Below are 288358 nucleotides of genomic sequence, written 5' to 3'. Positions count from 1 at the left end.
CCACAGTGTGTACCGTGGGCTTGTTTTGTAGAAAGCCCATCACTTTGGACAGATTTATAATGAAAGCTTCTCAAGTGCTTAGAAACAATTTTCCCAAGCAGGTTTAGTGATACACCTATAATCCTGTTTATTCTATTTATATGCTTATCTACTTATTTTTTGCAGTGCAGGCCTTGTTGGAATGATCACAATTTGTAAATTAGTGGGATCTGAAGTAGTAAGGTTTTTCAGTATCTTTAATTATATGAAAAGGTGGCAGGATTATACTCTCATTTAGGGCAAGACAAAGGGAGTTAATTGAATGTGAAAAAGTGAGACACAGAGGTCAGATACAGGAAAGGATTTCCTGTCTGCGAATGTTGGATTCACATCCAGAGTTGCACAGAGGGGTGGATCAGGGTGCGTGCAAATCTTTGCCGATAAGTTCTATTTATATTTGTCTGGCTTTGTAGATTTTTGTGTCCTGCAGGCACATGTTGTGTCAACTACCATGTGCAGACCAAGATCCTCCAGGTTTGCGATTTTATTAGAATCATTTTCTGAAGAGAGGAACAGTGAGGTTGTATTGTAATTATCTATCACTAGAGAAAGGTATACGGCAAGGTTCATATCTAAATGGAATGCCTGAAAACAAATATTTTAGAAACTATCAGTTGCTTTTGTGCTAAATTTGCTTTTTTTAAAAAAGAACCCACATTAGGCTTTCTTTCACATCTAAGAATGCTTTCCAGTGTGGGCTTGTATTTTCTCTCCATTCCTTTGATGGACTTCCGTGAGTGCACCAGTCATTATGAAAACCTTGCTTCTTAAAGAAACAAGGCACCGTTAGCTCTTGCTCAGTAAGATACTTGCAACTTTGCCAGGCATGGGAGGCCAGTGTATTGTTTCTTTGGCAACCACTCCCATCTGCCTGGCCTCTGCCCCATCCAGTGCTGAACTGGCCCCCACAGACTTTGCAGGACTGACTGTGGACGTTTATGACCAAATCTGCCTTCACTGGGTAGTGTGAAATCAGGAGACTGAAATTGGCCATGGGGGGAATTTTACATTGTGGAAATTGGCAAGCACTATAAATCAGGGATCCCTCTACTCCACCAGAGCTGGTTGTTTCACACTGACCCCCCGCACCATGGCCCTGTCCCACCTGCACAGTCGTGCTCATTTAGTATTTCCCTGTGTAAAGACCAAGGAGCTGATCTACTGGCCTTAATCACTTGGACATATTATTGAAGAAAAAGTTTGCTTATAGGAAGAATGAAGCAGTTTGAAATTGTTCTAGATTATTATGCATCCACTTTATCACATTATTATTAGATTATTATAGATTACTGCTGAAGAGGCATGACATCTCCACGTTTTGCAAGTCAGCTACAAAGATTCAGAATTCTCCATAAGAAATTCAGCAGTTGAATGATTTTAGTCTAAGAAGGAAACACATGGCTTTCAAAGAATGTCCTAAACATATAACTGCAGACCTGCTTGGGGGCCAGACTTTGAGATTTTGTGTCTGAGCATCTTCCCAAGGCCAGTTTACATCCTCAAAGGAGCATGATCTTTTGGACTAAAGCTGGCATGAAGCCATGTCTGCTGAGAAGCGGTTTTCGTAGATTTTGTTAACCAGATCATCATTCTGCAATTAAATTAGCAGGTGACTCTCTCCGGAAGCACCTACGCAGTTTGGGACTCTGTTTAAATCTTAGCTCTTTGGCCCAAGGATGATTTCTTTCTTAGAAAAGACGTGTTCCCGCTGACTACTATACAAAATCACAGTTTCCCGCTCTCCTTTTTGATAGGGCTGCAGCAGTCTCTGCTTTCTGTGTGAAATATACATTAAAACACCATATTTATCACCACCACCTTATTTTATGGTATTAAAATTTGCAAAAAGAGACTCAAACATGGCGTGAAAAAAACTGACTGGTGAGGCATGTAAATAAACACACCTTAATATCACACAGTTTTCAAAACAAAGCAAACTCTGGGATTCCAGAACATCTCCAGCTACTCCCTTGCCTGTGCCGTCTCCCTGTGAGGTTTCTCAACACCATACCCAAGTTCCTCTCTCTTCCTCTCCCATTTCCATCCCTGATTCTCCAGTCCACTGCCTTCTGTGGCAAGTTCAACAGCACTAATTTGTAGGCAGCGGTCACTTTTCCAGCCTTGTTTTTCTTAATCTCTGAAACATTCAACACGACTGTCTGCTTCCTCCTTCACACATATATTCCCTTGCCTCCCGCCTTTCAGATCTCAACTTTGTCTCTGTTGCACTGTTTCCTCCCACCCCCACTGTAAATGTTGGAGCACCTCGGGTCTTGGATCTGCAATCTCTGTTTATCTCCATTTACCATTTATAATTTCATCTAATTCTATAGCTTTAAATACTCCAGAAGTTTGATTCCCTTGCAGGACGTTTGGTCCTGTCCCAAATGTCCACTGAGACATTTGGCCATGATACATTAAATGATACAAACATTTAATTTCATTCGCATTTTATTTACATTATTTTTATTGTGCTTCACGATGAACTTTGGATTTCACATTTATTCTTGCTCTTCCTCGGCATGAAGTTCAGCAGGCTTACGCTTAAGTTGATGAGCAGTTGCTCTCAAGTGTATATCGACCTGATTATTGGCTTTATATTGGTTGTATCTGTTAACAATTTTGGTTATATGAATTTGATTTTGTCAGTATTGTGGTGAAGTTGGTGGCTGTATTTGAGTGGGTGACAAGAACCTGGGTGAGATAATTTTTTCATTACTTTACTCTTCGTTTATTAACACTTCAGTAGATCTCCAAATTGAAAGGTGGTGCACTGCCATCTGCTTTTGAAATTTGCTGTGCCAGTCTTCCACTGCATTGTTCATCCTGTAACCACCATTCAGTACTGATGTATAAACATTCCAAATTCCTGGTGGAAATCTTGGAGCTCCTGGTCTTCTGCCTTTGCCACGCCTTTACTCTCTCAGCATAATCCATTAGGTCATCTAAATTTTGTTCTGCATTCTCCACAACATAGTCAAAATTTCATTTACATCCTCCAAATGGAAGTTCCAACAACATGGATGCACACTCAGGGGTGTTACTCTCCATTGCCACATACTGGAGTGTTAGACACAAAGAGGATATTTTTCGACACAGTGATTGTGAAAAGTGAAACAAGCATCCTTTTACTTGAGCATTTGGTAGGAGTGGTTGAATCACATTCATATTTGCAGTCTTGAAATCTACCACGCACAATGAAAGGTTAATGTCTAGATTTATTTCCTGTGCAAATTCAAGTACTTTCTCATATATATATCTGTAAGTTTCTTCTTGCCTTTTCATTGTTAGTGCATAAATCAGCCACGTAGTATAACCCAGTAGTTCACCAGGCACAGTAATGATTGAATGAACTGTGTTGGTGCATTCTTGAAGGTGCTATCACTGATTAATGTGGTACTGGCACTTCGATATCCAGTATTTCATAAGTTGTGTAAATAAGAATTCTTTCGTCATCTTGAGCACTGGAATCAAGCATAAGGACTGGTTCTTCGAATCTAGTCACTTCATACTCTTGTGGAATTTTAATTCCATACAATGAAGTTTGGTTTGGAGGTCAAAGTCTGTTTTGAATTTTACTTAACTTGCCTCTTGAATGAATTTAGCATTAATAGGACCTCTTCATTATGAGTTACATGGAGAGTTCTTTGAAGTACCTGTGATGGTGTTGCATTTGGTTCTTCTGCGTATCATTTTAACTTATTCAGTATCTTCCTTACTTCTCCTTCAACACCAACGTTGTGCTGATGTTCTCCTGTCCCATCTTGAATGACTGAAATGTTATCTGAATCCTGACCAGTTGTACATTGGGCATGCAGTTTCTCCTCTTTTCACAGCACCCGTACCTTTTACTCATATTGCGTTAAAGGAATGGAAATGGTAACAAAAACCATTATAATGTAGCATTGGCTTTTCTTTTTGTGAGTATACTATTTCTGCCACATTGGCTGGGAATTTTCAAATAAATATGTCATATTGCCAAGCAATAGAAGAGGCTATTTTATTTTATTTTGTAGCCATCTGACCAATGGTTGCAGGTTTGCTGGTGGGGGAGACCTTACTAATGTCTACTGGATCAGCCAGTAAGTAGGCACCAGCCAAGGGCAAGGTAATCCTCCCTGGTTGGCAAGTAAGTGTGAGAGTCACACCCACTGAAACCTCTCCAAATTGGGGCAGACGCTTCTTGCCATCTACTGCAATCGTACCTCTGGACTTCAATTCAAGGGAAGCATTGTGCATTAACCCTGGGCAATGGGATAGTTTTAAGGGGGTTAATTAGATGAGTGGTGTTCCCCTCATGGCAGGTATTATACCCGTCTACTATGTGTTAGGGAGCCACACCAGTTCTCACTCCTGCAAGACACTTTGTTAATACTTACACCAATGAGTTAGCTTCCTGTTTTCTGTAGCAGCTTGACCAAGCCCCTCCTGTCAAACTCTGCCCTTATGGAATCACCCAGCCACATCCAACTAAATGCTCAAGGACATCTTCATGCACCATGTGTTGGGACGTCCCATCCTTAGCTTGTCCTTTGTGCATTTCTCTGACTGTAGGACTCTTCTCAGTATATGTAGTTGTTATAAATCCCACGCTACTGGAAGATTTGACCCCTATGCATCTACCTAAGCCCATGTGCTGTTACCACATAGGCTACCGAGGCAAGAAAGATTTTTATTGGCAATATAGCTACAACGCAATTATTGGACAGTAAAGCATGATAAATATTTTTATGTATTAATCCTATAAACCAAAAGTATAAATAAAGTTATGGGCTATTTGAACCCAGTGACGTTTTCTAAGTGTGGACGTTTTTGATAGGCCCAAATATCAAAAACCATTTGTCATGGACCAAATATGCTCATGGACATTTTTGATGGGACCAAATTTCAAGGATCTTTTGGCAAGACCCAAATGTCTCAATAGACACTTTGGGCAGGATCAAATGTCTTCTAATCTCTGACTCTCAAATTTCTGACTCCAGTCCTAACCTGTCCCCACACACTTTTATCCAGTTGCCTATTTGGCAAATCCACGTAGATGTCTATCAGCATCTTAAACTTAACAGAATGTTATCTTCTCTCTCAGTCTTCCCCATCTCAGAAAACACATCAATAACTACAGTTGCTGAAGCTAAAAAATTGTTTAACTACAGTTGCTGAAGCCAAAAAGTTGGAAGCAACATGCTTCCAGAACCCATCTCAGATCCTACTTCCTTCCGTCTTTCCTGCTGTCACACTACCGTCTTTGCCTGAACAACCACATTAAGCTTTCTATGTGGTCTTCTTTCTCCATTCTTTTTTTTAAAAATTAATTTATTTTTTATTTTTGGCTGCATTGTGTCTTCGTTGCCATGTGCGGGCTTTTCTCTAGTTGCGGTGAGCAGGGACTACTCTTTGTTGCAGTGCGCAGGCTTCTCATTGCGGTGGCTTCTCTTTGTTGCAGAGCACGGGCTCTAGGCACGTGGGCTCTAGGTGCACAGGCTTCAGTAGTTGTGGCATGCGGGCTTTAGAGCACAGGCTCAGTAGTTGTGGCGCACGGGCTTAGTTGCTCTGCGGCATGTGGGATCTTCCTGGACCAGGGATAGAACCTGTGTCCCCTGCATTGGCAGGCAGATTCTTAACCACTGCGCCACCAGGGAAGTCCCCCTTTCTCCATTCTTATCCCTTGTATACCATTTTCCACACAACAGCAAGGATGAGCTATGAAAAGGTATAATCATATAGTATCACCCTCTTCTCATATCCTGCCAATGGCTTCTGCTTACTCTGACTTAAGCCCATATGATGGGGTCCCCACCATTACCCACCTGTGTACTCTTTCCACCACCCCCTGCTACCTTAGTATCCACTCCTACCCCATTCACAGTGGACTTTTTGATGTTTCTCAAACAGCTCAAGCTTGTTCTTGGTTTAGGGCCTTTAAATGAGTCACATGGCTGACTCTTGTCAGGTCGGTTACATGTCACCTCTCAGAGAGGCCCTTCCAGACAACAGTCTAAGGTAGCCTGCTGAATCTTCATCTTTGCATCAGTCTCTTTTAGTCATGCCACCTCTCTCCTTTTTTTTTTTTTAATGGATGGACTTGGAGTGTATTATGCTTAGTGAAATGATCCCTGAATGGGGATTGAACCCACAACCCCTTTTCTGGAAGCAAAGAGTCTTAACCACTGGACTGCCAGGGAAGTCCCATAGTTTTCTTCTGTTGCTTTTTTTTTTTTTTTTTTTTTTTTTTTTGGCTCCGTTGGGTCTTTGTTGCTGTGCACGGGCTTTCTCTAGTTGTGGAGAGTGGGGGTATTCTTCATTGAGGTGCACTGGTTTCACCTTCTGACATTAAAGTTTTCATTTGTGTATGGTGCATCTTCCTCCCTTCTAATGGCAGCTCCGTGAGTCAGACTGCTCTGCTTACTCATCATGGCAGCCCTGGAGTCCAGAATAGTGTCTGATCTTACCAGGGACTCAAGAATTGTGTAGAGAATAAGTGGATAAATTGATGACTATTTCTTCAATTTAAGTAGAATCCAGAGTTGTATAAACATAGGAGAGAAGGATAATCTTCATTAATGTTCAGCTTTCGTCTGAGGGACAGTCAATCCCTAAGTCAACAATATTTTCCTCTCTCTCTCTCTCTCTCTCTCTCTCTCTCTCTCTCTCTCTCTCTCTGTGCGCCCCCCCACTCTCTCTCTTCTTATATATGCAGACCCACATATATATTTGTATGTGGTGTATTTTTGATAACTTTCCATGCTGTATTGAGTACATAGTATATTAAGACTGTAGTCTTTCAACCAATGTCCCGATCATCTGTAAACTTATGAGAGAAGAATCATATATGAAATATCAACAAGTTAGAGGCAGAAGGAAGGGTTGTAACAGAAAAAAAAAAGACAAAATGCTTGCTTTTCAAAGAGCAAAGAGAGGAGCAAAGAAGCAAAGTCTGCCTGATTACTGGTTCATTTCATCTCCTTTTCGTTTCTGAAAGATTTTCAGAAACCATGGGATTTCAAAGTCATGTTCTTCTGTACTTGGAAACACTGAATGATATCAATAATTCTCAGTAGGAAATAAAATGACTGATATACATAAACAGGAAAGAAATGTTCTTGGATTGATATTTCCAAAAGTTTTCCAAACCAGCTTCACATCTTGGCCTAAGAGCATATAATCAGAATACCCATCGGCTGACTCAGCCAGTTAGGGCAAAAACAATGGCAGTTTCAGCCTCTTCTCACATTGCCAAAGCATGTAGATGATCTCTGAAAATTTGGCAATATTATCAGCCAGCAAAGGGAAATAATCCAAACATAATACAAGTTGCAAAGGTATGGGGTATCAGCAAAGGGAAATAATCCAAACATAATACAAGTTGCAAAGGTATGGGGGAGAGAGTTCTCGAATGGAGTATTTCACCATGATAAGGTTGGGAGAAAAAATGACTAATAGTCATTAGAAAAACTATCAAAATTAGATTCCAGACTCCACAGGGGGATCCTTATGTCACAGTGGAAATGTCACTTCTTCCATTGCAGAGAGAAGTACTGGATGAATAAGCAAAAATTAATGTTAGGTAGAAGGAAAATTATATTCCACTTCCTTAAATTTCCCTTATAATTCAAGGGTTTCTCTTCATGGCAAAATACTATTCTTAACAACCTTTCACTTGGAAACTTTGAAGATAGAATTGGAAATAAATTCTAGTTGGAAAACAAAAGAGATCTCCCTGAATGCCTTCCCTGCAAACACCATTGTAGTAGTGAAGTCATATTTCAGAGGAAAACGTAACTCATTCTGCAACTATCCCTCACAGTGATACCTGGAAGGTGCTTGGGACTGGTGTCATATAATAGCTCCAAACAGTATCTGAAGAGCAGTTTATGGTGGCAAATCTTATTTTCACCTTCCCGTCGATGTTATCTACTTTTTTTAGTGAATTTATTTTTTTGTGGGCATTGTTACCATTTAGGTTTATTCATTTCTAGCTTTCAGGCTCACAGACTGTAAAAGGAAAGAGGCTGTAAACCAAAGCCCTTAATTATATTTCCTGGTTTTGGGAAAATATAAGCCAGAAAGCAGCAGGCAAAGGGAAATCTTGATTAAGAATGGCGGTGTTAAAACTCCCTGCTTGACTTCCTGCCCTTGTCTTTCCCAGGAAGACTCAGAGCACACCCATCAGAGGGAGTTGCAAGGGAAAGCATCGTGGGTGAGTGGTGTGCGTGATTCCCCTCTGCTGTGCCCATTTTGACTCTGTTCCAAGGACACCAACGATCGGGTTCTGCTTTGTCTTCCTGTCACCTGGCCTCTGCCTTAAACCCTGACAGCTGTTTCAGCTGGAGCCCTACTGCAGCTGCACACCCTGGACTCTCTTTCGCTCCCCCCTCCTCCTCTCCACTCTCAGAGGGGAGTCTTGTTGCCCTTGCCTGAGTCCCTTCCTGAATGCTTGTTTGTTGGATGGCCTCTACTCAGCCCACTAGGTCTTGGTCAGCCCCCATCTGCTCAACATTATGCCCATTGGATCTTGGTGAGGTCAAATGCTTTGCCTAATTCACATGCCATGCCATCTGTTGCCAACATGGAGGGCCAGAGCGAGTTTGGTAGGAGCCAGCCTTCAGGAAGCTCCTTCTAAATGTTGTCTTCTAGGGACTTCAGTAATTTTTGAATATCTACTGTGAACAGGTGACATGCTTATGTTAAAATAAATGTCCGTTTTGAAGTCACGCTGGAAGAATTTTGTATTTTCTGCCTCTCTGCCCTCTGCTTACAAGCTCACATCCTATTCTAGAGATGCCCAATGTGCTGATGCTAGGGCTGAACCTCCCTTTCACATACGGAGATGTTGAAAGAGTTTTTGATCATGAAATGTTGAAAAGCAGTCTCTCCTCCTTAATGTATGGAAATACATCTCTTCAAAGAATCATCTAATCACACCATTCAGCCAAAACAAATTTATGATTTTATTTTCTTAGCAACACGAAAGAAGGAATACTGGTAAAATTTCTAGGTGGAAGGAAAAAATTCAATTAAGTCATTTAAATCTTTGTTTTGTTGTGTGTTTAGTAAGTTTTACAAATTCTTATTTTCTGTGAAATGGATACTCTATTACCCCCTGTGTTGGTTAATTATATGTGTCAACTTGACCAGGCAAGGGATACCAGACAGCTGGTAAAACATTCTTTCTAGGTGTGCCTCTGAGGAAGGTTCTGGAAGATATTAGCATTAGAATTAGCAGACTGAGTAAAGGAGATCACCCTCACCAATGCTGATGGGCATCATCTAATCAGTTGAGGGCCCAAATAGAACAAAAAGGCAGAGGAGGGTTAAATTTGCTCTTTGCTTGAGCTGAGCTGAGACATCCATCTTCTCCTGCCCTCATGCACCAGAGCTCCTGGTTCTCAGGCCTTCAGACTCAAATTGAATTACACCTCTGGCTTTCCTTGGTCTCCAGTTTGCAGAGGAAGCCTTCTTGGCCTCCATAATCATGTGAGCAAGTTCCTATAATAAATCTCCAAATATATATTTCCTATTGGTTCTGTTTCTCTGGAGAACCCTGACTAACACACCCCCAATTCCATTTTTATTTCTGTTCTCTCACATGGAAACTCAGTACTTTGAAGGGGGAGCACATCATTCTAGCCATGTGGTATTATTGGCATCAAGCACTTTCTCCTATTACAGTTTTCAAGTATATACAAAGGCATTGTTAAGGTCACAAGATAAGGTCCATTCTCATTAATCGATTTTAGTGCCCCCATTCACCATCTGGAGGATGCCTTGCAGGAACCAGCTGACCTCACATCCCCTTAGAAGCAAAGAGTCAGTACCCTTCATATAAGTTACCTGAAGTACAACAAAGATCACTTCCCTAAGGTATGTGTTTTTACCCAAATAAGAACAATAGATGATAACAAGGGTAGAAATTACCTATATGTTTTAAAAGACTTCTTAAAAGGCTTTTCCTTTTAGTTTCTTATAGGTTGCAGTAAGAAAGTGATGCTGATATTCACAAGTCATTAAATTATGATTTTGAGGGATTCTTGTCTCAGAATGTTATCTATAGTCAGTTGAATGAATTCTAGGCAAGGAAGTCTAATATGAGAGATGACCAGCTTCAAAATCTGTTTTAGTTACACAATAAGGTAAATAGGGCAGGAGTCACAGAAATATTGGTAAAAATCTGGATTTGAGCAAAATGCAAGGAATCTTGAATGCTGTATTAGATCGCTTCAATTTTCTTCTGTAAGTAAGGGTGATGTATAGGAGGCTTTAAAACAAGAGACATGAGGGACTTCCCTTGCAGTCCAGTGGTTAAGACTCCATGCTCCCAATGCAGGGGGCATCGGTTTGATCCCTGGTTGTGAAACTAAGGTCCCCTATGGTGCACTGTGCAGCCAAAAAATAAATAAATAAAACAAGAGGCATGAGATAAACAGGTCTTTGGGGGTGGTGATATAAAGGTTAACTAAGATGGGAGATCAGAAGTTTTGGGGCATTTGAATAGTTATTTTGGCAAGAGGTATTGGAGGCTTGAATTAGAACAAGGGCAATGGGAATAAGAATGACAGAATGAAGTGATGGACAGTTTACAGGATTGGTGATGTGTTGTAATTAGGATATCTGGCAAAAGGAAGAAGTAAATGATTACATGGAGGTGTCTACCTTGGCACCTCTGTGGTTGGTGATGTTATTAATCATGTCAGAAATGCATTGTTAAAACAGGCTGGAGGGAAAGTTGGTACTTGTGGAATCTGATGTGCCTATGAAATAATCCATATGCCTGTATCTTTTTTTTTATAGTAAAAAGTAGAATAGTTTTTATTGATTTCTGAAAGATATAGAAAATACATCTCGAGTATATTTTTATAAGTATATTAATATAAGTATATATTGTGTTAGTTTTTTTAAAGAATTTTTTTTTACATCTTTATTGGAGTATAATTGCTTTACAATGGTGTATTAGTTTCTGCTTTATAACAAAGTGAATCAGTTATACATATACATATATCCCCATATCCCCTCCCTCTTGCGTCTCCCTCCCGACCTCCCTATCCCACCCCTCTAGGTGGTCACAAAGCACCGAGCTGATCTCCTTCTGCTATGCGGCTGCTTCCCACTAGCTATCTATTTTACGTTTGGTAGTGTATATATGTCCATGCCACTCTCACATTGTCACAGCTTACCCTTCCCCCTCCCCATATCCTCAAGTCCATTCTCTAGTAGGTCTGTGTCTTTATTCCTGTCTTACCCCTAGGTTCTTCATGACTTTTTTTTTTCTTAAATTCCATGCATATGTGTTAGCATACAGTATTTGTCTTTCTCTTTCTGACTTACTTCACTCTGTATGACAGACTCTAGGTCCATCCACCTCATTACAAATAGCTCAATTTCGTTTCTTTTTATGGCTGAGTAATATTCCATTGTATATATGTACCACATCATCTTTATCCATTCATCCAATGATGGACACTTAGGCATATGCCTGTATCTTGCAGGCAGATGAAAATATGGTCTGGATTTCAGGAGAGCCATTAGGGCTGGCCATATAGATGAGTCTCAGAGCCTTGGAAATTGTTGAGAATGTTCAGAAAAGATTGAAAAAGAGAAGAGAAAGAAGGAGCCTTTGGAAATGCATACCATTAAGGAGCAGATAGAAGAAGACACCTGAGGAGGTGGAGGAACGATCAGAGAGGCAAGAAGGAGCCCAGAGAAAGTGGAGAATCGAGAGGGTGACAGGGGTTCACAATTCAAAACAGGATAAGAAATTGTAGAGGATGGTAGCCAAAGAGCTGTTATTGGGCTGATGATGAGGATATGGCTGGGGATTTTCTGTAAGAGGAGGATGAGTGTAAAGGCAGGGACTGAGGAGGGACTGGATGGTGAGGAAGGAGAGCAAGTGAAACTAGTTCTGCACCCTCAGACCGTTTGTGAAGTGGCAGTCAGGCCAGTGGACTGATGATAAAACAGCATTTTTTCATTTGTAAAATGAGATAATTATATCCACCTTGAAGGACTTTTTGGAAGCTTAACTAAAGGTAGTTTTTATAAAACACATAACATAGTGTGTGGTATGTAGTAAGCTACCAGTTTCTATTAGCTTTCTGTTTTTTTCTATTATTGTTAGTTATTAGTAAAATCAAGAATAAGAGAGAAACTTATGATGCTATATAAAAGGGAAAACACGTGAGCAGAGGAAAAGACTTGACTATACTGAAAAGCTGGGGCTGACTGTTTTGGGGTGAAGGCCCCATGATGAGAAGGGGTTGAAAAAGTTACAGTTGCTGAACTGTTTTTACAGTCCACAGCCCTTCTGACACCAAATGTGTGGGTTTTCCACAACAATAGCCAGTTGTCCAGCTCTCTGGACACTAACTGGATGTCCTGCAATTCAACTCAGCTCTGAAACCACCCGGGTTTAGCCCACATCCCACAGGTTACAGACTTAGTCCCACAAGACTGCCCCACTTCAGATGCCTGTCGCTAGTACTGCCCAGGGTACCCATCTTCTATCCAACTTGGCTACAAAGTCTGGGGATCCTCCAACACCCTCCTTTCAGGTTTGATAATTTGCTAGAACAGCTCACAGAACTCAGAAAAGTACTTCACTTGCTATTATCAGTTGATTATAGAGGATGCAAGTCAGGAGCAGCCACGTGGAGGAGATGCATGGGGGCAAGGTGAGAGCGCAGAGGCACGTGGAGCCTCCGTGCCCACCCTGGGTGCTCCACCCTCCCAGCGCCTCCATGTGCCCTCCAACCAGAAGCTCTTGGAGCCTCATCATGGTGGGGGTTTTACTGAGGTTTCAGTACATAGACATGGCGATTAAATCATTGAACTCAAATCTCTTGGGGGTGGGGTGACGACGGGACTAAGAGCTCCAACCCTTTAATCATGCCTCGGTCTTTCTGGCCACCAGCCCCCATCCTGGATCTATCTCGTGGCCCCCAGCCACCACTCATCTAATTAGCATACTAAAGACACTGTTACCACTCCAGAGATTACAAGGGTTTCAGGAGCTGTGTGCCAGGAACCAAATATATATTTAACAGTCATTAATTTGGGAAGGAAAGGTGTGTGTGTGTGTGTGTGTGTGTGTGTGTGTGTAGTGGCATGATTTAGGGCTAAGGTAGATTTGAACAAAACAGAAGATGGGAAAAGGCTAGTTTACAAAATTTAGGAAGAAAATAAGCTAGCAGAAAGTCTGAAAAGAGTTGTATTTCTTTGACAAACCGCTCTTTTATTTGAACTACAATCTGGGATTTAAGTCTATTGATTTTGGGTCCTATAATAGTTAAATGTATGATATATAATAAAATTTGCCTTACATAAAGTAAAAACATAGTTATATGTAGAAATGCACAAATTATCCATATAAAGTGCTAAGTTGCAACCAATAAAATAACCGGAGAAGGGACAGAAGCTTGAATGGCTATATAATGTCGTGTCAGTTTCATTCTGGAGATATTTTTTATGAATATCCAGTGTTAATCCCATAAGAACCTGGCTGACCTAGTTTCACCTAGACTCATGTGTCCTGAGGATCACAGTTCTGATATAGGCAGTGAGTGGCAGTTCTCTTTCCAGACCTGGCATCATGCAATATCCTTAATAGACACTTGATGCCTCTGTGTGTGTGTGTGTGTGTGAGCGCGCGCGTGCGTGCCTGCAGGCTGAGACTAGTTCCACAGACAGACTTTAATCTCAAAGACTGACTTCTCTGAATTACAGTCGAAACTGGCACCAACTGGCTTTGCATATTCAGGCAAAGGATTGCATCAGTGTGTTTTTACGAAGACCTTGGCACTTTCTTGAGCCTTTTTTCTTGGCTAAGCATGGATTTCTTTTTAATCACATCTGAAACAGGGTGATTAAATAGGACACAGGCTCCAAGCTGGGCGAGTGTTCTCCCACACCTCATGGATAATCGCTCTCGGCAGGATGTGCTATTTTAAAGCAACCTAAGGTTTACGTAGATGCCTTCATGTGGACAGACAACTTGAAGGAACAGGCAAATCTTCGAGCACAGAAACCATTTAATAAAATTATGTTTGCTGAAGCTATTTATATCTATACCTCAGCTTCATGTCTGAATTAGGGGGTTCCCTAAAATAGTTCAGTCTGTGAGCTGCTTGTGCCTCAGCAAGAATTTCCTTGTCTGTTAACAGAAACTGCTAGTAGTTCATACCACGATAACGGGACATCTAAGTAATTTTTTATGTAAACTTTTTATTGAGATACAGCACAACTTACAAAAAAGTGCATCTATCAACAAACCAGTGTATTGTGAATTCTTCCCTTTCCCAGCCTTGTTGTTAACATTTTGGGGAGTCTCAAAACACTATTCATTCTAGAAAATAAATTTTCTTTTACACAGCAAGTTATTTTATGACTTCCTTCTTTGCTGAAGAATAGCCAGTAATTCAACCCTTGCTTTATAATATCATAAGTTAGCCCCTTCCATCCTTAGAAAGATAAGTATCATAACATCACTCAACTCTCATATATCCTGTCTCCCCATCAGTATTATAAGTGCATGAAAATTGTACTTGTCAGCACAAAATAGAAGCTTTTAGTAACAGTGGGGCTGACCTCTCCTCCAACAGTATGAAAAGAACAGAGGTGATTTGGAGAGTGGCTGGCCAGCAGCCACTCTCCATATGAATTGGTGTGGGCAGTTGCTCATTTCTATCTTTTATCATCCTGATGACCCATAGACTGTGCTTATGTGACTGTCCCAGAAGTGGGCTGTGACCCTGGGCCTTGAGGGGAGCTCAGACAGCTGTGATGGGGCCTTTTCCTCTCGTGACCCTCCCCACCACCCACACACAGCTCACCTCTCCTTCTTTTGTCACCTTCATCCCTTTGAAACTTCCTGCAGGCTCTATGCTTCCTCTGGGATCTGATGTCCTCCGACCTCCACACTGACATCTCCACATCCCACCCTCAAATCTTAACCTGCCCTGAGTTCTATTCCCTGACAACTAGTCTCCCTATGTTACAGAGTAGCAGGCAGTTATCCAATTATTAAGGTTTTTAATGATAGAAAATGTCTTGATGTGGCATTTGCTTTATACCAGGACACCCATCATGAACAAAATGCCCAGTGGATTGTATCTCTAATAAAAATGTAAGGTCCTTTCATAATAAGCACCCTTTCTCAAGCTCCGATTATATACCCAGAACATGTAAAATTTAATAATTTCATTTAATTTAACAATAGTCCTATAACATTGACATTATTATGACAATTTTCATAAACTTAGTCTCAGAGTGGTTAAGTGACCTGTCCAGGGTGACACAGCATGGCAGTGACCGTGAAGGGATTCAAACCCAAGCATAACTGATTTCAAAGTTCCCAACCACTAGGAGATTTTTAAAGACAGTGATTCACTGAATCTACATAGGCCCCCAGGTATACCTGTGGGAGGTGCCTGTGGTCAAGCCGTTAGTAAATCTCCCACCTCCTGCTCCTGACTGTTCATCTCCCTGGGATGGAGCACATCCTTTCCCCCTGCAGATGTTATTGTTACACTATTCTCAAATGGAAAGGGAACAACTACATTCACTGAGGAAAAAGGCCAACCACATCACCATGGTTATAATGACAAGAGGACTTTTAAAAAAAGTGTGAACTCAAAGAGACATAATTAAGGTAACCATTAAGATGGAGAAACTTCTTTCAGAGAACCTTCTATTGTTTGTATACAGACCTAGAGAGGGAATCCCGGAGTCCCAAGCATCATTAAAGAACACTGAGGGGACATCAGTTTTGACCACGTGTCACCCTTAATGGCTCCCGATCACCCACAGAATTAAGTCCGAATTCTCACCATCGGGTAGAAAGCCCATCTCAGAGTGGCTAACCTCATGTGTTCAGTCATAAACAGTCCCTCACCACAAACCCTCCTGAGGCATCTGGACTGCATTTTCTTTCTTTTATCTTTTTGTGTATTCACTATTTTAAAATATTTAGTATATTAATTATAACATGAATTTCCAAATCCTTCAGTGCCTCTGATTGGAAGTCTCTTCCTATACCTCGTAGGGAGCAGTCCCATGTTAAGGTCTTGATGATTCCTGATGCAGCATTGTCCTGTGCAGCTTGTGCAGCCCTCTGATGTGTCCCATACATGGCATCTTGCATGTCCTTCTGTCACTTAGTAGAGCTACCAGCTACTACATGTTCTAGGTACTTCCTATATGCCATGCATTGCTCTCAATTTATCTCATTTAATACTGTGAAATAATGGCCCTGGGACATGGTGTCCCTATTTTATAAATCTGAAATTGAGATTTAAGGGGGAAAATGCTTAATTTCCCCAAGGTTATGTAACTAGTAAGTTCCAGGACCAGGATTCAGACTCAGGTAGTCCTTATTCTAGAATCCATGAAAATAATTAACGATATTCTCCAACACACACCTCATCTAATTTGGCCAACTCTGCAGCTGTGATGTTAGCAGAATAACTGCTGATGGATGCTTGTGGTGTCCAAGGGAAGTTTAGGATCTGTTTCATTTCTTTTTCAGTGTTAGGCTTTCTCCTCCTAGGTTGTTAACACAGCCAAATTGGGAAAGGAGCCAGCGACCTTGAGCACCTGGGAAAATTGCTCCCACCTGGCATTGGGGGTGTTCAGGTGACCCCCCCCCCCCCAGGTGATCAAGACTGAACTGCAACAGGGTGGCTTTATAATCGGAGGTACCCAATAGCTGTAGAAGGGTGATCTTTCGGGGAAGGGTGGTGTACCTTTAGCTGATTTGTAGACCCACTTAATCCAAATCACTCTCCTTGTCTGTGTCCTTTGCTGCACTGCGTCTGTACAATACATATTTTTTCTTGTGTGCACTGAATTGATCCAGGAGGGAATGCAGATGGGGCTCTGCTTTTGGGGAGGAAAAGATTAGTCAGAATAAAACGAGGTTAGTAAACTTAGGGAACGTGGTCAAAGTTGACAAGACCTTAGGGAGGGACAGGCAGGCGGGCAGGAGAGGCTGCGGCAGACCAGCAGACAGCATGTTTGCCTTCCTTCAGGGCTGAGGAGCCAGGAGCCAGTGGGTGGTGGAGGTGGAGCCCTGGGAGAGGAGCCGGCGGGGAGTACATCCTACAAAGGGAGGTGCCCAGCCCATGGACACCGGCTCACTGTCCTGGAGAGTCCTGGAGGGTGTGCTGCAGATGAGGGGAGCCGTTCAGGCAGTCTCTCCGTGGAATTGGCTGTCGTGAGGCCAGCAGCTGCAGGGCCTGGGGAGCTTGCAGATGCCTTTTGTCTTCACTGATCTTCATCGTCAGTATGGATGAGGCGGCTCCTCTGAAAGGAACTGAGTGGCTGCCCTGAGGCCCTTGTGTCTGCCCTCTTGTCCTGGCCAAGCTGCCCATGAGACTGAAGTGGGGGAAGCAGCTGGGAGCCAGCAATCCTGCTTGAGGGCCAAGCCTGGTTCACGGGCTCGATTCGCCCGCCTCTCACAAAGCCAGTGCCCTAATCTGTGATGTAGGACTGTTAGACTCATTAGTGCAAGGAGCTTTCTCCAGGTTTCATTTCTTAAAATCTGCAATTTGCCTGTGATACGCAACAGTTCTACTGGACAATAGGACAATTTACTGATTTACTTGCAATTTAGCTTTCAAGGTAGTTGCTAGTCTTCTCGCCATGCTATTTTATAAAATGCTTAAACTAGAATTCCTGGGGATTTTTGATCATATAAATAAAATTGGGTTTAATTATGCTCATATACTTGCATGGTTTGTAAATTCTTAGACGGAAACTGGTTGGCAGTAATAGTAACTCTGTATTGATTATCACTACATGCTAAGGGCTTGGTATCATTTATCTTATTTAATGTTCGTAACAACCGCATGTGGCACAGAGGAATTAATTAATTTGCCAAAGTCACAAGCTGGCAGATGACAATAATGAATGCTTGTATCTGCTCAGTGTTTCTTTGCTTCTTCCTTTGCAGCTGTCACCTCTTAATTTGGGGAATTGCCTCTCCCTACCCTGTGGGACTTCTGATTGAGGTCTCCATCCCATCACCACCCCATCCACATCTTCAAGGACTGGCCAGTTCTCTGTTCCTTCTGGCCATAATGGTTGGTCCTACAATGGGCAAGTGACCCCAGTCTAGCCAATGAGAGGTCTTCCCTGGGATTTTATAAATGACCCTGAGAAGCTGTGTGTTCTCTCTTTCTTGTGGAGTTGTCAGGCTGAATGAAGTAAGCTTGTGTCTGCTGCAGCCACCGTCCCACCCCCAATGCCTGAAGGAAACCATCTACTTCTGTTTCAAGGGAATGCAGCCACATGGAGAAAAGAGGGAGGGAGGAAGAGACCCAGAATACTCATTTCCCAAAATAGTCAGGCCAGCTTGATCCCTAGCCTTCCCAGTTACATAGGGATGGATTCCCTCTTTTGATTAAGCTAGTTTGAATTGAATTTCTGTCACTTCCAGTCAGTGCTCTTGTGTGACTGTGGGCAGAGCTGGGATGCGAACCTCATAGTTTCCTCTGTTCTTAGGCTCAGCTGTATGGTGAGAGGAGGAATCACAAGTCAGAGCTAATATTATTGCAGAATTTGTCCCCATGGATCCAGTTTCAGGGCCCACCTCACCCAGACAATCAGCATGTCTGGTGGGCTACAGTCCACCTGGATCTCCAGTTCCCTAGGCTTTGGGGAGGGAGGACAGTGGTTTATTTGCCATGTGATGTAGAGGACCGGTAGCCAGAGAGAACATTTTTCAGGTTGTTAAATCATTGTAAGTCAACCTTGTCCTGCCCCCACAAACCCAGCTCAAAATCTTCTGAGTTTTCTAAATGAATAGAATAGAAAATGAATAGAAAGTTATAAATTGCCTTCTTCCATTAAGTAAAAGTCCTATTCTTGTTCACTAAAGACTAAGAGGGTTTTCTCCCAGTTCCTATGGTACCTCCTCAAACATACGCACACATGCACACATACAGGCATGCACGCACAGAGACACACATGTGCACATAAGCAGTCTTAAACTGGGAAGGAATAACAGCATGGCATCCTGAAGTCTACCCGTGGATGGGGAGAGATAAGAGACAAAGAAGGAAAGACTAGATGCTGGTTACCTACCTTGTTTTGAATATGAGCCACAAATCCAATATGGAAACTCCCTCCATCTGCTGTTCCCCTCCAAGCAGGTGGCGTATTACAGTTACTGCTCCTTCTCACTCTGAGTTCAATGTCAAGTAGTGGTTCCCAAACTTTTGTAGGCACCTGGACCATCTGGGGAGCTTATTAAAAAGATCTCTGATAGGGTGTATCTGGGGTAGGGCCTAGGCATTTGTTGTCCTAAGTAAGCCCTTTTGATGATTCTGATATGTGTGACCTTCTGATTAGCCTTAATAACCGAGCGCCACAGTGAACACCTGAAATCCTGGTTCTCTGTTGATGCTGCATTTTGCTTTCTCCACCTCCCAAGCAAAGGTAGACTGTTTCAGGTTAACCTCAGACTTTTCTCTTTCTACACTTTTATTTCTATCATTTTTCCCCCCATCCTTAAATTCTGAATTTCATGTTTCCCCAACCTCATCTCCTATTTTTATCTTGGAAAAAATTACTACTGGTGGACAAGCTCATGAGTCACAGGTGGTCTAAATGTTCTGGCATTATGCACCCCCCTGGATTTGTTAATATGTCTGGAAGCTTTGGCAATGGAGACAGAGATGACTACAGAGTTCAGTTCTATGTGGCTAGGTGTTTACAACTTTGCTTCCTATTGGCATCAGCAGATGCTTATTCTAATAATGAAGTAATGAAGAAGAAGCCTTCCTGGTTATTTTGGTACTTAACTCTGGAAGAAAGTATCAGTGAATGATTGATAAAGAGGAGAAACCTTCCAGAATTGTATCCTACCAGTTTTTTTCTCTCATTTCTATCAAATTTGTCTTAGATACAAATGATATCTAATGATATCTAATGATATTTATGTCTTATTGTCATAAGATAAAGGCAAAGGTTTTTTGCATCCTTTCCCTTCTTGATATTAGGAAACTCTCTTGCTATAATCTGCTTGCCAAGCCTTGCTTCATGGCTGGATAGTTGATCTATATTTCCCTATTTCAGACTTGGCACTGGTTTTCATGCAAGTGTATGTGTTGAACAGGAAATGGTCTTTGCAGATGCAAAGGAGCCAAAGATCTCTGCTGATTCCTAGCTTATCCTCTAGAGGATTTGTCTAAATCCATAGCAAATGTCTGCGTTAGAAAGCAGCATCTCTGATTCTCCCTAGACTGTACCTCTTTGAAGTCTGAGTGCTGTCTGGAGTCTGTCCTGTTTTCTGGGAATCCCCAGCATGTAGCACAGTGCCCAGCAAGTAAAAACTGCATATTTATTAAGTCTTAAATATGTGTCTGATATTATGTGAACATCACACTGGGAGCAAAGAGAAAGTCCTACTAGCTTTCAGAGAGCAAACAGGTCAACATACAGCAAAAAAGTTGGAAATGTTCAGAGTTCTTAACAAAACAATGGAAGCTGGAAGACAATAAAAAAATACCTTCAAAATCCTGAAGGAAAGTGTTGTTGAACCTGGAATTCTATACCCAGCCCAACTGTTAATTAAGAATGAGATTAGTATAAACAAATATTCAGACTTGCAAGTTCTTAGTATTTACCTCTCAAGAATCCTTTCTCAGCAAGTACTGAACAATATACTCCTTCAGAAAGGAAGGATCATGAATCAAAAGCAGGGGTTCCAGTGCATCAGAGAGGTTGGGCTCCCGGGATGCTGGTGACCAGGTACAGAGCATGGCCAACGTGTGTTGGTGCAGGTCAGAAGGCTCCAGAGGCGTTCTTCAAAAAGACAAAACTGACGGGCTTCCCTGGTGGCGCAGTGGTTGAGAGTCCGCCTGCCGATGCAGGGGACGCGGGTTCGTGCCCCGGTCTGGGAAGATCCCACATGCCGCGGAGCAGCTGGGCCCGTGAGCCATGGCCGCTGAGCTTGCACGCCCGGAGCCTGTGTTCCGCAACAGGAGAGGCCACAACAGTGAGAGGCCCGCGTACCACAAAAAAAAAAAAAAAAAAAAAAAAAAAAAAAGACAAAACTGACAAGCTACCTGATACACCTGAAATGACGGAGAGACGATTTAGACAATGAGCAGAGTGTTTGGGGTTAAATTTATGGAAAGTATAGATAACTAAGCAATTGAAAGGGAGAAAATTATTTAAAACAGGGACAATAAAATATACAGGAAAGGAAAAAAATCATCATAATATACTGATTGCCTCAGCTGTGATTAGTGTTTACATAATCATAACAACAGAAACAAAGAATATTGATACAACCAAAATTAACTCTATTAGGAGGAAGGAGGACAGTTAGGGTGCTTGTAGATAGTTGAACACTGGGGTGAAAGAGAGTGGCTAGTCCACTGTTTTCCACAGTGGCTAGTCCATAGGTTTGCCTACATCTGAGAAGTCAAAAAGTAGCAATATAACCATTTTATTTAAAAAAAACAGAAACAAATACACAAAAGAACCAGCCCCCCAAATTGAAATTGGTTGCTGTGAGAAATAGGGGAGGATGTTGGGCTACCGTTCTTTTCTAGTAAGCTTTGTAGAAATCTTTATATTTTTGAACCATGAGCAGATATTTTTTATATATAAATAAAAACCAACAAACCAACAAAACATTTGCATCATATGGACAACCGTTCAGATCACACACGATCGCGGAAGCCTCTTCAGTGAGCTGCAGTCAGTTCACGCACAGGGAACTCTCTCCTCTTTGTAGCTCCTGGTCACACCCTCCAGAAGGGAACGTCCTCTCCTCAGAAGGTGGTACATGAATGGCTAGGAGTAAACCCATCATCTATTCAGCTGGGCGAGTGTGATGTTTTCATGCAACTCTTACTACAACTGTTGACCCCAGAGACATTTGCCATGACCTAAAAAAATATCATTAAGGTTTCAGCTATTTTTATTCCAAGTAATGTACTCAACAAACATCCTTCCATCTCCCCAGGGCCTTAGCCCTTCCTAAAACTCCCCAAATCCCATCCAAGGACGATTGAAGGGGGAAGGTCAGCAAGAGAAAAAAGAATCCAGTTGTCTCATTAATAACACATCCCGTGTTGGTGTTGATAATGGGAATTTGGACATGGCATCATTGAAAAGAGCTCCCTCTTGAGCATCACTGAAATGACCCCACTGGAAACAACTGTCTGACTGTGTTACAAGAACTGGCATTATAAACGCACCATCGGCTATTTTGGGATACCAGGAAGCCTTAAAAGCACATACATGGGAAAAAGAATAAACAAGGACATCCACTGGTCACAGGAGTCGGAGTACTTTAGGTGCTAAGACTCCATCCTGCCTTGTCATTTGAGAGCTGTTTGGTAGCAGAACAGTGTAAGGGAAAATGTTCAGGTTTGCGATCATATCAATATCTAACTCCTTTATGACTGGTTCTGTGACAAATCTTCCATGTTTCATTTTCCTCACGTATAAAATGGGAATAACTATTTAGTCATAGGATTACTATAAAAGTAAGATGGAACCACTGTTATTAATTAATTATTAATTCCTGAGCCCTGCATCTTCATTCATCTTTGATGACTTGTACAGAAGATATCACTTGGCACACAGAGGATTATCAGGAAGAATCTGTCAAATTAATAACATACATTGAGTGGATTAACACAGAGCCAGATATTGGGAGATTAGTACTGACCCTCGTCTTCGTTCCTTTCTCCCAGCAACCTTCACCCCTTCCTTTCAACCATGAAGAAACTGAGAACCTCAGATGTTAAATGGTGGGTGTGAGTTAATGGCAGAAATTAAATTTGGACTAAGGTTGACAGATTTGGCAAAAAATATATATATACAGGACACCCAGTTAAAGTTAAACTTCAGATAGATAAGAAATAATATTTGGGACATAACACTAAAAAAAAAAAACCTGTTGTCTCTCTGAAATTCAGCTTTAAGTGGGCAGCGTATATTTTATCAGACAGCTCTAATTTGGATGAAAATCCTGTCTGAGAGTGCAGGACTCATTCCAGTTGATCATGCTGGTCTAGAGAAGGAAAATGGTGAGAAGTCCAAGCAGTGGGAGCCTGGCTGGGAGATCAGGGAGAGGGAGGCCCAGATGTGCACATACAGGATATACATCTACACAGTGGGGTGTGCCTGGTGGAAATGCGACACCCCCGCCAGATGGGAAGGGATGTGCCTGGATGGGAAGAGCATTTGACACACTCCAAAGAATCAGCAACTGATTGCTAATTCCCGTCCAGTTGGCAGCCCACCTGTGGTTCTTTCCAGTGTCCTGCAACACAGAGCTCTGAGAGGAGCCACCTCGTCCATCATCTCTGCTTTCCTTTCCCTCTGGGGCCTGTATTATCAGGTTTATGCATTAGATGTCTCATTCCTTATTTGGATTATTTACAGAGAATGTTGTAGGTTATGTGTTGGTATTTCGCAGATGAGGTAGCAAGGCCAAATTTTCCTTAGCTGTTCAAATCTGTGCTTGTTTCCTGGGGAACACAGGGCTGTGGGGTGGCTTCTGAATCAGTCTTTTGGGTGACCCTGATGAAGCTTGGTGGGAAACCACATAAAACTGTATAACAACATCTCTGTTCTTCCCCGGTAACACACGCTGTCCATTCAGTCCAAACCAGCATAGTCACAGTGAACTGCTCCCCACTGTTCTCAAAATCCCCCATGAAATTGACAGAGTTAGTACTCAAGAACCAGGGGCGACTTCTCTGCCCAGAGACACGTTTGCACTGTGGAGCTGTCAGGGGATGGCTGTAAAACAGGGTTATGCTTGAACCACAGGTAAGAAAACAAGTTAGTACGGGAGCAATCGAAACTTCCCTCCTGCCAAGAAAGATCAACAGAAACTATGAGTAGGAAAAAAAAAAACAAAAAAAAAACAAAAAAACTTCAAGGTAAATGGAATGGTTTCGGCTTAAAGAAAGGCTGATGGTTTTTAAAAAAAACCTCCATAGACCTGGCAGCGATTATTAAAGAAGTGATTACTGAGGATAAGGAAATGGAGATTTCAGATGAATATGCAAATAACTAAAGTTATGTTTAATGCAAAGAAGTAAGCGAACAGCAGAAATAATTAAAAGCTGTTAAGGCATATGTCTGTTTGGCTGGCACATATGTTATTAAAAACAAGAGACTCTAAAGCCAGTTGCCTCTAAGAATCTGTCTTTGCCACAAACCATTTCCATGAATAATATGTACAATAATATTTTACACCCACGGAGTGCCTTTCATCAAACACATTAGGGTTTCCACATTCCATCTCGCTCTTCAGTAGACAGCACTCACTGTGGAAGTAACTCACCTCTGGTCTCATTGAAAGCAGCCAACTGTGGTTACCTGTTCCAGCCAATGTTAGTGATCTGCGGATGGACCCCAGGACACCACGGGTCCATCAAATTTTTTTGATTTGGCTAAAGTTAAGGGAAATAATGGGAAGGGTGCCATATTAAGTACCAACTGCTTGGAGGGTCAACCTATAAGAGACCAAAGTCAGTTAAGATTAGGTTTATTTATTTATTTTTTTAAATAGATTTATTTATTTGCCTTTTCGTTGTTTTTTTTGGCTGCATTGGATCTTCGTTGCTGCACGTGGGCTTTCTCTAGTCGTGGGGAGCGGAGGTCACTCTTCGTTGCGGTGCGTGGCCTCTCATTGCGGCATCTCTTGTTGTGGAGCACGGGCTCTAGGTGCATGGGCTTCAGTAGTTGTGGCTTGCGGGCTCTAGAGCGCAGGCCTCAGTAGTTGTGGCACACGGGCTTAGTTGCTCCGTGGCATGTGGGATCTTCCTGGACCAGGGATCAAACCCGTGTCCCCTGCATTGGCGGGCAGATTCTTAACCACTGTGCCACCAGGGAAGCCCTTAAGATTAGGTTTGATGGCAAATAACAAAAACCCAAATAACAGTGACTTCAGTAAGTAGGATTTATTTCTGTCTTATAGAGAGGAAGTTGAGGTGGTCATTCCAGGATTGACATGAGGCCTCCATGACTCTCCCATTTTGTAGAGCCACCATTTATAACAAGTGGCTTCTACTCAGTCAAGAAGCTGGCTCAAGTGTCCTGCAGTCCTCACACCTGCACTCATCCAGCTGGGAGGATGAGGGGGAAGGAAGGGATGCCCACTCCATGTAAGGTGGTTATTGGAAGCTACACATACTCTCCCACTCATCCTGTCAGCTGGAGCTTAGTCACCTGGTAACATCTGGCTAGAAGGAGGCTGGTGAATGTGTTCTTTATTCTGAGTGGCTATGGAGCTTCTTGAAAATCAGGTCCCTGTTACTAAAAAGGAGAGTACACATATTGAGGAGCAACTAGCTACATCTTTAACAGGACCCTACAGCTTCCCCAAATCTATTGTGTTTAGATGCCTATTAACTTATGTATGAACACATGATGATTATTCATTGAGTGCAGGGGCCTGAGTACAACACAATCCCCAATGTGGAGTGACCCATTCATTTTTCCTGTAAGAGATGTAAAATACAAGCCATTAGAGCTTTAGATGATACACTCAAATATATACTTATAATTCTTGATTAATGAATTTAGTTACTGATTTATATTTAAAATCACTTATTATAAAAGGTAACATTAATTTAAGAAATAATATTTTCCACTTATAGTTTATGAAACAATTATTAATAAACTGTTCACAGGTATACTTGACATCTGTCTCTCTTGAGCTAGAGTTTCTAACAGTATCTATGAAGGTAAACTTTGAATTATCAATGGAGTTATTATTTTCAATTATTTGAATCGTCACAGTCAGCCACCACAATCATCATGGTGATTGTATCTATTTAGGTTCTGTGTGGTTCAGATGATAAATTGACACATGAATTCTTGATCTTGCTAAATGAATCAGGAGTCATTGGAGATCAGAAAATCAATTTGTTTGAGTAGTCACATACCATCATCACTCTGAAAAAAACCCAGGATGCTAGTGGTCTGTTGGTCATGCTGTATAAAAAGAGGTACACTGAGAGCAGTGCCGCATGTGACTCAGCATTTGCCTTTCATGGTGGTGTCAGAGGGAGGGTGGGGCTCATCATAACAGTTGCTCTTGATGGAATCATTCTTGAAATGTTAGAGGAGCTTCAGCATTTAGAAATTTAAATTTCGAATTGTATTATATTTGATATATTTTATTATAAAATAATTTAAATTAGTTATCTATACTATCCATTAGGTAGTCCAGAGCAGTGATTCTCCGATTTGCCTGGGTATTGTAATCACTTGGGCAAATCTGTTTTAAATTACAGACTCCTGGGCCCCACGTAAGACCTACTGAATGAAGATTCCTGGGACAGGATCCTGGAATCTCCATTTTTCCAGAGTTTCTGAGCAGACTTTGAGGCAGACAACCTGACATTATTCTGTGGACCGGGATTTGGGAAACATTGGCTAAAACTTTCGAGAATGATCTACTCAGGGTTTGGGGGATGGGGTCAGAATTCAGGAGGCAAGACTCTTTGGCAAAAGTGGAGAAAAGGGCACTTGAATAAATAAGATGTGATTTAGAAAACCTATGACTAGGTTTATTTTGTTTTCTGTTTTTTTTTTTTTTTAAACTGCTGTGAAAGGTTGTTTTTACAGCAAGTGTATTCCAAGTGATGCCTCTAGCTTTACTGCTTCTCAGTATCTCTAACAGCTTTCCTTTCCCTTTGTGTGCTCTCTTGTATTCCAGTGCCCACCTCACTAAGTAGGCTCTTAGCTCTAGTGTATCATAATGTCTCTCTTCACTTTTATCAATGTACAATCAAATCATTGGTTGTTGATTTAGAAGTGAAATTTGGCAGAGAGTTCAACTGCTCATTTATAAAGTGTGCAGGGTATCAAGGAAATCAGTTACTTAATACATCAAAATCTCAGAAGGTGCTCCCACCACGCCCACCCCATGCCCGACTTATCTGATAGTATATCACAGTTCAAACATGAAAAAGTTAGACAGTGAATGAATGTGAAATTTGTGTAAGGTTATCTTATTCTATTTCTTAATTAGAATTTATTTAGAATACTGTCCAGAAAACCCAGGATAGAAATTTTTACTGTCAACCAGTTTACAGAACTGGCCATTTCATCTTCATCTAGTAATAATATGTTCCTCACGTTGAGCGACCATCAGAACAGGCAGGAGCGTGTGAGTGTGGTGGATTATGGAAGTTTAGGAGACGTTTAGTAAACTGCACCTCTGCACTGTGCAGAGCAAGACCTTCTGTTATCTAAGCAGAGACCTACTCAGACATGTTCCTGTTTACAAGAAAGAGGAAGGCAAAACTATATCTTAAACCGTTTCTCTTCCTTTCTCCCTCAAAACCCTCTACTTCTTTGTGGTATGTGATAGCTATCTCCCATACTTCCTAGCATCTCTCTCTTTCTCTGAAGACTGGCTCCTCACCTGGAAAGCCCTATTTCTGGGTTTGCTCATCCATCTACTTTCTCCTTAGCTGCCACCAAGCAGCTGATCACTGGTGGACAAAGTCACCCAAGGCTTCCTTGTAAATTTAAATCCACAGATCTCAGGCGGGCACTTTCTACCACCCAGCAGTCCTGAGTGTTTGCTTGGTTTGCCCTCCTGTTTGCTTTCATAGTCTATAAGATCTTACAGATCAGATCACGTGACCCTTCCTTGGTTTGCTCTCCCTTCCGGCCCATGCCCTCTCCTTACTTCATTGCTCAGTAATTTTGGAATGAGTTTCTAATCTGGCTGTCTCCAATTTCTTGTTGCCACCTCCAAATCACTTTCCAGTGCAGTCTGACCTGTACCCCATTATCACTGAGACCTTCTTCCCATGCCAATGAGCCATTCCCTGTGCTGTTCTCTCACCATAGCAATCAGCATGGTGGACCACTCTTCCACCACCTCCCTGTCTTGAGCCCCTAGAACCTTGCTCTTCTGTCTCCTCTGCTGATTTTTCACTCCTTCCTACAGACTCTTTCTCCTCTACCAACTCCAAATCGTAGTCTTGGGCCCTCCTCTCTTTCCTAACTTCACATTTTCCTGAGTAATTTAATTCTACTGTCTCTAGGCTGATGATCTCCAAATCTCTGTCTCCAGACAGACACCCTGGACTTTCTTCTTGACACCTCCTTCTACATGAATAATAGACACCTCAGAAATGATATTCCAAAACAGAGCTCTCAGTTTCTACTCCTTGCTCCAAAATCATCACTTCCACGGATTCTCCATTTTCATCTTCTGAGATAAAAACCAAAGTTTCCTTCTCGATTTCACATCTTCTTTCAACATGTTTCACATCTTCTTTCGTACATGTGTTTAAGGGGAAAATAAGATCATGTATAATAAAACTGTTAGAAATTCTAAGCAAAAATTTATGTTAAACTAAGGAAGAATTTTATGAAAACTCACAAAACCATTATATATGGCGACTGAAGTGGAAAAGTTATAATGCTGACAGTTTGTATCAAAGTAAGAGAGTAAAAAAAAATTTCAGTAGTAGCCCATACTTAAAAATAACAGAAGTGGTTGCTTATGCCAATTGGGCATTTCAAGAGAAGAAACCTAAACATGATCTCCATTTAGATTTCAGAGGTGAGTTGCACAAAGGAAAGAATCTTGAACTGTACCTTGAATCACATTAATTTGCTCAAATCACAGGACAGCATTGAGCTTTTTAATGGGATGTAATTAAGTTTCTTCCTGGAAGTTTGATGATGCCACTGGGTCAGCGCTTTTTTTTTTTTTTTTAATAACCTGACCTCAAATACCTTTTCCCCTTCTCATTCTAAATGCAAGATAAAATAACAACAAGGGTTGCCTTTTATGTCACCATAAATCACATTCAAAGATGATAGGGTAATGGCAGGGGAAGAGAGAGATGTAGAATCATGCACACTTTGGCAATGAAGAGGCTGGGACAGTGATTGCCAACCTGTGGGTTCCTGATAGCTGTAAAGGAACATATGTGGGAGAGGAGGGTATGTTGTGTTATAAACAGAAGACCACAAATCTGTATATGAGATACATTATATCACAGATATGTATTACTCTCCTTGTTTACATTTAAAAGTGCTACAGTTTATAGCTGAATTCGGAAATTATATATTTTTTTAACGATATTTAGTAAATAATTGCAAAAAATTGTAAACACTCCCATGAGTTGGTTCATGAGATTTTTGAATATTCTCCACAGATGTATTTGTCATTTTATTTCTATTTTTTATTTACTTTTTAAATTGAAGTATAGTTGATTTACAATGTTGTGCTAATTTCTGCTATACAACAAAGTGACTCAGTTATACACATATATACATACTTTTTAAAAATATTCTTTTCCATTATGATTTATCCCAGGAGATTGTATGTAATTCCCTGTGCTGTACAGTAGGACCTTGTTGTTTATCCATTCTAAATATAATAGTTTGCATCTACTAACCCCAAACTCCCAGACCATCTCTCTCCCTCCCCCTCTCCCCCTTGGCAGCCACAAGTCTGTTCTCTGTGTCTGTGACCCACAGATATATTTGAATTCATACCTCATGCCTTAAAGCAGAATAAATTTCAAATGAATCCAAGACATAAATGCAAAATACAAATTTATAAGAAGAAACCACAAGAAGATATTTTAAAAATAATCCTAGGAAAAAAAAATAATAATCCTAGGGACCTTTTAATATGGCATAAAACCAAAAAGCTATGAAAAAAAGTTTTGAATTGTGTTTAAAAAAACCCCAAACTATCTACACGCTAAAAACTACTGTAGTCGAAACACAAATGAAGAAGCATTTGTGATGCATATTATAAAGGGCTCTTTTTTTAAAAAATAAATTTATTTATTTTATTTATTTATTTTTGGCTGCGTTGGGCCTTCATTGCTGCATGCAGACTTTCTCTAGTTGCAGCGAGCAGGGTCTACTCTTGGTTTTGGCACGCGGGCTTCTCATTGAGGTGGCTTCTCTTGTTGCAGAGCACAGGCTCTCGGTGTGCGGGCTTCAGTAGTTGTGGCACATGGGCTCAGTAGTTGTGGCACATGGGCTTAGTTGCTCCGTGGCATGTGGGATCTTCCTGGACCAGGGCTCAAACCCATGTCCCCTGCATTAGCAGGCAGATTCTTAACCACTGCATCACCAGGGAAGTCCCATAAAGGGCTCTTTTCATCAATATATAAAGAGCTCCTAAAATCAATAAGAAAGGGCAGACAACTCAATAGATGAAAGGGCATAGTTTATGATAGAATAGTTTAAAGGCAGGAAGTACAAATAGATCTTAAATAAGTGAAAACATACTCAAGCTCACTTAGAATAGTAGAAGTACAAAGTAAAACCTCACAGAAATATATTCTATCATATTCTTAGAGAACTAAGGGTTTAATGCACATTCTCCTGGCAAATACATGAAGTAGAAACTCTCTTACATCACTGATAGAGTATAAATGGGTGCATCTCTATGAGGTGAAATTTAGCACTGGTTTAAAAGTTACAAATGTGTATGCCATTTTCCCTAGCATTTCCACCTTAAAGAATTTATCCAGCAGATTTAATCCACACACCTGTGAAGTAGATTATCTAATGGGTTACTTATTGCAGCATCATCGGTCATAACAAAAGACTGGAAATAATCTAAATGTCCATCACTAGGTCAGTAGTTAAAAAATCTATACGGTAGAATACTGTGTAGCTATAAAGAATGGTTAGACTCTTTTTGTGGATATATGAAACTATCTCTTGTTTCCTACTGTTAAATGAAAAGAAAAGCAATATGCAAAATAGCAAACATAGCATGTTGCCAGTTGCACAAGAGAGGAGAAAACAATCTGTCCTTTTGTTCATGGAGAACATAGCTTGGAAACTAAATGAGAATCTGATGGCATGGGTTGCCTCTGGGGAGAACAGGATGGAGAAAAGGAGTTTGTACTGTGTATCCTGATATACATTCACATTTTTAATAAGATGGAAGAGGCTTATGAAGCAGAGCATGAGCAGAAGTGTTTGACAACTGCATCTCTGGTCCATTGCTGAGTTTTGAGCCCTGATAGTGATACTAAGGGTTTGGGAGGCAATGTGGTTTGCTCTGGGTCAGGCAGCTCAGTAGCGAGGTTCAAGCAGGCCTCTACACTCAGTCCAGGCCTCTTCTCCACTTCAGGTTTTGGGCAGAAAGGGGAGCAGAGTAGGAATGGCTAATCCCAGCATTAGGAAACAGCCAAAAAATGCATGACAGAAAACATGGAGATCAGAAAACGTATAGCATGTCCAGGGACCCAGTGGGTGGAAGAAGGAGGTAGCATAATGTATAAAAGAGTCAAAAATAGAGAGGTGAGCCCAGAATGCAGTGGGGGAGGGGTGGTGAGAAGGACAATGAGGGAATGGAAGGTTCTTCTGTAGAGTCTGGACTTTTTCACGTGTGGGCAGTGGGGAACTGAGGATGGGCTTTTAACTTATGACTAATGTGAACACGTGTGGACTTGGATTTAAAGATACTCTTCTGATTACAGTGTGTGAAATCGGCTGATGCCAAAAAGACCAAAACAGGCAGGATTGAGCCAAAATGCTGGTGGGGATGCAATATTGCATACATACTTAAAAAAAATGAAAGCTATTATTTCTATACTGTGTATGGATAAATGAGGGCTAATAGCTACATTAGTCTTAGTAACACATCCAAATAACTTTTGAATTGCTGCATAAAATCTGTGCATCTCTACAGGTCACTTGGTTTGGAAGTATTATTGCTAAAGTTCATCTGAACGCCCACAGGCATCAATGCTTCCAGTGCCCACCATGCCATCAAATTACTTTGTCTCTTTCTTTATTAATTGTGTGCTATTGTGATAGTTAATTTTATGTGTCAACTTGGAGGATATTAATGAATGAGATTCACATTTAAATCAGGGGACTCAGAGTAAAGAAGATTGCTCTCCCTGATGTGGGTGGGCCTCACCCAGTCAGTTGAAGGCATGAATAGAATAAAAAGACTGGCCTTCTCAAGCAAAGGAAATTCTCCAGCAGATGGCCTTCCAGCCTTCAGACTTTATTTGTGCCACTGGCTCTCCTGAGTCTCCACCTGCTCGCCCAAACTGCAGATTTGAACTTGTCAGCCCCCATAATTCCAGGACCAGTTCCTTATAATAAATCATCTCCTATCGATCCTATTGGTTATTGGTTCTCTTTCTCTAAAGAACCCTGACTAATACAGCTCTAACACCTCATAATTCCTGCATCTGTGATAAGTGGATTTTTTTTAGATAAGTTAAAGCTCATTTTTTAAAGCATTTAAAAAATGCCCTTTAAAGTGGTGACATCAAAACATGCAGAACATGGTATATATGTACAATGGAATACTACTCAGCTATAAAAAAGAATGAAAATTTGCCATTTGCAGCAATGTGGATGGACTTGGAGGGCATTATGTTAAGTGAAATAAGTCAGACAGAGAAAGGCAAATACTGTTTGATATCACTTATATGTGGAATCTAAAAAATACAACAAACTAGTGAATATAACAAATAGAAGCATACTGACAGATATAACGAACAAACTAGTTGTTACCATTGTGGGGGAGGGGCAGTATAGGGGTAGATGATTAAGAGGTACAAAGTATTAGGTATAAAATAAGCTACAAGGATGTATTGTGTAACACGGGGAATATAGTCAATATTTTACAATAACTATAAATGAAGTTTAACCTTTAAAAATTGTGAATCACACCTGTAACTTATATAATATTATACAGCAACCATACTTCAATTAAAAAGCATGCAGAAAAGAAATACCCAAATCCTAACTACACAGCTTGAATTATCGCAGTGTGAGTATACTACCTTCCAGACTGAGAGAGAGGACGTAAGTACCCTAGAGAAGTGCCTGCTTCTTGTCATTTGGTCCGCCTTGCTCCCAGAAGTGACCTCTCTTACAGATCTCCATAACACCCTGATTCGTTTTTATCATCTTGAACTTTGTACAGACAGAACCACGTGGTATGTATACCTTTTGTCTTCTTGCTCTCAACATGATGCTTGTAAGTTATGTGTTCATTTCATTGCTATGTAGTTCTACCCGTCTGCTCTTGATGGACATTTGAGTTATTTCCATTTTGGGGCTACTCTGAGAAATGTTGCTATGGACATTCTTGTACCTGTCTTTTGGTTGGACATATATGCGCATTTCTATTGGGTATGTACCCCAGTGTGGAATTGTTTAGTATGGGAGAGCTTTGTAGATAGTGCCAACAAGTTGTCCACAGTACTTGTACCAATTTACTGGAAGGCAGAGTTCCAGCTGCTTCACAGCCTGGCCAGCACCCGTTCTTGTCAGTGTCTTTAATTGAAGCATTCTGGTAAAAACCTATATGTAGACTATTACGATTGCAATGTGCATTTTCATGATGATTAGTTACTTTGGGTACCCTAAAATATGTTTATTGGCCATTTTGATAATGTCTTTTTTTATTGTTGTTGTTCCCATCTTGTTTATTCTGTGCCTGGTTGTTCCTGAGTGGTGCTGAACATTGCATATGTAGAAATATCTTGAGGCTCTGAGCGTGATCATCTTCCTCCTGGGGTGGGTCGTTACCAGTTCTGACAAGCTGGATGTCTAGGTGCGCTGGCAAATGGAGAAAAGCTAGGCAGGGTTGGCTTCAGCCCCCAAGCCAGGTGTGTCTCTAGTTGATACTTGTGTTAGCTTGCTAGGGCTGCCATAAAAATGTACCACAAACTGGGTGGCTTAGAACAACAGATTTATTGTCTCACAGTTCTAGTGGTAGGGGGTGCTAGCAGGGTTAGTTCCTTCTGGAGGAGAATCTGTTCCAGGCCTCTTCTTTGCTTCTGTGTTTTGTTGGCAATCTTTGGTGTTTCTTGGACTGGAGAAGCATCACCCTGATCTCTGTCTTCATTTTCACTTGGTGTTCTCCCTGGGTGTATATCTCTGTCCAAATTTCCCCCCTTTATAAAGAGACAGTCATAGTGGATTGGGCCCATCCTAACAACCGCATCTTAATTTGATCATCTGCCAAGACCCTATTTCCAAATAAAGTCACATTCACAGACACTGGGGGTTAGAACTTCCATATCTTTTGGGGACAAAATTCTACTAATAACAGTCCTTATTCCTACACTGTAACCAAAGGAGGTTTGGCTACAGCTGAACTTCCTTGGTGGATCCTAACGCTCCATTTTTGTTCCCTGAGTTCTATACATGCTTTGCAATTTCATTTAGTTTCTCTTGGTTCTAAGCTGCTGTTTTTGGAATTAGCAGGTGCCTTGAAGAAAAAAAGCCACACTGGGTAGCTTTCCACCATTTCAGATCTTAGCCTCCAGGTTCTCACTGCTTTGCTCTAGGGTTGCTAGATGAATATAGGATGCTCAGTCACACAAATGTCAGATGAACAATACATAATTTTTAGTGTATGTCCCAAATATTAAATGGCACATACTTATATCAAAAATTATTTGCTATTTATCTGAAACTCAAGTTTAACTGGATGTCTCATATTTTCATTAGTGAAATCAGGCACTCCTACCTAGGTAGATCTAAAATGTCTTCAAACATATTTTTATTTAATGCATATTTTTGTAATATTTAACATATAGTGTGTGTCATTGTTTTGAGGTAGAAGGTTGTCAGAAGCCAGCTAGTTGGGCATTGCTAGAAAAAAACCTCTCCCTGTTTTTGACAAGTTTTTAACCGGCTTGAGAGGACTGGACAGGCCTTTACTCACCCTGTTCCCTTTGTGCCTGACATACTAAGAACCCAGAATAAATATTGCTGAGACAGGGACGAATTAAATGATGCACTTTATACTAATATACACACCCATCTAATGCCATTTACCTCTGTTGTTATCTCAATTATAATATGGCTAATCTTTATGAGGGAGGGACATAAGTTACTGTCTTAAATTCAATATAAGAATTCTCCTGGGATGCCTTGGAGTAGTGTGTGTGTGTGTGTGTGTGTGTGTGTGTGTGTGTGTGTGTGTGTGTGTGTGTGTGTGTGTGTGTGTGTGTGTGTTGTTTCGTTTTTTCTTAATGGCCCAAGACTTGCAATTGTTGAGTTCTTGAAATTTTTAAAAAACAAAAGACCAGATTTCCTGTTTTTTTTCCACTGTGAACTAGATATCTGTCTTTCTCATTCTGCTCCTTCAAGGAGCAAGCCTAGACCATCAGGCCCTCTTACCATTTCCCAGTAGAAGGAGAACTGCAGGCGCGTGTTAATAATCTTTGCATGGACTATGCACAGTGTAGAATGAAGCCCTGGGCAGCCCAGGCTGTTTTATTGTTCTGAAGTATTAACAGGTTGAGGACACTTTACTGCTAAAAGAATGGAATGATCAGTAGCTTAATTGAGCTGAACATAAATGGTGCTATTTGAATCTCTTAAAATCTGCAGAGAAATCTTTCCTGAGTTGAATGTTAAATCGAAACAAATCTTTAGAGAATTTCTCTATGTTCACTTACCATACTCCCCCAACTCCCCCACCCCATTACCACAGCAGTAAAAAAGAGCCTTATAAGTTTTAAAAGAGTCCCCTTGACTTTTAATATTTTTTAATATTAAAATATTGTGTATTTTTAAAAATATTTGTAAGTAAATATTTAGCTTGGTGCAAAACTCAGGGTAAGTTTTCTTAAAAATAAAAAAAAAATTTATCTCTAAGAAACTTTCTGAAGGTCCTGAAATACCAGGTAAAATTACTCAGAGGGAATTATGTAATCCAATTGGATGCTATTTTTGTGTCTACAGTTCATTGATCTAGCTTTTCTTAAGCACAAACAACTCCCAGATTGCCGCATTACCTTTTTCTTTAGGACACATTTCAAGCTATCAGAGACTAATTAGGTAAATCATCACTAGTATTTTGGGATAATTTATCTCTTTAGTCTTCCCTCAGGTCCTTAAGTGATAAACTCCATTTGTCCCTTTCATAAGCCTCTAGGCTCTGAAAGACTTACGGGACTTCTCCAGGTGCCTGCCTCTCTTCCAGGGGACTCAAGACAATTAAAAGTAAGCTAAGTGCCATGCACAGCCCACCAAAGGATCAGGCTGGCTCCGAGAAGCCTGGCACCTCCAACCCGTCACCTGGAGTAGTTAAAAGCATTGGTTTTTACTTCTGTGATTTTTTTTTTTAACTCTTTTTTTTCCCCCGAGTGCTAGGGAATTGGTTTGAGAATCAGCATCTGAATGACATATCCCAAGGAGTCAGACTTTGATGGAATCCCACAGCTCCCACGAGTCTCTGCCCTCTATTTGTTACCTCCTTTAGGATAAGGCACACATTCAGTCTGCGTGTTTGTAGGGGTTTGATGACATTTTCATCATGCCATAATGTGTCATTCGAAGATTTAGTCTGAAAGCTCCTGACCTTTCTTGCCATGCTAGGGCTTCCACTTGGACGCCATCCTTGGCCAAACTGTGTTTTCCTGTGCCTGGTGGTACAGCCATTCCTGTTCTATGACCCCAGTGATTGCATTCTGTAACCTATAGTGAGTTCCTATAACTAGTATTGAAGGCACAGGAAATGGGAAAGAGCATAAAAAAAAAGATTTATTATTTACGAGTGTCACTAAAGTTTACCTCATCTCTACTTAAAAAAAAAAAACCAGAATAGTAAACAATGACTGATTCTTACCCTCAAATTAAAATTTCATTGTATCCATTACTTAATGCCACCTGTATCATTGGTGAATTCTGAATTTCAACTTTGTCCCGTAGCACATGACATTGCTTGGTGATAGGTTCTCTCACAGTAAATCTGTTAAAGAGAGGAAACGAAGCATGTTTTCAATGTAGTCTTTGTTGATTCTTCTAAAAGCGAAATTCACGGTCATGGAATTATATGGTCTCTTGTAACCTTTTTTCCGTCCTTCTCTTTACAGTGTGCACATTTTGCCGAGCCTGGGTCAAGAACTATGTCAAAAATTCAAGCAATGTTGCAGGGTTGAATTCCTGAACACAGATTATTTCTCCTTGGCTTTGGTTTCGTAACTGTCATGTCCTCATGAATTGAAGGTTTATGCTTCTATTTTGAACCAATCTGTAAGACTCATTAGCATTCCCGGCCGCTTGCCCTACATAGCTGGAGCCACTTCCCTCTTTAGGTGTGAGGGCAACAGCTGTGGAAAATATTCAAATTAAACTGGTGACCTTGTTAACAAGGAACCTGTGAGCACAGTTACCTCTGTAGGCACTGTAATTTATAAAAATATAATTTGGCTGCAGAGCTAGTAAAATGGGTTAACAGTTATTTTTATTGTCTGGGCTGTTTTGTTGTTTCATTCTATATTTGCTATTCAAATTACCATAATAAGAACAAGGCATTTTACCATTCTCATTACAAGCCATGTAATGTCTAACCCAAGCAGACATTCAAAAGAAAAATTAGAGTGTAGGAAATGATTATAGCAGTAAGTTTCTTTTATGAGTAAAATAAGCAAGGATGAAAGAGCCACTTCCACAGTGGCCACATTGAGCCAGGCACCTGCCACTCCCTCCGACTCGTTACCCAGCAATATGACCTATTCAGGTGTCTTGGACTAAGTTAAGTGTTGGACTAAGTTAAGTGTTTTGGTGCAGACACAACTGATCTTTCTGGCTCAAAAAATTCTCATCAGTCCGTTTTATCCTCTGAAGAGCAGCTGACTCCTGTCTGGTGTGGAGCTCTTCTACAGCCTGGGACCCCCTTGTTTCCGCCTCCTGTTCTGTGCAAGAGTGTTCCTGCCTGACTGTGACACTCACCTTTCCTGGCCTCTGACCTCGGATGCTGGTGTCGCCTATGCCTGGGGCACGTCCTCCAGCCTCCTCTCCTCCTGCCGACAGCCCCTCAAAGGCTCTTTCTGTGAGGGAGGCGTTCCGTCCGTCCACATATAACTGTCCTCGTCCCCACTGCAGAGCACCTCATAGGTCACAAGCCCCATAGAGAAGCTGTGCTGAGTTTCCATGTGCTGCTCAGGCTGGCACGGTGCCTCGGCGGGCATCTGCCCCTGTTTGCTCCACGCTCGCCACTGCGCTGCCCGCCACCCCCCCATACCCGGTTTCCCCACTCTCCTCACCCCAGCCTGCCAAGGCTGCCCATGGCAGTGCCTGGATGGTGTGGCCTGGGCACCCAGCTGTCTCTTCTCGGCTGGCTGTTTGGCAGAGAGAAAGACTGCAGGCACTTGCTCCTTGGGGATGGGAGGATGCGGCTGAGTGCTGCTTCAAAGACAAGGCTCAGAAAACCGCTTTCTCTAGACGTCTTTAGACCACCTGGTTTTTGGTTTGTTTATTTGTCTAATGTTGGTTTATAACATTCTATGTTTCATGCGTAAACATTATATTTTGACTTGACTTCTGTATACACTACAGAGACTACCTGTTTTTAAATCTTCTCAGTCGCCTCAAAAGGTGTGGGTGTGAGGAATATTAATATAATTTTATTTATTTTAAATGTGCACAGATACTCATGGGAAATAACCCTTTCTACTACTGGTTTGGTGCTTTTCCAAGTCATTTCAAATTAGCTTCGGTACGCGGGCCTCTCACTGTTGTGGCCTCTCGCGTTGCGGAGCACAGGCTCTGGATGCGCAGGCTCAGCGGCCATGGCTCACGGGCCCAGCCGCTCCGTGGCATGTGGGATCTTCCCGGACCGGGGCATGAACCTGTGTCCCCTGCATTGGCAGGCGGACTCTCAACCAGTGCGCCACCAGGGAAGCCCAAATTAGCTTTTTTTTTTTGGATTTACAGTATGCTGAGTACAAATTTTATTTATTTATTTATTGGCCACGCCTCAAATCTTGTGGGATCTTACTTCCCCAACCAGGGATCGAACCTGGGCCCCGGCAGTGAAACCACTGAGTCCTAACCACTGGGCTGCCAAGGAATTCCCTGCTGAGTATAAATTTTAACAAGGACCATTGTGGATTATAAGAAAAAAGATTGGAAATCCTGAAGCTGTACGTTCATTAGGGGAGTAAAATGGCACAATGATCTTTTTTTCTTGTCTAGATTCCTGCTGCTGATGCCTCTGTGGCAGCTTACAAACTGATGAAGTTTCTCTGTCTTTTCTGCCAGTTTCCAGTGCTTTGCAGATTCCTGGTAGAGAAAGGGGAGCCTTGTTTTTAACCCCTCCACCTCACTGCTTTGCATCTCAACCATCTCATTTGCTCCCCTGCTGCTCTCTTTGCTGTTTGTTTCACTCCCAGAAATTCCAGATTGCTATTATATAAACTCATCTTCCAGGGTTAGGGGGAGTCTTTCTTTATCCTGACACATGCTGCTTGAACGTGAACGTCAGGGTGGCCGTTGCCTTTGTCACTCTTCTTCTCATAGAGTGTGTGTGTACATGTGTGTGCGTGTGAGCATGTGGGTGTATGTGCATGCATGTGTGCTCCTGTACACACAAGCACGCATGTGCATTCTGTACCAGTAAAGAGGTGTGGCCAGGTTCTATGGTATGACTTGTGCAAAGCTATTAGGTGAGTGTATGACACATAATAAATATTTTAAAAAGAAGCAGGGAGGAGAGGTAGTGGTTTTGTTAGCACTGGAAATTAGGAAAAAGGAAACAAGTATTCCTATATTTGAATTGACCTTTTGAATGTAGTTTTTGAATGTTTAATTATTACTAATTTTGACCTCAAAATTTTAATCTAAGGAACATTTTTCAAGTGTGTCCACCTGATGTAAATACAGTGTTACTAAAAACTAAGGAGATATTTAAAAATAGGTTAAGTGACAAAAAATGTTTGTGAAACACTGGCTTAAATACAGTTAGTATGGGTTCTTTCCAGCAGGGCTTAGCAGTGCTTCTAATCTGCTGTATTCGTGTGACTTTCTCAGGGGAGGGGGCCTATATTATGGACTATAGTCCGTAATTATTTGACCACAGAATACCTTTCTAGGAATAGTGTTCAAAAAAAAAAAAGTAACTCTGGGAAATTTGAACCTAGAGAACCCAGAACTACCAAGAGTGTGAAAGCACTTGGAGACAGGACTGGCACAACCTCTTCCTCTCTGTCTCCAGAACTGTGCTGCCTTCCGTGTTCATCTGTGTGATAGCTCAGGTTCCAATGTATTTTTGCATCTGAAACTTTTAGCCCTTTCCTCTGAAATTAAAAGGTCAAAATTTTCCATAATGTAAAGCTCATTAGGATCGCATTGTCAGCCCACGTGGGACACTGTCTGAATTACAGCTCCTTTTGTTGTATAAGTTAATCAGAGGCCAATGGACCAATGGCTGCATAACTCCCTCATTTATCACTGTATGGAGGATTAAAATGGAATATACAAACTTGCAATAAAACCAACACAATTTATGGTCACTTTCCTATAAGCACTGTGAAAAGATGGTCATAAATCAAGATATTTCCTTCCAGTGTGGCTCTTGCCAGTTGGGGAGCCTTCATGCTCTTGCCGGCAGAGAGGGGCCATTATGATTCAAGGCCACCCTCACCTGGTCTTAATAACACCTTGTAGTGAAATTAATTTACTTTAAAAATTCCTGTTTCCATAACAGCTTGGTACAGCTGTTCATGTGACTTAATGAGATTCTAGAAGAAGAAATGTTTTAGAGAGAAGGCAGAATAAATGGAGATCAACGGCCTTTAAGGGCCGTGTGTGGACATGAGTTGGTAGCTGAAGGAGGTACTTGCTGAGGTGGAAGAGACATGGGCCTTTATTTCTGCTTTCATTTCTTTTCTCTTTAATCCCAAGAAAGCTGTTTTTCCTTCTCTCCTCTCTTCCTTAGGAAGCTATACAATATAGCTGTGGGTTCCAACATGCTGAAATGAAATGGAGGTTATTTTGATTACAAAAAATAAAGATTTCTTTATTTTAAAATATTTCTTCTTCTTTTCATGCAGCCTGCTAGCGTGGTAAAAATATGTCATATTTGGAATAGAAAGTATCTGCATGAATTTCACTTACATTAGTCTTGTATTGTTGTTTTTTGAAACTTGTAAGCTGCCCTAAAATATTGCAGATCAGCTAAACACCTGAGTTTGAGTCATTCTTATATTGAGCCACACAAATTTCACTTCTCTATAGAGCTTTATAACCCAGTCCTCCAACAAGGAATCAAAAATGGATCTTTAAATATGGCCAGAATATCAAAAGAGTTTTTTTTAAAAAGCAATCAAAAAGATAAGTCAGCAGTAGTGAGCTAAATCCTCTTTTGTGCCTTTTGTGCCTGATATGCTTTTATAATTTCTTAATGAATAGAAATGTAACACATGTTAATTGTTGAAAATTTGGAAAATAGAAAAAAAGACAAAAAAAACAAGTACCTTACATAATCTCATCATATAGAGATAACCATATTCTATATTATGGGTCATTCTGAAATATAACCTGTCTTTTTAACTTAACACTTAAATATTTTTCCATAATATGTGTTGTAATGGTGCTTCAGGTTTTATTATTATTGTGTAATACATATTTTAGTCAGTCTCCTTGAACATTAGATTATATCCATGTTTTTGTTTTTGTAAATAATTCTGTAAAAGATACCAATGCCCACATACTTTCAGTGAATCTATGTTCCCAGGAGCTAATTCCTAAGGACCGAATTCCTGAGTCAGTGCACATGAGTGTGTTAGGTCTTCTGATACACATTGCCAAATTCCTTATGCAAAGGTACCAGTTTACACTTTCACCAGCCAGATAGGAAAAGGCTCTTTCCTTCTACACCCTACTTGCACCCATGCTGGATATTATCATTACAGATTTTCTTTTCTCACACACCCAATAGAAGGGCCAGAACCCAGGACACTGGCAATACCAAATGCTGGTGAGGCACTCTCATTCACTGCTGGTAGGAATGCAACATGGTGCAGCCATTTTGAAAGACAGTTTAGCAGTTTCTTACAAAACGAAACGTATTCTTACCATACTATCTGGCAGTCACACTCATTAGTAGTTATCCAAAGGAGCCAAAAACTTACATCCCACAAAAACCAGCATGTGGAAGTTTAGAGAAGCTTTACTCATAACTGCCAAAACTTGGGAGCAACTAAGATGTCCTTCATGATAGCCAACAAGTGGGCCTCATTCTGCTCAGAATTTTATAAATAAAACTGTACAACAATGAGAGGTCAATTCTGTAAACTTATTGAAAAAAGAAAAAGATTTGCCTATATGTCTTGAGAAGTAGATTTAACCAGCATTTCCAATGTGGTGCTCAGGGTGTCAGTTCTCCAGGATACTCATAAAAGGAACAAGACAAAGTAATACTGGGCTGTAAAAAAAAAGTAATGATGTAGGTAGGGCTTTCACACCTCAGCAGCTCTACCCAGTCCTATGAGGACATTGTGGCCTATGACAGTCCTAGGTGGGTTTGACCAGCTAGCCACTTTTCAAGGAGGATCTCATGGGGCTTACTTTTCCACAGAAAGGACTTTGGGGAGAAGTATGTGGAGCTGTCAGATTAGAACCACAAAGAGTTCTAATCTTCCCTGGAAGGGGAGGCCTGGGTGCCTGTAGGAGCCTAGGCTTGCGAGAGGGCGTTGGTCTGCCCAGCATGGAAGGGATGACATGGGGCCGAGGGCACAGGGGCCCTTCTCTTTATGCTTCTCAGAGAGAATGCAGACTTTTCCAGGAGAAAGTTACCCACAGAAATACCCCGTGTGTGGTATGGAGGCCTTGGGGGACCTCCAAAGCTGCAGAGAGACCCACCAATGCTCAACGATTTAGGCTCAGCTGAGAGCCTGCCTCTCTTTTCTCAGATGACCCGGTCAAGGCCAGAGGTGGGGGAATCAGCAGGGCAGTGAGGATGCCTTGCTGGGCTTGGAAGTCCATGTTGTAACCCGGCATCTGTCATTTCTGACTTCAAGCACAAAGAATTGGCTCATGGATGAGCACGGTGGGCTGGGGGCTCTGCAAGGGGACTGGAGCACTCCTTGCAGATGGTCAAGCTCTGGGGAGAAGGATAATGAGCCCAGCGGAGGGATGGGAGAATTTGAGCGTCTAGGTTACCTACCACGGCCTGGAGCTCCTGACGGGAATGCTGCCTTCACAGCCTCGTGCCTTCCTGTCTGTCGGTGTCACCATCTCAGAGAACCCACCTTGGGCAGAGACCTGCCTCCCACCTTCTTAGAGTGTGGGGACTTAAGTGGGACACAGAGTTAGGGGACACGAAGATTTATGGGGAAGAAGTGAGACTCTAGTCAGGTTGCACTGGACATTCAGTGGTCACTGATCTCAGGAAGTAAGATCTTGGCTTCTGACTTTAAAAAGTCAAGATCAGTTCTGAGAGATCAGATTATGGTCAGGCATGGACATGGCCATAGTAGAACAGAATTTACAGATTGTACGCTGGGGGAGATTAAAGGGGGTACCATTAGAAACTCTGCAGAAGAAGAGGCCGCATGAGGGTCCAGAGGGCCAAAATGAAACTTGGAGATGCGTGCGTGGCTTTGCAAACAACGTTTCTTTGTTGATGCATTATTCCAAGGATTCAGTGTGAATTTTCTGTATTGGTGGTAGCCATAGGGGCTGAATATTACCTGGACTCCCAGATTAAAGATAAGGAGTATCACTGAGGATAGTCCCTGGAAGTATCCTAGTGGCTTCTTAATTCTCTTGTTAAAGTAAGATTTTTTAACGGTAGCCTACTAATCTATGTTGTTATCCCTTAAAGAATATTAGTGAGATTTAACAAAGTTGACATTAAAAAACAATCAAGATCCATGGCATTTGAATAAAATATAAGTATTTGGTTCTTAAGAGCTAGTTTCCCTTCAATAAAGGAGCTAAAAACTCCTTGCTCCCAAGAAAAAGAAGAGAAGGAGGGAAGGGGAGAGGGGTTAGATTTGATGTCAGAGTGTTTTGAGAGATAGGGCCTTCACCCTGCTTCCCTCACACCCCATCCTAGAGCGCGTCTAGGGTGTGGTTCCATTAAGGAGAGCTGCGATTATACCCTGTTGTACCCAGCAAAATACAGGGAGCAGTCAGCATTCCCTTGCTGTCCAGGAGGGACAGGCAAATATTTGTAAAGAAAAGACTGCATTTGCAATGATGAGGACAACAGTCTGTGTGACCCAGTGGCTGGAGACACAACAGAACTTGGGCTTCTCTCAGAGTGTTAGCATGGATAGGAAACCTTGTCCAAAAACCAGATTCCTTCCTCCCCACCCCAAACTTTGCTGTTCCATGTATCCCTGAAATGTGGACATAAATCCAGCTAAAATTGGCTGAGATCATCCTGAATTGGCCGAGATTAAGTTTCTGTCATTTGTTGGAAATGAGGCTCAACAAAAGGAATTAAACTTGAGTATCACATGTTTGTGTTTGAAAATTCATATGTGGAAAAGTCCAACTGAAGAGTAAATACTGTAGAGGTCTCACATCCCAGAGATTTATTGGCATATGCCATGGTTTAAACACATTTATAGTGGATACAATCTCTTTCCTTAAAACCTGGTTAAGAATCACTTTCCTTCAAACTATGTGCTCGTTTGAGTGCTCTGGATTAGAAGGAAGGGGACGGGAATATTTAAGAGGGTACCTGAAATGTTTTGGTGTTTTGTGAGACCTGAAAGTTGCCAGAATTCTCACAAGGAAGGGATGCCTGCCTCTTAAGTGTCATCCAAAGGCAGTGCTGGTCCTGAATGTGAAGAAAGTGGACAGGTTGTCATCGAAGGTCCTGCCTTTTTCTCTTCTACTTTTCTTTCTCAGGCACTGATGAAATTGTATTGCCTTCCTCCCCCTCCAAAGCAATCCTTCCTTGTGTCCTGTGTTCAGATAGAGGCAGGTGACAATGAAAGGTGCTTGGATTTCTGGAACCTGTCATAACAGGTCCATATCTGGGTCTAGTTTGTTCTTTTTTGCTCTTATTGCTGTCATTGGTTTCATTTCCTCTGGAAACAAATCTATGGAGAGATGAAAATATTTTTATGTAGTAATGTGTATTGTCCACCAGAAGATCTGATTTATTCAACTTTGGCAATAAGAAGTTCAAAACGAGTTCTATTCCTTAACTAGAGTTTAGTGTTTACTCATGTTTTTCTATGTCTGGGGCTTGGGAATATTACACAGCAACTTGGCACTTCACATTTCAAAACAGATTGGAGTATATTTTGATTCAATAACATGGAGCAGAATTTTAGGAAAAGAGATGTATTATAAACAGTGATACATTCTTTTTTATCATAAAACAAACCACATTTTCAAGTTTGGAAGTATTTAAATGAATATGGTTATTATGATATATCTTATTGTTTCATTTATTATTTTCCAAAGATTTCTCTATAAAAAAACCAAAACAACTCAAGTTTAGCCATTTTGATTTGTAATCATTGGTCATTTATGCAGGAAATACAGACGCAGCCTCTGACTTCTTATCAGTGCTTATGAAAAATGACAGCATTGGGCAAAGAAATGCTTTTTTTTTCAGGATGAACTGGCAAAGAGCCATCTCCTGCTTAATAATCTGTTTTCACCTCTCCTCTGTTGAATCATATTTTAGATTCAAAGGGAAGATATCAAGATATGAGAATATTATCATTCTCTCATTTTATTCAACTGGTGTCTTTGTCATCTACATGGATAATAGAATTTTTCAGAAATGTTCTCAACTTGTACCAGATGCCGATCTGCTGGCTCCACTGAACAGAAAGTATTCCTTCCCTTCTGGCACAATTCTGTCATGAAAGAGACAGTTACAGCAGTTCCTTTTCAACTCTCTATCAGCTAATGCCTTGTCATCCATTCCCTCAGAAAATGTTTCAGAGTAAAATTCCCACATCCGGAAAACCATCACACCCTTGTGAGGTCCCTATCTTTGCAATCTGGATAACCTGTGATGGATTTTTAAAAATCCCTTAGATCTGAAAGAAGATGGATATATGTAATCAAATGGAAGATGGTTTTCACTGTGTCTTCTCAGCCAACCCTTAGTACATACACACTGTCAAAAAAAAGAGGTATTATCAGGCATATTGTCATGGTTACAAAAATACCAAGCTCACTGTGGGAGAAAACGCTTAGAAAAATCAAAGGTAATATATCAACAAGAATATAAAATACCATAGAGAACAAGAAAGTTATCTTTATATAAAACTTTATATATTACGTAGAAATTGTATACAAATGTATAAAAACTTGTTTTATATATAAGACTTTTTGTAATGAGAGCCTTAGGTTAAATGAGCATTAAATTTTTAAGTTTAATAAAAAATAAATACCCTTTATTCCAAATTTGTGATTTCTGTAGCTTTTTAATTTAGAATGGCTCTCTCTCTAATCTGGTTTTCTGGGAATTTATTGTGCTTTTATCTTTGGCCTCCAACTCATCCAAATGATTACTGTAATTCTATTCATATTGGCAAGCAGCTGGCCCTGACTTTGCAGATTCTATTTTGTTCTCACTTTTATTAATCTTCTCTTGGTCTCCCATGCATTTCCTCACTTCAGCCACCTGAAATTAAACAGATCTGTACCCTTAAAATAATAGCTTGAAAGGCATGCCAGAAGCCATACTCTCTCCAAAAACTTTTAGTTGGGTTGCTGACTTATTTAAGTAATTAATTTTGTTGTGCTGTATCTATTTCTTCCCTTGGGTTCCACTACATTTCTCTAAATGTAAAACTAATGTACAATTGAACAAATCTTCTAGTACCATCCTGAGGCCAAGACAGATATATCAAAAAAGATGAAGGATGTGTAGGTGAAATGAATTTACATATTTCCCTTTTGTGTATTTGACAGACTCTAAGGCGACAACTGATTTAAGAATTGAGGTAAATTTTTACAAGACATATTACTCCACGGTCACAGAAATCAGAAAACATCATATGCTCTGAAAGAATCAAATGGAGTGTAATGTAGAAACTCATAGAATAAGATTTGGGGAGGATTCTGTCACTCTTGATTCTAAACCATTTTCTGATTATTAATATTAGAGGGTGTTTTTAAAGTGCTTTAACCAACAAGGTTGATGTGTTTGCCTTGATATGGAAAGATTTACCTGATACATTTTTTAAATTGAAGTTAAAATTTATATAGAATGACATGCACAGATGTTAAATGTATACACATTTCATGTATTTTGGTGAATATGTATGCCCATGACCAGTAACCCAATCAAGATACAGGAAGGACATTTCCATTATCCCAGAATCTCATTCCCTGTTCCCCTCCAGTAAATTTCCACCCTCTACTGGCAACAACTATTTTGATTTATATCATCAGAATTCATTTTGTCTGTTCTTGAAGTTCCTATAAATGAGATCATACAGAACATTTCCATTTGTGTCCAGCTTCTTAGATCAACATGTTTTTGTGATTCATCTGTAGTGTTGCATGTATCAGCAATTCATTCTTTTTCTTGCTGATCAGTGTTCCATGGTATGATTACAAACAGTTCATCTGTCCCCCTGTTGATGAAAATTTGGATTGTTCTCAGCTTGGAGCTATTATGAATAAAGATGTTATGATAGTCTTGTACAAGTGTTTTGCAGACATTTGTTTTCATCTCTTTTGGGCAAATACCTATAAATGAAATTTCGGATTCATGGGGTAGGTATGTGCTTAACTTTGTAAGAAACTGCTAGTTTTCCAGAGTGGTTGTACCATTTTACATGCTCAACATTGTTGTCTCTCTCTAATGGCTAATGATGCAGAACGCCTTTTAATGTGTTTATTGGATATCTACCTTAATTTTTCAGGCCCTTTGCTCTTTCTGTGTGTGTGTGTATGGTATTTTTATTGCTAATGGATTAAAGGCTTTTTGCAGATATATGTGTTGTGATATATTCTCCCAGTCTGTGGCTTACTTTTTCACTTTCTTACCTTTTGATGCATAAAAGTTTTAAGTTTTATGTTCATTTTATTGTTTTTTTTTTCTTTTACAGTTGGTACTTTTTGTGTCCTATGTATGAAATCTTTGCCTACCCTAAAGTTGTGAGGGTATTCTCTTAGGTTTTCTTCCAGAAGCTTTATGATTTCAGCTTGTATGTTTTTCTCTATGGTGTGAGGTAGCATCTGTGGTTCATCATTCCCATGATCCTGTTGGTCAAGTTCTTAAGCACTGTTGGTTGAAAGACTTCAGTTTCCACAATGCAGTATCCAGGTGCCTTTGTGAGTGTCTCTTTCTGGAATTTCTATTATGTTACTGTAATCTATTTTTTATCCTTATGTGAATACCACACTGCATTGATCATGGTAGCTTCATAAGTCTTGAAATCAGGTAGTTTGAGTCTTGCAAATTTATTCTTCAAATAAATACATTCTTATTTGAAAGATCAATAATTATTTTGCTATAAAGAAAGAGTATGTGAGTAGATTGCCTCTCCCCTGTGGGCAAAGCAAGGAAAATGGTTTCTTCTTTGGGGATCGCTATTGTTACTGGAATGGGGGAAGAGTCTGCACTTTGATTTTATGCCCTATTGAAGATAAGCTTGATTCTTTTAAATTAACTCATGAATTACTTGCATTTTTGAAGTGTGTTCATGGTGAAATAGAATCTTCTTTCTTTAATATCATGTTGTATTTAAAATTTAAAAAGCATGTTTCTCCAAACAAATTTACCAGTTTTCCACTGGATGGTTGAGTTGATAGAAAGAGGAAGAAAACTCTTTAATTGTGATTGCCTTGGGTGGATCAATGCGTAGTGATACATTCTCTCCATAGGAAGATATTATTGGCTTGGAAGGGGTAGTTAACATGTTCAAGGTGATACAGGTGGGATATGACTCTGTGACATTTCAAAATTCACTTTTTCTTTGACCATATTACTGCTTTAATTAAAAAACAAAAGACTTACCTTGTATTGGTACATGGGACTTGAGAAAGAGAATGTCATTACTACTGGCGCGTGGGTCTTTATGTGCAGGCTGAATGGAGCTGAGTGGAGGAGCTGCTAGGAGGCCCCTCAGGGAGGCCTTCGCCACGGCAGCGTGGCCCACGGAGCTGAGCTGAGCGTTGTCCGCCAGCGGGGAGGCGGTCCACATGTCTCCCAGCATAGTCCACCTCGCATCTTCAGTATCTCCCGCAACAACCCCACGCATCTTTGCTCATAAACCTGCCCAAATTGATTACAGGTCAGTGGGCAGGTCAGTGGGCACACCTCTCGCTTTGTGAGGCATGAGCCCATTCTTCACATTCTGGGAAACAACCTGAACTTGGCTTCCGAAGCCTCACTTGAGGAATTTTCAGGGCGTGTTCATATAGGCATCGTGAGCAGTCAAATTGTGGGATAACCTAAGGCCACAGACTGGGGTAGATATTCCTGGATGAAAAAAAAAATGAGATCTTGACTGAAAGCCCTGGGAAATACCACATATATCAACTACTTAAGGAACCAATTTCCCAAAAAGTTATGGACAGAGCAAGCCTGCTTTATTATCCCAGAAACTCACATCTCCCTTAACTCACAACCTATAGCAGCCATGTTGGAACTTCCTCATGTCTCCATGTCCATGACCAACTCATCTCCTGTTAAGAAGGACAGATGTCCTGTTTCTGTAGGGGGCCAGACCTCCCGTCGATGGACAAGATCTCAACTTCTTGCGACTCAAGCGCTTGGTTTCTACAGAGGCTCTGTCCCTCTCCCTCACCTCAATTTCCTCCTCCCTGCACATGAGTCTTTCTCGAATGTTTGCAGGCCCACCCTAGCTTGTCTCTTCCTAAGCAACATCCTTCCTGGACTAGCCCCACTCCTCTGCTGCCCTTCCAGGCAGAGCTCTTGAAAGAGCTTATGGGCTGCGTCCCCACTGCCCCCCTTTCTCTCCTGGCTCTACTGCTCCAGCCTTCTCCTCTCGCTTCCCACTGCACGTTCTCTTGCCTATGGTGCCAGTGGCTTCCAGTTCCACCTGTGTGCCTAGACAGCCACATTCATACCTCTCTCCAGAGAATTAGTCTCAATTCTCACCTGAGATGGGAAACTTCTTGTATTCTCTTATATTTACAGACTTGCACTTGGATATACCCACATTATCTACTGTTATACTGTGTTTAAAATAAAGCCCAGCATGTTTTCATTAAAATGAAAATAAATATGAATTTCTTTTAAAAAAGATAACTTTCATCTAAGCATGTGGGATTGTCTTGAACACATAGTAGCAATTCAGGGAAAATGACTTCAGATATCAAAAGCCCGATGTCTTTTCCCATTGTTCCCAAATTCACATCCAGTGGGCGTCTTGAATGTGAAGTGTTTGGGATAGCCACACAGGTCCAGCCTTATTCACGCAAGGTTCCCTGAAGGGAGGTCTTATCTGGTCAGCCCCTCCAGGCACCTCACCTTGGCTGCAGTTGTTTATTGGGTTTTTAACTGGATGTTAGTCATGTCTTTAAAAATACATGAAACTACTTTTGCTGTTAACTAATGGTTTTATGAAGACCACAGAAAGGATTTGTTGGGATTTACGAATCCCAAATTATGTGATGGACTGTAAATTGTCTGTGCTTATGTATTTATATATATTTAACAAGTAAACACTGTGCCGTATAGTAAGTACACGTGTTTTTCACGAGGGCTCTGGTCACCACCATGCTTACATGGGGCTACGGGAAATGCATGCATCTTATCCTGTTGGGTCCTCTTCTTTCATCACACTCTCTGTGTCCTCCTCTGGTCCTGTTTTGTGCCAGTTTCACGAAATTGTCCCTCTTTGTTTCGCGGCCTTTAGGATAACTACAGAGACTTCTCTACAATTGAGTCTTCGTGGGTCTTTATGTTTCAGACTTGAAGCCAGAAGTTAGAAGCAGGGGGTGAGGGTGGGGGTGGGGTCTCAGACTAAATATGCCTGAACACGTATACATATTTTTGGGTCCCACACCATATTCTTAAAATGTGAATTATTTGTTAACAGTTGAGAAGCAGGGTATTTCACCTAAGATGAAGAGTTCCAGTTTCTTTTGAAAAACCAGGGAATTTCAGCCAGTGTTTCTTTCCCCAGAGCAATAATCAGGTGCTGAACAGCCATTGTGCTCTTTCTGGTCGGCGGGGGTCTGAGGCTTGCTCCCCGTGTTTGCTAGGAGACCGCCAGCTGTGCTTCTATTTTTCTTTTTCCTCCTAACCCCTCTTGGCACTTGCATTGGTGAATTCTGGCTCCTGCTAGTGTGCTGTTGCTCAGCCTCGCCTGCCGGCACGTAGCAAACAATGAATGACGGACAGACGCGTCCTGTCCCTCCAGGTCTGTTCCTACTTGTCCTGTGAAATGCTTGAACTTAGAGAGGGTCACCTCCTCTGTTCTGTGTGCCACAAAATGCTGCTTCTCTTGGCACCGTGAGCTGAGCATGGTTTCAGGTTTTCTGAGAAGGGGAAGTTTGTGTAGCCTGCCTTAGCTTTGGGCAGGAAGGGAGCACCATTCAGGTCGAGTGCTCCCCAGAATGTCTTCCCTCCTGGCAGGAGTTACTCTTGTGCTGCACTCTCAAGTGTCCCCCTGGCACAGCTGCGGGGGTTTCAGGGCCTCCCTATTTTATGCTCTGTGTGTCTGTGAGTGAGAAGCAAGTGGTATTCTTACCCCAAAATGAAATTACCTGGTAGTTTCTCTCTCTCCTCCACTCTCTTATCAAATTTGACCCCATGGGAGGTAAAGAAATGTGATTTGTTTTTATTCCAGTTATGTTTTTAGTCATTATGGCTTCCTGCTAGTCACTTCTATACTATTTTAGTCTGGATTGTAAAAATAATGTGACCACTCCTGTTGATGAAAAACAACATTTCAATTTTTTCTTTCTATGAAAGTTTGAATTCATTTTGAATTTGTCAGACATGCAAACATTTTGAAGATAATAAAATAATAACTCTCCCCCCTCGCCTTGTTTACTTACAGGGCATGTGCACTGTTGTTTTGAGTGTCTTTGAGCTGCAGAATTAAGGATTTTACATTTCTGGCACTCTAATAATATCATTTTCTAGGAAAACCACAAGCATTTTTGGCTTCTAAATATGCCCATTTAATTATGTATGGCCTGGAAGCCAGTTTTTATTAGGCTAAGCTCTGATGGCTGATCAAAGTCCACAGCCACCACTCTTTAGGGTTTTCTTAAGTGCTGGCTGATGTGAGAGTGGAATGCTTAAATTCCTTAGTAGGAAAGAATTAGAGGCTATTTTAATATCATCAGTAAACGCGCCTGTGAATATTTAGCCTTCAGACAGCAGAAGCTCTGCGAGAAAAACATGACCACGCTTGGAAGTAAATCCTGTTACTGTAATGGTGTCAATCTGTCTTTTCATTAATAGCTCAGTCAAGAGCACGTTTCCTTTGTAAACATTCCAGATGGATTTCACAGAAGAATATCAGGTTGATTCAACAGCAGTGTTGTAAGAAGACCAAATAGCACACACTAATTCCCCTTCTCTCATCCAAGAGGCGACCAGCCCTGGGATTGGCCATTCTCCTCTGCTGTCCAAGTGGATCTCTGCACTGTGGGGATCTTCTCAGCCAGGGGCGTGTAATAGGACTAAAAAAACCACAAAAACAAAAACTAGTCAGCACTAAGTGTGTTTTCATCCCATCCCTCCCCTACTCCCTGGTTTGTAATTACTCAATAAATTCCAGTGATACGTAGTTTCACAACAAAACAAGAGCTTCTTCTCCTGGAGACAGTTCAGCCAGCCTGCAGGTGTGACCCTGGACCTCAGGATGGAGGATGCCGGCCCCTGGGCAGAAGCTTGCAGGATTTACAGAGATTTGTACATCTCCGGTTTCACGCAGCTGTTATACTTCTTGGACACAGACTGCAATTCCCGGGCTAGAAGGGTACTATTATCTTATCTGAATATTTTGAATTTTCTTCTTTTTGTTTTCCATCCAGAAAAACTGACTTTGTGTGCGTGCCTCACCTTGTCCCACTATGCGTTCCCTCCCACTGTGACCACAAGGGCCAGGCCTGTTCTAGAGATGTTATAATAAGGTGTCCTTACTGGGTGTATCTTTCAAGATGGACTAGCTAATGCAAAAACAGCAGGTGGGTTCTGAGACCCAGTGGCTCTGTTTCTTGCCCAGAGGGCATCCCATCCAGCCCTAGGTGATTGCTTAGGCGTGGACCTCGAGATGCCATTCCAGCTGCTTGGAGGCCTCCTTGGTTGGTGCTGCAGGAGGGAGGAGGTGGAAAACAGCCCAGGGCTTTTCCCTCCTTCAGCCAGGGAGGGCCGTGCAGCTCTGCACACATTTCATTGTCAGGGCTGGTCACAGGACCTCCTGCCTGCACAGGGCCAAGAACTCTTATTTTGTGTGCACCCAGGAAGAAAGGCTGTGGATTGAGGTCTAGTGAGCACATGGTACTGCCTGTATGGGGACTCTGCAGTAGCACGCGCCAGAGTGAGCATCAGGGCTGCGCTGGGTGCTGCCAGGATGGCCTGGCCGTGTGTGCGCTCTCTTTGGCACTGAGCAGAGCAGCTCACAGTGACTGCTGCTCTAGACAAGCCCGGCCAACGATGAATGCTTTTGGTTTGCTAACATTACACGTAAATTAATAGATACAACCACTTAATAAGAACTGGGGATTTAAACACCCTATTAAAGAACCAATTTGGTTATCAGTTATGTAATATGTAACCTTGAACAGACCTTATTTGAAGATTAAAGTTGAAAGTGGAGGTAGAAAAGCAGCACATATATTTGGTCAGGTTACTGGTAACTCTCCCCAACTTAGATAGGCATGTGGGTTGGTCTACAAGCAACCAGTGGTGTGACCTTCCCCAGGCCATTAACCTTTCCTTTTTGCTTTTCTCCTCATTTGTTTTCTGACCATAAAAATTTGTGATAATTTGAAATTATTGACAATTATTAGGAGAATAAAAAGGATAAAATACTCTTAATATTTGGGTTGTTTCTCTCTATTCATGTATGTTTGTGGGTCTATATATACATGCATATGTGTATATTTAAACAAAATCGGGGCCGACTTATGTTGTTATCTTGTCTCATATGTTTTACTTAACATAAAAATGTGAGAATTTTATTTCCATTCTGTTGACTATTCCTTGAAAACATGATATTACAGTTTAATATTAGGATTGAATCCCGAACAGTTAACACCCTATGTTATTGATTCTTTCAGTGAGGTAAGGAGTAAGATTATATAAGGAAGGAAATGGATGAATTTCAACAATATTTGTTTTTTTGGGTTTTTTTTGTTTTGTTTTTTTTTTACATCTTTATTGGAGTATAATTGCTTTACAATGGTGTGTTAGTTTCTGCTTTATAACAAAGTGAATCAGTTATACATATGTTCCCATATCTCTTCCCTCTTGCGTCTCCCTCCCTCCCACCCTCCCTATCCCATCCCTCTAGGTGGTCACAAAGCACCGAACTGATCTCCCTGTGCTATGCGGCTGCTTCCCACTAGCTATCTATTTTACTTTTGGTAGTGTATATATGTCCATGCCACTCTCTCACTTTGTCACAGCTTACCCTTCCCCTCCCCATATCCTCAAGTCCATTCTCTAGGTCTGTGTCTTTATTCCTGTCTTACCCCTAGGCTCTTCATGACTTTATTTTTTCTTAAATTCCATATATATGTGTTAGCATACGGTATTTGTCTTTCTCTTTCTGACTGACTTCACTCTGTATGACAGACTCTAGGTCCATCCACCTCATTACAAATAGCTCAGTTTCGTTTCTTTTTATGGCTGAGTAGTATTCCATTGTATATATGTACCACATCTTCTTTATCCATTCATCCGATGATGGACGCTGAGGTTGTTTCCGTCTCCTGGCTATTGTAAATAGAGCTGCAATGAACATTTTGGTACATGACTCTTTTTGATTTATGGTTTTCTCAGGGTATATGCCCAGTAGTGCGATTGCTGGGTCATATGGTAGTTCTATTTGTAGTTTTTTAAGGAACCTCCATACTGTTCTCCATAGTGGCTGTACCAATTCACATTCCCACCAGCAGTGCAAGAATGTTCCCTTTTCTCCACACCCTCTCCAGCATTTATTGTTTCTAGATTTTTTGATGATGGCCATTCTGACTGGTGTGAGATGATATCTCATTGTAGTTTTGATTTGCATTTCTCTAATGATTAATGATGTTGAGCATTCTTTCATGTGTTTATTGGAAGTCTGTATATCTTCTTTGGAGCAAAGTCTGTTTAGGTCTTCTGCCCATTTTTGGATTGCATTGTTTGTTTTTTGGTTATTGAGCTGCATGAGCTGCTTGTAAATTTTGGAGATTAATCCTTTGTCAGTTGCGTCATTTGCAAATATTTTCTCCCATTCTGAGGGTTGTCTTTTCGTCTTGTTTATGGTTTCCTTTGCTGTGCAAAAGCTTTTAAGTTTCATTAGGTCCCATTTGTTTATTCTTGTTTTTATTTCCATTTCTCTAGGAGGTGGGTCAAAAAGGATATTGCTGTGATTTATGTCATAGGGTGTTCTGCCTATGTTTTCCTCTAAGAGTTTGATATTTTCTGGCCTTACATTTAAGTCTTTAATCCATTTTGAGCTTATTTTTGTGTATGGTGTTAGAGAGTGATCTAATCTCATACATTTACATGTAGCTGTCCATTTTTCCCAGCACCACTTATTGAAGAGGCTGTCCTTTCTCCACTGTATATTCCTGCCTCCTTTATCAAAGATAAGGTGACCATATGTGTGTGGGTTTATCTCTGGGCTTTCTATCCTGTTCCATTGATCTATATTTCTGTTTTTGTGCCAGTACCATACTGTCTTGATTACCGTAGCATTGTAGTATAGTCTGAAGTCATGGAGCCTGATTCTTCCAGCTCCGTTTTTCATTCTCAAGATTGCTTGGGCTATTCGGGGTCTTTTGTGTTTCCATACAAATTGTGAAATTTTTTGTTCTAGTTCTGTGAAAAATGCCATTGGTAGTTTGATAGGGATTGCATTGAATCTGTAGATTGCTTTGGGTAGTAGAGTCATTTTCACAATGTTGATTCTTCCAATCCAAGAACATGGTATTTCTCTCCATCTATTTGTATCATCCTTAATTTCTTTCATCAGTGTCTTATAATTTTCTGCATACAGGTCTTTTGTCTCCTTAGGTAGGTTTATTCCTAGATATTTTATTCTTTTTGTTGTAGTGGTAAATGGGAGTGTTTTCTTGATTTCACTTTCAGATTTTTCATCATTAGTGTATAGGAATGCCAGAGATTTCTGTGCATTAATTTTGTATCCTGCTACTTTACCAAATTCATTGATTAGCTCTAGTAGTTTTCTGGTAGCATCTTTAGGATTCTCTATGTATAGTATCATGTCATCTGCAAACAGTGACAGCTTTACTTCTTCTTTTCTGATTTGGATTCCTTTTATTTCCTTTTCTTCTCTGATTGCTATGGCTAAAACTTCCAAAAGTAGGTTGAATAAGAGTGGTGAGAGTGGGCAACCTTGTCTTGTTCCTGATCTTAGTGGAAATGCTTTCACTTTTTCACCATTGATAACAATGTTGGCTGTGGGTTTGTCATATATGGCCTTTATTATGTTGAGGAAAGTTCCCTGTATGCCTACATTCTGGAGGGTTTTTATCATAAATTGGTGTTGAATTTTGTCAAAAGCTTTCTCTGCATCTATTGAGATGACCATATGGCTTTTCTCCTTCAATTTGTTAATATGGTGTATCACACTGATTGATTTGCGTATATTGAAGAATCCTTGCATTCCTGGAATAAACCCCACTTGATCATGGTGTATGATCCTTTTAATGTGATGTTGGATTCTGTTTGCTAGTATTTTGTTGAGTATTTTTTCATCTATGTTCTTCAGTGATATTGGCCTGTAGTTTCCTTTCTTTGTGACATCCTTGTCTTGTTTTGGTGTCAGGGTGATGGTGGCCTCGAAGAATGAGTTTGAGAGTGTTCCTCCCTCTGCTATATTTTGGAAGAGTTTGAGAAGGATGGGTGTTATCTCTTTGGTCCTGGGCTTTTCTTTGTTGGAAGATTTTTAATCACAGTTTCAATTTCAGTGCTTGTGACTGGTCTGTTCATATTTTCTATTTCTTCCTGATTCAGTCTTGGCAGGTTGTGCATTTCTAAGAATTTGTCCATTTCTTTCAGATTGTCCATTTTATTGGCATAGAGTTGCTTGTAGTAATCTCTCATGATCTTTAGTATTTCTGCAGTGTCAGTTGTTACTTCTCCTTTTTCATTTCTAGTTCTATTGATTTGAGTCTTCTCCCTTTTTTTCTTGATGAGTCTGGCTAATGGTTTATCAATTTTGTTTATCTTCTCAAAGAACCAGCTTTTAGTTTTATCGATCTTTGCTATCGTTTCCTTCATTTCTTTTTCATTTATTTCTGATCTGATCTTTATGATTTATTTCCTTCTGCGAACTTTTTTTTGTTCTTCTCTAATTGCTTCAGGTGCAAGGTTAGGTTGGTTATTCGAGATGTTTCTTAAGGTAGGATTATATTGCTATAAACTTCCCTCTTAGAACTGCTTTTGCTGCATCCCATAGGTTTTGATTGTCATGTCTCCATTGTCATTTGTTTCTAGGTATTTTTTGATTTTCTCTTTGATTTCTTCAGTGATCACTTTGTTATTAAGTAGTGTATTGTTTAGCCTCCATGTTATTGTATTTTTTACAGATCTTTTCCTGTAATTGATATCTAGTCTCATAGCGTTGTGGTCGGAAAAGATACTTGATACAATTTCAGATTTCTTAAATTTACCAAGTCTTGATTTGTGACCCAAGATATGATCTGTCCTGGAGAATGTTCCATGAGCACTTGAGAAAAATGTGTATTCTGTTGTTTTTGGATGGAATGTCCTATAAATATCAATTAAGTCCATCTTGTTTAATGTATCATTTAAAGCTTGTGTTTCCTTATTTATTTTCATTTTGGATGATCTGTCCATTGGTGAAAGTGGGGTGTTACAGTCCCCTACTATGAATGTGTTACTGTTGATTTCTCCTTTTATGGCTGTTAGTATTTGCCTTATGTATTGAGGTGCTCCTATGTTAGGTGCATAAATATTTACAATTGTATATCTTTTTCTTGGATCGATCCCTTGATCATTATGTAATGTCCTTCTTTGTCTCTTGTAATATTTTCTTTTAAAGTCTATTCTGTCTGAGAATTGCTACTCCAGCTTTCTTTTGGTTTCCATTTGCATGGAATATCTTTGTCCATCCCCTCACTTTCAGTCTATATGTGTCTCTAGGTCTGAAGTGGGTCTCTTGTAGACAGCATATATATGGGTCTTGTTTTTGTATCCATTCAGCCAGTCTGTATCTTTTGGTGGGAGCATTTAATCCATTTATATTTAAGGTAATTATTGATATGTATGTTCCTATTCCCATTTTCTTAATTGTTTTGGGTTTGTTATTACAGGTCTTTTCCTTCTCTTGTGTTTCTTGCCTAGAGAAGTTCCTTTAGCATTTGTTGTAAAGCTGGTTTGGTGGTGCTGAACTCTCTCAGCTTTTGCTTGTCTGTAAAGGTTTTAATTTCTCCATCAAATCTGAATGAGATCCTTGCTGGGTAGAGTAATCTTGGTGGTAGGTTTTTCTCCTTCATCACTTTAAATATGTCCTGCCAGTCCCTTCTGGCTTGCAGAGTTTCTGCTGAAAGATCAGCTGTTAACCTTATGGGGATTCCCTTGTGTGTTATTTGTTGTTTTTCCCTTACTGCTTTTAATATGTTTTCTTTGTATTTAATTTTTGACAGTTTGATTAATATGTGTCTTGGTGTGTTTCTCCTTGGATTTATCCTGTATGGGACTCTCTGTGCTTCCTGGACTTGATTGACTATTTCCTTTCCCATATTAGGGAAGTTTTCAACTATAATCTCTTCAAATATTTTCTCAGTTCCTTTTTGTTTCTCTTCTTCTTCTGGAACCCCTATAATTCGAATGTTGGTGCGTTTAATGTTGTCCCAGAGGTCTCTGAGACTGTCCTCAGTTCTTTTCATTCTTTTTTCTTTATTCTGCTCTGCAGTAGTTATTTCCACTATTTTATCTTCCAGGTCACTTATCCGTTCTTCTGCCTCCATTATTCTGCTATGAATCCCTTCTAGAGTATTTTTAATTTAATTTATTGTGTTGTTCATCGTTGCTTGTTTCTTCTTTAGTTCTTCTAGGTCCTTGTTAAATGTTTCTTTCATTTTCTCTATTCTATTTCCAGGATTTTGGATCATCTTCACTATCATTATTCTGCATTCTTTTTCAGGTTGACTGCCTATTTCCTCTTCATTTGTTAGGTCTGGTGGGTTTTTATCTTGCTCCTTCATCTGCTGTGTGTTTTTCTGTCTTGTCATTTTGCTTATCTTACTGTGTTTGGGGTCTCCTTTTTGCAGGCTGCAGGTTCATAGTTCCCGTTGTTTTTGGTGTCTGTCCCCAGTGGCTAAAGTTGGTTCAGTGGGTTGTGTAAGCTTCCTGGTAGAGGGGACTAGTGCCTGTGTTCTGGTGGATGATGCTGGATCTTGTCTTTCTGGTGGGCAGGTCCACATCTGGTGGTGTGTTTTGGGGTGTCTGTGGACTTATTATGATTTTAGGCAGCCTCTCTGCTAATGGGTGGAGTTGTGTTCCTGTCTTGCTAGTTGTTTGGCATAGGGTATCCAGCACTGTAGCTTGCTGGTCGTTGAGTGAAGCTATGTGTTGGTGTTGAGATGGAGATCTCTGGGAGATTTTCGCCGTTTGATATTACGTGAAGCTGGGAGGTCTCTTGTGGACCAGTGTCCTGAAGTTGGCTCTCCCACCTCAGAGGCACAGCAGTGACTCCTGGCTGCAGCACCAAGAGCCTTTCATCCACACGGCTCAGAATGAAAGGGAGAAAAAGTAGAAAGAAAGAGGATAAAATAAAATAAAATAAAGTTATTAAAATAAAAAGATAATTATTAAGAAAAAAAATTTTTAACAAGTAAAAACAAAAAGCGGACGTGTAGAATCCTAGGACAAATGGTGAAAGCAAAGCTATACAGACAAAATCTCACACAGAAGCATACACACTCACAAAAAGAGGAAAAGGGGAAAAAATAATAACTCTTGCTCTCAAAGTCCACCTCCTCAATTTGGGATGATTTGTTGTCTATTCATGTATTCCACAGATGCAGGGTACATCAAGTTGATTGTGGAGCTTTAATCCGCTGCTTCTGAGGCTGCTGGGAGAGATTTCCCGTTCTCTTCTTTGTTCGCACAGCTCCCGGGGTTCAGCTTTGGTTTTGGCCCCGCCTCTGTGTGTAGGTCGCCGTAGGGCGTCTGTTCTTCGCTCAGTCAGGACGGGGTTAAAGGAGCCGCTGATTTGGGGGCTCTGGCTCACTCAGGCCTGGGGGAGGGAGGGCTACGGAGTGCGGGGTGAGCCTGTGGAGGCAGAGGCTGGTGTGACATTGCACCAGCCTGAGGCACGCCGTGCGTTCTCCTGGGGAAGTTGTCCCTGGATCCCGGGACCCTAGCAGTGGCGGGCTGCACAGGCTCCCAGGAGGGAGGTGTGGAGAGTGACCTGTGCTCTCACACAGGCTTCTTGGTAGCGGCAGCAGCAGCCTTAGCGTCTCATGCCAGTCTCTGGGGTCCGCGCTGTTAGCCGCGGCTCGCGCCTGTCTCTGGAGCTCCTTTAAGCAGCGCTCTTAGTCCCCTCTCCTTGCGCACCAGGAAACAAAGAGGGAAGAAAAAGTCTCTTCCCTCTTATGCAGCTCCAGACTTTTTCCCGGACTCCCTCCCGGCTAGCTGTGGTGCACTAACCCCTTCAGGCTGTGTTCACGCCGCGGGTCCTCTCCCTGCGCTCTGACCAAGCCCGAGCCTCAGCGCTCAGCCCCGCCCGCCCCGGCGGGTGAGCAGACAAGCCTCTCGGGCTGGTTAGTGCTGGTCTGCACTGAACCTCTGTGCGGGAATCTCTCCGCTTTGCCCTCCGCACCCCTGTTGCTGCGCTCTCCTCTGTGGCGCCGAAGCTCCCCGCCTCCGCCACCCGCAGTCTCCGCCCACGAAGGGGCTTCTAGTGTGTGGAAACCTTTCCTCCTTCACGGCTCCTTCCCACTTGTGCGGGTCCCGTCACTATTCTTTTGTCTCTGTTTATTCTTTTTTCTTTTGCCCTACCCAGGTATTTGGGGAGTTTCTTGTCGTTTGAGAGGTCTGAGGTCTTCTGCCAGCGTTCAGTAGGTGTTCTGTAGGAGTTGTTCCACGTGTCAATGTATTTCTGATGTATCTGTGGGGAGGAAGGTGATCTCCACGTCTTACTCTTCCGCCATCTTCCCCCTCTCCAGCCATATTTGTTAATTTCATTTTACTAGTGGAACAAAATACTGTTTTGCAAAAATGTCAGTACAAGTCACATTTAACGAAATTCACACTAAAGTTGACATAACTTGGTTGAACTTTTAATAGCTGTAGACAGTTATTCCACAAAGTATCTTCAAAACCTCTTTGAAAGGCCAATTTTTACTTTTTTTTTTAAAACTGAAACATTCCTTTTGGGGGAAAAATTGAAAACATTATCAATCTGGATATATTAAAATCTGGGCTTGACATTAGTTTTCCTCAGAGCAAATCAGACAGATTCCTGTTGCAAGGCCTGTTCTTGAACTATGACCCCAGCCTCTGAGGAGCCTTATTTACTGACAGCACATGGGACTTTCTCCCAAGTCTGAGCTCTGCCCCCTTCCTGTCCTGCTGAGAACCTGGGGTCTTCCCTTCCACCCCATGTTGCTGGGGACCTCATAGCCCCACCCTCTTCCCCCACCCCCGTCTGCTGGAGCAACACTAAGTTTCTATCTGGGAAAACTTAATTTCGCTCTGTAAGCTCTGGGACCCTGCTCCTCAGCACACACACAGACACAAACAGAGACACAGGCTCACTTGCACACACAAACAGGTGCATACAGGTACATGCACATGCACAGACAGATAGGCACACACACATGCAGACGCATGCAGTCACACATATGCACATATACATCCTGAGGCACACACATGCACAAACACAGGCAGAGGAACATGTGCACACACATGCAGGCACATAGACACATGCAGAGGCACACACACTTCGGCACACACAGCTAATACTATTCAGGGCACTTCTCCCACATCCAAAGGAACTATATTATGGGCTCCCTGAGTTGAAATTCAGAATTAGTATCAGTACAGAAATAATGTTACGAATGATCGGTTTTGTTGCTTTGAGAACTTAGAGTACCTTAGTGAGCAGGTTGTCATTCACACAACTTCCCTCCACATCAGAATCCAAGGTGACAAGGCTGAGGGCTTGGCAGCATGGTAGCCATCGATCTTGTTCTTCGTAGAACAGGTCTCAGTATAGAGAGCCCCTCATGTACTGGGGGTATGAGATTCCTATTCCTATTCCTTTTTTAAAGGCTCCTGCTTCAGGATATGTTAGAATTCTCAAGCCTCTATTAAGGGATGGATGAGAAGTAAGTGGGGCCTTAGGTCACATCCTATTCAAATTGCCACTGCCGTTGTCCACCTCAGTGGAGCTTCTCGATTTCCAAGTGGGTGACTCAGCCAGGTCGCTTGGCCTCTCTGGCCCTTGTTTTCTCAACCTGAAATGGGAATGATATGAAAACACACTTGACAGGATTGGAATGGTGAAAGCACACAGTCTATCTGAAAGGGCTTAGGAAGTTGAAATGCCCACAAGGGAAAGAGACGTCTCTGAAGGTGTCTCTATGCCTCAGTGTGGCTGTGTACATCCCCCGTGTTTTCCTATAAAACATCCTCTTGTAAAGAGCTGTGGAGGAAGCACTGTCTGTGCTGAGTATCATTTATGATTGATTCAGAGGCCATAAAAACACCATGTTGGATTTTAATGCCCTTCCCATGCCCTCGTCCTTAGTTGGACTTCCTGTGTCTCCAGGAAGATGCCTGGCCAACCTCAGAGAGTTCTTAAGCATTTTCAGAGGCTATTAGTGCTGACCTTCCAAGGTGGTTGCTGTCATTTGATAAGAAGGTGGGCGTGCCTGGATACCTGAGTTGCTGAGACCAAGGCTGCCAGCTATGCAGTAACTGCTTCTTCGGTCCTGGCTCCCCCCGTCAGGACACCGCACCCATCACAAGAGCTTGGCGGATGATTTAGAAGGTCCCTAAGACACCCTAAGATGGGGTCCACCACTACATCCAAATCTCTGTGCTTTGCTAAGGCTTCCAGGGGGAGGGCAGGCAACTGCAAATAGCAGTGAGGGCTTCTCCCACAGGTGGCACCATGTCATGGTCCTGATAAATTTCCCCGCCAGCCCTCAGATCCCGTCACCCCAGAACTCTGGAGACTGGAAGAGAAGCAGGTTCCCCTGAAGGTTTGAATGCTCGTGCTGTGGTTTCTGCTTTAAGACAACTAAAACGGAAATGAGGAGGCAATTCACACAATTTTGAATAATAATAATACTAATAATAATAGCCAGAATTTATTGATTGCCTCTCATGTGCTGAGCCATGCCTGTACTAAGTTCTTTGCAGACAAGAGGATTCATTGTTACCAAAGCCCTGTAAGTTCTTTTTTTATCTGGATTTTACAGATGAGAAAGCTGAGACTGAAGTTTAGATAAATAAAGCAACTTGCTAGAAGTTGTATTTATAAATACAGATTCATTTGACTAAGATGCTTAGGTGATTGTATTTTTATGACAAATGGTAAATTACTTGAATAAAACAGACTAATTTGAATTATTTACCTGTTTGTTCCTTTTGTTTATTGTCTCCACGGAGATCTGAATTCCTTCTGTAGAGGTGCTGATGGGGGCAGTCAGCAATCTTAGACCTTTCTCCCATCCTGTAGAAAAGCAGCTTAGGGCGGCCGGGGGTGGCAGTGAGGGGGTGAGGGCAGGGTGTCTCTTTGTACTTGGGGACAACCTCCCAGAGTAAACCCACTTGCAGGATTCCGGAAGCCAAAGGAACAGAAGTTGGAAGGAGCAATATGGGGCATGGAAATGCCGGACCTTGCTCCCTCCTTCTCTCTGGCTTTCCTCTCTCTCTCATTTTAGTCCTTCTACCTCCCTACAGAGACAGCTATTACTGAAATTAGCAAAAACTGGTGGACTGTTTCTGTATGGCAGTTAGGCAATGAGTGTTAAAATACAAGTTCATACCCTCTGAGTCAGAATTTCTACTTCATTCTACTTCAGAAAGCAGAGCAGGCAAAGAAATATATTCAAAGATGTTCATTCATCATGGCATGGCACAGAATATAGAAATATGAAAAGTGGCTTAAGACAACACAAATCTATCATCTTTACAGTCCTATGGGTTCAAAGTTTGTCAAAACTCTCACCGGGTTAAAATCAAGGTGGCTTCTTTCTGGAGGCTCTGGGGAAGCATATGTATCTTTGCCTTTTGTGTTTTCTCAAGGTCACTGCATTCCTTGGCTTGTAGCCCTTTCCTCTGTCTTCAGAACCAGAGACATCAGGGCTTCCCTGGTGGTGCAGTGGCTGAGAATCCACCTGCCAGTGCAGGGAACACGGGTTCAATCCCTGGTCCAGGAAGATCCCACATGCTGTGGAGCAACTAAGCCCGTGTGCCACAACTACTGCGTGTGGCAGCTACGGAAGCCCGCGTGCCTGGAGCCCATGCTTTGCAACAAGAGAAGCCACCACAATGAGAAGCCCACATACCACAACAAAGAGTAGTCCCCACTCACTGCAACTAGAGAACGCCTGCACACAGCAGCGAAGACCCAACACAGCCAAAAATAAATAAATAAAATTAAAAAAAAAAAACAAAAACCAAAACCAGTGACATCACCGCTCTCTGACTCTTCATCCATCTTCATTCACTTTTATATGGACACAGTTGGGAAAAGGACTCTTACTTTTAGGACTCATGTGATTATCTTGGGCTGACTCAGGTAATCAGGATAATCTCCCATTTCACTGTTCACATCTGCAAGTTCCAGGGGTCAGGAAGTAGATATTTTTGGGGGACCCTCATTTTGCTTACCAGACAGACATGGTCTTTTATTGATCATGCTGTTGATAGTTGGAATTAATTCTACCATATGCTTTTGTAATTCCCATGCTTTTCTTTTGCTTTTTAAAAACAATTGGTCTCATTTCTTAATTGGTATTGAATTGATTGAATTAATTCTCCTTTCTCTTTCTACCAGTTATGTTAATATAGTGGTTGCACTTCAGCTTTTACCATGTTTCCCTTTACTTTTTTTGTAGAAATGTCTAAAGTTAATTTCTCCTTCAGCAAGACCATCATGTGCTTTAATTTTCCTTCAGATATCACTCTTCCCATCTCCATGTTATTATTGTTTCAGATTTAATTAGAACTCGTTTTTCTAACACAAGTCATCACCATCATTATCACTATCATCATCATCGTAGTCTTCATTTATTTCTTAGTGATAATACAAATTTAACTGTGCTTACTCATGATTTTACTGCTCACTCATGGCTCTTCCATCCTATTTTTTCTTTGAGTTGTTTTTTTCCTTATTGAAGGATATGCTTTATTATCTTTGTTCCATAAGGAACTGTAGGTAGTAAACTACCTTATCCTTGACTGTCTGAGAATATTTTTATTTCTCTAAAGAATTCCAGATTTGCAGTTACTTGCCCTTAACACTTGAAGATATCTGTTCCCCCTTGGCTTCTGTATACTTTGCTACTGATAAGAAATAAAGTGTCACATATTGCAGTACTTTATTTATGTTGGTAGATAATCTTTCCTTTTCCCATAATATATTCTAAAATATAATCTCTCAATCTTTTGTACATTGGCGGTTCACGGTGATGAATGCAGGTGTGGATTTTATGCTTTTATAAGTGCTGAGCACTTGATGTGATGTTTCTATTAGACTGCTCATGAGTTTCTTCAGTCCTGAAAAATTTTGAGTTATTATCAATTTAAGTATATCCCCCTCCTATAATTGCTCAGTTTCTTCAATTAAAAGTTTCTCAATCTATCTTTAACATCCTTTAACAATTCTTTGTATTTTCCATTTATTCATCTCTCTGACCTATGTTCTGGGTTATCTCTTCAGTTGTGTCCAGCTGGCTGTTCTTCACATCTATTGAATTATTAAAAAATTATTATATCATTAATTCCCAGAATTTGCACTTGATTTTTTTCCATTGTTACCTCCCCTTGCTATTGTTTTATGAATGTCCATTATCACGTGAATATTTTATACATGCTTGTTTGAATATCTTTTTCAGATTTCTCAATTGATTTTTTTCTTGAACTTTAATGCTTCTATTTATCTGTTGATTCCTGACCATGGTTGTAGAATTCTTCATCTGCTTTGCCATCTTGGTTGAGTACTATTTTGTGTGAATATATTCTCCCACACTAGTGAGCCTCCTGCCCAGACAGGCATGATGTTTTCTCAGCCCACTGGGAATATGGCCCTGAGTCAATCTTGCTAGCAGCTCAGGGCTTTCAGCCTGCATGGATGCAGCATTTCCAAATCCTAGGTCCATCCCTAAGTGCCTCTGCTTCCTCCTTCCTCCAAAGGCACATGGTTTTGGCCACAGTCTCAGATGGCTGGGCAGAGATATTTCAGCTTCTGTCACGGGCAAGGATTAAGGTCTTAACAACAGCTATCCTCCAGAAGTTTAATTCCAACTCTTTGCCAGACCTGGGCATTCTGTAAAGGAATTGAAACTCTAGCCCTGAATGTTCAAATATGGTTCCAGTATATGATGAGCCATGAGCCGTGCAACATGTCACTCTGTTTCTATCCACAGAAATAGTCCTCTTGTTTTTGAGTGCAGGTGTGTCTTTGTAAGAATTATCTGTCATTGTTGTGTATATATTCTCTATACATATAGTATATATTTTATAATTATAAAACATATATAAAGATGATAAGGTATATTAAATGACTACTAAGTGAAAACCAAAACAGTAAAATCAATATATTATAATAGTAATAAAAGCTAGCATTTATTAAGCAATTACTGTGTTGTCATCCTCTAAGCATTTCATATGAATTGATTCATACAATTCTCTAGATGATGACATGGATTGTGTATTAATATTATCCGCATTTTACAAATGAGAAAATGAAGATTCAGAGTAGAAGTGGCCTGATCAGGGATGCACAGTGAGAAAGTAGCTGAGTTTGTCTTCTTTCCAATATTATACTGTTTCTTACTGCTCATGAATACATGGAGGATGGACACCAGTCTGTGAAGAGATTCATTATGGGTGGTGGGAATATGTGTTTGCTTTATTTTATTTTAGTTCCTCTGAATTTTAAAAGACTCTTGCAGGGAACCTATAACACTTCTGTAATGAGAAAAAATAGTAACTAAAGTTATTCTTAATATGTTTTTTAAATGCAAATGATGCCTTCTTCCTTCAGCAACACTTTCACTGTTTGACAACAGTAGCCGAAGATGAAGTAGCCAAGGACCAAATTACCTGCAAGATGGGTGGGAAGACTTACAGTGGGGTGGGGGGTGGGGTGGGGTAGGAGGGAGATGGGCAGTGCTCAGAGATGCAAAGGAAGGTACAGGGGTGGAGACCATTTGATCTCTTTCACTGTAAGTCTAAGAGTCCTAACTGCAGGCTCAGTATCGTCCCTGAGCCCCTCTGGCTTACATGCTTGATTTGGTGCACCTTCTCCCATTTATGGTTAACTAACCGCCTTTCTCTGTATTTTGGCTCCAGTGTTCAGTTTCTATGGCAATGGATACTATTTGAAATGTAGAAAAAGGCCACTCTGTATCCCTGATAAAGGCAACGTTTCTCATTCTTGTGCTCTGTACAGTCATTAAAAGACCATAGTCTCACGTCTACCTGGTGACACAAAGGAGACGAGGAAGGAGTTGTGTATACACAGAATATGTGGTGTAAAAAGCCAAAGGAGTACATAGTTGTTCAGAGTAGATGCTGGGGGAATGGTGAGTCCTTGGAAAGAGGGTAGGATGTCAAAGATGACAGATCTTCGAAAGAGCCTGGATCCGGGTGGCCAGTGCTGGGTTGGAAAAGGACCATTCAAACTGCATTTGCAAATCCACCCTGCTGCTGGTGCTCTTCCAGGGAAGAGCAGACAAGGGACCCAGGAGCCAGGCGATGGGACCTGGGTCCCATGGAGGAGTGTCCATGTGACCTGTGGGATCACCATGTTCCTGCTGGCCTCCTCGGATGCGTGGTACACCTCACAGTCCGTCTGTGGTTTATTACAGGATTTAAGGAGCCAGGGCGGTCAGAGGAAAGGCTATGCAAGTACTTGCAAAAAGAGCACTAAACAGTGATATTTGTCTGTGATCCTTCGGGAACTTCCAGAGCTGAGCTATCTTTGCTCATTTGTACCTGGAGAGCCCTGGAGAGGGTGCACAAACTTCTAGAGACTTGGCCATGAGTTGGTGATAAAACGCTGAATAAATCTCATACCAGATTCATGGTGGTCACTATAATTGTGATACAGAGAGTGTGTTACTTACGAGGCATGTTTTATATGCATGAAACTACATAGCCTATGGATTTAGAATGAAGGGTCACAAATTATATTTAAATAGTCTCACTCTGAGTTTTGTTTCATCAACCAGCAATCCCTCCCTCCCCTCCATGTTTGTTCACTTTCCGCTGGCCCCCTGCAAGACTTTTTAACAAAAATTTTGCCCTAGAAGTTAAACCTTCTGTTCTTCCAAAATAGGCAATGGCTTGCATTGTTATCAGAAATAACAGCAACTCCAAAATAATCATGTGTATTCCTTTCCTCTTTTAAGTTCTATTCATCAGAGAGAAAATAAGTATGTATTTCCCAAGACTTGACAAAGAAAAGCAGAATTTGCTCTTTTTTTTGAGAAATTTTTTTAAAAAAACTGTGCTTTCCTTAATCAAAACGTGGGATTTCAATGTCATGATCTTGATTTATATCAGACTGACGCAAGCGTGTGAATTTCACAGCAGGAATCTGTGGATTGCATGGAGAGCTGGGCCAAAAAGCAGCAGCAGCATTTCTGCTAAAGAGCAGCAGCATTTCTGCTAAAGAGCAGCAGCTTTAGTAATTCTTGATGACAACTACCTGTTGAGGGGAAAAGGAGAAATAAAACAATAAGCTTAGAGACGTCACAGATTACATCACAACATTAGCACCTCTAAGCGTGTGATGAATTGTAATTATGCCTGAAATCTGAGCTGCCTGCAAGACACACAAATAAAATATTTCAATTCATCATCTTTTAAAAGTTCTTATTACTGTTTTCCAAAGGAGCTTTGCAACTGTCAGGTTTACCTAATTCAACTCAGAAGTTGGTTTTTATGCTGCTATAAATGGTTTTTACAGTTGTCATAATCTCAGAAACATGCTGGATACTATAACTGCAGGGGTCCTAATTAAAGTGTTCCATGACTGATTTTAAATCAGTGTCAGTTTATATCTCATTGCTTTTTCTTTGATTATTTTTCTCTAAGCAAAAAGGAGTACATGTGACAATTCAATCATGTATATCTTCAAATATCAAAATAAAAATACGGCTTAGTTGGATTTGACATACAGTGAGTGCACAAATGATTTTAGAGGCAATTAAAAGGAATTTCAACATTACTTACAAAAATGATTTGAACAGAAAATGTAAAGTGAGTTGTATGGAGGCATTTGAGTCACTATTTTTGTATCTATAATTTTTTGGCATCAACGTTGGAACTTTGCTAGATCATCATTTGCAATGATAATTGGTGAGCCTATCTTGGACTCTACAGAAGGCATTTTGTAGCATAAAGTATGATATGGACTTTATTTTTTTTTTAAAGGAGTTTATAATGAGTCCTGTTCAGAGTCAGATCCGAGGATGTCAAGCATTATGAATGTCTCCAGAAATCGTGTGTTCTTTCTCCCTTCAGAGTTTCCTAGTTGGTGGTCAATCAGCCAGAGCATAAATATTTGCTGTGATTTGGATTCTTGAAGTGCTTAGTTCTTTAAAAAGTGTTCTTATTCATATTAATTCAAGCAAGTTGGGTTTTGTCTGGTGTCTACGTACTGGCCCACAGTAGGCTATTGGGAGCACACAAGCAGCCTAACTCCTTACATCTGTTAGCCCGTCACTTGGGGATGAGGACGATACTCCCACCATGTCCTGGACCCCAACGTTAGAATAACTTTGGAAACTAAGTCAAGCGCAGGTGTGCAGGCGCTCCTCAAGCTCTGGTTGTAAATCTGCTTTTCACTGTCCAGGAGGACAGCAGGCCTCACTGGGCACGGTTGTGTCTGTCGTGCTGCTGCCTGGCCAGCACTGCAGGCAGCTCTTCATCCCCTACGGGCTTCACCAGCCCCTGCCCGTGCTCACTTTGTCTCTGCTTCCTGCCAGCCAAGGCTGCTGCTTCCCTGCAGTCACTGCTCTGGGTGAATCTTTCTGCCTCAGAGACATTGTGCGGGGTTGAGTGAGTGATCTTTAGCCCAGAGACCCTAAAAGGAAAGAAAAGTACATTCACACATGTTACTGAATTCAAATAAAGATGAGTGCAACATTCTTTATTTTATTCTTCCCTCCAGGATGATAAACATCTCACCTCATATTCAGTCATGTGACTTCATCTTATATCTTTTGTTTGAAAGAATTTGAAAGACACATGTGGTGAGTGGCTATGAGTATTCATTTCATAAAATGAATACATGCACTGTGGATGGACTGTATGGAGCAAAAGTAACCACTCGTCTGGGAATCAGGAAAATTAGGCTCCAGTCCTCAGCTTGCTATTAACTTTTTGAATGACCCTGGGTAGGTCACAGAATTTTCACGTCTGAATTATCTTGTTGATAAAATGACAAGGATGGCATTAAAAGGTGGTTATTTTTCAACTTCAACATTCTTTGATTCTACTCTGTTCCTCAATTTATTGTGTGTGGAGCATCCTATTAGATGCTATGAAGGTATAAAAACAGAAGAGAAGGCTGAAACTCTGTTCAGCTCACAATGTAATTGGAGGAAGGAAACATGTACACATCAGAAATACAGTAGAGGGAGAGAAGAGTTTAGAGTTAGAGGCTGACAGCCATGCATTGGCTGCAGAGAAGGGACCCCGATGGAGCAGGCTGAGGTGGGCAGGAGGACAGAAAGTGATGCGGGGTGAAAAATGATGGCATTTAGCCCAAGACACATGATGTGCTCAGTCGAAGCCCCATAATCCCTTTACCAGCATCGCATTAACCTCAGTATGGAGCACCAACCTCCCTATAAATCACTGGCATTTGGACACTGATCCAAATGGATATAGCATGGAGCTATTAATAGAAACCTCTGAACAGATGTGGTGGACAGACCTCTGAGCAGAACGGCGGCATGACCACGCCAGGCTGGCGCCGCAGGGAACGGCCTTTCCTTGCTCTTGATCATTCGCGGTCCTCCGCATGTCAGGAGGAGAACTTCACACCTGTGACCTGGTGCTGCCAGAGGCCCAGGGGGCCTCAGTGTAAAACATTTCTGCTGTCCCTGTTTTAAACGTGTGCCCCCATTTTGTGCTACTTCTTTAGAGTGTCTCAGTGTTTAGATAAACAATTTAAAGGCCATTTATAATGTGCTGAGGGAATTCTGTAATGTAAGGAGTCCAGCTGAGGTCCTTAAGCTGGACTTTGAATGCTGGGGTTGTCTAGCCTGTGCCCCTGGGTTTCTTTACTGGTCAGGCAGTTGTCACTTTGCAGACCTGCACCGGCCATCTACCCTGCTGGCACATGGCTGGAAAGACCCTGAAAATTAGTGCATGTGACTTTGCATCATTTTATGTGTCCCTCATGTTCCTGCTCATCTTTGACCTCCTCCTAAGATGTCTGTTCTCCTCCATGGTTGCTCTTTGTCACTGAGTTTACTGTGATCTGGCCCAATCTGATGAGCTTATCTTGAAGTTCCTTCTGAATAGGCCATTCTTCTGGAAAATTTTAGGCACATTTTCCCCCTGCCATACTCTTTCCTGTCTCATTCTGAATATAGCTTTTTATGAGAGATGGATCAACTACAGTTTCCCTATCTCATTTCAATTTATTTTCTTTCTTCAAATGGTAATTGAATGCTTGGTATATATAAAGGACTCTACTACAACTAGAAAGCACACAAAAACATTTTAAACACCAGACTCTATCCTCAAGAAACAGAAGATCTCATATGATAGATAATGTAAATAAATACAGCTTGATAAATGGTGGGTGGTAAATGTGTTCTAAAGATTCCCTTGGAAGACCATCAGTCTTCCCTAACTATTGTTAAGCCTTCTGTATTTTGAGCATTTTGTGTAGACTCAACTTCTACCTGATTTGTATTTTCTTGATCAAACCCACTTTTAACTGAGAAAGTGTTTTTCATTATTGGAGAACTTAAGATCATGTCATTGAAGTGATGAAGGCAATTTAGAAAGGGACACTTCAAAATTGTTCTTACTAATGGTCTTCAGAATAAGTTTATAACCTTCTGAGGGGATTTTGAAGAAAATAATACCAATCTATATGTATAAATCTTTGTAAGCTGAAAGAATAATTTATCTTATTTGAACATTATTATGTAGAAGAAAAGAAAGGACGAGAGGAATAAGGAGGGAGAGAGAGAGAGAAACACAGAGAGTTAAATGTAAAATTAGGAAGCTGAAATATGCTTTAGACAAAAATACTTCATTATTTACCTTGGAAACGTCATTTAAATCTGATAATGCAGCATTTTTATTCTAGAAAATGGGGGTTATTTTTTTACTCTCAGGAAAAGTATTTGTTGAACTTTCACAGAGTTGCTTATTGGTGAATCAGCCAGATTCAGACTTAAGACTGATACCCAAAGGACAATATCAGCTCATCTGAGGCACCGCCAGGAACTGCCCAGGGTTCATGGTGGGAGCAGATCTGTGCATCGGAAGAGCTTTTATAGATTTAGAGAAATTTTGAGGGGTACAGGTTAAACGGGGGACTTTATCTTCTCACTGGGGTGCTCTGCCCACAGATACCTGAACCAGAATGTTGTGTTCTTACACGGGGAGAAGCTGAATGTCTGCTTGTAAGCAGGTCCTTCCAATGGGAGTCAGACCTGCTCCACCAGGAGAATGAGGAAAGCACAGATTTAGTGCCACATCTCTGCAGTGGAAACACAGTTGACTGAAGGAGATGTTGAGACTGACTTTGAGCCCAGCATTGCCCTGGTTGCAATGGAGATGGAAGGGAATGGGAGATGTAGATTTGAGATATCAGTACCTTTCGAACTAATTGGAAAAAATATGACATACGTGAACTAAATAGTAATGCAAAACAGTTGGTGAAGAAGTGCTGATGTGCGTAGTAGAGAAAATAACAAGTGAACTCTGGTGGATATCCATGCCCAAACTGTGATGAAAACCAGATTAAAGAAGAGAGATTGGATATGGATGCCTGCTGGGGATTAGTCAGGATTTGGGTAAATTGAGGGGAGAGGAAAACAAGAAAAGCCGGTTGAGTAGCTCTGAGGATGAATGAGCAAGGCTAGAGGCTCCAGGGTGTTAGTTGGAAGTAAGGATGCCTTGACAGAGACCCAGTTGTGAAGGTCTTTGATGACTTAACCAAGGAATTTGGAAGTTTTCCATTAACAGTGGAAAGCTCTAAGAAATCATTCTTCAAAATTTTAGGGGGACTATTTTCTATTTCCTTATTATTATTTTTTTCCTGTCAATCTCACTGCAGTTTACTCCTTGTCAGAAATTTGTAATCTGGAGAAACGTTTTAAGAAAAATGTTTAAGAAAAAAACCAATGTGGTCCTATATGAAGAAAAGATGAGTGAGGAGAGAAGCCGGATGTATCAAGACTGATTAATAGACCAGGCGTACACTGATGAGATCTGACCTCCTGTTAGGGTTTTAAAAATAGACACAGAGGGGAGCGTTTCAAAAGACAAGGTGGGACTAAATAACTGGAGAAGATAAAAGAGAGAAAGGAACAAATGGATTCCAGGGTTTGATCTCAGAGGAATGACTTACTATGTATGGATGGAGAGGGGATCAGAAAGCATCCTCCAACCAGCAAATTCATCTTCTCCTGTAATATGGTCCAATAAAAATGTAATGTGGGGGGCTTCCCTGGTGGCGCAGTGGTTGAGAGTCCGCCTGCCGATGCAGGGGACACGGGTTTGTGCCCCGGTCTGGGAAGATCCCACATGCCGCGGAGCGGCTGGGCCGGTGAGCCATGGCCGCTGAGCCTGCGCGTCCAAGAGCCTGTGCTCCGCAACGGGAGAGGCCACAACAGTGAGAGGCCCGCGTACCGCAAAAAAAAAAAAAAAAAAAATGTAATGTGGGCCTCGTATGAAGTTTTACATTTTCTAGTAGGTGCATTAAAAGAATAAAAAGAAACAAGAATTTTTACACTAATAATATTTTATTTAGCCCAGTATAGCCAAAATGTTTTTATAGCCAATCATTTTACATGTAGTCAATGTAAACAATTATTAATGAGATAGTTTACATTCCTTTTTTTTTTTTCATACAAAGTCTCTGGATTCCAGTGTGCATTTTACACTGACAGCACATCTCAGTCCAAGTGCTCAGTAACCCCGTGAAGCAGGGGGCTACTGTCTTGGATGCTGCAGCTCTAGACTTAGAACTAATGGTGTCAGAGTTAGCACCACTCACACAGGTGCCAGGACACTCCTGTCCTAGGTGCTTCAAGGTTAGAATTATGTGGATGGTGCTTGTGCACAAATAGTGCCACACTTGGACCCTTGATTCATGAGAAGCCCTGAGAACAAGAGATCCAAGAAAGCATTTCTAGAACATTCTTCAGAAGATTGCAGAATTCATGGCTGCTCACTTGTCAAAATCTCCTTTGAAAGAAGATGTAGATTTGGAGAATTTCCTGAAATGTACTAATCCTTTTGTCTATTCAGAGATCATCAAATGAAGTCCTTTGACCCAAATGTAGCCTGTACCCTGCAGCTGAGTTCTGCTTGGACAGCCTAGCAGTTTAAACAAAACTCAAAACACAACAGTGAATTGAGCATCTGTAAGCAAAGCGTGTACCTTCCATGTGCCACGTCCAGCACCTCTGCAAGTTTCTGCTGCCTGCCTGCCAGCCTCTGAAGGCATTTCCACTCTAGGGATTCAAAATGGAGGCCTGTGTAAAAGCCAGCCTAACAGGGAGCAGAACACCTGGCCCAGCACTTTGGTTCATGGAATTGCTTTTCACCTTTGACCCATCAGCCTGGATTATTGTGCTCACTCCTGCTGGTGACATTTAACACACTCTGCCCTGACTCTTTCTGGAGCCCAGGAGAAATTTTCTCTGTCTTGGTCCTAAATAGCTGGGTTTCTCCAGAGCAACTCATCAGGACACTGAATCACTTCCTCTCCTATTTACGTCTGCAAGGGCTGCCAGAAAACTGATGGCTGGATTCTTATCCCACTTCTGCTGATGAATAGATAGGACATGAATGCAGTTGTTTTCTGTTAAACTCACTCTTGGCTATAGCATATCTTTTCTAGATTCACTTTTCCATAGAAGTTTCCTTAGATAATTATTTAACCTTTATTTTGTTGTTCCACTTCTGTTTATGGTGTGGATTCTATCTGTCATCTGTCTATCTGTCACCTAGATATCACCTAGATACCATCTGTCTGATGCAACCATCCACATTTCTCCAGTACTTCTGCTGACTCCATTGATTTGTTTCTCAGGCAGCTTCCATATTCTTCACTTACCTGATGCTGAGCCACACCTGATTGCTCAGAGTTGACCACTTGACTCACTGCTGGGCCAGTGACTCTTTTCCCTACAAGTTTTTGGATTTGGGACTCAGATCAGTGTCTCACTAATGGCTGAATTTATAATAGTAACACTCAAGTAATAATAATAGTAACAGAATGGTATAAGTAATAGTAGCACTTAGAATAATAACACAAGCACAGTAATAAAAATGGTAACACTAGACTAGTAGCACAAGGGCATTAATATTAATAGGAAACTAGAACAGTAATAGTAGTAGTAACACCAGAATAGTAACACAGGACAGTATTAGTAATGGTAGCGGTAGCTTAGTAACACAAGGGCAGTGTAGTAACACTCAAGATTTGTCAGCAGTCATGCAAAGGCACCATTTGGAGAATGAATGAATGTAAAACACTGGAGGAGGGGAGGGGATGGGGGATTAGGGAGGTGAAAATTGAAGAGTGGGAAAGAGTCCAGATGTCCTTTCAAGTCTTAGGTCTGCCTGTTTCTGAGGCTTACCTCAGCCTCAGTTGGCTAAAGTTTGGTTGTTAAGTTTGTTTGGACTCTATGAGACACCCAGTGCCTTTTCCAGTAAAGGTATCTTTTTATTAAAGATAGTTAGAGGTAGAGAAGTTCTCTGGAGCTTGCAACTTCAGAGTGACGACTAACAACTAACACTATTTTTAAAGACAACTTAGGAAACAGATTTTGTTTGAAATGGATTCTCACAAAAAGTAAGAACAAATAGATTTATAAATACAATTATTTGGGGAAGTTTGTCAAGAGTAAAGCAGGAAAGACTCAAAGCCTGTCATTATTTTTGAGTCAGTGTCTGCTATGGATGAACCAACCCAACTGTAGAATTTGGCAGATGTAGTCAGTCTTGAAACATTAAAAATGGTACATAAATGAGGTTCCTGTTATTTGTGAAACAGATTCACTAAAATGAAAACCCCTTTGAACATGGTCAGAGTTGATCTGGAATGGACGTCACCTCCTCGTTTTTATAGAAGCTTATCGTCTAAGGCCAGCACGCAGGAAGGATTTGTGTGTGCTGATTCCTTAGGAAGGAACTGTATTGGAACCCATTCATGGCTGGTCTCCTAGTAACTCTGACACAGTCAGTTTCCAGCTTGACTTTTGAACTAGCTACATGTTCTTCATTGAGGACCAGATGAAGCAATTGGGTGGCATTTAGAGGGTACTGCTAGGTTAAAAAACAAACAAACCTTTAGCTGTTAAAAACACAGTAATTACAGTGAAATTCTCTCACTGTGAGAGGCACATAAGAATGGAAATGGATAAAAAAGCAAATATATACCCAAAATACCTCATGTTTTACTTAAGCAGGACAAAAATTCACTGAATGGAAATGTAGAGAGAATTGGGCAGATTGACTAAATTGTATAATTGAGTAAACTGTATAAATTGATAAATTGTTCTCTCTCTCTTTCAAATTTGAATTTGCATGAGTTGAATGAATATATCACACAACTCCATTGTATAATTTTACTGTGTAATTTTTACATACCACCAAGGAAATAATGGTCACTGCATTTAATAATACTAAACCTTATGTTTATTTTTCATCTTTTCTTAATTTATTACCCTGTTATGCCCATAGCACAGGCTATTAACAAAATTTAGAAGTAACTTTAATATCACAATTGTATGGTGTTTTCATGCATCTTCTTTTCAGTATTGTGCTGCTAGAGAAAGGCAAAATACCAGGGAGATCCCAGAAAAATAATGTCCATCAGGTTAAAAAGGAAACACTGAAACTTGGAGAATAATTTTTTTAAAAATCTATAAAACTATACTTTGTTCTTATGAATTTTGAGATGTACTTTGATTTCCTATTTTCAATTATATTCCCAAAGGCTTCTCTTTCATGTATTCAATAAAGTTAAAGATTTCCGAAAACATTTCCTCTGATTCTTTTTCGCCAGGCTTCTGCTTAATGATTTGATACTTTCTGATATATATGTCTGTGTGTGTATATATATATAATATAATGATAATTGGATGAAAATTTTAAAATGCAGGCAGAGCATTACTTTTTTTTTCATTTGTATATGCCAGATGACATAGCTCACTCCCAAAATGGACCGGTTATCTCACTAATAATTTGATTGCTTTGAACTTTCCTTTTTAATATTGTGTGGACAAAATCTTTTAAAATGTTGGTAACACTTTGAGGTTAACTCTATTTAGACATATTTTTCCCAAGTCTGATTCTGGTCTGCTGTCTTAAATTACACACTTTCTGAGTTTACATTCCTACGCAAGTCTGTACTACCATACTCTGAAAAGATATATTTTTCTTCAAATACCCCTCTTCCAAAACTACCGACTTACCCTGGAATCACTTTTGTCTTCAACAAAACTACTGAACCAATTTTAAAAATAACTACACGATAAATGTAGACATAGGGTTAGAATCTGGGATGGTCTTACCTCATCCTTCACAGTATTTTTTCTTCTGAGTCAAAATAAATACTCTATTTTCTAACTAATGAATAGCAGCTATCTTACAAATTTCTCATCTTTAATAAGTGGGTTAAAATAACATCTTAACACACATGTCACATCCTTCATAAAGTTTTCCTAAGTTCCTCAAGGAATGTTAGATATGCACTTAGAATTTTAATAAATATTGGTAGAACACCCTTGGTATGTTGGATTTCTTATTGGAGTTGAAACTGTGGAGTGTATAGTCAGTGCCTGTGAAAAATTAGATTCTGGTAGTTGCAGGTGTTTATAGAAAATAACCTTTTATAGCACTTTATTCATGATACTTTGATTCTGTTTCTCTCTTCGCTACTAGACATGAGGTTTGTGGTCAAAAACCACTTTATACCCAGTGCAGTTTCTGCCATTCAGTGATATTAACAAATATTTGATGGTTGAAAAACAGCCTAGAAGGTCTCAACTTTCTGAAAAATTGCCATTGTGCATCTAATATGCCTTGTCATCAAGCCCCTTTTAAATTCTCTTTCACTTTGAGCCCTACTGCACTCTTTATTTCATTTGATCTCCTATTTTTTTTTGTTTGTTTGTTTTACTAAAAGCTAAGCTGATAATCAACATGATAGTATAGGACAGAAGTGGCTACAGGCTTGTTGATTATTTGAAATTTGATTCTTATTTGGATTTCAGGATGTGGTGAACACATCATTGGAGAAAGAGGAAACAGACAAATTAGACAAGGACTGATATGAGTTTAAAAGGGCTGATAGGCGTGTGTACCTGTCCCTACACATTCTTGTACTTAAATATTAACTGCTTTGCATAGCTGCATGCTATTTGTTGGCTCGTCCACTTGTGGGAAACCGTTGACTCTATCAAAAATATATGAAAAGCTACGGAGGGAGTCTTTTCTTCTTTAACCTAAGTCTTTAATACCATCATGTGCATCTTTTGTGAACAATTATTTAAACTGATCACTCACTTATATTATAGATTGACTAAATATGTTTCACAGTTCATAAAGGACTTGCAAATTTATTATATCATCTTGTTTTCTCAAAAACTTGGTGATAGGCAGGAAAGCCAGAAATCAGTGCCCCCTTTTGCAGAGGGAGAGGTTGAGAGATACTAAGTGTTAGAAAGTTGATAATTCAGAATCAACCCAAGTCTCCTGAACCCGAGGCTCAGATGCTTTCTCCTGAGAGTAACTTTGTCAAAGTTGAGTCCTCAGGCACCAGGTGATCAGTGTTTGAAGAGAAAAAAGCCAGTGGACCGGATGATGAGAACTTAAGTCAGAGTCCGAAAGTTTTGCAGGGGCTTCATTCCTAGGCCTGAAAAATGATGAAATAGAAATAGCTCTCTTCTAGCAGATGCATTGGAGACCGTGGCTCAGGATGCCGGAATGGCTCAGGGCACTGGTGGGCTGGCCATAAACACCACGAGGTGGACCCACTGCAAACCCTTAGAAAGAACTCAAAGATGGAGCTGCAATCTCCACTCAAAATGTGTACCTTGGGAGCCTAAATATCTGGTATCCAGAGGAATACTGAGTTGCTAAGATGACCACATTCCTAGAAAAAGATTGGAAAAATTCTTATAACTCCAAGTTGATGAATCTCAGTTCCATCCATGTGAAACTGATAAAAACCAAAGTAAGGGTTAGGCTTATTGAGGAGAATACAAACCCTATCAGCGGTAAAAAGGCAAAATCGTTTCTATAATGGAATACCTTGCAAACGAATCAAAATTGAGTGGAGCTTATGTAAGTATAAGGTCAAAAGAAAGGACTAATTTCCTTCCATCTTTATGTAATTTGCTTTGATCTTCAAATAAAATCTCACCTTCATATTCTCCACAGCACATACATCTTACTTTGTACATAGTAGGTGCTTAGTAAATATTTTATTTTTAATTAAAGTTTTTATTTTAAAGCTCATATTTTAAAATGAATTGTTATACATTAGAGGGGAAGTTTGTCGTAGACTTAGTGCCAAGTGCATCAATTTGTGCAGAAGAAACAGATGGAGATACAGGAAAATGGGGCTCCACTCTGGTTGAGATATGAAGAGAAGAATTTCCTAGGAGACCATTGGTGAATTGATGTGTTAAATATATTTTATGAATTATCTGATGTAAGAGAGTGTTTTTCTAGTTCAGATTCTGTCACCAACAGTCTGTGTAAACTCAGTGAAGAAATATAATTCACCTGTGCCTGAATGTCATCATTTAGAAAATCAGAGTTAGCAGTCTGTGCAGTGATCCTACACTCATCCCCACGATGACCCAGAATTTAAACGCAGCCCAGTGGAAGCTTGAATCCCATCGCGTCTCTAACATTTTATCAACTAACTACCCTTTCCTTGTTCATTTTAAAACTATTTTTAGAAGCAGCTCTCCCCCACCCTCTCCTGTCCTCTCCTGGGCTGTAAGCTCTTGTTTGGGAACAGGGATCTGAGCTTCTGAGCTGCTGGCATTTGAGTACATCTGAACATATCTCACCCCTGCTGTGACCAAAGGGGCGATGGCCTCTTGGGAACCCCCATCCTAAGCATGCACACTCCAGGAACAAAGCCACTTCTCATGGAGGGTGTGGTGGTAATTCTGAGGACTTGTTCCCTGCATTTTATGAAAAGCATAGACTGTAAGTGAAAATTGAAGAGTGATTTATGAAACAAAACAAAGACTCTCTGAAACATTGGGGGCATAAATAACTTTGATTTGGAACCCTTCAAATGACTACAACATGAAGGGAAAAGACTTTTCTTCCCACTATTCGGTCAGCGATTGACATGTAACTTGGCTTTGCCAGATCTCTAATGTTTTACAAAATAGCAACATCAGCTAAAGGGAGAAGATGCCTTTATGCTCATAAATGAGATACCTCTTGAGGCCCACAGAAAATTGAAGTGCCGAAATTCCTGTGTGAACCGGTAGGAATAAGAGTCTGTGGAATTTGGGCTCTTGTTATGGAAGCCCATGAAAGGATCCCGAGGCCAGATAAAACACGTTTCATGTTCGTATTTATTTCCATCCCTCACATTAACTCTTGGGGCCTAGAACCATGTTCTTTGCATATGGCAGATGATCAGTAGTTTTTAAAATTAAAGACTGTTTCTTCTAACTGTATGATTGTAAATGCATTTATATTTTTAATCTGAAAGATAAAGCTATCATGAGCTGTCAGGAGCTATCAGGAGCTAGTTTCTTTTGCAAGAATGAGTAGACAAAAATGGCCTATCTCTTTGGTGTGGTCGGGTGGAGGGAGAGTTCTTGGAAAAAGTAATCTGAATTGTGGTCTTAGAGCCATATGAGTCATTTGTTTGTACTAAACACTATCAGGAAATCGGTCTAATGTGCTACTGCTTCAGGAGAAAAGGTCCACAGTTCTTAGAATGTTGAAATCTGGTGTTTGAAAATATAAACATATTTTCTTACTCTTCAAAAACATATTGAGTCTGGATACAGAATACTGTGTGTATGGGTGATTTCTCTTCTTGATTATACAACTAAATAGGTAGATGGGTAGCAGATAGGTTATTACAGTATTGAAGGGATGGGGAGGAAATGTCAGGATGAAGTAGATAGAATGTCTTCAGTGTAAGAAGTGACTAAAAAATTAGGTCTCTTTTGCCTGGAAGAAGATGAAGGCTGAGGTGAAGATATGATCAAAGTCCACAAATTTCGTGAAAGCCGCTGCTGACATTATCAGGGACCTGTTAACCCAGTTCTAGGACATCTGAACCATAGGGCAGTCTTTGAAGTTTCAACAGGGTAGTTTTAGGAAAGATGAAAGGAACTACTTTAATACAGGGAGAAGAAAATTTATGGAAGTTTTGTGAAGTTACGGAGTGAAAATACTATATAAACATTTCCAGGGGGAGTGACAGCTCCAAATAAGGTTTATTTAGGGAAGCTTGGGGTACATTGAAAACTATTTAAGGTCATATAAAGCAACCATGTTCTTTATGACCTTCTCTTAGTTTCACTTTCTAAATCGATATATATGGAGTATGGGCTTCCCTGGTGGCACAGTGGTTGAGAGTCCGCCTGCCGATGCAGCGGACACGGGTTTGTGCCCCGGTCTGGGAGGATCCCATGTGCCGCGGAGCGGCTGGGCCCGTGAGCCATGGCCAATGAGCCTGCGCATCTGGAGCCTGTGCTCCGCCACGGGAGAGGCCCTGACAGTGAGAGGCCCGCGTACCGCAAAAAAAATATATATATAAATAATAATAATAAAATATATATATATATATGGAGTAAAATTAGTTACTTTAAGATGTTCATAGTCATTAATGAATTTTCATATACAGAGTTATTATAAAAATCCTGACATGCACTCAGTCAGTACCCAGTTAGACAATGATTTCTAAAACCCTTCCTTCCAGAAGATATCAGTATTTTCCAACAGGGGTCAGTGGAATTTCTGTTTTTTGTAGGAGACATGCATCTTCTGACCTTCAGCTGTAACCCCTTGGACATTGACATGATCAAACCCCTCCTCCTCCTCCTCCTTGGGGAGAGGGGGCAAACAAATTCATATTTCCATTACATTTTCTCATGGTGGGGAGTGACACACAGCACTCATATTTCCACTTTATTTTCTTTCAGTATTGTAATCCAACTGCATGGAAATCATGACTTCTTAACAACCAGTTCTTTCTGCACGTGGACTTTGCATCCTGATTTAGATGATTTCTGCAGAAATACCTTTTCTTCTTCCTTGCTGTCTGTCTGAATTGAACAAGCATCACTGAGGCTCCATGCAGAGCCTGGGGCAGCTCCGCTCTCACATGCATCTAACCTGGGAAGGTCCTCAGAGTAGACTTCCTGGGCCTACAAGCCCCCAGCTCAGAAGGGCGCTGTGCTGGGTTGTGTTAACTCTCTCTTGACATTCTTAATCTTTTTTTTTTTTTTTTTTTTTTGCGGTACGCGGGCCTCTCACTGTTGTGGCCTCTCCCGTTGCAGAGCACAGGCTCCGGACGCACAGCCTCAGCGGCCATGGCTCACGGGCCCAGCCGCTCCGCAGCATGTGGGATCTTCCTGGACCAGAGCATGAACTCATGTCCCCTTCATCGGCAGGCAGACTCTCAACCACTGCGCCACCAGGGAAGCCCCCTTAATCATTTTTGTATGTAAGGTCCCACATTTTCAAGTTGTACGGGGCCCTGCAGATTATGTAGCGGGCCCTGCAGATTATGTAGCTGGTCCTGGAGAAATGGGCATTGATTCCAGTTTTACAAATGAAGAAAGCAGTGCTCAGGACGGGAGAGCAAGTATCTCCTTAGAGGGACAGAGTTAGGGAGTATCTGAGACAAGCATCACATTTGAGGTTCCTAACTCCAAACCATCTTCCACGGATGATCAGGCACCATCACCATTGCCCCCCTGAGAACACAGCCGTGGCCTCAGCAGCATTGCTGTGGGAAAAGAGCCTCTGTCGGGGAGGGCAACTTTCCTAGTCAATGCAGGGAAAGCACAGCCACTTCACACTTTTTAGTTAAAGACTCACTTCCTCCTGATGACCTTGGACTGGCCTCAGCCTGATGGACAGGAGTCATGGCTGAGTGGTGGGGAGGGGGCGTGAGGGATGAATGAACAATGCTCTCATACTTTCCAATTAAGACATCCATCGAAGTCCTATGAAATGGGGCATTTTGGCATCCACTGTGAAGAAGTATTTTATGTTGAGTGATGATTTCCTCTCTGCCTGGGCCCTCTCCCTTTGTCCCCTTGCCTCGCCTCTGCCGGTGGTGAATTGGGGACCATGACCCTGCCGTGATATCACTGTTCAGGCAGCCGTGGCGCATGGCCCTGTCATCAGGAGCAGAACAATGATGCCATTTTCCTCTCAAGCTAGAAGGTCTTTTACCAAAGAAAAATAAAGTGCCTGAGGCCCCCCTGCCTTTGTTTTTTGCTGCAGTTTCTCCTTCACCCACCCGTCTCTAGTTTGTTCCTGTCCCTGCAGAGGTGTAGCCATGGGGCCACTTACAGGGATAACCTGCAGCCTGTTGATAAAATGCCAGTCACTGCCCAAGGCTGCTGTGCTCTTTGGTCTCTGGTCTTAAAAGTGAGGCATCATTTATGTACCTACGGCTTCTGTTCATGTGAATGAAAAAATGACCTTTTTCAATGATTCTTCAGCTAAAGGCAGAAGCATTGAAGCTAGATGGGAGGATGTGGGTTATCGGTGTAACTGAAAAATGTTTATAGTTAAGGGTCCTGGAAGAACACAAAAAATAAATTGTTTTGCCTAAGGAGAGGAGGAGGGGCTTGCTTTCAGACTTCCTTTGCTCAGCCATGTCATTTACGTCACGTTGCAGGCATGGCGTTAATAGCCTCATGACTTCAGCTGTTCCTGAAGTCGTCCCACTGGATTGGCTCCGTCGCTGGTACATGTTTGGGGGGAGGGGAGCAGAGAAGGAAGACACCCATCACTTCATTGGCTTGTGACATGAACTTAGTTCAGTGTTTTGCTGTCACCAGCTTGACCTTAATAGTTTTTTAACAAGGGGCCCCACACTTCCATGTTGCCCTGGGCCCTACAGATTATATAGCTGGCCATGCCCTTTAGTGCTTTTCTACCAACGCTAATGCTCACCACTGAATTCTCAAAATTCCTTTCCATGATTATAGGGGATCGCTTTGTTCTCTACTTGAAATTTGAAGATGTATGTTTATGTGCATCTGTGTGTGCATGTGTGTGCACATGTGTGTGTGTTTAAAGAGATACATGTGAAACAGAGGAAAAAACCTTCACAGGGGTATTTTGAATTAGAGATAAAATAATAGAAAAGCTCCTGAATCAGTTTCACATCCATTTGTCAGTGTGTTTGTTCCATCTGTTCCAGTATAATTTAATATCTGTCACCTTCATCTAGGACGTGATGTTCTTGGATGACACTTCAGTTTATTTAATTAGCACGTGATACAGTGGGTGACCCCTATTCTTTAGATGTGCCACATTGGAATGGGGGTCCTTTGCTAATATTATTAATATCACATCCCTGACCTCTAGTACCAGTAAGCTCACTGTTCTGGAAGTTGTAAAATTTGGTAAATTTACTTTAAAAGCATTCCTATAAAATTTTTTGAAATCTTGGGTATCGAGCCATTGATAATGCAGAGTTTGTTTCAGGTGATTGCTTATTTTATCTGGCTTCTGATTATAAGGAACACTGAAGATTTGGAGCCCATGTAACAATTGAGTGGTTACATATACAGTTAGAAGATGGAGGATGGCTGGAGCGTGAATGTTGCCACAGTGTCTGTCTGAGTGCTGGCCCAATTGAGATGGACTGAAGGGGACTGGAGACTGGTTCTTCTCCTCCGTGTGTATCCAGCAGTTCTAGGGGCAGCTTTGCAACATCCCAAAACAGGGGTCAGCAGACATTTTTTTGCAAAGCATCAGCTTGTAGACAGTTTTGGCGTTGTGAGCTATGATGTCTATGTTACAACTACTCAACTCTATGGTTGCTTCGCAAAAGCAGCCCTAGGCAGTATGTAAATCGTGTTCCAATAAAAAAGTGAAGCAGGCAGAGAGGTGGAACTGGCCTACTGGCATGGCTTGTAGACCCCTGGCCCATATATACCATTGGTGTCACCCTCGGCAGACAGGCTGGCCCTATGCAGGCCAAACACAGGAATGATCATCTCTTCACTCTCCGTCCTAGTATCAGAAAAGGACCTTAAAAAGTTTCATGCAGAAAGTAAATGGATAATAAGGCTTAATTTATAGTCCTTGCTGAGGCATTTATGTCTGTGTGAGGAGGGTGGGGGTAGAGGACTTGAGAAGGATGCGAGAAGGAGATGTGCTCTGGTTTGACTGAAGACAAATGAATGGAGCCCAATGTTTGTGATTGGCAGCTGGGGAAGGGTTTGTGAGTCCTCTCCGTGCCTTGGTCCACAGGACACAGACTGTCTATTTACCTCCCACCAAAGACACACCAATTACCTCCCCGGTGAATGGAAGGCACTCCCAGGAGGGATTCTCTGAACAGACACAAGTCCGTTAGCTGGTGTATTAAATCAGATTCAGCAGGATGCAGTGGCAAAGGCAATTTCATTCTTCTCCTGCATTGTCCCTCTACTGATGTTTTCATCCCCAGTGGGTGAGATTTCAGGCAGGTTCCAAAACTTCTCTGCTCACTTTCAGGGAAATAAATATAGGCTAATGTATTAGTGAGGGTTCTCCAGAGAAACAGAGTCAATAGTATACGTGTGCGTGTGTGTATGTGTGTGTGTGTGTATGTACATATGTGTGTATATATATCAGTATATATATAGAGGGGAGAGGGGAGGGAGAGAGAAGATATTTATTATAGGAATTGGCTCACATAGTTATGGAGGCAATCTGTTATCTGCAAGCTGGAGAACCAGGGAAAACACTGGTGTGATTCAGTCTGAGACCAAAGGCCCAAGAACCAGAAGCACCAATGTCTGAGAGCAGGAGAAGATGGACGTCCCAGCTCAAGCAATGAATTTGTCCTTCCTTCACCTTTTTGTTCTATTCAGGCCCTCCATGGATTGGATGGTGCCCACTCGAATTGATGAGGGTGATCTGCTTTACTTAGTCTATTGATTCCAATGCTAATCTCTCCCAGTACCACCCTCACAGGCACACCGAGAAATCATGTTTTATCAACTATCTGGGCATCCCTTAACCCAGTCAGGTTGACACATAAAATCAATCATCACAGCCTGGATCACTGTCTCTGGCAGTGACCTCAGCCAGGGGGTGGGGAGGGGTGAATATTGAAAAGGAGACATCTGGCATTGTCAACGATCGTGGGCTCTGCCCCACCAATACCTAGAATTAGAGTTTCTCTAAATAGAGTGAGGAGGTTCAGATGCCACATGGCCAGAGCAGAAAGGAAACCAAATGTCTCTTACATCCTTGTCCCTGGATTTTTTTCTGTACTTGTGTAAGTTTGTTCACAGGGCAGAGGCCTAAAAATGGGATATCTGGGTCAAAATCTGATGATATTTCCCAAATTTCCGTTGCAAAAGTTTATCATCTTATCAACAGTGCATGAAAGTTCTGATTTCTCCACACCCTCCAAATACTGGATATTTTCAGTTATTCAAGTGAACTGCTTTCACAGGAAGCATTAAATCTCGAGAAATTCCTTGTTGGAATAGTCTAAACTTGTGCTTTTTGTGACTTTATATACTTAACATAGGTGGTTTCTCTTAAAACAATAAGCAATAATATTTTCAAAGAGAAGTGCAACTGTTACGATGTTTAATCATTTTATTTTAAATCTCCCGGGAGATTCTAAATGTATTCTATAGTATTGCATATGCATTAATAGATATTAAAATATATCATTATGTATGTATGTGTATATGTGTGTAACACTGAAATATGTATATGTTTATATATACATAAAGAATAGCAAACTAAGATTATTTTTTCCCATGGTGAGATCACTTTCCAGTTACTATGAAAAATGTGTTAATACATTATATGGCTGATATACTCCAACAAAGAGAAATGTACCCAGCAAGATACTGATGCCAACCAAGCTCTTCTACATTGACATGTTTCCTGTGGAGTTTTATGGGTACCTCTCTCAAGACATCGCATTGTATGTGAGAGCTACATTTACTAAAGGTGTGGGTGTTAAAAACGGTATTCAAAATAATAATGACAGAAGTCCATGATATAAAAGTGTGAGAAAGCCTGGGTTTAGCACAATTAAACAGATTTCATTTCTGCAGGGAGTCTATGTGCCTTAATATGCTAAAGCTAGTTTGATCTCCAACCGGAGGAAATAATTGGGAGCTTTTCACTGTTGATGAAATTGATAGTTCTATCATGAGACTGTATCTATTTGGGGACTGTATATTAAAATTCGTAGTGTTAGAATATTTTGAATACAAGTGTCATCCTGGCCATGTACTGTTGAACAATGGTCCCCAGCCTTTTTGGCACCAGGGACCGGTTTTGTGGAAGACAGTTTTTCCACAGACTGGGGGTGGGGGGTGGGATGATGGCTCAGGCAGTAACGTGAGCAATGGGGAGCGATGGGGAGCAGCAGATGAAGCTTCACTTGCTCGTTCGCCACTCACCTCCTGCTGTATGGCCTGGTTCCTAACAGGCCATGGACCAGTACTGGTCTGCGGCCTGGGGGTTGGGGACCCTTGCTGTTGAGGACAGGACTGTATTGCTTTCCTGTGCACAGATACCCTAAATCAGGGGTGTTCAGTATTAACTGCAAAGTTTCCAGCTTGATGTAAACACTTCATAACGCTGGACTGACTGGTTATGCAAATGGATTAATTAGCTCCGTTTCATTGGAATCTAGACAACTGACATTCTTCCACAACTTCAAGTCTTCACTTGTTCTGATGGCGGTGACTTCTAGAACCAACTTCACATTTACATATTTATTAGTAATTTTAAAATTCCCTTTGATTGAGCAGTTATTATTTAAATCTAATTCTAGCATCTTATAGTTCAGTTCAGTTTTCTAATATTTTGAAATATTATTATTTCTCAAGGACGTAAACAGCTTTCCAGTCACTCCTCTGTGGGGGTTTGGATGGAGAGAATGGAGATCAGTTATCGATGTTATTTATATTTTCTGCTTGCCTGCATCATTGGGTGGTGTCTTCACATTTTCTCTATGCTTGCTATGTTGGGAACACACTTACCATCATGGTCACCTACCAAACACTGACCTTTCGATTCTAAGGTTTTCACCAGTGCAGTGTGTGTCGTTGGTACTCTGTAAACTCCTCTGTTCTCTAACATCTTATTTATCAGTTACTGGACACCTCCAGCCTCAGATGGGCATCTAGCACATGGCAACATTTCAGGTAATGCTTGTTGGACAAATAATTGGATGGTTGTGTTGGTGAAAGTTCTGCTTACCAGAGCTAGATGTTTTTTGTTGGGTGTTTCTAAAAATGCAGTTCTACGGTTCAACTGAGTATAGCTGGAAATGAGTTTTCTGCTTTAGTATTTCTCAAACTTGGGTTATATACATATGCATTTAAAGAAAAATAAGAGTTCTCATGGACTCACAGTGTTTATTTAAACAGCTTATAGTATGATGAAAGTATATACAATCTCTAATCTAGGTATAAATACTTTATGCTTATAAATTCAATAAAACAAGAACACATAAATTTATACATAAATATAAGATTTAAAACCAATAAAATTCAAATCAACATAACTTAATATGGAAAATTAGCTTTTCTGTTAAGAAACTGCCATTCCAGATGTAAGTATGATATACCTATGGTACAGTCTTGATTTAAGTGTGACCACCATAACTGCTGTATATACCTCACATCTCTCACTGCTTTTCTGTATTCAAAGTTCTCCAACCGCTTAGCCCCTTAGTCCTTATAACATTGTCAGATCACTTTGATTTCACTTGGTAGAAACACTTAGACATTAAGTATACCTCTGCAGTTGAACCATTATACCACAAGAATGGAATTATTACCCCATTTGATTGTAAAGACAAGCAAAATGTATGCTCAAAAACCCAGAAGCCATATACAGTCATGAGGTGGTTTGAGATGACAAAAACTAAATGGCCCTAGCTATGTGTGAAGGTGGTTGCTAACTGGCAAATAAAATACTATTTTGAGTAACTTCAACACAATAATTTAACTGTACAATGCCAGTAGTGCTTTGGACAAAATGAATAGAAAGAAGTCTTGAACTCTTCAGTAATCATAGTATCAGTGATAATATTCATATTTTTTAAACTTTTATATATTCTTAGGTAAAATCAATAATTATGTTAATGTCTTTAGAAACCAGAATCTTAGCACAAAGAAAAAAGTTGATACAGATTAAAAAATTAAACAAAAACTTTATAAGTTTAAATTAAACATATCACTGTGTACTTTTTTATTATTTTTATTGAAGTATAGTTGATTTAAAATAGTATATCAGTTTTGGGTATACAGCATAGTGATTCAGTATTTTTATAGAGTATACTTTATTAAAACTTATTTCAAAATAATGGCTATAGTTTCTTGTGCTGTACAATAAACATATCCTTGTTGTTCATCTATTCTATACTTAGTAGTTTGCTTCTCTTAATCCCATACCCCTGTCTTGCCCCTACCCCCTTCACTCTCACCACTGGTAACCACTAGTTTGTTCTCTATATCTGAGAGTCTGTTTCTGTCTTGCAATATACATTTGTTTGTTTTTAAATAGTGCTGCTATGAACATTGGGGTACATGTATCTTTTTAAATTATGTTTCATTTTCTGTGGATGTATACTCAGGAGTGTAATTGCAGGATCATATGGTAGTTCTATTTTCAGCTTTTTGAACAACCTCCATCCTGTTTTCCGTAGTGGCTACACCAGCGTGCACTCCCACCAACAGGGTCCAAGGGTTCTCTTTTCTCCACATCTTCGACTACATTTGTCATTTGTAGACTTTTTAATGATAGCCATTCTGACAGGTGTGATGTGATAGCTCATTGTTATTTTGATTTGTATTTCTCGAATAATTAGTGATGTTGAGCATCTTTTCATGTGCCTGTTAGCCATCTGTATGCCTTCATTAGAAAAATGTCTCTTCAGGTCTTCTGCCCATGTTTTGTTTAGGTTTTTTTTTTCATATTGAGTTGTATGAGTTATTTACATATTTTGGATATTAACCACTTGTTGGCCATATTGTTTGCAAATATTTTCTCCCATTCAGTAGGTTGTCTTTTCATTTTCTCGATAGTTTCCTTTTCTGTGCAAAAGCTTTCAAGTTTAATTAGGTCCCATTTGTTTATTTTTGCTTTTATTTCTTTTGCCTTAAAAGAAGGCCAAAAAATATTGCTATGATTTATGTCAAAGAATCTTCTGCCTATGTTCTCTTCTAGGAATTTTATGGTATCTGGTTTTACATTTGGGTCTTTAATCCATTTTGGTTTTTTTTTTTTTTAATATGGTGTGAGGAAATGTCCTAATCTCAGAGTCTTTTCTCCATTGTACATTCTTATCTCCTTCATTGTAGATTAATTGACTATAGGTGCATGGGTTTATTTCTGGGTTCTCTATTCTGTTCCATCGATCAATGTATCTGTTTTTGTGCCAACATCATGCTGTTTTGATTACTGTAACTTTGTAGTATAGTCCAAAGTCAGGGAGAGTGATACCTCCAGCTTTGTTCTTTTTTCTCAAGATTGCTTTGGCAATTCAGGGTCTTTTGTGGCTCCATATAAATTTTAGGATTATTTGTTCCAGTTCTGTGAAAAATGTCATGGGTGTTTTGATAGGGATTGCGTTAAATCTGTAGATTGCTTTGGGTAGTATGGCTGTCTTAACAATAGTAATTGTTCCAATCCAAGAGCACAGGATGTCTTTCCATCTCTTTGTATCATCTAGAGTTTCCTTCATTATTAATGTTTTATAGTTTTTATAGTGTATGTTTTTCAGCTCCTTGGTTAAGTTTATTCCAAGGTTTTTTTTTTTTTTTGATGTGATTTTAAATGGGATTTTTTCTTTCTCTTTATGATAGTTCAACTTTAGTGTACAGAAGGGCAACATATTTCTATATATTAATCTTGTATCCTGCAACTTTGCTGAATTCACTTATTAATTTTAATAGTTTTTTGGTGATGATTTAGGGTTTTCTATATATAGTATTGTGTCATCTGCAGATAGTGACAGTTTTACTTACCTTCCAATTTGGATGCCTTTTATTTACTTATTTTTCTCTTCTGATTGCTGTGGCTAGGACTTCCAATACTATGTTAAATAGAAGTGGTGAGAATGGGCATCCTTATATTGTTCCTGAATTTAGAGGAAAGGCTTTCAGCTTTTCACCACTGAGTATGATGTTAGCTGTGTGTTTGTCATAAATGGTCTTTATTATGTTGAGATATATTCCCTCTATACAAACTTTAATGAGAGTTTTAATGCGTTTTTTTTTTTTTTTTTTTTTTTTTTTGCGGTATGCGGGCCTCTCACTGTTGTGGCCTCTCCCGTTGCGGAGCACAGGCTCCAGACGCACAGGCTCAGCGGCCATGGCTCACAGGCCCAGCCGCTCCATGGCATGTGGGATCTTCCCGGACCGGGGCATGAACCCGTGTCCCCTGCATTGGCAGGTGGACTCTCAACCACTGCGCCACCAGGGAAGCCCTAATGAGAGTTTTTATCATGAATGGATGGTGACTTTTGTCAAATGCCTTTTCTGTGTCTGTTGAGATGATCATGTGATTTTTATCCTTCCTTTTTTTTTTTCCTGTTAATGTAGTTTACCACATTGATTGCTTTGTGAATATTGCGCCATCCTTGCATCCCTGGAATAAATCCCATTGATCATGGTATATGATCCTTTTTATATATTGTTAGATTCAGTTTGCTAATATTTTGTTGAGTATTTTTGCATCTATATTCATATCGGCATGTAATTTTCTTTTTTATAGTGTCTTTGGTTTTGGTGTCAGGGTAATGGTGGCCTCATAGAACGAATTTGGGAGTGCTCCATCCTCTTCAATTTTTGGAATAGTTTGAGAAGGATATGTATTAGCTCTTCTTTATATGTTTGGTACCCTAATTGTGATTCTAGATTTCCCATTAAAAGGAGCCAGTGCTCCTTGGAGAAAATGCTGATTCTGGGAATGGGCAGGAAATATATAAATGATCCTGATGACCAGCTTCTTGTTCCAGAAAGTGAGAACAGTAGCAGAATCATGACAAAAAGAATCAGAATGAAAGGATTCCCACCAGCCACATTGAGACAATTGAGCATCAAACAAGTAATAACTGCAATTTATCACAACACAGCATATTGCCAGAATCCATCAGATCACAATAATACTTCAGAACAGAAATGAACAGAAATGAAAAATGAAAAGTATGTTCACCACTTTTTTCAGACAAAATGATTATTCTAAATGTTCACCACTTTTTTCAGACTAAATGATTATAAAACTTGTAAATATAGGGTACAAAACAGGCGTTTATCCCACTTTATCTGTATGAATTGTGCTTCTGGGTAAAAAAAAAAAAAGTTGTTCAGGAAAGCTCTTTATAGAAATTTTGGCAGCAAAGGAAAGAACCATAGAGCTAGAATATCAGAATTTTGCGATCTCTAATGACGCAAAAATCAAGGTGAGAGTCATCAATGCTGCCAAAACCACTGGGTGAAGAACTGATAGAGAACTTGATAAGGCTGTGCTGAGGGCTCGGCCGTCACACCACCAAAGAGAAACAACTAGAACCCCAGGCATCTGATGTGGTACATTCCATCCACAGACAACTCTGGTCCCCAAACCAGTCTCAATCTTATTAAGCCTCTGCATCAGTGCTGTTCAATAGAAATATAATGAGAGCCAGATGGGAATTTTATGTTTCCTAGTAAACACATGAAAAAGGTAAGGAGAAATAAGTGAGAATTAATTTTAACAGTATATATTATTTAACTCAGTGTATCCAAAATATCACAATTTCATAATGTTATCAATGTAAAAAATATTGATGAGAGTTTAAAACATTTTTTTCCTACTCTGTCTTTGAAATGCTGTGTATATTTTACACTTGCAAGGATATCTTACTTTCGTTGCTAAATTTTCATTGGAAAAACTTAATCTGTATTTAGATTTTCCAAAATTTACAGTTAAAAAGTAGATTCACATACCAAAGCTGTTCCAATCATACTTGAAATTTTTCCAGTAACAATAGAGTATCAGTTTTTAAATTTACATTAATTTCAATAAATTAAAGATGCTCACAGGAACCACATTTGAAATGCTCAGTAGCTGCTGGGCAGCACAGATGTAGATCTTTGTACCAGACTCCAGGGACACACAAAGGACAAGGGACCGAGAAAGAGATAGAAGACAGCACAAGTATGCAATCACCAAAATCCAGATTGGGGAAAGCTCTGCAGGACAAGGAATCTGGTTAACTGCAAGTTACAAAAATAAAAGACGAGAGAACCTCAGATTAAGGAGATTTAAGAGACTTGTCAGCCAAACATAATGTTTAGAATGGGTTTGGATCCTGATTTAAACAAGCCAACCAAATATATACATATGCCTGTATAAAGGTGTGCACACACGAGCACACACACACACACACACACTTAAAATCAGGTAATTTGAATTGTATATTTATTTGTAATATACTTTTAATAGAATGAGTTATTGCTAATTATTGTTATTACTGATCATGCTATTGTGGTTATATTTTAAAAGAGAGGGCCTATTTGTCAGAGACACAGACTATTTACAAATGAAATGGTAGAAGGTCTGAGATTTCCTTCAAAATAATCCTATGGAGAGTAAAACGATTGTGTGGGACTTTTAGGTGAAACGTGTTGGCCGCGTGTTCATAATTATTGAAACTAGGTGATGGGGGCATGGGGGTCTAATATAAAACTGACAGCATATTAAGTAATATTAAGAATGCTGACAGTTTAGTCAATATAATGGTGTGCTATGACATTTTTAAAAGATTCTTATTTGTGATTAATGTGAAATCATATGAAGTCTTAGATTTGGCTTAAAATATTCCAGAAGAGATAGCGGGATTGTGGGTGGAGGATGGAGGGAGACACTCAGACATCCATGAGCCTGTGCAGGAGGCACTAATCACTGTCTCCCACGGGCATCACTCGGCCGTCGCTGGCCTGCTCAACAAGACTGGGGGCAGCGTTCCAACATCCAAAGGAGAGAATCGGCACCACGGTGGGCAGATTACTTCAGATGCACACGCTGTGGCCAACCCAGAGACTGCGTGACATCCAGTCCTTGGCATCTCTCACTAGGAGTCAAGGCTCAGTGCTCTGTTTTCTGGTTTGGTTTTGTTTTCTGAGAATCTAAACTGCCTTTCTCAGACTCTGGCCTCTGTGTGTCCTTCACCAAGCTGGGCAGAGGAATCTTGAGGCTGGACTAAGAAAAAAGGTTTGAAAAATTTCCTCTCCTGACTTTAATCCCCCAGCTAAAGGCCACACCTGGATTTGTTTTTTGTTATTATGTGTGGAGATCATTAAATCCCAGCAGATTAATGCTGATTATGGCCTGGGTTGTTCCAGAAATCTTGACCTCATCTAGGACTTTACCTGCCATCGATTTGAATTACTTCCACTTGTGTCAGCACTATTTTAAGGAGATCAGTGAAGTTTTATGAAGGAAAAAAGGCTTGTCATCTACTCCCAGATTGACTCAGTTAATTAAGATGCTGGAGCCACTTCTATGATACTTTTTATATATCCTCACTTTTTATGGGCCGGCAGCTGACGTTGATTAGAAAAAAAAGATGTGCCTTTTCTACTGAGCACAATAGATGTTTTTCAACAAACATATTCATAATTTGACTTTCTTAGTTGGCAGAATCGGATATCAGGGGCATATTTCTTATACAAACGTGAGCATTTCCCAGCATGTGACAGGAGTAGAAATTTTAAGCTAGAGGAAGTCGTTATGTAAATGCAGGTATCAGTTTATATATAAACCTGTAAGAGGCCTGTCTTGTCTGCCTTCCTGTAGGTGTGGGGCTGTCCCTCTGGATGAGGTGGATGGGGAAGCTGAAGGGGAAGCCAGCCTGGCTCCTGAAAGCTGTATATTTGCATTTCTTAATCTCACTTTTTTGCATCCTGAAATTCCCCTTCCATCTAGTGCTCTCTGGAAGGCAGTAAAATTGAAAGGGCACTGAATCAATTTAAGTCATCTTGCTGTGGCTCTACCATTCATATGAAGTAGCAGGGCACTTAATCACAGTAACTCTGAGATTGCGTCCTGCGGCTGTCTGCAACTGGGTTTCAAAGCAATTTGTTAGCCACATAGATATCCACCCACTCTGATAATGCTTTGTCCCACTTCTCTCGTCAAGACTTGTTCGAGTCTTTGCAAGTTAAAGGGCTAATCCATGAAGCTAATTCAATACGGGACACTGAAAGTCGGCTGTAGGCTTCTGTGTTTTTTAATAAATGTCTCATTAATATTACTATGTTACCCCAGTGGGGGGTAATTTAGACATTGTCGTAGGCCACTGAGGGAGAGAATTGAGAGCAGAGGAGTCTTTCTAAAGTCCACTCAGATGTACCATTTTGGATACAATCCACACCTTACTCTGAAGAAGGCCCTGTGGCTAAAAGTGCACAGAAGACTCTGGTAGAAGGAGCTTATGTTTAAAACACGGTCTCCTTTTCTGCTTTTGGCAGTTTGTAGCTGGGCAAGCTGCTTGAGGATGAGCAAGGCTTGGACTGAGCCAGTTGATGGAGCCTCTGTATTCCATTCCCCTTCCTACCATGATTGCTCAGCTGTAGTGGCTCTGTCCATGCAGGGCCGTGGGGACGGGTGGATGGAGAGTGCAGCAAGGGTGAATCTTGCAAGAAATCTTGGAGGACTGGAGAGCAGAAACCAGTAGCATCTGGCTCCTGGGAGTCCACCTTGCACTGTTCCCTCGTGGGAACCAGTGAGCCAGCCCCCTTCAGTGTTCGGTCCAATTTGAGCTGGGTTTCTCCTAGTTGCAGCACACAGGGTCTTCCCTGACATGCTACCCAAGCAGCCAGTCAAGCCCTATCCTCAACTATGTGGCATAAAGAGAGTGAAAAAACTGGGGACCTTGAGAAAGGATAGCACTTTCTCTTCTCATCATTTTTGCAGCCTCTGCAGATACCAGGCATCTTCGTACCCACAAACCCAACTTCATAACATTTTCCTGTATTATCCTGAGTTTGCCTTATTTGTTTAGAACCTAGGATCCTTTCCAATGAGGAGAATGGATGACATGGTGTCCATCCCTGTGTCACAATTTCTAGTACCATCTGTACATCACACACATGAAATAAAATAGGGATTTACAATGCTTGGTGCTCTGAAGAGATGGAAAGGGTCTGCTATTGAGGCGTGAAATATAAAGAGTTAATTCATCGGCACACTCGCTGGAAGACAACAGCCAGCCTGTTTGGATACGATGCCAGGGCACCTCTGTTTACTATGGGCCTTGGTCTCCTCGGCCAGATTAGAGGACTTACCTCTCTCTGGCTCCCTGTCTAGGCTGGACAGATGTTTTCCACACCGTGCCTCGTGCATGCTCCCCAGTCTGTAAAAGTCCCTGAGCGAAGGAAGAAGCCCCCACAGATCAAAGTCTTAAATAACAATATTATTTTATGTAGGGGAGGAGATGAGTTCCTTCATTTAAAAAAAACCACACTCACACACAGTAGGTCCTGGGGCATGCCGGAGGAGAAGGACGCCAGAAACAGGGGGGTCTTGGAGATGGTGCTGATGATGGCACCTGACACTATGCTAATGTTGCTTCCCGCGCCTTCATGGCTGCGATGAGGTTCTACTTGGTGCCACACGTAAAATACAAGCATATCTCACTCATGTGACGCTGTTTTGCTACTGTTTCCAAAATTAGGAAGTTAGCCTGGGAATAAATTTGAAGGCATTATGAATGCTTTTGCATAACTTCTTCCTGGAATTGCCATCCTTTCGAGGTTGTGTATTCAGAAACAATGAGAACATTTTTAGGATGCCTGTGGCACCCAGACAGCCGAGTTCCCCGGTATAATTATAATAACCGAGAGATGAGAGCTGGCTCCCACATCCAGCCACGAATGCAAAGCAGCACAACCACACAGGGTCAAGGTCCCAAAGAAGTGAATTTGGAAATTGAGATCATAAGTCAACAACAGCTGGTGTTCCTGCACAGGCTTCCTTTTGGATGGAGTGAACCTTCCCATAGTTATCTTCCCGTAGCACTTTTCTCTATGACCTGGCTGGTCAGTTAAGCCCCATGGCACCTGAGCGAGGGCGTTGACTGTTGCTGGAACCACACTGGCTCCTCTGCTGTCCCCTGGTTGTTCATAGTTGTTGGCATTGGAAGGGTCTCGCAGAGTTCCTAAGACACTCTCACCCTCATAATTTTATCTGATCCTCGTAAAACTCAATGAGGTAAGAGCACATTTATTATCATTCCAGTTGTATGGATGAGGGACACTGCAATTCTGAAAAGTTAAGGCATCACTGACACACCTGTCAAAAACCTGAAGCCAGAACCCGAAATCAGAATTTTAAGATCAAAATCCCCATGGCGTTCCGACTCTGGGTTGACAGGCAGTGGAGTGTGGAAGGTGGATGGGAGCCGCTGCCTGAGCACGTTGAGGCTGGGACCTGTTTGTGTTTGTGGTGGGTGTGGTTATTTCTACTCCTGTTGGGTTGGCGATGCAGTCAACCATGCATTCATTCCTTCTTGCTGGCCTAGGAATCAGGTCACAAACAATGGGTTCCACCTTAAGAAGTCACTCATCTGGACCCCACCTGCCGCATAAAATGCCTCTCCCTCCTGACCTCTTCATTCACTTTACTTTCTCTTACCCCAGTTTTTTTGCTCAACATCCCACCAAATTCCACCAGTTTCTGCACACCCTCCCACATTCTAGTCATGAGTATTCTGACTTTGACTCCTGCCTGTGTGGTTGTCAACCCCCTCGATCCGGTTGCAGCTCACCTGCAGGCAGGCAGACCCTACCCTTTAATCCTCCTGCCACACACAGATGGGATGGCAGTGTTGTCAGCATACAGCAGCATGGAAGGGGGGGCAAATCTTGTGTTAACAAATAGGAAATAGCACTAATTTGGTTTTCTGTCAAGTTTAAGAGGCTTAAATCAGTCTTATCCCATAAACAAACATGCATTGAGCCACAAAAGGCACAAAAGCCCGTGCTTATACAAGAATATGTTTTTTCTCTATTTATTTAAAAATGTTTCAAGGGGAACTAAACAGAAAACACAGTGTGCATACGGTTGCTCATGGTAATAGAAAAAGAACACTATTACAAATTTACAGTCATTGGAGTGTCTTCTCACCCCTTTTAATTACTTCTGAAATTCTACAGCAGAATTAATTTCTAAATCTTTGACATTATTACGATGAAGCGCACATAAAAGCATTATATAATAAGGGAGTATTCATAATGTGAGTTTCTTCCAAGCAGTCAATTTACCAACAAAGTTGAGTTGTTTATGTGGCAGAAACAGGAGGGAAAGAGAATGAGCAAAACAGAACACTTGTGGATGGGAAGGTAGGATACAGCAGCTTTTGTCTCAGCAACTGCAAATATGTTGGTCTGGAAATTTGGAGAGCATCTTAATCCAGAAACCTTGGCCAGCAAAAGAACCTCTTATTCACTAACCCTAAAATCCAGTAGCACAGACGGCAATTCATCTGGCATCAGCGCACAGAGAGCTAAAGCATGCAGTCTCATAGCTTCTCACCTGAAATGGAAAATGTGCCTCAGTAAGAGCAAATTTTAATTATGTTTGTCTCTAATGAAGCTAAAATGCAGGGAAATTGCCATTCCATGCACAAACGTTGCTTCTTTCTCTGGGTTTCCGTTAGCTTTCACAACAGTTGTAAGAGACCAGGTGTCTCTCTAAACGGCTGCCTGCAAGACAGCGGGGCTCTCTCTCTCCTCATTGCTGGTAACCCCAGTGCCTGGCACCGTAACTGAGTATTCTGTGAACAGGCACACAGAAACAAATCAATGAATAGCAGACTCTTTGTGTGGAAAGTCCATCTTCTCCACAGAGGTGTGTATTGAACAGCTGAGCCGGTGCAAACGGTGGCGCAGGGACCAGGGGTAAGATGGGTGGAAAGAGCTGCAGAGGAGGTGGGATCGGTTTGTGCACTGTGTGAAAAGGAGCCACGAAGCAGGCGCCAGGAGTGGAAATGACCCATAGGCGTGCCCTAGTGGGGCCACAGGGACCCCAGAGGTGCCCGCATAGGCTATCTGGGACTTGGCGAGGAGATGTGATCTTGCCCTGTGGGCAGATGTTGGAGTGTGGCTTATGGAGGCTGGCCCAAGGAGGCTCAGTCCCCGCTGGGGAGTAGAGAAACACAGTAAGAGTTTACCATCTGGTGGAGTTTGGTGCCTGTCACCTGTCAGAACTCACGTCAGGTTGTAGCTACACGCAGATGTGGTTTTGGCAGGTTGGGGGCTGGCCTGAGCCTCTGCATTTCTCACACGCTCCCGGGTGAGGCTGGTGCTGCTGGTGCAGCTCTCGTGGAGGAGCCAGGCTCTGAGACATGGTGGGGGCCCAGCGCAGTCTGCAGCCTCACTGGGCCTGTGGCCGGGCAGGCAGAGCAGGCAGGTAAAACAGGTGAACCCTGTTCATCAGCCTGCCCCGAATGGGTGCAGCCAGGTTTCAGCAGTCACTGATTCATGTGTCATCTTCATGGAGGTGGTGGATACTGAATGCTGGAGCTAAGTGCACAGGAGGGTTTTCTCCCTGGAAAGTCCCCAACCAGACAGAACAGGGACACTGAGCTGAGGTCTCTGGTCAGTTGGCCACAGCCAGCATCCCTGAGCAGGCTCGGCCTCTTTCTTACTGAGCTTTCATCTTTTATCCCTTCAAGTGGTTCAGCGCCATTGAAGAGAGAGTTATTCGTTTTTCTTTTCTTTCTTTTTTCTTTTTTACATTTTATTTTTGTTATTGGAGTATAGTTGCTTTACAATATTGTGTTAGTTTATACTGTACAGCAAAGCGAATCAGCTATATGTATACATATATCCCCTCTTTTTTGGATTTCCTTCTCACTTAGGTCACCACAGAATATTGAGTAGAGTTCCCTGTGCTATACAATAGATTCTCATTTGTTGTCTATTTTATACATAGTATCAATAGTGTATATATGTCAATCCCAATCTCTCAACTCATCCCACCACCACCCCTTTTTCCCTTGGTATCCGTATGTTTGTTCTCTACATCTGTATCTCTATTTCTGCTTTGTAAATAAGATGGTCTATACCAATTTTTCCAGATTCCACATATATGCATTAACATACAATATTTGTTTTTCTCTTTCTTTTAAAAATATTTTTTTTTTGGTGGGAGTTATTTGCACAGCCTCCTCAGTTTGGAAATTCTGGGAATGATCTTATTTTTTTCAGATTCCACACATCTTCTCAATTTAATACATCTGTTACAATACAATCTAATTGCTCTAATCATGGCAGCAATGACAAATAATAACAGTAAGGAAACTTGGTGAAATACAGCATATCAGAGGTTACCAACTGCTTTTACTCAAACTTTCTCTTTTAATCTTCATATCACTCTAGGAGGATTTAGCATTTGTTCCATTCCACATTCCAGGACAAAGTCCAAGCCAAACATGGCATTTTCTGAGAATCTTGCATTTCTCATCCCATGGACCAAATAAGTAGGCTGACATTTTAAAATATGTTTAGCCCCAAACTGGCTTAGTTGCACAATAAATGAAAATGCTCTGTGCAGGGTTCTGGCAACTGGGAAACTTCTTAGCTACAGGCACAGGGAGGCAAGGCTGGAAGGAAGCGATGCATCCACAGCCCATCATCATCCCTCCAGATGGTGGTTTGGAAATTACTTTGGTGTGTCTGATGAGGCTGACTGACCACACGGGGGGGGGGGGTCCTCTGTCCGCTGGGGCTCGATGAAGCTGCCCCAGTGGGGACTTGGGTCTGGATCTGAACTAGTCGACAGAGCTCTCTGGGCTCCCCTTCAACACATCCTACAGATGTGCCTTCATGAGCTGCAGCCCCTGCTCTGTGTTCACATGATCCTGATGTCAGTCTGGGCACAAGTGGTCTCTTCTTGCTGTTTCCCCTTCTCTTGGTGCCCTGTATTTGCCCGGAATGTCATTATGCTTTAGTAAGATAAGCCTTGGGCCCTCCTGGCTCCGTGGGAGAGTTGCCCTAATCACCTCTGACTGCCAGCTGCCAACTGCTCTTCTGACCTGGTGAAAAGACAGGTTACTTGAGTTCTTTGTGGACCATTCTTTGCAAGGACCAGGTAGTATGGCCAGGATAGGGATCAACTTCTTACGATGTCTACCCCTGTGATACCCAATGGTCACACATGACTGTGTAAATTTAAACTAAAAAAAAATAGAAATCAAAGTAGGTAAAATTCGGTTGCTCTGCTGCATTAGTGGTATTCCACGTTAATTGCGTTAGTACTTGAAATTCTTTTTTGATTCATTAAACATACCTTTAATCTGTGAAGCTGATTGCAGTTTGCTGTGAGCCTAGCTGCTTTTACCTGGTTGGAATTCTGGTTACCTCTTCTAGTTGGGGGATGGAAAAATAAAGCAACACAGTTTTCTTATCCCCTTTACTCGAAAAGTACAAAAAGCAGCAGGCAAGATATTGGTTGTTTTCTTTTGTTTGTTTGTTTTTTGTTTTTGCGGTATGCGGGCCTCTCCCAGTCGTGGCCTCTCCCATTGCGCAGCACAGGCTCCTGACGCACAGGCTCAGCGGCCATGGCTCACGGCCCCAGCCGCTCCACAGCACGTGGGATCCTCCCGGACTGGGGCACAAACTCGTGTCCCCTGCATCAGCAGGCGGACGCTCAACCACTGCGCCACCAGGGAAGCCCAGTTGTTTCCTTTTTAAAGATCAAAATCCCTGTAAAAGGAATATGCACAATAAAATGTTTAAATCCCATTTTGATTAGTTTGTCAGGCAACTAAATAGAAAAATTATTGTGGTGAGTTAGGTTTAAAATAGAGCAACCTCTCATGCAGTTACACAGATCAGATTAGAAGGCTGTTAACTTTATAATTTTAGTCTAGTTAGAGATTGTAAATGAAGTTTACAGTGTGTAAGTTGACTAAAGCCCCATGTCTAAAACCCCAAGTAGGGATGGAAAAAAAAAAGTACAGCACTAGTGCTGTATGGCCACAGGTGGCCGTGGCTCTTGTGCGGGATAGCACAGATAGTTGCGCTGGGTTGAAAGTGTGAGGCAGCCCAACAGAAGTCAGAAAGAGTTCATGAAACTTGACAAGACATACAGAACGTGACTATTTGGAGACAGTATCCAGGAAATTTGCAGGATCAATGAAACATCAAGGTGGAGGTCCACATGTCATGGGTGCTCAGAATCAGGGAATCAGAAGGACAGGAGGGCCCCCTGAGCAGTGGTTCCTACAGCTTCCTCTCCCTGTGGCTCCGGCCCAGGTCTCCCCTACAGCCCAGGATGGCTGTCCTCTGCCCAGAGGCCTTCTCGGTTTCACCAGGTCCTCAATAATGTTTGGCCAGAGTTCTTTTCTGCTGTTGTCAGACGGCAGAGCCATGGTCTCATAGGTTGGATGGCTCACAGGAAACCCAAGTTTCCAAGGAAGATTAAAGAAAAAAAAAGAAAAATATGAGTGAGTAATGAAGGAGAGCCAGCCCTACTAGGTCTACAGGAAATAAAATCCTTTGGTACTGGTAGAAGAGTAAATACTTTAATTATTGGAAAAGATTAGCTATCCCAGAAACAAATACTAATAATAGAGAGAAACTTAGTGGTAACAGAGAAGGTAATTAATTCAATAAATGATGTTGAAAAATGTGTAGACTTAGTTGGGAGAAAATCAGTGAAGATCCTTAATTCATACCATAATAAAAATAAATTGAAGAAGAATTTAATGGAATATGTAGAAGGCTAAAACACTAAAAATAACAATTTTTTAAAATTGAGGGGACTTCCCTGGTGGCACAATGGTTAGGAATCCATCTGCCAATGCAGGGGACACGGGTTCGAGCGCTGGTCCGGGAGGATCCCACATGCCGCGGAGCAACTAAGGCCATGCGCCACAACTACTGAGCCTGCACTCTAGAGCCTGCAACCACAACTACTGAGCCCACGTGCCACAGCTACTGAAGCCCGTGCGTCTAGAGCCCGTGCTGTGCAACAAGAGAAGCCACTGCAATGAGAAGCCCGCACACCGCAACGAAGAGTAGCCCCCCGCTCGCCGCAACTAGAGAAAGCCCGTGCGCAGCAAGGAAGACCCAACACAGCCAAAAATAAATAAATAAATTTATTTTTTTTTAAATTGAGGAACATTTAATTATGTCAAAAAGAAAAAGGGACTTTCTAAAAAGACAATCAATGGCAGACAATTATAAGCAGGATACAAATAGGTTCAGAGACTATTCAGGATCCGCAACAGTATCACAAAAGTGCTGACCTTCTCCTATGGACATTGCTTTCGTGAGTTCTGGTCCTGGCTTGTCCTACAGCCTTTGCAGCCCAGCCCCACAGCACTACTGGCTGACAAGACAGAGTCCACGTGCCATCCTGGGCTCCCACACAGTTGGATAAAGCAAAAAGCTTCAGAGAGCCTAACAGCATTCATTGTTAAATAACTAAAGGTATATAAGAAACTAGGGAACTGTGTGCCACAAGGATTACAGGTAGATCGTTTCCAACAGGAAAATGACCAAAGGGTTACTCACAGAACAAGAAAAGTAGAGACTGAAAAGCAAAGGGAAAATTCCTCAACCTCTCTAGTAACGAGAAGAAATTCATATTCTTAAAACTGAGCTATCACTTTTTGCCTGACAAATTTACAACCTTTTTTCTTTTCTTTCTTTCTTGTAATAAAACCCTCATTTCTGCTAGAATTTCTGGTAGATGATCTCATTCACTCCTGGTCAGAGTCTGTATTGGTACAGAATTCCCAGAAAGAGTATCTCAGTTTATAACATTGAAACTTAACATTATCTGTGCCCCTTGAACTGGTAACTCAATTCCTAGGAATATATCTTCATATAGAATATGATTTATCTATAAAGATCTATGTGCAGTGAGGTTCTCTCTGGTTATGCTGAACTGTTAACATCAGAAATGGTCAAGACTCAGATCATGACTAAATAATTTAGGTACATTATTAAGATAAAGTATTACGTAGTCACTAAAAGTAATAGTTTTAAAGAATTTTAAATTAGTTGGAAATGTTAAGTGAACAAAGCAGAATATCACATTGCATAGGCAGCCTGTTCACCATGATACATGTAAAGTGCTTATTTGACTGTACGAAGAGGATGGTTTACTCACATTGTCATAGCAACGAAGAAGGGTACACACCCCACCCCCAAAATAACGATGGTTGTGCTACTAAGTTTGGCCAGCACAGATGAGTTGTGTTTCCTCCTATGTATTTTGTCCATGTTTTCCAGCTTTTTTCAAAGCACCATTAATCATTTCTATCAAAAACGTCAATACAGAGATTTTTTAAAAGAGGTTTCAATAATGAATTGGCTCACACCTATGGCAGTCCTCTCAGTCTCATCCTGTCCCTCCGTAAGAGTGTGAGAGAGAACAGAGAGGCCTGGAGTGGTACAATCGCCACTGAATAGGAAGCAAGCCATAAATCCTGACCTTTGCAGGAGACACGGCCCTCAGAGGGGAGGGGTCTCCTGTGTGGGGTATCTGTGGAGATTTTGATGCAGAGGCAGAGGTCAGTTAGAAAGAGACAAGATGAGTATAATTAATTCAAGATATTAACCCACTCGACAAACCTTCATCAAATGCCTTTTCTGCATTTTAAGTATTGCATCAGATGTCGAGTCTGCTCAGCCATGCATACTTAGTTCAAGAGAAGCCAGGGTGCAGAGGGAGGTTTTGGAAAACCTGGTTTGCTCAGCCAGAGTATTAGCCCAGGACCCAGGGAGCATAATGCATACTCAACTCTTGAACAGTCAGGAAGAGAATGGCGGGCGACATGCCAAAAACAGAACGATTATAGAGTTGGAATCCCAAGTGAGAACCTCATATGTGTCCAGCCCTGTGCTGCAAACTGTGAGAGAAGCAATAAAACCAGACCGCAAACTGCCCCTCATCCAGGAGATCCATATGTGAACACAAACGCAAAAAGTTTAAATGGCAGGGCAAGACTGTGTATGGCTTAGAAGGGTCAGTCCCAAGCTCTCAACTGAATGCTCCTTCCTGAAGATTTGGAAAGGAAATACATGTACGCATGTGCTGCTATGGGCTGAGTTGAGTCTCCCCCAAGTTTATTTGTTGAAGACCTAACCCCCAGGAGCTCAGAATGTGACTGTATCTGGAGATGGGGTCTTTAAAGAGGAGATTAAGTTAAAATAGGGTCACTGGGGGTGGGCCCTTTAGGACTGGTGTCCTTATAAGAGGAGAGCAGATGAGGACACAGACAGACAGAGAGAGAGGACCACATGAGGACACAGGGAGGAGACGGCGACTGCACACCCAGGAGAGAGGCCTCAGAGGAACCAGCCCTGCCCACACAGTGATCTCAGCTTCCAGCCTCCAGAACTTGGAGGAAATAGGTTTTTGTTGTTTGACTCCTCTAGTCTGGGGCACTTCAGTATGGCCGCTTGTCGTTTAGCACTGCTCTTAGAACGGAGGTTCAACTCTGATTGCACAAACTCTGTCTCTTGCCTTTTGGGCCATCATTGTCAATAAGACAGCTTTGACATCTGAGTTAACCCTTGACCCAGAAGTGTGTGGTTTTCCTGTTTAATTTGTGTATGAGCTTAGTGTCTATTTTTTGTGTCAAAAACAGAAGGGCTTGGGCATAGCAGTTTGATGATTCTCATCTCTCTCCATGGTCCATTTCAGATTCCACACCAGTGAATCTAAGGGACTGAGCCCAGGTCAGAGCACTATGGTCTCTGTGTTCTTTCCATGGCTGGTAGGCCCTGGTGGGACCTCTTGACCAGCTCTCTCTATAAGAGTCTGGCCATTTACTAGCAAACAGACTACAATGTGTCAGAGGACGTGCGTGTCCTCCGACTTGAGTTTCAAAATGCTGTGTCAAGGAGACAGCAGAGAACATCGTTTTTCCTCAGATTCTTAAAGGATTGGTGGCCCCCAAACACTTAAAAACTACCAGGAAGCTTTGTGCATATCTATGGAATGTGAAATACTTCAGCTCTACCGTCTACTGTGTTGTTTTTTTTTCCCTACTTGGACCCCATCTCCTGGTGCCTCGGAAGGTGGAGGTGGAAGAAATGAATGGCATCGACTGTGTGCCTAGTTTGGGATTTCCAAGTAAATGAAAATGTCCTAGGAAATAGTCAGTGTGGGTTAAACCTCTGGTCCTCCAACATCTGCATCTGCATCTGACTTAAAACTTTTGTAGGAAGGAAACGTGGGGGAACCTCCACAGCTTTTCCTCTGTTGAAATCTCCCCTTTGATCAGCAAGTGTGACTCACTGATTCCAGCTCTGACACAGATGCCTCAAAGGAAGGCCGACTGACAAGAAGCAGGGTGACTACTTTCTTTAAGTATATTCCAGAAAGTTCTGGCCAGTTTGGGAAAATTGCAGTGCCGTTAGGTCATAACTGTAGAATAGATCTGACTGAAGCTGAGAGCAAGGAAATGAGGGGAAGCAGTGGCGGGTAGGCTGCCGTGGAACCCGGGTTACCCATTCCGGAGAGCCAGCGTGCCCTGCCTGGTTATAAATTCTCTGCAGCTTTTCACTAAGAGCTCACACCAGTCTTTGAGAGAAACAGGGCCCTGATCTGACCTCCTCATTGATTGAGAAGGTCAGGAATTGAGGTGCAGGAATCCAGGTGCTGCCAAGTTCACGGCTCGACATTCTGAGTGATGCACTGGGTTCACAGTAACGGGAAGATGGGCATTTTAGGTAACAGGGAGAGTAAAATGCTTACTCATGGGCCTGACATTAACTGATCATGCCTCAAGGGTTTTATAATTCAAGAATAATTTGGTTGCTAAAAAGAAAACATCCCATTTTTTATGTTAGCTGTCCAAACCCAAGTCTGTTTCTTTTCTTTCCAAAGAGAAAATGCTCAAAAGTGATACAGTTTCTCTTAAAATATGGTGTTGTTTAATCAGGTCCACTTCCATGAAGACCCAATGATCTAATCAACAAACATTTATTGAGCAACTGGATGAACACACACAAAAACCATATCATTGATGTAAAACAATAATGGATGTGAAAAGCAATGCCCTTGTTTTGGTATTACTGTGGATAATCATCATAATAACAAAATTGTATTTGTGACCTTCTTTACGTTTTATACTCCCGTGAGAGAACAGAGTTGCAGACTCACAATCCTGGCCTAAGCTTTAGAACATCCAAGAGACATGAGGACCACACAGGTCATAGACCTCAGAATCAGGGCCAGATGCCCATCCAGTGAGTGTGCGCCATCTTAGGAACACACGTATGACAACGACAAACATATCAAAACAAAAACTGCCTGTGCAGGAGCTGCTGCCACTGCTGCACTTTCGGGACTGGAGGTTCCTGGGTTCTGTCCCTGCCTTACCACTTACCAGCTGAGAGTTCTTCGGAAACTGACTGTCCTTTTCACGCCTCAGTTTCCTCATCTCTGATGGGGCAAATAATAATATATCTCAGGGGTGCTGAAAGGATTTTATGAGTCAGCATATGTGAAGGGCTGTGTTGTACCTGGAATCTAGCAAGCCTTCAATTTTAGGGAATATGTAGAAATACAGTTTGCTGCAGCCTTGGGGACAAATAGCCAGGGATAAGGAATATTGGTGGGGGAAGAAACCCGGAGGTGTGTGGAGCACAAGGAAATCACTAATTGAGGAAACTGCACTAAAATTGCGTATTTAAGAGGCTGTTTCTGGAAACCAAAGTGTCTGGTAAGTTTTGTATCTAGCAAAATGCTAGGATACAAGATGATTATAATTCTTACCTTAGAATAGCCCCAGAAAAGAGGGCTATTCTATAACAGAATAGCTTTACCTTAAGAATAGCCCACCTAACCGGTGGGAGGACCAGATACATTTTTAGATCTAATATATCTATTAGAATATGCCTATTCTTAGGCATGACAGATACAGTAGAAATGTTGGAAATAGTGGATGTAGTTGGAAAGTCTTCTTGGAAGAGGTAAAATTTTAATGAGGTCTTGAGATATGGATAAAATATTGTGAAAAAAAGTAATTTGAAAAAGGGTAAGATCAGAAATTAGAATACTGTATTTAGGCAGTACTGGGAATTAAATTATAGAAATACCTAAGAAGTGGTAATCCCAAAATTGAGGATTAAGTTAAACACTCCAGTATTGGAAATACAATGTTCAAAATATTGTACTGAATCGACATGGAAGCATAAAGTTTTAAAGGATTTAAAATTTTTCCCCAGGTTCTGTTTTGGTCCTAGCCACTATATTCCTGACATAAATTTGACGCTTCTCTCTTTGACTAAGAAAAGTGGAAGATTTTTAACCAAGAGAATTCAGTCCTGATGTTCCAAATTGCCAATTTGAAATGATCTTGGTCATAGCTTGAAAAGCATATTAAGTTACAGAGACTCAATTACACACAGATTAAGGTTAGGAGTTCTAGACTCAAAATATTGTTATTGTTTTTATTGTTATTGCTCCATTTTTTTGGAGCTATACATGTCTTATATTTTATTTCCTTTCTGGGAATGCTTTTAGTTCTGAGGATTTCTGTGTTTTCAGCAAAAGTCAATTCATTTATTCTTATAACTATCTCTGGAGGGTCTTGAAAGAACAAGAAAATCTGCATTATCCTAACTGGTGGTTATAAAGTTATATTTAATAGACTTTATTTTTTAGAGCAATTTTAGGTTCACAACAAAATTGAGAGGAAGGTACAGAGATTTCTTGTATACCCTGTGTCTCCATTCATGCACAGCCTCCCCACCATCAATATCCCCCACCAGATGGTGCATCTGTTACAATTGATGAACCTACATGGACACATCATCCTCACCCAGAGTCCACAGTTTACATCAGGGTTCACTCTTGGTGTTGTCATTCTATGCGTTTGGACAAATGTATAATGACATGTATCCACCATTATAGTATTATATAGAGCACATAAGGATCTATTTTTAACCTTACACACTTCATGTCTGAATCAAGTTATCCTCACTATATGATTTATACATTGTCTCCAGGAGCTTTCGATATATAAAGAAAGAGAAAGGGAATATACAAATAGGCATAAGGTGTGTAGTGGCTAGATATGTGAATTTTTTTTCTTTTTTTTTTTTTTTTAAAGAAGATGTTGGGGGTAGGAGTTTATTAATTAATTTATTTATGTTTGCTGTGTTGGGTCTTCGTTTCTGTGCGAGGGCTTTCTCTAGTTGTGGCAAGCGGGGGCCACTCTTCATCATGGTGTGCGGGCCTCTCACTATTGCGGCCTCCCTTGTTGTGGAGTACAGGCTCCAGATGCGCAGGCTCATTACTTGTGGCTCATGGGCTTGCTCCGCGGCATGTGGGATCCTCCCAGACCAGGGCTCGAACCCGTGTCCCCTGCATTGGCAGGCAGATTCTCAACCACTGCACCACCAGGGAAGCCCCTAGATATGTGAATTTTAACATAACAGTTAAACCCCATGATATAATTGAATTCACTTTCTCATCTGTAAAATGGGGACAATAATACCTTCTTATTTACTCCCAGGGCTACAATGAGGATTGAAAACCAACATATGAAGGACATTTGGAACTAGGCCCTACGGATGATCAGAAGGCTACAGTGCTAGCAGTTATTGTCAAAGGGGAGTTAAGAGAACAAAACAGCACTTACTGATTTATATTTTCATTTGACAAAAATTTCATGAGTGATTACACATTAGGAACCATATTAAAGGACTGGAATTAAAAAATAAATGAATGCCTAAGAACTTCATTGTTTATTGTGGTAAAGTGACATATAAATGTCATTACATGTTATAAATATATATCTATTATAAATGTTCATTCGAGTGTAAGGTGCAAGGCAATTAATGAAGTACCTTCAAAATGCTCTAAATGTACAGAGAAAGAATTCATTCTTAACTCACATGAAAGTAAATTTGTGTCCCTCTAGAGGAATGATTATTTAATCATGTTCCATATTGAATTCAGTATCAGAAACACCCATATAGAAATTGTCTTAGTCCTTTTGGGCTGCTGTAACAAAGTACCACAGACTGGGTGGCTTATAAGCAACCAGAATTATTTCTCACTGTCTGAGGCTGGAAGTCCAAGATCAAGGTGCCAGATTTGGTGTCTAGTCAGAACCCGATTCCTGGTTCATAGATGGCGTCTTCTCACTGTGTCCTCACATAGCAGAAGGGGCAGGGGAGCTCTCTGAGATCTCTTTAATAAGGACACTAATCCCATCATGGGGGCTCCACGTCATGACCTCATCGCCTCCCAGAAGACCCACCTCCTAACACTATCACCTTGGAGGTTAGGTTTCAACATGGGAATTTGAGAGGGGCACAGGCATTCAGTCTGTAGCAGAAAGGTACTAAGTAAGAGTTAAGGTGGGCTATCCTGGGCTTCTGAAGCAGAGATAAGACAGAGACACCTGGAACTGGATTCTGACCATTCCTCGGGAGGAGAGGGTGGCCTGGCTGTCTTGGAGTCTGTTCACAATTAGGTGGAGTTCCTGAAGCAGCATGTGGACAGGTGTGTGAGGCCTGCATGAATGTGGCATAAGCGTGTGAGGGGGTGAAGATCCAACAAACCCTGACTTCCTGGTTCCTACAGATCCACAGCCCACCTGTTAAGAGTGTCTTCACCAAACCCATTTTTACTAGATTTGTGCTCTGCCCTTACCATGGTCTGACCTTTGAGGTCACAGTGAGCTAAGAGGCAGTGCTGTTCTTGAAAAGTGGGTCCAAACACAAAGATGTAAAAAGAGCAGCATGAGGGCTTCCCTGGTGGCGCAGTGGTTGAGAGTCCACCTGCCGATGCAGGGGACATGGGTTCGTGCCCCGGTCCGGGAAGATCCCACATGCCGCAGAGCGGCTGGGCCCGTGAGCCATGGCCGCTGAGCCTGGGCGTCCGGAGCCTGTGCTCCGCAATGGGAGAGGCCACAACAGTGAGAGGCCCGCGTACCGCAAAAAAAAAAAAAAAAAAAAAAAAAAAAAGGAGCAGCATGAGACCAATTAAAATGCAGCCTCTGGGCCCCTTGGGAGAGCCCAGGGCTTCTACAAACAGAGCTTATACCTGGGGCCTGTGCCGGGGGCCCATGCCTGCTATTGAGGAGCATAGGGCTACTTCAGGGGCTTTAAAGAGCTGCCTAGAGCAAATATTCTGAAGGTGACCATGGCCTATTCCAAATTCTTTGCACTCTCTCTGGGTGCCCGTACTTGGAACGATAGCCATCTTTAGAGCAGTCCCCGGTGGCTATTTCAGAGTTTGTCAGTGGGTCAGGCTTTTAGGATCTAGGTATTAATAGTGCCATGCTCTAAACAAGAGCTTTCCCATATTTTTCACATCAAAGCAGTGAGGGGAAACGTAACAGCGAGCCCCTGGGATAATTGGGTGCTGCTGCTCCCAAGCAGACGTTCAGTGCCTGGGGTATCAGCACCTGCACAGCTGAGACCGACCCACCAAGGCCAGCTCGCCTGGCTGCGTGGATTCAATCTCAGTAGCTGACCCACAGAGCTTTGATCATCTTCCCTACGCTCTCTTAATTTATCCTACCGTGTTTCATTTTAAGGATTTTTACAAGTCTTCTTAGACCAATTTTGAAAGAAAAACCAATATGTAAATTAAAAAATAAAATAGTCACAAACTAAATTCACTTGTAAATATGAAGAGATATGTACAAAATGTGTCTAGAACAAATAGGGTAGAGAATCCTACTTTCCCTCCAATTTTCCCATTTCTGGATCCTCGGTAATGTGGAAGAGAAAAGCATCAGCAGATTCAGTTTAGCCCCTTTTGGCTTAGTGGTTTTCTCTCCCCTCTTCCTTTTTTTTATTAGTGGAGAAATGCCCCAGCAGAAACTGTCATCTGGTTAGACTGTGAGAACTTGAACCACTGAGGTGGCACCACGCGTTGATGAGCTTCCAGCAGGCCAAGGAGCTCCAGAAGGGCTAGTGCAGCTTCTGGCAGCAGCAGACATCAATGGACCCGTGAGACTGAGGCCCTGCTGCGGTGAGTTTGCTTGTTTGGTTTTCAGTGGATCCTATCTTCTGATCAGAAGGGGTCACTGAACTAGGAAGGAATGACAGAATTGCTTTCTTTTCTACATTTTGCTGTGTGTCGCATCGCAGCTGGGTGCTACTGTCCCTCCTATGGGCTGTTTGTATTTGGGCAACTCAGTGAAGTAAATACTACTAGGTTCAAGTCTTTGTCGCTCTGAGTCTCACCTCTCCCAAACCTCAAACAATTAAGATTCCTGCCATGGGCTCCTGCAGAGGTTAGGTTTGGATTTCAATAACGTAGAAACAACACTTTTCGTGGTTGTTTTGGTCAGTCCGTTATTTTAGGAATTCTACTCCACTTTAGTGTGAAGTAGAGGTTGTTACTTACTGAGCTTAAGATGTTCGTTTTCCTTAAGGTGGAGCACAAATGGAGGATATGTTTTTTCTTTATTTGTGATTCTTTGTTTTGACTACATAATAATGCAAATATAACTGAGTATAAGAGTTAGAGATTAATTCATGTGACTGGGTGATTTGTGGGTCTTCATTACTCCTCACGTGAGTAGTTTCACTCACTAAATTTATGGAATATCCAGCAGGGCCAGGCTGATGATAGGTAAAGGGATGCAAGAAAGAATGAAACACAGGCCTGCCCTGGGTGAGGTCGTGGCTTAAAGGGAATACACAGACCAAATCACTTCAGTTGATTTCCAGTAAATTATGTGATTAGAGTCCTGCTCTGATACATTAGTCAAAATGGTTAGTATTGTGTAGACTTAGCTGTTTCCTCTATTTTTTGAATTTCTGAATGTGTGAAGTTCTGAATGAAGCACAAAAGATGAACACGAGGAAGTTGATCAAGAGGATCAGAGAGAGTGGTGGGCTCATGTGGGGGGCGTGTACAACGTACACACAGAAGGAAGCTGGTGGCACAGACAACCACACGCCACCTCCAGGAACAGTAAAAGACAGAGTTTTTACTTTCGATTGTGTGGTTAATAAGTCTTCAGACTTAAAAAGAAAGTAAACATTTTGCAGCTTTAATTTATAAGGCTGCATATTAAAATTTCAGAACATCCCACCACAATAAATGTGACTGTTGGGCTAGGTGAATTTGTCTGAGTCTTTGCAAAGGGAAGCTAGGCTCTGCAAAGTATAACTCACTTATAACTGGACCATATCCAGTTGGAGAAACATTCGAATGGGTACATTTTGAGAGCTCCTTAGGCATGGCCATTGGTGTTATCTCATCCTTGACCAGTGATATACATATGTCTTTTTTTTTTTTTTTTTTTTTTTTTTTGAGCTACGCAGGCCTCTCACTGTTGTGGCCTCTCCTGTTGCGGAGCACAGGCTCCAGACACGTGGGCTTAGCAGCCATGGCTCACGGGCCCAGCCGCTCCGCGGCATGTGGGATCTTCCTGGACTGGGGCACGAATCTGTGTCCCCTGCATTGGCAGGTGGACTCTCAACCACTGCGCCACCAGGGAAGCCCTACATATGTCTTTTTAAATCTTTCATGTCCTTCTGTCTGGAGTGTGAAATGTCCATCAGTGGAAGCAGGCCAGCGTCATCACCCAGGACGTCCCAGGTCCTAACTGAGGCTGGACCTTAACAACTAAGGTCTGTTGCTGTTCTCCCTCCCTCGCTTTTACTTAACTGTCTAGGGATGTGCTCTTCCATCTGCTTCCATTGTGAAGTCTGTTCATAGCCAGTAAAGGGTTTCCTCTCTGAACCGGCCTTCAGGAATGAGAAGGGAAGTCTCAGAGAGCAGGGAAAAAGAGGGATGGAGCAGAGTCCTGTCAAGGTGACCCAGGGAACCCAAATCCCTCTGTAAGTAAAGGAAATAAATGCCTCTGAGAAATGTCTCCAAGAAGATCAGCTGAACAAAACAGGAATGCAGGTGAGGTTGTAGGCATGCAGCATGCTTCCAGTGGCAGGAGGAGTTCGTGAGCCGGTTGCCGAAAATGTTGATGGTGAGAGGATATCAGTCAGGCAAGGATGCTCAGCCAGGGGGTAACCAGCGCTTTTGCAAACAGCAGGTACTGTCCCAGCTTCAAAGCTCTGCTGTGGAGGACTGTGATTACCGCATACTACTGAGCAAGACCTAAAGGTGTGGCAGGTGCCACACTGGGTGGGGTTGGGTGCTAGCAATTGGTGAGAAGCACTTAGAGATCCTGAAGACCAGTCACCCAGAGGGTTCCCAGAGTGCCTGCTTCAGTGGTTATTCTGGGGCCCAGTCAAACCTCAACAGAACAGTAAAACAATATGTCCACTGAGAAGGAGAGCCAACATCGACTGGCCAATGTGGACATGGCTAGAGACCGTCTCCTTTCAATATTTACTTCTGTTTAATAGGAAGAATGGCCAGTGTAATTCACAGAGTGCTGAATAATTGACTCACTGTTGTAATGTATGAAGTTTCCTTTTAATTCTCAGAGCACAAATAAGCAAATCACTATTTTGTACAGAATTAGATCATGGGTCTTTTTTCTATACAACAATTGAAATTCTGCTGGAAATAACAAAGGGCAACACTTCCCCAACCAGAATTTTAAACCTCCTGATGCAAATAAATTGCACATCTTTGACATTGCAAATGAGTTGCTACTATTATGAAAGCATTAATAGTATTATAAGTATCCTTAAAAAGATGTGCATCAATTTATTCCAGTAGTAAATCCAAGATTTACTTAGATCTTCACAAGATCAATCATGCCGGTTTCCAAGAGGAGTGAATATTAAAAGCGTTGATAGTGCATACAGCGATAGCAAGAATTAGAATAGCTTACCAATGTACATCAAGACTTACCTACCTTAAGCTTCTGCAAAAGAGGAAGTTATTTTTTTCACAGTGGTACATACTATGCATGGATAAATAATCAAAATTAAACTGAGAAAAGATGGATGCAAACAGAGCTGATATGGATTGGGAAAGAGCTTTGTTGTTTTGTTTCATAATTATGAGATGTAATGGACCCAGAAATATTTGAGAAAGAAATTGTCCAAATGAAAATCTGAATAGCTTTAGAAAATGTGTGTACATGCATCCACACACCATCCCTGTCCCTGGAAAGCAGATTTCTCTCTCACTATGAGGAAGTAATTAAGCAGAGGGGACAACAGCAGCCACCCTGAGGGTGTTAGAGGAAAAGAAACTGCAGGCAGTTTATACATTTGGGACAGATAGCTGCCTGCTCTCCTGTCTGAGTTCAAAGGACAAAGTGAGAGAGGTCTGTAGTTACAGAATTTAACAAAACCAAAAAGCCTGAGGCTGATGTTGCCTCAAACAAGAGTCAACGCTGTGACCAGGCCCTTAGAAGAGATGAAAAGTTGCAGCTGTTTCCCACCTCTTGGTCACCATGTTTGCAACTGCGATTCTTATATATGAATGAAGGAATATAAACTTCTTAAGTGCAGGAATGTGCCTTCAGTTGCAGGAAGCATTGTATCTTGTGTATCCTGGGTGCCCAGTAGCAGCTATCAACCAACCACTATCTATTCAGGTGAAGGGTCTAGAAACAGTTTTGTGCAACTAATACATTGAGGGCCAGAGGGTGTGTCACATGAACATGAACAGACATAGAGCGGAAGCTAGTGGTGCTCTTCAAATATTTTAAGGGATGCCAGATGGAAGAAGTGTCTACTTTAAATTTTAACCAAGCAAGACCCTATGGGGCCTTCCCAGGACAGAACCCCTTTGTCTTTCACCTGCCTCTTGTCTGTAGAAAAACTTTAGTCAAAGAATAAATTCAATCAGAGAAGTGAGAAAGTGCAGAAAGAAAGAACAGTCAAGCAAGACAAAATGATGATAATTTAACCATAAACAAAGTCAAGGCCCTTTAATTCCTCCTCAAGGGCTATAGATAATATTCTGAGGCATATCCTTTGAGCTGTTTTGCCGATACTGAAACCTCCATCAGGTGGAAAAAGTTAACTCCATGATAAGCAGACTGTAGCCATGACATAAGCTGCTCCCTCTTACACAGTTCCAAGAACTAACCTCAAGGAAATGGGAACAAAATGACCCTGGAACCAAAGGTTAACTGTACTTAAAACAATCAAGATGATGCTTATCAGACCACTGCAGGACCAATTTCAAGATGATTGCTGGAGCTGACTGTGCTGCTCTGAACATAGCTCCCTTCCCCCACAGACCCCTGAAACTTCCCTTTAAAAGCTTTTGCCCCTTGATCGACAGCAGAGAGGTGGTTCTTTGGGACATGAGTTCACCTTCTCCCCAGGTTGCTGGCCTCCTGAATAAAGCAACCTTTTCTTTCCTACCAATACTTGTCTCTCGAATATTGGCTTTCAAGCTGCAAGCAGCCAAACCTGAGTTCGGTAGTAAAATCACCAAAGGGAAGGTCTAGAACTAAGGGGTGGAAGCTACTTGGAAGCAGATACTCATTGTAATAGAGAACTTTTAGCCATCAAAGTGCCCCAGCATTTTGGAAGCAGTGAGCTTTATGTCTCTCCAGACTGAAAATGAGTAACTTCGTGAACAGCTTCTCAAATCCTATCCCCAGGCAATAGGATTTGCTGGAAAGTCAAAAGAAGAGCTGTGTTTACATGACACATAAGTATTGGTAAATGCATCAAACTCTTGTCGAGAAAGTAAACTAATTTTACAGTTGTCATACAGCCTGAACATTAATTGAATTCAAACGTCTTTGTCACTAATACATAATATCAGCTGGTTAAGAAAAGAGTGATAATCTCTCGAGTGACAACTTTGAGACCTGAGAGAGTTAATCATGGAATTAATGAACCTGGCCCTTCTGCTTCTGACACTTCTATACAACATCCTCCACTCTCCTCTTGACTGACCATCTTGTTGTCCACAGTGGCCTAAAGGGCTGTATGGCCTTTTGGGATGGAGCTCAGATTTACCACATTCTCTTCCACGAGTGCACGAGGTGCATGGAAGTCTCGGTGGGATGGCCGTGTCTGGCCTCACACACTGGACTTGAGAAGAATTCTCTGGAATCAGACAGCAGGAAAGAGAACGTGTGACAAGTAAGATTTATGTTCGGATGGGAGCCTGGTAAAATTACAGCAGCATACTAAACCAGATGTGACTAAGTTTAAAACAATCTTGTTAGGGTAAATAGGTTCTTAAAACATCATTAAAACTGAAAGCTGATGACATGTTGGACAAACACTGGCTTTTCTGAGTGTCTGCTCAGTCATTTTTTTGTGAGGGAGAAGCTGCAACACCAAGTCCTGGTAATGAATAATGTACAGTAACCAAGCCAGTGAAACGATCTCCAACAAAAACATGTCTCCACACCAAATTCACATGTCACAGGACCCCAGCTAAGTACGTAGCTATGATTTCTGTTGTGTCCCCTGCTTCTGGTGTTCTTGAACATTTGAACATATGTCTCAGGGCTCTGCTGAGCCTCCCTCTGTCTGAATGTGGAAGGAAATCAGAGGGGGAGAGTGTGGATACCTTCCTGTTGATAGGCCTTAACAGTGCAAGACCTGGAGGGCCAGTCACAGAAAGGAGCAGGGGAGAGGCCTCCGCACAACCCAGGAGTGCCAGAAACTCTAGAATCTGCTGCTTGACCTCTTATGGCCAGAGAATTTGGGTCTGTATTAACTTCCATGAAAAACTTGGAATTAGATCTAGGAAGAGTAGCTTGTGATGATGATGTTTTTAATCACTCAACTGTAACAGTTGGTTATTTTTAACCTACTGCTATCTTGGAATCCATAGAGAGAAGCAAGTTAGAAAGTGTCTAAGAGCTGATAAAATTTCAGCAGGAAATATGTGGAGAGGATTAGTGAGCAAAGCAATAAATTTGAACCTGGATCTATGACTGGCTAAGGAATATCTTTCTACTCTTCCCATTGCCTTGGGGTTATTTCTGCTCCTCTGTTCTTATCCCATTTGTTTTCATTATGAGGATTAGCTGATATTGGATGGTCACATACCATTAGTTTGTGAGTCACTGCTTAGAAATTGTCATCATTTAAAATTTGGTTAACTGATTTCTGTGAGCATTGTATTAATTACTAGTAGATGTCAGTCATTTTCACTTACGGCTTCTGTTCTGCTTAGGTGTGGTGCTGGCTCTGGCTCTCCTTTGGGAAAAATCTCTAGTCTATCACTCACACGTCTTCCTTACTGTCTTTCCCTATAGCTGCCTACAAATAGATAGAATGTACTAATTCAGTGTATCAGTTGGATCACAAAATGTGGTGAAAAAATCATTTGTAGAGCTTCAAGATGGTGGAGGAGTAAGACATGGAGATCACCTTCCAACCCACAAATAGATCAAAAATACATCTACATGTGAAACAGCTCCTACAGAACACCTACTGAACGCTGGCAGAAGATCTCAGGCTTCACAAGAGGCAAAAAACTCACCACGTACCTGGGTAGGGCAAAAGAAAAAAGAAAAAACAGAGACAAAAGAATAGGGATGGGACCTGAGCCCCTGGGAGGGAGCTGTAAAGGAGGAAAAGCTTCCACACACTAGGAAGCCCCTTCACTGGTGGAGACAGTGGGTGGGGGTGGGAGGCTTTGGAGCCACAGCAGAGAGCACAGCAACAGGGGAGCAAAGGGAAAAGCGGAGAGATTCCAGCACAGAGGAAGGGTGCTGACCAGCTCTCACCAGCCTGAGAGGCTTGTCTGCTCACCCGCCGGGGTGGGTGGGGGCTGGGAGCTGAGGCTTCGGGCTTCGGAGGTCGGATCCCAGAGAGAGGACTGGGGTTGGTTGCGTGAACACAGCCTGAAGGGGCTAGTGCGCCACAGCTAGCCACGAGGGAGTCCGAGAAAATGTCTGGAACTGCCTAAGAGGCAAGAGACCATTGTTTCAGGGTGTATGAGGAGAGGGGATTCAGAGCACCGCCTAAATGAGCTCCAGAGACAGGCGCAAGCCGCGGCTATCAGTGTGGACACCAGAGACTGTCATGAGAGGCAAAGGCTGCTGCTGCAGCCACCAAGAATACTGTGTGCAAGCACAGGTCACTATCCACACCTCCCCTTCCAGGAGGCTGTGCAGCCCACCACTGCCAGGGCCCCGTGATCCAGGGACAACTTCCCCAGGAGAACACACGGCACGCCTCAGGCTGTTGCAACGTCACACTGGCCTCTGCCGCTGCAGGCTCGCCCTGCATTCCATACCCCTCCCTCCCCCTGGCCTGAGTGAGCCAGAACCCCCAAATCTGCTGCTACTTTAACGCTGTCCTGTCTGGGTGGGGAACAGATGCCCTCAGGCAACCTACACGCAGAGGCAGGGCCAAATTCAAAGCTGAACCCCAGAAGCTGTGCGAACAAAGAAGAGAAAGGGAAATCTGTCCATGCAGCCTCAGGAGCAGCAGATGAAATCTCCACAATCAAATTGATGTACCCTGCATCTGTGGAATACCTGAATAGAAAACGAATCATTCCAAAATTGACTTGGTGGCCTTTGGGATCAACTGTAGACTGGGGTTTGCTTTCTGCATCTAATTTGTTTCTGGTTTTATGTTATCTTAGTTTAGTATTCAGAGCTTACTATCATTGGTAGATTTGTTTATTGATTTGGTTGCTCTCTTTCCTTTTTTTTTAATATATATATATATTTTTCCTTTTTCTCCCTTTGTGAGTGTGTATGTGTATGCTTTTTTGTGTGATTTTGTCTGTATAGCTTTGCTTTTACCATTTGTCCTAGGGCTCTGTCTGTCCAGTTTTTTTGGGGTTTTTTTTTTAGTATAGTTTTTAGCGCTTGTTATCATCGGTGGATTTGTTTTTTGGTTTCGTTACTCTCTTTCCTTTTTTTTAAATTCCTTTTTTATTTTTAATAATTTTTTTAAAATAAATTTTATTTTATTTTTCTTTCTTTCTTTTTTTTCCCTCTCTTTTCTTCTGGCCGGGTAGCTGACAGAGTCTTGGTGCTCCCGCCGGGTATCAGGCCTGTGCCTCTGAGGTGGGAGACCCGAGTTCAGGGCATTGGTCCACCAGAGACCTCCCGGCCCCACATAATATCAAACAGCAAAAGCTCTCTCTATTTCAATGATAAGACCCAGCTCCACTCAACGACAAGCAAGCTACAGTGCTGGACCCCCTATGCCAAACAAGTAGCAAGACAGGAACACAACTCCACCCATCAGCAGAGAGACTGCCTGAAATCATAATAAGGCCACAGACACCCCAAAACACACCACCGGACACGGTCCTGCCCACCAGAAAGACAAGATACAGCCTCATCCACCAGAACACAGGCACTAGTCCCCTCCACCAGGAAGCCTACACAACGCACTGAACCAACCTTAGCCACTGTGGGCAGACACTGAAAACAGTGGGAAGTACAAACCTGCAGCCTATGAAAAGGAGACCCCAAACATAGTAAGTTAAGCAAAATGAGAAGACAGAGACACACACAGCAGATGAAGGAGCAAGATAAAAACCCACCAGACCTAACAAATGAAGAGCAAATAGGCAGTCTACCTGAAAAAAGAATTCAGAGTAATGATAGTAAAGATGATCAAAATCTTGGAAATAGAATGGAGAGAATACAAGAAACGTTTGACAAGGACTTAGAAGAACTAAAGAGCAAACAAACAATGATGAACAACACAATAAATGAAGTTAAAAATTCTCTAGAAGGAATCAATAGCAGAATAAATGAGGCAGAAGAACAGATAAGTGACCTGGAAGATAAACTAGTGGAAATAACTACTGCAGAGCAGAATAAAGAAAAAAGAATGAAAAGAATAGAGGACAGTCTCAGAGACCTCTGGACAACATTAAATGCACCAACACTTCGAATTATAGGGGTCCCAGAAGAAGAAGAGGAAAAGAAAGGGACTGAGAAAATGTTTGAAGAGATTATAGTTGAAAAGTTCCCTAATATGGGAAAGGAAATAGTCAATCAAGGCCAGAAAGCACACAGAGTTCCATACAGGAAAAATCCAAGGAGAAACATGCCAAGACACATATTAATTAAACTATTAAAAATTAAATACAAAGAAAAAATATTAAAAGCAGCAAGGGAAAAACAACAAATAACACACAAGGGAATCCCCATAAGGTTAACAGCTGATGTTTCAGCAGAAACTCTGCAAACCAGAAGAGAGTGGCAGGACATATTTAAAGTGATGAAAGAGAAAAACCTACAACCAAGATTACTCTACCCAGCAAGGATCTCGTTCAGATTTGATGGAGAAATTAAAACCTTTAAAGACAAGCAAAAGCTGAGAGAATTCAGCACCACCAAATCAGCTTTAAAACAAATGCTAAAGGAACTTCTCTAGGCAAGAAACACAAGAGAAGGAAAAGACCTACAATAACAAACCCAAAACAATTAAGACACTGGTAATAGGAACACACATATCGATAACTACCTTAAATGTAAATGGATTAAACACTCCAAGCAAAGACATAGACTGGTTGAATGGATACAAAAACAAGATCCATATATATGCTGTCTACAAGAGACCCACATCAGACCTAGGGACGCATACAGACTGAAAGTGAGGGGATGGAAAAAGATATTCCATGCAAATGGAAATCAAAAGAAAACTGGAGTAGCAATTCTTATATCAGACAAAATAGACTTTAAAAGAAAGACTATTACAATAGACAAAGAAGGGCACTAAATAAAGATCAAGGGATCAATCCAAGAAGAAGATATAACAATTGTAAATATTTAAGCACCCAGCATAGGAGCACCTCAATACATAAGACAAATGCTAACAGCCATAAAAGGGGAAATGGACAGTAACACAATCATAGTAGGGGACTTTAACACCCCACTTTCACCAATGGACAGATCATCCAAAATGAAAATAAATAAGGAAACACAAGCTTTAAATGACACATTTAACAAGATGGACTTAATTGATAGTTACAGGACATTCCATCCAAAAACAACAGAATACACTTTCTTCTCAAGTGCTGATGGAACATTCTCCAGGATAGATCATATCTTGGGTAACAAATCAAGCCTTGGTAAATTTAAGAAAATGGAAATTGTATCAAGTATCTTTTCCAACCCCAACGCTATGAGATGAGATATCAATTACAGGAAAAAAATCTGTAAAAAATACAAACACATGGAGGCTAAACAATAAACTACTAAATAACCAAGAGATCACTGAAGAAATCAAAGAGAAAATCAAAAAATACCTAGAAACAACTGACAATGAAAACACAACAACCCAAAACCTATGGGATGCAGCAAAAGCAGTTCTAAGAGGGAAGTTTATAGCAATACAATCCTACCTCAAGAAACAAGAAACATCTCAAATAAACAACCTAACCATACACCTAAAACAATTAGAGAAAGAAGAACAAAAAAACCCCAAGTCAGCAGAAGGAAAGAAATCATAAAGATCAGCAGATCAGAAATAAATGAAAAAGAAATGAAGGAAACAGTAGCAAAGATCAATAAAACTGAAAGCTGATTCTTTAAGAAGATTAACAAAATTGATAAACCATTAGGCAGACTCATCAAGAAAAAAAGGGAGAAGACTCAAATCAATAGAATTAGAAATGAAAAAGGAGAAGTAACAGCAGACCCTGCAGAATACAAAGGATCATGAGAGATTACTACAAGCAACTCTATGCCAATAAAATGGACAACCTGGAAGAAATGGACAAATTCTTAGAAAAGCACAATCTCTCGAGACTGAACCAGGAAAAAATAGAAAATATAAACAGATCAGTCGTAAGCACTGAAATTGAAACTGTGATTAAAAATCTTCCAACAAACGAAAGCCCAGGACCAGATGCCTTCACAGGCAAATTCTATCAAACATTTAGAGAAGAGCTAACACCTATCCTTCTCAAACTCTTTCAAAATACAGCAGAAGGAGGAACACTTCCCAAACTCATTCTATAAGGCCATCATTACCCTGATACCAAAACCAGACAAATATGTCACAAAAAGAGAAAACTAGAGACCAATATCACTGATGAACATAGATGCAAAAATCCTCAACAAAATACTAGCAAACAGAATCCAGCAGCACCCAGCAATGCAAGAATTCTTCAATACATGCAAATCAGTCAGTGTGATAAACCATATTAATAAATTGAAGGAGAAAAACCATATGATCATCTCAATAGATGCAGAAAAAGCTCTTGTTAAAATTCAACACCCATTTATGATAAAAACCATCCAGAAAGTGGACAGAGAGGGAACTTACCTCAACATAATAAAGGCCATATATGACAAACCCACAGCCAACATCGTTCTCCATGGTGAAAAACTGAAATCATTTCCACTAAGATCAGGGACAAGACAAGGTCGCCCACCCTCACCACTATTATTCAACATAGTTTTGGAAGTTTTAGCCACGGCAGTCAGAGAAGAAAAAGAAATAAAAGGAATCCAAAAAGGAAAAGAAGAAGTAAAACTGTCATTGTTTGTAGATGACATGTTATTATATATGTAGAGAATCCCAAAGATGCTACCAGAAAACTACTAGAGCTAATCAATGAATTTGGTAAAGTAGCAGGATATAAAATTAATGCACAGAAATCTCTTGCATTCCTATACACTAATGATGAAAAATCTGAAAGGGAAATTAAGGAAACACTCCCACTTACCATTGCAACAAAAAGAATAAAATACCTAGGAATAAACCTACCCAAGGAGACAAAGACCTATATTCAGAAAACTATAAGACACTGATGAAAGAAATTAAAGGTGATACAAACAGTTGGAGAGATATACCATGTTCTTGGTTTGGAAGAATCAACATTGTGAAAATGACTCTACTACCCAAAGCAATCTACAGATTCAATGCAATCCCTATCAAACTACCAATGACACTTTTCACAGAACTAGAACAAAAAATTTCACAATTTGTATGGAAACACAAAAGACCCCGAGTAGCCAAAGCAATCTTGAGAAAGAAAAATGGAGCTGGAAGAATCAGGGTCCGTGACTGTAGACTATACTACATAGCTACAGTAATCAAGACAGTATGGTACTGGCACAAAAACAGAAATATAGATCAATGGAACAGGATAGAAAGCCCAGAGATAAACCCACACACATATGGTCACCTTATCTTTGATACAGGAGGCAAGAATATACAATGGAGAAAAGACAGCCTCTTCAATAAGTGGTGCTGGGAAAACTGGACAGCTACATGTAAAAGTATGAAATTAGAACACTCCCTAACACCATACACAAAAATAAACTCAAAATGGATTAAAGATCTAAATGTAAGGCCAGACACTATAAAACTCTTAGAGGACAACATAGAACACTCTATGACATACATCGCAGAAAGATCCTTTTAGACCCACCTCCTGGAGAAATGCAAATAAAAACAAAAATTAAAAAAATGGGACCTAATGAAAGTTAAAAGCTTTTTCAAAGCAAAGGAAACCATAAACAAGATGAAAAGACAACCCTCAGAATGGGAGAAAATATTTGCAAATGAAGCAACTGACAAAGGATTAATCTCCAAAATATACAGGCAGTTCATGCAGCTCAATATCAGAAAAACAACCCAATCCAAAAATGGGCAGAAGATCTAAATAGACATTTCTCTAAAGAAGATATACAGATTGCCAGCCAGCACATGAAAGGATGCTCAACATCACTAATCATTAGAGAAATGCAAATCAAAACTATAATGAATTATCACCTGACACTGGTCAGAATGGCCATCATCAAAGAATCTACCAACAATAAAGGCTGGAGAGGGTGTGGAGAAAAGGGAACCCTCCTGCCCTGTTGGTTGGAATGTAAATTGATACAGCCACTATGGAGAACAGTATGGAGTTTCCTTAAAAAACTAAAAACAGAACTGCCTACGACCCAGCAATCCCACTACTGGGCCTATACCCTGAGAAAACCATAATTCAAAGAGAGTCATGTACCACAGTGTTCATTGCAGCTCTATTTACAATAGCCAGGACACAGAAGTAACCTAAGCATCCATCGACAGATGAATGGATAAAGAAGATGTGGCACATATATACAAAGGAATGTTACTCAGCCATAAAAAAGAAATGAAATTGAGTTATTTGTAGTGAGGTGGATGGACCTAGAGACTGTCATACAGAGTGAAGTAAGTCAGAAAGAGAAAAACAAATACTGTATGCTACACATATATATGGAATCTAAAAAAAAAAAAAATAGCTCTGAAGATCCTAGGGGCAGGACAGGAATAAAGACACAGATGTAGAGAATGGACTTGAGGACACGGGGAGTGGGAAGCGTAACCTGGGACGAAGTGAGAGAGTGGCATGGACATATATACACTACCAAATGTAAAATAGATAGCTAGTGGGAAGCAGCCACATAGCATAGGGAGATCAGCTCGGTGCTTTGTGTCCCCTTGGGGGGGGATAGGGAGGGTGGGAGGGAGATGTAAGAGGACGGAGATATGGGGATATATGTTTATGTATAGCTGATTCACTTTGTTATACAGCAGAAACTAACACACCATTGTAAAGCAATTATAGTCCAATAAAGATGTAAAAAAAATCATTTGTATTCAGAACAACAGAAATACTGTATGAAAAGAAAAACCAAAAATGCAAATTAAGGAAAACATCCATTGTGCTGGCTTTTTCTGAAAATCCACTTGCACATGTTAAAAAGAAAAAAAAATAGCACACCTAAGGAAAAAGAGAAAGCCAACAGAACATTTCATGGAAATAAAATTTTCAAGTGAAGAAAGCAAAGAAAAATAGGTTTTAAATGTGTATTTGCATTTGGACTTGAAAGATCTCAGTGTCAGGAATAATAGGGTGTAGCTTCTTTTTATTGAAATATAGTTGATTTACAATAGTGTATTAGTTTCATAACTTCTTTTTAACTATGGGAAAACCAACCACCGGGATACCCAATGTGAGGTGATAGATCCCCATCTTACTAATTCTAAAGGGGAACCTATGGCACCCCAAAGGCATGGAAATACCCCAGAAGTGCTCACATGTACACACACCGTCATACTAGTCACACTTTACTAGAGAGATTTTCCTAGAATATATGTGCTTTTTAGAAATTGCCTTGATTCCCTTTCGTTATCTCGAGCTGTAGGAATGAAGGGTGAAGCTAGTGTAATGTCATGATGCGTTTATTCGTCGCCTACTTATACCCCAGTCTTCCGGAAAAATTGTCCTAGAAGAGAAAGAAAATCATTAATTTTTTTGTTTCCATTTGTAATTTATGCCCCCAACTGTTTCTCAAATGAGTGTGAAGTCACAATGATCCTGGTTACTTGACCAGCTGCGAACTAAATTATTAAATAATCCTTTGAAAATGAAAAGAGCTTCTCATACTTATTTTTTTCCTCTGATGTTCTCATTTTTAGTGTTTTTCATGACATTTCAAATTTGGATCTAAATAACAGCATTAACTCTCTGCAGATTCCCAAAATATTATAAGCTAACAGTTATTTCATATGGCATTATGCCAGGCTCAGATGACAGAAGCCACATATGTAAAATCCAACAGGTAACAACTCTGCTCTGTCAGACGGGGAAGCCGCGTGTCAGCCAACAGAGCCCCAGGAGTCACCGGGAGACTTAACAGTGCCAGGAGGAAATTAGTAATAATGATAAACTCAAGAATGTTTTTGTGGTATTGGAGGACGGACTCATTTTGAAAACAACTTATGGTTGGTGGGAGATAAAGAAATAGAAATGTTAGAAGTGTTTTAAAGGATAAAAAGGGGACTCGTGGCTTTCACTGATACTCAAAGTTTGCATCGGTTAACAAGAACTGTGTAGAGATAGAAAAAAAGGAAAGTTATTTGAGACTGGATAGAGCAAAGTTTGATCTCAAAGGCAAAAAGCCAGCTTTGAAAAGGATTCAGAAGTCTTGATGGAGTAAAAAAAAATCTTTGAAGCATTCATTTTACTCCAGGGAAATTAGAAATTTCTTAGAAATGAGCTCTGCTGGAGCAATGATATGGAAAAATAACTTCACCACAAATAAGTCCATTGGAGAAACAACTTAGTTTCTCAAGTATGTGGAGCCACTGATGCAAAATGCATTTGACTCATCGTTGGAAGGGGAGTTTTATTTAGCTGTGAAGCTGGCATGATATTTTTAGAAATAGTAAAGTTCATGGAGTTTTTAAAGTGTTGAATGTCTTTAGCAGATGACATTTTTAGGGGGTGTGCAGAAGTGACCATTCTGGGCTGGAGGCTTTAGCTCCTGTCCTGCTCTCCTCAAGGCTGGGCCCGGGGTGTGGCTCGGCTGCACTGTGGAGGCTCTGGGGCTGGGGCTGTAAGTTCTCCCAAGGCAGCCTGCTCCTGAATTCCTTCCAATTCTCCAGGAACACGTGGTTCCCTGGAGAACACCACCTCAGAATTTCAGAGCTGGGGTGGACTTTAACATCCCTTACCACGTCCTCCAGTCCCCACTTGAACCGGAGGAGAGGGAGGCGGAGTTCGTTGAGTGTACACGGGTCAGCCTCAGCTGCACCTGGAGTCTCCACGTCCCCCCACTTCCCCCAGCTGCCTCTCGTTTTCGCCAGATGGAATAACGTGGGACGCTGCCCAGGGTGGGGAAAGCTCTTGCCACTTTACAAGAATAGTACACTTTTGGCTGAGGCTGGGCTGTGGTTTCCTGAGAAGTATGTTGCCTGGTCATCCTGCCTCTTTCCTTTCTGAGTAATACAATTTTTCTGTGGAATGGATGCAGAGAAGTGTCACCCTTCCATGGAAGAACCAGATGTGGCCAGGCCTCTGGCAGGCTTCACCGTTCCGGGAGCGCTCCTGCCCTCCCAGCTTCCCTCTTGCCCCGCTTCTGTCTGTGACTTGTGATCACCCACCACATCTGCCCCCAAATGACAAGTGGCCTCAACGTTTTCCTGGGTCCAGCCATGGCAATGAGAAGGCAGATAAGGCACCAAACAAAGCCCACATGCAGAAAATCCATCTTTCTCTCCTTTAAAAAGAAAATCTATTGCTTTTTTTAAAATTGCAATACAGTTGATTTATAATATTATATTAGTTTCAGGTGTACAACATAGTGATTCAAAATTTTTATAGATTATACTCCATTTAAAGTTATTGCAACATAATGGCTATATTCCCTATACTGTAGAATATATCCTTGTAGCTTATTTATTTTATACATCATAGTTTGTGTCTCTTAACCCCCGACCCCTATCTTGCCCCTCCCCCTTTCCTCTCCCCACTGGTAACCACTGGTTTGTTCTATATTATCTGTGAGTTTGCTTCTGTTTTTTTAATATATACTTGCTTGTTTTATTTTTGAGATTCCACGTATAAGTGGTAACATAAGAGTATTTGTCTTTCTCTATCAGACTTATTTCACTAAGCATAATACTCTCTAGCTCCATCTGTGTTGTTGCAAATGGCAAAATGTCACTCTTTTTATGGCTGAGTAATATTCCATTTGTATATATGTACCACATCTTCCTTATCCATTCATCTGTCAATAGACACTTAGGTTGCTTTCATACCTTTGCTATTGTAAATAGTGCTGCTGTGACATTGGGGTGCATGTATCTTTTCAAATTAGTGTTTTTGTTTTCTTTGGATATATACCCAGGAGTGAAATTGCTGGATCATGTGATAGTTATATTTTTAGTTTTTTTGTCGCACAGCTAAGATATGAGCATATTAGTATATTTTGGATCTGTTTAGTTGTCAGAGGCTTAAGTAAATGTTTTGCTCATTAGGACTTGCTAAAGAATGTCTGAAGGTACTTAGGACATTGTTTTGTCATGAGAGCTATAAAATAAGAAATGTGAAATTCCAAATTTCTTAACATAAAGACTATAACATGACCCACCCAGACCAGATCCAAGTGGAATTTGGAGCTAGTGGTCATGTCTGAGTGCTGATTAAATGTAGAAATGAGAGACAGCCACCCATCCAGCTGCCTGCCCTGGGCTCTCTGATGGTGTACTGGGTATGTTTTTTAGACATTCTCCTCAGAATTCAGATTTCCGGAAATTCAGAAACTAGACAAAGACATATGTCAGTTTTGTTTCTGAAATATTGACTCAGGAAAAAAATCATTCTCAATGAAAAACATTTTATTGTGCTGTTTCCTAATCCACCTGTGTAGTGGGGACTCTTCCTCGTTTTGTATAAGACCAGTCAGTTTGATTTCTCAGCCCCTGGGATAGAGCATCGTTATAGTGCAGAGAACTCAGCTATGTAAACAAACAACTTGAAACATGCATCCAATCTATGAGACCAACTTCTAGATGGTGCCAGGACCCCACTAAGATAGTGCCACCTTACCCCATTCTCCAGGAGGTCTCATCAAGAATTCACATTAAATCCCTGGGAAATCTGGGGATGGGTTACTAATGTCTACAGTGCTGAGAGGTGTTGTTTAATTGGATATTTGCAGCATGTTTATCAACTGGTGATAAAGCAGGAGGGATGAAAGTGTCCCAAGAGTAGTGACTGTTGAGGGTTCAGGACTTTGGCTCTCCTCTTTTCTCACTGTGATCCTCTGCTTGGTGATAGGATACAGTCTCCACTGTAAAGCCTCTCTTCATATGGATAACTCCCCAATGTATGTTTGGATCCTAGACCTCCCCTACATTCCAGATAGTGCAGCAAACCACCTATGCAACATTCCCACTTGGGTGCTCTACTGGCATCTCAAAACCAGCACGTCCAAAACTAAGCTAATGCTTTTCTCCGGCCAAACCCCTCATCATTCAGCCTCTCTTGTCTCTATATCAATTCTGTTCTTCTGGTTGCTTGGGACAGAAACTTGGAGTCCCCCTTGACACGTTCCCTCATGTCACATGTTCGATACACCAGCAAACCCTATTATATACCCATATGTGACCACTTCTCACTGTCACATGACAACACAGACGTGAGCAGTTCAAGTTTCTGACCCAAATTATCACAGTAGTCTCCTAGCTGGTCTTTGTGCTCTGCCCCATGCTCTATTACAGTCTATTCTTGACACAGCAACCAGAGAGACTCTTTAGGTTGAAAATATAAGTCAAATAAAGTCACCTCAGGACTTCCCTGGTGGTGCAGTGGTTAAGAATCCGCCTGCCCATGCAGGGGACACGGGTTCGATCCCTGGTCTGGGAAGATCCCACATGCTGTGGAGCAGCTAAGCCCATGAGCCACAACTACTGAGCCCAACCACAGCTACTGAAGCCTGAGCGCCTAGAGCCCATGCTCTGCAACAAAAGAAGCCACCACAGTGAGAAGTCCGCGCACCTCAACAAAGAGCAGCCCCCACTCACCACAACTAGAGAAAACCCACGCAGAGCAACGAAGACCCAATGCAGCAGCCCAAAATAATTTTTTAAAAAAGGTTACCTCTTAGCTCAGTAGCTTCCCATTTCACTGAGTCAGAGTGAAGTTCTACCAGCAGCACCCAGCATTCACTGGTGCCTGTTGCCTCTTCAAAGACGACTCTGCTGCTCTGTTAGTGCTCACTCTGCTCTAGCCACACCTGCATCCTGGCCAGATGCCATCTCCCCCTGAGACTGTCGTGCCCAGCCCCTCAGTTCTGCCCAGCCTCGCCCTGCTCTCCTTCCCTTCCCTCCCCTGCACCCTTACCCTGTAACACAGTGTGATTGACTGGTGTGAACTCCTGTGTGAGGAACACCTTACACCATCAGAATGTTGATGCCACATCATGGAGATCTTTACTCCTTTGTTTGCTGATGTATCTCAAGTGCCAGGAACAGTGACTTGCACATAGTGGGTGCACATTTAACATTTATTGAATGAATTCATGTTTCTGTGTGATCACAAGCTCCCTGAAGGATGTAAAGAATTCTGTCTCCACACAAACACACACAGCTCCAACCAGAGCCCACTCTCATCCTTCCATCTCCCACCAGAACCCGCGGTTCAATGTTCTCACAATGACTGTCCCACTTTACCCATCGGTCCAGACCTTGTCCCCCGCTTTTAGACGATGACCAACTTAAGTGCAGACAGTCATGTTTTCTTCCCTTGCGATCTCCCCATTTTAAAAGACAGTAATGCTTTTGAATGAGACTTTTCCTGATGACTAGGACTGCCTCTTAACGTTCAAAAGCCAAGGTCAAAGGTACTAAGTATCCCCACATTCTAGTGAATGTTCTGGAACATTCTAAAGAATGCTGCAGTGCTGCCAGAATCATGCCCTCTCCCAGACCAAGATGTAGGTGTCCTGACCTTTGACACTGTTCGCCCCACAACCCATCCAGCCTACAAAACCAGGTCTAGAATGCGTTTTGCTTGAGTTGAGGACTTTTCTTGAGTTCTTGGCCCCCTTGGGGCCAGGGAGTACCCTTGTAGCAAACGGGTACTCCCTGGCCCCAAGACAAGGACTGGGCTCCAAAGTAACTGCTTCTGGAGATTGGGGTGCCTGGTGTCCCACACCCTGCCTGAGCACTTGTGAACAGCAGAAGGTTATAAGTCTTCCCCACGTGGCCCCCCATTGTAGCATGAGAAAGGATTCCTGGAACTCCACCTAGAGACACATACCCACCACTTTACTGAAAAGGGAAGCTAGCCAGGCAAGCCGAGAGGCAGCAGTGGCGTCTGTGTGTCTCCTCCACCTGATGTTGGGTGTGGAAATGAGCATTGAAGGGACGTTACTCAGGGGTGGCCTTGAGTGATAGCTCTTCTTCCCTGATGATTCTTACACATGGTAGGGTGTTTTAAAGGGAGGACATGGGTGGATTACCCACCATGTTTTCATAACTCACACAGAATACTCCTGCTGTTTGATATGGTTCTTTCGAATCTTAGATAATGGAAAACAAATATCGTAGGAAAGAGGGAAGATGCTTCTGGAAGACTGGGCTTCAGAGTCAATAGAAACATGACAAATTGCTCTTTATGGGCAATAGGGCAACATTCTCTTCCTTTTTATCCATTTCCCAGGAGCACTGAAGTACGACCCTTTGCAGTACAGTGTCATCTTCATGACACGATATTTCTCAGAAAGGATGCTTTAGCACTGATCAATCTGTACACAAGCCACGGTGTAAGTACAGTGTCCAGAAGTTTTGTACTTGAGGAAATGGGCCCTTAGCAATAAAGCACTATTTATAGGACACCTCATCATATGGGCATCCAGAGTGTCTAATATAAACACCAAGGAAAAATAAATGTAGCTCAGTCACAAATAAAATCACATATGATGAGTTCCAGTTTATTTAGAAGATTAACTACATGAGTGGTTCCATGTTCTCTCTATTTATATGGTTTCATAGATAAATGCTATGCCCAGAATAGCTCCAAATGCCTCACAGAATATGAGAATATCTTTTCTCTTCCAGAGACATTTTTCACGGCAAAATGAAGGATTAATTTATGTTAGAAATAATAATCTTATTGGGTGTACCTGATTGGATTATTGAAAGCAGGTGTGTTTTGAGTTGGTTTAAATGTTTTCTCCATCACTTCGCCATCTGTAATGAGACTAAACTTTTGACTTTGTCTCCTACCTAGAGCAGAATTTTCGGGAAGAAAGGAAGTTTCGCAAACAGTTGGTTCAGCTCCCTCTTTTGCCGTCATCCCACAGTGGGTGTTGTCTTCTCGTGTGTACAGAGCTGCCCAGCGCTGGGTAGGGCTCTTGCCCAGCATCAGTGCCCCTTCCTGCTGTGGGTTTTCTCCTTATTAGTACCCAGCCTCTGTTGTTCACTAGCTGTGTGGCCTTGGGCCTCAGTTTCCTCATCAGTTAGATGAAAGAGTTCAGTTAGACCATCTCTGAGACCTTCTCCAGCTCTGAGTTGTAGCATCTCTAAGACTCACAGAGAGCCTTGTAATGAGCAGAAGTCCCTTAGCATAATGGAAGTGTCTGATCCAACAAAAAATTACAAAATTCATTGTGGAGTGTATTTCTTCTTTTGTTCTGCTTCTCAATCAATTACTTAACCAGTGTTTATTGTATTTTCTCAGTGACTCAGACATTGTATTATTTTTTTTCTCATTCATCCAAAGGCACCCTCTCCAATTGCATGGTGTGCCAGCTACGTGGCCACCCAGGGAGGTCCTGCATCCTCTCTGGGTCAACTCAGTTCCTGGATAGTTTAGAAAGCCCTCTTTGTCTACTCCAATCGTATTTGTCCGTTCCTCTTATAAAATCAGAGTGATGCACAGATCCTTTGGCATTCAGGATGACAGTCAGTCCTTTGCAGTGTTAACCTTTATCATGTGCAGCTACTGGCATTATGCATGTTTGCTTGTTCTGTATGCCGTCTTCCAATGTAGGCTGTGAGGGAGGGTGGGTGCTCTTACCTACCGAATAGCGTCTACCTCAAGGCTTGATCGAAGTCAAGTGTTGGTTGAATGAATGGTAAAGCGATAGTCCCAGAAGCCTGAATGGGAGGAGGGCCAGCAAGGCTGGAGACTGACAAGCAGGGCGAGCCTTCCGGCAGAAGAGGCCTTCTCGGAGTTAGGCATTGATTTGCTGTGGGGACATTTTCCATGATTCTGGGCCTGGTTTTCAGCCACATTGAACCAGAAATTAATCTAGAATGCCGACATATACAACATAGTAAAGATATCTAGCTCTGAATACATCTCAGAAAGAGAAACACAATTAGGTGATGTGGAGAAACATGTCAGGGACTATGAGTTACAGCTGCATTGACTGAGAGCCTGGCAGCACGCCAGGGTTTTGCATGGATGCTTTCTGCAAAGGAGTTTCACACAGGATGACATTGAACATAGGAGATCCAGTAAAGCTAGATCCTCCACACCAAAGCTTACGCTCTCTCCAGTGTGCCTCACTGGATCTTTCACCAAAACTCAATAGAAAACGTACACCATCTTAATGAAGGTAGAAATAGTACTTATGAGAGTGTAGTGTGCTGTACTATTTCCATGTGCTTTATCTCACTCAATACCTTAGGAAGGTAGAATTTTCTCCTTCACAGAAATGGGATAACTTCAAAATCACAGTTTGTAAGTGGGTTAATACAGATTAATGAATGCAGGATTTTCAGAGTTCCAGATGTAGTCAGAATGGGCCATGCAAAGATTATTAACAGAAATGGTGTGGTAATTATATCAACTTAAAATGCATGTAGAAACTGGGAATGAGAACCACCTATTCACTTCTTTAGAGGAAAATAATGCCCACCCTTGAGATAAGAGCAGGTATCTCAAAAAGAAAAACAAGCCCTTGGAATTGTGTGTTGCATGTCTGCTCCTGCTGACACAGTGGAGTTGGAGAGAGTTTAAAGTGAATCCCTTTTATTTTGTGCCCAGCTTGCAGCTACAGCTACACTCGCAGCCTGTAAGCGGAGACTAGCTAACAGAGAAACAGCATGGAGGCCAGGGGAGCCCTGACATGGATGGGGGAAATCACAGTAGACAAACCTGATTTTTGTTTCTGGTAGAATTATAAGATTCGTGGAAATGGGGAAGACAGTGGATGCTGTATATGTTTATTTTAGCAAAATACTTGATATTGTATTTTCATGACGTCTTTTATAAAGAATATCAGATGGTTTGGAAGCAATCACTGTCATTTGTGTTTGAAAGTAGCTATGTTGTGGTAAATAAAGGAAAATAACAAAAAATCCAGTGGGACTAGGTTTCTCCCACGTGGTGAAAACGGTAGGGATGAGAGGGCTCAACTCCAGAATGCCTGATGCTTAACGAGAGACAGGGAGATGGGAAGGTACAGGTGGTTTGGAGCAGTGAGTTCAAATGTAATGGAAAGCAGGAAAACTCTAGAAATACCCCTAAAAGACAGAATCGGAGATAATTCACTAAATAAGTTCAAACCTAAAGGTTCCGGAAAGCACCTGCCAGGTGAGGAGCACATTGGAAATGGGGGAGCTAGCATATCGCTGGATTCTAGCTGCTGTTTTCCTGACAGTGGACCCTGCTGCCTCTTGCTGGAAGGATGTCCAGACAAGTGTCAGGAAGGCCCCTCCCATGAGTCCCTGGGACCGAGTTGCACCCACGGAGTTGCTGACTTTGCCCAGCGTGTTGCCAGCCTGTTCTCCACGGACCCATCTGGCAGTACTAGTGTAAACATTCAGGTTTTTCTTTTCTTACATTTTCACCACAAGTTTTATTTCTTCCCTGTCCATACAACACTATTTTTCTCTTTCTACTAGAAAAATGTACTGTAAGATTTCTATTCTTTCACTTAAACAATGAAAATAATTGTGCTTCAGTGATTTCTGAGAAAATGGAATAAACAGGAGGAGATGTCAGTAAAAGTACTTTTATCTTTTCTTTTAAATGGGTCAGAGATTTTTGTGAAGCAAAATTATTCAAATGATTCATTTATAAAAATGCCTACTTTTTGTACTTTAAATATGCTAACAATATTAGGGTTCTCTGCACAGGTAAGAGCAAAATATCATATTGGTTCTGTATGCATGTGTGTACACACACACACACACACACACACACACACACACACACACAGAGAGAGAGAGAGAGAGAGAGAGAGGTTGAGATTTACTTTGAAGAGCTGGCTCTTCAATTATGGAGGCTGAAAAGTCCTACTATCTGCCGTCTGCAAGCCAGAGACCCAGGAAACCTGGGGTTGTGATTCAGCCCAAGTCCGAAGGTCTGAGAATCAGGGAGCTCATGGTGTAACTCCCAGCCCGAGGACAGGAGATGAGATGAGAGGTCCCATTCAAGCTGTGAGGCAGGAAAAAAAGGCAAAACCCTCCTTCCAACACTTTTTGTTCTATTAAGGCCCTCAACAGATTGGATGATGTCCACGCACATTGGGGAGGATCATGTACTTTATAGAGTCTGCTGATTCAAGTGCCAGGCTCATCCAGAAACACCTTCACAGACACATGCAGAAATAATGTGTAATCTGGGCGCCCCATGGCCAGCATGGCAGCTACTTATCTTAACACTTGTTTTCACCCTTTGAAATCTATGGTAGAAGACTTAACACCGAGAGACTCCCTAACCCCACCTCCCAGATACATTAGAGCAGAAGATAGAATCACAGACATCTAAATCGGGAGAATTGTCAGGGGTCACAGGCTGGGCGATAGAACTTCCTCTACTGTGCCATTTATTCTGGTCAAATGCAAGTTCGCCTTCTTAGAATCTCATGTCCTAGGGTGTCTTGCTTAAATGACCACCATGTTCACTGGGGCACTGGCAGGGACAGAGGTCTCCGTCCAGAGGCAAATGGGGGTCTGGGATGTAGGCAGCTGTTCCTTGAGGTCATCCAAGGACCTAGGTCCATTCTCGTTGCTTCACTCCTGCAGGATGCCTTCTCTGGTCTGCAGAGGTGAATCGGGCCTCTGTCCACAAGAGGGGAAGGAGGAAGTGAAGCCCAGTGAGTCCGTCCACGGCCATTTGATCTCTCTCCTTTATCTGGAAGGTAGTCACGGGCTCACCCCAGTTGTGCCTTCTAAAATCCCCCAGAGTGCAGATGAACATGGGACACAGGGTCTGTTATTAAAAGGAAAAAGGAGGAAAGAAATGGGGTGACAATTAGAGCCTCCTTCACAATTACCCATCCACGTGCAAAACTGTAATAATAGCATAAGGTAAAGATAATTTGGTTGGGACCAGTCAGAAACAGGGATGAAATGACCACCTGAAAGAAGTTTGTGTTTAGTTTTCTGATGTAACAGAGGAAACTTATTAATAGCAGAAGGCAGCAGAAAAATGGGCATCCACAGCACAGATGTGTCCTTCTCAGCTCTGGTGAAATGCGTCCCTTGCTTTCTGCCTGAAGACACCTCCTGTCACCTGGCAATGCTCAATAACACAGGTTATGCCCTCCATCTGGCCTCCCTGCCTCTCAGGTTCCCCCACATCTAATCTCTCTCACACACAACCTTCTCCTCACCCAACACATCCCACCAAGGCAACAAGAAGCTGGGAGTGTCTTCACATTTACTACCAAAACCCAGACCCCCTGGCCTGGCTCCTGGTCCTCCACGGCCTGGCCGCATGCCGCTGACGATGAGATCTTTTCTCATTCCTGCTCAGGGATTCAGGCAGACATGCCCGCAAACGCCTTTGAATGTTAGGTTCCTAATCTTTTCATCCTTTGTTAAGAAATGCTTTTCATTTTAATGCCGCTGTACTTTCTGTTTGCATTTAAAGCCCTTTTCCTGTTAATGACCTCAAGGTAGATGTTTCCCCTAATTGAAGAAAGAACAACAAAGCTTTAGCATCAGCATCTCGCATCTCATGCCTGTTGCTCCCTTATTAAAGTATCATACAATGCACAAACAGCTGTTTTCAGAGTGCTTTTTACTTTCCGTTCCTGAAGCAAAGAAATATTAATGGCAAATCACAGTGAAGTGCCCCAGCCGATAGGACTAGCTGCTTTCAGAAATAATCACTCCTGATGGGGTCCTAAACAATATATATGTATATTTACGGAAAGAAATCAGTCAAGAACATTCCTCTTTGACTGGTTGGTAAGACATGATGGCTTTGGTCCTAAAAGAAGCTCCTCGTGCCTTTCATCTCAATTAGCTAGTGCACCAGCCCAGGCAGAGACAACAAAAGCTCCTTTCAGAAGGCCAGGGCAGAGGGCAGAAGGTAAATTGATAATTGGATGCCGTTCCATGGCAGAGACCTCAGGATAGAGGATGAGGAGCCGGCTGGTAGCTGCTAATGGGCAGACAAGAGCAGTGTCAGCGTTTTATTACATATGGTCAATGGTCAAAACACATCTTTGATCTTCCTCACCCACTCTTTATAGAGCACTTTGTTCCTTCCCTCCTAAAAGCTTATTAATATCTGCTCTTAGGAAAGACGGGGGGAATGCGAATGTGTTTTACTTGCGGGTGAATCACCTCTTCAGGCATCTTTCTTCTGAAAATGAATCTGTTCTTGTGGAATAGAGGCTCCAGCCCCAGGTCTGCAAACTTCTGGCCATGCATGAGTTACTACCAAGGTATTTGTCTAAGTAGTAATAATGATAATAATAAAAAGAAAAGTATCATTCAATTGTTGTATTAGGCAAAATGGGATGAAGAAGTCCACAGTACGTCTGTAATAACATTAAAATAGTTGGTAAGACACAACCAGGCAGGTATGGATTTTAAGGGTGGTACATCCATAGTAAAGATTGAGAAATAGTTTAACAACGGGCTGCTGCATCCACGGTGGATGCCAAGAACTCTCATTTCCCCACCGTTAAAGAGCTTCAGGATGGAGGTGAAACTCCAGCTCCATTTGCTGTCATTTAGGAAGATGGATTGAATTGAGGAAGCCGTGAGGAGGCTTAGATTTCCACAGGGCCATATCCTACGACCAGTAAGCCAAGCAGCCTGTGAAGGGACAGTCATCTGCTTCTAGTTTTCTGGCTTGTTTTGTGATGAGTCACTGGGATTATAACAGTGCACCTGAAGTGGTGTTGAAAACCACACATGGATATTTGCTTACTTCGTAGGCACGTAGAGCCAAATTCTTGGAGGTCAATATAGGACATATTTTACCTAAGCTTTCACATTTACATTTGCCTGGAGTTCCTCAGGTTGTAGAACAACAGGAAATAGTGCACTGGTTTCACTGTAATTTTTTTTAAGTTCAGTCATATGATAAAATTTTAATCAGGTATAACACAGGTTATGAATCCTGGGATCCTTGGTACAGTGAGAAGGTGACTGGTCCGGGAGATGGAAGACCAACATTTGCCTCTGGCCTGAGCTGTAAGCTTGTAGTATGAGCCTGTGCAAGCTGCTTCATCTCGCTTCCTCAAACGTGAGAAGGTGGTTGAGGATCATCTCCTCGGTCTCTTTAAGAGCTAACAGTCTACAATCCTTTTTTTTTTTGGTTTTCCTGAGCAATTAACAAGGATGATTGAATGGGTATGCTGCCTTTTCGTCTTGTTTTATAGGAGCTTAAGTTTAAAAAAAAAAAAAAAAAACCCGAAAGCTAAACAGAAAACCACAGCTCACTGTGCTGCGTGTTTACCATAAGGCTTTCCTGGATGTTTGTGTGTGTCCTTTGCCATGTGACATATGCTGTGTGCCTTCCTGTGAAGGTCCAGGAAGGAAACACATGTCACCTCCAGGCTCACCACTGACACCTGACCTAGAGGAACAGCCTAGTTGGCCATTTTCTAGGGACCTGCCTGCAGCATTTCACAAGCAGATGCTTTTAGATTCCTTTTCCCTACAGTTTTCTCTAAAGGAACTATCTCACACTTGTGAGTTTTCCATCATTAAACCAAAACCCACAGCCATTGTACCTGCCACACTTATGCATAGGTGCCTCATCCTGAGAGCTGCATCATCATCATCTTCTGAGCCACGTGTTGTTTAAAAAATGGCACAGGCTCTGAGATATCTACGTTATTTTTCTTACTTGCCTTTTCACATTTAATCCTGCAGATTTATTCTGCCCTTTCACAAACAAGAATATATTATGTACATTGAATTTGCTGTTGACGCTGTGTCAGGCTAAAAAAAGATACTCTCTCATACTAAGAAATTTTGAATAAATAGGCAAGAATTTTAGATATGGTAGAGTATATATGTCAGATAAGGAAAATGAATCTATTTTCTTTGTTGAATATGTGAGAGGATCCTGCCCATGCAATGTGTGCTACTATAGCTTCTTGCACTGATTGATTTGTTTTCAGTCATTGGTGTCGAAATCCTACTACGTTCACCATTTTTGTCTCCTGGTTCTCTGTCTGGCAGCCCTCAGGCCTGGGCTGAGGGACATGCAGGCACCCAGGGCAGCTCAACACTGACCCAGAAGTGGTTTCTTGTCTCTGGCAGTGTCATGGAAAAGCTGCTGCCATGGCTACCATCAACCTGCTCAAAATACTTTCTAATCTTTTAGTTGGCAAAAAAATCACCTATAAAGAGGAATTGCTTCTTGTTTATAAACCTTAGCAGAGTCAGTAGATCTGTTTTACAGACGAATAAGGGGGCAGTCAGGACAGTCGTGAGCCCAACCAACAGTAAGGGTTATTGACAGTCCTAAGTACAGTAACCCTGTTCTTTTTCCCTGTTGTTGACCTAACAAAAGCTCAATGCGTTAAAGCAACCCAAAATTATTATCCTACAGTTCTGGAGGTCAGAGTGTGAAATGGGTCTCACTGGGCTGAAATCAAGATGTCAGCAGGGTTCATTCCTTTCTGGAGACTCCAGGGGAGAATCTGCTTCCTTGCCTTTTCCAGCTTCTAGAAGCCACCTGCGTTTCTTGGCTCATGGCCCTATTCCTCCATCTTCAAAGCTGTGCCAGGCTGAGTCTACCTCATGCTGGCGTCTCTCTGTTTCTTCCTCTTCTATCTCCCTCTTCCAGTTTTAAGGACCCTTGTGATTACACCGGGCTCACTGGGATAAGCCAGGATGAGCTCCCGCTCGTAAGATCATGAACTTATTCACAACTGTGAAGTCCCTTTTGCCATGTAATATATATAACATATTCATAGGTTCTGGAGATTAGGATATGCACATGTTTGTGGGGTCATTATTCAGCCGACCACAGGCGACCCTCTGGTCCTCAGATTCATGTCTCTCACATGCAGAATATATTCACCCCATCCCAAGGTCCCTAAAAGTCTCAACCCATTACAGCATCAACTCAAGTCCAAAATATCATCTCTTATCAGTTCAAAAGTCCCAAATCTCATCATGTAAATCAACTAAGTCAGGTACGGGTGAGACTCAGTGTGATCTAACATAGGCTGAAATCTTTCTCCATCTAAGAGCTTGTGAAACTCAAAAAACAAGTTATCTGCTCCCAAAATACAGTGGTAGAACAGGCATAAGATAACAGTTGCAGACATTCACATTCAAAAAAGTAAACAAGAAAGGAAAAAAAGGAGTCCCCACCAGTCCTACATAATTCCAAAATCCAATGGACAAACATTTTTAGGATTACTAAACAGAATAATCCTCTATGACTTGAGGCTCTGCCTTCCTGCTGGACCTGCAGCTCTGCCCTCAGAGGCATTCTTCCTAAGAAATAATGAATCAAGACCAAGGAAGAGTGTGTATAAAAAGCTCCATTATGCCTGCCTTGTTGGAATTTTCCCTTCCTACTTTTTCACTAAGTCAAATCTGGGTTATCCAAGTCCAAATCAAGAACACTCAGAAGATCATTTGTGGGTCAAAACCCACAAATAATATGGAGAGAATTCTCTGCAGGTCTTCGAGGCTGGAAAGACTGAGAAACTGTTTCTGCTTTTAGTTCAAGATCTGGAGGCAACTAAGGTGAAGCTTCCTACAAAACAAAGGCCAACATTTGTAGAGCACATTTATTTAAAAATTACTCTTCTAAAGTTTGGTACTTTCCTAAAAGTGAAAAAGTCTACTTCTAGACATCAGAGAATACATATGCTCATCTAAAAGAAAATTAAGTTCCTATCTGTTCTGCTGCTCTGAGTTAATGGTTTAGCCAAACAGGTCATAACACATTTCCTTGCTTTACGTTGGTTTTGAATTTCAGGTCTCATGTAAGTCATATAAGACGAATATTAGCTTCCCATTTATACCTGGAGAGACAGATGCAGAAACAGAAGAATATGCATTAAAGCCAAACTCAAAATATAATTTATAACCTAATCCACTGTTTTAATCACTGAACAATTAATTTTGTTCATGTCTGGGAATGTGAAAACTTGTGAAGGATTTCCATATTTAAGAAAAGAGACTGTAAGAGCTAGAAGAAGTAGAGTTACGCCCATAAGACTGTATCTGTAGGGTCTCCTTTGCACCTCTGTGATTCTGTACACATGTTCTAGAATGTCCTCGCTAGTCTTCAGTTGCCATAAAATTAAAGGAGAACGTGGGAGAAACTACAGCTCACCCTAGACTCCTCGTCACAGTCACTGCTAAGGCGAGCTCTTGAAAGGTTAGGAGCAGTGACATTAACATAGTCCCACAAATGCTGACAGGCATTCTAAGCTCCCAAATGTATATAAAGAATTTTTTTGCAATCTCAAAGTATTATCATTGGAGGGGATTATAAAGATTATGTGGTCTAATGCACTAATTTCACAGACGGGAAAACAGAGGCTTAGTGAGATTAAGAAGCGTAGGTAGTTATTCATGGCAGGGGCAGGACCAGAGAATTCAGTTCTCCTTCAGCCCGGTACATTGTTTCTCTGCCTTTGTGTATAAAGAAAAACGTATAAATCCTAGTAACTTCCCATATGTATGTGGTTTCCCCCATGGTGTAGTAGTCTAAATCTAATGGATTGATATTGTCATATTTTCTAGAACTAAACATACGCACACATACACATAAAGACAGCTTGATAATTCCCATACCTTGTGTGATCAGAAATAAGGAGTCCCACAAAGAGCAGGCACATTCACCGTGGTTAGCCCTGGGGCAGGCCCTTGGCTGACCTCTCAGGTCTTCTCCCCAGCCAGGCAGGGCCTTCAACAGGTGCGCCTGGGGCCAGGAGATGTGTTGATAGGTCCACCTGCCATGTGACCCTTCAGCTCCAGGACAGCTGAGGCTTCACCTCCATCAGAATGCACTCTTTCCATCACAGGCAGACTGCAGCATGTTACCCAAATGTCATGACCTCCCACTCATGCCAGGACTGAACAGATGTCCACTACTATTTGGGGTATATTTTGTGTATTGTATTGAGTGCTTTACAAACATTACTTCATCCAATCCTCACATCTGTCAACAGAGTGTCACCAGTATTTGATCTTATTTGGCTTAGAGAGGTGAAGTGACTTGTCTCGGGAATGACAGACCCTGGATCCAATCGAGTGGGTGTGGGAAGGAGTCAGAAAAGCTTGTCTAACCTACACCTGCATGTTGTTGGAGTGAAACAAGACCTCCGATGCCCTTCCTCCTAGCATAAGAGAGCAGCAAATCAGAGACAATCATACTTTAAAGACCATGTGCTTGAACTGACTCGTATTAAAACACTGTTGTCCAGAGAGGGCAAAATGGCTTACCCATCATCATGTAATCTCTCTAGGGCTCAGAGGGCAGGATGTGGACCCAAATGATCTAGGAGGTCCCTTGGACTAAAATATTATCTAGTAAACCCTTGTCTTTAAAGCTTCAATTGCTGGGAAAATTGGCAGCCGACCACCACTATGCAAGCACAGTGAATGCTTCAGCAGCCCGCTGACCGCCTGCACAGATGCCCTCGGTAAGATGTGCATCTCTCTCTACCCACTTGGGAGTAGGATGAAATGGCACATTCCATTTTCAAAGTGGGCTCCTTGCACATATCGGCAGTATCAAGAATTTGAAAAACTGTACCGTGGAACCCGTAGTAACTTGCTAGCACGATTTACTCACCCAGGTAATCCAGGTGACAGAGGTTACAGAGTCACGCAAATTCCAAATGCCATTTCAAAGCCAGCCAGGGGGAGAATAAGCAGATTTGTGTTTATGATAATGACATTTAAAAGTCTAAAATTATAGGGTTGTTTACAGAGATGGACTTATTATAAAATAATTGCATCCAACTTCACATAAACATAAAAGAAAGTCATTTTGTTGTGGATGGTTGAAAGGAAAGGTTTTCTTAAAAGAATGGAGAAAATAAGACTCAGTTTCAGACAAAAATCTTCAAAGGAAATTCATGGAATCTTAAAAAGAGAATCTCACTCAAAGAATTCTCTAGAATTTCCTAAATTTAAAAGCATTGTTTTTCTTCAGACATCTAATTTAGATTACATACCAAACCCTATAATAAACCTCCCACAAAGAAATAATAGTAGACTGCATGCATTATAGATGTTTGGGGTTCACTCCATTTAAATATAAGTATTGACCTTCTACTAACAGTCAGGATGCCAATGTTCTATGGCAACAGCAAAAGAAAGGTCACAATAATATTTTCCAAGGCAATTTTTGGCCCTTAGTGGGGAGTTCACTATTATGCTTAGAGGCTGTGCCACTTGAGAAACAATGGGTAATGATCACATTTCACCTTGAGCATGTTTTTTTTTCTCTTTCTAGTCACAGACAGCTTGCACCTAAGCGGTAGCTACTGTTCCTGTAAGATACGTTTAGTCACCATTTAAGCATCAAATTGCCTGTGGTGGAGGTTCAGGTGGGATGTGTCTGTTAGTCTTTGGGGTGTTTGACAGCCGTTAATCCCAGAGGCAGTATTTGGAGAGATGTTATCAATAAAAAGCTTTAATTCTGGGATCAGCAAAACCTGAGTATGACACCCAGGTCAGCCTGTTTCAGCTAGAGACTTAGCCCATCTCTGCCCCAATAAATGGGGAGTGAGTGACAGCACTCACTCTCAGAGCCGCTGTGAGGATTCCAGATGGTCAGATCCAGGCAACTCCTGAGATAGTACAAGCAGTCAATAAGCATAGCCATTCCTGTTATTGTTACACACTTATCTTAATTATCTCAGTAGTTTAAGTTTCATGTTTTGTAAGTGTGAGCAGATAGTTCAAAGCATTTTAAAATATAAAATGTGAATGCATTATTTTAACAATTTCCCCTTGGCTCATACAGCTTGAAACAGTTATTGTTTCATAGGTTTTGAAGCGGACTGAGATTTATTACTAAGTTTTATATATCATAGGAATAATAAATATTACACCATTGGTACATTATACATAATCTGTGTATGTTTACATGTATATATTCTTATGTGAATTTAGTCATTTTAATGAACTTGGCAAAATACATTGATGTTGGATTCTCCAATATCATGTGTTCTGAAAAACAAATATATTACATGAACAAAACTACAGTATCAAAAGATACCATTTTAGCAAATATGGGACTGACGATAAATCTTTTGTAGGCTGAAGTCATACCATTCACAGTAATTTAACTGAAGAATCTGCAGATTCTACAGCTATTTCAATCCCTTCTGGGTTAAGGATTTCCCTTAATCAATGTTCATTTTCTCTATGGAATCTGTTTTTAAGAAGCAGAACAAGGAACCAGTTTCTCTGATTAATGGTATCAGGTGTAAAAGTTTCAGTTACTGAAAACTTTTTTTTCTTTTTGTGTCTGTGTGTGTGTGTGTGTGTGTGTGACTGGCTTTATTCTGATATTGCCTTTATGACATATATCTATAAACATATCATTTGAACCTCATAACAACCACAAAAGTAAGTACATATTATTATTAAACCATTTTTTTTTCTTATTGATCCCATATATTTTTTTGAATTTTAGAATTTTATTTTTTTATACAGCAGGTTATTAGTTATCCATTTATACATATTAGTGTATATATGTCAATCCCAATCTCCCAGTTCATCACACCACCACCCCAACCCCCACCACTTTCCCCCCTTGGTGTCCATACATTTGTTCTCTACATCTATGTCTCTATTTCTGCCCTGCAAACCACAGGTTCCACATACATGCGTTAATATGCGATATTTGTTTTTCTCTTTCTGACTTATTTCACTCTGTATGACAGTCTCTAGATCTATCCACGTCTCTACAAATGACCCAACTTTGTCCCTGTTTAATGGCTGAGTAATATTCCATTGTATATATGTACCACATCTTCTTTATCCATTTGTCTGTTGATGGGCATTTAGGTTGCTTCTATGACCTGGCTATTGTAATAGTACTGCAGTGGAACATTAGGGTGCATGTGTCTTCTTGAATTATGGTTTTCTCTAGGTATATGCCCAGTAGTGGGATTGCTGGGTCATATGGTAATTCTATTTTTAGTTTTTTAAGGAAACTCCATACTGTTCTCCATAGTGGCTGTATCAATTTACATTCCCACCAATAGTGCAAGAGAGTTCCCTTTTCTCCACACCCTCTCCAGCATTTTTTGTTTGTAGATTTTCTGATGATGCCCATTCTAACTGGTGTGAGGAGAGACCTCACTGTACATTTGATTTTCATTTCTCTAACAATTAGTGATGTTGAGCAGCTTTTCATGTGCTTCTTGGCCATCTGTATGTCTTCTTTGGAGAAATGTCTATTTAGGTCTTTTACCCATTTTTTGATTGGGTTGTTTGTTTTTTTTAATATTGAACTGCATGAGCTGTTTCTATATTTTGGAGTTTAATCCTTTGTCTGTTGATTTGTTTGCAAATATTTTCTCCCATTCTGAGGGTTGTCTTTCCATCTTGTTTGTAGTTTCCTTTGCTTTGCAAAAGCTTTTAACGGTCATTAGGTCCCATTTGTTTATTTTTGTTTTTATATCCATTACTCTAGGAGGTGGATCAAAAAAAATCTTGCTGTGATTTATGTCAAAGAGTGTTCTTCCTATGTTTTCCTCTAAGAGGTTTATAGTGTTGGGTCTTACATTTAGGTCTCTAATACATTTTGAGTTTATTTTTGTGTATGGTGTTATGGACTGTTCAAATTTCATTCTTCTACATGTAACTGTCCAGTTTTCCCAGCACCACTTATTGAAGAGACTGTCTTTTCTCCATTGTATATCCTTGCCTACTTTGTCATAGATTAGTTGACCATAGGTGCGTGGGTTTATCTCTGGGCTATCTGTCCTGTTCCATTGATCTTTATTTCTGTTTTTGTGCCAGTACCATATTGTCTTGATTACTGTAGCTTTGTAGTATAGTCTGAAGTCAGGGAGTCTGATTCTTCCAGCTCCGTTTTTTTTCCCTCAAGACTGCTTTGGCTATTTGGGGTCTTTTGTGTCTCCATAAAAATTTTAAGATTTTTTGTTCTAGTTCTGTAAAAAAATGCCATTGGTAGCTTGCTAGGGATTTCATTGAATCTGTAGATTGCTTTGGGTAGTATAGTCATTTTCACAATATTTATTCTCCCAATCCAAGAACATGGTATATCTCTCCGTCTGTTTGTATCATCTTTAATTTCTTTCATCAGTGTCTTATAGTTTTCTGTATGCAGGTCTTTTGTCTCCCTAGGTAAGTTCATTCCTAGGTATTTTATTCTCTTTCTTGCAATGGTAAATAGGAGTGTTTCCTTAATTTCTTTTCCAGATTTTTCATCATTAGTGTATAGGAATGCCAGAGATTTCTGTGCATTAATTCTGTATCCTGCAACTTTACCAAATTCACTGATTAGCTCTAGTAGTTTTCTGGTGGCATCTTTAGGATTCTCTGTGTATAGTATCAAGTCGTCTGCAAACAGTGACAGTTTTACTTCTTCTTTTCCAATTTGTATTCCTTTTATTTTTTTATCTTCTCTGATTGCCGTGGCTAGGAATTCCAAAACTACGTTGAATAATAGTCGTGAGAGTGAACATCCTTGTCTTGTCCCTGATCTTAGAGGAAATGGTTTCAGTTTTTCACCATTGAGAATGATGTTTGCTGTGGGTTTGTTGTATATGGCCTTTATTATGTTGAGGTAGGTTCCCTCTATGCCCACTTTCTGGAGAGTTTTATCATAAATGGGTGTTGACTTTTGTCAAAAGCTTTCTCTGCATCTATTGAGATGATCTGACGGTTTTTATTCTTCAGTTTGTTAATATGGTGTAACACATTGATTGATTTGAATATATTGAAGAATCCTTGCATCCCTGGGATAAATCCCACTTGATCACAGTGCATGATCCTTTTTATGTGTTGTTGTATTCTGTTTGCTAGTATTTTGTTGAGGAATTTTGTATCTATATTCATCAGTGATATTGGTCTGTAATTTTCTTTTTTTGTAGTATCTTTGTCTGGCTTTGCTATCAGGGTGATGGTGGCCTCATAGAATGAGTTTGGGATGTGCCTTCCTCTGCAATTTTTTGGAAGAGTTTGAGAAGGATGGGTGTTAGCTCTTCTCTAAATGTTTCATAGAATTCACCTGTGAAGCCATCTTTTCCTGGACTTTTGTTTGTTGGAAGATTTTTAATCGCAGTTTCAATTTCATTACTTGTGATTGGTCTGTTCATATTTTCTCTTTCTTCCTGGTTCAGTCTTGGAAGTTTATACTTTTCTAAGAATTTGTCCATTTCTTACAGGTTGTCCATTTTATTGGCATAGAGTTGCCTGTAGTAGTCTCTTAGGATGCTTTGTATTTCTGTGGCGTCTGTTGTTAACTTCTCCTTTTGCATCTCTAATTTTATTGATTTGAGTCCTCTCCCTCTTTTTCTTGATGAGTCTGGCTGATGGTTTATCAATTTTTTTATCTTCTCAAAGAACCAGCTTTTAGTTTTATTGATCTTTGCTATTGTTTTCTTTGTTTCTATTTCATTTATTTCTGCTCTGATCTTTGTGATTTCTTTCCTTCTACTAACTGGGTTTTGTTTGTTCTTCTTTCTCTAGTTCCTTTAGGTGTATGGCTAGATTGATTATTTGAGATTTTTCTTGTTTCTTGAGGTAGGCTTGTAGTGCTATAAACTTCCTTCTTAGAACTGCTTTTGCTGCATCCCATAGGTTTTGGATCGTCATGTTTTCATTGTCATTTGTCGCTAGGTATTTTTTGATTTCCTCTTTGATTTCTTCAGTGATCTCTTGGTTATTTAGTAACATATTGTTTAGCCTCCATGTGTTTGTGTTTTTTACGTTCTTTTCCCTGTAATTGATTTCTAATCTTATAACGTTGTGGTCAGAAAAGATGCTTGATATGATTTCAATTTTCTTAAATTTACTGAGGCTTGATTTGTGACCCAAGATGTGATCTATCCTGGAGAATGTTCCATGTGCACTTGAGAAGAAAGTGTAATTTGCTGTTTTTGGATGAATGTCCTATAAATATCAATTAAATCTATGTGGTCTGTTGTGTCCTTTAAAGCTTGTGTTTCCTTATTAATTTTCTGTTTGGATGATCTGTCCACTGGTGTAAGTGAGGTGTTAAAGTTCCCCACTATTATTATGTTGAAGTCAATTTTCTGTTTTATAGCTATTAGCAGTTGCCTTATGTATTGAAGTGCTCCTATTTTGGGTGCATATATATTTATAATTGTTACATCTTCTTCTTGGATTGATCCCTTGATCATTATGTAGTGTCCTTCCTTGTCTCTTGTAACATTCTTAATTTTAAAGTCTATTTTATCTGATATGAGTATTGCTACTCCAGCTTTCTTTTGATTTTCTTTGCATGGGATATCTTTTTCCATTCCCTCACTTTCAGTCTGTATGTGTCCCTAGGTCTGGAGTGGGTCTCTTGTAGACAGCATATATGTGGGTCTTGTTTTTGTGTCCACTCAGTGAGCCTGTGTCTTTTGGTTGGAGCATTTAATCCATTCACGTTTAAGGTAATTATCGATATGTATGTTCCTGTGACCATTTTCTTAATTGTTTTGGGTTTGTTTTTGTAGATCCTTTTCTTCTCTTGTGTTTCCCACTTAGAGAAGTTCCTTTAGCATTTGTTGTAGAGCTGGTTTGGTGGTGCTGAATTCTCTTACCTTTTACTTGTCTGTAAAGCTTTTGATTTCTACATTGAATCTGAATGAGATTCTTGCCAGGTAGAGTAATCTTGGTTGTAGGTTCTTTCCTTTCATTGCTTTAAATATATCATGCCACTCCCTTCTGGCTTGGAGAGGTTTTGCTGAGAAGTCAGCTGTTAACCTTATGGGAGTTCCCTTGTATGTTATTTGTCGTTTTTCCCTTGTTACTTTCAATCATTTTTCTTTGTCTTTAATTTTTGTCAATTTTATTACTGTGTGTCTCAGTGTGTTTCTCCTTGGGTTTATCCTGCCTGGGACTCTCTGTGCTTCCTGGACTTGGATGGCTATTTCATTTCCCATGTTAGGGAAGTTTTCAACTATAATCTCTTCAAATATTTTCTCGGGTCATCTCTCTCTCTCTTCTCCTTCTGGGACCCCTATAATGCGAATGTTGTTGCATTTAATGTTGTCCCAGAGGTCTCTTAGGCTGTCTTCATTTCTTTTCATTCTTTTTTCTTTATTCTGTTCCTCGGTAGTGAATTCCACCATTCTGTCTACCAGGTCACTTATCCATTCTTCTGCCTCAGTTATTCTGCTACTGATTGCTTCTAGTGTATTTTTCATTTCAGTTATTGTATTGTTCATCTCTGTTTGTTTGTTCTTTAATTCTTCTAGGTCTTTTTAAAACATTTCTTGCATCTTCTTGATCTTTGCCTCCATTTTCTTTCCGAGGTCCTGGATCATCTTCACTATCATTATTCTGAATTCTTTTTCTGGAAGGTTTCCTGTCTGCACTTCATTTAGTTGTTTTCTGGGGTTTTTTCTTGTTCCTTCATCTGGTACATAGCCCTCTGCCTTTTCATCTTGTCTATTTTTCTGTGAATGTGGTTTTTGTTCCACAGGCTGCAGGATTGTAGTTCTTCTTGCTTCTGTTGTTTGCCCTCAGGTGGATGAGGCTATCTAAGAAGCTTGTGCAAGTTTCCTGTTGGGAGGGACTGGTGGTGCATAGAGCTGGGTGTTGCTCTGGTGGGCAGAGCTCAGTAAAACTTTAATCCGCTTGTTTGCTGATGGGTGGGGCTGGGTTCCCTCCCTGTTGGTTGTTTGGCCTGAGGCGACCCAACACTGGAGCCTACATGGCTCTTTGGTGGGGCTAAATGGTGGACTCTGGGAGGGCTCTCACCAAGGAGTACTTCCCAGAACTTCTGCGGCCAGTGTCATTGTTCTCACTGTGAGCCACAGCCCCACCCCACCTCTGCAGGAGACCCTCCAACACTAGCAGGTAGGTCTGGTTCAGTCTTCTGTGGGATCACTGCTCCTTCCCCTGGGTCCCGATACACACACTACTTTGTGTGTGCCCTCCAGTAGTGGAGTCTCTGTTTCCCCCAGTCCTGTCGAAGTCCTGCAATCAAATCTCACTAGCCTTCAAAGTTTGATTCTCTTGGGTGTTTCTCCTCCTGTTGCCGGACCCCCAGGTTGGGAAGCCTGACTTGGGGCTCAGAACCTTCACTCCAGTGGGTGGACTTTTGTGGTATCAGTGTTCTCCAGTTTGTGAGTCACCCACCCAGAAGTTTTGGGAATTGATTTTATTGTGATTGCACCCCTCCTACCGTCTCATTGTGGCTTCTCCTTTGTCTTTGGATGTGGCGTATCTTTTTTGTTGAGTTACAGTGTCTTCATCGATGATTGTTCAGCAGTTAGCTGTGATTCTGGTGCTGTCGCCAGAGGGAGTCTACTGAGGACTTGAAAAGGGTAAAGAGGAATCTTGGCCTTCTGGTACTTTCCCTGGAAGCTGTGGGAAGAGAAGTCAAACTTCACTGAGTACTAATTAGGATTTTCTCAAAACATTTTCTCTTAAAAAAGAAATCCATAATATATATTTATAACATCTTGCATATTTTGAATTCTCAAAAACATATAATAAGAAATCTATGCCTGTTATAAGGATCTACACATTCACTCCATCTAGATCTTTAGTAAACGTTACTTCAGCCCCTCACTCCTCCTCTCCTTTCTTCCCTAAGGGCCAAAGTCACAACATCTCAAGGATTTGGGCAAATGAATTCTTTTGTCTTCAATTTCTTCTTGACTACATGCAAGAGAAAAATAGATGTTAGTGAAAGCCAAAGAAAAACCTTATTTTTCTAAGTGATCTGACATATCAAATGAAATACTGACTTTTAAAAAAAATAAAAGCTTTTTGAAAAAGATAGGTTATTTACAGTTCTCAAGAATAAAAAGTATTACACAAGGTGTACATATGCATACACTGCTTCCTTTTATTGGAGACCTGGCACTATCTTCCCATGATGTTTTCCTTGCTAGCTAGCTAACACTCTCTTTTGTTTTATCATTCAAGGCCTAGCCCTGATTTCTCACATCACATGACAGTGTTGCTATGGGAACAGTGGCTTTGTGTGTCCCTGAGGGAACAAAGGGTGATTTCCATTCGAGGACTTCAGAGCAGGCTTGGTTCCCTGTTGGTAAATGATTGTGGTAACCAGCATATTAAATGTTATCGGCAAAATTCCATTCATATTTTACATGTCCTCTCTCCAGCAAACAGTTCTTTCAGTACATGTTATTACGACAACCTTGGGACACAGGCCAGAACAAAGTGAAGCTTTGCAGGGTTGAGAAGGACCACCAGTCAAAAGCAAGTAGCAGGATTTTGAATCATGGCTTTTGTTTTCTGAATCCCAAGTCACAGCTGTTTCCAGGAGATTTAAGATTCTGCTGTCATTTTTTAAGAAAATCTTGGTACCCATATGACTGATCTTAAAGTGAATGAAGAGGCAGTCAGATAGTCCCTAGTTTTCCCAACTCCTGCCTGGTACCAATTCAGGTACCTGGTTTACGTGTGTAGACAGCCTTAGTGAAAAATCCAGAAAAACTCGAAATCTATTGAAAAAAATAAAATAACATTGTAGTGATTAAAGTTACAGCTGTTACATCAAATGAGTACGCCCACATAAGTATATAATTGTTTACAGATACGATGTATTTATTTAGTGCATTTTTTTTGCTAATATATTTATTTAGTTCATTTCAGCCTTAAAGTATTTTAACTTTTTTCTTACATACAACATTCATGTTGTAAAGTATACAAATCATAAGTGTACAGTCCATTACATTTTTAAAAAAATGAGCATATGCATATAACCACCATCCTGATCAAGTTATAGAACATTACCAACACCCAGAATTTTCTAATCATAGCCTTTGTAAAGGTGACCACTGTTCTCACAGCTACCATTACAAATTTATTTTACTAGCTTTGTAGTTCATATAATTGGAATCATGTAGTATGTCTGACGGGTGTGCATACATAGTTTGTTCTTTTTCATAGCTTTAGGAATTCCATTGTATCAGTATAACTCAAATTATTTAGTGCTATGTTGTTAAGGGACTTTTGTGCTGTTTCTAGTTTGGGGCTGTTGTGAATAAAGCTACTATGAACATTCTCATAAATATCTTTTTGTGTATATCTGCACACTTTTCTCTTGGATAACATTGTTAAACTCATTTATCCTCACAGTTTATCTGCATATTCTAATGAATTTTCTATCTGCACAGTTATGCTGTCTATGCAAAATGACAGTTTTCTTTCTAAGTCTCAGGATCTTTATTTCTCTTGCTTGTCTTATTGCACTGGAGAGGAGCTCCAGTTTACTACTGAATAGAAAGTGTTAGAGTGAATTCCCAGACAGAAACAGAAAGCTCTCAAAGTATTTTTTTCTCTAGTATAATATTTTCAGGGGTTTTGGTAAACATCCTTTACTGTATAAGGAAATCTCCCTTTATTTATGGTTTGCTACAAGTTCTATTATGAATGGGTGCTGAAAATATAGAGGGCGTATTTTGCATCTTTTGAGAATCTCATGTGATTTTTTTCCTTTAATATGATGTCACATTGCTTTAATTTTGAGTTTTAAATCAAACATACATCCCTAGAATAAACCCAACATAGTTATAATGTATTACTCTTTTTATACATCATTAGTTTCATTTGTTAATATTTTGTCCAGGATTTTTGTGCCTGTGTTTATGAGAATGATTTGCCTGTAATTTTCCTATCTTATAATGTCCTTGCTAAATTTTGACCTTGAAGTTATACTAGCCTCACAGAAGGAGTCTGGAAATGTTCCCACTTTTATTGTTTTCTGGTTGAGTTTGTATAAGATTAGTGTGAGTTCTTCCTTAAGTATTTTTAGTGATTTAATGCTGCAGTCCTCTGGGACTTGAGTTTTCTTATTGGGAATGGTTTAAATTGTAGATTCAACTCCACTGAGAAATAGAATTATAAAGATAGTTGTTTCTTCTTGTTTTTGTTCTGGAAAATTGTTCTTAAAAAATTTGTTCGTGCCATCTTAAATTTCAAAGTTATTTTCAATACAGGGTTCATAATACCCTGTGTTTCTTTTTCCCCAGAACTGTGAATATGTTACTTTACATGGCAAAAGGAAGTTTCTAGATGTGGTTAAATTAAGGACCTTGAGATGGAGAGATTATCCTGGATTATCTGGGTGGACCCAGTGTAATCATGGCATCCTTTTAAGTGAAAGAGAGAGGCAGGAGGGTTTGAGTCAGAGAAGAAGCAGAGGATGGATGATGGTATCCCTGAGAGTGGGACACAATCCAGGGAATTTGGGTGCCTCCGGAGGCTGGAACAGGCAGGAAGCAGACTCTCCTGAGAGCCTCCAGAAGGAACACATGTGGCCACCACCTTGATTTTAGTTCTGTAAGACCTCCTGGACCTTCAGATAAACAAAAACTGTGCTTTTAGAACAAGTTTGTGGCAACTTGTTACATCAGCAACAGGAAACTGATACAACCTGCCCTTATTTTTAATGTCTTTAGGATCAGCATCGATGCCCCCACCTTTTCATTCCTGATATTATGCACTTAGGCTTTTTCCATTTTTCCTCAGTCAGTTTTGCTGTTTTGTCTCTTTTGTCAGTTGACTCAGAGGACCACATTTGGCATTTACTGATTTCCTCTATTGCCTGCTTTATATTTCCTTGATAACTTCTCTCATCTTTATTAAATCCTCACTTCTAATTTTTCTCATTTTAGTTGGATTTTCTTTTTCTGTTTTATAAAATAGGTTACTTAGATCTTTATTTTCAGCCCATTTGTACATCCAAAGAAACATCTGTACAAAAATACTGAAAGATAAGTGTAAGAACTCATGGTGGTCTTGGTGCAGCAGCCTTAAACAGGAAATAACCTAAATGCCCATCAATGGTCTTGCATATTAAAGAGTCTGACTTTTATCCTGAGACAGTGGGTAGGGTAGGTGGGTCATTGCCAGGTTTCCAACACATGAATGACATTATCAGCAGGCGTGTTTGAAAGTCCCTCCCTTCGGCACAGCATGGGGATGCACTGGAGGGGCCAGACTGGGCTTTAAGCAGCCCAGGGTCTGACACACAGGCAGAGGGCATGCCAAGAAGGGACAGTTGCGCACCGTACTGTTAGTATTAATGCGGGGACATCTGTGGTTCATAGTCCATTGTGGCCAGTCTGGGATGATGTGGGGATGAGGCATCCATCCTGTCCACCTACCTTCAGTTTCCTCCACCTCCGCATCACCACACACCCTTGACAGCGCCCCTCTTGGAACCTTCCCCTCAGTGACAAGGATAGCAAGCTCTCTTGGCCTCTGCTTCCCTGGTCCATTCTCTGTCTCTCCAGCAGCAGCTTCTCAACTTGACCTCCAGCTGTTGACTTTTCAGAGGGTAATTCTGCACCCTCTCTCTTTGTCTTTGTCTACACTCTGTTCCTAAGTGTATCCATCTCCATCACTTAAAGTGTCCCGCACGTGCTAATGACTCATAAATGTATATGTCTGGTCCTGCTCACTTCCTTCAGCTCCAGAATCTTGCCCCCACACACACACCGTCTCTGACCAAATAACCTACAGTGTCCTAAAATCACTGTGTGCCTTGTGTAGACAGGCAAAACCAAACTTTTAGCCCCATGTCTACCTCATCTCTTTTCTTTCACAGCCACCTTTAGCTCACTAAGTCAGATCATCATCTCCTTAGTTACTTAAGCCAAACCTTGGTTCGTTTTCTCCTTTGTTTAAAAGGAAAAGAAAAAAGAAAAGAACTCTGACTGAGGTCTGCAGAACCTTGTGAGACCTGGCCATACCCACCCACATCTCACAGGCATGTCCTGTCGCTCTGCTTTTTTGCAGTAGCTCCAGACCCCGCAGGCCCCTCTCTGCTCCCCAGGTGAGGCCTGCCCTCTCCTCTCTCTGGGCTTGGGCTGTGACACCTGCATTCCCTCTGCCTCGAAAGCTCTTCCCCCACTGTTCATCCTCCACTTGGATGCCGTCTCCCTAAAAAGGCCCTCCCTGGTCCTTCTGTCCAGGAATGCCTCCCTCCTCTGCCTTTGTTCATCTCAGGACCAAGGATGCTTTCCTCCTGACCGTCACTGCAGGTTGTAACAACACTCAAATTTTCCATTTCCCAACTATTGTCTGCATCCTTTGCTGGAGTGAGAGCTCCATGGAGGTGGGGACCACACCCTTTGTTCTCACCCAAAGTAAGATGGTGTTGAGGGGATCTGGGAGGGAGGTTCAGAGTGCTCTTTAACAAGTTGGGAGACAATGTTAAGGGTGGTTATTCTGGGTTATGGGATGAAGACATTTTTATTTCCTCATTATACTTTATACATAAACCTGTACATGTACTGATCACTTATTACCTTTATAATCAGAAAAACAAAACCAACAGTAAAAAAAAAAAGGCACACAGAAGATGCATTTGTGATGTGGAATATTATCATGAGAAGCTTGTTTTTGGAGGTGCTTAGAGGGTTCACCTTGCCTGATTGGAAAGCCGCAGCTGTCCTGGAGCATCCCACACCCGAACACTCCATTTAGTTAGTGTTGCTCTGGGTTTAACAGTGAGATAATCGTGTCCATACACTGCACATGGGTAGAGGTGAAGGGAGGGTCAGTACTTCTGGCTTTTTAATCTTGGGTCTAAATCAAGAGTTTTCATTTCTAATACTTGGTCCTTTCTCTTCTTTTTTTTTTTTTATCTCATTTCTCCTTGATTTCAGAAAGGGGTGGGTTTTTATTTTTTTAGCATCTGTCCCACGAGACTTAATTAATTTAAAGGGCATGGGGTTGGATGGAGTTGCCTTTCTGCACAGAAGGTGTAAACTTTGTTGTAAACAAACTCCCTGCTGACTTCCCCAAATAGCAGAGAGGAAATGTGGCTGAGCATGTCTTCAGTCTACAGAGGTTCATTTGTGTGGATTCATAAGTGAGTCACAGCTATACTGTTATTTTATGCTCGAGCCATTGGCAGGGCATTAAAAAGCCATTCTTTCGGCAGTTACCCTGTCTGTCCAGATGAAACATGTCTCTGAGCTATAGTAGCCCGAATATCCACAGCCGACATTTACTGGACATGGACTCAGTGGGGAGGACTGAGTGGAAATTAGTTTTTATTGGTCTCGTGTCATAGGTAAGGAAGTGGAGGCCCAGAGGCGAAATCCCTGACTCCTGGGCTCAGAGCCCCTTCTTGCTCTCATTCCGCCTCCGCAGGTCTCTCCTCCTTCCTGTCTCCATCTCCTCCCCCTCCCCCACTGTCTCCCTCAGGCTTCAGCTCCTAAAGAAAGTAGGAAAGGAATAAACATAAAGCAGACCAGTGTGATGACTCATCTGTGAGCCAAGCATGATTTGACTTCAATATTGCACAGCATGTAAGGCTGATTTGGAGACTGCTTGCTTTTTCCCCTGTGGAAGAGCATGATAAGGTCACTTTCTTGAGGAAATACAGCTGCCCCAAAAAAGACAAGAAACCACTTTCCCTGTTCTGACTCCCCGTTTTGGAACTCTGCAAGGCTGTGTTGAGAACAACTGTCCTGCAGTTCATCCTTTCACCACTTCCTCCACCTGGAAAAACCACATGAGTCAGAATCACGAGTGTGGCTTCATCCACAACCTTCTTTCTCATGGCTTGAAACAAAATGTGCATTTATTGGAAAACACCCTGATAAATCCCATAGTTAATACTTAGAATATATTTTTACTTAGCAAAACAGAACATGATGGTACTCATCCAATCAAAGCCAGAGAGAACAATCTAGTTTTGCCATATATGCACCAGTTGGAATTCACCAGTTCTCTCTGATGTTCACGTACTTCTGACAGGAAACAAGACAGTTCACGCTCCACACAGTTGCTGAAAGAAGTCTGGATAGAGTAGTGCCGAGGAACAAGCATGAGGACTGTGGAAAACACAGAACCATGGACCAGCCAGCTGAATGATTTGATGGCTGTATTACAGAAGACAATCCACAGCACCTACTCTGACTCCTTGCAAACAGGATGTGATCCATTTTCCAGTGTTAACAGAAACAGGGACAATAATGCTTATCTATTATTTTGTCATCCATGCTTTGGGACATGAGTTGGAGTCTTGAAAAGTCTGAGCTTTGGAGTGGATTATTTCATGAGGCAGAGGACTCACAGTGTGGCTTTATGTAACTGCCTCCTCTGTGACTGAAGTGCTGTGAGAGGTAATCCATTCCCAGGCAAGAAAATGGACATTCGGATTGACCAGAAAGATTAGCCTTTTCCTATGTACAGATAAGCACGGAGCTGAAAGCTGTAATGACAGGCTTGGAGAGAGAGGTGTTAAGGGGTGGAGGCACCAGAGATGCTACGACCTGAGGCCAGGCACTTAACTTCTCCAAGCTTTAATTTACTAACATGAAAATGAGGATAATGATACCTGTCCTGGTACCATCATTGTTGTAAGACCAAATGAGATGTTTTATGTGAAAGCACTTTGAAAATTCTAAATCACAACCAACTATAAGATAATCACAACCGACTATAAGCAGTGATGCCATTCATGGAATTTGGTGCAGAAAATAGCTTTTCCAAAAGAAATTAATCAAGAAAAATTAGTACTTGCAATCTAAGGTAGTATTTGTTTGTATTCTGTTCCCAGCACCTAAGTAGAAATTACTTGAAATTTATTTATATGAGTTTGTTTGCATTATATTCCTAGAAACAATATTTGGTTTTGAAAACAACCAAATCAGATCCACTCTGGCTGTAACATGATAATTGTGTTTCTGGGGAAGCTTATACTGTTAAAGATTCTTTTATAAACTATTGTTTCAGTGATAAAAGTGGGGGATAGAGGTTAGATTTTATCAGGCTTACAACTGCAAAGTTGTTTTTGTCAGAGGACATTCTAGTCATTGGCTGATTCAGTCATTGTGGATGTATAATTTAAACCTAAGCATCGTTGAGTAAATCCCACATTTGATGACATTGGTGCTTTATTCATGGGGAGCAGCCTTTCCTTTATTCTCACCACCCCTGAGATCATTTATGTGGTGCTTCTTATACATTCTAAGTAATTTTGTCACTCTTCATTATGATGCTCAAAGCACAAAACTATTACTTGGACAATAACAATTAGTAACAACCAATTTCTGGCTCCCAGTGCAAATTCTCTTCTCAGAATAATGCATCTCTTTTTATCCAATTAAAATAATATAAGCTCTTGCTGTAAAATTGAGGTCTGTATTTTACTTTTTTCCCAAATTTTTAAAATAAAATTAGACTTGGGGATCTCCACCAATTTCCCACTGTTCAAGGCAGGAGAAAATCAATACCTTGCAGCTTCTGGCACCTTGCCCTTTCTCTCCAAATTCCCAGGATTTGATGTGAGAGGAGTCACTGTCGTTTGTGTACCATCTTTCAGCATCCTGAGACTGTAACTCAAAAATAATTGACTATGTGCTCCCTGTCTCCTCCCTTATCTTGGTCTTCAGTTTCCTCATCCTGAATGAGTTTTACCCTTTCCAGATTGAAGGTTGCGTTTCCTTGATGAGGAAAAGGGGAGTGAAGTGGGAGGTGCATCCTTTTCCTACTAGAATCCAGCTAGTAGACGCCATCTCTGCCTTTCTTAATAATAACAATGGGCCTCAGCCCTCCCGATTCAGTTCTTAAGCTTCCATCCCTGCTCCAACTTTTGTCTTTGCCAGTGTTTCCCCTTCCCTGTCATCGTCAACGCCACGTGTCACTGAGTCCTTGAGAAGCCATCTCAGTCCCTGGAGATACCCCCTCATCTGTCTTCATCAAAATCTTCTGTGATTGTATTGTTCAACTTTCTCAACTCAGTGGCTCAGACATAGGAGTGGGTGCTATGGACTGTGTGTCCCCTCCAAATTCATATGTGGAAACCTAACCCCCAGTGTGATGGTGTCAGGAGGTAGGAACTTTGGGAGGTGATGAGGTCTTGAGGGTGGGGCCCCATGATGGGATTAGTGTCCATATAAGGGAGACCCCAGAGAGCTCCCTCACCCCTTCCTCCATGTGAGGACACAGCAAGAAAATGCCATCTGTGAACCAGGAAGTGGGGTTTCCAGATCTAGATTGGACACCAGATCTACCTATGCCCTGATCTTGGCCTTTCAGCCTCCAGAACTGTGAGAAATGAATGTCTGTTGTTTGTAAGCCCCACAGTCTATGGTATTTTGTCATAGCAGCCCCCCCACCAGTGGACTACAGCAGTGGGCACTGGAGGGAGACCTCCTGGCTGTGGCTCCTAGCTCTGCCACCAGCCAGCCATGTGACTCTCGAAAATCACTTCACTTCTCTGTGCCTGAGTCTTCATCTTTAAATTGGGGCTAGTAAGAACACCAACCTCATAGACTTGTACTGAGGATTAAGTAAGAAAATAAGCAAAATTCTTGAATAGAGCTTGGCACAGAACATGCACTCAATAAATGTCAGCTATCATCATTATTGAAGGAGAGCAGGTGCCCTTAACCACAGGCCACACCAATCCTAATGGCCTCATGCTTGCCAGATTTATGTTTCCTGCCTGGCCCTGGAGGCATCTGGGCTCCTGACAGCACCCTTAGGTCATAACTGAGTATCAGCCTATCACCCTGAGTTCTGTCAGAATGAAGTTTCCACCTTCACAGAATAAGCCTGTCTACATTTGAGCCCAGAATTTTTCCATCATATCAGTACTTCACGAGGGAAGTGGGTCCACCTGGGGCCTTGCTATAATGTGCAGCAAGGCTGGGGTGTCCCTCTCACCAGGCAGAGCTTCCTTTCTGCAGCTTGCAGCAGCTGCAAGGATGGAAGGGCTGATCTCTGGGGGGTGGGGAACCTGGAGAAGACCAGGTCTGTCAGCCGGGGCCGGTGAGGCAGCTCACACCTCTGCACACCCCCACCCACCCCACCCCCGTCCTCAGGGGCTATGTGCCCACTGGTGCATTTCCACCAGTTTTTTCATGACAGTCTTTGCTGTCATGTCATTGCAAAGGCATAATTTTGGGAGGGCAAAGCCCCCTTTCTGGCTCCCTTCCAAAGGCTCACACGTCACACCTGGCAATGTACCTGTTTAAAAATACACTTTCCCCTTTCTGAGTAACTGAGGATGAACTGGGTCAGCCCAGGAATTTGGGTGTCATAGAGAAGTAGCCCTGGGTGCCGACCTGGAGAGCACTGGCTTCGGCTCACATAAAAGTCAGAACAAGATAAAAAGAACGATCCTTAACCTCCAGTCGGCAGCTCTTCTCACAAATCCGATGTGATGCAGAAACCACCTGGGAAACCCCACTGTTGCCATGGAGATGGGCACCTGGTGCTTTTCAGCTGCCATCAGCTTCCTCCTCATTTCCAGACCACGGAGTTCTAAACTGATAAAGTCAGGCTGACCCCATCTTGGTGCTGGACAGCAGGGGTTGGATTTGGTTTTGCTTTTTGCTTTCTTGTTTCGTTTTTTTTGTCGTTTTTTTGGGTTTTTTGTAAACTACAGGGAAATTGGTTTAAATATATACCTAATGAGAAATGCAAAGAACCCAAGTCCCTCACCTGGATAAGCACACTGTAGGCAGGCTGTACAAGCTTGAGCTGGTTATAAAGCTGGTTATAATGCAGTGGGCAATGGTCTTGCAGATGTTATGGTTCAAGGGGGGGCCTCCTGCTGCCTTCTTGGCTGCTGAGCCTCCTTCTCACAGGGGGTAGGACTTTGAGGTCGTTGATGCTGTGACACTTCCCAGTGTGGCCCAGTTACAGAGACGTCAGTGATCAATTATTTTTGCTGATCTGATGAAAAAAAGGCCCCAAGTACCTCACTGAGCCATGGCTAGATGGTGTGGCCAGAAACTGCCCTCAGGCTGTAGGCGAACTCAGGGATGTACTGCTTGGAGATGAGCAAACGCATCTGTCTAAGTGCCCTGCTTTCATGCCCCATCTGTAACAATTGTTCTTAAAAAGATTTTATTTTTTTAGAGCAGTTTAAGGGTCACAGCGAAATTGATGGGAAGGTACAGAGATTTCCCATGTACCCCCGATCCCCCACATGCACAGCCTCCCCACTATCAACACCCCCACCAGATGGTCCATTTGTTATCATTGATGGACCTACATCATCACCCAGAGTCCATAGTTTACATCAGGATTCAGTCTTGGTGTTGTCATTCTATGGGTTTGGACAAATGTATAATGACATGTATCTACCATTATTGTATCATGCAGGGTAGTTTCACTGCCCTAAAAATCCTCTGTGCTCCTCCTGTGCATCCCTTCCCCCCAAACCCTGGCAACCACTGATCTTTTTACTATGTCCACAGTTTTGCCTTTTCTAGAATGTCTTATAGTTGGAATCATAAAGTGTGTAGCCTTTTCAGATTAGCTTCTTTCACTTAGTAACATGCATTTAAGTTTCCTCCATGTCTTTTCATAGTTTGGTAACTCATTTCTTTTTATCACTGAACGATATTCCATTATCTGATGGACCACAGTTTATCCTTTCACCTACTGAAGGATATTTTGGTTGCTTCCAGGTTTTGGCAGTTGCGAATAAAGCTGCTATAAATATCCATGTGCAGGTTTTTTATGTGGACATAAATAGTCACCTTATTTGAGTAAATACCACGGAGCTTCATTGCTGGACCGTATAAGTACGTTTAGTTTTGCCACAGTGTCTTGCAAAGAGGCGCTACCATTTTGCATTTCCACCAGCAGTGGATGAAAGTTTCTGTTGCTCCACATACAACTGTTCTTGGTTGGTTGGTTGGTTGGTTGGTTGGTTGGTTTTTACCATTTCCCCATTCCCTTTCCTTAAAATATACCTAAACAGAACTCATTTTAATCAGAATCATGCAGAGAGCTTCCAAATCCTGAGCTCACTGCTCAGTCAGAAATCCCACTCTCCTAGGAAGAAAAATGCATTTCTCTCCAAGAAATAAAAATATAAGGTGTTTTTGACATGGGTGTCACTCTGCATTTTAATCAAGTAAGAACCCAATCTGTTGCTTAAGATGTCTGTGTTTATAACATTCTCAAATAGAGATTTGATATAAGTATGATCAGGGCATTTTAAATAGTAAGGGTATCTTTTGTGTTCACCAGACAACTCTGCTAAATACTATCTTAAAAGAAAGGTGGTAAACAATAGCTTGTTGGAAGCAATATATTTTTAAGAATCTAATCTGAAATTTTTCCTATCTTTGTTTGGACAAGGACCCACTTAGGTCAATAATCCAGTGTTAGCCTGATGAGGAACTGTCACCGAATCTTGCATTAAGAATCTCAAACTCATTCACCTCCTAAATCTATGCTCTGAAGGCCTGACCCACCTCAAAGCTGGGGAGGGCAACCTCGAGCTGTCACTGCAATGGCCCCAACTTCACTTTAGCTCAGAGAAAACATGACTGGACTCACCCCCATTCCACCATCCACTGAGGGCTGCACTTTTGCCAGTGAGATTCCTCATCACGTAGGAAGAGTAGGGATGAACAAATGCAAGTAGACTGGCAAGAGCATGGGCTATGGTTTATACGTAAACAGAAGAGCAGGTTTTTGTTTGCTGCATTTAGACAACACCAAGTGAGAATTTAACATTCATCTCTAGCTGCAACTCAGCCTGACTGGAACATGCACAGTAGCATTGTCAATGTCTCCATGTGGCCACAAGCCAGTGTTCAAGCAAGAAAGTGGGACCCAGGTGTCCCGAGCCACGTCCAGGATGGAGAGGAAGGCCTTGTCGCCCTGTGCGCCTCCTCCCATCTGCGGGGTGAGGGAGGGCAGCCGCATGCTGTAGGTGGCTTTGCTGTCTGAGCACAGACCAAGCAGGTGGAGATACACCTGTGGAAGGTGGCTGTGATGACATCGTGCTAAGCAGGTGATTTCCCCACCTGGTCTCCACTTTGCAGGGGGCAGGACACAAGATGCTACTTATTCGAAAATTTGAAGAGTAAAATAGGCAGGAAAGAGTACAGACAATGATAATTTGGCCTCATGATAAGAACAAGAGGAACTCAGAATTGGGATGTGTGAGAATGTTCCCGTGTTCAGCGTGGGCAGGTACTTCCAGAATCTCTGGATAATGAGCAGGAGGCCCCACCCTGAGGTTCCCTCAACCAGGGTGATTACTCAGGAAAGCAGGGACCAGCCCCCCACACGGGAGCTTAAGGCCAAAGCTCCACAGCACCTCTAGCCATGGAAGATAATCTTTGCCAGAAACACTTCCTAACCAGAGCCTGTAGTGTCACAACCTCCTGCTCATTATAGCAAACAGAAACCTTCCATCAGCAGCTCCAGGGTCTCTCTGAGGGGGCAACTCCACGGAGCTATGGACTGACTTTCTTTCCAGAGCTTACTATGTTTCTCTCCTATTTAGCTAAGTAAAATTACCAGCTTTTTAAGGCCCAGACCACAACAATTTTAATGCAGCCTCTTTTTGAAGAAGGAACCTTTCCACACTCATTAGATTGTCTACCTTAAACCCTCCTGATATTCCTCCTGTTCTTCCTAATTTCAGAGGGACAGAATGTTTATTTCCTTTCTGTAATTCTATATAAGAGATACCTAAAAGGGGATTCATGTCTCAAACAACAGTCTGACCAAGGTTTTAAAAGTGGCTGAATGGAGTAAAACTAAGGGATTGGGGAGGATGCGAAGGGAGGCAGGGTGCTGCCTCTGGGCACTTTCTCTACACAAATCATTCGTTTTCTCCTTCATTAACAGGATCTACTTAGAGGCTCCTGCTACCTATATCTATTTCTTTTTATTTTATTTTATTTCTTTTTTTATACAGCAGATTCTTATTAGTTATCCATTTTATACATATTAGTCAATACGACATATATACATCAATCCCAATCTCCCAATTCATCTACCTATTTCTGTTTCTATCACTGGCCCCTGCAACAGAAATGCACGTATTTCAGACAATATTAAAGTATGAAATTACAATATTGTTATCTTTATACACACATTCTCCCATTCCCTGTAGGTAGAAACACTTTTCTATTTAAGTCATGTTTACAGCTCGCTAATTTACGGCATCTTCCTAATTTGCACTTGGTTTCTTACCAAATAGCATTTAAAGGGCTGAGCAGAGCCCAGAAGGCAGAAGCAGAAAGAAGCTGCCAAATTGAAAGTGGTCGGATCAGACTGGGAGTGAAGCCAGTCACGGTAAAGGTAGAACCAAAGAAATCACAGGAACGGGAAATGACAGAGTCTTCAGCACAGAATAGACCTGTGAGAAACTAATTGCTGCAGATTTCATGATGCCCAAAATAAAACCCAGGGAAGATAGCATGAGCATGCTGTAATGCATAAAATCTTGACATTTCTGGTAAAATACTCCAAATATGCCCGGGAAGGTTGGAGCTTGTCTTCAGTGTTCAGTTCTTTAAATCATTGCAAACAGCTAGCCGTATTTGTGGGATCACATTGACTGGGTGTTGAGAGGAAGAGAGGAAACAAAAATAGATGCTGCTCAGCCTTGAGGAATGTGTGTCCTGGAAGGTAGCTTTTGAGCAGTGCAGAGCGGTGGCGGCGATGGCCGAGTCTTTTTTCTCAGATGCAGAAATGGCGGCCAAGACGGATAAGGGATTTGGTCAAACCACCCTTTTCCTGGAGGCAAAAACTCAGAACTTGTACCACACAGCCTTTCCAAGACAGAGGAATGGCTGCTATTTGCAGTTATCACAAACGGTTGTTTATTCCTCAGGAGTTTGAAGGAGGCCATGCAAAGATTACATTCCAAAGCCTTGATCACTGAAAATGCTGGGGTTGGAACTGTAATTACCAGTGTTCTCAGAGCCCCACCACCTCCTCTGGGATTATTTGCATAATGCTATTGCCTGGGGCAATTCCTGGAAACAACTGCGCCCTCACTGTCCTCCTGCAGGGAAGAAGGCTTCCCAGGTTAAGATTCTGGCCTAAGCCCTGACCACCAGCCTCTGAGTGGCAGTATCTTTATAAAAATAAGCACACAGTGCTGTTTCTCTGTCGTTCTCCTGGTATATATCTGGAATAATCACGAGCACCAGTGGAGGGTATGAGCCCCGGGGACTCTCAGCCAGTGGTTTCAATCGAACGTTGACCGTGGTGATAGTAGGATTGGAACTCGTTTTATTAGAAAGCAGAAGGTGGAGGAAAGCAGAGCTGGTGGGGGGTGGGGGGCTGTACTCAAACAGGCTGGAGTTTGGAGCCAGAGAATCCAGGATTTGAATCCTAGCCGTGCATTGGGAGGGTCTGATGAAATAGTGGCTGATGTCAGCAGGCAGTGCTTTATGGGTATAGATGATAGGCCCGTTGGAACCTTCAGCAGTAGAGTGTGCAGAGGAAGGATCTAGAGAAGGGAGGCTCAGAGCCAGGAGGGGATTGCTTGGTGGTCCCGGTGGAGAAAGTAGAGCAAGGTCCGAGTTTGTCCAGGACACACAGCCTTACAGTCCACTTGCCTCCTCCCAAGCCACTCACGCCACAGCTTGAAGGGGGTCTATATGTTGGCAGAGCAGCCCACTGGGAAGAAGACACGCTTTCAGGAAAGAGCTGGAGCCTGGGGTTCAGAGGGGAATTGCCCCTTCACCTGCAGAGTGTTAGTGAGGCAGTCATCCCTCCGTGAGATCCTTCTAGGCAGGACTGTTCCCCAAGGCCCGATGGCACCAGGGTGGTAGATGCTCTGGAGCTTTCCATGGACTTTTCTTCTCTGCCTGAGGGACCCCCATACATGGCGTGGGGATGGCATGCCCAGTGTCACAGCTCCCTGTTGGAAATCCTACACACACAGCATTCAAGTTGACCCGCCCCAAGTATCAACTCCCCCCATGCCAAAAGGAGACCTCTAATTCTTTATATTAACTTGACTTCTACTAGTAAGTGTTTGCTTAACTGTCAGCTTGCCTCCTAATTTCCGATCTCATAAGCAAGGGATCTCTAACTCACCCATCATAAATGAGCCGTGGAAGCTTCTGAGCTGGTAGAGTAACCTCACCTTTCATCTCCAGTCACTTGGCTATGGGAAGCTCTTGGATGACCTTAGTGGCTCTACAACAATTTATGTGCCCATAAATTCACTACATAAATATACCACGATTAAGTAAAGCACATGGTTATTTCCTGAGCAAGTGCTGACTCAAGTATTTATACAGTCAAGGACAGGGCAACAACAGTGCAACCATATGCACTCTCGTTGATGATATTATGTGATTTTTTTAAAAGAGGACCTAAGATATTCAGGGACTTAGGTTTAAAGGAAGCATAACCCACTGAGGGTTTTCTTCCCTCTCTTGACTGGGTCATGTAATAAATAATCTCAAATAAATATTGTGCTGCAATTTTTTAAAAATAAATTTATTTATTTTTGGCTGCATTGGGTCTTCGTTGCTGTGCACAGGCTTTCTCTAGTTGTGCCGAGTGGGGGCTACTCTTTGTTGTGGTGTGTGCGCTTCTCATTGCAGTGGCTTCTCTTGTTTTGGAGCACGGGCTCTAGGCATGCAGGCTTCAGTAGTTGTGGCACCCAGGCTCAGTAGTTGCGGCTCACAGGCTTTAGAGCACAGGCTCAGTAATTGTGGCGCACAGGCTTAGTTGCTCCGTGGCATGTGGGATCTTCCCAGACCAGGGCTTGAACCTGTGTCCCCTGCATTGGCAGGTGATTCTTAACCACTGCACCACCAGGCAAGTCCCTGTGCTGTAATATTTTAATAAAATTTCTCTTACATCACTTTTCTTTTTGTGCTTTACCATCCATGGCAAGTTTTTCAGGTTTCTGGATGCAAAGGTCTAATTACAAATGCAGTGCACAAACAGGCAGGTGGTGGCAGGTTATTAATCCTGCAGACAAGACCTGGACACACTTTTCTGACCTTGTGCGATCATAACTAAGAAGCGGCTGACTGTGAGCACAGTGTTCTTACACGTCTTGGTGCCACCAGGGTGTGAGCGGAGTTTCCCATTGCTCTTCTCACACTCAGCCTGACAGTGTGAACTCGGAGGGGTAAATGGACACAACCGCTGGCTCTTCTGCTCGTTCCCAGACGTCCTGGATAGTGCTGATTGGAGAGGAGGGTCCTCCTCTGTACACGGTGGGCAGATGGGCCATCACTCTTCTCCTTTGCAGTCTTTGGGAGGTGACAAAGTTGTCCTTGATCTTATCTCCTGTCAAATTCCTCATGGGATGTGCTGACATATATCTTCTCCCAGGAACAGAGGGGTGAAGAATAAAGGCAGCTTACTCCAGACTTCACGAAATTTCCATCATTTCTGCCTCACACCTGCTCTCTTCGGAATCTAACAACTGTCCCAAATGAATTTTCACAATCTTATCCAATTTCATTATTACAGACATTTTCATCCATTCATTCATTCATTCATTATTTCCCCTACTTACCCCTTCCTCCATGTGAGGACACAGCTGTCTATGAACCAGGAAGCAGGTCCTCACCAGACATGGAATCTGCTGAACCTTGGCCTCAGGCTTCCAGCCTCCAGAACTGGTAGAAATCAGTATCAGTGTGTGTTGTTTATCAGCCACCCGGTCTGTGGTATCCGAGGCGGCAGCTCAGATGGACTAAGACACCCTGTCCCCTGAATTTATTTTACAACTCACAGAATTCATGAGTGAGATCTTGAAAGTGAAGTCACAGTCTACTTCTCTGCCCAGAGGAGTCATCTGGGTGCTTCCTGTCACTGGGGACTTACAACAAGGCAGTGGTCAGTGGCCTCATGGGAAGGCAGTTGGTTCCATCAAATTGGTGTTCTGACAAAGCCGTAATTCCTGTGTTCCTCCTGGGTATACTGGCGACTAGACATTGGTTCTCAGCCGTGCTACAGATTGAAATCCCCGGGAGCTGTAGCAATGCTGATGCCAGCTTCTGCCCCAGAGAACCTGATGTGACCACTCTTGAGAAGGCCTGGGCGTCGGATGCTTGAACCCTCTCTGGGAAATTCTGACGAACAGCCATGGTGGAGAATGTCTGCTCAGGACCATCCCAATGAAGCCACCTGCTCCCAGTGGACTCAGAGGATGCTTTACATGTCTCCTCAAACAGCCGAGCTTCTGTGAGTGCCAGGCTGATGAGTGTAAATTGGATCCAATCCAACAAATATGTCCTTGGAGCCTAAGATATGGACAGTTCATGGGGGATTGGGGGTTGAAGCAAAAATAAAGCATATGCACTAAGCACTCAGAGTTTGGATTTTGTTTCCAGAGTGAAACTGATACCTGGGGGTACCTGCTCTGCATCAGAGGTTCACCGGATGGCATTTGTTCTGTGATGCTGCTGTAACATCCCTACTTTACAGCCTGGTCAACTAAAGCCCAGCAGCTTTCCCAGAGCTGCATGGCTGGTCATGGCAGAACTGTGCCATCCTGGGGCCCAAGCGACCTCAAGGCCTTGCTCTTCCAATGAAAGACATTGTAAATACAATGGGTTCTAGAAGAGTTCAAGGAACAAAATCACATGTTCAAATAATTTGTCTTCACCGCCTGTGTTCTTTCTAATAGCTTACACACAAGTCTTCTTGGAAATACACTTCAGGGCCGAGAGCCCACAGGCTGGAGGCAGATGTAATCCCCTGCCTTCCTCGATGCATCTTGATCCCAAGAGCCCACTAACATGACTAGGAAACCCCCTCCCCAACGAGACACTGAGACTCTTCCCACAATGTGACTTTGTCCCCTGTTCTGGAATCCACTGGGTTGCCACACCTAATCTCCATTTACCTGCTATTCAAGTCCAGCCCTTCCCGTTTACGCTGTTCTAGACCCATTCAAGGCCTTGCCCGAGTGGCCCAGGGGCCGTGATCATCCCTGTTTCCTTCCAGCCACTTTCTCAGCCAGACAGTAGCATCAGTTATTTGTAAGACCCACAGAATTGAGAGGATGCTGCTTTTCCTGGCCCTCGGACTTTTCATGCACCCTTTTCATAAAGTCCCAAATTCTGAACAACTCATGTCTGCCACCAAAGTGGCATGAGCCTCAATCTTCCTTTCGTGGTTGTAATCTGTAGGGTATGTATTCATCTTCACTCCGGGGAATCGGGTCACTTTAAGCTTTGAGTGATGTCACTTTTTCTGTCTCTGAACTTTGAACATTTCAGTGGAATACTGACTTATTGAGCCCTCGACTTTATTTAACCAAGTAATTCCCAAAAGCCCATTTCTCTTTTTTTTTTTTTGCGGTACGCGGGCCTCTCACTGTTGTGGCCTCTCCGGTTGCAGAGCACAGGCTCCAGACGCGCAGGCCCAGCGGCCATGGCTCACGGGCCCAGCTGCTCCGCGGCATGTGGGATCTTCCCGGACCGGGGCACGAACCTGTGTCCCCTGCATCGGCAGGCGGACTCTCAACCACTGCGCCACCAGGGAAGCCCCCATTTCCCTATTGAAGCTCTCTGAGGCTACTTGGTCGTGAGCAGATGGTGTCCCAGAACAGATTCTCAGTGTGCGTTCTTGTTACTATGTTCAATTGTTGACACCATCTGTATCAACATATATGGACACGACTTCAATTCTGATGCTTAGAGCTCATGTTCACTCCTCTCTTCACCAGGATTCATTACTTGGTACAAAACTGGAATATAGGTCAGAGGTTCCGCTGGAATTCCACTTGGATCATTCAGCTAAGAGTCTGAGTGAAAAGGCTGTCTGCAGACACGTGGGCAGAGTGAAGAGTACCAAAGCGACACCAACAGAAACACCAAAAGGGACATTGAGGCCCTGGAGACAAGCAGCAGCAGCAGGAGACTGTTACCAGCTCGGCCTCAGAGAAGGGGCCCCTAGTGGGAGCTAAACCCAGGGAGGGTCCACATGCTCCCTTTCCCCGTCCTCCCATCTCCAGGAATTGCACTGGCTACACTGACCTTAAGGGCAGCCTCTCAGGACAGGGATGAGGACAGCGATCGTGGAGGATGGATGAGGGGCGGGAGTGGACAAATGGGAAAAACCACACAACCGATTCTCAGTACAGTCGGCCGGCAGGGCATGCGGCAGCGAAGAGAGGTAACCATCTAACCTTGAGCTAGCGGCAGGAACCTGAGTTCTACAAATTTCCTACTGGAATAAAAGCTCGAGGGGCATCGGTTTCCGAATCTCCACCTCTCTAACCACGCCTGGCACCCCTCAGGGGCTTGGTTCATTGGTTAGCTAATTAAACACGTTGTGATGTGTGTTTTAGTCAAAACACATCTAGCATACGTCTGTGGAGGTTTCCTGAGGAAGCAAGCAGTGGCTGACGGCCAGGCAACACGAGGGCTTGTGAAGAAGCGGGGAGCAGACGTTCGTCCGTGCTTCCCAATCCATGGAGGCGGACGCCATCCAGGGTGAGGGATTTGTAAAGGTCACGTCTGTAGCTGGTGACGGCAGTTTGTGAGACCATCTCCTGCCTGTGAGGCTGGGCGTACTTCCTCTGCTCTCTGTGTCGGTGCATTCGCTGGCCTCTGTCTGCTGTTGCCCAGGTATTAAGTCAGGAGGCTCACTCACTCAACCCCCAGACCCTCTGCGTACATGGGGCCTGTTGGCAAAATGTCTGCTTAGAGTTTGAGAATCATTTGATTTCAAGGAATATTTTTCAAGGTGCGCAAATACACATCACAAATATATGTTGGCTTTACTCTTCAGGCCCCTCATAAAATTTCTCCCTTCTGTACCAAGCCTTTGAAATAGTATTTATAAAATAGTTACTGGGAAACGTAAATAGGTTTTCTCTCATGCCATAAACCATATAACTTACTCATATATTACGTTTATTGTTCATCTACTTCCATCACCATTGCTTCCTCACTCTACCTGACGAAATATAAACTTCGGGAAGACTGGGATTTTTGACTCCTTTGTATGATGTTGTAGCCAAAGAACTAGAACAGTGCCTCACTCAGTGCTTGAGCCATAGATGTTTGTTGTGCAAATGAAAGGATTCTAGTGTTTGTTCCATGTGAGATGTTGTCCTACATGCAATGGGGACCACACTGAGAAACACACAGCCCCACCTTCACGAGACTTGCAGTCTGGTGTATGGGGAAGAACAGGGTTTGTTTCTGAATTACCCCCTACTTCCTGCAAGAGGAGAGTGGGTGAGGAGGAGAGTCAGAAGAGACGGGGAAAGGAGAAGGGTTGCTTAAATGCTACTTTTGAAGCCCCAGGTGGGAGCGGCTCCCTGGCTCTTCCTCAGAGCGTCCGGAGGCCTGTGGTCGTCCTGTGTGTGTCAGGGGCAGTCGCAAAGGTGTTAACCCAGGCTCCTTCTCTCCGTGGCTCCTGACGCCCCATCCCGTTCACCGCTGGGTTTCTGCTGTTGCTCTTTCCTCTGTCTGAGCTCTCTTCCCTCCCCTGCTTCCTATTTACCTAGCAATCTCCTACTTATTCTTCAAAACCCACCTGCTATGAGAGTCTCCATGCTTCCTGCTCATGTAAGAGCCTTCCTCTGCTTCAGACAATGATAATAATAATAGCTTAGGTTTCCTGAGGACTTAATGTGCTCCAGGCACTGTCTTCAAGAACCCGGAGTGCAGAAAAGCCCGCGTACCGGCTCAGCCCACAGCTGCTGTCACTTCTCGCAGGTGTCTTACCCACTAGACTCTGAGAGGGAGAGTCACAGTGCCTGTTTCTTTGTATCTTCAGGTGCTGGTACAGTGCTGGGCATTTGGTAGATGCTTAATACATATTTGTGCCATAGTTGGATAATCATTCTCTTGAACTCCTAGATCCCTCTCTGCCTGTTAATCTCCCAGATCCAAGCCGCCTGGTACACTGTTTTCATGCCGAGAGATTAAAACAGTAAAAGTCTCATTGGTTTGGGCATTTGAAAGGAGAATTGGGTGGAAAATGTAATGCTTAGCCTAGAGGGAATTCTGGATAAGTGAGCACCACCCTGGAGACAGCTTTCTAGAATCTCTGGATTTTCAGTTTAGTTGGCTCCCTGAAGGGGCTTTAGCTGGGAAGCATGAGAGGGTGGAGCGGCAGCCGCAGGTTAGAGGCAGCTACTTTGTTCCGCCTGCACTCCCACAGCATTGGAGACCACGCTCAATCAGAGTGGGTCCTGTGTGACTTACATGACAGCTACTGGGACTCCGGTCACGGTGGGGGAAGAGAAGCGGGGTGAGCACCTGGCAATCATATGTGATGGGCTTTATCCTCACTGCAGACACCATGGGTGATGGACACACAGAGGAATTTCACTTTAACTGACAACAAAAACAACAGCAGCAAAACAACAGCCACAGTGACAGTCAACAGACAGAGCCCTGACTTTTGCAAAGCATAGTTCTAGGTTCTTAATATATATAAATTCAATGATTCTTTCAACAACCTTACATGGCAAATATTCTTATCTCCATTTTATAGATGGAGAAATTGAGGAACAGAAAGACAGTGAAACTTGCTGAAGGTCACAACTGGTAGCAAAAGATGAAAAAGTAAAAGGGAGACACCACACACACACACACAGCACAAACACACAGAAAAGAACAAAGTTAAGGATGTAAGATTAAAATTTATACATAATATAGAAATAGAAAACAGAATAAAATGTTGACATTTATTAGAACTAGAGAATTTGGAAGCATAACTAGGACAGGGTGATGATCCTGTCTTTAGTTAAAATTTTGACATTTTATTCATCATGAATGTTTTTGCATTAATTGTGATTTTTAAAAATTGCATTAAAATATTATTTATCTAGATTACTGAGTTGCTTGCCACCTCTTTAAACTTTATGCTTGAAGCAGATATGCCCAGTCTAGCCAGACACAGGTGGAAGATTTCAGACCTCAGAGCTTGAGAGCAAACATTCTGATGTGGTGATTTGTTGATGGGGAGCAGAGTCACCCAATACAGGATGAGATGCCTGAGGGAGAAAGACCCAAATCCTAGAGGAAAGTACTGGACTGGCAGAGCAGTGACCTCTTGGACTCCTGCCTCAACTTCCTACAATTCTAGGAATGTACTTCCTTTCTTTACAGCTGGGAGTAAAGGAAAAATGGTCTCTAAGTGAAGCTGAAAAACTCCTTGGGACAGAAATTAAACAAAAAATTTGGCTCAAGAGGAAAAATTTAAATCACAGTTTTGTGAAACCAACCTTAAACCAAAATTCTCCTGATTTTCCTTACAAGTTGATTATTAATTCTTTTTTTTGTGTGTGTGGGGTACGCGGGCCTCTCGCTGTTGTGGCCTCTCCCGTTGCGGAGCACAAGGCTCAGACGCGCAGGCTCAGCGGCCATGGCTCACGGGCCCAGCCGCTCCGCGGCTTGTGGGATCCTCCTGGACCGGGGCACGAACCCGTGTCCCCTGCATGGGCAGGTGAACTCTCAACCACTGCACCACCAGGGAAGCCCTGATTATTAATTCTTAATGAGAATATTTACAATTTGATCAACTAAAGTTTGATGCTAATCATCATCTGAGCCTTCAAGTTTCAGTAATAATGTCAAAGATCACTGAACACACATCACTATAACAAACATAGTAAGAATTAAAAAGCTTGAAATATTGTGAGGATTAACAAAATGTAACAGAGACACAAAGGGAGCAAATGCAGTTGGAAAAATGGCGCCGACAGACTTGCTGGAGGCGGGGGAATCAGACGTATTGGGGGAGGACGTCCCCTTCTGGTGAGGATGTGGGAGTCCTAAGAGAGTCACATTCATCCTCAGCGAAAAATAGCCACATCATCTACAGAATCGTAGGATTTTAAAACCCTTTAGAGAACTGAGGACACAGAAGAACCTAAAAGAAGATTCCAGAAAGTGAAAAGCCCTGCCCCACGTGGGCTGCTCTCTTCTGCACAGAGGGGAGATGAGGTGAAGCCACCCTACACGTGCAGGAGGAGCCACTGGCTGGGTTTCTCCTGCATAGGTGGCCGGAGGGGACTGGCCTGATAGGTCCAAATCCCAGGTGAACCCAGCCCAGCTGTGCCCACTGGCCACCGTCCTGCCTCAAGCCCCACACCACAGGGAGAGGGAATACGCTCCCCAGGCCACAGGAGCACGGGGCCTTCAGCACCCTCCCAGCCAAAGAAAGCCAACAAGAAGAATGCCAGAAGTGATGGTTTGGAGGGATTCGCTGGAAAGGGGCACAGGAGAACTTTCCATGGAGATAGAAATGTCCCGTATGCTGTTTGGAGTGATGGCTGCCCAGAGGGTCCTCACACAGCACTATTGTAACTTACATGTCAATAAAAGCAAAGTATTGGGCATCCTGGAAGCTGGAAGTTGAGTATCTATAAAAGTACAAGTAAATTTTTCAAATTATTTAATAATAATTCATTAACTGCTATGATATTTTGTAACTTAATTTTACTTATAACATTTTGCACTCACTAGAATGGAGGAAGAAGAAGCTTTAATTTATTGGAATTCCTTTTTTTTTCTTTTAAAAATGGCATAATTAAAGTTTTGATGAGAAATTTTCATTTTCCAGATGTACTAGTAAAATTTCACTTTCATATTAATTTCTCAATTTCACCCTCTGACACACACACAAAATCCATCATTTTATTTAGCTTTTATTTGTAACTTTGCCTCAATATCCTGTTCTTAAACTCAAAACTAACCTCCCATAAATATAAGCCTGGTGAAGAAGAGAGTTAATCTTCAAAGAGCTGTCACATAAGTCATCCAGTAAGATAGAAAGATGTGTTTGTATGCAAACTTCAGCTTTATAACTCTGACTCACTAAGAAATTCAGTGATTTAATGTGAAACAAGCCAGTTAAGAAAGTAAGCTGTTGGAAGAGGAGTGAATAAACATATTAAGCAATGTTACAATGAAATAGAACATGAGGTTCCTAAACCATAAGACAGTGAATTTGAATTTCACGTGGGAAGGAGAGGGTATTTTTTTTTAATTCAGTATGTAGTTTTAATTAAATTACAACTCTGAATTAGACATAAATCAACCAGACCCGTTTGGGTTTCATTTTTAGCACAAAGATCCTATCATCTTCAGCATTTCATTCAGAGCTAATTAAATATGGATTTATGGCTCTTGGTACCTTGAAACCAAGGAGGACTTCCAGAACATGCTGAGCCATTGAGGGGGAACTATTTGGGGGTAGTCACTGAATGTCAGCCGTGTGCCACAGCACTCTGCTTCTGAAAGCTAGATGTATTTTCTGGTGTGTAAACAAGCCTCCTAAACCTCTCATTGTTTCCACCCCTAGTAACAGTGGAAATCCACCACATACCGAGCAGCCCTCTTTCCGCCAACACTATTCCAGCACAGTGCTTCTCTCCCTCCAGAGCCTGCCTGCTTGGCATCCCTCTCCAGGGAGCCCCAGCTAAGCCAGTGTGTGTACAGTTTCCATATTCAGACATCCCCCCAACCCTGACTCCCGGCAGAAATTTGTGCTGAGGATTTTCAGCCCTGGTGGTGGGTTAATAAATATATTCAGGGTGAGGTTATTGAGTACCTTAAAAAGCAAAATGCCAGCTTCATCTCCTAATAACTATAATGTTTTCCTGGAGCGGGCATGCTGCGTATAGCTCACAATTGAACACTTTCAGGTTGGAGAGCAGAAATATACCAAGTAAAAACAACTTACTTCTTTCCGCCGTTTGCAGAGACAGAAAAACGCTCTCCGGGAAGTGAGGATCCAGGAGTACAAGAAGAAAAGTACTGTTTTTAATAACGAATGGAAATTAAATACAGCAAACCAATTTTTTTAAAAAACGATGTTGGTGTGTGCCTTGAAAGGGGTATGGCAGCTCTGAGACACATAGAGGGATTTTTGTGTAGAAACAGCAGGAGGGCAGGCTTCCGGCTTTCTGGTGCCTCCTTATAGTTTTTGAGATACTGCGGCATGCCTGTAAACAAAACATTTTTGGATTTTTTTTTTAAAAATGACTAAGAACATAATCAAAAATGTTTTGATCAGAAAAGAGACTTGGTGGAGAATCCATTAGAAAAGGGGGAAACCACGATGTGGGGCATGTGATGTGGTGTGGAAAACAGAACAGAGGTGACAAGCTTGGAGGAGTCTGGACTCCCCCCCGGGAAAGCCTCCTATAGACAGACAAGACCCCGTTTTGGTCAGTTGGTGGCGTTTAGTGGTGAGTCGTCCTGGGCCCTGGTCAGGTTGTTTTGTACCTTGGTTCTAAGATTCAAGGTTTCTAAAATGCACGTGTTAATTATTCTGTAGTTTTCACTACACACACACACACACACACACACACACACACACACCAAAAATTTTTTTTGTTGTTTAGTAAAAGAAAAAAAGATTCCCTTTGAAACTCATTATCTACCTTGAACCAGAAAAAATCTAATAATACCATCAAGGATCTGTTGCTCCTGAGGTCCCCGTTCTGGGGCTAGGCGACAGGAGCCCCTTTCTCTGGCTTTACTTGCCAGAGGTGTGAGCTTTCCTAGAACAGATCCTTGTACACAGCTGGGACCTAAATCCCAATGGCAGGGGTCTGCCGTGGTTTGTCCCTACTGCAGAGCCATCACCGTGTGGCTATGACTGGCCTTCAGCAGCCAGCTTTCCATGAGGGCAGGCGCTGCTTTGTGGGCATTTGAGTTACTCTTCCCGTTCTGGGCTACATCAGTCACTCTGAGGAGGGATGGCTCTCGCGTCCCTGTTGACACAGTGAAACCCAGGGAAAACAGGGAGTTTCAAACAGGGAAACCTAGGTCCCTGACAGCACGGGGCAGCCATCTGTTCATGTCCAAACCTGAACTGCATTTGGCCCACACCCACTTTTCAAGGTGGTGTCCAGTGGTGGGAAAGAAAGGTCGACTTTGCCTCTTTTTTTTCTTTTGGCTCTAGAAACAAGCCCTTCCTTACTTCAGGTTCACTGCTATAGAAAGCCTGTTTGTCTTTTTCTCTCAGTGATTGAGCTGGTAGTATTCCTCCCCTTCTCTGCCCACATCATGCTCTGAGCCAAATTCTTCAAAGAAGAGAAAGACGTTGGCAGACTCAGTAAAACTTAACATTTCCAGAGTGTTAGAGGCGGGATACAGTCGAACGGCAGCTGTGGCGTAGAATCCCCTGCTGGACCCGTTTCTGTTCAAGATGGGGAATAGCCCAGTGCCTTTGGGAACAGAAGCAGGACCCTCTGCTTCCACCCCTTCTGGCCCGGGTCGGAAAAGCTGGCTCAGCAATGTCTAAAATCCTTGGCTACTGAGGTTGGTCGAGCCCCAGACTCCGCGGAACTTTTTTGGCTGTTTGCAATAGCACAGTGAGTCATGCATTTCACGAGCATTTTTTAAAAAGGGGAAACACCTCCCTACTTGAAATGTGACTCTCAAGTGAAAAGAGACAGTGTCAAAACACCAAACAATTCCTCCACTCCTGGGTTCCTTTCATTCTTACTGATTGAGTCTCTTTTGAAGACTAGTTTTAACTGTTTGAAGCCTGAAACCCAATCCAGTTGTAAAGCAAGAAGCCAAGTTCTTTTTGTGCTTGCCTATGAACAAGCAACTTACCACCTCCCCTAAGCTAAGGATCAGGTCCCAGGCCAAAAGAAACACAACTAGCTTTGCAGATTTAGATAGAAATGCACTGAACCTGAGCTTTAAAAAAGAAAAGAAAAAAAAGAGGAAAACTGGCTTGGCCTGTACCTTGTGATGTGCTGACCTGGAGATGGATGGAATGCAGCTCTCCGTCACCTTGTTGTTTTTAGCCCCAGATGCCTAATACCTAATACAGTCACTTTTCCATCAGGGCTTCTCCCTTTGGGTTTGAGTCTTTCTATAACCATCCAGGGCTCCTAGAGCGTGTAGAGAGTTGTGTCACATGTGCATTTCCCTCACAAGGAAACGTCCTCGGGTTTCCAGGGCTCACTTTCTGCTTAGGCTGTCCTGTTTGACCCTAAATCAATCTCTGCATCCTTGCTCTTACATCTAACTGAGGTTGAGAACTTTCTCCCCAGAGAAAGAAGAGCAAGATCCAGTCAGATGTGGTACCGGCTGTTTTGGGTTAGATGATTCAGCTCGTTTTTGTGGATTTCCCAAGATGCTTTCTGAAACTCTGTTGAAAATATCTGTGTGATCTTGTAACAAATTAAACAAAAGGCAAACCACCAAGTGTCTGCCTGTTTGAATAGCATAACCACAAAAATTCTGATTCACCGGGCCCTACTGTGGAGGAGGAGAAGCCAGGGATGGTCATCAGTTAAGTTCTAACTTCCTCAAATGCCAGCTTACCGCAGCCCTCTCTGGGGCGTATTGGAAGCTGCAGGGAGGGTTGGTTACATTTTTAGTAGCCCCCAGGACCACTCCACTATGTCTTTATATTCACACGCCTCCTTGGCTGACTGTACCCGGATGCACTGTTTGGCCAGCTTCAGTTTTAAACGGATTGGGAGATGGAGGGATGTGTGCTTGTTTTTTTATTTTGCTTTAATTTTAGGAGCCAAACATCATTTTATATACATTTTCCTTAATTAAAAAATGATTCCTATATTTTGTTGCAGTCTGTTTTCTTCCCGGCAGCACACACCCACATTTCTTCGCCAGCTTACTCACTGAGCAAAACAATAAGCGCCAAATCTGTTTTTCACCAGCCAGGCTTTTCCCAGCACACTTCATGCAGATGGAATTTCTAGCAAACCCACTCATTATGCCCTTCTTGTTGATGTTGATGTTGTCTTTGGGTGTTTTCCTTGGTCTGTAGAGGAGGGATGCTCCATGCTCTCTCTTATCTCTCGGGGAACCATCACAACAAAGAAACATCTATTTCCAAGATGCACAGCCCTGCCCAACCCAGTGATGTGGTTTATCCAGCCATGACGCCTAAGACACAAATGCGCTCATTCACACACACAACTTCCTTTTCTGCACAATAATTACCTTCCTCCCCAGTGGGGAGGTGATTCCCCAGTGTCTGGGAGATGTCCTGTCCTACAGGGTGAGTTTTGAAATGTGTGATTCTGCGAAGGAGCCACAATGATAATACTCTCTGCTTGTTCTTGTGAAGGTTGTTTTGTTGCTGCTCTTGATATCACTATTCCTCTTCAGAAACAGGAATTTCAGCCTTTAGAGAATTCCCAAGTTAGAAGGAATGCACAGACTCGGAAAACTTTAGCGCACACACTGAGAGAGGCGGAGCACCATGTGTTTTGCCAAAAAACATCTAGAATTTCCTGTTTTCCAAGTCTAGGATGTAACTTTACCTTTATGGGTCAAGTTTTCCATGTTCCTGGAAATAGGGAGCTTTCTATTTCTGACTTCTCTAAGGATTTATGAAAGACATTCAACGGGCTCCTTATAAAAACTAAATAGTGCTTTTTTTTCTTTTTTTTAAATTGAGGTATAATTGATTTACAGTATATATAAGTTTCTGGTGTACAACATAGTGACTCACAATTTTTAAAGGTTATACTCCATTTCTAGTCATTATCAAATCTTGCCTATATTACCTGTGCTGTACAATATATCCTTGTAGCTTATTTATTTTATGAATAGTAGTTTGTGTCTCTTATTGCCCCTTCTCCTTCCCTCTCCCCACTGGTAACCACTAGTTTGTTCTCTATATCTGTGAGTCTTTTTTGTTATATTCACTAGTTCGTTTTATTTTTTAGATTCAACATATAAATGATATCATACAGTATTTGTCTTTCTCTGTCTGACTTATTTCACTTAGCATAATATCCTTCAAGTTCATCCATGTTGTTGCAAACAGTAAAATTTCATTTCTTTTTATAACTGAGTAGTATTCCATTGTGTATATGTACCACATCTTCTTTATCCAGTCATCTGTTGATGGACACTTAGGTTGCTTCTATATTTTGGCTGTTGTAAATAGTGCTGCTATGAACATTGGGGTGCATATATCTTTTTGAATTAATGGTTTCCTTTTCTTTGGATATATCCCCAGGAGTGGAATTGCTGAATCATATGGTAGTTCTATTTTTAGTTTTCTGAGGAACCTCCATACTGTTCTCCATAGTGGCTGCACCAATTTACATTCCCACCAACAGTGAAGGAGGGTTCTCTTTTCTCCACACCCTCTTCAGCATTTGTTATTTGCAGACTTTTTAATGATGGCCATTCTGGCAAGTATGAGGTAGTGTCTCATTGTGGTTTTGATTTGCATTACTCTAATATCTAGTGATGTTGAGCATCTTTTCATGTGCCTATTGGCCATCTGTATGTCTTCTTTGGAATAATGTCTATTCTGTTCTTCTGCCCATTTTTAAATCAGGTTGTTTGCTTTTTTTATGTTGAGTTGTATGAGCTGTTTACATATATTGGATATTAACCCTTTATCTGTCATATCATTTGCAAATATTTTCTCCTATGCACTAGATTGTCTTTTCATTTTGTCGACGGTTTCCTTTGCTGTGTAAAGGCTTTTAAGTTTAATCAGGTCCCATTTGTTTATTTTTGTTTTGTTTCCTTTGCCTTAGTAGGCAGATCCAAAAAAATATTGCTACTATTTATATCAAAGAGTGAGAGTGTCCTGCCTATGTTTTCTTCTAGCAATTTTATGGTTTCTGGTTTTCCATTTAGGCCTTTTATCCATTTTGAGTTTATCTTTGTGTATAGTGTTAGAGAATGTCCTAATTTCATTCTTTTACATGTAGCTGTCTAGTTTTCCCAGCACTGATTATGGAACAGACTGTCTTTACTCCATTGTATATTCTTGCCTCCTTTGTTGTAGATTAATTGACCATAAGTGTGTGGGTTTATTTCTGGGCTCTCTATTCTGTTCCATTGATTTATGTGTCTGTTTTTGTGCCAGTACCATGCTGTTTTGATTACTATAACTTTGTAGCGTAGTCTGAAGTCATGGAGAGTGACACCTCCAGCGCTTTTCTTCTTTCTCAAGATTTGTTTGGCTATTTGGGTCTTTTACGCTGTGCTTTTTTAATACGATTCTTTGTCAGCTGGACTCACTGGATCTGAAACTATATGCACTCAGTTTCCCTTTAACTATTTACCTCTTTATCATGAAGGGGGAAAAGTGTATAAAGAATTTCATTTTATTGTTGAACGTAGGAAAATAATGTCTGACATTTAATAGTCTGTGAACAGCTAAAAAGTTATATTAAATATCTTATATTTAAAATGACTTAAGTCAATAGAAACCTAAATATCTTAATTTTCATTTCATATCTTCAGCCATGTACAAATGGTAGAATATATAATCACATACCTACTATGTAATATAATGCTTTAGTAGTCATAGAGGGAAAACAGCAAACAAGTGGTTATTTTTATATATTTAAGAGCAAAGTCTCTAATGGCTCCTCAAAGATTTTTATATATATATATACATATATATACGTATATATATGTATGTGTGTATATATATATATATATATATATAGTTAGTTAGTTAGTTGTCTCTGAATACAGAAACAAATGCAAACACAGACTCTCAATGACATAAAATTGAATGCTATAGAAACTCCCAAAGAAGCTGGTCTCAAGTCTGAAATCTGCTTACTTCTTCTTTCAAATCCCCAAGGAAGTTAGTACTAAAATTAGTTGAAATATAGCCTTATGAGCAAGACCATCTACTCTAGAAATTTCCTCCATCAAACTTAAAATCTAAAATAGAAACACTGTATGCTTTCCTTGATAAGTCACCCTATAATTTTTCTGGAAAATGCTCAGACGTGTCACCTATTGTTATAGCAGCATAGTCCTATGAAAGATGAAGATACTCTTCTGGCTACCTCCCTGCTTAAAAACAGAGGAGATGCAAATACTCTGTAGCAATGCTGTTAGCTGGAGTGACCCTGAATTTTCCCATTTGTGTTCTATCATTCTTATCTCCTGTGCAGATTCTAGTGTAGGCTTTAATTGGCTTTTACAAGCCCGTCTATTTATATACATTCATGTCTCCCCTGTTGAGTTTCTATTTCTGAAGTTTGTTTAATGCTGAAATTAAATTTTTACAAGCAACATTGAAAAAGACTTCCTGCCTTGAAATTAGCAGCTGCTGCAAGCTCTGCACACGGGCCAGTGGCAGCTCCTTTTCTCTCAGTGGACTTCTGTCTGGTGGCAGCTTCTAAGTGTCAGATTGCCTTCTATCTGTGTGACCAAGAGAAAGTTTGTCAGGAGGAGGTTGTTAAAGATGCATATCAGCTTGATAGTCATAAGACTATAATATTCATAATGTCATTTTGCTGATGACAGAAACTTAGAATTTGAAAAGTAAATCTTTGCTAACTTTTGAACGCATCCCATACTAGTCAGATAAACAAACCAATCCAAGTTAACTCCAGAACTCAACTGTCATTACAATCTTCCTGCTGCTTAGAAAAAGATGGTGGGTTAAGCAAACTGTAAAGCCGGTGTGGAACAGGAGGGAGGAATATTCCTCTGAGTGGGCATGAAGGACAGTAAAGTGAATGAGTGATTATGTGCTGATCTTTAATTAGCTCTTCTTTCCAAGCAGACACAGAAATTCATTTGTGAAGTTCTTTTCTTTCCTCCTTGATGAGATTTTAATAATCATTTGTCTTAACAAAGCCTGGAAAGGTGTTGAAAGAAACAAATGAGCTAATGGCTGTGAAAGCACTTTTGGGAGAAGCTATATAAATACAATGCTGTAACCATCTATTTGTGAGATTGGGGAGGGAGTGGCTGGTTTCACGTGTCTGGAAATACCTTCACTTAGAATTTTGTGTCCGAGCTACTGATCACTTTTGATCATTAAACACGCACATGTGCACGAACACATACAGTACGCATGCAATTAAGAAATACTTTTCAGAAAAAGCTAAAATCATTACTCTACACGGATTGAAAGAGAATACATGTTAAAGAATTTATGTAGGGACTTCCCTGGTGACACAGTGGTTGAGAATCCACCTGCCAATGCAGGGGACATGGGTTCGATCCCTGGTCCAGGAAGATCCCACATGCTGCGGAACAGCTAAGCCCATGCGCCACAACTATTGAGCCTGCGCTCTAGAGCCCGAGAGCCACAACTACTGAGCCCACGTGCCACAACTGCTGAAGCCTGTGTGCCTAGACCCCGTGCCCTGCAACAAGAGAAGCCACCACAATGAGAAACCTGTGCACTGCAATGAAGAGTAAACCCTGCTCGCCGCAACTAGAGAAAGCCGGCACGCAGCAATGTAGACCCAATGCAGCCAATAAATAAATAACTAAATAAGAATTTATGTAACTCATATGTTGTGAGGAAACCAGGCAGATGTGACGACCCATTCAATGGAAAAGTCTAAACAGCACAAATGCACGTGGAATAAGGGAAGGTAGAGATCTATTGGAAGTGGGCACAAGACTGGAGAGGATGGGGGGGGGAGGAAGCCAGTTAAATCAGTTACTTCTAACTTACAAAGAATTACAAAAAACCTCAGACAATGCACAGAATTAGAATCTGATAACCCTGAAGGATGTGCTCTATAGGATACAAAACTTTCTCTACACACACAAGAATATAGATTCTTTACATCAGGGACTGGCAAACTCAGGCACATGGGCCAAATCCAGTGCAGAGATGTTTTCGTAAATAATGTTTTATTGGCAGCCAGCCATGTCTGCTCATTTATGTCCTATCTGAGGCTGCTTTTGGTGCCACAGCACATTTGGGCAGTTTCTACTGAGACTGTCTGGCCCACAAAGCCTAAGATATTTCCTGTTTGACCCTTTATAGAAAAACTTTGCTGGCCCTTGCTTTATATTAATACACAGAATTCTAGACCATATTTAGCTAATTGTGTATTTATTTATTAGTTAAAGTGTATCCATACATTCTTCTTTGCAGTGGAGTTTTGCCTCCAGTAAGCCAAAAGTTTGTGATTGTCATTAAACATAATAAGCTGCCACCAGCTCTTTTTATTATAGCTTGAATTTTGCTAAATGTTTTAGTTTTAACAAGTTGGCAAACAAAGATATTGCTGTCTAAGGTCTTTGGAGATATTAGTCTAACTGTGGGATCTCTACTATGAAGGGCATATTTAGGTAATTCATCAGTCTTGGGTGGCATAAATTATATGCCTTCAAGTGTATGGAAGACATTTGAGTGATAGCATTTATGTTATCTTCATCATCCTTGTATTCTTCATTTTAATCAACTTTATATTCTGCCATAAGACAGAATATAGAAGTCTAAAATCTCTAAAAAAGATGTCACCCAAATTACAAAGGTCAGAGTGGATGCTTTTGGGGCAGCTGAGAAACTGTTCCACATTTCTCTAAGATCACTCCTAATCAATACAACTTACTTGTAATAGGGTGGGCTAGTTACTATAACAAGCAACCCTAAAATAAATATAAGTAATATCCTGAAATATGTAATAGCTTCAACACAGAAAGTAGCATAAGAACACGCAGAACTAAGTCAGTGAGTGTGTTCATAGTTGTCCAACTTGTACACAAAGACTCCGCCATCTTTTGCGTGTAGCTTCTAAGGTCCTCCTTTGACCATCCTCATTTTTTCAAAAGGGAAAAGTGTGGAGGGGCCTCAGGGGAGGGTCTTATGGGTACAGTTCTGCTCGTATTCCTTACTCAACTGCACTAGTATGGATGCCTCTGACTGCAGGATGGGCTAGAAAATGTGGTCCCAAATAAGGGCAGCTCCTAACGTGGGTAGGAAGTATGGACGGACGCTGTTGATGATGCTCTCACTTCTGCCTCTGCACCCCCGGTACAGGCAGTTCTCCTGGCTCCCAAAGCTGTTTCCAGCTTACCCAATAAAGCTTGAGATTTCTGTAACAGCAACACGATGTCTCCAGCTCTGCAGTTAGCAATACTGATTTTAAAATACAGACATGCCTGAAGAGGAGAGATAATGATAGGAAATAATTCTCATCATGGTGCAAATAACTTATTTTAGCTTTGTGTTTTGATGTGATTCCATGGATTTAAAGGGGAAGAAAGAAATGCTGGGAGACAATTCTTTGTGCACCCCTTCTGTTTCTGCATGCCCTGTGGGCATTTGTTCTGGACACTCTTGATGGATGTTTGTAGAGTGAAGAGCTTTGGGAGACAGTGACAATGTCTCTCTCTGAGAAAGGGGCAAGTTTGCTTACAGGAGCGTGGACGGGATCCCCCTCTGGAGCACAGGGCAGGCATGCCCCTTATGAAAGATTAGGGATTCCAAGCTTTGGCTGTGCTGGTTAATCTTATGTTTGGACCTGACTAGCCACGTAGTGTCCATTTTAAATATCATTTCTGACTGTGTCTGTGAGGGTGTTTCTGGAAGGGATTAGCATTTTAATTCATAGACTGAGTAGAGTAGATGGTCCTCCCCGATGTGGGTACACACCATTCAATCCACTGAGGGTCTGAATAGAACAAAAGGCACAGGAAGGAGAAATTCACCCCTTTTATCCTGCCTGACTGATTGAGTTGGGACCTGTCCTCTCATCTTCTTCTGACCTTGGAGTGGGACTGGGACTTACACCATTAGCTCCCTGGTTCTTGCGCCTTTGGACTCAGACTGTCACACCTCCGGCTCTCCTGGGTCTCCAGCTTGCAGGCAGCAGATGGTGGGCTTTTCATCCTGCACAATCACACAAGCCTTTTTCTATAATAAATCTATCATCGATCTACCTATCTATTGATATAGGTGATGTAGATACAGATATGGATATAGATATCACTTATTAGAGAACCCTGACTAATCCAGCAACCTGATGCATGTGCCTGTATCACCTGACCCACTTCATGGTGCTCCATGGGGACTGGAACTTTAAGGAACCAGCACAAGAAAAATGGGTGATATTCAGGCAACTGCAATTTCTGTGAGTAATAGATTGTCCTTTACCTCTGACCCAGGAATCTCACATCTTCTGCCTGCACCCATGAAACTGTGGGAGACTAACATTTTAGCTTGCAAGGAAGATAGAATCACAGACCTTTCATAGCTTTTGACAAGAAGAAATCATCACAGAAATAGAAACAAGAGACAGAGAAAGGAGATCTTTTTTTTTTTTTAATTGTTACCTAGAGCCAGACTAGCCTTGCACCAGTTTTAGGATAAATATTCAATGAGTACATTTATTATCTGCACCCTTTCATGTAAGAGCCTAGATCCACCTCCTTCACATAAGGGCAGAGAAGCAAACCTTGTTGCAAACATATTTCTTGCTCTATATTCTTGGTTTAGAGGCAGCCAGTTATCCAAGATTACTTATTTAGACTAAGTCTATTATTTTCATATTTATATTTCTCTATTACACTTTTATGTATACCAGCCACACATATGATTCCAGATGGTTCTTTAGAAGTTAATAAAATTTGCTTACCCATAATGCATCTTAACCATGGACTTACCTAAGAACGTGTAAAAATACACAGGAATACTAAAAACCTGGAATGGCTGCAGGACCACCTCTCTCCGGAAGGAAGCAAATAGCAGACCAAGATATATCGTCACGGGCCCTGAGTGTTCAGCCTTATCTGAGGAGTGGGAGCAAGATTCTAAACCAAGTTCTCAGTCCCGACAGTATCAGATGCTGATGACATTACATCAGAACAAGGATCTTGCTAAATGTTAAATGTGGAAATACAAACTTTGAGTAAAAACAAAAATAAAAAAGGCTGATGTCTCCAGGCCAAATACAACACATGTTATCTCACCGAGGTGACTCCAGGAAAACTCGTGGGCTCCCAGTGATGGAACTGGCTTAGGGTAGTAAAAGTAAAAATGGCTTCTTAGAGTCTCATGGACTCAGTCAGTTAGTTAAATGGATTACCTGCTGGGCTTGCTTCCCTAAGAATCTACTTGATACGTGTAGGTATGAGAAAGGTCATTTTTCTATAATCAGTTTCATTGTTTTGACTCTAATCTGAAGCAAATTATCCTTCTTCAGTAAAAGTGAAGAGGTTTAATCATGTAGGTACTTTCCAAAGTCAGAAACATCATATTATGCCAGCATATAAAAATCACATTCAGCTCATGTGTCTTGGTATTTTTGGCTATACTATGGCCCTTTCCAGTTTGTGTAATCACTAGATAAGACAACTGTGAGCTTATCGTCAGCTAAGAAAACAGATCCAGGACATGTGTATTTATAAATCGAAGCTATTACCGTCAGTCCTGAGTAACTAAGACCAAAGCATACATCTCTCTTTCAATGAACACCCCTTTAGCATCTCCAGAACCAATGAGCATTCACCACGACAGATTCCTACCAGTGTCACTTTGAGGGGAAACTTTGAATGGGAAATAACAACTGGAAGATGCTCAAGTTTTCCTAAGTCTACTGCCTAATTTTTGTCAAATCTAACACAGCATCGCCATTGATCAGATTGTCTATCACTATGAAGTAGAGATTTCCCAGCAAACCTGAGAAGTATGCACTGTGGTTACCCCACGTTACCAATAGAAACAGACACAGGATGATTACTAGGTGTCAGAGACAAGACTTACATACACGTGCTTCTGCCTCCTAAGCAATAGGAGCCTGGAGCAGGGAAGAACAGAGGACACCTCTGGAGAAACGGAACTGTGGTATCTGAGAAGATGGCAGGGAAATACCAGGAAAATGGGAAAAGGTTGGGAATTTAATCTCATAGTCATTTGCTGTCTCTGGAGTTGACAGACCCCTGACTTGCCCGCTGAAGATTACCTTGTACAAAGAGAAGGTGTTGGGTCACCAGAGACCAAGAGGCTGTTCAGGCGGCCCTGGTCTGTGGCCTCACTCAGGGAATTCTTTGGGCATTTCTTCAGAGGGAGAAGCAGCATCAACCAGGCTGAATTCTTTAGGAGTTAGTGGGCTGTGGGCGAGTGCAATATGGACAGGCACCTGATAGTTTGGCAAAGACGGTTCTGTTTGGAATCAAGTCAGGAGAGTGCTGTGTCTTCAGCACCCATGAGAGCTGAGGACGGGTCCCTGCAGGAGCGTAGGGTGGGCTGTCATCTTCCAGGGCCTCTCAGGGGCACCTCCCAGAGGGTGTCAGAGAAACTGGGCGGAGCCTTCAGCCAGGGGAGCTCTTGAGTAACTCGATGTGTGAATGCACTTCGGGAGTAAAGAAGCGGAATGTTAAGTAGGAGGTTTCAAGCTCAAGAATTACAGAACTGCAGCCTAGTACTCAGTGAAACTGCCTCATGTACTTGGAAAATGACATATGATGCAGGAAGGTGACAGGTTGAAAGTAAAGAGCAAATACCATAGTGGCAGGTGACAGCAAGGTGAGGGAGAAGCCTGGTGTTTGGTGCCTGCTTCCTCTCTGGAAAGAGCTGTGAGGTTTGAGTCTGAGGCAGGGTGGTGAGCACAGGAGTCACAGAAAACACAAACACACGTCACCTAATGGCAGATGGACAAGGCAGAAGGAGACTGCGACCGATCCCCGTTCAGGGCTTTCAAGTCTCAGAATTGGCCACGATTTAGGGAGTCATGGTGTGACATCCTGTCAACCAGGTTGGACTGTGTTTCCCGTCACTGGAATGATCCCCTCAAGCCCGTGGGCGAGAGGAAGAGATGCCCCGAGACACAATCCCCTCGCGGAGCCGTCAGGGCATTTACATGGTCCAGTGCTGCCAGGACATGGGTCTCAGGCTCTACAGCTTCTTGTTAATGTAGCTCTCTTGCATTTCTTAAATCCATTTTCTTTCTTTAAATTAAAAATAAAAGTCTAGTTCAGATGTGAATAGCTTAGTTTGTTCTAAGAATATTTTGAAAATGTTCATCTCTAGACTTGCAGCCAGATCCAGCTTCTCCCAGGGCAACGGTTCCCTGAATGGTAAACGCCACTCTCAACCCAATTATTGAGGAAGATACACTCTCTACATTCTGCCAGAGAAGCTTAATCCCCCCCACCAACCCCCATATGGAGATGTAAAGGAGGAAAAACACTTGAATTTATTCAGCATCTACTTCGTGATTTTTCTTTTAAATATGTAGAGTATTTTAAAAGTTTCATCGCTAAAATTGTTGAGGGGGCATCAGAGCTACAAAAAACTAAAAGCATCTATTGAATGGCATAGAATTTTGGGGCCAAAATTTTGATTCAAAGATCTCAAGTCACTTTAAAATGTTTAGATAGGTGATTATGTTTTAAAACAATCATTTGAAGTGTTGGTGCTGTAAAACGTCAGCACTGGAAAGAGTATACGTATGGGGTCCTTGTGCTGCTTGGCCATGAAACAGAAGGGGAGCCAAGGGGCGTCATGGAGAAGGACGCTTGGCTGAGAAGCGGGAAGGATTCTCTAACCACCTTGCTGACAGTCAGAGGAACAGTCTACTTGTGGAGGTGGCCAGACCAGCTGAGCAAGCAGCTGTCAAAGATGCAGAGGGAGGTTCTTTTTCTGTTGAGTAGGAAACTGAATTACATTCACTTAAAGTTCTACTAGGTTCTGATATTTAATGCACGTGTTTCATAACATACAGACGATATTACACGGCACTGCTGTGAACCTTCTACTTGAAAAGGTCCACCGCCCCCTGAGCAAAACCCTGAGATACATGTTTCAAAGTACGTTTTTGTCTGATTTTAGGAAGGTAATATGGTATATTCATCATATTTTGTATAACACCCATAGCAGGGGCTGAGACAGTGTTCTATTTTGAAAATACAGTATTTTTGTACCTAATTGTGTTCATATTCAGAATAAATGACAGATAGATTACTAGGAACATGATGTAAATTCTGGTTAGTTTTTGCTGCCATTGAGTTTGGACATGAATATAACTTTTTGTTTTGGTGTCAGGGCTGCCCATGAGTAGCCCAGGTTTTAGGTTTAGAATTAGACTTAACCAGAATTTAACCCTCACCTTCCCAGCTAGTAGCTGTGTGACCTTGGGCCAATCTTTTAATCAGTTTCCTCACAGGCAAATGGGCGTTACTAATCAATGTCTGTTCAGGATATCAAGGTGGGGTTAGGAAAGGTAAGATGTGCCCCTGTATATAGCCAAGGTCCAAACCTCTGGCTGGAAGTGAAAGGTATCCTGTTGACACCGGTCAGAGGTGTCAGAGTACACACTGTTTCTGTCAGAGTACACACTGTTTCTGGAGCCAGAGCTCTTTGAAGTAGCATTTTGTGTTTCTTGTTCGTACACAGTACCGTGTATCTAGTTTCTTTAAATTATGTTGGATCACACGAAAGAAAGAGAAATTTGGTTTATAGATAACAGACTCCCAAACCTTTGGAAAGGAGGCCCTGGCACCTCTCTGACGGAGTGGTCCTGCCAACACAGGCAGGGACAGGATGGCCTCGGGGCCACTTCTTTCCCCAAGTTCTAATGAATTCACCATTTCTGGCCTTCTCAGTGACAGATGGCAAATTAATAGTGATAATAGTAGTAAAATAATTATGATGAAGAAAGCAAAGATCCTCATTGGAGTGAGATGCCAACATGACACAAATATCTCAAATAGTTGGTGTTGAATGAGGTGATTCTCTCTACAGCCGTCTTCAGATTATCCTGTTACACTTGTTTGTAAATCCCTTTCCCAAAGCTGGGTGTTTTCATTGTCCTGCAGCCATTGCTGCAGAGAATAAAGCGCTGATTTGCAGCAGCTGGGCTCCCTCCTGGAAGGAAGGAACAGGCCCTGCCTGGCAACCACCCACCACAGAGAAAAGCCTGTGGCTGTTGAGATGAGGCGGGGAAGCAGAGGAGCCTCGGAAGCTCCCTGCAAAGCACCTTCCTGGCTGAGCCCTCTTAGTAATGCGAAACAGGCCCTGAGTGTTATTGCAGGCAGAATCCTATTTTAATCTGCCCTCCTGACTCTTGGAATGTTAAATTTAACTGCACTTTGGAAAGCTCCAGCCCTTTGATCTCCCCTCAAAGTGGGCCAGCTTAGCCACCAAGCAGAAGCTCGACATCTTCCAGCGTGATTTTGTAAGTCAAGTATGCTAAGCATCCTCGCTGATAAACGGGAAAGCAGGTGCTCATTCCCTGGGGGTCCTGTGTCTACACGAGGGCAGGGCGACAGGGGAGGACGGTGGACGTTGGGGGCTTCCCCGGAGAACTCAGCGAGCACGTGGAGCGAAGCATCAGGAATCCCTGCTCTATGTGGGCAGCCAGCGTGCCTACTGGTGGGCTCAAGCCCCTAAGCGACACAGCCCAGACTCTGTGTGCCGAGAGTGACTCTGTCATATCCACAGCTCATCACATGACAGCCCGGAAAACAGCCCACTGCAGCCCAAGGCGGGGGAGGGCTGGGGGTGGGGGTGGGCCGTTTATTGTGCTTTTCATGGTGCAGCCTCTTCAAGTACTCACCTCTTCTGCTGGGATCGCAGACCAGCCCTGTTCTCTTGGGGCGTCGGGTGAGTTCTGAGCTAGAGTTGGTGGCCTGGAAACAGGCAGACATGGAACTGGGACGGAGGGGGTGGGGGGAGGAGGAGGGACAGGGGCAACCTCCTAGTATTTGGAGTATCCTGTGGCCACTGCGCTCTGTGCGGTTCCGTCGCACGACTCCAAGCAGGTGTCACCCGGCGGAGCCTTGCTGTGGGGACTGAGCGATGTTCAAGGCCCAGCAGGTCTTTGCAAAGAGGTGCGGGAAGAAGAGCCATCCCCTGAGATGCTGCTGGAACCTGCCCGCGGCTCTTTGTTCCTCGGGATCCCGGAAAGTTAGGGCGTGTGAGGATGCCATGAGTCACCCCACCCAGCTTCATAAGGCTAATCCCGTTCTCCACGATGTGACTCAGGTCATGAGTTTGTGATCCTCTGAGAAAAAGTGTGTGTCTTAAAGCTGTGGTTACTGTAATGATGCCATGCTCCTTTGCAGTGACTGTCACCTGAGGAACATGCGGCACCTCCAGCATCATTAGCTCCACCACCTTGTGCCTTTGCAGTGACCACATGAGCCACGATCTGTCTCAACTCTCCGCACCTCAGGGACTTCCTCACAGGGGTTAGTGATGAACCAAGAACGTGAGCACGTTGACCTCCAGTCCCTTCTTAGTCTGGGGACAACAGTACACTGGAAAAAAAAGAAAAGGAGTATTATTTGAATCCAGTTTTTAAAACTATTCTATTGATATTAACAAGGTTAAGAAAAGGTTGATTCATTGAGTCATCCATCTTCAGGGGGAAAGAGATGGAGACGCAAGGGGAGAGTGATGGAAAAAACTAATGTGGAGGTTCGGGAAGTCTTTGTATTCTGCACACTTGTTTCATGGTTCATTTACATTCCTGGGGAACCAGTGTACCAGACCCGGACTCGAGGCCCGAGCTCAGCGTCAGGCGGTCTTCTGGTCATACTTCTCCCTCCCTTCCAAGGCGTGTAGCCCCGGCTTCTGTTAACCTGAGGGCCTGCTGTGGGTCCAAAGAAAGAAAGGAAGAAAGGAGGAAAAGAAAGAAGGAAAGAAGGGAGGAAGGAAAGAGAGAGAAGAAAAGAACAGAAAGAGAAAAAAAAGGAAGGAAGGAAGGAAAGGAAGAAGGAGAAAAGGAAGAGAGGGAGAGAGGGAAGAAAAGGAAGAAGGAGGGTAGCTGGCTGTGAAGAGTGTTTAAGAAGTTTGGGGGGGTGTCTGCCACTTCCTACCTGTTTGAGCAAGTTATACAGCTTCTCTCTAGTCTCGGTTTCTTCATCAGTAAAATGAAAATTATAATCATTTGCTATATATATGATATGATGTACAGTCATATCATATATATAGTCATATATATAGTCATAATATGATATATAATATATGGTGATATATGATCTATATGGTATGATAAGTGACATATATACTTCTAGCCTACTGATTGGCACACAACTTGAACCATTGTTTCTATTCATATTAACAAGAATAATAAATATTATAATTGCTAATAATGTCTTACAGTGCATACTTTCCAGAGGAATAATTTTTTAACAGTACACTCTTGCAGCAACTTAAAAAAAAAAAACAATGTCCACAGGTGAACTTTTAACAGAAAAAGAGAGGCAGGTAAATGTAGAAAGAACTTTGATTGAAGAAGACTTCTTTTTAGTATCCCTCAACCCCAGGCAGATATAAAGTCAACCTTGAGGAGGAAGATAGCATTAAACCACCCAAATATGCTGCACTTAACAGCTCCAGCCAAGGTTTGATGAGATAAAATTTTATATTATCAACTAAAATGTAGTTCTGAGATTAGGATAGATACCACATAACCTTCTGTCTCCCTGGAATTCTGTAGCCAGACAATGATTCAGTGGGCCTTCATATAAATTGATAATGATAAAGATTATCTGAGATTTAGAGTCTCACTCTAAAGCTTTCCTAGAATAAAAAGACCTAGGGTTTTTTTTTCTGTTTTCTTTATTCCTTCCCTATTATCATTAATCTGGTTTTTAATCACCCCAAATATGATGGCCTTATGGTTGCACACGTTTCCTAGTTGTCCAGGAGAGGTTGGTGCCTTCCAAGCTGCCTGTTTTCCAGGCCGTCACCCATCAGGGATCTCTGTGCAGATACAGGAATAGTCTTTCTGAATAGGTTCTCCTGCTGCTGCTTCTCATCCATCTGCCGTTTTAGTTTAAGCTTTACAACAAAAAGTGTTCTGCAAAATCCAAAGGTAAGCTGCAGTCAGTATTTCAAGAAAATGGATGAATTGAAGCTTCTGCACATAAAGAAATCTTGGATGTTGGTTAGTGACCCTTTCATTGAATTGGGGGCAACTTTTTTTCCTTTATAGGGAAGAGGATAATTAGCTTGATGCTTCCTTTCAAATGGAGACATCATTTGACCAGGAGCCTTCAGCTTTTCTCAGCAGTGCACCCCAAAGATGCTTAGGTCCAGATGTTACCACTGGAGTCACAGAACGCTAAGCACATCATGGGCTCCACTGCAGTTCTTACCTGAAATTGCTAATTACAGAGCCCAAAACACAAGCCGACAAGTGAACGTTCTCCACCAAATGCTGTCTATTAACCTCTTCCATCAAAGGCGATTTTTTCAATTTTAATAATGTCATTATGAAGAGCAATCAGTTATACTGAGCCTATTTACAATGTTTATGAAATGTCCAAAGTCTCCTAATAATGCATTAGCACTGAGCCAGCTGGAGTCCTGTTGACAGCAGCAGTTAATGGGAATCCCTGTAATAAATGACAGGCCCCCTTCTCGTGGCACGCATAGGATGTTAGCATCTTCCCTGGAATTCTGTTAGCATCTTCCCTGGAATTCTGTACCAAGCACTCTAGGAGTGCAAGTTTAATACTGGCGTGCCCTGTTTTACCAGTGAGGAATATCTTGGGTTTGGGGAGGGTCATGTTTATTTATTGTTAGAGCAACAACAGTGTCACACGTTTCGGCTACTTAAAAAGAATGAGTTCTTCTCTTCCAAGGGTCAAAGAGGTGGTGAGAAAGTCTGCTGTGAAAGTCCATTCCCGTCACTTCCTTGGCGATCGTGTGCTCAAGCCCTTATTCATCATTTCTCTTATCCTTTGTACCCAAGTGGCCATTCCCTCTCATTAAAAGCCCAGGAGGGCTAGAACTTGCTGGAAGAGGGTGAGACGATCCAAAGGAAACCCAGACTGCCTGGGTTTAAAGAGCAGACAGTCATTTGTAAATAATGAGTAACCTTTGAAACCAGCTGCCCTTGGGCATCTGTGGAGAGTGGAGGCATCTGGCACCCTGGTTTGCTCATCCATCCTCTGATGGGTCATCCTCTGGATCAGTAGACGCCTCCCACAGGGACCTTGGTGCTACTGTCAGGGTGCTGCATCAGCACATCTGCACACAGGGCCCAGAGGACTAGAACCCTGCCTTCTCCGTCTTTTCATCCAACTCAGATCAGTGAGTGCACTTCACTGAGCCTTGATAGACACCTCTGGTATGATTATTTTATGCTCTATTGCAGCATATTGTAAAAGGAATGTTTGTCTTAGTCGTAGGGACAGCGCTGGGCTCTCAGTGTAGCTCCACTTTCTGACCTCAGCAAGCCTCATTTTCTGAGCTGGAGAATGAAAATAGCGATACGTTCCTGGTCAGTCTAATGAGATAGTTGTGAAGAGCAAATGCAAAGATGTGTGTTCAGGTATCTGAAAAAGCATAAGCCATGAAGCAAATGTGAAGTACTGTTTATATTCTTCTGAAGGGTAGCAGGACATGCAACCCCACAATATGCCACCTGAGCATAAGGACTATTTTGAGCAAAATGCACTTAAAATAACACCAGGTGCAAGAAGGGTGCTCTTCCTGGAAGCCCGAGAGAGGACTCCACGTGGAAGATGACCCCCCTGTGCCTGGAGGGAAGTAACGTTCTCATCCTGCAGGACAGGGAGTCAAGCTGAGAGCACTCTGTACAAACAGACCTTTAAAAAATAACTCTCGCATTTCTCAGCCTCCCCATGTATTTTAGTTACTTTTCTGCAATTCCTTCTCTTTGTTCAACCCAGTATAAAAGCATTCAGGTTTGTCGCTTCTTTGCGTCTTTGCTGCCTGTGAAGGCTTACCTAAACCTATAGTAAATGAACCTGTATGCTTTTCCCCTCTTGATTTGTCTTATGTCAGTTTAATTCTCAGGCCCAGGTGAAAACCCTATGAGGGCAGAGGTAAACTTTTGTCCCTTTACACTTCTGATCCTTCCCCTCAGAAGTCTCAAAATTCTCACTAAGCCAGCCTTTCTCCTTTCTCCTGCCTCTCCTACATGTCTACCTGCCTCCCCTCTCAGGCCTACATAGAAACTGTACAAGTGAGATGGGAACAGGCACCTCTGGGGTGAGACAGGCAAAGCCAAGTCCCCAGAGAGCCCTGGAGCACTGTCACTTCAGTCATTCCACCCTTGGGGCTACTCTTTTGCAGGCAGGATCAGATGCCTGATTTGTCTGAAGGCTTCTTTCTTCAAGGGCAGACTCATCAACCTAACTGCTAGGGGTTGGGATGGATTCTTGTCTTACTGCCAGTGGTGTCGTCCGTGGGACAAGACATCAGGTCCCACCGGGCTGGTGTTTGGAGATGTGCACAGCAGTCAGCAGGAGGTCTGGCTGACACAGACTCTGAGCAAGATGGGGCAGTTGGTGGGTCAACCGTGCGTGGCCTCAGATAAGCCTCCAGGACTCCAGCGAAGACACTCCCCAGGAGTCACCTCCAGCCTCCCGCTGTGACTTTCTTCTCCTAGGAAACCTCCAAGGGACCTACCACCATTCCTCCTGGGACCTTCTCTCTTAGGCCCCACCACGGTCCCAGCCAGTAGGATCTGTTCCGTCTCTGTAAGATGACTCATCAGTTGTGGGTTGGTTCCTAATGGTTAGAGGACAGTTGTATATCATCCTGGGAAAATAATCCAGAATGGAAAGGGAAAGGAAATTGTTTAAAATTCCAAGCAGTCAAGCATTACTACAGGAAAGGCAAACTTGAACATATTCTTAAAATTCTGACTTCATATCCATTTTGTCAGACCGTTTTTTCTTCCGGTTGGGTCCCAGTGAAATCATATGACTGTCACTCAGGGAAGACACGTTCTGCTGTGGGCCCCCAGCCACCTACGCCTCCTGTCCCCAGAGGAACCTCAGTTTACCTCGGTTTACCTTACCTGGGAGAGGACTAGTTGGAGCGGGTTCCAGAGACACGTCCTTCTAATACACGAGACCTAAGAGTGGCTATTTGCCTGGTGATACACGTTTTTCACCCCCCTCCCTCTAAGCTGAGCTGGGAGACTATTTCCTGGCAGCTCTGCTCAGTTAAAGACATTTTCTGATAAATGGAAACTGTATTTTACTGGATTCTTCATCCATAAAATTAAGTAGTTAAACTAGATCATCTCTTAGGGATTTTCCAGCTCTAAAATGGTACAATTCCATGATTTTATGGTGTGGTGCTGAGTGTCTTTTATTTCATTTTGCTCAGTAAGGATTATGCAGCCTCATCACGACTTGTCAAAAGAAAGGGACATTCTGTCATGCCCAAGACAGGCTCAGCATCCAGGCTTATATGCTCCATAGCCAATGTACACAAATAATTCTCTACAACATTTAAACCCAAAACAATTAGGAATGTCCAAAGTCAATCTCAGTATTGTGTTCTGTGCTCATTCACTTAAATATAAATCTTATTTGGAATGTACTTTAGTCGGTCAAGAGCAACAGCATAATTTCAAAATACCTATAATATAAAATCAGCATATAGTAGTACATCGTATTTATCTGTCCTGAGGAGCCCATCAGAAGACACACTTTTCAGATGTTGAGCCTTTGCCTAACAATGACAATCTTATTAGAGGCAGTTGCATTAGAGATAAATGGTTTATACGTTGCAATAATGTATTGGTATTTAACTTTTGTCCTAAGTGGCTATTTTCTCTTTCTATAAAATTAGCAAGAAAAGGACCACTAAAAATCACCAGTTCAGATTCAATGTGTGTCACGTGGATGAAAACACAACGTATTTAAAGAAACCCAGATGTAGTGGGGGGAGGGTGGGTAGGCAGAAGTGGGGAAGGACGCTCATCTCTAGTTTCCAAACTCAACTGAGGGGAAGCCTCTCCTGGGGGGCCTCTAGGAGTCCTGATGTCCAGCCAGCAACCTACACTGACTGAATCACAGTGTATGGGGGTGGAAGTCAGCTTTACTGGTTTTTGAAGATTGTACTATTATTGCCCCCATTTTGCAGGTGAGAAAATTGAGGGACAGGCAGGATAATTAACTTTCCCAAGTCTGCACAGTGAGTAAGTGCAAAGTTGAACTTCACATCCAGGAGGCGTGACTCCAGAGCTGGTGCTCTGTATTGCAGTGTCATACACCTCACATCAAACTCAATATGAAAATATCAGAAAATGCAAACTAGCAAAATGCCAAATAAGAAGAAACTTCAGATCACACACACTCAGAGGAAATAGTCATCTGCCATTCTTGAATTATTTCCCTTTGGAGGGGGTCTTAGGTTGTATATATAATATGTTAATGACAGGTTCAGAGAGTCAGAAGCTGGGCTAGTGACTAGATATTCATATGGTGAATATATATATGTGTGTGTGTGTGTGTGTGTGTGTGTGTGTGTGTGTGTGTGTGTTTAACTTGCCTTGGATGCGTTTTTGCAACACAATTTTAAATGAATGGAAGATGTAAAGAAATGTGTTCTTCTCTAGAGCCTCCAGAAAGAGCACAGACTTGCAGATACCTTGAGTTTAGCCCAATGAGACCTGTGTCAGATTTTGAATTCCAGAACCATGTGATGGTAAATGTATACTGTTTTCAGCTACTAAATTTGTGGTAAATTGTTACAGTAGCAATGGAAAACTAACACACTCACCAAAACTATGTCTTAAGATTTTTTCATGCTCAACTTTGATAGGCAAAAAATGCGTTGATCATTCTGTCTTGATTGACAAATTGTCTTGATTTCCTCCCATGATCACTGTTTACTACACTATAAAGTTACTGGAAATGTCCCTTCCTCTCTAAGTTCTCTGGATCTCTTCCTGTCTTGTACCCACCTACCTAATAGTCCTGCACCATGCACGTTGTCTACAGTGACGTGTCTATGAGCTTTTAGAAGTTTTCGGTGCTGCTTATTTTGATTTTTAAGGTCATTTTAAATTCTAAGTCTCCTTTTCAATGAGTGGCTAGTGTACAAAGTAAGACAAGAGTCAGAATTTAAAATAAGACTTTGCCTTTATAAAACTGCATTTCAGGAAGGAAGAAGGAAAATAATCATTGGCCAATAGTTTGGAAATCTCGACACCCCTCCCTTAGCACATCAACATGACAACCTTTGTTTGGATATAAGTACAACCTCCGATGACCCCCTCCAAGAAGATGCCCTGAGGTCATGTGGGGAGATACTGAGAGATAAGAGCCCTTGATGCTCAGCAGGGTGGGAAAGCCAGCCCTGGAGGGATCAGTAGGCACACTCCAAAGAGCTGCTTTAGAAGGACTGACAGTATGAATTTAGGGGAAAGTTCAATATTTGACCAGAAAAAAACATTAAGGGTCGCTACTTTCATCGAGAAACACGTTGACATTTAGTGTTGGGGAAATAAAACAATCCTGCCAATGAAAGAACGCTCTGCACCAATATAGATGAGTAATTTATTATAGAACAATTCATTATCAAATTTACAGGCGTGCAGGGCAGCACAAAAGTGACGACAAAGTCTGGACAGGATTGCAGGCATTTATATGGTAAAGTAGAAGAAAGAACAATTAAGACTCCTCTTGTCTCCTTGAGCTGTGAAAGGACGGGTGTTGAGATGCTCTCCCTTAGAGAGCTGGGAGCTTAGCCAGAGGTCCGGGTTACAGTTCCCAGGGGCAGATGACCTCGCATTGTGAAATCAGAAAGTTACCCTCTTATTCGCCTATGACTTTCTCAAGGAGCCAGGCTAAACAGGGAAGAGATGCTCTCCCCAAAGAAAATGGCATCGTTTACACTTACAGTAGTGCTGCTTTATGGTGGAAGTGTTGATTTACTCATTACTGCCTGAAAACCCACCTTTCTCATGCCAGATATATGTCATCACCCAGCTTCAATGAATCTGATACTTGATTAAAATGAACAACAATAGACCTGTTGAATGTTACCTGTGTCCCTGAATTTCTTATCGATCTCTGAATAACTACCCTTTGAGTGGGACTTTCTTGGCAATTCTCCTATTAACAACACTATATTTCTCTTGAGAAGAGCTTTAGAATGACCTCTATTTAATAGTAACCTGGGTTCAATTTTAATTAGGCTATAAGTGGTAAATATTTGTTAATAGACTTTAGGGTGAATAATTAATTAGTAAAAGACTGCTGTGTTACTGACATTTATGTGACCAGTTTAATAGATCAGATCCAGTACGTCTCAGTGAAAGCAATTTTTTCTAACCTAATTGTTAAAGATTTAAGATATCTACAAACTGTTGTTTAAAAAAATAATCACACTCTGTGTGATTTTTCTTTAAAAATTTATTTCTATTTCAATGGCTTGTATAAAGAAGATACTCTTTTTATTTTGTAACATTAGTCCAAATGGCTGTCTTATTAAAACATAATAAACTAGAATTATACAGATTCTGTTTTTCATCCCTTTGTGGTACTTGTTTCTGCTAGAATATTGTTTAAAACAACTTAGGTTTTATTTTATTCTTCCAATGGATAAAAATTGTATAATCTGGAAGTCCAGTTATTTTTTAACAGTTTTATGGGGGTCTAATTTACATACCATAAAATTCACCCATTGCCGTTCAATGATTTTTAATAAATTTACAGAGTTGTGAAACCATCCCCAGTCCAGTTTTAGAATTGCTGAAGTATCTCACTCCTCATTCCCACCCGCAACTCCATGCACCAGGAATCTTTTTTCCTTTTAAAAATGTTTACATTTTTAAACATGGTAAAATACACATAACATAAACTTTGCCATCTTGCTGCTTTTTTTCTTTTTTTATTATATAAGTTTCAGGTGTAGAGCATTGTAGTTCAACATCTGTACACACTGCAGTGTCATCACCACCACAAGTCTTGTTGCCCTCCAGCCCATACAGTTCACACCCTTCAGCCATTTCACCCATCCTCCAGCCCTCTCCCTCTGGTAACCACTAATCTCTTCTCTGTATCTATGAGTTTGTTTTTGTTTTATTTTGTTTGTTTTGGGGTTTTTTTTTTAGATTCCACATATGAGTGAAATCATATGGTATTTGTCTTTCTCCATCTGACTTATTTCACTAAGCATAATACCCTCAAGATTCACCCATGTTGTTGCAAATGGCAGGATTTCATTCTTTTTTATGGCTGAGTAATATTCCATTATATATATATATACATATATATATATATATATATATGTGTATATATATATATATCTCCACATCTCCTTTAGCCATTCATCCATCTTTGGACACTTAGATTGTTTCCGTGTCTTGGCTATTGTTAATAATGCTGCAATGAGCATAGGGGTGCATATATCTTTTCAAATTGGTGTTTTTGTGTTCTTCACATAAATGCCCAGAGGCGAATAGTAGTTCTCTTCTTAATTTTTTGAGAAATCTCTATGCTGTTTCCCATAGTGGCTACACAAATTTACATTCCTGCCAACAGTGTATGAGGGTTCCCTTTTCTCCGCATCTTCACCAATCTTTGTTTGTAGTCTTTTTGATGATAGCCATTCTAACAGGTGTGAGGTGATATTGTGGTTTGATTTGCATTTCCCTGATGATTAGGGAGGTTGAGCACTTTTTCACGTATCTGTCGGCCATCTCTGTCTTCTTTGGAAAAACGTCTATTCAGGTCCTCTGCCCATTTTTTTAAAATCAGGTTGTTTGTTTTGTTGCTGTTGAGTTGTCTGAGTTCTTTATATATTTTGGATATTATCCCCTTATTGGAGAAATGATTTGCAAATATCTTCTCCCATTCAGTAAGCAGCTTTTTTGTTTTGATGATGGTTTTCTTCAGTGTGCAAGAGCTTTTTTAGTTTGATGTAATTTTTAATTACATTCATTAAGTTTTGCTTTTGTTTTGTGGATTCCAATGCACAAAAACATTGCTAAGACCAATGTCAATGAGGTTACTTCTCATGTTTTTGTCTAGTAATTTTATGGTTTCAGGTCTGATATTCAAATCTTTAATCCATTTTGAGTTAATTTTTGTGTATGGTGTATGACAGTGGTCTAGTTGCATTCTTTTTCATGTGGCTGTAGAGTTTTCCCAACACTGTTTATTGAAGAGACTGTCTTATCTTCATTGTTTGTTCTTTGCTCCTTTGTTGTAAGTTAATTATCTAAATATGTGTGGATTTATTTCCAGGCTCTCAATTCTGTTCCATTGTTCTGTATGTTTGTTTTTGTGCTGGTACCATATTGTTTTGATTACTGAAGCTTTGTAGTATAGTTTGAAATCAGGGAGCATGATACTTTCAGCTTTGTTCTTGGGAATCTATTTTCTATCTCTATTGATTTGCCCTTTTTTGGATATTTCATATAAATGGAATGATATACTATGCGATCTTTTGTTTCTGGATTCTTTTCCTTGGCATAATGTTTTTAAGGTTCATCCAAGTTGTAGCATGTATATGTAGTTCATTTTTTTTAATTGCTGAATAATGTTTCACTGTATGGATATTGCTCATTTTGTTTATCCAATCACTAGTTGTACATTTGGGTTGTTTCCAGTTTGGGGCCATTATGAAGAAAGCTGCAGTGAACATCTGAATATCTGTCTTGGTATGAACATATATTTTAAATTCTCTTTGATAGATTCCTAGGGTTAGAATTACTAGGTCTTATGATATATTTATGTTAACTTATTAAGGAACTGCCAAACTGTTTTCCAAAGTGGCAGTACAATTCACATTCCCATTAGTAACATATGAGAAGTTCACGTTTCTCTGTGTCCTCACTGACATTTGTTACTGTCTGACTTTTTGATTGTAGCTGTTCTAGTGGTTGTGCAGTAATACCTCACTGTGGTGTAATTTTCATTCTCCTATTAACTAATGATGTTGAATGTCTTTATATGTGCTTCTTGGCCATTGTTGTACCTTCTTTGGTAAAATATGTCTTCAATTATATTTATATAGTATTAGATATGCATTACTTTAACAGCATCTCGTATATTCCACAGATTTTTAAAATTCATTTGATTATATGTGAATAAACATTTATTATGTGTGACCTGCTGCTGGGCTATTTGCTTTATAACATTAAATGAACATCTTCTATGTGCGATGTGTCAAACTAGTCGCTTTGTCAAATACTAAAAATAAAAATCCTTAATTCTTGAGGACTATATAGAAATAACCACACCAAAAAGTAGATGATTAATGAATGTTGCGAGCTATAAGAGATCATTGTATGCAGCGTTTTGTACTTCAAAGGAAGAAAAGAAATCTCTCTCATCTTGATAGGAGGGAGCTATCAGGGCAGGCTTATAGAGGAGGCAGTATTGGGGCTCTATTTGCAGAAAGGTTAGATGTTCAGTCGTGTAGAAAGCAAGATGGAAAGAGCATGCATTCCAGCTTGCACAAGTAACAGAGGCCTAGAGCAGGGAGAAAACACTGCATATATGGAGAAACATGAATAATTCAGTTTAGCTGTGCTACGGAATACACGAAGGGAAGTCATTACAAAGTTAGGCAGGGTGCGATCTTGAAGTACTTTGAAATGCTGAGCAAAGGAGTATGTATTTTATTTTCAAGAATGGGGAGCCATTCAAAGATTTTCAGCAATTGAGGGTCATTATTAAGTTGTTTTTTGGGAGATTATTCTATAATTTATATATAAGTAAAACAGGAGAAGGAAGAGGAGGGAGAAAAAGACACCACCTAAAAAGTCATGACTTATGAGAGCCTTAACGGAAAAAAAATAATAGAGGCAGATGGAACAGAGGTTGTAGCAGTCGAATGTACGGGACTCAGCAAGTGACTGGCTTGTGGAGACGAGTGGTAGAAAAGCCAGAGGAAGCCCTGGGGCTTGAGTGGTTGATGAGAAACCGAGTACGGTTGATGGGGTGAACAGAGTAGGGGTTATGTGATGTGTTCGGCTTGGAGCTCTTAGACTTGAGGTGCAGGTGGGCCACCGAGTTTCTGTAGTGACCTTGGAGACCCAGAGCCGTAGCTCAGCAGCGCCATCAGGATGGAGACGCTGTGGAGACGGAGTCGTGGAGGCCGCAGTGCTTTGATGCGGGGCGCACTCCAGCCCTCTTTGAAGTCCAAAACCCCACTGATACCAGACACTCACAGTTCTTTTTGCTGGAAACTGTAGGGCATGCTTCTAATTTTCACAATGAATTTAGTGCCGGGATTATAATTTTCCTCTCTGCTTTTTCCCCTGATTTCATTCTTCGGTGATTCGAGGTGACCCTTGAATTCTCAGTGATAATCCCTCCAACACCCTCTCCAGCACTTTCTTGGCCTCATCTGTTCTAACCACCTCCATCTCCTCCCCACTGCAGCTGCTCGTGCACACGACACCTCGGAACTGGTATCCTGCATACTTATTCTTCTCGTGATGGCTTTTCCAGAACACACGTAATCAAACTAAAATCCTCCCCAACAGGTCTGTCCCTGTTTGTCTTAAAGTGTTTATTGTCACTCACTCTTGAGACAAAGATGAGCATCTGCGAGCATGTATAAATATACTTATAGGTCTACCATGTACCCAGAACATTTTTTCATAAACGTGGCCTCCATTAGTCCTCAGAACAATGCCATGAAGATGGGCTGTGGCTGCATTTCTCAACAGGGTAATACCTGCCAGGTATCACTTCCTGAAATTGATTCTGCACATCCAGGTGGGAGATGACCTAGTACATCCTTAGTGAAACCCTGAGAAATCAGAGGGGAGAGCGACTTTAGGGAGTTACCATGATGAGTCCCCACATAACTCGGTTCAGCTGGGGATGCTGCTCTGAGAACTCAGAGGAATTCCTTGTGGCACGGGGCTTCGCAGGCTTTAATCCATGCCAGGCAGCTCTTTTTAAGGTTCACTGTATCACCAAGTTTTAACTAGATTGCCTCCTCCTCCTCCTAAGAAAACACAGAGAAACAGAGCAAGAGACCAAAACCAAAAAAAAAAAAAAAAAAAAAAAATCCAAGAGAGACTTTGGAATCCCAGTCAAGCTCTGTAAAGATCTTCCAAGTAGGAAAAAGTCACAGCAACTAATCTTCCCTTCCCCCGTCTTTCCTCGTCAGTGTAGGGGTCACGTTGGCTGGTGGAGAGCTGTGCATCACGGCAGCAAACCTGGCTCTTTGCCCTCTTTTTTAAACCAATTTTCTTCATGAACATGTTGATTTATCTTGTTCCCATAGCAGTGTGTACGCTGTAGGTCAGAAAGCCAATGTGGGGTTTCTGAGGATGGCTGGGGGTGTTTTTACCAAATTCACTCTAGTGAGTCCTTGGCAAGATGGTCACCAGGTCCCCAGTCTGACTGGTGAACCACAGTGGAGTCCTGGGTACCCAGGTATTCGTACTCACTAGAACCTGCCTCTGTGGTTCTCTGAAGCTCCCCCTTTCACAGACAGCATTACCCTGGAGAATGCTTGCAGGTCTGCCTAGGGGAAGGCTGGGAACAGTATTCTCTGGGTGTACGTGTTATGTTATCTCAGATGCTTCGGATTGTGTACTTGGCACTCAGGCACATGGCCCAGAGTCTGTGACCTGATCCAAGCCTGAGGATTGGGTGAGAATGAGCACTGTTGAGCATGGTCCCTGGAATCAGGCATCAGTTTGTCAGAGAGAAGCACTTTCATTTCTTCGGATAAAGTGTGACTTCAGGGGCTGTCCATCTTTAATTAATTAGCCACCACCAAAGTCCCTGAGGGTGAAGCCTTTCTCCCTGGTCCTGGTGTTGCTGCCCATGTTAGGGGCCTTGCCTTCCACACCATTGGCAGGTAAGGGCTGCTCAAAAGCTGCTCTTTAAAAAAGTGCTTTGTGACCACCTAGAGGGGTGGGATAGGGAGAGTGGGAGGGAGGGAGACGCATGAGGGAAGAGATATAGGGATATATGTATATGTATAGCTGATTCACTTTGTTATAAAGCAGAAACTAACACACCATTGTAAAGCAATTATAGTCCAATAAAGATGTAAAAAAAAATAGAAACCAAAAATAATTAAAATAAATAATTTGGTTTTTTTCAGTCTCATCAGAGGAGGGGAGGAGGACTGGTGTGGCTGGCAAGGCAGGCTCAGCGGAGTTGGAGGGCACAGAACACTCAACTATGCAAACGTAGCTCCACCCCAGTTCCTGGGTTACCACTCTTATACAAAAAGTACATGGATCAGTTGCGAATTTATCAAGCATTGTAATGTAATAGCATGCTAAATGAAAGTGTGCTTTTGGTTTTCAGTCATTGTAGCTCTGTAGCTACAAGAGAACAGATACTCTTTTAGCACAGACACCAGAATCTCATGAGTTTCCTCAAGTTAAGATTTAAAGATTTGGGCTTGTTTCCCACTGTCTCCAAGTGCAAGTAGTCAGCCATCCAACCCAAGTGTCCTTGAACTCCTTATGCCCTAATTCAATTCTACAATAGCAGCAACTGAGTTCCCCAAAGCCAGACCATCAGGGATACTCTTTTCTAGGTGAAACCCAGACATCATTACTGAGCTGTTCTGTCACTGCATGTCAGGGGTTGCCAAATTCATACCTGGGGTATTGTGATGTAATAAGACATACATATTTTGGTCTTTGTCCCTGGCTCCTGACCAGAGCTTCTCAAACCCTTGTGATTGCCTAAGTGGTAAGAGCAGTCAGAGCGTCTTTGGTTATATTTGCTTTTTGTGCCCAGTTCCTGAAATAGCTCCATGGTGATAAAGGTGAAAGGAGTATTTCTGTTATTCGTAACAAGCCCCTTTCAACCACATCTGAGTTTGTGCTGAGGTGACTTTTGGAAGCACTTAAGGATGGGGACTGGTCTCCAGTGTAAGAAAAACCCACACATTTGGTGTCAGAAGTGTTCTGTGAGGAAAGGAAACTAGCATTTTTTGCTTTAAAATCCCTTAATACAAGTTGTATTTTTATGCCATCTGCCTCAGAAAAACAACCCCAGACTCCCCAGATTTCCCTGGAGCCTGCTGCCGGAATAACCACCCTTGGTACCAATTTCTCTATCAGTCAAAGTGGTTAGTTGCAACCAGCAAACTCTCAATGGTTTAAAAAGAAAATAAATTTTTGAAGGGCCATTGGGTGGTTAGAAAGTGGGCAAGAGCAACCAGAGGCTAGGAGCCAGAGCCTCAGACAAACGTGTCCTGCAGAACTGGTCCACGGGGCACTGCCAACACCACCTGCCCGCGGGGCCCTGGCTTGTCATCCAGCATCACGAACACCGGCCGCAGGAGGCTGCAGTGGTGCTGGTGGCCCTGGGGCTGAGTGTTGCTCTGCAGCTACTGAATCCCTTCTCCTTTCTCTGGCTTCTTTGCATCTCCTGCCGTGTTAGCAGCTGGGGCTGCCGTGAGGCCATGCTGGGGCCTGGGGGGCTTGAACAACAGTAATTTATTGTCTACACTTGGAGGCAGATGTCTGAGGTCAACATGTCTGCAGGATTGGTTCCGTCTGAGGCTGTGAGGGAGAAGCTGTTCCAGGCCTCTCTCCTTGGCTTGTGGATGGCTGTAGGCATTTCTTCCCTCTGTGCCTGTCTGTGTCCAGATTTCCGTTTTTATAAGGATGCCAATTATATTGAATTGAGGCCCATAGTAATGACCTCACTGTAATTAATTACCTCTGTAATGATCTTACCTCCAAATAAGGTCCCATTCTGAGATAGTGAACCTAGGACCTCAGCCTATGAATTGGGTTGGGGGGACCACAACCCATAACACTAGTTCCATATACAAAGTGTCTAACAGGGATTATATGATCCCTGGCCTGTTCTCTAGTTTGGGGAGGGTGACGTGGAGAAAGGGTAGATGCAGACTTTGGGTCTTCTTTAGTGGAAGGTTGGCTTTCCTGTCCGCAAAGTTCACACAGTGGGGAGTTCCTCAGCCTTGGGAAGGGGTCAAGATCCTGTACAGCTGAAATTTCCTATGTCTGTGTGCGCCAGCTTGTGTATAGTGTGTGTGTGTGTTTGTACAGCGCAGACATCATCCTAGCTTTCAGACGCATTGCTGTGTAAAAGAAGAGTGATCTAACGTAAAATTCTTCATGGTGGGTACACTTGTTCTTTATTCCCATAACCCAGGCATCATTAAATTACCTTTTACCAATAGTTGGTGAAATCGGTGAGATACATAGGAATAAGATTGATGAAGCCACTGAACATACAGCTATTAAAATAGATAAAGCAACATCATCTACTGAAATGTGAGCTTGACAGTGAAAAGTGTGGGCCAGCTTCAGGAATGCTTCAGAAATGTCACGTTTTTCTTTTGTAACCGTACCATAGGTAGCCCAAATTTACTGTGATTCCAGTACCTTTAGAGAAAAGCACAAAAAGACAAAAAGTCCCTTTTTGTGTCTCTCTTATTACTGCCAATCTTGGCCTCAGCTGAGTGGCCCATATGAGGGATCTAGTCTCTAAAGAGTTCTGAAACTGTTGACATGTTTTTTTTCAGAATATTGATATCATTAAGATTCCAGTGAAAGCATGATTTCGCCAAAAAATTATGTGGTTCATCATTTCTTCAGGAAGCATGTGTTTTGTGCACAACTCTGGAATGCTTGCCTTGGTTATAAAGCAGAGTTATCAGAGCAGATACTTAATGCCAAACCAACATCTTGCAACTGGTGTTTTCATCAAAAATATACCTGAACCATGATTCAACTATGAACAAGATAACAGGGAACAGAATGTCACTCATATGTCAAGATCAGAATAAATAACAGAAATAACCAAGGAAAGGTGGGATTGGTCCAGGAAGACTTGTAGGAGTTTTGAGCTAGGTGTAATAAAACATGATTACTGAGTGAAAGGAAACTGAGGGCAGAGAGAAGTAGGGCTTCGTTAGGATAACTCCATCTGTGGCCACTCTAAGTCCCACCTGCCTGTGAGTCCTCAAAAGGCATCTTCTCAGGCTCTTCCTGGCATAAGCCAAACAAAATCCCAGAATACTTTTTTGATATTTACAGATTTCATAATCCGGTCCTTGCCTAGACAAATATTGACCACCCGCGGGGGAACCACCAGCTTTGCTTCTCAGCAAGACTGCTGGGTCCCTGTTCCTACCCACTGCCTCCCAGAAAAGCCTCCCAGGGCCTCTGGAGACTGGGGCACAGGCCATCTTTTCTGGCTCCCAAAATAAGACAGGAACTGCTTGGGTGGTAGCCCAACCGATTTTGAGAAACCTGATGTGGGTCAGTCATTTGAGGATTTGAGGCTAATTTCAAACCTTTCAGTAAACATCAACCCTCCCAACTCTGGGAGAGATACAGATACCTACCCAGAAAACTACGTAAACATGTTTTCCCTGCGATTGCTGTACTTCCTGTATCCAGTCAAGCCAGAAAGACCACAAGTGCTACCTTTCTCACAGTATTTTTCCACTTCTTGGCTGGGTCTCAGCCCGAACATGGAAGTACAGAAATAAGCAAGAATAATAAAAGCAGGGCCCCTTCCAGGAAATGTGCAAGAGGAATTCACACTGTTCTCTTCAGCTTCACTAGCAGTCACAGCAATAGAACAGTCCCTGGGTTTTATGCCCTTGTCACGTGAGTGAGAATGTCTGGGAAAGTGACAGCAGAGAAAACGTGCCCGCTCCCCAACTCCTCAGGTCCTACAAGACCAGAATTGTGGACTTGGCAGGTTTCTAAGTCAAAACCTCTCATTTTGAGTTAACTGAGGTCCATAGAAGTGAACCGTGATCACAGCTGTGCCAGGGAAAGAGGTCAGGGCTCCTGGCTCAGACCCCGCCGGAGCCATGCGGTGATGCTCAGCCTGTGGCTGTCCCCACAGCTGCTTCTGTTGCCCTCCTCACACCCGTCTCCTTAGATGTCGAAGGCAGTGGGAGATGCACAGGACCTCGTTCCACATGCTGTGAGGGACCACGCCTACTGGAAGTGAGAGGTGTGGGGAGATCCAGTTTCACCTGATCACTTAGAAATTCAGACTTTTGGAGCAATAGCAAATGTTTGACTTCTCTGTTTTTTCCATTATTATTATGCCATTCAGTCATGATGAGAGTGCCATGACCTCGGGCATGTAGCCTCGGTCTTCTAGTCTGTAAGATGGTGATCATCATGGAACCCACTTTATGCAGGTGCCTGCTCAACAGCACCACTGCTGTTAAATCGTTGGTATTATAAATCAGCGGTATTTTTCCATGGATAGCATTTTCTGATAAACTGTGAGCAATAGATCGAGGATACAGGGCAGTATGCAAAATGAGGATAGGAAGAGTCCGTTGTCCTGGGTTCATGTGAGACAATGAGTGAGGACTCGAGAGGAGTTGGTATAATTCACGTTGCCTTCATCCAGCTCTGGGCGCTCTCTGGAGAACCCAGAATTCCAAGGTCCATAAACAAGTTCAGCAGAAATCTCATCTTAAGCATATACTATGGATTTCTGGCATTTAAGAGAGAATTATAAAAAAATGGAATGTTCAGAAGCCAGTCGTTTTAACACATTTGAGTGCTTTAAAAAAAAATAGAAAAACAAAACACCACATACTTCCTACAATCTTAAGAGCAAGAAGGTAGATCTTTTCAAATTCAAACAAAATAAAGTGAGAAACTGTGAACAGTATTAGTGTATTTGAGGGAATTCTATTGATATTACTGCAGAGATTTTAAAATACCAGTTGAGAGCAGAAGAAAAGCCACCTGTCAGTGAGGTTCATCTGCACACAGTAACCTGAAAAAGTCACGTTCTTTCTCTCATAAAATTCTAAAACAGATGATTAATACAGCCAAGGACTGAATTAGGTTAATTAATTTGGCTAATTTGAAATAATAATGGCATTTCGACAGCATAATTTAGTCTCAGCTCAGTGATGAAAAACGGACTTCAAGAGATCCTTCCCCAAGCGTTTCAGTCTTGAAATCATTTCAGTTTCATGTTGCTCTAATTAGTCAGTCCAATCACAGGAGGAAGGAGAGGAAAATACATTTCCTCAGTTCATGGTCAGTCATTCTATGCCATGTGGACGTTAGTGCTCTCGCTGCCCACTCGGGGGCTGGACCGCTACCGTAATGGACGGTAATGGATGGACAGGGCTCAGGGGAGACGGCGGGGCTGGTGAGTCCAGGGAGGGAGGACTTCACAGACACATCACTCTCTGCCTCCAGGAGCACGTCCGCCCCAACACAGGCAGCTGAAAGCAGGTCCGCTTATTCATGACCATCTCCTTCAATATGTGAAAAACCAAGCAGAGAGTGCCCAGGCCAAAATCAAGGGCGAGATCAGGACACACAGTCGCATGCCTGGCCCTCCTTTTACCCGGCTGGGCTCTCCCCTGCTCCTCCTGGAGCTCCCCGCTCCCCTCTTGCCCTCTGAACTCTCCTGCTTTCTCCAGGCCTGCTCTCTCTTGCTTCTCCCCGTAGCTGGTCTGGTCTCAGAGCCCTCCATCCATCTCTCCTCTGAACCTCTGAGAGCTTACGACCTGTGCCACTTGCAAAGCCCTGGGCCACTTGCAAAGCCCTGAGTTATTTCATTCGCCATGTCTCTCTGTGTGTGCAGACACGTGTCATGTCCCCCCATGGAGGGGGCTGAGTCCATCTCTTAGGGATCTGCTTAAGTGTTTGGCCTCTGGTTCCCTCTCTAAGAGCAACATCATGAGCTCTCCTTGCGCAGACTTCGACTGAACTACTTGACTGATTCTCAGGCCATCAGTAAAAGTAGGAGTTGCTTGTACCATGCTGTTCATTTTCTCAAAATATCAAGTTACATTAGACCCTGGGGTCAACAGTCTAGAATCACTCTAAATAATTCAGATATAGTGAATTCTGAAATGTACCTGTGACCTCAGGAAATGTTTCAAATACAAAACAAGGGCGGTGCTGTTGGTAGGGAACATAAAAACCATACTTCTTAGGCGAGTCCATTTATCTCTGGACATATTTCAAATGGGATCTGGAAGGATCTGGAGCAGGTTTGAAAGCCGGTGGTTGTCTGTCGTCTGGGACATCAGTGTGAACATGGACAGCATTGCTGCATGGGTTTGTACACCCTGCTTTTCCAGGGATGTTAGGACACGTGACCAGCAAGGGAGGTCCCAGCAGGAACAAAGCCTCCACAGAGAGCTCATCAACACTGTCCTGGTGGAATTTGGCAGCCCTGCATGTGGAGATGCTGGCTCACTGTCCGAGGGCCAGGCCTGTGTTGTCTAGCCCTGCTGGCTTAGAGCTGTATTTGCATTCTCATTGTGGCATTATCCATCTCTCTTTTCCCTCTTCTCTAAAACTTAAAATTCCATCTCAACTAAAATTAATGCTTTTTCAGTACAAAACACTTATCCTAACCATCCTTTCATCAATTTTCAAGAATTGTATTAATGCAACAGTTGGATAATAATGACCCTTTTTACACCAAAATAGTAGCTGGTGACCGATTTACTTTCAAATTCAAAGGAGGAAACCAAACAAACACGCAAATAGACTCATTTGTTCTGGGACTAAGGACCAAGCCATTCCTTTTCTTACTTTTCAGTGTAAATAATTCCGGCTCAAAAGCTTCCTGGCAGAAAGCTGAGCAGGAAGAGAGAGAAGAGGTGGCTCGTTAAGTCTTTGAGGCAATGGGTGCTGGTCCGCCATAGCCTGGACCCAGGCCCTGGCCCACGGGCGTCGTGCCCGGGGAGGAGAGTCCTCCTCTGGCTCCCAGGCCTCCCTGGGCAAAGCGCCAGGAGCGAGCGGGGCTCTGCCCCCCACCCCGACCCTGAGGGCATGGCTGGTGGGATAGAACAGGGCCAAGCTCAGTGCTGAAGAGTCCTGATCCCATCAAGGAGAGGCTGGTGTTCCCTAATCGCGGGGATTAAGGGTCCTGGATCCCAGGGCAGAGCCCAATCCCAGAGCCCGATGCCACCCGCGTGCCGTGGGCAGTGGGGCCGCACTGTCCCAGCACACGTGCGGGCACCACACACTTTCCTCGGCCTGGCCGGCATCTCCCTCTTGACCTCCTGATCCCTTTCTCTCTGAAATTAGGAAGGGAAAGGCAGAAAAGGCAACCTCATTGCTGACTTCCGGGACTAGATCTTAATTCAGTCTTCCCATGACCAGGAGGCAGGAGTTGTTACGATACTGAATTTTATTTACAGTGAGGAAATGAGATTCCGAGAGTTGGGGATTGCTACAAGGCTGCACAGCAGTCAAGTGAAGGGCTAAGCTTTGGGCACAGAACTTGGTAACTCCAACGTCCATGAAGAGCCGTCCCCGTGGAGCGCCCCCTGAAGGGCTCCTGCTGCTGTGGGTGAGCGGGTACGGGACACCCAGTGGCCCTCCACCCCAGGCCCTCACCCAGTGGTGTGTGGAGCCCACTCAGGACCCAGGCACCCACCTGCAGCTGCCGTGCTCAGCCAGTGGACTGCCCTCCGGGGAGCCCTCCCAACCTGCACTGGAGACAGGGGACAACTCTGAAGGGCCCTCCCACTCCATGGGCTCCCCGGGGGCAGTGACAACTGCATTGTACCTGCTGTCTCCCACTGCCTGGATGTGTGCCCTTACCCAGAGCCCACGGCCCCCCTCTTTGCTGCCCTGAGTGTTGCCCGAGGACCAGCAGCAGGACACCTCCTGTAAGCTGGTTAGAAATGCGGACCCAACCCTCCTTCCAGGCCTGCTGGACGGAGATCTGCATTTTAACAAGATACGACTCAGGCCTCAAATAGGAGCTGTTTAGATACATTCTTGAAAAATGTCAAAAGTAGTTAAAGCAAAATAGAATAATGATAGTACCAGGGTTTTTTTGTTTTTTAATTTGGCATCATTTTGAAAACACTGTTCAGTATTTAAAAAAATAAAAAGTAAGGCAGAAAAAGCACATTGTAAAAATTTTTTCTAAATTTCAGTGAAAACCCAATTTAACTTTTTTTTTTTAATTTATTTATTTTTGCGGTGTTGGGTCTTCGTTTCTGTGCGAGGGCTTTCTCTAATTGTGGCAAGCGGGGGCCACTCTTCATCGCGATGTGTGGGCCTCTCACTATCGCGGCCTCTCTTGTTGCGGAGCACAGGCTCCAGACGCGCAGGTCAGTAGTTGTGGCTCACGGGCCCAGTTGCTCCGTGGCATGTGGGATCTTCCCAGACCAGGGCTCGAACCCGTGTCCCCTGCATTAGCAGGAAGATTCTCAACCACTGTGCCACCAGGGAAGCCCCCCCCAATTTAACTTTTAATTTATTTGCTGGTCTTTCTGACCCACCGTAATTTTTGCTTGTCTGGTATGGTGTTCCTGCAGTATAAATACTGCTGCAGTAAATCACTAGGTTTTTAGCCTCTGTGCAGCAGGAGAGGAAGGCTTCCAGATAATGAAACCTGTTGCCCTCCTGCCCAACCATCAGTGGAGTCTCATCTTGCCAAGGGTTTCAACTCAACACCCCTGGTATATTCAGATGCTTTATGAGCTGCTGGAAAAGTAGCTTATCGACTTAGTTACCACTTAAGGCCATAAGAACAACCAAGATTTCAGATGAGATTCCTTGACCAGCAGTGTCTTTGCCCAGCTACTCAGAATTGACATATACGAAGTTAGAAAATCTGTTGTGTGTGAAATAGAAATCCACAGTGCGGAGAAGGGGGGATACTTCGCTTGTCGTTTCAGTTTTTGTATTTCAGAACTTCTCCAAAAAGGCAATAATAACCTCTTATGATGGCATTGCCGCTTCTGCCTTCCATTCCCAAGTGACAAACAGTAGGGCACAGTGAGAAACTGAGCTGAAAACATGCAAAATGTGACCTTAGGATGACAGAACTCACCCCACAGCTCAAGCCACAAATGTAGGAGTCCTTCCTCACTTCTCATATTTTGTCCTTCTCTCTCCATGTGACAAAGCCTTTGTGGCTTCACCTTCAGAATCTCTGTCCAGTCCGTCTGTTCTCCTCACGCAGGGCCCACCTCCCCCACAGAGCCACATTCAGTGTCCTGGATCGGGGAGCCTGGTCCGTCTCTGTTCCACACAGGGACTCTGCACAAGGCTGTGCTTTACACACCGTATTTTTAAAGGAAAACATGATTAGTCCCTCCTGCAAAGAGTAAAAGAAAGAAAATTAAACTAGAAGAGACAATAATTGTATGAAGAGATATTAACTGAATGATAATCAGTTCTTACAGACGCGGAGGGGATATTCCTGAGATGGGCCTGTAAGGGCCTGTCTGTCCCTTCAGGAGTCTTTGCTTGTAGTCCTAGGGGGCATCAGGGCTCGAATTCAAACAGAACAGATTCTAAAATAAGACCCCAAATAGTGTCCTGGCTAGTAGGGGATTAGGAAGAAATTTCCCTGTAGGACTAGAGAAGCCCCCACTACTGGGGTTCAGGTGCCAAGGTGGTGCTGGTGTCCCCTGGCCTCGGAGGCAGTCTGTCGCCCTGCACGTGCTGTTGGCCATGCACCTGTCCGGGGCGTGGGGCCCACATGGATCGGGTGAGGCCAGCAGGAGGCCATCCCAGCTGCCAGGCGTCGAGGGTCCCAGCAGCGCCACACCCTCAGGGAACCCGGGGAAGGGAGAGGGGCCAGGCAGGGTGACAGCGGGACAGACGCAGAACGTGCGAGTGGCCTTGATAGCATTTCTGTTTATTTTGCCTGTCCCCAAGGCCGTGTGGACTGGACGTGGGCCTTGTTTCCTGTCGTCTTCTGGTACTCCCTGTCCATGTGTCCAGCCAGGAGAACCTCCCCGTGTGCTGGGAGGGAAGCCCTGGTTTCTGGGCTTAGATGATGAAGGTGACTGAGGCTCCTCCCCCTCTTTTTGTTGTTCGGTAAAACCAGGAGGTGGTTGATAAGGGCCTGCCGGGGGCCTTGCAGCCACAGCTGTCCAGCTCAGCCCCTGGTCGGCAGGTCGTTTGGGTAGGGGATGCAGCTTGTTGAGGGTGATGACACAAGTCCTCCGTGGCCCCTTTAAGGGCAGCCCCCCAACTCCCGTGACTGAGTCCTACTCGCACTGTGGCTCAGAACCTTGCAGAAGCAGAGCCCACGTGGCCCCCAGCACCCAACAAATTGGAGGGTGAACTTGGCCTTCTGAAATGCACGCTTCTCCTGAATTAGGAAATTCAGGAGTGTAGGAAACCGTCCCGTCATAGCTACAAAAAGCCAAAACCGACATCAGGGGAAGACAGCCTCATTCTCTGGCTGAATTAGACGAAAAGTGGAAATTGCCTCTGTCTCCTACCGCCCAGAGTTCAAGGCTGGGAGAGGTCTGTGTGGGCATGTGTGGCCGGTGCCTCGGGGTTTCCCGGTGGGGCCCCAGCCAATCACCCAAGGGCAGGCTCCCTGCGGTTACTGGAGATGCCACATGTCCTGTCCCCAGACCTCCGTTCTCCTGAGTCTCAGTCGAAGGGGGCAGAGGGTGGAGGAAGGTGAGGAGCATTTGCTGAAGGCCTGCAGGAGATGCAGAGTCCATTCATCTCACTGCTTCACAGGCTGGTGCTGAGCCAAGCCTTTTTCACAGGCAGAGTTTCACCCCAAACCACAGCCTGTGAACACAGATAAACACGAGCTTCTTTTTATTTTTTTTAAATTTATTTATTCATTCAGTTATTTTTGGCTGCATTGGGTCTTCGTTGCTGTGTGCCAGCTTTCTCTAGTTGCAGCGAGCGGGGGCTACTCTGTTGCGGTGCACAGGCTGTAGGCGAGCGGGCTTCAGTGTTGTAGCATGCAGACTCAGTAGTTGTGGTGCACAGGCTTAGTTGCTCTGCAGCATGTGGAATCTTCCTGGGCCAGGGATCACACTGTGTCCCTTGCATTGGCAGGTGGATTCTTAACCAATGTGCCACCAGGGAAGTCCCCAGAGGTTCTTTTTAAAGAGAAGGATACAAAAGGGGATGTTTGAGGCTGAATTGTGTCCTCCCCATACTCATCAGCTGAAGTCTAACCCCTGTGAGCTCAGAATATGACTGGATTTAAGGAGGTGATTAATGAGGCCACTAGGATGGGCCCTGATCCCGTAGGACTGGTGGCCCTTATAAGAGGAGATCAGGATACAGACACACGCAGAGGGATGACCACGTGAGGATGCAGGGAGAAGATGGCGTCTACACACCCAAGAGAGGCCTCAGAGGAAGGCAGCCCTGCTGACCCCCGGACCTCAGGTTTGAAGCCTCCAGGACTGGTGGTGAAACCCTCAGTCGGGGAGCCTTGTTATGGCCACCCGAGCTGACCGCACCCTCTGGGCACCCCCTGCTCTCCCCAGACACCCCCAGGAAAACCTGGCACTTCTTGGAATGCCGTTTGAAAGACCCTGATCCAAGCCATTCCTCATTTTGGAAGCACGAAGTCGCACTCAGGGTTTGCAGTGCATCCATTAGGCGCCCCCAGGCCCTGGCAGAGCAGACAATGCACCATAGCTGGGCCCCAGGGCACCATGATGGGGACATCTCGGCTGAGGCTGGACCACCACTTCCAGAGCCATCCTCCCTGCTGGCTGGAGACATCGTGTCCCACCCCTCCCACGTCCTCCTCTCCCCTCCCTGCTCCATATCAGATGTGCGTGGACATGAGGTTCACAGCGCACCACGCACCACTTCTGCTCAGGTGATGCGTCAGTTACTTTCCCCTTCCTTCACACTGTTGGGCCTAACGCTTATCTCCCCGGAGGGCCAGGTGACTGACCCTCAACAGTGTGGAACGAACACAGGTCAGAGGATGGTGGTCTCCTGCTGCAAGTGCCCAGGCAGTGAAAGGCACGCCATGGAGGGAGAAGGAATCGAGCAGAGCGTCATTCGACTCGGCCACTTTGGCTGCTTCTCATGTTTCCTCTACAGGAAGGGTTGGCTGCCTGCTGCCACACAGCTCTGTGAGAAGCTGGTCCTGACCCCACTCTGGTGGGGTGTCCATGCTCTGATCGAAGGGGAGGCATGGAGGCTGTGGCTGCCAGTCTCTTTCCCTAAGGAGCTGGGGACCCAGCATGCCTGTTGGGATCTCTCACCTGCTGGTTACTCTAGACCTCCCAAGCTTTGTGCCATTCCAGGGGTGTTAGTCAACTCGAGCTGCGTAACAGACACCACAGATGGTGGCTTAAACGACAGACGTATATTCTCTCCCAGGCCTGGAGGCTGAAGTCCATGATCAAGGCATCACCAGCAAGGGCTGGTGCCTCCTGAGGCCTCTTTCCTTGCGGTGTAGACACCGTCTTCTCCCTGTGTCCTCACGTGGTTGTCCCTGTGTGTGTGTCTGTGTCTGCATCTCCTCTTCTTATAAGGACACCAGTTCTATGGGATTAGAGCCCCACCTACATGACCTCATTTTACCTTAGTCTCCTCTGTAAAGACCCTGTCAACCAAATACCGTCACCTTCTGAGGTGTCTGTGCCTGTGTTTGTTGCTCTACATCCTCACCAGCATTTGGTGTTATCGGTGTCATTCTAATAGGAGTGTAGTGGTATCTTGTTGTTTTAATTTGTATTTCCCTGAAGACATATAGTGTGAAGCATCTTTTCATATGCTTAGTTGCCATCTGTATACATCTGTATATCTTCTCTGGTGAGGCGTCTGTTAAGATCTTTGGCCCATTTTTAATCTTCTTATTGTTGAGAGGTATTGCTTTTTTCAAGAAAAGAAAAAAGGTTATACGTTTTATAAAGAAATATCCCCCTAAACGGCAGAGATGTGAAGATAGTGAACTTTCATCTCCTTTAAGGTGCATTCAGTTGCTTTTCATACTTCATACTGAGGAACGATCAATTACTGATTTATTAAATGCTTAGAAGGTGCTTATCACCTCGACTTGGTCTGTGACGTACCAAAGATTGTAATTTTGCTGATTATGTAAATCTACACATACAGTCACACCAGCAATTCAGAGATTCATGCAAGGATCCTCTTTAGTTAGGGCATGATTGCATGGTTCAGAGTTTAAGGAAAGAGGTGGATGTTGCCTGGAGTGGAGAGGTCGGGTGGGGGGAGGGAAGAGTCCTTCAGGAGGACAAACACACACACACACACACACACCACACACACACACACACACATAACGCCCGTCTGGCGTTATGATTATGTTACACCAGCTTTGTGATTCTAAGCAGATCCTTTACACTTTCTGCCCCTGAGTCTGCTTGCTTTTGTTTTTCTTCTGAGTAATAAGGAGCATGGTTCTGTCCTCATGTGTTCTCCTCAGTGAAATGGGAGAGCTAGTTTGAACTTATAAACTGTAGTGTCTGCCACAGGCCTGTGTGGTGTGAATGCTGTCTTGCCATCCTCATCCATTGTTCCCTGCAGGTGTACCCTCAGGGGGCCCCGAGGTGGGAGGCTGTGGTGATGGGGCTGGAGAGTCTCTGGGGGTCTCTCAGGTCCCACACGCCTGCACCCCAGTTCTTCACCCTGGCCCCGAGTCACCCAGGCATTTCCCTGAAGCACTTTCACCCTGGACAGGCCTACTCTGGGCTAGAACATGCTCCCCACAGGAAGATGGTGGGGTGGTTTAGAACCCCCTTCCTCCCATGGAGAGTCAGCTGCTCCCCAAGTGCTATTGACTGGATGTTTTTATGTCCCCCCAAATTCCCTATATTGAAATCCCATCTCCCCAGGTGATGGAATGAGGAAGTGAGTCCTCTGGGAGGTGATGAGGTCATGAGGGTGGACCCTCACGATGGGATTAGAGAGTCCCATCACCCCTTCCTCCAGGTGAGGACAGAATCTGCCTGTCTTGATCCTGGACGTCCAGCATCCAGAACCGAGAGGAATCAACATCTGCTGTTTATAAACAGCTCCGCAAACACAAGTCTGTGTTTCTGGGACAGCAGCTTAGCTCACTGAGGCAGCCTCTGGGGACTCAGCCTTCTGGGTGACAGGGAGTCTAGGGGCGAGGCCCCTCCTGGCGACAGGAGGGGAGCCTGGGGCTGGGGAGGAGATGGAGTCGCCCTCAGGGTCCAGGCTGTGAGGCATCATGGTGATGCCACGGCAGCGAATCTCCCAGGTGGCGTCGGGGTGGCTGGTCAGCTCCTCGTCCTCGTTTTGGGCTGGGCATTTGGTGGGGCAGGGAGGGCAGGGGCTCGGGACCAGCGTAGCTCGACTGGCCCCTGTGCAAGGTCCTCTGTGTCCCAGAGGCCATCTGTGCTGAGCTGGCGCCCTGTGGTCCTGGATTCCAGGCGGAGAGTTAACCGAAGCCCAAGCCTACTTCCTGTGAACGGGGCCCTGAATGGATCATGTTCTTCCTTTAGATGCCGGAGGCTCAGGAGGCAGCCCTGGAGGAGTCGCGCTGTGGGCTTCACCTTTACCAGCATGTGATTCTTCATCACTAAGGTAAAACTGCTGCCTCCTAAATAGGGCACAGAGGTGGATTGCAATAATAGAAAAAAAAGTGTCTTTTCATATATTATTAACTGGTGATATTACCAAGATATAAGGAAAGAGGGCCACATTCATTGATTAGTTAGGGGTGTCGATGTCTCTTGCTCAAACTGGAAAAAAAAATGAGTGGCATCTGGGTCATTTTTCCATCCAATACGAGTGTGGGTGACCAGCTGGCTTCACATCCTGGTTCTGCCAGTGCACACGGCCTGTGGCGAGTTCCATGACCATCCAAGCCTCCTGCATCCTCAGTGATTGCAGCAAGTAAATGGAGCTACACAGGCACATACTCACACATGGATAAATACACACACAGTCACAGACACACACACACACATGCACGTTTGCATTATTCCAACTCTAGAACATTCTGGAAAAGGTAAAACTATGGAGACGGTAAAAAGATGAGTGGTTGCCAAGAGGTAGTGGGGAGGGAAGGATGAGCACAGAGGATTTTTAGGACAGTTGAAACTTCATTCCTTGCTAGTGGGATGCAAAATAGTACAGCCACTTTGGGAGACAGTTTGGTGGTTTCTAACCAAACTGCAAACTACAAATCCTACTCTACGACCCAGCAGTCATGCTCTCTGTATTTACCCGAAGGCACATGAGAAACAGCAGATGCAGGGGGAGCTTCCTCTGAACCCCCTCATCTGCCTGAACACAGAGCCTCCACAGGAACTCAGGGGTCGCAGGTCCCCTCTCAGGAGCTTCACCACCAGGAAGGCTGACTCTAGTCACAGGAGAGGAGCCGAGAAGTGGACCCCACCCCCAGACAGACCCTGTCACCAACTGCCACCCTCCCATCCGTCCTCTAAGGGTCACTCATCTTCCCTGGAAACCATGTTCTCTCCCCGGAGAGGCCTGCACCCCCTCTCCTCCCCCAACTGAGGCCATAGACAAGCTCTCAAATCTCACTGCCCCTTTGGGCAGTCACCTTTTGTCCTGTAAAGCCCTCATGCACATAATATTAAAATTTGATAAATGTATATACCTTTTCTCCTGTTAATCTGCCTGGTGTCAGTTTGTTTCGTAGACTGAGCCATGGAACCTCAGAGGGCAGAGGGAAAGTCTTTCCCCCCCTGCAGTGTACATCTCAAAAGGTCCTACTTTCTAGCCGATGACAAAGAGGGTGTTTTTAGGAGGGAAGAGGGCTTTGGATACAGAAAGATCTGGATTAGAATTCCAGCTCTGAATTATCTGCTCTGATCTTTGACAAGTTATTGATCTGTTGAAGCTTTGGTATGTTTGTCAGTAAAATAATGATTATTCCTATATCATAAGGTGCCAATGAAAATGAAAATAAATGACATAATGTATGGAAAACATTTGATACAGTGCTCAACAAGTTGGTCACATTTCATAGGATCCAAAACACAAACGACTTAGAAATTCAGCCATAATGTAATGTCATAAGATGGTCTATTTAACCACACACATGATTGAAGCTCATTGTTTTGGGTCCCCAACTGCAAACTCCCACAAACTCAAGCAATGTCACTAACTTAAAACACAGAATTTATCATCGTCCTTGGATCACAGACCTGCTAGCCCAGACGCCCTTCTTAATAATTCAATCTATTTTAAACAAGAATCAAGGTTATATCCTATATCTGTCTTATCTTAACAGCTTTATTGTCCTCAGTTTAATTATGTTGTATTTCAAAACCATTTTAGCAAGAAGCAGGGGTTAAAATGCCCATATATATATGTGTACATAGACATACAAATATCCATTACAGTAAACCCATACATGTCAATTCTATTCTAAATTCTGTTTAGAATAGCAGTCACAGTGGAAGTTAGCAGTTTTTCGTGAGTAAAATGCATCTTCCTCATCATGCCAGCTTTCTAAATCAGGATCCCTGGAAGAATGAAGAGCATACCAGTAGTGGAGTGACGTGGTATAGATTTGGGTCCAGCTGTGCCCCCAACTTGCCCAGCAGTTCTTGAAAATCATTTAACCTTCCTGAATCGACCTTTCCTCATCCCAAACAAGAGAAGAATAAAATTGCCCCTTCAAATCACAATGGTGTGTTAGGGTAAAATTAAATTAAATTATAAACTTTGAAAAACCGTATGGTAAGAACTATACAGACATAAGGTAGTTTTAGGTATATTTGTGTCCCTTAGGTAGAAGGTACCCAGGTAAAAGAAATTTTCAATATTACAAGCAATAAGCAAAGAGCAGAACTCCAATTCCTTGGCTCTCTGGCTTTTATCACCCATATTATAAACAGCATGAGTGTAATAACTAGCTTTCCTAATGAAATACCATATCTGGCAATTACCTTAATAACATTCCTCTGGATGATCATAAACTTCCACCTTCAGAAACGCCTGGAATAAATGTCCTCGGGTGCCACAGACTGATATAGGCTCTGATAAATGTGAGGCATTCAATTTCAAAATCTCCCTCATAAAATAATTCACAGGCTATTTAACAATGTCTGCATTTTTACTTCTCTCGTGCTGATAGAAAAGCGATGGCAGTAGCATTTATCATCTGTCCGCTTGGCGCCATGTATGGCGCTGTGCATTTCACACAGGACACCCTGTAGGTCTGGCAGTGAGGAAACTGAGGCTGGGCTGCCTCTGTCATCGGCCCAGCCCCTGCCCACGAAGAGTGACAGCCAGGATTCCACTCTGCCTCCCAAGACTAGGAACAAGCAGATTCTTATTTTTTTTTTAATTAATTTTTATCGGAGTATAGGTGCTTTACAATGTTGTGTTAGTTTCTGCTGTACAGCAAAGTGAATCAGCTATATGTGTACATATATCCCCTCTTTTTCGGATTTCCTTCTCATTTAGGTCACCACAGAGTACTGAGTAGAGTTCCCTGAGCTATATAGTAGGTTCTCTATTTTATACATAGTAGTATATATGTCATAAAATAGCAAGTATTTACACAGGGTCATAGCATCTGTGTAATGGACCAAATGTCTGTGTGCCCCCCACCCTGCCCAGAATTCATATATGGAAATCTAAACCCCAATGTGAGGTTATCAGGAGGTGGGTGTTTGGGAGGTGATGAGGTCATGAGGGTGGAGCCCCCGTGATGGGATTAGTGTCCTTATAAAGGGGACCCCAAAGAGCTCTTCAGCATGTGAGGACACAGAGGACATAGGACACGGTGACCATCTGCAACTCAGAGGAGGGCTCTCAGCAGAGCTGACCATGTGGTCCTGGCGTCTCGGACTTCCCTCCTCCAGAGCTGTGAGAGAGAAATTCCTATTGTCTATAAGCCAGTCAGTCTGTGGCCCTGTTTTGTAGTAGCCTTAATAGACTAAAACAATTTGTATTATTCAGTATGCTTGTCAGGGTTACCTTCATCGTTTTTTTCCCTGGGATTCTTATATATATGGGGCCACATATATTTTTTCCCAAATAGTCCTAAAATAAACATTTATTCTATTGTCCAAATAAATAAAAATAATCCAGAAAATTCAATTTCAAAAAAGTAAAATTTTTCCCCTAGACTACCTAGTATAGGAAATATCATCAAGATTCTTTGTCGAGCCATCATCCAGATTTAAAGAAAATGTGATCATTGATAGAGGTGAGAATTACGAGCTGCAGAAGTTGTGAAGTCGATTCCCACTTGGTCACATTCAAAGGTGGAAAAGCACTTGGGTTTTCTCCCTAATTTGGTAACTGGCTGACCAGAGCCTGTGGACCTGCAGCTGATTTGAAGGACCTGCTTCCTGGTTGGGGGGACTGCATTGTGGGGTTCTGATCTTGTTTGCCAGAGAGGTCAGCCTGCGGAAAAAGTTGTCCTAGGTTAAAAGACAAGTTCCCTTCCTAACAACTGGGCTTCAGCTAAAGTTACTGCCACAAGCAATTTACTGCCTTTTGAACTTAAATTAAAATGTTGATGCCTATTTCTTTTTATGAACAAGTCTGCTCATAAAGCATAATTACTGTAATGAAGATGCATTGCTTCTCTTTGGGGATTTATGGCGACTTATTTTGTTCAATTTGCTGAGGAATGTGAGACTGAAAGGAGGGGTAACCCCAAAGAGAAACTACCAAGGACAATTCTTAGGTAGAACAGATGAGACCAAGTGGGAGGGTGAGCGGTTATCTGGGCAGTCAGATGCCCTGGTCCCTGGCTAGAAGCACAGAGCTCTCGGTCCGCTGATGTGGATTTCCATCAAAGGGAAAATTTTACTTTCCCTTCTATTGATGGTGTCTCCTAATAAAGTAATAATTTGCATTTCTATGGTGCCTTTCATTTCTGAGGGCTTTACAGAAGCTAAATTATTTAGCTTTATCCTAGCTCTGAGAGGTGAGTTTCTTTATATGCTAACCTGAGGCATTGATAAGCTACATGACCTCCCCAAGGGCACTACTCAGAACTGATCCTGAAGAACAGCTAAATCCTGCTCCTGGGGACACGGCTGCTGCCTCCTTTTTTATGGTTCAGCTCATCGGAGTACTTTTCTCACATCTCACAGATGTTTCTTTTTAAACTCCCATCATCGTCACCCCATTATTATGTGTCGTAAAGAATCATAGCCAAGGAAACCCCTGTGGAACATAGCATACTCTCTAAGGGATGTCTGCCTAGTTTCTTTCCATGATTAGTGAAGGGCTCACCCACCCTGTACGGTCACCCTTCCCTGGAGGTTCTCTCACAAGAGTGGAGACCGGAAGGATCCAGAGTCTCATTCCAGAGGGGCACCCTACGCAGCCCACACTCAGAGGCCACTCTCCTTTGGATAATCGTGTGTCATATATGAGAGTCGCTCAGGAGTTGTGTATTCATATGTTATAACCTCTATTTGGATAACAGAATAATAATGCCAAACAGGTTTCTCTTTCAGCCATCCAGATCTAGGATGCCCCAGTTGAGCTTGAGGCAGGATTTGTGAGGTAAAGAGGAGAAAGAGTTTAGGATTCCAAAGGTTACAAAGGCTGAGGAAGAAGACGTATCATTGGGTGGGCCTGAGATTACAGAACGAGGGGATAAAGCCCACGTTTACAAGCCACCCCTCCCCCTGTCCCCCAAACATGTGTGCTCCAGCTAAACTGAAGGATGACAAATGGACTTCCATTTGGTAATCTAAACTTCTCCCCAAGAGACAGTATAGAATCTCTTTCAAAAATGGTATTTCTTAGGTGTTATTTTTGAAGGACAAATGTAGACTCTTAGTGCGTGGATACCAAAGCCCAATTTCTTACAACTTTTGTTGTGAATGTGACTTTTTTGGTTGGGGTTTGGAAGGAGATGTTACTTAATTGTCTGAGATGTAACTGTCAACTCAAATGAATCCAAGGACAGTCACCCCATGGGCTCTATCCTTGAGAGGTGTGGAGCCTGTGAGGTAAAGGGCAGCCACGGGATCCAGGGATCAGTGGATCTGGTCCCCAGGGCAGTGGCCTGCTACCTTAACATCCACTGTGGTTGGAATTTAGTTCCCTCAGTGTGTAATTGGGGGTCAAGGGTAAGAACAGTCTCTTTGCCTCATATCTCTGAACCTAGCAAACCAAAAATAAAGAGAGGGAGGCACACCCCAAAGCAGCCCAGTGCCTCTGCCTGCCTCCACTGCCCCCTCCCCTTGCTGGATGGGCCTGAACACGCAAGGGGTCTGGATCACACACAGCTCTGAATGGCGCTAACAGGAAACCGCTTTGTTTACAACACTGAACTGCTTCTGCTCACAGGGCTTTGCTGGCCAGACAGAGATGCTTTGGAGGTGACGTAATGAGATGTGTTTGAATAAACTCTTTCCACTGGTGTGAACATTTTTAATGAAAAGAAAGAACTTCTTTTCAAAGATGAGCTCTCATTCCTCTGAACACGATTTCAGAGCTCTTCGACATTTACCCCGTCCCTGCCAGGGGTGGGATTGGTGCAGTGATGTGTCCTGAAAAGTGATCACCATTGGAGAACTCTGTGAACTTGCCTCTGCGGTTCTGGTACTTTCCTTCCTTGTGGCACTTCTGAATTTGCTTTATCGTTTATGAATCTTGGTGGCCAGTACTCTACATGGAAGTACACAGTGTACTTGGGTGCTTGGGTGGTGGTCTGTGCAGTGAATCCAGTGTGAGGTTTGCATCAGGCACCTTCGTGAGTCTCGGATCAGCACAGCCTCACACAGACGGGTTTCTAGACAGACAGTGTCTCTTACATCTATTCTCTTTATGAAGAGCATCCTTTCAGCTGTTTTCCCTGTTTCTTTGTCATAGTCGGTGTTCTCCACAGCAGGGCTGCAGTTGAGTTGGGCTGAGAAGGCTTCGTGTACCAGCAGGGCTGTCATCCTGTGGGGTGAGTGGCAGGCATGAGGGCGCCGGGCAGCCTGGGCTCTGTTCTGACCACCCAGTCGGCAGTCACTGGAGCTCACGGTTGATGGAGCATGTCCGGCCCTCAGATCCCCAACCTCAAACGCATGCGTACACATGCACAGACACACACACACACACAGGAGTGTCTGTGGTCCTTCCACACCAGGCACCAGGAGCCCAGGGTGCTCGACTCAGCCGACTCTTCCCAGCACATCCCAGCAGTTGATGTGTCATGACAGCAGCTCCGCTGAAGACATTGCAGAGATTAAGTATTAATTTCTGAGGCCATATCTCTGTGCATCAGGCAAAGGTTATCACCAGTCAGTGGTTCTCCAAGTGTGGAAATGCTGTTTTGTAGCCCCGAGACCCACTGATTCAGAAACTCTGCAGTTGGGGCCAGCACTCGGTGTTCTAAGAAGGCCTCCAGGGACTCTGATGCCTGCTCATGTTGAGGATGAAGGGATTAAAATGACTTAGAACTGAAAACATCTGAACGATCAGCAGCCACAGAAAGAAATGTCATCTAAATTTAAGCAGATACTCCAGAAAATACACTTCTATTCATCCCCTCCAGGGGAGTTTCCTGTTAGGAAGAAAGCTGATTTTGCAGCTGGAAGTGAGAATTCAGCGGCCCTCCAGAACCCTCCACACTTTCCCACTGAAGTCCTAAGCTCTCCCTTTGTTTCAGCTGGTATATGGACCTTTATCTCATTACGGAGCACACACGGGTGTACACAGACACATGCCAGTCAGGCTTGCACGTTTCCTGTGAATCTGCCTGTTGTCCGTTAATCCGAAGGCCCCCAGTCATTGACCCAAGGTGGTAGAGGAAACTTTCTTCCCAGTAAGAATTAGTGGTCTTGGACTCACTTGCTCATCTGAAACATGTTACCAATTACCAATGCCTGTTTTTACACGTCAGCTGGTGAAATCTCGTGTGGAAGAGATTGACACAAGAACCTGCTTTTCTGGCCTGAGACAGCACTGTGCCGGAATCTCCCATGAAGTATTTCACCTCATCCTCACATTAAGCTTGAGAGGTAGCAATCGTTCACACCATCTTGACGAGGCAATAGGTTAAGAGAAGGCAAAGACCCAGGGTTAGGTAACTTATTTTAGGGGAGGAGAAATATCTTCTAAGTTCTCGACTGGGACCCCAGCAACAAAAGACAAAATGCAGACATGTTTGTCTAACATAAGTTTTATGTGACTCATAAGGAAATGATGACCTGAAGAAATGGTTAAACCTGAGAATTTTTATTCTGGGTGTGATAAGAGTGGAGGGTCATGGAAAGATGTGATAGGCAAAGAGTCTGAGTTCAGGGTGGTGCACTGGTGGGACAGCTAGGCCTATTCACGAGGTTCCTCTCTGTGTCCCTCGTCTAGTATGATTTGCATTTCTTTCAAAGCAAAACTGGAGAAGATTCAAGGTTGGAAGTTTAGTCAACATTAGTTGCCCAAATAGGATAAGAATGAGCCTGAGAATGAAGTGACAAGTTTGAAGGACAACTGGAACTCAGTGCCAGGAGAGACTGATAAAGGGGTAGCAGCCCTCTCACCTCCACGAATGCCCCCCTGTTGGTCTCCGAGAGCAGCACGCTGGGTCAGGCATTGTGTGTGCGTGTGTGTATGTCCTTCAAGTTAGCCGTGATTCCCCAAAAAGCTGGTAGAATGCAGTGCTTTAAATCCACTCAGAAATATTCGCTGAACCAGTATAGAAATACAGTCCTTTCTCGTTCTTTTCCCTCTCTGAAATCTGTGAAAACAAAAAGAATATTTTATCCATGACAAACCGTTCACTTATAGAGCCAACACAATTCCTAAAGATATAGAGCCAACTTAAAATGTGTTAAATTTTTAAAAAATCAGTTTATTTCTGTGACTGTTTGAAATTAGTTTATATGCAATTTAACAGGGAAAACAATGTTCAAATAGCAATGCAAGGTATTAACTTTCTGATAAAAAGATGCTATTTTCATTTGGTCAATATTAAAACTAGATTTGAAGGAACCATGCAAATTTATACTTCGTAACAAATACATTTATATATGTACATTTAAATTTCCCATTCACAACTATATAAGCTCTTTCCGAATAAGGTACTTTATTGCTTGACATAAGGCACTTATGCAAAGATTTAGGAATACCAGGCTTGGTGAAGTTATAGCTACATTTACAAAGGGCTTTGACTAATTTAATTGAGTGTAACAGACTTGAGTTCTACAAAAACAAATATTTGGGATTTTGCCTGTTACTGCTGTGGTTTTTATAATGTCAAGCAACTGGTCTGATTAAAATTCTCACCACTTTGGCATCGTTTATAGGCAAACTACAGGGAAAAAATGTTTATTCCAACTGTCAGCCAGTATAGGCTAATGCTTCATCATATCCCTAATAAAACCTAGATCCAGATGTTTTAGAGGAAAGCATACGATTTCTACTGGCTGTACCACATGAGAAAAGGAGAAATAGCAGTTTAGTAACAATCAATCTGGAACATTCACTACCACCAAAGTACTTAGGACAGTAAATTATCCAATTCTGTGACCAATACAACAGTGCTTGATCATGTTTAATGCATACTGTGCTATCTGCTGTCAGTTCTCCCATGAATTAATTAATTTAGCCAAAAATCTTAGGGAAAGCTTGCATCTGAATATAATCCTATGTTTTCGCATAATGGAAATAATCCAGGACAGAAAAAATAAAACACACACAAGCAAAACATTTTTTCTTGCACATCAGAAGTTAAGCTATGAGTGTTTGGGGGACAGTAGCAGGGGAGTCTCAGACTTTGGATTGTCTGGGAAGTGTTCCCCACTTCTTCCAGTTTCTTTCCCAACTTCCATGCAGCAGCCTACAGCTTGATCAGGCTTACAGTTCTCTTTGAACATTGTAAAGATGCACGTTCTCCTTATTATAAATGCCTAATCCTTAGTTGAAACTATCTGTCACAATAGTGTCCTGTAGTGAAAACTTGTACAAGATAATTATGTGGTGAGTGAGCAATACAATGTTGCCTTTATCTGTTTGAAATGGGATGCCTTCTCATCTAATCAGCTGCCTTTTGTCCTTATATTATCAGGCAGGTGAATGAGAGCCACTGAATAGCCTTTGTAAAGCATTTGTTGGTACACATTCCACTCTCTCTAGATTAATGAGCAATATTTAGTGTTTACCATCTCCCCACTTTACAAGCATCATTTTCCATTGTTGCTCTACAGAGTGGTAGAAATATGGAGCCCAGTCTTTCCCTCTGAATGCTTGTAAGATTGCTCGCAAAATGTTCTCTGATAACAGGCTGGAGAGAACGTGTCTTCTGCATGTTGCATTTTACCAGGAGACGCTCACTGCCTGCCAAGTGTGGCCCACGTGGAGGCCAATAGTGGACTTCGCTTTGATTCCCTTTTCTTTTTTCTTCCTCCTTCCCTCCCTTCCTTCCTTTAACATATATGGAGCAATTACTATGAACAAAGTAAATACTGTTGTTAATGCCATTTTTAAGATGAGGAAAATGAGGTTTTTAGAAGTTAAATAACTTACCTATTGTTCCACATGTAAAAGGTAATGAAGCTGGATTTTAATCCAGGACTGCGTGACCCTACAGAGCACACCGTTACCCGTTCCCTTTACGGCTTCCAGAAACCTCTTTAGGACGTGGTCTGGCATCATTCAGGGGGACAGCAAACACAGTCTCATTGGAGATATCAGGGCAGCACCCAGATGAGGGAATCTCTCCTCAAGTAGTCGTGCTCTCACCCCTGAACACCTTTGGCTACCTCTCTACCCCTCTCACTTGCACGAGAGCCAGAGCTTTCCACGTGTATAGCTGCCTCTCCATGAGTTGGGGAAGGTTGATGGTAAAAGCTCAGTTCAGCATGCTGTGCAAGCAGTAGTGTACCAGGGATGCCACGATCTTTCTTCCTGTTCCTTGTGCAAGTTGTCAACCTATTTGATTGGGAAAGTCCACCCCCATTCCCACACTCCATCATCCACGGCTCCCAGCTCTTCCTCCCTCTTCTAAAATTCAGGGGGTCAGACTGCCTGCCTTCTAGGGAAAGGGAAACCTTTCCTCTTGTTGATGGGAGATTTAAGCTCTGACTTTTTCTATTGAAGTATAATTTATTTACAGTATGTGTTTGTTTCAGGTGTATAGTGTGGTGATTCAGTTTTTTTGCAGATTATATTCCATTATAGGTTATTACAAGATATTGGGTATAATTCCCTGTGTTATACAGTAAATCCTTGTTGCTTATCTATTTTATGTGTAGTAATTTGTATCTGTTAATCCCATACTCCTAATTTGTCCCTCCTTCACCCCTCCCCTTTGGTAACCGTAGGTTTGTTTTCTATATCTGTGAGTCTGTTTCTGTTTTGCATATACATTCATTTGTATTATTTTTAGATTCCACATATAAGTGATACCATATGATATTTATCTTTTTCCGTCTGACTTACTTGGCTTAGTATGATAATCTATAGGTCCATCCACATGGCTGCAAATGACATTATTTCATTTCTTTTTATGGCTGAGTAATATTCCATTGTATATATGTACCACATCTTCTTTATCCATTCATCTGTTGATGGACACTTAGGTTGCTTCCATGTCTTGGCTATTGTAAATAGTGCTGCTATGAACATTGGAGTGCATGTGTCTTTTCAAATTAGTGTATTGTTTTTTCCCGATATAAACCCAGGAGTAGGATTGCTAGATCATATGGTAACTCTATTTTTATTTTTTTAAGGAACCTCCATACTGTTTTCCGTAGTGGCTGCACCAACTTACAGTACCACAAACAGTGTATAAGGGTTTCCTTTTCTCCACATCCTGTCCAACATTTGGGTTTTCTTTGTAGACTTTATGTCGATGGCCATTCTGACAAGTGTGAGGTGATACCTCGTTGTGGTTTTGATTTGCATTTCTCTAATAATTAGTGATGTTGAATATCTTCTCATGTGCCTGTTAGCCATCTGTATGTCTTCTTTGGAAGAAAGTTTATTCAAGCCTTCTGCCCATTTTTTGGTTGGATTGTTTGTTTTTGGTAATGAGTTGTATGAAGCTCTAACTTTTATGGGCCATTAACTTTGCACTGTGGAGGATTAGGAAGGAAGGGAATAGGGTACTTCTTGAGTGAGGTATAGAGTAAGCAGAGACGGGACCAGGAGAGGCCAGGCTGAGCAAGTGAGGGAATGACCAGGTGGAGTCTTAGAGAGTCTGGTGCTGGTGTTGAGGAAGATGGCAATGGCGGCACAAGCCACTACCTGGAAATACTAAGGAAATGCAGGCAGAAGGGCAGAGGTGGCGACCTTTGCTCAAATGCCCAGCAGCTTCTAGAATCCCGGACACACACCCCAGCCTACCTTACCAGTTACCACTCCCACCCTTAAGAGTAGAATTGTGCCCCATGCCTCCTGGTGGCACATTAGGGTGCCCCTAGGTCTCATATAAACCCCAAGTGGATGCTCTCCCCATACACCTAAAGCAGGAGGCCAGGGCACCTGGCAGGGTGGGTGTCATGGTGTTCCTGAAGCCAGCAAGCGTGAGCCCTCAGCGCTGGACCATTGAGAAGTTTGAACCCCCAGAGCAGCAGTGTTTGTTAAGTATCGGCGTAGAGACCGTTAACACATCCAGCCTGCCTTCAAAAGTGTTGCACAGACTTTGCTCTTGAGCCATAAGGCTGGAATGAAGCAGTGCAAGGTTTTGTGACATAGAAGTGGGAGTTCCTCAGCTGGAATCCCTACAAGCTGTGCCTCCAACCTTCCTCATGGGCTGATGCTCCAGAGGGTGGAGCGCCTGTTTCTCAGCGATTGTGGTTCACCAGGTCAGCCATGCGTGTTCCTGTGTGTGTGTCCGCATGTGTGTGTGTGCATGCATGTGTGTATATCATGATGGGGGTGCCTTTTGAAAAGCCCCCCAAGTGATTTGCAGCTCCCACTCCCCTTGAGAACCTTTCTTGGAAGCAAACTGCAATCCGAGGATCTTCGATCAGAGGGATTAGAAAAGGTCTGTTCAGTATTTTGTGACAACTAAACACCAGGCACTGAGCTAAATATCGCAGACACCTGCAGAGGATATCTGACACCTGCTGTCAATTTCAAATGGGAAGGGCCTTCCTTACACTCAAAATATACACTTAATGTAAATGTGGCCCAATTTCCCCAGTCTAAACAGTAATCGGCACGTGGAGGTCTCATTGAATATGGGGTAAACCCTGCCCCTCATCTCCCACTCACCCCAGACTGCTTTCACATAAAGGTTTGCCGGTGAGGGCGGAGGCGTGAGTGTAGAGGGCCAGCCTAGCTCCACACCTTTGTCATTTTTTTGTTCTAAGTGAATATTTACAAAATACTACTGTTGCCAGTATTTTGCTGAAAGCTTTTATCTATTATTTCAGCCATCCCTTTATACATTCATTCCTTCATGCATTCATTCAACAAGTACAGAGTGCCTGCCGTGTTCTGGGCATGGTTTGAGGTGCTGGGAGAAGTTCAGAGATGTTAGGAAACGCAATTCGGGCCCAGCAACTTGTCCTGGAAGAGCCGAGATTAGACCTCCTGTCAGTCCGACGCCAAGGTCTTGCCCTTGGTCCCCACTCTCCTGGAGCAATGGTTCCCACCACATCCCAGCACTACGGTTACCAGACAGACGTCATTTTAAAGAACACATTATTATAGACCATTTTAAAGATACATATATTAGGGAAAGTAATGTAGTAATTTTCCATTCACTCTTAACCCATTTATGACAATTTTCTTATTTCCTCAATCTCTACCATTTTTTAACTATAAAACGTTAAAGCAAGTCTCAACCCATCATTTCGTCCATAAACGCTTTACTATTTATTTTTTGTATTTAACCGCAGTTCCATTATTACTCCCAATAAATTTGGCCATAATTCCTTACTAATATCTAATGCCCATTCTGGGCTCAGTTTTCACTGATTGTCCAAATGAATGTCCTTTTATTGTTGGTTTGTTTATACCATGATCCAAAGACAGACCACACTGTGCATTTGGTTGGTGGGTTTCCTTTATCTCTTTTAGTCTGTAACACTCCCATGACCCTCCCACCTTATTTTCCTGGCATCTGTTTGCTGGGTCATTTGAAGAAACTGGCTCATTTGTCCTGTGGAATTTCCCACACTCCGGGTTTGGCTGATTGCATCCCTGTGGTTCCTGTCTTAAACTAACTTGGTCCAAATGTGAGTCTAGTGTCTGATCACAGACATGGGCTTCTCCATAGTAAGAGCTCTGTTGGGTAGTCCTCTCTATAGACAACTTTGTACATGAGGCAGTCGGTCTGTAGTCTAGCAAGGGGTGTGCGGCAAATACCCGACAAAGGCAATCTTTCTTACTGTACTTTCACGTGGTCCCTAGGTAGATAAACATCCTTTCTCCCAGAAAATATATAAATGAAATCAAAGTGTTTTTATTTCAAATTCCAGCTGCCACTTTAGGGCTGTTGGGTAGGACAGGTAATAGGATGGCTGAGCAATGTGGGGGGTCTCCCTAGAATCCGGTGTGCACCCTCTTTCTTTTTGTATGGCCTTTTCCCTTGAAGAGTTATTCTGCTCTTACTACTATGTGGTAAATCTCTATTTTCAGAACTGAATTCATTCCAGATCACGTCCAGGTTCTAACCACCTTCCTGACTCTTCCATTGAACTTTACTAAAGTGACTACAGCCAAACTCAAGATTAATCTCCAGAACCCAAGTCTCACCCTAAAATTCCCCGTTTATCAATGGCACCATCTTCAAAAGCCTCAAAACCCCTAAATGATGTTCCCTTTCCACATCCAGTTACTCACCATTGCTCTAACAGTCCTTCCTCTGTACACACTGAAAATATGTGCACAATGAACAAAGCAAAGACAGATACCACGGACAGGTGTGGGCACCCTGTCCTGTCTCTGCCTGCATCTTGAGGACACCTGGAGCTCATGGAGATGAGGAGGAACTCTAAAGTCTGAGGCTGCTGATCACAGGCATCTCAGAGCCTGAGCCTCCAGATGAGTGTCACTCTTAAAATAGTCAGTACCCACTTCATTCAATAGACTAAACTCCAAATAACTTTTAATTATTTGCAAAAACTAAACTCAATTTCCAATACAAAGACTTTCTATTCTTCAGAAGAAACGGAAGATGTACTCAGAGTCCTAAAAGCAGTTTCAAAAAATAGCTCCAAAATATTTTGACTCATTTTTTAGAGTAAGTGTACTGTTCCCCAATAGGACAATTGTCAATAGCTTATATTCTTCCTTAGTGGTTTATGATTTAAGATTTGGTGCATTTGTAGCTCCTGTCAAAGGTCAGTGTTTTCTCCAAACCAAAATATAATGTGAATGATATTATAAAGCATTAGACTGACCTAGAGATAGAAAATGTTACTCAGGAAACCGCTAGTATCCAAGACTAACTGACTTCTATGCATATTTTTGAATTCTATTGTTATACCTCTGAATGGTTTAATCTCAACTATGCTTTTTTAAGTGCGTGATTGGATATATTTGGGTAATTCAATACAGCTGTATAACCACCACCACAGTCAAGATCTAGAACAGTCCCATTGTTCCAAATGTTTCCTGTTTCCTTTTGCGGCTGATTCCCTCCCCCAACCCCTGCCCCAGACCAACAATGACCTGCTTCCTGTCACTGTCACTTTGCTGTTCATGGAGTTTCGTATGAACGAAACAATACAGTCTGTAGTGTTTTCCGTTTGATTTTTCATCCATGTTGTGGTGTGTATTACTATATTGCTCCTTTCTGTGGCCGAACAGTATTCTGTGGTAGGATGGATATTACAGTGTGCTTATCCATTCATCAGCCCAAGGGTATTTGGGTTGCTTCCAGTATGTGGCTATTAGGAGTAACGCTTTATGTAGACATGTGTTCCATTTCTCGTGGGGAGAGACCTAGGAGTGAGATTGCTGGGTCATAAGTAAGTAAGTGCATATTTATCTTTACAATATTCTGCCTCACTTCTTTCCAAATAGCCACACCATTTTGCATTTCCACCATCAATGAGTGGGTGTTAACATTTATTCCACATCTTCACCAGCACTTGGATTTGCCATTCTTTTCATGTTTAGCCGTTTCAGTGGGCACAGCAGCATCTCCTTAGGGGTTTCATTTGCATTTCTCTGATAACCAGTGATGCCAAGCATCTTCCATGTGTTTGTTAGCCATTCATAGATCTTCTGTTGTGAAATATCTACAGTCTTTTGACCATTTTGATCTGGGTCTTTTTTTCTTATTGCTAAGAAATTACTAATTATATATTCTTTTTCATTTTTAATTTATTATATTTATATTTGTTATTAATTGATTATATTTGTATGTATACTTAATTTTTATTTGCAATTTTATATTCTTATTTTAAAGAAGAACCTTTCAAATGATCTATTTCAAGCTCTCCAAAGAATGGAGGGGCAAGTTGACTTGTTATTTGTATGATTTAGGAGCTCATTTGCAAAGAAAACCTCCTCTGAATTATGAGAGTGAGTATGTGTATAGGGTGGGTGCATGTGTGTATGTGTAAGGGTGTGTGTGGGTGTGTCAGCGTGGAGAATGGTGAAGAGGCAGGATAACCACAGGTTCGTAGACTGTCTCAGGAAATATCCTATAACTTATTCATCTGTTTTCTCTGCTTCATTTAAAAGAACATCAAGCAAAAACTGTGTTGTTTTTGTAACCCAGACTTCCGGGAACAGAAAGTCAGCCCCAAGGTCTGAAAGGAGGAAAGGCAAGTCCTCGTTTCTTAGATCAGCAGGGCCTGGTTGCAGACACAGTCCTTGCTCGGGTGTCAGGTCCAGCAGCGGGCGGCTCCTGCCTTCTCACTGGAAACTGACATGTACAGTCTGTTAATGCCTGAGTGAGTACAGAGAGCCTGGGAGAGGGAGCCACTGTCAGTATCCTGGCAGCAATAGAGAGCTGGAGGGAAAATGCAGTATTAGAAACAGATAAATGCAGTAGGAGTGAGCCAAAAACATATGGCTGAGCAAAAGCAGAGGCTCCGTTTACAGACAGCTGAATTCACTATAACATGACACTTAAACTGACCTGAGCAGGCTATTTTTCTTTAATCCCCGTCACCTATGGCATGTACCAAAGAATTAATTCATAAGAAGTTTGGAGAGAAACCTAACATATCCCGGGAGCAGGTGTGTTATCTCTCATCTTTCTCAATACCTGTGCCAAACCTTATTTTGGTCCAAGCCTATTTAAATAATGAACACTGCCCAAATGGTGGTCATTACCTACCCGCAGGTAGGTACTATGTCTACTCAAAGTATTCAACCACTGAAATGTGATTGAATGCAGCAGCAGATCCTTCACTTTCGAAGGGATATCTTGACATGCCCCCACGCCGCTGGGCCTCTAGAAATTTTACTGAAGTACAAGGCTGCTGGATTTTTGTTGGATTTATTTCCCATCCTCTGACATGCAAATGTCTTACCAAAAAGTCTAGACCATTTGCCACTTCTCACTAACTAGGTCCAGTTGCTCCTGGCCAAAAAAAAGCGAAGAATTAGATTATGTAACTTCCAAATCAGTGTGAATTAAACAGGAAAATGAAGAATATTTCATCAATCCATAAAAAGGCAGAAAAGCAGAAAAAAAGAAAAATCACCATGAATAGATCATTGTAAATGATAGGTAGGCAACCTCAAATAGATGTTAGATATGAAGAGAACCGTATAGTTATAATAGATGTATCACATTCATTCTCAGGTTACATTAAAAAAATCTGCCTATGTACGTGTTTTGTTGGGGACCTCCTAAAAGCATGCGGTGAGACAGGGTTAGCCACGAAGAGATTCATCAGGGGCCACGACTATGAAGGGGAAGGAGGAAGGAGCTGGGTGGAGGGGTGGCGCTGGCAGAGCTGCTCTGGGGGCAGGTCTGACAGCAGGTGAGGGAAGCAGGAGGGAGGTTGGGGGAATGCATCTTAGACCGCAGCTCTGGGGGAGTCTGGTTGTGGGCATTCCTCCGTCCCAACCAACCCCCAGCACCCAGCATGGACCTGCCCTGGTGCACCTGCCCCGCAGGGAGCAGGGAGTAGCAGATGGGTCTCAGAGCCACCGCTCAGAGACCAGAGTGGAGCATGCTCCTAGAGGCAGCCCGCAGCCCTGCCGTCCACCAGGCACACACCGCAGGCGTGACACAAAAGGTTATGTAGTAAGAGGGTTGAAAGAATATGCTGAGAAAGCAAACACTTTAAGAGCTTTACTGAAATGTAATTCACATACCATTCAGCTTACCGGTTGAAAGTGCGCAATGTTTTTAAACTTATATTCACAGAGTTGAGCAACCATCACCACAATCTAAATTTAGAATATTTTTATTTCTCCCAAAAGAAAGCCTGTTCCTATGAGCAGTCACTCCCCATTCCACCTCCTGCAGCCCTAGGGTACTACTTACCTTCCCGCTGTCTCTATAAATTTGCCTGTCCTGGACATTTCACATACATGGGATTACATAACAACACATGGTCTTTTGTGTCTGGCTCTTTACACATAGCATGTGTTCAGAGTTCATTTGTGTTGTAGTGTGTATCAGTACTTCATTCCTTTTTTTTTTTTTCATTTATTTATCTTTGGGTGCGTTGGGTCTTCATTGCTGCACGTGGGCTTTCTCTAGTTGCGGCGAGTGGAGGCTACTCTTCCTTGTCGTGCACGGGCTTCTCATTGCGGTGGCTTCTCTTGGTGCAGAGCACGGGCTCTAGGCTCACAGGCTACAGTAGTTGTGGCTCACGGGCTCTGTTGCTCAGCAGCATATGGGATCTTCCCGGACCAGGGATCGTGTTCCCTGCATTGGCAGGCAGATTCTTAACCACTGCGCCACCAGGGAAGCCCTCATTCCTTTTTATTGACAAATTACATTCCACTATGTGGATATACCATATTTTATTTACCCATTCATAGATTGATGGGCATTTGTATTGTTTCCACTTTGGGGACCATTACAAGTAATTCTGCTAAAGCATTTGTCTACAAGTTTTTCTGTGGACGTATGTTCTTATTTCTCTTGTGTAAACACCTAGGAGCATGACTGCTGACTCATAGCATAACTCTTAACATTTTGGGGAAATGAAAACTTTTCCAAAGCACCTCCACCATTTTATATTCCACCGAAAACGTATGAGTGCTTTAATTTTCTGTACCCTTAAACCTTCTCCATGCACACTTGACTTAATAATATGTAACCTTAATCAGTTTACCTACATTTTTAGAAAACAATGCAAGAGTCTTAAAATAGACTGACTTCAGAAAATTACCTCCTCCTTTCTTACATGTTATGATTGGGTCATATTTTGCTTCCACCTTGATTTCAGAACTCCCAGAAACAGAACTTACTGTTTTTACAAGAGTCAAAGTATATTTATTTCAATTCTAGTCACGTATTTGCAGTATCTTTGATCACCATTTTTTTTTTCCTTTCATTCCTATTCTTTCTCCTGGAATCAATTGCTTTCCCTTTGGTAGTTCTTTCAGCAAAGGTCTATGAGTTGTAGAACATCTTCTGTCTGTCTTTCCTTCTTTCCTGCCTTGTCTTTCTTTTCTTTTCTCTTTTTTGGTCTAAAAATGTCTTTACTCATTTGAAACAATATATAGGGAAACACAGAATTGTGAGATCAGAGCTGAGTTACCCTCAGACTCTCTGCAGGATCCTTTGGGCACGAGGAGCCCAGTCACTTACCCAGGCAGCCGCCAGTCACACGGGTCCCTCGCAATCCTTGTCACCTGTGGCTCCCCTGTCTCTCCCGGCTTTTCCCATCTGTTAGCAGCTGGTGCTCACTGGATTCTCAAACCTGCTCTCAGGGGCTTCCCTGGTGGTGCAGCGGTTGAGAATCTGCCTGCCAATGCAGGGCACACAGGTTCAAGCCCTGGTCTGGGAGGATCCCACATGCCGCAGAGCAACTAGGCCCGTGAGCCACAATTACTGAGCCTGCGCGTCTGGAGCCTGTGCTCCGCAACAAGAGAGGCCACGATAGTGAGAGGCCCGCGCACCGCGATGAAGAGTGGCCCCCGCTTGCCACAACTAGAGAAAGCCCTCACACAGAAACGAAGACCCAACACAACCATAAATAAATAAATAAATAAAGCAAACTGTCAACAAGTAAAAATAAATAAACACTAAAAAAACAAACAAACAAAAAAACCTGCTCTCAGTCTTCCCATCTCACTGTCCAGGTGGCCCAGGGCTATTTCTCTCCAGGGTCCTTCTGTGTGGTCACATCTCAGGTCAGGTCTTGCCAGGGGATGGGCTCGGATATTCATTCCCACAGGGCAGTCCAGCACTTCTGGGGTTTTATGAACTTTCCTAACAGAATTCTGTATATTCTCTGGCATGTATCTCCCAGCAAAACTTTAGGTCTTTTCCCCGGGAGAGTACTAGTTATCAGGCTCACCAACAAGACTGCATAATTTTTGAGAAAAAAGACACATTTACCATAATCTTTTCTAAGCTTAAAATTAGCACCCTAGTCAGTGCTTTATTTAAACAATGATATCAAGGTTCTGAGGACGAGGAGTTGGAGAATGGCAATGCCTAAAATATTCTCTAAAAACACTTTCTCATAGAAAATGATGCTTCTGTTTGGCACCCGTAACCATAACTCAATCTGTTAGGCAAACATAATTTAAAGGTTTGAGGTTTTTTTTCTTTTTCTAAGAGAATTTAAACTTAAAAAGAACTATTTTAGAGCCAAGTGATTAAACTGAAAAGCAGACTCCCACCCAAAAAAACTGTGGTTACTTAAATCTTAATAATTAACAAGTCATTGAAGGTCCCATTTCTTGATGCTTATCCTCAAATTCTGTTTAAAAAAAAATACAGTCAAGTTTATCTATTTTCCCAGATGTTTCTGTTAAAAAAAAAAACTGGTATGCTTTATGGTCATTTGAAAAATATTAATAGAAGACTTAGGCATCTGCTTTGTTAGAGATTTGGGTTTGCTCTCACGGGGAGACCCCTCTTGAGGGGGAGGATGTGGGAAGGGTGCAGGCCATGGCTTGCTTTCAGAAGGCTGTGAGGATGCCCTCCAGCTGAGAACAGGCCCCAGCATCCCCCATCTCTCTCTTCTGTCCCTGCTGGACCGTCACTCGGATGCCAGCACGTCCCTGCTTCCCTGCTTCTGTCTCAGAGGCAGCTTCTTCTGGCAACAAGCAGGAGCTTTGGAACCACTGTCTTCTGTGCTCACCTCCCGGGTGCCCTGCCCAGGGTCAACGCCACCCACCACGCACGCGCGGCATAGCCGGCTGCTGCAGGGCCAGCAGACTGGTCCACACAACCACTGGGGGGAGCAGGGTGGGGCAAACCCTTCCTCATGCTGGACACCTTCTTCCATCCCCGCAGGTCACTGTAGGTGAGTCCTGGCTGTGTAACAAGCAAACCTCTCCCAGCCGCAAAGGGCTAAAGCACAGGCATTGCATTTCTGATTGTGCTGTACCTATGAGAGGCAGGCCACACCTTCCACCTCACTGGCCTCCTCAAGACCCGAGACCTGAGGCCCAGGCAGCTCTGTGACCCCAGGAGCCTCCTTCCAGCCTCCCAGCATACACTTTCTTCTCATTCTCTTGTGAGACACCACAGGGACCAGAGTCTCCAGGGGTCGGAATTCCCTTCACTGACACTGGGAATCTTGGGCACCGCTGTCCAGGAAGGTCCAGGTCCCATGGCCAAAAGTTGGGAGTCACCTGATAAGATCTCCTTTTTCATATTCTCAGTGTGGTGGGCTGCAACCATGCTGCTTCCTTTAACTGGTAAGCCTGTTAACCCAGGACCAGCTACAGATCTTGTGGGGCCCAGTGTAAAATTAAAATGGAGGGCCTTTGTTCAAGAATCATAAAGAATCTCAAGACAGCAACAGCAGAGAGAGCATTGGCCAGGTGCAGGGGCAGCACTGGGTTAACCGTACACCATCTCCTGAGACAGATGGCCCAAAGCCATGGGAATGGAAATATGTCCTGGGTTGGGAAGATACATTTTCCTGGAGTCAAGATGCCTCATCATTGTAAGGCATTTGATACCTTTATGGCTCTACCTGTGGAATTGTTCTATAATAATAGTGGCTGAAGAATGGCAAAACTGTTGTTGAACCCAAGTTCTTATGCCCCTCACACAGTGAGGACAAACAAACCGAAACCTCAGAGTTTGGAGCAGAGAAAAGTTTTATTGCAAGGGTCAAGCAAGGAGTATAGGCAGCTCATGCTGTAAGGACCCAAACTCCCTGATGGTTTTCAGGGAAGAGTTTTTAATGTAAATTTTAGGCGGAGGGCTGCAGGATGCATGCTTTCTTCTGATTGGTGGTGAGGTAACAGGGTGATGTTTCAGGAATCTTGCGTTCAGCCTGAAGTTACCACCCTCCACCGGGTGGGGGCCTTAGTTCCTGTAGAAGAACTCAGAGACCTGTATCAGATTAATATGTATATCCACTGGGGAGGAACTAGGATTCTGCTTTATTGCTGCATTATTGTTTCTTGACTGCTTTTCCTTTGTTTCAGCATTCCCTCACTTTCCTAATAAGTAACCTTTGGAACTCAGGGAAGGCCTACAAACAAGAAATGCGGGACATGGAAAGGCTTTTGTACCTGGGAGGGCCCCACAGAGTCCTGCTCAGTTTCAAAACCAGGAAGCCATAGGTCATGTAAACACAGTAGTTTTATTTTACTGGGTTCACACAGCATTTTAAAAGCGTACAATTTCATCTGAAAATCTACATTTTCAGCTCCTTCTGAAACATCAAAAGTAAGGACCTTGAACCAGCTTGGAGAGCACTGCCCCTGCATAGCTCTGACCACTCTCGAAGTAACCTGTGCTCCCAGGGCCCAGCAGTTTCCATCCTCTCTGACCAGCTGGCTCAGCCCGTTTGCACCTTCACAAGAAATTACCGTAGACAGTGCAGCTTATGAACAGCAAGTATCTCTCACAGTTCTGGAGGCTGGAAGTCCAAGATTAAGGTGCCGGCAGATTGGGTGTCTGGTGAGGGCTCCTCCTGGTTCCTAGAAGGCATCTTCTCCCTGTGTCCCCACGTGGAGGAAGGGGCAAGGGAGCTCTCTGGAATCTCTTCTATAAGGACACTGATCCCATCGTGGGGGCTCCACCCTCATGACCTCATCACCTCCCAAAGGCCCTACCTCCTGACACCATCCCCTTGGGGGTTAGGACTCAACATAGGAATCTGGCGGGGCACACAGACATTCAGTCCATAGCACCTCCTCAGTCATCCATGCTTTCTTCCTGCCCTCTGGAGGCCATGATGCCTCTCCTGCTTCAACAGCTTTGCCCTGAAACAGGAAGATGAGCTGTCTCATCAAGGGGAAAATTTGGGCAAAGTAGGAAAGTATATTTCCTAGTTACTGGGTAAAAATTTGAGATTGAAGAAGAGTGATATTCACCCAAAATATAATCAGGACTATTTTTCTTTCTCCCTTTTCCCTCCCCTCAGTCCCTGCTGCAAGGATCATATCCATCTGTTCCTCAACTGCACCTTCTCTCTCACTGGAGCAGGGGCATGGAGCCCTGAACTGGGGAGCTGAGTCCACGTCCCCACCTTTGTCTGCCTTTGCAAAGCGTCGGAGAGGAAGGCGTTTTCCTCTGCCTTCCGGGTTCTTCTGGCTGGTCTAAGAATTGCACTGACATGAGACAGATGAACAGGAGAAAAGCAAACAAAAGTGTAATAACACATATACATGGGAGTGACCCAGGAAAACTGAGTAAATCACCAAAATGCATGAAGCCCTCACCTTACCTACCACCTTCTGCTAAAGACAGAAGAGGATGCTGAGGGTGGGGAGAGTCAGTTTTGGGAGGCTACTGGGTGAGGTTCTTATGCAGATTGAAGTCCTGCCTTCTCCAGTGATGAGAGTTTCTAGAGGCTTGGCCATCCTCTTCTTCCTGCTGCGGAGAGGGAGACATCCTTACAAACAGAGCCTTCCCTTCTAAATGCAAATGTTTCTTACAAAAGAGTAATTCCTACTTGGTTTTCAGAGTTTTTCCCATGTATGCTGTTTCTTAGAAAATAGGCAGCTTAAAATAATTAATATGCCCAAGAGACACACTTTCAGGTGGCAAAATTGGCTCCCCTACAAAAGCCTCCCAGAGACGCAGTGCAGCTCACACCCCTCATTTGTCCAGTCGGACACTTAGCTTAATTGAGTGCAAGTCGAATTATTAGTTCACAGCTACAAAACCCTCCATCCCCACCACTGTAGTTGGCCTCATTAGGGGGGATAATCTGTCTTAAAAGAGATTTGTTTTAAAACTCCTAAGACTCAAGTTGCTCCTGTCTAGTGAGGGCATAATTTAATATGACCACCAGAATGCACATGTCCGATTCTAGGGGACCTATTGATATTGGTTTTATCAGTTGGAAGACATTGGTGTTCAACTGAATAATGACATCTTCAGGAAAAGAGGGCCCTGCTTATTTTTATGAAATATTATCTACTGGGAGTAAGTGCTGGTCTCACAAACAGTTTCTGTCCAAGCTCCTCAAGAACAGGATGTGATCAACAAAGTGAATGATTTTCTCTTTAACACAGAGTAATCTGTCTGCTCTCGTGTAAACAGCATTCAATTTTTCTTGGCATAATGGCTTCCTCTGTAGATGAAATGAGCCTTTTGTACTTGAGAAAAATGTGTATAATTTTGGCCATTGGCTGAGATAACTTAACAGCTTTCTGAAGTCAGATATTTTTAGAGCGCATGTAAAACAGCGACTGGTAATTAATAGAATATCGACTGGTTCAGCCTCGTCTAATCATAGACTGCATATAAATCATAAGGTGTTTTGCAATTAGGAAAATCCATATTAAATAACAAAGTACTGTTATCTCAGTAAACTTAACAAGTGTGGACTAATGCAGTATGGAATAATTGCTGCAATACAGATGTACCTGTATAGAACAGGTCTCCATTTATCGCACGTAAAACAGACTTCGTGTTTTTGTGGACACGGCTGTACTGACTAAAGGTCACTGGTGAAATACTTCGCCAATATCCCCAAAATGCTTGTTTCTCCTCCAGGGATTTTCCATACTGTCTGTCTATCCCAAACACCAGCAGAGCCTTCTCTTTGCATCTCTACACAGGTAGTGATTAAAGGCTCCTTGATTTCAGCAGTGCCAACCAGGATCACAGCATTTATGGAGCCTTCAGCATCCCCATTACAAATGCCTCATAAGTGATCAGCTGTAAAGCAGATTTGAACCAGCTGAGGACAACATCAGCATAAAAAGATCTCAAAAGATCTTGGCCTGAGAGAGGATATTCTTTTTATGATGAGATTTTCCCATTTATTTTTAAAATATATAGAACACTTTTATTTACATTTGCCATCTATTTCATAGAAAAAAATATAGAAGAGTATTGTGTTACTCCTTTTACTTGGGCATATATCGCTTCTAAAAAAATAAGACACTGGAAACAATTTTTATATTGGATGGCTACTTAGTTATTAGAGTTTTTTCGTTCCATGACATGCTCCCATTTGTATCTATGGAGAGTTAAAAGGCTATGAACTTACTCTCATTATTTGGTTGAATGGTGCCTTTAAAATGTTTATTTTAGAGCAGGAAGGGATCTTCAGGTCATTTAATCTAATAGTCATTTGTGAGATGAGGGAAGTAAGGAGGAGATAAGTAAATGAAGGGGTTCAGGACCTGCCAACCCCAAATGTGCCACTTTGTTGTGTAACCGAAAGTGGGTCTGGCTGCTCACCGCTCAAAAGCCAATAAAGAGGCAAGGTTCGTGGAAGCAAAAGTGTTTTTTATTTTGGGTGCTGGCAACCGATGCTTTGCAAAGGCAGACAAAGGTGGGGACGTGGACTCAGCTCCCCAGTTCAGGGCTCCACGCCCCCGCTCCAGTGAGAGAGAAGGTGCAGTTGAGGATCAGATGGATATGATCCTTGCAGCAGGGACTGAGGGGAGGGAAAAGGGAGAAAGAAAAATAGCCCTGATTATATTTTGGGTGAATATCACTCTTCTTCTATCTCAAACTTTTACCCAGTAACTAGGAAATATACTTTCCTACTTTGCCCAAATTTTCCAAGGAGCCTTAAGCTGTGCCTGCTTTCCAAGGATTGGGGAGGGACTGGGGAGGGTAGTGTTGACTGGAAACAGGCATTCCCCTGATGAGACAGCTCATCTTCCTGTTTCAGGGCAGAGCCGTTGAAGCAGGAGAGGCATCATTGCCTCCAGAGGGCAGGAAGAAAGCATGGATGACTGAGGAGGTGCTATGGACTGAATGTCTGTGTGCCCCGCCAGATTCCTGTGTTGAGTCCTAACCCCCAAGGGGATGGTGTCAGGAGGTGGGGCCTTTGGGAGGTGATGAGGTCATGAGGGTGGAGCCCCCACGATGGGATCAGTGTCCTTATAGAAGAGATTCCAGAGAGCTCCCTTGCCCCTTCCTCCACGTGGGGACACAGGGAGAAGATGCCTTCTAGGAACCAGGAGGAGCCCTCACCAGACACCCAATCTGCCGGCACCTTAATCTTGGACTTCCAGCCTCCAGAACTGTGAGAGATACTTGCTGTTCATAAGCTGCACCGTCTACGGTATTTTCTTGTGAAGGTGCAAAAGGACTGAGCCAGCTGGGCAGAGAGGATGGAAATTGCCACACCCTGGGAGCACAGGTTACTTGGAGAGTGGTCAGATCTACTGCAGGGCCAGTCAGCTCTGACAGTCATCTTGATGTTGGTCATGCAGTGGTCTGATCAGCGTCATCCTGATTGTTTTAAGTGTAGTTCATCTTCAGTTCCAGGGTCAGTTTGTTCCCATTTTTCTTGAAGCCAATTCTCAGAATTGTGGCAGCTTATGTCATGGCTACAATCTGGTCATCATGTAGTTAACTGCTTCCACCTGGTGGGGGTTTCCGTATCTATAAGACAGCTCAAAGGATATGGCTCAGAACATTATCTATAGCCCTTGAGAAGGAACTAAAGGTCCTTGACTTTGCTTACTGACTAAACTATTATTGTTTTGTCCTGTTTGACTGCTTTTCTCTGCTTCTGCATTTTCTCACTTCTTGATTAAACTTATTCTTTGGCTAAAGTTTTTCCACAGGTAAAAGGCTGGCAGAGGACATGGCTGGGGCGGGGGTGGGGACATAGGGTCCTGTTCCATTTCAGATGTACTGATTACTTTGAGCTGAAGGCATTTGAAGGGCAGCAGATGCAGGGGGAGCTTCCCCTCAACCCCCTCAACTGCCTGAACACAGAGCCTCCACAGGAACTCGGGGTCTTTGGTCCCCTCCTGGGAGCTTCACCACCAGGAAGACTGACTCTTGTCCCAGGAGAGGAGCCTAGAAGTGGACCCCACCCCCAGACAGACCGTCACCAACTGCCACCCTCCCATTCATCCTCTAAGGGCCACTCATCTTCCCTGGAAAACATGTACTATCCCCAGAGAGGCACCCCCTCCCCTTCCCCTGTTAAGATGGTATATAAGCTCTCAAATTTTACCACCATTTGGATATTTACTTGTTTTTTCCTGTGATGCCCCCAAGCACATAATACTAAAAACGAATAACTGCATATAACATTTCTCCTATTAATTACCTGTTGTCAGTTTATTTCATAGATACATAGGAGGGTAGAGGGAACTCTTTCCCCCCCTACAAAACTTCCCAAGGTCATGGGCGTCAAGTTTCAGTTTCATGAGAGCTGAAACTCAAATGCAGGACCCAGGATCTAAACCCAACACATGGCCACTCCCCACCAAGTGTAACCCTCGGCACCAGGCACAAGGTTACACAGCCAAAGTGAGACCTCACATCTAAGCTTCCGTCACCCTTTCCACCGCTCTGTGCCTGGTGCTGTCCTTCTGACTCAGGTGATGTTACCCAGACCCATGCAGGTGCACGTGACTCCTAAAGGTACAGGGCAGCCTTGGTGACTGATCACCACTGTGGTCTCCATCACCCATATCTCTCGTGCGCTCAGTGCTATGTGCACACTTGTCCTGGTGGCATCCCTGTGAGGTGAGTGCCCCAGACAGGAGAATGGAGCCCGAGTAACCGTGGCTTGTCCCTCTAGCCCGTGCCTGGACCAGGCCATGAGGCCTCCGGCCCACGGCTCCACCCCTGATGGCTGCACCAACCCAGGCCAGCAGCAGCCATGTCAATATTTAAATAAGCAAAAAATACAATATTAAAACCTGTCTGTATATATCAGATGGAAGCATTTTGTTTGGAATAGCATGCATTTTCTTCAGTAGTTCAATAGTTGTTTCTTTTCATTAAATGACAGTTCCCACCTTTGATACTAGGGCCAGTGTGGAAACATGAAGCACCCAAATTGTTCCTTTATTCAAGACATAAATATATATTTTTTCAACTTTAACATAGAATATAGTAACTGACTTAAGCCTGTCTATTGAAAAATTCCATGAACCAATTGAAGCTAAAGAGAGCTATTGAAATGTACAGGGTCAGTGATGAGAACTTTTTGGATGAGCGTTTCCAACGGGCCAATAAAATACACACTAAGTATGTGTCTTCATTATGTCTCAATATTCATAGAAATAGATTTTATTGGAAAATGTGGTCACATCTGTTTTCTGCTAAGTAAAAATCTGTGTGGATTTAAGGACCTGATAGAAAACAAATAAATGTATAAAAACAGTTTAAATGATCTAAATCACTTTTAGTGTGGAGGGTTTATAGAAAAAAAATACATATAAAAATATACTTTTTTATGTGCACTCTGGCATTGTCCATTTTATTTTTTAAAGAGGAAGATTAAGCAAAAACTTTATTCTCAATTTATAAAGATTAAGAATTAGCAGGTTGATCTGTGAATAATGGTTAGTAAACCATTTACCTTAGTCTGTTCAGGCTGCTGCAACAAAACACCACAGACGGGAGCTTAAACAACAGACATTTATTCCTCACAGTTCTGGAGGCTGCAGTATTCTGAGATCAAGGCACTGACACTGTCTGGTGAGGCCCCCTCCTGGTCCATACATGGCATCCTCTCCTGTGTTCTCACCTGGTGGAGGGAGAGGGAGCTCTGGTCTCTCCCTCTTCTTATAAGTGTACTAATACCATCTAGGGGCCCCACCCTCATGACCGTATCTAAACCTCATCACCTCCCAAAGACCCCACCTCCAAACATCATCCCACTGGAGGGTCAGTTCTTCAACATGTGGATTTTGGGGGGACACAAACATTCAGTCCATGGCTCCAATCAACATTTCAAAGGGCCGATACCCCCTGATGAACAGCTTTCACCTTTCCACCTGCTCTCATTTCTAACCCCAAACCTCTGCTCTCTAGCCCCTCAGAAGTTTTGCTTTTTCTTTCTTTTTTTTTTTATGCTCTTTCTTCAGGAAAAGCTTTCCTGCCTGCACTCTCACTCTCCACACACTTCTGTCTCCTGAGGATGTTTACTTTCCCTCTCCCACCTCTCAGATTTCTGCTCCTTTTTCCACCAGCCATTGCTCCCCACCTGATAAGACCATTTAGCACATTTTGTGTTTGTTGATTAAAGTGTGTTCCCCAATCCTGAAGTTAAGAAGAGCTGAGTTAAAGGTTTCATATTCTTCCCAGACACTTTTGTTCTCAAAGTGTGCTCCCTGGACCAGCCTCACATGAGAACTTACTAGAAACGCACATTCTCAGGCCCCACCCAGGCCTGCATCAGATACTGTGAACTGGAGCCCAGGAGCAATATTTCAACAACCCCTCCAGGTGGTTCTAATGCTGTTGCATGTTCGAGAAGCATTGATGAAAGAAAAAAATTGATTTTGAGGAACTTGAGTTTGATTTCGTTTTGATTTCCTCTCTTTTTCCCTACGTGCACTTCTCTGATTTTCACAGAAAGAAAAAAGGGAGTGTCCTATGCATTCCTAAGGTGGGAAGGGAGGAAGACTGCTCATTTCTGTCACCTCAAGTAGATCATTTGAACTTGATGTTACATCAGAATCACCTGGAGAACTTGCTGAACAACGCTGATTCAGTAGATCTGGGCTGGACCAGGATCTGCATGTCTAGCAGGCCCCCCTGTGGTGCTGATGTTGCTCTGGGAGTACCACCGGTCTCAAAGAACACATTGGTTTTCCCCTCAGGTGATCCAGTTGATGGCTATAAGGGGAAAGAGTCCAAAATAACACACCATACATGATGAAAGCCAATTTGAGCATAAATATGGACTAAGAATAATGATCTCTGCATGCACAATGGTGATCATTATGTTTAGCTCTCTAGCAACCAGAGTTGAGATGACTTCACCCACAATCTTTGCGGGCATGTTGGCCACGGCTGCCATCCTCACAAGGTTTCCCTGCTTTCCTTGAATCTCCAGATTTCATGAGTGTACAATATGGCCCAAACTCAGATTACCTGTAGTTGATTCTGAATTGTGGCAGCCTGTAGCACATCTGAAACTTTTCTGAAAGGCACCTCTCAGTTATGGAGCAAGATGGACAAATCAGCTAATTATATCAACTAGGTACTCTCTGCTTAATCAAGAATTACTCTGTCAAATGCCATTATTAGTATGCCACTTTCTGATGAATGAGAATGGGACAAAACAGTATATAACTCCAAATAATAGCTTGTACAATCCAGTGTGGTTTCCGTGATGGAGTGAGAGAATAAGTGTAAAGGTGTTTAATAATGTTCCATATTCAGCTCTATGTAAGATTCCAATAACTTACCCTGTACCATTTCATGATGATCTTCATTATCTTCGCACTAGAGATTGATTCACTTTACTGTCCCTGTGTTACTATACTGATGTGGCAGGTTATTATTTAGTGTATTAATATTATTTGCAAAGTTCTGTTTGTTTCTGGAAACAAATCTAGGAGAACTATTTGACTGTCATTTCCAACCTCTGAATAAGATTTGTTATCTCAGATGCATTTCATATAATTGATGCATAATTCAGCAACAAGAAAATATTTCTTTATGCAAATAATAAAGATGTTACAAATGTGTGCAGTCTGCACTAAACTTTTGAAAACAGTTTTGTACCTATTGTCTTGTTTCATCTTCATGACACCCTCTGAGATAAGTATTTTAATCCCAAGATGAGTAAAATGAACTGCAGTCGAGAACTTGAGATAATGCAGATATTTGGTGTCAGGAGTGGAACTAAAACCTGCTTTTCTGGCTCATTGTTCCTTATTCTTCCATCACGATGGTTTCTTTTTCCCACTGAGCCCGGAAACCCACTAAAGGCAGCCATCTGGAAACTCACATGTGGAAGACTTACATTGTCTCTAATCAAGAACTTAGGTAAACTTGCAGTTTCAATCCTTGAATATTTTGAATATGCCACTGGGAAGTGAAATCATAAACATTCTAACAGAATCAAGCAAAAGCTGGGTAATCTTCCACAGTTCATTTTAGTAAGCATGTATTGAGAGTCTGCTCCCTGCTGTGCCAAGCAGTGGGGGACACAGAAATGACTGAAACATGGTTTCTAATTGCTAGACACTTGCATTCTGGGTGGATGGGATGGGTTTGGGGAGGAAGAAGCCCTAACTTATCATCAAGTCATAAATTTACATTCCTATTAATGAAGGTACCTACAAACTGCATTATTCACTTAGTAGAAACAAGTTTTGTTCTTTTTTCACAGGTTAAGAAGTTAAAAGTTAAAGAATACTACTGACATGATACAGGAGGTTAGTACTATCGTTTTGTCTCTCTACTCTGGGATTCACGATTTGTGCACAGTGTACACAACTCCATATAATAGTAATGGGAGTCACTCTTGGATATTGGAAAGAGAATTTTTCCCTCTAGAATTTGCACAGGAAAATCCCTGAGAGAATAATAATTTCCACAGCCCAGTCATTGCCCGATCGGGACCCAACAAGTTACTCTGCACCATAATTAAGTAAGCACAACAGGCAACTTCAGATTTCAAGACTCTGGGTTTTATGGTTACAGATGTTCTTCTCACTGTAGTCTGTTCAGCAGTTCCTTGGGTCATAAATGTTTAATTTTTAATCTATTTTTTATCGGTTTTATGTAATGCAGGCTGCTGGTATACCAAAAGAATTTTTACTAGTGCATTTTATGTGTGGGAAGTTTGTGATAAAAGCTTTAGTGAAATAAAATGAGGTGTGTTCCCTCAAGAAAACATTACTGTAGCTCAAAACACAGGTGAATGTTCTTTTCATAGGACATGGACTATTTGGATCTCATTTACAGTATTGTTTGCAGACTTAATATGATCCTGGGAAATCACATGACTTGCAGGTGTATTACTGAGGGCACATGGAGTTACATCATCTATTTGTGCTGGAAATGTCCTTTGAAATGATTCAGGGGCTGGAAACAATAGTCATTTCAGGATATATTTATCTTTTCTGACTCAAACAGCTGTCCCACTTTTCAGGAGACCTTGTGTTATAGACCATATGTGCCAATGAAAGGTAAATTGTTAAAATACCACAAACAAGAGCTGACAAAATCACCAGTGACATCACGTGTTTACATATCTATTATAGCCAAACCTAAATTTTAGTTGCTCTGGAAACATAACAATCATTTCGACATGTTCTGGGTGTGAAACCTTGAGGTGAAATCTTCTGTTGGGTATTTAACACACAGCATAGCACAGGGTCTGACAATTTAAAAATGATTCTTACACCTTCCATTTAGCTTGACATATCTGAAACCTTTCCTCACTCTCTCCTTTTGGAAGGACTGTCTGATGCACCAGTAGACAGGGTGGGTTAATCATTACCCTTTGGCAAAGCAGACTTATTGAAAGGGAGAGGAAGAAGCCAGCTCTTAAGCCAAAGAGAGTTGTAGCAAAGGAGTCAAAGAGCATGAACTGTGACCCAGGGAGAGGTGTGCGCGCCCAATGGGCTATGGCTGAGCTGCACTCATGCTGCCCCACGGCACCTGACTATGCAGTGACTTCACGCAGAAGCTCCCTGGAACAGCCACGACCCACACCTTGGCTACCATTTCTCCTGATTTGGTCTCTGTGTTGATTCCAGAGTTGGCTTTGGAATAATAAACTGAATAATCTTGCTTCAAACCAACAAAATTTCACATTCTTCAATTTTACTAAAACCAAAACATCATGCTTTCTACTTCCATGGCCAGAGCCGATTTTCTACCACGCTTTGCCCTCTCCAGCAGCCGGACCATCGCCGTGTCTCTCCCTGCAGTGCTGGTTCAGGTACAGGCATGGGTTCTCTTTGCTCCAGGCACTTACCCAGGGTCTTATGTGCCCCCAGCGAATTAAAACACAATCCTTCTCCATCGAGTTCTTGCAGGGCTGTGCCTTTCTTTCTGCTCAGCCCTTCACAGTGGAGTCTGTCATTTTAAACTGACTAGCTGGTAAGAATTTTTAAGACACTATACATAGCAATACTTGGCAGTTACGTTAAAGCACTTTATCAACTTAGAGTTCACAAATAATCCCTATAACTCTACGAGGTAGGACTGAGATTCAGAGAATCTGTCTTTGAACTCCAACTTTTTACCAGTTGGACAAATCAACTGAATTTGCTGAGTGTCTGTCTTCTAGTCTGTCACCCAGAGTAATGGAGTGGAAGGTACCCGGTTAGAGGTGGGACTCAGAGAGATGGAATCTGTGTTGAGTCTACTGCTCCGTGACTTGCTGGTCAGTTTGGGACTTGGACTGGAGCAGTGGGGACCCCTGGGTATCCCTCAGACATGTTCACGAGGCCTGTCAGGTTAAAACCATTTTTACAATGATCCCAAGACTCCTTTTGTCTTTTCACTCTCACTGTCTCGTGAATGTATGGAGGAGTATCTCAGAGGCTATGGGGTGTGTGCTGTCATGACAGACTGAACGTGGAGTCCGCCGAGTGGGTCGTGTTAGAGGTGGTCTGGTGACCCAGACAGTGTCTATAGCTCCAGGTGATGCTGAGTTGGTGGAGGAAGTGGGGGTTTTTCACGGCAAGGAAAGAAAGGGGCAAGAGCTGGAGGAGGGTTGCTGGACTCACATTACTCTCCCGTGACCAGCCACATGGTGACGTCCCTGTGCGCAGGATGTTCTGGGTCAGCCATTAGTCCCAAATCAGGATTCAGGAGAAAAGGGGGAGGAACTGGTATAGCTGGTTAGTTAAATGACACTGGGCAGCCTCCCCAAGCAAATGCAGCCGAAAGTAAATGAGCGGAGGGGAACTGCCACTTCAGTGGGAGTTCACCTGGTGTAAAATACTCTGTTCCTCGTGGGTAAGTCTCTGTGGCAAGAGCCTTGGCATCACTCCCCGTTGCTGCTAACAAGACAAAAGGCTGCATTTGCTGTGCTCCAATTGTAAATGTTCCTTTCGTGTGCTTCTAAAAAGGCTTGTTTTAAACAAGACCTATATTTGGAGAAAGTGAAATCCTTGGAGTAAGTTTTTTATTTCACTGATCTGAGTTTCGTAGTGTGGAGTGTACATTCTATTGGGACAAGACGTCCATCAGAACAAGCCCCGTATGCACGGATCTGTAGGTGAATATGCTTTGGACGTCACATCGTAATGCAGAGGTTTCCACACTAAATTGGGCGTACGCCTCTTACAGCAAACCTGCAGTAGATGGAAACATGCATTTCTGTGTGACTAGTAAACCCAATACTCCCTCTTAATTTCTAGTAACTTTTTAGTATCAGGCTTTTTAAAGGCAGATGTCAAAACACCAAGTTTACAAATGCTAGACACACGGTTAACACAATGGCATCGACACTCGGCTGTTAGGGAGTACGGAGAAAGGAACCAGGCAAGATGACTGTATGAACATAACTAGTCCACCTTTAGTAGGTCTGAGTATCAGGGAACTGCTGAAATAGCAGAGAGCCGCCTCCACTGGAAAGACGGCACAGAGCCTGCTACCGCACGCCAGCCTGTCCTCTCTTGGCCCTGTGTAAAGAAGCCGGTCTGCAAAGCTGGAGGATGCCAACAAATGACCAAAACAGACCCTGATTGTGAGTGAAATTAAATGTAACTACAACACTGAGCCCATAACCATGGTAGTGAAATAAAATGAAGTGGAGGAAGCCCTGCTGTAATAACAACTTAACATCCACCAGATTGTAAAGCGAATCTAGGAGGAACCATTGAATGTGCAAGAAGAAAATTATCACCCAATATAAGCTGCACTGAGATATATTCATGGTCACCTAGAGAACCCCAAAATCTGAACAGTGATTTTTTTGTAAATGATGGCTAGGCGCTGGTGGTGCTTAATTCATTTCCCCACATCACGCAGAGCCGATGGTGCCTGGTTCAAGCGTGCTTCATGTGGAGGGAACATGGCGTGAGCTGACCGATCACAGGAGGAGACAGGCTTCTTGACCCCACTGGCGGGCCACCGAGCGGTGGCACAGTGGAAAGGCAATGGCTAAGAGTCATGGCCTGGATTTCCAGTGGCCTGGATTTTAACAGGAGCTCTGCCCGTAGATAGCTCTTTGATCCTGAGCAAGAAACAACCCTCTTTTCATCTGTCAGAATAGTGGGGATTTTCCATCTTTCAGAGGGGTGGATAGGGTTAAAGGATTTTTAAACTTTCTTCCCTGTCAAACATTACATTTCTCTACGATGGTCATGACTGGGTGTAGGATGCTGATGCTGTCATTTCCTGGACCATCACTGCTTCTCCTTGGTTCGTTGGCCAGGAATGCCCCAAATCACTCCATTGTATCTTAGAACTTACTCAAAACATCCATAAGCACCTGGGAAGGTATGTAAGCACCTCCTCTTCCAGCAGGAAAATCTTGTTACTGGACCATCATGAGTACACAGAGCGTTCAGATCACGACGCACAGATGTTCTCCACTTTTCTCCGTTGATCACCCACTGGTCCATTCAGAATTCACTCCATGTGGACGTCAAGGGGTCTCTCCTCTCTCACCCCAGGGTCCCTTGAAGTTCATCTCTACATCTCTGATCTTGATCCTGGCTCCATGCTACAGGAGCAGCACAGATATTGTAAACACCAACCTAACACTCCCCTGGAGACTTCTGGGTGTTTAGAATTCCACCCTACTAAAGATTTCCACCCTGGAGGAGGCTGGAGGGAAGGGAGAGAGGATGTTGGGGAGGAAGCAAGCCCCATCCCGTTGGTTAGCGAGACAGTTTTCAGGGAAACCGTGCTGCTGTTTGAATGTGAGCTCGTCCTAGCATTTGGGTTTTCATAACTCAGATCTGGAGTCAGCGCAGTAGCTCCGTCAACTGTGTGTAAATGTAATCTGCTCCATGGCCCGGTGCCTGAGACATTTGGCTGCAGTCCTAGTTTACTGGAGAATATTACTGGTAATATTAGTAGAGAATTTTTTAGCGAGTTGGCAGTACTCTCGTCTTGAACTTTTGTCTTTCTCCCCACAGGTGGGGCCACGTCCCTTGTGCCCACCCCTGCCTCAATCTCCACCTTCATCAGGTCTTGGCGGGTCTTCCTGCCTCAAGATTCCCCTCTGTTCTCACTCCAACCACCTGTCGCTGCAGACCATGGCCTTCTTCAACAGTTAGCCCAGGTGGTTTGAGTTCTCTGCCGTTTTTCTCCCAGAAGCCTCCCAGGCGCCCCTGTTGCCATGTGCGCCAGGGCCTGCTGAGCCCACTCCACTCCACACTCCCAAGTGTTTACGAACTCACATACGGTTTTCCTTCCCCTGCTGTGAGTATGTATGCAGTTAGATCTATATTTCATTAACATTTATATTCTCCAGAATACCTAGTGCTTAGTTCTTTCTAAATAAACATCAGATTCATTCAGGTTTCATCTGGAGACCATTTCAGCATCACCAGCTGTGTAGATCCTGTTCTCAAAATATGGACAATGTAGCAATCCCTCTCTCTCCGCCAACTCTTGTCGCCCTGGGTGCTGACAGCTGAGGGAATTTGGGAGGTGGATTCTGGTCCTCTCTCTGTCACTAACGGGCCATGTCACCTTAGCCTAGGATGGTGCCCATCTGTAAAGGTAGTGCAGCGGTGTGGTTTCCAGCAGTGCGGTTCCCTGATGGAGACCCTGGAGCTCATCCTGGGGCCCCGGTGGCCGGCAGGCAGGGAGCAAACCAGCCCCAGCCTCACCACAGCAGAGCTGTCCCATCCCTGCTCCACCCAGCACAGTCCCGCCACCATCTCATTTAGAAAGATGCTTGCACAGAAGATTGGAAGGTCCGCAAACCATGGTCTAGGTGACCCCAGTCCCTCAGCTCCTGGCGTGCATGTTACAGTTATGATGGCACATTGCTGCCACAGCACAGGGATCCTAATCAGAGTCCTCAGAGGACTGGGGTTCTGACCCACTTCCTGCATGGGCAGAGCACGTCAGAGAGGTCACCGGTAAACAGTGTGAGCACAGCTGTAAGAGGCCTTAACTCAGGGGGATGAACCCTGCCCCGCAGCTGAGACAGGGCTCCTCGGGCCGGGTGTGGTTGCAGCTCCACATCGGGATGTCAGCCCACCCTCAACTGTCCAGGAAAAGGCCACTTTCAAACCAGAGACTCAGAGTTAAAAATCCTGACACACATAATTGCTCACTGGGGAAATGCAAATCAAAACTGCAGTGAGATACCACCTCATACCCATTAGGATGGCTAGTATCAAAAACATAGAAAATAATAAGTTTTGGTGAGGATGTAGAAAATTGGAACCCCTGTGTGCTGTTGGTGAGAATGTAAAATGGTGCAGCTGCTGTGGGAAACCGTACAGAGGTTCCTCAAAAACTAAACAGAACTACCATATGATCCAGCAACTCCACTCCTGGGTAGATGCCCAAAAGAACTGAAAGCAGCATCTCAAGATGGTATTTATACCCCCATTTCATAGCAGCATGATTCACAACAGCCAAAAGATGGAAACAACCCAGGTGTCCACAGGTGGATGAATGGATAAACAGAATGTGGTCCATCCATACAGTGGCATGTTATTCAGCCTTAAAGAAGAAAGAGATTCTGACACAGGCTACAGTGTGGATGAATCTTGAGGACATTATGCTGAGTGAAGTAAGCCAGTCACAAAAGGACAAATGCCATATGATTCCACTTATGTGAGATACCCAGAGTATTCTAATCTATAGAGACAGAAAGTAGAAGGGGGGTTGCCAGGGGCTGGGAGAGGGGGTGGGGAGGTGTTGTTTAATGAGTGTGGAGTTTCACTTGGGAAATGAAAACGTTCTGGAGATGGATGGTGGTGATACTACACAACACCGTGAATGTGTGCAACTGGAGTTTACACTTAAAATGGTAAATTGTATGTTAGGCACATTTTCACAGAATTAAAAAAAAGCCCTTTGTACACCCTCTGTGGGGAAGGATAACCTGATAGAAAGCAATAGAGAAAATGCCCGTGGAAGGGCGCTGAGACCCTCCAGCTGGGGGTGGGTGTCTGTGCAGATGTGGCGCCCATCTCCCAGTTTCGGCAGCGGAAATGACACAACAGTGGCCAGAATGTGAGGAATAAAAATAGAACCTCTGCTTTTAGCAGCATTTGCCATAAGTTGGAAGCACCAGTGCTTTTATGCAAAAGGCAACATTTTCTTCTTGCACCCTCTTAAGAGGAGTCACTTGATAAAGAATAGCTCTTGATTTTGTATAACCCAACTGAGGGGCACAAATGAGGTGGAATTGTCACACTTGGAGCAGATTCTCTAAAATCTGGTTTGTACCGTTCGCTGCCTATGGCACCTCCTAAACCTCTAATCACATGGGCCTCAACCGTTTATTTTCCAAAATACATTTTAAGCAGAAATGTGCCCAAGGAGCAGACTCAGTAAGTTGGGTGCTGCATCACGTCCCTACATGCACACAGCTTGGATGAGTTTACTGAAGCCGGTGGGAGCTACACCCTCCCACTGGGATTGGTGGTTCAGCAGGGCTGCCTGAGCATCAGTCTACCTTTGCTTGTCAGGTGCCATGCCATTCCCCCGAAACAAATAACTCAAGAGTCTTCGAAGTTCTACAGTTACATCCTGCTCATTCCAGAAGTTATGCATGTGTCTCGTGCTTTGCCCATTTACTCAGTAAATCACATAACATAGCTTCGTGTATTCAGATATAAGTTCCTTAAAAGCAGGTGTCATAACTATGCTCTTTCAGCCCCGTATGGCCAGCACAGTTTACAAGAGGAGCTCAAGCAGTCAGGAGCTCGAGACATCAGATGCAGTGAAGTGTACATTGAAAAGCTGCCGGCTGTGGTCTGAGTGTCTGTGTCCACCTCAAATTCACATGTTGAGTCCTAACCCCCAAGGGAATGGTGTCAGGAGGTGGGGGCTTTGGAAGGTGATGGGGCCATGAGGGTGGAGACCCCATGATGGGATCAGTGCCCTTTTAAAGGAGACCCCAGAGAACTCCCTCACCCCTTCCTCCACATGAGGACACAGGGAGAAGATGCTGTCTGTGAACCAGGAAGCAGGTCCTCACCAGACACTGAATTTTCAGGTGCCTTGATCTTGACCTCCCAGCCTCCAGAACTGTGAGAAATAAATGTCTATTGTTTATAAGCTGCCCGGTGTTGTGTTATGGCAGCCTGAACAGAGTCATTCAGTGCCCTTCCCACCATATCAGGTCTTGTTTTCCTGAGACGAGCATCCCAGACCTTGTGCCCTCAGCCTACTGTTTGAGACTCACCCCCACCTCCCCAGTGCTCTAATAACCAAACCCCTGCCTTTCAGAACACTCCCACGTACATGGAGCCAGCTTGTGTAGCAGCTCCAGGCACACCAGGCACTGAGGTGAGCATGAGGACACAGACTCAGACTTCAGGGAACTCCCAGCCCTCCTTGTCTTTGCTTCAGTCCCATACTTGTATCCTCCCAGAATGTCCTTCTGGAATGTTCTTCAAGACTGTCTCTACCTTTTAACTCCTTTCTAAATGAACTCAAGTTCTGTCTTGTTTATGAGGGCTTTTCTGAAGCTGTCATAATTAGTCTTTCTCTTCTGTCATCTCCCAGATTAGTTATGATATTGTGGCCATTCTATTTTGTATTAGAGAAAATTGCAAAGAGTTTATCTTCCTTTTCATAATGCAAGTTCCTTGAGACAAGAACTGGATTTAATTAATTAATCAGAGTACCTAGGTACAGGCCTTACATTCATTCACTTATCCATCCATTCATTTTTTTTCTTTTCTAATGAAGTATTTATTAAGGGTCTAACATATTTTTTGTGCTCAGGAAACAGAAAAAAAATCTAATTGCTTTTTCAACTTTAGCATGTGACTTCCGCAGTTCATAGACCAACAGCTAAACCTAGAGGAGCAAATGAGACGGCCTTTTTCTTTGGAGTCATCGATCCCCTCATATTTCCACATACAATGCTAAATTGTGCATAAAATAAATACCAACAGTATGTAAGAGATGAGAGAGAGGTTTGGACTGGAGCTGTTGAAGATTTCAAGAAGATAGAATGTTTGCCCAGGGTGTGGGCTGATCCTTGAATAATGAGTTGGATTGAGAAGGTTATTCAAAGGGGGAAGGAGGAGATCAAAAGCTCCAGATGCTCAGATGTGCTGAGCAGAGGAAGCAGAAACAGGAAAACCAGAGGAGGGCTGCTGTCAGGAAGATGTACAAAACTTGCACGGATAGGATAAGAACCAGACTTAAGACTTTGAAAGACAAGACTTTTTTTCTTAATGGAAGTATAGTTGATTCACAATATTATGTTAATTTCAGTATTCAGTTAGTGATTCAGTATTTTTGCAGATTATATTCCATTATAGGTTATTATAGGTACTGGTAATACATCCTGTGCTATACAGTGTACTTATCTATTTTATACATAGTGGCTTGTATCTGTTAATCCCATACCCCTAATTTGTCCCTCCCCCATCCCTCTTCCTTTTGGTAACCGTAAGTTTGTTTTCTATATCTGTTGAGTCTGTTTCTGTTTTGCATATACATTCATTTGTATTATTTTTTAGATTCCACATATAAGAGAGAGCATACTGACTTATTTCACTAAGCATAATATTCTCTAGGTCCATCCACATTGCTGCAAATGACAGAATTTCTTTCTTCTTATGGCTGAGTAATATTCCATCGTGTATATATACAACATCTTCTTTATCCATTCGTCTATTGATGGACACTCGGGTTGCTTCCATGTCTTAGGTATTGTAAATAATACTGCTATGAACATTGGGGTTGGGGTGCATATATTTTTTCAAATTAGTGTGTTTTTTTTTTTTTTTTTTTTGGATGTAAACCCAGGATTGGAATTGCTGGGTTGTAAGATGGTTCTAATTTTAGTATTTTAAGAAACTTCGGAATTGTTCTCCATAGTGGCTGAACCAATTTACATTCCCACCAGCAGTGCAGGAGGGCTCCCTTTTCTCCACGTCCTCCCCCACACTTGTTATTTATAGGCTTTTTGATGATGGCCATTCAGACAGGTGTGAGGTAATACCTCATTGTAGCTTTGGTTCGCATTTCTCTAATAATTAATGACGTTGAGCATCTTTTCATGTGACTGTTGGCTATCTGTGTGTCCTCTTTGGAAAAATGTCTATTGAAGTCTTCTGCCCGTTTTTGATTGGATTGTTCAGGGTTTTTTTATTGATTTGTATAATCTGTTTGTATATTTTGGATATTAATCCCTTGTTGGTTGCATCATTTGCAAATATTTACTCCTATTCCATAGGTTGTCTTCTCATTTTATCGGTGGTTTTCTTTGCTGTCAAAAGCTTTTAAGTTTAATTAGGTCTCATTTGTTCCTTTTTGCTTTTATTTCTTTTGCCTTATGAGACAGATCCAATAAAATATTGCTACGATTTATGTCAAAGATTAAACCCTAAGCTAAGGTGTTGAGTCTCTAAAAGTGGAAATTCAGGCAATGACTGTTTATTCTCTTTCCTGGCTGGTTCAACCTGGCCCCAGAAAAATCCCTGTCCCACTGGACTCCTCTCATGTCTGAGCCTCCTTCCAGGGCTCTGCAAATTCCTGGGGTGACCGGTCAGCCCCACTCACTCCTCACTCCCTCGGCACCCTCCTAATTTCAGTATTTGAGGCATGATATGGGGGTGTTTGAAGGATCAGAGAGGTAGAACAAGGATATTTTCAGTTGTTTAGTGGTTTTTTCTTCATTCCCTCTTTCCTAAGCTCACACAAACCTGTCTTCAGGTTTTCTCCTCCTTAGAAATCTGAGCGACCACAAATAGATACCATATGACGTCTTGTCTCGCCTGTCCTCTCATGCAGCCTCTGAGCAGGTCATGTTATGCTCATCATAGAGCTGGGGAAGTGAGCAGGCAGATGTAGCAATGTGCCCAACTCACATGGCACACACACAGCTCACGTCCACAGGAAGGTGCAGCTCCCACCGGGCGGAACCACCCTGGGCCCCCGCTTCTCTCGCCTTTCCAAGGCCCACTTACCCTCTGCAAACACAGTTTGTTTAGGTCCATTGAAGGTGTTGGAATGGGTGCTCTCCAAAACCCCCACTGGATGCGGATTTCCTTCTTCCTCTCTTCCTCATCTTTGCCTTTCCAAAAAGACCAGTGAGGAAAGGGGATCAGTAGAAGAATTTGGAACAAAAAATGAGTTACGGTCCACCAAGGTTAGAAGGAAGATTTTGGGTTTTTCCTCAAATTACTTGAAATAATAAAAGAATGTAAGAGTCATGGGATTTAGGGAGCAATGTTTTCTTTTTCTTCCAAAGCATTTACTTACAGTGGAAGTGCTGAGATTAAGCCCTAAAGAGAAATGAAGTTACAAGACATAAGGTTTAAAATGGCTGTGCCTTACAATATAACATCAGTATTTTTAAAATAATTACATCAATTTCCTTCCGATTGAAAAAATGTTAAATCAGAATCTTTGTAGGTCGTAATATGCAAGTCCATTATCATTTGGATAATGCACAACAGTTGTTTTCATAATTTAAAAAATAACATTTCCTGGGCTTCCGTGGTGGCACAGTGGTTAAGAATCCACCTGCCAATGCAGGGGACGCAGGTTCGAGCCCTGGTCCGGAAAGATCCCACATGCCGCAGAGCAACTAAGTCCTCGTGCCACAGCTACTGAAGCCCGTGCGCCTAGGGCTCATGCTCCACAAGAGAAGCCATCGCAATGAGAAATCCACGCACTGCAACGAAAGGTAGCCCACGCTCGCCACAATAGAAGAAAGCCTGCATGCAGCAACGAAGACCCAACACAGCCAAAAATAAATAAATAAAATAAAATAAATTAATTTTTAAAAATCTTTATAAAAAATAACATTTCCAAAACTTGCTTTAAAGCATTTACATAAATATTTGTGTGATTCTTTTGCCATATCTATAAAGAATATATATATATTTTTTTCATTTAGATTAATTTTTGCTTAGATGTATTCTGATGATTTTCTTGCCTGATACTTTCTTGAGAAAGCATTTTCATTTTCATTTCATTTTTTTCTTAAGAAAAAAACTATAATACACAGTGCATAATAACATTCATTTAGATTTTTCACCTTAACCCGATTTTTAAATTTGCATTACTAAAGCAGAACCTACCAGTAAAATGAAAGGAAAAGAATAGACTACTGCATTTACAGAATATATTTCTAATTTAAGAAACATCTTCTGCATTCTGAACTGTAAGTGTGGATTATGTATGAATTTCATAGGATTCGGATACTAAGTAGATTTTCTGATACCATGTGAATCTAGGTTTCCCACTTTAAAATATCAAGTGGTCTCCTTTAGACTTGGTATCCGCTGAGATGCTTTACAAGATTGGCACTATAGGAACAAAATTTAACTGTAGCTATTATACATGAAAAGAAAAACCCTCTCATGTTTTGAGAGGAAACAGGAAAAACAGCATTGAGTTAGTGAGGAAAAAGCTGTAGGTCTCTGTTTTCGCTGCTTCTTATCTCACAGCTTCGTTTGTAACACCAGTTCCCTGGTAGTTTCAGGGTTTCCACTTAATGATGCTGACCGTAACAAACCTACATTCACTGTATCTCCAGGAATGACTCTCATAAAATAAACATCCAACCATATTAGAATAAATTGTGTGTCTTTGTTAATATAGATTCATAGGAACCTAAATATATTCCTGATACATAAAATGGACACGTTTCTTTTTCCATTTGCTGGATCCGAATTTGAACTTACCAGCTGAAAAACTTGAAGACTGTAAACCTGGAAGCCCATGATATTCCAGGCATTTTAGGAAGGAGAACAAATCAAAGTAGCCCAGTCGAGGGCCAGTCGTAGACATGTGTGAGGATTATAGGTACATATTCCAGTTAGCCTGCTGACATCAGGTATGAGGTTGGCCCCAGGTTTAATGAACTTTCTTATGTCAAATATGCCGAAATCCATGGGATTAGCCAAGTCTCTGTTGATCTAAAGCACCTGGGATTTCTGCCGTCCATATGTTTTCATTTAAGGGCCAATTTACCCCAGGAAAGCTCAAAGGAGAGTTCCAAAATATATTGCTGTAACATTAAATTTACACAGTTGGCTTGCATTTAAGCAGTGTGTAGATGTTGCACATGATATGTGTAAACCCTTTATTAGCAGTGTCAGCTGTTGACAAATTACGTGTAATTCTGGCATTGCAGGAAACTCTGCATATGCTGCATGACTGCTTCTGTCAGTGGGGAAGGCACAGCTTTTCACGGGCTGGATCAATGGGCACTGCAGAAAGGACCTGATTTAAATGACACTGGCCACCTGTGAATATCTGTTAGGCTCCCAAACTGCCCAGATTTGATTCCTAATCTGCAAAGAAACCTTCCTACCCAGTGGCTCCAGGCCACTCCTGACTCTGCACTTTCATGTCTTGGAGACCCAGATGAGGGAGAGGCCTTGCAAGACCATTGCTGGCATCCGAACAGCGATCCATAGGCCTCTTTCTTGGTCTAAAGAAATGTAGCAACAGTGGCTCTATTATGGCAATCCCATGCTAACTGTCCTCACACTCCAAATGCTAGGTCGACGGGAGCATAAGGAACGGAGCCATCAAAGAAATCGGTTGAAAGTCTTGAGTTGAAAACACCCACAGATCGCACAGTCCCCATCAGGGCTTTTCCCAGGGAAAAAGGGCCTGGAAGGAGGCTGGGACACAGCCAAGAAGGCTGCAGCCTGCTCCGTGCCAGGTGGCCCTCTCTGAGTTCATCCTGGGAGTCATGGGGACTCCCAGGGAGACAGGGAGGTTGGAGTGGCTGGGCCTCTCACAAATCCCAGTGAGCGCTGTGATGAGGATGTCCCTGGGCTGTGTCCTTGGAGGGCGGAGAGGAGACACATGTTCAAACGCCTGTGGTGCCAAGATGAAGCGTGTAGGATGCGGCAGGCTGAACAGAGGAAGGGTGTGGGTCAAGGTCAGAAGACGTTCACATGCAAGTGAGGACCCAGCACACAATCCTGTCTGAGGAGCCAGATTCCCACCCCGTGTAAGCGCGTAACATCAGCTACCGAAGAATGGAGCTGTAACCGTGTCATTTGTAGGAACTTTAAAAGTCTAGTCTGAGAAAACCAAGTCTGGGAAGTACTCTGAAAAGCACAGTGGTCCATTTACCCAGGTGGACGACCTAACAGAATCCCTTGTGTGTCTGAGCAAGAGGCAATAGTGTTAAAATCCAATTTTTAACAAGAACCAACCAGGTCAGAATGGACCAAGAGAAATCAGTCACTTATGGACAAAAGGAAAACTACATTTTAAAAAAGGACATGATTTTATCACCTTGCTGCAACTTCTTACATATGACTCAAGTCTTGATAACAGATCAAACCATTAACAACTTTCTGGTTTCTTAGGTAGGCGCTGCTTGACTACAAACCTACTGCAATTAATTAAATCAAATGGATTTAACAGAGTCTTCTGCATGACATAAAAGAAGTAGATGACATCCATCTTACTAGATGGCAATTCCAAATAATCCCACTTTGCTGTGGTGTCTCATTTGTTGTTTCCCCACATAGGAGTATAAGTATTTCAAGATGTGAAGTGGGAAAAGCTGATGTTGCATTCTCAGGTTTGTCTCATTATGTTTTCACTTTCTTTGCCACTCTTCAGATTACAGGGTTGGGGAGAGGGACCAAGATGCTGTCTTGAACCTTCTCTCTCCTTCCTCCTGAGAAAGAAAGCCAGCCCCTGCCATCCTGGACCTGGTCTGGGACTCTTAGCCAGGCCTTGCTGTTCTCCCCATGAGTATAATAGCTGCACTGCATGTCAGCATCAGTCCAGGCCACCCCGAGACCAGGATGCAGCAAGACAAAAGCAAGACCTCCATGTGGTTATTTCTGAACACTGAAAAATACAAGTATCATACAAGCCACAAAAATGACCAATAATGCCATTTTCCTGGCAAATAGGAAAGACTGCTTCTTCTTTACTAATTATAGCTTTAGTCTTACTGTTGTCTGCTCTGCTTCCAGATAAGATTTGTGAATCTCTCCAGTAAAAAAATTAGCCCCGCCTCCTGACAGCACCCAGTCCAGAGTAGACCCCACTCCCTTCAGGCGTCCGCAAAACCACCTAACATAAGCCCAATCCTAGGAGTCATTCTAATACCCTCTTGCTGAGATACCCCCTTCCCCCAGGGTGGGTTGTCCCTTGCTGCAGCTCCTTTGACCACAGGGGTGTCCTGGTGTCCTTTGACTGGAAGCCGTGGGCCCCGTGCTCCTCCATGGGCACACTCAGTCACTCACAGCACTTCAACCCATCTCCAGGGGGACAGCTCTCCAATCTCTGTTTCTCGCCTTGACCTCTTCATTGGATTATACTCAAGTTTTCAAATGCCTGTCAAATATTCCTAGATGCCATGTTGCTAGAAATCCAAATAAAGTTTGTCCCAAACTAAACTCATCATCTTTTCCCCCTTAACGTCTTCTCTGCTTCCTGCAGCTCCCATCTCACATAAATCTGTTCTCTCGGGCTTTAAGTAGGAAAGGAAACCTATAGAAGGGCTAAAAGTTGCTAGATAACATATCAGGAACACCAAAGCCCTTAACCAAGTGTGAAATTCTACTTGAGTATTGTCCAAAAAATTACTCTGACACTTGTTAAATATGGTAAGAAAGTCTATTCAAGAAGGGACCACTGCAATGGGGTTTTGCAGTAGGGGAGAGAGATCGGACTCAACCCCAAATAAGGACATGTGGAGATTTACTGGCAAGGAGCAGAGTGGGAGTCAGTGGATGGAACACGACATCAGAGCTGGGGGACTCTTGCTAGCACAACTCGACCGGATTCTTGCAGAAGGCAGGTGATGGTTGGTGATGAGGATGATAAGATATCAAGGGTGGAGAATGAGGAATTTGACCAAATATTGATGGTGGGAGATTTTCACTAAACTGACCCACCAGGATTCTTGCTAAAACTGAACTAAGCTGCCAAGGGTCAGAGCCCAAGTTTGGGGCCTGGTCCAGAAGACGCCTCAGAGGAGCCCAACCCAGGTTTGGTCAAGGAGACAGTCTTTGTCAGTATATGTGGCTTTATTATTCTTAATTTCATTTTCTTCCAATTTCAAACAAAAACAACAGAACAGCCAATGTTTAAAGTTCAAGGATATGGCAACACAAGATGATGATGTTCTTCGTATGTGAAGACTTAATTTTGGGGGAAAAATTGCCTAAAGCAGCTGTTTTCTTCCCATATGTTTCTGTTTAAAACGCTGAGAAATCCTAGCTTTGTAAAATTCATACTGACCTGTCCTCGCCGTTTGAATGATCCTTCCATCAGTGTAAATGGAAGGAAGATGCCACTTACTGAAATGTTAGTCGCAGGCGGCAAGAATACTATGTTCTTCTCTCATGTGCACCTCTCTGTCCAGGTCTTCAGCTCAGCGTTGAAAAGATACTTTTCCTCCTGCTTTATCTTCAGCTAGGACATGGGTAATAGCAGTATTTGACAATAATCTGAACAGATAGTTTCTGAGACTGGATTTCCATCAGAATCACTGGAGGAGTTCTTTTTCCTTCATCTCATGTTTTTCTTTTAAGAAACATAGATTCTCAGGTCCCCACAATGTGCACTATCCCTGAGATTCTAATTCAGAAGATTTGGGACTTGAGAAGCATGATCTGTGAATGAAAAACACAAAACAAGAAACTCTCCCAGGTGATATTGATGACCAGCAAGACTTAGAAATTACTTACTAAATAAAATGACTTATATTCTGGACATTGTCATTGGGTCAATACAATACATTCTACCTTACTACCCTTTAAAACATGAAAATAAAGTATTACTTTTTATATAAAAAGTTAAAGACTAGGGCTTCCCTGGTGGTGCACTGATTGGGAGTCTGCCTGCCAATGCAGGGGATGTGGGTTCGTGCCCCGGTCCGGGAGGATCCCGCATGCCGTGGAGCGGCTGGGCCTGTAAGCCATGGCCACTGGGCCTGCGTGTCCGGAGCCTGTGCTCCGCAACGGGAGAGGCCATGGCGGTGAGAGGCCGGCGTACCGCAAAAAAAAAAAAAAAAAAAGTTAAAGACTAGATAAAGCAAAATATTTAGAATGCTCTCTATAAATGTTTAAAAATAAATAAAATCCAGTGTGTGTTCTTCTCAAGTTTTATCAAGGTGTTTCATTCATAATATTAAACAAAATTTCTTTTAAATACAATTTTTCTTAAAGTATCTCTTAGAAGCCCTTCCTAAATCTTGCTTCTGTTCCTAAGCTTCAGGGCAGCCCTTATGAATAGTTCGTTTTTAAAAAACAAAGATGGGTGAGCTTTCTCTTGCCATTTCTGTTCTGCTTTTACTGATGGCGGCTGGTTTACCATCTCTTCCAGATCCTGTGCACACCTCCAGTAACCAATTAAAAAGATAGAATTTATTTTCACCAGATGGTAAGGTTCTTGGGGGCAGAATTATGTCTGTCCTTTCATTACTGTGTCCCCACTGCATTTAATAGCATCTGACCCGGAGTGTGTGTTGACTCTTTGTTAAAGGGGTGAATGTACAAATTTACAGTCGAGTAAGTGGACCTGATCTTCATGTGAGCAGCACAGATCATGACAGTCTTTTCTAACCAGAATGAAGTCATTTGTCCTCTCAGAAGTAAGAAATGTACCTAACCCCTCATATAAAGGGCGTCTCTCTGACATCAACTGTGATTTGAAAAGTTTATGACAGTGCTATCTACACAAATATGAGATCATGTGATGCCAGTAAGTATTGGATCACTGGTCACAAATGTATGTCTGGCTGCCTTGGAAAAGTTAGTGTAATGTAAGAAACAGGCACTTCTGAAAAGCTAGATTCAAGACTCATATTTGTCCTAATTTAATTGCATGAAATTTTACTCTACCTTTCAGCTTTACCGGCCTCAGTTTCTTCCTGTGCAAAATACTTCTAAGGAGTAGGTTAAATTAAAGTTAACATTCTTAGCAATTCAATGATCTTTTCTTAGGAGAAAAGTTTAAACCACATGGCAGACAGAATAACATAAATCCAGTCTTTTTTTATTTTTTGGTAAAATATAGAAAAAAATGAGATGCCTATAGTCATCTGTTGATTTTTATGTAAAATGTCTTTTTCTTTGTTACTTTTCTTATTCTTATCCCTGTAGTTCTCTTTTTACTATTTCAATATCTTACACATGCTTCTATGAATTGCCTTTGTCCCATGATCCTGTGCTTATCAATCTTACGATTATCCTTTTCTTTCTAGATTTTAAGATTGGGGAGATCAGACACCAGGCTACTTTTATTTCTTTATCCACAGTATCTGATAATAATATAGGAGCTCAGTACAACTTTGATGATGAGATAAATGAATGAAGAAGTACAGGAATGAAGAAATGGATTGTCAATGAGAAAACAAAACAACAAAAGGAACTTACCACTATCTCAGCCTTTGAAACTTGGAAACATTTTATTATATTTTATATTTTTTAATTGTAGTAAAATACACATCACAAAATTTACCATCTTCACCATTTTTAAGGGTACATCTCAGTGGCATGAAGTACATTCACACTGTTGTGTGACCATCACCACTATCCATCTCCAGAACTTTTTCATCTTCCCCAAATGAAACTCTGTCCCCATTACATACTCCCCATCTCCCTGCCCCAAGCCCCTGGCAACCACTGGACCTTGGGTTGCTTCCACCTTTTGGCTGTTGTAAATAATGCTACTTTGAAGATAGTTGTTCAAATATCTGTTCAAAGCCCTGCCTTCAATTCTTTTGGTTAAACACCCAAAAGTGGAATTGCTGGATCATACAATAATTCTGTTTGATTTTTTGAAGAACCTCCATACGGTTTTCTGTAGTGGCTGCACCAAATTACATTCCCACCAACCGTGTACAGGGTTCCAATTTCTCCACGTCCTCACTACACTTTTATTTTCTGGGTTTTGATAGTAAGCATGCTAATGGGCGTGAGGTGGTGGCTCATTGTGGTTTTGATTTTCATTTCCCTGACGGTTAGTGATGTTGAGCATCGCCACATGTTCTTATTGGCCACCTGTAATACTTTATGTTTTTGATGAGGCGTTTATGGTAGTCAGCCCCATAGATGGTTATTTGAACTTCTTACAATTTAGTTGCTGTATTACTGCAAACAATTGCAGACAATTTAGTTGCTGTATTACTGCCCTGAATGGTTTGTTACTCTCACACGATTACATGTTGACCAGTTGTCAGTCTGGTGCCTGGAGCTTTGCGCCTGTCATCTCATTTGATTCTCCCCCAAACTGGGAGTGGCACATGCTGGTGTCCCCATTTTATAGACGAGGGTGACACAGGCTAAGTGACTTCTCCAAGGCAGCATGACTAGTTCCCAGCCCTGCTGGAAATCAAGCTCTGGGCCTCCGACACCAACATAGTTTATTTGGGTGAACAAGTTGTGCTCACTGTGTTGATAAGCCTCACAGGTACTCAACACTGTGAAAAAGCAAACCCCCCAACCACGTAACTGCTCTTTCCTACTTAGATCATCCCAAATAGGAGAGACCCCCGATGATGCCATGTGTGTCACAGGGAAGCCCTTTCGTGTCAGGGCATCCTAACCCTGACTGGTACCTGGGCACTTCACTTATGCTGACACACAGCCTAAAAAAGGTCTTTACATCTTAATTCAGATGGTCCTTCAGCTTGATTAATGCTGTTAAGTAAAATGCTGTTACGCATAAAGGAAAAAAATAAATAGGACCTAGCTAAGTGCTTTTTTATTAGCCTTAGGGCAAGTTCATTAACTATGCTGGAACTGTTTTGTGTAATTTATGCATTATGTGCATGTACGTGTAGTACCGGATAAAATAGATCATTGACTCAATTAATGATAGCAGTGCCACCTCCCCTACTGGGTTTAGGAATCTATCAGAGTTTCTGATAAATCTAGTCTTCAGTAGCTTATGCATGGGAGCGACCTTCCATCGAGAAACATATATTTGGGCTTGGAAAAGGTCAAAGTGCCCTTTTATAAGCAGAAAATGACTGAATCAGGATCATTAGCAGCTCTGAGTAATCCTATTATTCAGTCTTCCCCTCCCGCCCTTCCTGCCACCTTAGAATTGTATTTGAGACCAATTTCCTCAGCGTCTTCCTTTTCTGCTGGTTTAGCAGTCTCATTGTACTTCTTCTGGGTCAAAAAGCATTTTTAAAATGTTTTGGCACCAGGGACCAGTTTCGTGGAAGGCAATTTTTCCACGGATGGGGTAAGAGGGTGGGTTCAGGCGGTAATGCAAGCGGTGGGGAGCGGCAGATGAAGCTTCGCTTGCTCCCTAACCCGCCACTCACCTCCTGCTGTGCAGCTCAGCTCCAAACAGGGTCTGTGGCCTGGGGGTTGGGGACACTGGTACTAAACAATCCGTAGTCTTTAAGTAATAAATCATCAATACCCACATTTAAAACAACCAGAACAAACTTGCTCAATTAACTAAAACCATCAGTCTAGTCTTTAAAATTTTCATTTAATCATCTTAAAACACAGGAAAAGAATGTGTTAAATAGCAGATGAATTCCAAGAGTCATTATTAGAAACCCATAGTTCCACTGGTCTCACAAGTCCTAATACTTAAGTTAACCTTGAGGTAGGGGTTGCATTTGTACAGATGTTGGGGGGAGTTGGAGAGTATATCTGGAAAAAGGCGGGGGATGAGACTGCGACTCGGGGAGGCTGCCCTGGAAGACCGGGGACAGTCACAGCACACTGCCAGGTAATGTGGTACCACAGCTTACATTCGCAGAGCTTCAGCAAAAAGATAGAGGAAAAGTGATGTATTAATTTCTTTAGGAAACTGACATAAATGTTTTGCACCATAAAATATATAAGAAGAAATTTGTGTGAGATTTGCAGCAAAAGAAAAGCTCAGAACATTTATAGGAACAGAAATTGACAAACAATATTGATGAATATATGGATTACATTACCTTTCTTTTTAAATAAACATGGCTTTCAGCCTAAAAGTAAAAAAGCCATTGGCACAAACGGCCTTGGATTTTCCTGAGCCTAAAATATTTGGAAAGCACTTGAAGGAATTTTCCTGAACCTTCTGCTACACTCACTAATCCCTACCTAAGCTACTCTTGAGTAAACTATTTTGAGAATGACTCATCCTGTACATACACTTGCCTCCTTTCAAAACACCAGCCCTCTGTTTGTATCATCTTTAATTTCTTTCATCAGTGTCTTATAGTTTTCTGCATACAGGTCTTTTGCCTCCTTAGGTAGGTTTATTCCTAGGTATTTTATTCTTTTTGTTGCAATGGTAAATGGGAGTCTTTCCTTAATTTCTCTTTCAGATTTTTCATCATTAGTGTATAGGAATGCAAGAGATTTCTGTGCATTAATTTGGTATCCTGCTACTTTACCAAATTCATTGATTAGCTCTAGTAGTTTTCTGGTAGCATCTTTAGGATTCTCTGTGTATAGTATCATGTTATCTGCAAACAGTGACAGCTCTACTTCTTCTTTTTCCAATTTGGATTTCTTTTATTTCTGTTCTTGGATTGGAAGAATCAACATTGTGAAAATGACTATACTACCCAAAGCAATCTACAGATTCAATGCAATCCCTATAAAACTACCAATGGCATTTTTCACAGAACTAGAACAAAAATTGCACAATTTGTATGGAAACACAAAAGACCCCAAATAGCCAAAGCAATCTTGAGAAAGAAAAACGGAGCTGGAGGAATCAGGCTCCCAGGCTTCAGACTATACTACAAAGCTACAGTAATCAAGACAATATGGTACTGGCACAAAAACAGAAGTATAGATCAATGCCACAGGATAGAAAGCCCAGAGATAAACCCACATACATATGGTCACCTTATTTTTGATAAAGGAGGCAAGAATATACAATGGAGGAAAGACAGCCTCTTCAATAAGTGGTGCTGGGAAAACTGGACAGCTCCGTGTAAAAGAATGAAATTAGAACACTCCCTAACACCATACACAAAAATAAACTCAAAATGGATTGAAGACTTAAATGTAAGGCCAGACACTATAAAACTCTTAGAGGAAAACATAGGCAGAACACTCTATGACATAAATCACAGCAAGATCCTTTTTGACCCACTTCCTAGGGAAATGAAAACAAAAATAAACAAATGGGACCTAATGAAACTTAAAAGGTTTTGCACATCAAAGAAAACCATAAACAAGATGAAAAGACAACCCTCAGAATGGAAGACAATATTTGCAAATGAAGGAACTGACAAAGGATTAATCTCCAAAATTTACAAGCAGCTCATGCAGCTAAATATCAAAAAAACAAACAACCCAGACCAAAAATGGGCAGAAGACCTAAATAGACATTTCTCCAAAGAAGATATACAGACTTCCAACAAACACATGAAAGGATGCTCAACATCACTAATCATTAGAGAAATGCAAATCAAAACTATAATGCGGTATCACCTCACACGGGTCAGAATGGCCATCATGAAAAAATCTACAAACAATAAGTGCTGGAGAGGGTGCGGAGAAAAGGAAACCCTCTTGCACTGTTGGTTGGAATGTAAATTGATACAGCCACTATGGAGAACAGTATGGAGGGTCCTTAAAAAACTAAAAATAGAATTACCATATGACCCAGCAATCCCACTACTGGGCATATACCCAGAGAAAACCATAATTCAAAAAGAGTCATGTACCACAATGTTCATTGCAGCTCTGTTTACAATAGCCAGGACATGGAAGCAACCTAAGTGTCCATCGACAGATGAATGGATAAAAAAGATGTGGCACATATATACGATGGAATATTACTCAGCCATAAAAAGAAATGAAATTGAGTTATTTGTAGTGAGGTAGATGGATCTAGAGTCTGTCATACAGAGTGAAGTAAGTCAGAAAGAGAAAAACAAATACCGTATGCTAACACATATATATGGAGTCTCAAAAAAAAAAAATGGTTCTGAAGAACCTAGGGGCAGGACAGGAATAAAGACGCAGACGTTGAGAATGGACTTGAGGACACGCGAAGGGGGAAGGGTAAGCTGGGACAAAGTGAGAGAGTAGCATTGACATATATACACTACCAAATGTAAAATAGATAGCTAGTGGGAAGCAGCCACATAGCACAGGGAGATCAGCTTGGTGCTTTGTGACCACCTAGAGGGGTGGGATAGGGAGAGTGGGAGGGAGGAAGACTCATGAGGGAGGAGATATGGGGATATATGTATATGTATAGCTGATTCACTTTGTTATAAAGCAGAAACTAACACACCATTGTAAAGCAATTATACTCCAATAAAGATGTTAAAAACAAAAACACCAGCCCTTTTCACCAAGCCAGCTGCAGCCATGAGAACGGAAGATCTAATCTGCCCCTTTAACTCATTCAGGATCATGAAGTCCCATCACAGCAGAGGCCAGGAATAGTGCTGAGTTGGCTGGGTTGGGTGGCTCCTGGGTCAGCTTCTATGCGTCTTTGCAAAGGGCCTTATCAGCCACTGAGATGAAAGAGCTGGGCTTCAAGGCCAGACAGCTGGATGCGAAGCTGGCACCTTCTCTTACTTGCCATGAGATCCTCACCAAATTCGCAGGGCTCAAAGCAAAATGAAAACGTGGGTTCCTTTGTTCAGAAAGCGTTAAGAATCTCCAGACAGCGAGGGCAGAGCACTGCACCAAGCCTGAACTATCTCTGATGTTCCTGTGTCCTTCAGCACAGGGATTTTTCTACCTCAGCTCCATGTCTTCACCCACGTAATTCCCCATGATCTGTCTGCATTACTGGGCCGTGGGAATTAGGACAATGAAGACAGCTCTCATTTACTAAGCTCGAACATGCCACAGTTTCTATGCTGAGCTTTCTACCTGCACTGTGTTTAATCTCTACTTGATGCCCCCCCCCACATGTCTCATGTCAGATGCAGAAATTGTCTGTGGTCCCTGAGCGATGGGCTCACCATCAGCAGCTCACTGCTCTTCAGTGACAGAGCAGGACCGGAACCCGGTTCTTTCTGTATCCAGCTCTGCTTTTCATCACCTGCCCTGCCCTCAAGAAAAGCTGATTCACAAGCAAAATCCTATCCTCAATTCCTTGCCCTAATGCTTTTTTTGTTTTTTAGTACATTGATTCACCTTGGAAAAATTTCTGTAAATGAGCAAATAAAGACTAGATACCGTGACCCTGTGAAAGCAAGGGTGCAGATGCAAGCGACTACATCTGCAGGGAGGGGAGGTGGAAGCAGGAAAGCATAGGTCTCATGAGCCCAGTTCCCTAGAATTTGGTTCGAGGAGTCCAGGGCCATCCTTCCAGCTGAGAGGTCCCCTGTTCCTCCTTCTCCTGCCCTTATTAAAAACAGGAAGCTTTGTTACATCTATAACACCTTTCATTTTCTAAGCTGGATTGATTCCTGATAAGCATTCCTTTTAATTATTCTTTAATGTTTATTGCCTTTTCTTATCAAAAAATGGTGGCATGTTTAAGAATTCTGTCTTTTTTTCTTTTTCTGAAGGAAATCATTGGTCCTTCTCTCTACCCGCTTCCTGCATTTCTGCCATTTGTGAAGTTGAGTTTCTGGGAGTGGGAGGGGACCTGACTACCCAGGACAGTTATACTGGAAGTGAATCTGGAATCTGGCTGGGCTTCCAAAACCACTCATCTACAAAGAGGTTTTATAGCCTTGTAAACAGCTGTGGCAGTAAAAATCTCCCTGTTCAAATGACCAAATAAAGTAAGATAGGACTAATTTGATTTTTTTTAAGTGGGCTTTTAGAAAATAAAAAATCATTAACCCTAATTAGGTTTAAGTTGCCTATTTAATGGGCTAATTTATTTATAACATATTATTTGTATAGGAATGGCATTTCCACTATACACCTCTGTGTGCAAATAACCAGTTTCAGTAAACTGGGTCTATGTCTGATGAGAGTGTATGTCTGTCCTTCATCCAGAGAGCAATTCCCTGTCCTCCTCCTTTCTTATGTCATTAACCTGTGCAATAAGGTCCTGTTCTTATCCACATTTCCACACACTACAGCCCAACCAGAGCCTGACTCAGTGCCTGAGTTGCAATGCATCGACTCCAGTAATAGGATCGCAGGTCTGATGCACAGACTTTCTCATTGAGTTTTTCTTTTCTTTTCTTTTCTTTTTTTGTCACACCATGTGGCTTGCGGGATCTCAGTTCCGTGACCGGGGATCGAACCCCAGCCACGGCAGTGACAGCACCAAATCCTAACCAGTAGGCCACCAAGGAACTCCCTCATTGAGACTGACGGGTGCAGTATCTGCTTTTCCCTTGCAGACCAAAGTAAGGGTTTTTGTCTTTCATTTTTATCTCTGAGACTGTCAGCTAATAATGTAGTTGTTCCAGGTATGGGTACGACTTGAAACTATAACTGAGTCACTGAATACCTCAGAAAAAGGAAGGCAAAAATGTCCGGGACAGACTGGCCTCATCCTCATCCCTCATGAATTATCCGTCACAGCAGTCGCTACCGAACAGAGACTCTCCAGCTCCCCGTAGAGTACCACACAAACTCTCTTCCACCCTCACCTGTAAAATTTTAATCCAGATGTTTCTTGTGTCTTAAACATAATCATAGCTGTGGGAATTCCTTGCCAAAATCTTGTGATAGTCTTTCCTACTACATTTTAACTCAATGTCCTCTTATTTTATGCTCAGACACGTGGAGAGGATTTGTTCACTGTCTCTTGCCCGTGATTTTTTTTTTTTTTTTTTTTTGGCTGCTTTGGGTCTTTGTTGCTGCGTGTGGGCTTTTCTCTGGTTGTGGTGAGCAGGGGCTACTCTTCCTTGTAGTGTGTGGGCGTCTCATTGCGGTGGCTTCTCTTGTTGCGGAGCATGGGCTCCAGGCACGTGGGCTTCAGTAGTTGTGGCACATGGGCTTCAGTAGTTGTGGTTTGCAGGCTCTAGAACACAGACTCAGTAGTTGTGGTGCATGGGCTTAGTTGCTTCGTGGCATGTGGGATCTTCCCGGACCAGGGCTCGAACCCGTGTCCCTTGCATTAGCAGGTGGATTCTTAACCACTGCGCCACCAGGGAAGCCCCCTTGCCCGTGATTTTGATCTTCAGCTGTGATTAAGTCTCCTAATGTTCACATACAACGTTATTTTATGACAAAGAAAAATATTCACAAAATGTGGTTAAATGAAAAAAAATAACCTCATATTTCTGGGGGAAAGCCAGCAAAAGGGGGGAAACAAGGCAGTTAAATAATTAAATATATGGAGAAAGTATAGTGGGAGGATGACACATGCCAACATTAATCGTCACTGCCCCAGGTCCCAGAAGTAAGAGGGTAGTCTGTTAGGTTTCTTGCCATGTTTTGAAAGCTCTGAACATATTTTGGAATTATAGCATTAATGTTGTAATCATTAAAATACTACAATAAATTGAATAAAGAGATTGATTAAAGTCAGACCAAGGGAGCATTCTGAACCTGAGTTCAGACCCTGGTGGGCTGATTCTGAATTGGTAGGTCTTTCCACGCTACACTTCTCTGTCTGGGCCATGTGCTCACAGGCTGGTGGGGGAGGAAAGGAGGGTGCAATTCACTTCTCTCCATTTCCAAATGCCCTACTGGGATCAGAATTACTGCCTAAATGACCAAATAGCTTGACGTGTGTTAATATCAAAAGATCTAATTTGAGCTAACAGGATTGTATTCAGCAATCAGTAGGGCTGGGGTTAAGGTTTGATTTGAAGAGGGAGAGGATGCGTAATTATGGCCATACCTTTGTTAAGACCGGCTTGCCTTATTCTAATTATAAATGTTTTTAACAAATTGCCCCTGTGAACACTAGTTTAGGTCAAGTCTTGGCCACTGAATTCAAGAATTCCCAACATAATACCAGCTACATGCTAGACAGACTGTTTGATTCAAATTTATTCAGTGTCTGAATCTCAAATGATTTTCCATCAAAGGGATACTCCTAAATTCAGTCTCTCACCCATCCCTTAACAATTCCCTCCAGAGAGAGAGACAGAGAGACAGAGAGAAGGAAGTGAGGAAGGAAAAGCCCATTTTGTAGCATTTGTCCACTCACCGTCCATGGCCAATTTCAAGCCACCACGGTGACATCACTGACCTCAGAGCTGGAAAGGAACGTGCTCCGTGGGCCCTCCTGAGTTGGTGTGAACTGGTTCCAGCACATCACTGGACACAACTCCAACGTTGTTGCTGAGGATTTCCTGAATTTCAACCTCTCTGTGAAAACAGAGGAGCTACGTGTAATCAAAAATTGTATTACAAATCAAAGAAGATCTAAATAAGAGGAAAACCATGCTGTATTCAAGGATTGGAAAATCCAACCTAGTAAAGGTACCATTTGGCCCCAAATTGATCTCTGCAATTCCTATCAAAATCACAGCACGTTGTTGTGTAAATATAGACAAGTTTACTCTAAAACTGATATGGAAAGAAAAAGAACCTAGAACAGTTAAAACAATTTTGAAAAAGGAGAATAAAGTGACAGTATGCACATTACTTGACTTTAGAACAGGACTTGTTAAAAAGCTACAGTAACCAAAACAGCATGATGTTGGCAAAGGGTTGGACACATAGACCAATGAAACGGAGTAGAGATCCCAGAAATAGGCCCACACAAACACACCAGATTTTTGTTAAAGGAGCAAAAGCAATTTAATGGAGGAAAAGTAGTTTTTCAAAAAATGCTGCTGGACATTTGGGTTGGTTTCACTTCTTGGCAATTGTGAATAATGCTGCTATGAACATGGGTCTGCACATATCCCTTCCAGACCCTGCTTTCAATTTTTTTAGATAAGCAAAATATGGTATATACTCACAATGGAGTATTATTCAGCCATAAAAGGGAAAGAAATTCTGACACAGGCTATAACATGGATAAACCTTGAGGACATTATGCTCAGTGAAATAAGCCAGTCACAAAAGGACAAATACTGTGTGATTCCACTTACACGAGGTACCCAGAGTAGTAAAATTCTTAGAGACAGAAAATGGAATAGCGGCTGCCAGGAGCCAGGAGGTGGAGGAAATGGGGAATCCTTTTTAATGGGTACAAAGTCTCAGTTTGGGAAGATGAAAAAATTCTGGAGCTGGATGGTGGTGGGGGCGGCACATCAGTGCGAATGTACTTAACGCCACTGAACTGTCCACTTTAAAATGGTTAAGATGGTATATCTTATGTTACGTGGTGGAACTATAACATATATAGAGAGAAAAAATAAAAAACAAAAACCTTGACCTAAACCTCACGCTTTGTAAAAATTTAGCACAAAAAGAGTCATAGATTTAAATGTAAATATAAAACTGTAAGACTTTAGGGAGAAAAAATAGAAGACAGTCGTCTCAGGATCTAGGGCCAGGCAGAGTTCTGAGACCTACAACAGCATGAGCCATAAACAGAAAAAATTAATAAAGTGGATTTCATCAGAATTCAAAACTTTTGTGTTGTGAAAATCCCAGTTTATGAAGATGAAAAGACAAACCACAAGCTGGGAGATACTATTTACAAACCACATGTCTGAGAAAGGACTTGTATCTGAAAGATGGGAAGAACTCTCAAGTCTCAACAGTGAAAAAAACAAATAACCCATTTGGGAAGTGAGCAAAGACATGAACAGACATTCACTGAAGAGGAGACATGGGTGGCAAATAAGCAATGTAGGACACTTACATTGAAATAGTCAGCACCAAATGCTGGCTGGCAAGGATGCAGAGAAACTGAATTCCCATTCATTGCAGGTGGGGATGAATGTGGTGTGGCTGCCCTGGAAAACAGCTTGGCTGTTTCTTGTAATACTAGCGTGCACTCTCCCTAAAACCCAGCAGTTGTGCTCTTGGGCGTTTATCACAGAGAAATCAAAACTGACGTGCACAGAAATGCTGTACATGAATGCTCATAATGGCTTTCTCTGTAAGACCCAAAAAACTGGAAACAACCCAAGTTTCCTTCAGTGGGTGAAAGGTTACCCATTGGGGTTCATCTATAGAATGGGACCCAATGCACCAATAAAAAGGAACAAACCCATGGTACATGCAGCAGCCTGGATGGACCCCAGGGGCATCTTGCTTGGTGGAAAATGTCAAACCTGAAAAGGCACTATTCCTGAAAGATTCCATTTTTGAAACCTGGAAATAGCCCTAGAGATGCAGAGCAGGTCAGTGGTTGCCAGGGAACCGTGATGGCGCAGATATAAAGGGGCAGCTGGAGGGGCTCCTCTGTGATTGTGATTGTGGTGTTGGTTACAGAGACTATTCACGGGAGAAGATGGCCTGGGACACACACACACACACACACACACACGCACGGCAACTGTATGAAGTGAGGGATGTGCTGATTATCCTGACTGTAGTCACCACGTCACAATATATACTTCTATCAAAATATCACGTTTTACACCTTAAGTTCATACAACTTGTATATGGTCAATGATACCTCAATAAAGCTGTAAAAATAAAACCAAAAAAAAACTAAGAAAAACATAAATTAAATGTGTTATTTACAAAACACATCTAGGTAAGCTTTATTTTTAGGAGAGGTGGGGCTGATGCCCTGAAACCCACAGCAGCACAACCCGAAGCCCCAGGACACTTTCCACAACCCGAAACCCCGGGACACATCCCACAGCACAATTCCTTGGCGTCAGATACTATTTACTAACGTATCTAAAGTGACCCTCTTGAAAAAAATATTTTGGTCATTTATTCTGGTTTTCCACTTTTTGCTATTACTCAAAGACTTCTACAACAACAACCCAAACCTCCCAAGCCTCTCTCGGGTGTGTCCTTTTCTAAGTCAGATGCTCCACCCGGGGCGGCTCTGGCAGGGAGGATGGGGTGGAGGACAGAGGATGGAGGCTCCACAGGACAGCTGAGCATGGGCTGGGGGCAGGGTCTCCAGGACCCTGAGATTAAGCTGGGACCCAACAGCAGTAGAGGAGCCCTTCCAGAGAACAGCAGAGGGGGTGCCCCTTCCCTTCTGCTGGGGCGGTTCCTCCCAGCCCCTTCCTCTGCTCTGCTCCTCCAGGGGGCATCCACTTGGCCTGGGGCCCCCCAGCTCCACATTAGCAGCTGTCACTCTCCCCTCCCTCTGCCCCTGGCAGTATCCCGCCATTGTGCTGGCAGCCACAGGCCACTAAATCGGATGAATAAATAACCTTCTGATTCAGAAATGTGACACACTTGGCAAGGGGCAAATGGTGCATGTTTCACTAAGTGTGAAAATATTGTCAGGGCTACTACAGAGTGGAGACAAGTTGCAGAAATGGCATACAAATGTCACCTAGAGAGCTTCCTGGGAAATGCATTCTGAAAACCAACTATTAGGTCTGCATGTGGCTCTTAAAAATGTCTTACTATTGATATTACTATTAAACTCATCTGAGAAGTAACCGGAGAAATGTCCCCACATCAGTTACTCTGCAAAGAGAGACCCAGGGATAGAAGCAGGAATGAAATCTCTGTCTCAAGGAGGGGGATTCCCTTTAATTTTGGAAGAAAAGGGGATACAGGAGAAATGTCTTAGATCTAAATTTTTGTCTTCCAAACTAGTTTCCAGGAGATAAGTGTCTACAATCCTTCAGTGGATAATAAAGCAGATTGTCTCTGACCTGCACGGAGCCGCACCACCAGCTCACACAGATCCTGCATGAAACACAGCCCTGCACAACACACGAGGGTATAATTACCGTCTGTGCAAGTCCGTCCTTGGAAATTCAGTTGACGCCGAGCAGAGAGCACCACCAGACAGCCATATGGCGTTCCCTCTCGCACGGCGATATTTTTATTCAGAAATTACCGTGCAGGCCCTGATTTTTGGCTGCCGGATTCCTAAATCTGCCTTGTGAGGCCTCCTTGCCGTGCTGCATCTCAAGAGCTGCCTTTGGATACAGGGGGAAATGATTCATAATTGAACCAAAGAGATTCTTTTAATGAACTTGCCCCAGGGGATATCAAGCTCTTTTTATGAGCAAGTTTAATGAATCATAATGAATTTCATCATACGAAACAATGTGGATCCACCATAAAGAACTCAGGAAGTGAAGTGGTCTGCACTCGAATGGGAAGAAGCACAGGGAATTATTTGGAACCCACGGGCACAGAATGAAAAGAGAGAGTGTCATATATGGAGCTTAAATATTGGGAAGGGGGTATATAAATACAACATACATGACCTCTAAAGTAATTTCAGCAAAAAACAATTCTATGTACAAATTATTTATGGTACTCTTCTATAAGGGCTCTTATAGCTTGTTTTCAAACTCTGTTTTTAAGAGAAAAGGATTCCTTCCCTTTAAGACCCTGTTCAGATGTCTACTCTGTGGTGTAATCTTTTCCAGACCCCCCTTCCTGAGTCTTCAAATATCTGTGCTCCCCCAGCCCTGAGGCCTTGGCTCTGCAGGCACAGTGTGGTGGCACTGCCTCTGCCCTCAGACTAGATCAGTAACTCCTAAGGTCACGGGAACATGAAGCGCTACCCTCCCCTCGAGGAACTTAAACCCAGCGGGAGGCCGACAAGTGAGCAATTACATAACACATTTTTGTAGGTTGCAGTGATGGAAGGAGTGTAGGGAAAGCATTTCGCCACCTTGTCAAACAGAACAGGCATTATGGAAACTATATTAATGTGAAACATGATGGGGGTGCCTGCCCACCAGAAACACTCTGGATCCTTCTCTGTCCTGCTCTGTGCCCCAGGAAGCTTGTCCTGGGGCCTGCAATAACGGCCTCCCTGGCTCTGGGGGAGCCCCGAGTGAGAGACGGCGGAGGGAGATCTGTGGGTGGGGGGCGAGAGGTGGGGTTCCTCACGCCCCTGCCTCCGCAGTGTTGGCCTCGGGTGCCTCCCACCCCTTTTCCTTTCCACACCTCAGCATGCAACCCCTCTGTTAAATATCCCTTAGTTACGCAGCTCTAGCGGCTCCCCGTTTCCACAGGATGGATAAGAATGAGCAGATGAGAGGCGGTGCCGGGCAGTGGGCACAGTTCAGGGGGAGAGTGCTCGGCCTCTGGTTAGGTGTCAAGCAATTCCATTGCCTGGGACACAGAGCAGATGAGGCCCAGGAAAACCAGGGAGCCAGCAAGATACATGTGGGGATCCTGGGTGCCCTGCTGAGGAGCTGGGAGCTTACCCTAAAGCCTAGAGGCGGATTACAGGGTGGACCAGCAAGCAGTTGCTCTGGGAACAATCTTTGGAATAAGCTGGAGAGACACTGTGCACTAACCCTGGTTTCCTCTGTTTTACTGCTTTACGCAACTGGGAAGCGACCTTCATGGCAAAATGGTTTAGCGAAATGTCATCAACCCCCGCTCAGCCAGCGCAAACCAAGACTTCGGAGGCATCTTTGTGATGCCTTGTTCTGGATTTTCAGTACAACCGCAGGACATGCCAAAAATAAAATTTAAAAAAAGGATACTAAAGTAACAAAAGATTTGTTTAAAATAGGGAAAGACAGTTCTGTATAAGATGATTAGTTCGTTAATATTTAGAGCATCTAGTAAATCCCTTATTGTATACAGAACAGGCAATAATCTTTGTTAAAATCTTTGTTAACAGGGTTTCTTTCTCCCTCATTAAATAAATGTTGAACAAGTTTAAAAGAAAGTGGATTTGAGGGTTGCCAGGTTACAGGCTTAAATGCGGCACTTGTATGTCTCATGCCGGTCCCGCTAAAAGATAAAGGGAACTCATCAGAATGTTCTAAGAAATGGGTTGACCAGATTCATTTCCATTTTAGAAGGACTGTGTGGCTCCTTGAGGAGAACAGTTTGAATTTGGACCGGCTGATGAGGACCTGGGACTGGGGCAGTTAGGAGACTATGGTCTTTATCCTCATGGTGAACAAACGCAGGTGGAAGCAATGGAGATGGTAACAAGGACTATGGAGGGAAGGGCCGTGAGGGCTCCAGGATGGCCCCAAGTCACTGTTTGAGCACCGGGGGAATGTCAGTGCCAATTCCAAGGGTGTGTCAGGGCCCCTGACACCAAACATCTAGCAATTTGGAAACTCAAACATGGGCAAAAAACAGGAAGGGGAAATATCTTTATTTAGATATCCCAACTACAAACATTTTGGTCCCTTGGACGTGTTATTTCTGTCTGGACATTTAAGAAGTGTGTGGGGCTTCCCTCGTGGCACAGTAGTTAAGAATCCGCCTGCCAATGCAGGGGACACGGGTTCGACCCCTGGTCCGGGAAGATCCCACATGCCGTGGAGCAACTAAGCCCGTGCACCACACTACTGAGCCTGCGCTCTAGAACCCGCGAGAGACAACTACTGAAGCCTGCACACCTAGAGCCCGTGCTCCGCAACGAGAGAAGCCACAGCAATGAGAAGCCCGTGCACCACAACGAAGAGTAGCCCTGGCTCACCGCAACTAGAGAAAGCCCGTGCACAGCAACGAAGACCCAATGCAGCCATAAATAAATAAATAAATAAATTTATTTTTTTAAAAAAAGAAGTGTGTGGCTATTTTTAGGTTGTATCTGCTTTCCCGTGGTTTTGTACCTAGAAGAGATGAAAGCTGCTGGCATTCGGGTCACATACCTTCCTTGGAAAAGAAAGAAAATGCAGTTGAGTTTAGGACTCCTTGAATAATGGGATTAAAGATGGGAAGCTGAGTTAACCACAGTGAAATAAAGAGCGATGGCACGAAGATGAAAACAGGAACTGTCTGGTGGAGGTGTTAGGACCGCAGGCAGGGCAGGTGGGCTGGGTCAGTGTCCAGGAGGGGGGTGGGCTTTGAGCACAGCATGTGCAGCTGCAGAACCGAAGGCGAGGTCTGGGGTGCTGCTCTTGCTGTCTGGGATCCAGAGGCCTCCATGGGACTCCAGGCGGAGGGTATGTGGTTCTTCCTACCAGCAGCGTGCAAGAATTTGTCTCTGAGGTTTTTATATAAAATATGCAGCTTTGGTGGGGGGGGGGGTGAGAAGCAAGAGGGCCTGAGATATTGCTTTTAAATTATGTTGTTTTCTTGGGAAGAGAGACTACTTTTTAAAAAACATTTTTGGTGGTAAAGAAACTTATAATGTAAAATCTGCCATCTTAACCATTCTAAGTGAATAGTGTGGCAGTGTTACCTAAATGCACATGTACAAAAGATCTCCAGAGCCTTTACATCTTGAAAAACTGAAACTCTGAGCCCATTAAACAACTCTCCATCTTCCTCCCCCTCCCCCGACCCCCAGAAACCACTACACTGCTTTCCGTGCCCATGAATTTGACTATTTTAGGTACCCCACATGAGTGGAATCATACAGCATTTGTCTTTTTGTGTCTGGCTTATTTCACTTAGTATTATGTCCTCAAGGTTCATCCATGCTGTAGCCTGTGTCAGAATTTCTTCCCTTTTTTAAATTAAAGTATAATTGATGTACAATATTATATAAGTGACAGGTGTACAATATAGTGATTTCACAATTTTTAAAGGTTATACTCCATTTATAGTTATTATAAAATACTGACTATATTCCCTGTGCTGTACAATATATCCTTGTAGCTTATGTATTCTATACATGGTAGTTGTGTCTCTTAATCCCCTACCCCTATCTTGCCCCTCCCCCTTCCCCTTCCTTCTCCCCACTGGTAACCACTAGTTTGTTCTCTATATCTAGAATTTCTTTCCTTTTTAAGGCTGAATAATATTCCATTGTATGGATAGAGTACATTTCCTCATAATATTAACATCTACATAACCATGGTCCATTTATCAAAGCTAAGAAATTAACATGCATACATTTCCCTAAACTGCAGACTCTGGGATTTCATCTTTTTCCCACTCATGTCCTTTTGACGTTCACATGTCCCCTTCCATCTGTGACGAATTCTCTTCAGACTTCCCTTGTGTTTGATGACCTTGACAATGTGGAGGGTACTGTTCAGGGGACTTGTAGGACATCCCTCAGTCTGGGTTTGTCTGACTTGGCTCTGGTGCAGGTGGTGAAGTCGCCCTTTCCGTTCCATGCCCTCCTCTCTAGAGTCACAGCGTGCAGTTCACGCTCACAGGAAAGTGTCAGAAATTCACACTGACCTAGCGTCCAGAGTTTGGGGACATATGTTCGATCACCACCGTGTTTAATAAACGTCTGAAGGAGACCCTTGAGGCTGTGCACGTACTGTGTTTCTCCTTAAAGTTTTGCCCCTTGGTTCTAGCATTCTTCAGCTCACCTCCCTCGTGCAGTGATGACTGTGGTGTCTAATGGTGGTTTTCTATTTCCTTTGTTCCTCCCACATTTGCTCTTTGGAATTCTTCTGTAAAGAAAGCATCTCTTTTCACTATTTTTTATGCAGTCATTAATTTACATAGTTTTAAAATGCATTTTAACTTTTTCATAGTAAATGAAAAATACACATACTTCAGTTACAAATTAGAATATGTTACACACCAAAGTTTACACATTGGAGAATATGTAGTATTTATGCTGTCATACTGCCATGTTAACCTCATTTTGTTTGAAGCACAGGCTAAAGTCAGTCTTTTCTTCCTGTTTCTATTTCAATTTTTGAACTCCTGAAATAAGACATTGGTTAGGAAGTTTATAGTTTTTCTCCTGGGTGTGTGTATATCTGTGTGCATGTGTGTAAATTTAAGATAAGCATGACCACCATACAATAGAGTAAGCATGTAAGTAACTACTTGCCCATGTGAATCACGACTGTTTTGATGTAGTGTAAACAGTACATTGCAGACAAAATTTGGAGGTTGAGGTTGATACAAGACTATATCCATCATCTGTAAATCCTGATATCCATAGGTGATAAATAACAAGGGAATATTAGAAGCTCCAACATGTAAAACAACTTATTCTAGAAAGAAATAAAAAAGAAAACTAGAGAAGAAGGGAAGAAGGAAGGAAGGAGAGAGGGAGGGAAAAAACACAATTTTCTGACTTATTTATGCTTCATATATTGGGATACCAAGTAAGAGCTCATGAGAGGAGAGGGTTCCGTAGCAAACCCCTGTCTGGACACCATGGTGCTAGGATCCCAGTCTTCCCAGTGGGAACTTACTTATTTCTCATCCCCTTGTTGAGATGCCAGTATCTCGCTTGACTTTAATTGCTTTCCGGTATGTTCCTCGTCAGAGCTGTCATTTCTCTAAGTTTTCTAACTATTGTTGTGCTTGTACCAACCGATTTCCAAGCTTTGCAGACCTCTTTAGTTCGCCAGCCTGAACACTTCTGAGGAAAAACATTTAGGTTACACTTCAGCGAAGCACATTTGCCTTAGATGAGCAGCCTGGTGCGTGCGCCCAGTGCCCTTCCTCACTCGGCACTGCTGTAGAGGCAACCAGCGTTTTTAAGGGGTTTTTCCATAAGCACTAGATCTTGATAAAGTAGATAACCTAGACGATTTTAAACAATTTACAAGAGTCTAGGTTTGAACATAAATTGTCCTGGAAATTACAAAATATAGAAATTATCCAAACAAACTTTATTTTTATATAATTTATTAGAAAATGCATTTTCCATACTTTTGGCATGAGCTTTTCAGAAGATGAACAATTACTAAAAATAAATCTGTAGTAAACTGTGTAGAAATCAATTTGACATTCAGTAATTTCCATAAAGGCAGAATCATTTTTAAAAAGATTCAAAATAGTGAATTATTTATGGATTTCCTAAATACAATTTGAATTTTTCTTTTGGACTTGACTTTTGAAAATGGGACTTCATATTTTCTTTGCTTTTTAGAAAGACCAGATAATACTATTCTGGAGAGCAGTTTGAATGTTTTAATGATTTAAAGATTATCTGATTAAAATGAAATTCAAAAGGACTTTTGAATCTGAAATTTAGAAGTCATAATTCTAACGGTTATAGAACTAAAACCTTATTCTAGACTCTGGATTTTCATTAGCTGTCAAAACTTGCTTCATTTTTTTCTTTAAATCTAAACTCAATAAAGTAGACACACACACTAAAAAAAAAAACCTAAATGTCCTGCTTAACTGATTTAGACAAAAACTTCACTCTTTGTAAATATAAAGATAAGGGTTAGCTCTGAGCCCCATCGCTTTATAATTGTATGTTTAGGGGTAAATACGTAAATTATTTGAGTCTTTGTTTCCTAAACTGTAAAACAGAGCTCATAGAAACCATCCCACAGAGTTAATGTGCAGATTAAAATCTATTAAATTTACATACATCATATTGAAATTTATATATTCTATAGCATATATAAAAATACATATTCAATAATATTTAAATTTTTGCCACTGGTACCCTTGGAGTAATATGGTGTAACATTATAATTGGATTTACTTTTTATCTTTTATTTATGCAACAGATATATTTATATCTTATATATATATTTATAACAGATATATTTACATCATTGTATATGAACAAAGTTGTCTTATTAAACACACTTATAGATGCATTCATTTGTTCAACCATTCATTCAGCAGATATTTATGGGGTACATACAGTGTTTC

The 288358-nt window shown here is 42.5% G+C and overlaps 2 long non-coding RNA genes across 3 annotated transcripts; one reads left to right on the top strand and one right to left on the bottom strand.

Moving 5' to 3' along the window:
* Positions 1–150505: 150505 nt before the first annotated feature.
* On the top strand, positions 150506–251809 carry LOC109549646 (uncharacterized). 2 transcript variants are annotated; one of them, XR_002175992.3, is made up of 3 exons: positions 150506–150831; positions 220249–220330; positions 251260–251809. It is a non-coding gene; the product is annotated as an uncharacterized lncRNA (long non-coding RNA). The 2 variants fall into 2 exon arrangements; XR_002175993.3 differs by lacking the exon at positions 251260–251809 and adding an exon at positions 243121–245545.
* Positions 245438–281797, bottom strand: LOC141278080 (uncharacterized). Its single transcript, XR_012330336.1, has 4 exons — positions 281614–281797; positions 278031–278149; positions 249601–249755; positions 245438–245592 (listed from the first exon to the last, which is right to left on the bottom strand). It is a non-coding gene; the product is annotated as an uncharacterized lncRNA (long non-coding RNA).
* Between the last annotated feature and the right edge of the window lie 6561 nt (positions 281798–288358).

The sequence above is a fragment of the Tursiops truncatus genome, chromosome 2, assembly GCF_011762595.2.
Source record: "Tursiops truncatus isolate mTurTru1 chromosome 2, mTurTru1.mat.Y, whole genome shotgun sequence".
NCBI classification, from domain to species: Eukaryota; Metazoa; Chordata; class Mammalia; order Artiodactyla; family Delphinidae; genus Tursiops; species Tursiops truncatus.
The sequence above is the reverse complement of the archived record's forward strand: the minus strand, read 5'-3'. Positions and strand labels throughout refer to the sequence as shown.